This window comes from Rattus norvegicus, chromosome 1 (assembly GCF_036323735.1).
Source record: "Rattus norvegicus strain BN/NHsdMcwi chromosome 1, GRCr8, whole genome shotgun sequence".
Lineage (NCBI taxonomy): Eukaryota > Metazoa > Chordata > Mammalia > Rodentia > Muridae > Rattus > Rattus norvegicus.
The window spans coordinates 147,582,038-147,870,395 of NC_086019.1; the positions used below are offsets into that span (position 1 = coordinate 147,582,038).

General features: G+C 44.3%; 1 protein-coding gene and 2 long non-coding RNA genes across 14 annotated transcripts; all 3 read right to left on the reverse strand.

Annotated features, from left to right (window-relative positions):
• Positions 1–63,316: 63,316 nt before the first annotated feature.
• Positions 63,317–219,949, reverse strand: Arnt2 (aryl hydrocarbon receptor nuclear translocator 2). Of its 11 annotated transcripts, XM_039101491.2 has the most exons (20): positions 182,862–182,960; positions 182,706–182,768; positions 174,180–174,294; positions 167,305–167,352; positions 160,131–160,344; positions 156,568–156,781; positions 125,952–126,054; positions 120,435–120,500; positions 120,011–120,096; positions 104,747–104,823; positions 102,961–103,095; positions 101,849–101,923; positions 95,322–95,473; positions 87,213–87,285; positions 86,290–86,413; positions 83,706–83,805; positions 81,328–81,466; positions 80,580–80,730; positions 69,347–69,483; positions 63,323–67,420 (listed from the first exon to the last, which is right to left on the reverse strand). In XM_039101491.2, exons 3-20 carry the CDS (start codon positions 174,290–174,292, stop codon positions 67,322–67,324), a joined length of 2,106 nt encoding a protein of 701 aa, XP_038957419.1. In that variant the 5' UTR covers positions 174,293–174,294; positions 182,706–182,768; positions 182,862–182,960; the 3' UTR covers positions 63,323–67,321. The 11 variants fall into 11 exon arrangements, with proteins under 11 accessions (NP_036913.3, XP_038957419.1, XP_017444301.1 ...); NM_012781.4 differs by lacking the exons at positions 182,706–182,768; positions 182,862–182,960 and adding an exon at positions 219,731–219,846 and having other exon boundaries at positions 63,317–67,420; XM_017588812.3 differs by lacking the exons at positions 182,706–182,768; positions 182,862–182,960 and adding an exon at positions 219,731–219,947 and having other exon boundaries at positions 160,131–160,332.
• A 13,507-nt stretch (positions 219,950–233,456) lies between these two features.
• LOC134485143 (uncharacterized) lies at positions 233,457–239,281 on the reverse strand. Of its 2 annotated transcripts, none has more exons than XR_010063084.1 (3): positions 237,595–239,281; positions 236,001–236,087; positions 233,457–234,288 (listed from the first exon to the last, which is right to left on the reverse strand). It is a non-coding gene; the product is annotated as an uncharacterized LOC134485143 (long non-coding RNA). The 2 variants fall into 2 exon arrangements; XR_010063083.1 differs by lacking the exon at positions 237,595–239,281 and adding an exon at positions 237,206–237,336.
• A 7,282-nt stretch (positions 239,282–246,563) lies between these two features.
• LOC134485142 (uncharacterized) lies at positions 246,564–259,291 on the reverse strand. The gene is made up of 2 exons (XR_010063082.1): positions 259,152–259,291; positions 246,564–249,199 (listed from the first exon to the last, which is right to left on the reverse strand). It is a non-coding gene; the product is annotated as an uncharacterized LOC134485142 (long non-coding RNA).
• Between the last annotated feature and the right edge of the window lie 29,067 nt (positions 259,292–288,358).

The following is a 288,358-nucleotide window of genomic DNA, read 5'->3' on the forward strand; positions in this document are numbered from 1 at the left end:
CCCCCGTGGAGAGCCATAAGCAACAACCCACGAGCAAACTTGAGCCTCAGAACCACAGGTAAGACCAACTTTTCTGCTCCAAGCGACCTGCTTGGTGAACTCAGAGCACAGGCCCACAGGAACAGCTGAAGACCTGTAGAGAGGAAAAACTACACGCCCGAAAGCAGAACACTCTGTTCCCATAACTGGCTGAAAGAAAACAGGAAAACAGGTCTACAGCACTCCTGACACACAGCCTTATAGGACAGTCTAGCCACTGTCAGAAATAGCAGAACAAAGTAACACTAGAGATAATCTGATGGCGAGAGGCAAGCACAGGAACCCAAGCAACAGAAACTAAGACTACATGGCATCATCAGAGCACAATTCTCCAACCAAAGCAAACACGGAATATCCAAACACACCAGAAAAGCAAGATCTAGTTTCAAAATCATATTTGATCATGATACTGGAGGACTTCAAGAAAGACATGAAGAACTCCCTTAGAGAAACATAGGAAAACATAAATAAACAAGTAGAAGCCTACAGAGAGGAATCACAAAAATCCCTGAAAGAATTCCAGGAAAACATAAATAAACAAGTACACGCCTATAGAGAGGAATCACAAAAATCCCTGAAAGAATTCCAGAAAAACACAATCAAACAGTTGAAGGAATTAAAAATGGAAATAGAAGCAATCAAGAAAGAACACATGGAAACAACCCTGGATATAGAAAACCAAAGGAAGAGACAAGGAGCCGTAGATACAAGCATCACCAACAGAATACAAGAGATAGAAGAGAGAATCTCAGGAGCAGAAGATTCCATAGAAATCATCAACTCAACTGTCAAAGATAATGTAAAGCGGAAAAAGCTACTGGTCCAAAACATACAGGAAATCCAGGACTCAATGAGAAGATCAAACCTAAGGATAATAGGTATAGAAGAGAGTGAAGACTCCCAGCTCAAAGGACCAGTAAATATCTTCAACAAAATCATAGAAGAAAACTTCCCTAACCTAAAAAAAGAGATACCCATAGGCATACAAGAAGCCTACAGAACTCCAAATAGATTGGACCAGAAAAGAAACACCTCCTGACACATAATAGTCAAAACACTAAATGCACAAAATAAAGAAAGAATGTTAAAAACAGTAAGGGAAAAAGGTCAAGTAACATAAAAAGGCAGACCTATCAGAATCACACCAGACTTTTCGCCAGAGACTATGAAAGCCAGAAGATCCTGGACAGATGTCATACAGACCCTAAGAGAAGACAAATGCCAGCCCAGGTTACTGTATCCAGCAAAAATCTCAATTAACATAGATGGAGAAACCAAGATATTCCATGACAAAACCAAATTTACACAATATCTTTCTACAAATCCAGCACTACAAAGGATAATAAATGGTAAAGCCCAACATAAGGAGGCAAGCTACACCCTAGAAAAAGCAAGAAACTAATCGTCTTGGCAACAAAACAAAGAGAAGAAAAGCACACAAACATAACCTCACATCCAAATATGAATATAACAGGAAGCAATAATCACTATTCCTTAATATCTCTCAACATCAATGGTCTCAACTCCCCAATAAAAAGACATAGATTAACAAACTGGATATGCAATGAGGACCCTGCATTCTGCTGCCTACAGGAAACACACCTCAGAGACAAAGACAGACACTCGCTCAGAGTGAAAGGCTGGAAAACAACTTTCCAAGCAGATGGTCGGAAGAAGCAAGCTGAAGTAGCCATTCTAATATCAAATAAAATCAATTTTCCACTAAAAGTCATCAAAAAAAGATAAGGAAGGACACTTCATATGCATCAAAGGAAAAATCCACCAAGAAGAACTCTCAATCCTAAATATCTATGCCCCAAATACAAGGGCACCTACATACGTAAAAGAAACCTTACTAAAGCTCAAAACACACATTGAACCCCACACAATAATAGTAGGAGATTTCAACATCCCACTGTCATCAATGGGCAGATCATGGAAACAGAAATTAAACAGAGACGTAGACAGACTAAGAGAAGTCATGAACCAAATGAACTTAACAGATATTTATAGAACATTCTATCCTAAAGCAAAAGCATATACATTCTTCTCAGCTCCTCATGGTACTTTCTCCAAAATTGACCATATAATTGCTCAAAAAACGGGCCTCAACAGGTACAGAAAGATAGAAATAATCCCATGCGTGCTATCAGGCCACCACGGCCTAAAGCTGGTCTTTAATAACAATAAGGGAAGAACGCCCACATATACGTGGAAGTTGAACAATGATCTACTCAATGATAACCTGGTCAAGGAAGAAATAAAGAAAGAAATTAAAGACTTCTTAGAATTTAATGAAAATGAAGGTACAACATACCCAAACTTATGGGACACAATGAAACCTGTGCTAAGAGGAAAACTCATAGAGCTGAGTGCCTGCAGAAAGAAACAGGAAAGAGCATATGTCACCAGCTTGACAGCACACCTAAAAGCTCTAGAACAAAAAGAAGCAAATACACCCAGGAGGAGTAGAAGACAGGAAATAATCAGACGCAGAGCTGAAATCAGCCAAGTAGAAACAAAAAGGACCATAGAAAGAATCAACAGAACCAAAAGTTGGTTCTTTGAGAAAATCAACAGGATAGATAAACCCTTAGCCAGACTAACGAGAGGACACAGAGAGTGTGTCCAAATTAACAAAATCAGAAATGAAAAGGGAGACATAACTACAGATTCAGAGGAAATTCAAAAAATCATCAGATCTTACTATAAAAGCCTATATTCAACAAACTTGAAAATCTGTAGGAAATGGGCAATTTCCTAGACAGATACCAGGTACCGAAGTAAAATCAGGAAGAGATAAACCAGTTAAACAACCCCATAACTCCTAAGGAAATAGAAGCAGTCATTAAAGGTCTCCCAACCAAAAAGAGCCCAGGTCCAGACGGGTTTAGTGCAGAATTCTATCAGACCTTCATTGAAGACCTCATACCAATATTATCCAAACTATTCCACAAAATTGAAACAGATGGAGCACTACCGAATTCCTACTATGAAGCCATAATTACTCTTATACCTAAACCACACAAAGACCCAACAAAGAAAGAGAACTTCAGACCAATTTCCCTTATGAATATCGACACAAAAATACTCAATAAAATTCTGGCAAACTGAATCCAAGAGCACATCAAAAACAATCATCCACCATGATCAAGTATGCATGCAGGGATGGTTTAATATACGGAAAACCATCAACGTGATCCATTATATAAACAAACTGAAACAACAAAACCACATGGTCATTTCATTAGATGCTGAGAAAGCATTTCACAAAATTCAACACCCCGTCATGATAAAAGTCCTGGAAAGAATAGGAATTCAAGGCCCATACCTAAACATAGTAAAAGCTGTATACAGCAAACCAGTTGCTAACATTAAACTAAATGGAGAGAAACTTGAAGCAATCCCACTAAAATCAGGGACTAGACAAGGCTGCCCACTCTCTCCCTACTTATTCAATATAGTTCTTGAAGTTCTAGTCAGAGCAATCAGACAACAAAAGGAAATCAAAGGGATACAGATTGGAAAAGAAGAAGTCAAAATATCACTATTTGCAGGTGATATGATAGTATATTTAAGTGATCCCAAAAGTTCCACCAGAGAACTACTAAAGCTGATAAACAACTTCAGCAAAGTGGCTGGGTATAAAATTAACTCAAATAAATCAGTAGCCTTCCTCTACACAAAAGAGAAACAAGCCGAGAAAGAAATTAGGGAAACGACACCCTTCATAATAGACCCAAACAATATAAAGTACCTCGGTGTGACTTTAACCAAGCAAGTAAAAGATCTCTACAATAAGAACTTCAAGACTCTGAAGAAAGAAATTGAAGAAGACCTCAGAAGATGGAAAGATCTCCCATGCTCATGGATTGGCAGGATTAATATAGTAAAAATGGCCATTTTACCAAAAGCGATCTACAGATTCAATGCAATCCCCATCAAAATACCAATCCAATTTTTCAAAGAGTTAGACAGAACAATTTGCAAATTCATCTGGAATAACAAAAAACCCAGGATAGCTAAAACTACTCTCAGCAATAAAAGGACTTCAGGGGTAATCACTATCCCTGAACTCAAGCAGTATTACAGAGCAATAGTGATAAAAACTGCATGGTATTGGTACAGAGACAGGCAGATAGACCAATGGAACAGAATTGAAGACCCAGAAATGAACCCACACACCTATGGGCACTTGATTTTTGACAAAGAAGCCAAAACCATCCAATGGAAAAAAGATAGCATTTTCAGCAAATGGTGCTGGTTCAACTGGAGGGCAACATGTAGAAGAATGCAGATCGATCCATGCTTATCACCCTGTACAAAGCTTAAGTCCAAGTGGATCAAGGACCTCCACATCAAACCTGATACACTCAAACTAATAGAAGAAAAACTAGGGAAGCATCTGGAACACATGGGCACTGGAAAAAATTTCCTGAACAAACCACCAATGGCTTATGCTCTAAGATCAATAATCGACAAATGAGATCTCATAATACTGCAAAGCTTCTGTAAGGCAAAGGACACTGTGGTTAGGACAAAACGGCAACCAACAGATTGGGAAAAGATCTTTACCAATCCTACAACAGATAGAGGCCTTATATCCAAAATATACAAAGAACTCAAGAAGTTAGACTGCAGGGAGACAAATAACCCTATTAAAAATGGGGTTCAGAACTAAACAAAGAATTCACAGCCGAGGAATGCCCAATGGCTGAGAAACACCTAAAGAAATGTTCAACATCTTTAGTCATAAGGGAAATGCAAATCAAAACAACCCTGAGATTTCACCTCACACCAGTGAGAATGGCTAAGATCAAAAACTCAGGTGACAGAAAATGCTGGCTAGGATGCGGAGAAAGAGGTACACTCCTCCAATGTTGGTGGGATTGCAGACTGGTACAACCATTCTGGAAATCAGTCTAGAGGTTCCTCAGAAAATTGGACATTGAACTACCTGAGGATCTAGCTATACCTCTCTTGGGCATATACCCACAAGATGCCCCAACATATAAAAAAGACACGTGCTCCACTATGTTCATCGCAGCCTTATTTATAATAGCCAGAAGCTGGAAAGAACTCAGATGCCCTTCAACAGAGGAATGGAGACAGAAAATGTGGTACATCTACACAGTGGAATATTACTCAGCTATCAACAACAATGCCTTTATGAAATTCATATACAAATAGTTGGAACTGCAAAATATCATCCTGAGTGAGGTAACCCAATCACAAAAAAACACACATGGTATGCACTCATTGATAAGTGGCTATTAGCCCAAATGCTTGAATTACCCTAGATGCGTAGAACACATGAAACTCAAGACAGATGATCAAAATGTGAATGCTTCACTCCTTCTTTAAAAGGGGAACAAGAATACCCTTGGCAGGGAATAGAGAGGCAAAGATTAAAACAGACACAGGAGGAACACCCATTCAGAGCCTGTCCCACATGTGGCCCATACATATACAGCCACCCAATTATACAAGATGGATGAAGCAAAGAAGTGCAGGCTGACAGGAGCCGGATGTAGATCGCTCCTGAGAGACACAGCAAGAATACAACAAATACAGAGGCGGGCGAATGCCAGCAGCAAACCACTGAACTGAGAATAGGACCCCCGTTGAAGGAATCAGAGAAAGAACTGGAAGAGCTTGAAGAGGCTCGAGACCCCTTATGAACAACAATGCCAAGCAAGCAGAGCTTCCAGGGACTAAGCCACTACCTAAAGACTATACATGGACTGACCCTGGACTCTGACCTCATAGGTAGCAATGAATATCCTAGTTAGATCACTAGTAGAAAGGGAAGCCCTTGGTCCTGCTAAGACTGAACCTCCAGTGAATGTGATTGTTGGGGGGAGGGCGGCAATGGGGGGAGGATGGGGAGGGGAACACCCATAAGGAAGGGGAGGGGGAGGGATTAGGGGGATGTTTGCCCGGAAAGTGCAAAAGGGAATAACATTCAAAATGCAAATAAGAAATACTCAAGTTAATAAAAAAAAATAAACCTGACTCAGAATGATAAATGCCAAGTTTTCTCTTCTATATAAATTAATTAGGGCCGGAGAAATGACTCAGTGGTTGAGAGCACTGACTGCTCTCCCAGAGGTCCTGAGTTCAAATCCCAGCAACCACATGGTGGTTCCCAATCATCTGCAATGAGATCTGCTGCTCTCTTCCTGTGTGTCTGAAGAGAGCTACAGTGTACTCATGTATAATAAATCTTTTAAAAAATTAATTAATTTTGTATGTATATATGTCTATATTTGTAATATGACCAAAGTACAATGATAGATATGTATTACGGTCTTAATTAAACTCATTCTTTTATGGACCAATTAAAATGACACGAACTATGACTACTTCATATTTCAGATCCTTATTATATTTGCATCCTACCTACTTGAATTTCTATGACCCTCAAAGTAGTAACAAACACTATTCCATCCATGAACCTCTCCTCTCAATGGAAGGTGAAGACATTGCACAGATGATTCGTCATGAGAATCCATGTTCTTCTCAGAATTTTCAGACTGCTGTGTTTTCAGCAGAAGAGGAGGAACTCTCCTGGGTCAGAGTCGGGAGAAGGCTTCACTTGGTCCTGCTGTGGACAAACAACTCCATTTCTTGCCAACTTTCATTCTAATGTGCACTTCCCAAGTGCTAAGTAGAGGCCTAGCCGGGGAATAGAAAACCTTCAGAGACACTGTGTGTGTGTGTGTGTGTGTGTGTGTGTGTGTGTGTGTGTGTGTGTGTGTGTGTGTACCTATAGAGATGCCTTCTAGAGTGGAAGGATGAGGATGCCTTCACAGGGAAAGTGGCCTTGAGGGTGCACTCTCTTTACACAAACATATTTGCTTTTACTTGATATGTGTTTAGAGTCTGCACCACACCAAGGCCCTGGAAAGCCAGACAGAGAGTAAGACAGAATGTCAGATTCCTTGGCTGTGCAATTCCCAAGTACAAAGGGATGCTACAGAGCAGATCAGAGGAGACTTTATCAGGATACCCACCTGTCTGAGGGAGGAGTTTATGTAGGTTTCCAGGAGAAAGAGGTGGGACTAAGGAGGGCTGGCAAGGATGCAGTGTCAGAGTGATGAAAAGAAAGGCTTTCTTCTCAAAGTCAACAATTGTGGTAAGGGCATAGGAAGGGGTTCTTGACATTTGATGAGTATTCAACTATATCTGGACAAATTTGTGTACACAGGGCAAACATCTAAACGAATGTTTGCCTTTGCAAACCCACTTGCAGGACCACAGGGATCAGTGAACAGCCATGCCCATTTTACTTAGCTTGTACCAGCTCTCGGCTGAACTCAATGGCATAGAAGACTGACACCATCGAGACTGAAGGTAAAGATAGGCAAACATGCCCTGATGCCCATGAGGCCTGGATTTGGAGACTGATGTTTCAAGCGTGACAATCCCTCCTGGCCGGTGGTCGAAAAGCACATCTTTTGAAAAAACAAAGAGGAAATGTTCATCTATTGAACAACTGGGGTTTCCACTTTCTGCTAAAGCAGAATTGACTTCTCTCCCAGAAAACCACAATCCACAGAGGAGAAGAATAAGCAAAACATAAACATAAATGCAGGTCAGGCAGTAGACATTGGCTTCCTTGGGAGATGAGGCCTTGATGGCAAAGTGATGTCAGATAAAATGACTCATCACTAGTAAACTAGTTAAGCGGGGGAAACCCAGGACGCTCACAGATTCCACACTGATTATAAATTATCCTGCCTAAAGTCACCATGCCAGTCACTTTTTGCTTATGTTCTGGTGATAAACAGGAAATGCTTTCCAGAAGCCTCTTGTCCTTTATCCATCTTCTAACCCCTCTGTGGGTAATGATGCGTTCTGATTGCATAGCATCCAAAGCCTCCTCTTGCTCTCTTTCCGAGATTCAGCACTCTCCTCTGAATTCACTCCAGCTTTTCAATGATCAAGGGAAGGAAATCTGGCTTTAGTTTGCATTAGTGGACATACAGGACCACCACAAGAAGAGAGAGCCTACACATTAGTCTGTGGGGAGAATTTCATGCGGAGAGCTTAGTTCAGCATTAGGTACAAAGTGCTATAACGTATAACTCTCAATAGTTACTATTTTCTCTATGTTCCTCTGCTGTGGATTGCACAGTATCAAACTGCTAAGCTATATGCTCTTCTCTGAGGCTTACATGGTCAAGACCAGGCAAAGAAAGACAGTGTTTCCACTCTCTGGGCATCTGCAGTCTATAACATGCCTGGTACTAGACCTAGTTTGGTCAGAATCTGAGAAGAGTTGAAAGGTAGGTCATGTGCTTAGAATTCTGTCTGAATTGGAAATAAATTGTCACAATTCCTTTTGGCTTCAGTTGCAAATGGTCATAGAAGGAGAGTTTCCCAGAGCCAGGCCCCATGGGTCCTGGGCAGTGGTGAGTGTCTGTCTAGCCACAATTCGGGCTCATCTCTCTTCCAAACATTAATTACAACATTGACTTCTTCGCCATGACCTCAGCTTGCTAGTGCTTTGTGGTACTCAGTGGACACATTTAGAAGCAGAGAGGGGCAGCTCTGAGTGTATGGTTGAAGCCACTCACTCATTACTGACACTTGTGTCATTTCAAGTCTGTGACGTCCCTAGGTTGTGAAAAGAACTCAGGAAATGGATGGTGATGGTTGCACAATATGGTGAATGTACTTACAGCTACTGAAACAGACACTTAAAAGCGGCCAAGATGGTAAATTTTATAACAATTAAAAATGAAGATGATATCAAATGACCATGAATCAGCCTCTAGGAGGAATACAAGGGTTTATTGGGAAAGTACAACAAGTACAACTTCTGTTCTGGGTCAGATGGCCTTTGGTGTTACCAGGGCTCATTTCTTAATTACTTGTCATTCCCCATGCTTGTTTTTGTAAAGCAAAGAAATGGTTGAATGATTCGAAGAGAGCAGCTAAAACTCTAAGTGTACATGGATGTCCAACCATTATAATTGGCCTGTGATGGAGGGATTCCTAGGACATGGGACCTTTAATGTAAAAACCATAGTGAGTGCAAACTAGAGTTACTTTTCAGTCCTGTCTGTGATGGTTAATATTATCAAGTCGACAAGATAACAACACCTAGGGGAGACAAGCCTCTGGCCATATCTGTGAGGGATTAGGTTATGTGCAGGGAGAAGGTCTACCTTAATTGTATGTAAGCGGTACCATCCCATAGAATGGAGTCCCAGACCAGCTGAGAAGGTGAAACAAGCTGAGCACCTGTACCCATCACTTCTGCTTCATGATATGGAGAAAATATGAACCACAGTCCTAACCTCTTCCTGTCAAGACCATCCTGCCATCGTGGTCTCCGATCTGATCTGTGAGTCAAACAATAAACTCCCCTCCCTTACCTTTCTTCTTCCAGATATTTGCCTCAGAGATAGGTCACTAACATGCTGTGATAGAACAGCCACCAGTGACAAGAATATTGGTAGAGTACTGCTGCCTCCACTACCTCAGGAAGCTCGCACTTCATGGCTGCCTGTCAAGCCCTGAGTTGTGAGCGGATTACCTCAGTTCACCCTCACAGCCACAGGGAAACAGGTAATAGGCATCTCAGCTCCTCAGGGGAGGAAACCAAGCTGCCAGAATCCGAACCCAGGCAACATTTGTGTTAAGATGTGATACCATGAAATCTCAATCAATAGGCCATTCTCTGGGATAACGGGAATCTGTGGTAAAGAGTTTGTCTGTTACACACAAGGTCTTAGACTCCATGCCCAACAGCAAAAACAATGCTTGCTACCTCCTTTCTCAAATGTATGTACTTACACTTGTACATCCACTTTGCAAATAAATTGGTGGGTTTCTCAGAAAACTGGGAATAGTTCTACCTCAAGACCCAGCTATACCATTCCTGGGCATATACCCAAAAGATGCCCCATCATACCACAAGGACATTTGCTCTACTATGCAAATAGCAGCTTTATTTGTAATAGCCAGGAACTGGAAACAACCTAGATGTCCCTCAGTTGAAGAATGGATAAAGAAAATGTGGTACATCTACACAATGGAGAACTATTCGGCTAGTAAAAACAAATACATCATGAATTTTGCAGGCTAATGGATGGAACTTGAAAATGTCATCCTGAGTGAGGTAACCCAGTCCCAAAAAGACATGCATGGTGTGTACTCACTTATAAGTGGATACTAGCTATAAAATACAGGTACCATACTATACTCCACAGACCCAAAGAAGTTAAACAAGAAGGAAGGCCCAATTGAGGATGCTTGGATATCATTTAAAAGGGGGAATAAAATAGTCATAAGAGGCAGGGAGAAAAATGGGGATGGGGGTTCAGGATCAGGTGAGAAGGACGACCAGAGAGATGTCTAGGTGGTCATGAAAATGAATAGAAATTTGCAACTAACAGGGTTGAGGAGGTAGTGGCATCTCCAGGATGAGACAGAGACCTGGAATAAGAGGCACCCAAGAATCAGTGGGTGATCCCAGCTGTGACCCACCACACTGGGGATATGAAACCTGAAGAGGCCACCTCCTATAGGCAGGCAGGAATCTCAGTGCCTCAACAGAGGCACCAACCCACCCACACAACTTTCAACCCCAAATTTATCCTGTCTACAAGAAATGCAGGCAGAGGGGATGGAGCAGAGACTGGGGGAATGGCCAACCAATAGCCAGACCAACTTAAGACTCAGACAAGCACTCCATGACACTATCAGTGATACTCTGTTCTGCTTGCAGACAGTTTAGCCTGGCTTTCTTCTGAGAGGCTCTAACAGATACCTACAGCCTAACAGTGGATGGAGCTTGGGGACTCTTATGGAAGAATAGAAGGAAGGGTTGCAGGGTCCTGAAGGGGATAGGAACTCTACAGGAAGACCAACAGAGTCAACTAACCTGGACACTTGGGGCTCTCAGAGTCTGAATCACCAATCAAAGAACATTCATGGGCTGAACCTAGACTTCCCACACATATGTAGCAGATGGACAAGTTGGTGGTCTTGTGGGTCCCGAACAACTGGAACACAGAATATCCCAAAGGCTGTTGCCTGTATGTGGGATATGTTTTAGCTGGGCTGCCTTATCTGGCCTCAATGGGAGAGGAAGTGTTTAGCCCCACAGAGACTTGAAGTGCCAAGTTGGGGGATACCTAGGAGAGTACCCACCAGCTCAGAGGAGAAGGGGAGGGAGGATGGGGGAAGGGTTGTAGGAAGGGGTGACCAGGAGAGAGCAGTGAGTGGGATGTAAAGTGAATAAGTAAAAATTAAATTAAATTAAATTAAAAAATGTATGCACCCAGCGCCAGGTAGGGTTTAAGTACTTAAATTGTGACATCATTTAAAATGATCCTATAGGAGAAAAGGGAACCAAGGCCCACCTGGAAGAACTGGAAGGATTGATTAATAATAGATTGGTAATCTGATCCATTGAAGTGTGCTAGTTATTTATTGCTGAGACAAAATACAAGACAAAAGCAGCTTACAGGAGGAAGAGTTTAATTTTTGGCTCACAATTTCGGAGTACAATCAATTGTTTCAGGGAATTCACTCGTGGCAGCAGGAGAGTAAGGCTGGTGATCTCCTTGCACCAAGCTGAGTGTCCAACAAACTGCCAGCCCTGCAGAAGACAAGGTGACTAACTTGCCTTGGAGTTAAGACTCAGAACTTATTCCTCAGACTTGAGTACAGCCAGATTCACCTGCATGAAGACTATGCAGGTCCCAGAAAGCCAGAGAAACCAGGCAGGAGGAGCTAGGAGGATGAACAGAAGAATTGACGTAAGTTTGTCCCTCCTACTTACCAAGGAAAAACAAAACCTACCATGAGCGTCAATGCTTAACAGATGCATAAACATTTCAAATACTAATAATGACCCAAAGCTCGCAAGTTACTGGAAACTGGTACACTCACCCCTTTGTTGGTGGCACGGGTGACAACACCCGGTGAAATGTTGTGCCATTATTAAGCTGTTGAAGTGGATGTAACAGCATGCAAACGTGCTCAGTACGTGAGCGAGCCTAAGGGAGAGCAGCCGAATTTGGAACTTTGGGACTGGGCTCAAGCTGTGTTTACCACACAGCATAACAGTTTTGCATAAATGTCACTGAGGCCTGGAAAAATGACTTGGAAAAATAAAAACATCTGATGTGTTAAGGAGGAGGACTGGCGACTCTCCCCTCTCCACCCTCATTTCCATTGCTATTTTATTTGTTTGTGTAATACCCACAAGAGAGAAAGAGAACAACTTCCCGTTGGCTCACTTTTCTACCCCCAGCTCTGTTCTGGACCTTAGCCTGCCTAACTTGCTGGGTAATTCCGGACTGAGCAACCATCCTCTTCTAAACTCAAGCCTTGCCTCACTCCTCTCCTTCAGCTTCATCCGGCTCTACCTGCAGCCCTGGGAGTTTCTGCTGTGTTCATATGTGGTTCAGACAACCTTAACCAAGGGAGAAGGCGTATAGCCCAACTCTTAGCTGATTTCCTCTTCCTCATTTTGGGTAAGAGGCCAATATGTAAGTGGAAGTAAAGATGAGGTGAGAGTAGCCTGATGTTCCAAAGCCATGGGCAGGTGAACTGTGGGGCAGAGTACTCACTAGGTAATTTGAGGCTTATGAAAAATGAGAATAACGAAAAGATGAAGGTAAACATCCCAACATAATCCAAAGAAAAGCCCCAGCCCCATGCTGTGCCTCTCAGGACTCTCAGAAGATGGAATGGAAGTTGGAGATTTCTTCAGCCTGTAGAGGGGTGCCCAGCATTGGGAGAGGTGCACCCAGGATGAGTCACAGCTCACTCAGGCCCACATCCCTATTCTTCTCTATGGCCAGCTTTCTCAGGAGCAGTGCAGATTCTTTGGTCTGCCAAGGTTCTAGACCTTAACGTCATTATGAGTCACACCTTTTGAGGTTGCATTCTGATGATAAATATATGTTTAGTTTCCTGGAAGTGGGAGCCAGGGAACCCATTTGGGGCCATTGTCATCTCATCCTGGATCACTTACCCTCAGACCTGGCTTTACAAAACCTCCCTTCTTTATATTTACCATGTATTTACATATGATCATGGGCTTGGTATGTGCTTCTAAGGCAGGCGTTGATATGAGTGGCAAAGGATTGGGATTTCATCTGTAATCATCCGTAATCATCTGTAAGGTCCAGACCTATGACCGATATCTGTTCAGAAACCATTTGTTGAAATGCTAATTCTTTTGTTGTTGATAATTTGAAATGCTCTCATTATGCATTTTATTTTTAACAATATATTTGATGCTTAAAAATGATTTGTTATTTATAAATAAGAAACACCTAGTTTTCATGTAGGTCCCAGAGGAGGTAGGAGAAAGAACAGAACTTTGTAGAAAATGAAGAATTGGGGATAAGCCTGGAGTGAATATCAGGGATGTTGAAAGGAATGTAAGGATGGTCCGGCAGACTGCCATGGTGATGGTGCAGGAAGATGGGCTTTTTATGGGAGATGGTGGAAGACCGGATGAAGATATGGCCCTAGAGCCCTGATTAGTCCATGTTCTTGGGCAACAACTTCCTTGACCATCACACGTGACAGCCATGGAAAGTGCTCTCACTACAGCTGTTATGAGGACCTAGGAGTCACAGTGTTTTAGTTTCAGCAGAAACCATTTAGTACCCACCAGGCAAGGGACGGGGTCTGGAGGAGAAAAATGATGGCTCTAACTGGAGGTCACACAACATGTCAAGGGAAATAGGGACTACAGTGCTCCCAGACAGGTTGTCTGATGGTGGTTATGGATAGTTGTAAAAATGTGTCAATGGTTATCACTGAGAAAGGACATCATCCCATACAGTATCATTTGCAAGGGCAGTCAATTTGAACCATAATGAACAACAAATGTTCCAAACGTCTTTCAAAAGTATTCCTCCTCTTCCTCTTCTTCCTCCTCTTCCTCCTCTTCCTCTTCCTCCTCCTTTTCCCCTCTGTCTCCAAGGTCCCATGTCTTCTGTCCCCCAAACATCACTACCCACTGTGTGAAAGACTCAGTTCCTTCCACCCCTGGCACAGAGCACAAAATCCCAGGATATACCATGGAAAACAGGACACAGTGAGCAGAGGGGAGGTCCAAAGAGAAGGAAACTTAGGTCAAGGCAACAGCAGTTAAGTTAAGCTACCTCACAGTCCATGAGAACAACTATCACTGACTTAAATTGCTGGCTCTGTTCTAAATGCTGTGTGAAATCTGGGGGTAGGGGGGTCTCCTTGTTACCAATAAGGAAACTGAGGCACATAGATGTTAAATAGTTCTCATGGGTAATACATAGTTAAACCAAGATTTAGCCTTTCTCACTCTGACACTAAGACACTGAAATCTGGAAAAGCTCAGGGAAAGTGCCAATGCAGTGCTTACCGCCCACCCATTATGATTACAAAAATACAGCTAAAGGAGGTGTAGAGAGTTGGGTCCATTCCCAGCTGAGTTAGGATCTCAACAGAGGCACTAATGCATCCCAGCATTCCCCTGTAAAACAGAGGCCGGGCTGCTCTGGGTGAAATCTAAGATACAACTCAGTTCAAATGGAAGACATTTTTTCTATTAAATCCAGGGCTCTCTCAACACAATGTGTTGTCTATTTAGATCAATAGACAAAAATCTAGAGGAAGTTTGGGACTTCCAAACCAGATAAATGCTGTTTGACGAAATATTCTCAAAGAGGAAGAGAGCTTGTCAGAAACAATTAAGACATCTTTGCTTTCCAAAGGAAATGATTCAATCATCCAAAGGTCACTAGGAAAAGAGATGAGTTCAATGGTGCTATAACCAACTGAAGGTTCTGCAGCCCACTCCACCTAGATGAGGAGTCAACCTTGGCTCTGCTGTGTGCGCCTGTGTGTATATGATGTGTATGTGTCATGTATACATGGTCTGTGAGTGTGTGGGATGTGTGATGTGTGACGTGTGTGTAGTATGTATGCATGGTGTGCATGTAATGTGTGTGTGTGTATATGGTATGTACTCCATGTAGTTTGTGGTGTGTGTATATGGTGTGTGTAGTCTGCATCTTTTAAGCCTTCACTTGAAGCCTCTTGTCTTTTCAAAGTGTAGTTCTCAAACTTAGCTATTATACTCTTTGAGTTGAGAAAACCCCACGACTGGGCTCCATCAGAGGGCACTGAATCTGACTTACCCTGGACTGTGAGACTTTGGTATTGGTTTTGCACAGTTTCCCAGAGGGCTTTGAAGGCTCAGGATAGAGACAGTGTTCTAAAACAGTGATTCTGAGCTCCAGCACTATCAGAGCCACCTGCAGGACCAAGTTCAAGATGAGTTCGTGGCAGCTCCAGTTCGGCAGGTAGGATCAGAGTTGAAGAAAGTTTATAACCCGCTTCACTGGGGGATGCTGATGGTGATTGGTGCAACCCCTTATGTACAGTGGACTGGGACCACTGCCATGCTGTGCTCTTAGTCTTCTCAGAAGCTCTGGACCTCTTAGTACTATAGACATGTCCCCAAACCTTCAATCACATTCTCTTGGGATAGGACACATATTTGCTGCCAGTTCTCAAATATTTCATGACGTGTATCCTGACTGAGATTTAAACATGACCACTGGAAATCCGAGAAGCTTCTATTACTGCTTCGTGGTAGAAATGTGAAAGTCAGACAGAGCCTCGGGTCTGACTCTATCTCCTGCACTACACACAGTCTGCTCCTTACTCACTGTGAACGTGGGGCAGATGAAGATCCAGGAACAAACACGACGGTCCCTATGAGACCTTAACCTCTCATCTAAGAACTCAGTGCCTTAGCCTTTTTCAGGAGCCATGCCTGGCAACAGGCAGACATCTCAGATGTACTCTTGAGTGTGGAGTGGGAGACTCACTTGGACTAAAACTGGTTGGGGCCAAATAGGCCTGGAGTCCAGGCAACTCTTCACTCTTTAGAAGAGCTTCTCCCCATTGTTTTCCCAACATCATATTCTCAATGGGATTTTGATGCTTGAAAACATCTGGAGCCACCTTCAAATGGAGTCGGATGGATGACTCCTTTCTATGATGGCTAATTTTTAGTGTCAACTTGAACTAAGGGATGGTGGCTCATTAGCCATTATTTTGGGGAGGTGATTTCTGGAAGAGGTTACTCATTGAACTCAAGAGGTTACTCAGCAAACTAAGCGAGTCAGCTGTCCTCAGTATGGTTATGCATCTTGTGATCTCGAGGGTTTGGGCAGACCTGAGAGGGGAGAAAGGGATCTTCTATCTCCTGAGCTAGAGCATCCACTTTCTTCTGTCCTTGGATATTGGTGCATTTGGTGCTCATGCTTGCACCTTGGACTCAGACTTGCCTCATTGAGTCTCCTGGCTCTCAGGTCTTCAGGCTTGGACAGGAACCTCAGCATGGCAGATGGCAAATGATAGAATTTTCAGTGTCCAGTAACTAACAGTACTCATCCCTGTGCATCTTTTTGACTCCTTAGAAAACAAGTCATACCAACTGAGGTAGGTCCTTTTTTTAAAAGTTCTACCCAATATGCAGGGGTGGTCCATTCAAGTAGAGCCAGGCTCACTCCACTATTCACAGACACCCCACGTCTGGAAACCTGTACTGTGTCTTCTTACGGCAAATCAACACTGGAGAGTTCCACTTTTTTTTGAGGTCCAAAAGAATCAATTGAGAAACACAGAAGGAGCATTGCAATCTTTTTGCCTAGTGGGGAGGCTGTACAGAGTAGGGTGGGGGTGCTTAAAACAGTGACTGCATCTGTGGCTTTCTGTTGTAATCCACTGGAGTGCTTTAAACACTGATGCTTCTACTCATCCATCATTATGATTAAATTGGTTTGGGGTGTGACTCAGTTATAAACACTTTAAACATCTTTTAAAAACATTTCATTACTAAGTATGTATATATAGACATATGTATAAATATAGAGAAAGACATATCTAGTGTACACATTTGGTAGAAACAGGATTGCATTGAATGCATATAGTTTTGCATTGAATGCATATAGTTTTGCATTTTTTTACTTTATTAGATATCTACAAATGTTTTTATGAGTCAGATATTCTTTTCTAGGATTATTAAAACATCTAAGCAGTACTTTGTAATGTGGATTTATAAATGACATAATTTATTTAACATCATTCTGCTGTAAGGTGTATATGTTACTTCTTCCAGCACTATAAATACTATAATAATAATCTATTACATCATGCACTTTGTATCCATCAATAATTATTTCCTGAGAATGTTCACTTCTTCAAACTTTGTCAAAATTGAGAGGTAGACAATTGCCTTGTAACAATCCTTTTTAAAATACAAGTTGTGGATGGTATTGAACACCTACATTTGTGTGATGGATTACACACTTTTGTTGCTCTTGTTTTGGTGTTTCTACCTTTCATTTAAAAAATAATTAGCAACTTGTCCCCCTCTGAAATTTCTCTTGGAGTCCGTCATCCCACATCTTTGGAAACACATAAAGAAGTTGACTTTCTACACATGTCCTATTCCTGTGTTATTAAGCCTTATAGTACCCAAGTCTTCCTTTAGAACCAGATGAGTACATCTTTGGATGGTATCTACCTATAACACCAGGATGTAGTCCTCACACTTGGCATTCCACAGGTAAGGTTAGCTCTGGGACTGAGAAACGGGAAGCTGGAGGCCACTGCTGCTAAACTGATGTAGGAATTGGAGAAGTGGGAGAAGTGTTCCTCTATTCCTCCCTTCTCCTTTCAGACTCTCTACTGTCTCCTTTTGACAAAACCTAAACAGTAGCAGGCAAGCTGGGACAGGCGGCCTGAAGACCCCCATCCCACTCCCTTAAGCAACTGCGAGAAGGGTGAGTCCCAAGCGTGCAGCCCTCCTGCCATTATCTGCCGAGATGCAATTCCCAGTCTCCCTAATCTCACTCTGCTAATGACTGTGCAGTAGCTCCCCATTCCAAATGGTTCATTCCTAGCCACAGTTTACTTCATATCGTGTGGAGACTCTTCTTTCCAGCTGACCATTCTCCAGCGTGCTCTCAGATGACTGTTTAACTCCTGGTTTTGGAAGAAGATTCTAAGTTGGTTGGTAACTCCAGATGTCAAAACAGTATTTGACAACAGGATTATACATTTGGTGTATTTATGGCACACATGAGATGATCAACTTGACCTTTGATGAATTCTGACATAGTAACTTACTGAACCTCCCCTACCAAGATCCAAGGCTGTTAGCTGTGGCTCTCCCATCTGAATGAATCTGTCCCATAGTCGCTCTGGCCATAGCACAGGTATCAGAGGATTGTTGCGCAGCCTTTGGCTCTTTAGACCAGGAGATGCCCATGAGGGCACAGGCCATCTAGGATAAAACAAGTCATAGGCATTTTCCCAGTAGCTTTCCAGTTCCACATGTTTCTCATGTATGTAAATTGCTTCTCCTCTGCTTCTGGTCCTTACCCCTTTTGGATTGTCGTCAGCCATTCACACACCAAAAGCCTGTACTGACCCTTCTTGGAACACCTTGGTCAGCCAAGCACTAACTCAGATAAGCACTAGTGGGGATCTACCCCCAGCTCTCCAAGCACACGAGGGACCCTGGACCAAAGATAGTGTGGGAACTAGCTCAGTGAAGTATCCTAATCCTGATCATTAATACTGATATCAACTTCATCGGATTGCGAAGCCCCTAAGAGACCAATGAGGCTCGCTTTGTGTGTATCTGAGGGTGTTTCCAAAGGAGAAAGGCAGCAAATTCACCAATTCTTGGACACCATTATATGAATGGCATACTTCCATACCTTCCCTGCCAAGATTTTCTGAAACTGTGAAGCAAATTAATATTTTCTCTCTTAAGGTGTTTTGCTCAAATGTTTTTGTCAGGCACAAAAGGCTAACACACCTGCTTCTCTGCCTCTGTGCATATTTTCTTCCTACCAGTCTGGGGGTAATTACAGCTATTCAACTGTCTTGTCGCTTACATGCCATTGACTCCTTTCACTTCAGATAACATTTATTCTGTTTTCCCCTTGGGACCCAACCTAGGCTCTTCCCATGTTTCAAAGCCTACCCTTCCCTGGGATAGCTCAGCAAACTATCATTCCAGTTCAAACTGAGTCTTCTTTCAGGAAACCACACCTCTGATCCCTGTAATGTGCTACTGATCAGAGTGACTCTGGCCTGCAGAGTTAACTTTCCAAGTACCTTTACTTTCCTTAAATTCACGCTGATCTACTGTCCTATGGGTTTCCCTGGATGCCTAAGTCTTTTACTAGAAGAATATGGTGAGTAATCTTCAAGGATGGAGTTTTGCTTGGGCAAGGACGAAGCCACTCGTTGGTGGTCGTAAGTCTTCATTTATCCCACCAGAGCTGTCACCTTCTCTAGCGTTCCTATTTATCTTCCAACCATCTCAGCAGGTTCTTCCAGGCCACTCCGTGGACAGGAAGCCTTCGGGCTCTAAGATCTGCTTGACAGAGCACATAGTCTTCCATGTGTATGCCCAGTCCTTGACTTGTCAAGGGGCCGTAGCAGTCACCACACACAATCTCACTGGCCCCTTGGTTTGTCTCTGGCCCTTCTGCCAGAAATGGGTATGTTGACTGCTCTCAGTTTGATGGGAACACGTAGGGGAAGGACACTGTGATGTCATAGAACCAAAGAATGTTCCACATGACAACCTTTTAGAATTTGGTGCCAGAGAAAAAGCTGGTTCAAAAAAAAAAGTATGCTTCTGCCTTTTAAGGTAAAAATAACAACGTGAACTCAGTTTTCATCCTCCCCTGGGCACAGTGAACCAGGAGTAATGACAAAACTGGAGGGATTCCAGCAGCAGGCTGGTGGTCTCTTCACAGCGTCTCCAGGGAAGATCTTTTGTATGCTTGGACCAGAGCCTTCTCAGCCCCCTCCCGCCTTGACGTCAGCTTCAATCTCTGCAGGAAAAATTGACGACGGGAATTCTAGAAGCCTGGAAAGACCCTGGAGACCAGTAGGCTGTAAAAGAGGAGAGCTGCAGTCATTAATGGCAGTCTCTGTTCACCACATTAGTGGGTACCCCACTGAATGCGCATAAACAATGAGAGACTAAAATAGACAAGTAAATCTGTCTGTAGTAGATAAGGTCCATTTTTCACAAGCTCGAGCTCTGACTGGGATGGAAGTTAGTTACTTTCTCCCCCTATTTAGCTACTGCAGCCACAGAAGCTTCCCTATCCGCCATACTAGTCATTTGTCTTTGATGGCCCTCTTCCTGCCCTTCTGATCTGTTCTATTTGGAAGGAGGCTAGGACCCTGCACTGTGCTTAGATTTTGCATGCTGGTTAGACTATGTAGATCCTGCCCCTGGGAATATGGTCAGGGGATGGGAAGGCAAGGAGGGACAAAGGAGGCTTTCCTGATTTTTCTTTCTGTCGGTAACAGCATCGCAGAGGGTGGGCTTTAGTTCCAGCAGCAATAGCAATGACAATGGAGATTATGGGTGTTGGAATAGTGTGGTGCTTGGTGAGCATTGGCTGAGACAGTGCTGGGGGTTGACAGGGGTCATTTGGCAGCCTGGCTCCTAAAACATCAGGAAGAGGATAATATGCAGCTTCCCCACTGGCAGTATGAGCAGAGGCCACCGAGCAACTTCCTCCCACTGTGTGTGGGGGTACCAGAATACAGAGCCATTTTTCTTGTTAGTTCTTTATCTGAACACACAAGTTCCAATAGTTCTAGTCTTTTGCACACCTCACTGCCCCCTTTCTCCTCCTTCAGCCTTCAGAATACTATAGTAAGCAATTCCCTGGACTTACTTCCAGTATTTGCAGCACACAGGGCCCCTTCTGTGAACTGGACCTCATGCTGACTGACAGATCTTCCTTCTGTGGTACAGGGGTAGCCCCCACCTCCTGCCTAGACATGCCATTGTCTGAAGCTTCTGAAGGGGCTTCTCCTACTAAAAGAGTTCTTCCCAGGGTCTTGGGGACATGCATTTTCCCACCCCTGCCCTTCTGCTGAGAACAGAAGAAAGAATGCCTGTGGCTGGGTTAGTACCATATTTCCCCCCTAGAGTTTATCAGCTTCCTTTCTGTGGGACCATCTCTATAAGCTAAAAATAAATCTCTTGATGTCTCGGAGAAATTAAACTTGCCAACTTTTAGACACGTTACTTGAAGCTCCCATTAGTTCTCTGCTGCATGTGATTCATGGCCATGCAAGAACAAAGCAGAAACCCCTGTGGGAGGGAGAGATCAGGAAGATGATCCCCCTACCTCCAAACATGTGGTCGTTTATTACTGTGTTGGCTACTAAATATAAAGACCCAGTCTAGGGTTTCCTCTCTCTATTTTCACATCCTCTGTTCACATAGCACTTTGATTCCAACCAGCATGTCTCGGGACATTCTTTTCCTTGGCTGTGAGAAAGTAAATATTAGTAAGTCTGTGCCTGGGCTCTGCAATGCCAATTGTCATCACAGGGATTGTCACTGTGAAACTTCCTGTCCTGATTCACTCCACAATGAGATACAGGGGATGTTTACACATTTCTTGCCAAGGAACAAGCTGACTCCTTAGATATGTGGGTATAGCTTTTAAAATAATTTACTTTTAGTTAAAAGCATAAACAGAGGAGTATGGTGGTTTGAATGAAAATGGCCCTCATAAGCTCATATATTTGAATATTTGGTTCTTCATGTTGGTGAAACTGCTTGGAAAGGACTAGGAGGTGTGGCCTTGTTGAAGGAGGTGTGTCACTACTGAGCCACCTTTGAGGTTTCAAAAGACCTGCACCATTCCCAGTGTCTCTCCGTGTACTACCACTTAAGGATAAAGAAGCAAGATTTCAACTGTCCTGCTGCCATGTCCTCGCTCTGCCACCATGGACTCTAACTCTCTGACAGCATGAGCCCAACTTACACAGTTTGTCTGATAAGTTGCCTTGGTCATGTGTTTATCACAGCAATAGGAAAATAAGACAAGGATGGGTGTACATCATCACAATTATATAATTCCAGATTATATAATTATCCCCAAAGTTTTTTTTTATTAACTTGAGTATTTCTTATTTACATTTCGAATGTTGTTGTTCCCTTTCCCGGTTTCCGGGCGAACATCCCCCTAATCCCTCCTCCTCCCCTTCTTTATAGATGTTCCCCTCCCCATCCTCCCCCCATTGCCGCCCTCCCCCCAACAATCTAGTTCACTGGGGGTTCAGTCTTAGAAGGACCCAGGGCTTCCCCTTCCACTGGTGCTCTTACTAGGATATTCATTGCTACCTATGAGGTCAGAGTCCACGGTCAGTCCACGTATAGTCTTTAGGTAGTGGCTTAGTCCCTGGAAGCACTGGTTGCTTGGCATTGCTGTACATATGGGGTCTCCAGCCCCATCAAGCTCTTCCAGTTCTTTCTCTGATTCCTTCAACGGGGGTCCTATTCTCAGTTCAGTGGTTTGCTGCTGGCATTCGCCTCTGTATTTGCTGTATTCTGGCTGTGTCCCTCAGGAGCGATATACATCCGGCTCCTGTCGGCCTGCACTTCTTTGCTTCATCTATCTTGTATAATTGGATGGCTGTATATGTGTGGGCCACATGTGGGGCAGGCTCTGAATGGGTATTCCTTCTGTCTCTGTTTTAATCTTTGCCTCTCTATTCCCTGCCACGGGTATTATTATTCCCCTTTTAAAGAAGGAGTGAAGCATTCACATTTTGATCATCCGTCTTGAGTTTCATTTGTTCTACGCATCTAGGGTAATTCAAGCATTTGGGCTAATAGCCACTTATCAATGAGTGCATACCATGTGTGTTTCTCTGTGATTGGGTTACCTCATTTAGGATGATATTTTCCAGTTCCAACCATTTGCCTACGAATTTCATAAAGTCATTGTTTTTGATAGCTGAGTAATATTCCATTGTGTAGATGTACCACATTTTCTGTATCCATTCCTCTGTTGAAGCCGATCTGGGTTCTTTCCAGCTTCTGGCTATTATAAATAAGGCTGCGATGAACATAGTAGAGCACGTGTCTTTTTTATATGTTGGGGCATCTTGTGGGTATATGCCCAAGAGAGGTATAGCTGGATCCTCCGGTAGTTCAATGTCCAATTTTCTGAGGAACCTCCAGACTGATTTCCAGAATGGTTGTACCAGTCTGCAATTCCACCAACAATGGAGGAGTGTTCCTCTTTCTCCACATCCTCGCCAGCATCTGCTGTCACCTGAGTTTTTGATCTTAGCCATTCTCACTGGTGTGAGGTGAAATCTCAGGGTTGTTTTGATTTGCATTTCCCTTATGACTAAAGATGTTGAACATTTCTTTAGGTGTTTCTCAGCCATTCGGCATTCCTCAGCTGTGAATTCTTTGTTTAGCTCTGAACTCCATTTTTTAATAGGGTTATTTGTCTCCCTGCAGTCTAACTTCTTGAGTTCTTTGTATATTTTGGATATAAGGCCTCTATCTGTTGTAGGATTGGTAAAGATCTTTTCCCAATCTGTTGGTTGCCGTTTTGTCCTAACCACAGTGTCCTTTGCCTTACAGAAGCTTTGCAGTTTTATGAGATCCCATTTGTCGATTCTTGATCTTAGAGCATAAGCCATTGGTGGTTTGTTCAGGAAATTTTTTCCAGTGCCCATGTGTTCGAGATGCTTCCCTAGTTTTTCTTCCATTAGTTTGAGTGTGTCTGGTTTGATGTGGAGGTCCTTGATCCACTTGGACCTAAGCTTTGTACAGGGTGATAAGCATGGATTGATCTGCATTCTTCTACATGTTGACCTCCAGTTGAACCAGCATCATTTGCTGAAAATGCTGTCTTTTTTCCATTTGATGGTTTTGGCTTCTTTGTCAAAAATCAAGTGCCCATAGGTGTGTGGGTTCATTTCTGGGTCTTCAATTCTGTTCCATTGGCCTATCTGTCTGTCTCTGTACCAATACCATGCAGTTTTTATCACTATTGCTCTGTAATACTGCTTGAGTTCAGGGATAGTGATTCTCCCTGAAGTCCTTTTATTGTTGAGGATAGTTTTAGCTATGCTGGATTTTTTGTTATTCCAGATGAATTTGCAAATTGTTCTGACTAACTCTTTGAAGAATTGGATTGGTATTTTGATGGGGATTGCATTGAATCTGTAGATCACCATTTGGTCATTTTTACTATATTAATCCTGCCAATCCATGAGCATGGGAGATCTTTCCATCTTCTGAGGTCTTCTTCAATTTCTTTCTTCAGAGTCTTGAAGTTCTTATTGTACAATTGTTCTTATTGTTCTTATTGCTTGGTTAAAGTCACACCGAGGTACTTTATATTATTTGGGTCTATTATGAAGGGTGTCGTTTCCCTAATTTCTTTCTTGGTTTGTTTCTCTTCTGTGTAGAGGAAGGCTACTGATTTATTAGAGTTAATTTTATACCCAGCCACTTTGCTGAAGTTGTTTATCAGCTTTAGTAGTTCTTTGGTGGAACTTTTGGGATCACTTAAATATACTATCATATCATCTGCAAATAGTGATATTTTGACTTCTTCTTTTCCGATCTGTATCCCCTTGACCTCCTTTTGTTGTCTGATTGCTCTGGCTAGAACTTCAAGAACTCTATTGAATAAGTAGGGAGAGAGTGGGCAGCCTTGTCTAGTCCCTGATTTTAGTGGGATTGCTTCAAGTTTCTCTCCATTTAGTTTAATGTTAGCAACTGGTTTGCTGTATATGGCTTTTACTATGTTTAGGTATGGGCCTTGAATTCCAATTCTTTCCAGGACTTTTATCATGACGGGGTGTTGAATTTTGTCAAATGCTTTCTCAGCATCTAATGAAATGATCATGTGGTTCTGTTCTTTCAGTTTGTTTATATAATGGATCACGTTGATGGTTTTCCGTATATTAAACCATCCCTGCGTGCCTGGGATGAAGCCTACTTGATCATGGTGGATGATTGTTTTGATGTGCTCTTGGATTCGGTTTGCCAGAATTTTATTGAGTATTTTTGCGTCGATATTCATAAGGGAAATTGGTCTGAAGTTCTCTTTCTTTGTTGGGTCTTTGTGTGGTTTAGGTATAAGAGTAATTGTGGCTTCATAGAAGGAATTCGGTAGTGCTCCATCTGTTTCAATTTTGTGGAATAGTTTGGATAATATTGGTATGAGGTCTTCAATGAAGGTCTGATAGAATTCTGCACTAAACCCGTCTGGACCTGGGCTCTTTTTGGTAGGGAGACCTTTAATGACTGCTTCTATTTCCTTAGGAGTTATGGGGTTGTTTAACTGGTTTATCTGTTCCTGATTTAACTTCGATACCTGGTATCTGTCTAGGAAATTGTCCATTTCCTGCAGATTTTCAAGTTTTGTTGAATATAGGCTTTTATAGTAAGATCTGATGATTTTTTGAATTTCCTCTGAATCTGTAGTTATGTCTCCCTTTTCATTTCTGATTTTGTTAATTTGGACACACTCTCTGTGTCCTCTCGTTAGTCTGGCTAAGGGTTTATCTATCTTGTTGATTTTCTCAAAGAACCAACTTTTGGTTCTGTTGAATCTTTCTATGGTCCTTTTTGTTTCTACTTGGTTGATTTCAGCTCTGAGTTTGATTATTTCCTGCCTTCTACTCCTCCTGGGTGTATTTGATTCTTTTTGTTCTAGAGCTTTTAGGTGTGCTGTCAAGCTGCTGACATATGCTCTTTCCTGTTTCTTTCTGCAGGCACTCAGCGCTATGAGTTTTCCTCTTAGCACAGCTTTCATTGTGTCCCATAAGTTTGGGTATGCTGTACCTTCATTTTCATTAAATTCTAAGAAGTCTTGAATTTCTTTATTTATTTCTTCCTTGACCAGGTTATCATTGAGTAGAGCATTGTTCATTTTCCACGTATATGTGGGCATTCTTCCCTTATTGTTATTGAAGACCAGCTTTAGGCCGTGGTGGTCCGATAGCACGCATGGGATTATTTCTATCTTTCTGTACCTGTTGAGGCCCGTTTTTTGACCAATTATATGGTCAATTTTGGAGAAAGTACCATGAGGAGCTGAGAAGAAAGTATATCCTTTTGCTTTAGGATAGAATGTTCTATAAATATCTGTTAAGTCCATTTGGCTCAAGACTTCTCTTAGTCTGTCTATGTCTTTGTTTAATTTCTGTTTTCATGATCTGTCCATTGATGACAGTGGGATGTTGAAATCTCCTACTATTATTGTGTGGGGTTCAATGTGTGTTTTGAGCTTTAGTAAGGTTTCTTTTACGTATGTAGGTGTCCTTGTATTTGGGGCATAGATATTTAGGATTGAGAGTTCTTCTTGGTGGATTTTTCCTTTGATGTATATGAAGTGTCCTTCCTTATCTTTTTTGGATGACTTTTAGTGGAAAATTGATTTTATTTGATATTAGAATGGCTACTCCAGCTTGCTTCTTCCGACCATCTGCTTGGAAAGTTGTTTTCCAGCCTTTCACTCTGAGGTAGTGTCTGTCTTTGTCTCTGAGGTGTGTTTCCTGTAGGCAGCAGAATGCAGGGTCCTCATTGCATATCCAGTTTGTTAATCTATGTCTTTTTATTGGGGAGTTGAGACCATTGATGTTGAGAGATATTAAGGAATAGTGATTATTGCTTCCTGTTATATTCATATTTGGATGTGAGGTTATGTTTGTGTGCTTTTCTTCTCTTTGTTTTGTTGCCAAGACGATTAGTTTCTTGCTTTTTCTAGGGTGTAGCTTGCCTCCTTATGTTGGGCTTTACCATTTATTATGCTTTGTAGTGCTGGATTTGTAGAAAGATATTGTGTAAATTTGGTTTTGTCATGGAATATCTTGGTTTCTCCATCTATGTTAATTGAGATTTTTGCTGGATACAGTAACCTGGGCTGGCATTTGTCTTCTCTTAGGGTCTGTATGACATCTGTCCAGGATCTTCTGGCTTTCATAGTCTCTGGCGAAAAGTCTGGTGTGATTCTGATAGGTCTGCCTTTATATGTTACTTGACCTTTTTCCCTTACTGCTTTTAATATTCTTTCTTTATTTTGTGCGTTTGGTGTTTTGACTATTATGTGACGGGAGGTGTTTCTTTTCTGGCCCAATCTATTTGGAGTTCTGTAGGCTTCTTGTATGCCTATGGGTATCTCTTTTTTTTAGGTAAGGGAAGTTTTCTTCTATGATTTTGTTGAAGATATTTACTGGTCCTTTGAGCTGGGAGTCTTCACTCTCTTCTATACCTATTATCCTTAGGTTTGATCTTCTCATTGAGTCCTGGATTTCCTGTATGTTTTGGACCAGTAGCTTTTTCCGCTTTACATTATCTTTGACAGTTGAGTCGATGATTTCTATGGAATCTTCTGCTCCTGAGATTTTCTCTTCCATCTCTTGTATTCTGTTGGTGAAGCTCATATCTACCGCTCCTTGTCTTTTCTTTTGGTTTTCTATATCCAGGGTTGTTTCCATGTGTTCTTTCTTGATTGCTTCTATTTCCATTTTTAATTCCTTCAACTGTTTGATTGTGTTTTTCTGGAATTCTTTCAGGGATTTTTGTGTGTCCTCTCTATGGGCTTCTACTTGTTTATTGATGTTTTCCTGGAATTCTTTCAGGGATTTTTGTGACTCCTCTCTATGGGCTTCTACTTGTTTATTGATGTTTTCCTGGAATTCTTTCAGGGATTTTTGCGATTCCTCTCTGTAGGCTTCTACTTATTCTCTAAGAGAGTTCTTCACGTCTTTCTTGTAGTCTTCCAGCATCATGATCAAATATGATTTTGAAACTAGATCTTGCTTTTCTGGTGTTTTTGGATATTCCCTGTTTGCTTTGGTGGGAGCATTGGGCTCCCATGATGCCATGTAGTCTTGGTTTCTGTTGCTTGATTTCCTGCGCTTGCCTCTCCCCATCAGATTATCTCTAGTGTTACTTTGTTCTGCTATTTCTGACAGTGGCTAGACTGTCCTATAAGCCTGTGTGTCAGGAGTGCTGTAGACCTGTTTTCCTATTTTCTTTCAGCCAGTTATGGGGACAGAGTGTTCTGCTTTCGGGCGTGTAGTTTTTCCTCTCTACAGGTCTTCAACTGTTCCTGTGGGCCTGTGTCTTGAGTTCACCAGGCAGGTCACTTGCAGCAGAAAAGTTGGTCTTACCTGTGGTTCCGAGGCTCAAGTTTGCTCGTGGGGTGCTGCCTATGAGCTCTCCATGGCGGCAGCAACCAGGAAGATCTGTGCCGCCCTTTCCGGGAGCTTCCGTGCACCAGGGTTCCAGATGGCATTTGGTGTTTTCCTCTGGCGTCAGAGATGTGTGCAGAGTGCAGTCTTTTCTGGTTTCCCAGGCGTGTCTGCCTCTCTGAAGGTTTAGCTCTCCCTCCCACGGGATTTGGGTGCAGAGAACTGTTTATCTGGTCGGTCCCTTCCAGTTCTGGCGGTGTCTCAGACGCAGTGGATCTGCTGCTCCTGGGCCCTCCTCTACGGGGACCCAGAGGCCGTATACAGTTTCCTTTTGGGCCAGGGATGTGAGCAGGGGTGGGCAGTGTTGGTGGTCTCTTCTGCTCCGCAGCCTCAGGAGTGCCCACCTGACCAGGCGGTGAGGTATCTCTCCCATGGGGTTTGGGAGCAGAGAGCTACTGCGGGCAGGGATCTGCCGGTTTGGGACTCCCCCTATCCCCAAAGTTTTATTATCCCCAAAGAACTGACCCATTTATTAGCAGTTGCTCCTCCTTCCTTCTCTTTCAGATCCTGCTGATCACTCTTTCATGCTTCTGCAGATTTTCCTGTTTTGAACACTTCCTATGAGTGGAATCTAAGCATGCAACAAATGTTCTCTCTTCTACCTGCCTTTCACTTACTGTAGTGTTTTTCAGATACATTTATGTTGTATCGTGGGTCAATAACTCCATTTTAATGGCTCCACAACACTCTATTGTATGGACACTTGCATTTTAATTTTCTATTCCTTAGTTGATGGTCGTCAGGCATGGTGGTTAATATCCCCAACAGCAGGATCTAGACTCTCTAGGAGAGAAGGTTCTAGACATGCTTGTGGAAGACTACATCAGATTCATTTTCGGACATGCTTCTGAAGGATTTTCTGAAGTAGTTTAAAGTGTGGAGACCCGCCTAAACTCTGTGTGGTACCATTCTATGACTTAGGGAGAAAGCGAGTGGAATAGTGGCATCGTTAATCTGCTTCTGGCCGGCAGATTCAAGATGACTAACTACCTCTAGCCTCTGGTCCTGTGACTTCTCTACTGAGAACTGGGAGCCAAAACAGCCACACTTCAGTTGTTTTTGTCAGGTTTTTTTTAACCGCAACTGGAAAGAAACTAAAATAGAAATGTGGTGCTGAGAAATGAGGCTGTTGCTGTGGTATATCTGACCTCGTGATTCTTAGGGTCTTAGAACTGGTATAGAGGGGAAATGCAGAAGAGTGGAAACTTTGGGCTGGGAAAGCCCTTGAACACTTTTGCCCTCATTAGGGTTTTACTGCTGTGAACAGACACCATGACCATGACTTATAAGGACAACATTTAATTGGGGCTGGCTTACAGGTTCAGAGGTTCAGTCCATTATCATCAATGTGGGAACATGGCAGCAACCAGGCAGGCATGGAGCTGAGAGTTCTACATCTTCATCTGAATGCTGCTAGCAGAATACTGACTCACAGGCAGCTAGGGTCAGGGTCTTAAAGCCCACAAAAGTGACCCATCTACTCCAACAGGGCCACACCTACCTCAACAGGACCATACCTTCTAATGATGCCACTCCCTGGGCCGAGCACATACAAACCCTCACACACCTCAATGGAAAACTGAATGGACAATTCCAATAGAAGCTTAGAAGACAAGAATTCTAAGAAACATGTGGACAGTGAAACTTAGTCATGAGGTTTTGTGGGGGGCAAGGACTCTAAGTGGAACGATGCAAGGAGCCACTTGTGTGATATCCTGGCAAAGACTCTGGCTGCATTCTGCCTGTGTCCTGGGAACTCAAGTGAGGTTGAATTTAAGGGTAATGGACAATCTTGCGTGTAGGAGGAAATTTCAAGGCAGGAGAGTCAGTATTCAGGCTGTGTCATGGTTACTGCTCACTACTCATACACAAGTTCACAATGAGAGACAGCAGAAAGGCCAGGAAGGGAAGAAAGGTTTGTGCACAATTTAAAGTGTCAGACAAGGAGGGTGCAAATGATGAAACCCTTGTAATTGTTAAAGAGATTAGAAACATTAAAGAGAAATGTAGCATTTTGGGTGCTGTGAGGATAAGACCCTACCCATCAAGGCTCTGTCTTGTGAAAATAAGTTTATTTAAAATGAGAAAGCCTCAATAAAGAATGCTGCTCAAGAGGTCCCTGACCTTCACAACACCTGACCTGCACAGAGGCTGACTCAACTATGCTCCAGTCAGGCCCGGCACTGTTCTGAGCTGGCAACAAAACTTGACAGTGTCACTGTCTTTACTTCATCAGCTTCACACAGTGGTCTCTCCGGACTGCCTTTGTCATGGTTTTGTAGGCATGAAAAATGAAGGGGGATCATGGAATCTTACTCCACAGTTTCAGAGAACCACTGAATGTTGAAGATGACAGGACCAGTGCTGCAGGTAGAAAAGTTAGACAAGTAAGGCTATCCAAGCCCTCTGGAGCCCAGATGATTCTATCATCAGCTCCAAATGCCAGAAATGGAACCACACGATTTGATGCATGCTCTTTAGTGTGGATCTGTTCATTTTTCTAAGACCCTATTCTTCCCTTGTTGAAGGGAATGCTTATTCTATGCCATTATGTGTTAGAAGCATGTATATTATATGTGTTTGAATATATAGTATTACATGAATATATTTGTGAAGGTATAAACATGTGTGCATGTGCATGCAGAAACTGTAGGAAAGTGAGTTTATTGCATAGATAATGCTCTTACCTGCTGAACCATCTCTCTAGTCCATGTAATTGTTTTTTGATTGTACAGGCCTCTCAGGGATTTTTCTGAGTCTCAGAAGAAACTCAGCACTTACACTTTAAATATCACTGGATCTGTTGCAGATTATGGTATCTTTTTGTGTTGGAAGGAATGAATTTTTTTTCATTATAAAATGTTCATAAGCCTATAGGGACAAAGAAAGGATGGTTATGGCTTAAAGTGATGTGTTTGCAAGTCAGATTGTTAAGGGGTAGAGTTGTGATGGTTAATTTGGTCAACTAGATAGGATCTAGAGTCATTTAGGAGACAAATCTCTGGTAATGCCTGTGAGAGATTATACAGATTGGGTTAATTGAGATAGGAAGCCCTACTTTAACTCTGGGTGGTATCATTCCATTGATTGAGGTCCTGGACTAAATAAGGAGAAAAGTGAATGGAGGGCTAGCCTCTGCATTGCACGATGTAACCATCTTCACAGTGCTCATTGCTTGCAGATACAATGTAACCAGCAAGCCTCATGTTTCTAACATTTCTTCAGTACCATGATGAACTACCCCTAAAATCATGAACCAAACTAAAGCCTATCTCTTTTGTTTCTTTGATCAGGGTATTTCATCATAGCGACACAACAAATAGAAAGCACACCTGGGTTGTTTTTACTCTCTGATGATGAATAACACTGCTATGAGCTCTTATATACAAGCTCCTGTGTGAAGAGCTTTCAGCTCCACTGGGCAGGGTTGCTAAAAAAGCAACTTCTAGGTCATATGGAAACCTGTGTTAAGTTTTTTGAGGAAATGCTAGATGGCCTTCCAACAATGACATGCTATTATATATTCTTTATAGAATAAGCTATAAGCAGGTTCTAATTTCTCCGTGGCTATAATTTGGCACTAATTGATCCACTTACTAAGTATCCAGGACCCAAGAAATTTTCCTTGAAAACTCAAGGCCAGGTTTGCTAACATGTCCACAATCTTATCTGGTGGCCATGATGCCTGGCACATCTATTCCTCTGACCTAAGTCATGCTTGTGGTCGTGTGGGTGACTTTGTATTTCTACCCACTGTTCAGTTATTAAATGTACCAGGAGGGTAAATTACTAGGAGGGTAAGAATGCTTGCTATGCAAGTAACTGAATCTGAGTTTGCATCTCCGGAAACCACATAAGAGCCAGCCAGTCACATGTACCTACAGCCTCAGTATGGAGCAGACAGGCAGCTCCCAGGAGCTTTCCGGCCAGCAGGCCTAGATGAAACAAAGGTTTGGGCTCAGTGAGAGGACTATTTCAAAAAGTAAGGTGGATAGGGACGGAGGAAGAAGCCTGCTATCCTAGACTCTGGCCTAGGCATGCACATTCACAACACACATGGGTGCGTGCATCATTATACACATATCACAAGCAATAAAAGAGCACATAATCAGTGTCAGTTCACAAAATATCCCAGGATAGGAATTGTCCTAAGAATTTGTTATTCCTTGAGTCCTTTAGAGGATTTAATTTTCTTGTATGAGATAGAAAATTTTGATTGTTATCTTGATTAAGGAATAACTAGGCATTAGTGATGTGTGCCTTTGGTGTGTCTGTGTGGGTGTTTCTAAAGAAGATTAATTGAGGTGGTGTCTTAGAGTTTCTATTGCCCTGATAAAACACCAACACTGAAAGCAGCTTGGGAGGAAAGGATTATTCCAGCATATAACTCTCAGGTCATACTCCATTACTGGGGAAACAGAAACTCAGGGCCAGAATCTGGAGGCAGAAACAGGAGCAGGGACCTTGGAGGACAGCTGCTTACTGGCTGGCTTTCCATCACTTGTGCAGCCTGCTTTCCTATACCGTCCAGGACCACCTACCCAGAGGTGGTACCACCCACAGTGGACTGAGCCTTTTCACGTATCATTAATGAAGAAGATGCCCTACAGACTGGCCTATAGGCAAATCTTAGTGGAGACATTTTCTCAGTTGAGAGTCCCTCTTTGTGTCAAGTTGGCATAAAGCTAGCCAGCACAAGTGAGGGCAACACTCTAAAGGTGGCAGCACCATCTTGGCCTGAATATTGGGAAAAGATGGGCTCGTGATACGGCTGAGAGGGTGAGTTCTTACCCTGCACCCACATTGGGTAGTTAACAGCTACATTCAACACTCTCTCCTGGCATCTGTAGGTACCTGCACTCATGTGTGCATACCAACAAATGTGTACATCCTTGTAATTAAAAAAAAAAAAACCCTTACAAATCTCTCTCTCTCTCTCTCTCTCTCTCTCTCTCTCTCTTCCTCTCTCTCTCTCTCTCTCTGTGTGTGTGTGTGTGTGTGTGTGTGTGTGTGTGTGTGTGTGTGTGCATCAAAAGCAGACTGACACTGGCATTTTCTTTGCACTGCATCTGAGTCCTCTAAGATGTCGTCAGGAAGCCTTAAGCTCTGCTCCTGAGGCCATGCTTTCCACACCATGATGAGCTGTGTCTCCTCTAGTCACCACAAAGATAAGCTCTTCCTTAAACTGCTTCTTATCAGCTCTTTGGTCACAGGCATGAGAAAAAGAGTAAACTGTGTTTAGAGATCACAGAATGATAAGAGAAATCAAAAATGTCACCCCCTTCCTTGGAACCCCTGACATCAACCTACAGCCTAGACCATGAGGACAATCTGGTAGCTTTGCAGGTCAACACTCCATTGAGGTATAACCACAGCTGCTTTCTCATGTAGATCCTCTCTTCTCCTATGGGCATGTTTTCATGTGTCCCACTGAGGCGCTCAAAGTGGTGGATGAGTTCAATTAGTTGCTTGCTGGCTGACGTGGGTTTTATTTGGCCTTCATGATTTCCTGAAGACTGGCAAGTCACATTGTGGTTTAACTTAGCTGGAAGAAATCAGAGGTTCTGGCAGCCCTGGATCCTGATGGCTGATGGCTGGTAACGAGCAGTCCACGGGTGTGGTGAGAATGGGGTGTGAACTCAGTTGGCCACTGTGTTCCCTCCTTACCTTTTGATACTTATTTGCTGTTTTTCCTGATTTCACTGAGATGCCTGATTTTGAGAAGTGCTAGAACTCCTTTCCCATATTTCCTTATGTTTTCCCATGATATGAGCTACCACACCAGGCGTTTCCATGGGTCTTCCTTATCACAGGGGTGCCCAGTTACAACATGCTACACCCACCTGAGGGTTCTTTTTAAGTTCTGGATGCATCAAATGACAACTTCTGTAGACTCACAAGCAGAAGTAATCTGGAAAAGACTCTCTAGTGGGATGAAATGCTGAGGGGTGAAATGCTCTGGTCTGAGAGTTTTTGACCTGCATGCTATAAATATCCCACTTGTGGCTGACTTCGAACGACCCCTGTTTCTCACTGTGCAGGGCTGGGAAGCGATCCTTAGGAGCCAAACACTCCATAACATTCCTACCCAGTGGATAGATGCAATCTCAAAAGCTTTGATGCTAGCTCAATAGGAGAGTTTGGAGGTGGTGAGCTTTAAATACCACTTTTATTTTTAATACAGTTTAGTTAATTCTGTGTTTCTATAACTTTTTAATAATGGCTATCTAGGGTCCAGAGAGATGCCTCAGTGGTTAAGAACACTCGCTGCCCTTGTAATGGACCTCGGTTTTGTTTTCAGCACCCGTATGGTGGCTAATAATCACCTGTAACTCTAGTTCTATTGATCTGGCATGTTCTTCTGGTCTCCTTGGTCTTCTGTGTACACATAGAGCACATATGTAGATGTGTGTGTATGTATACATATATGTATATTTGGACACACATATACATAAAATAAATATCATCCCCTTTAGGATGGGTTTTAGTCTTGGCTGACACTGAACAGTCTATGTAGTCAATGGTGGCTCCTCCTGACATCCTACATGTTGAGATTATAAGCATGTGTGACCATGACCAGTTTATGTGGTGCTAGGGATTGAACCTAGGTTTCTTGCATAGGTAAGTATTTTATTAACTGATTAGTTAATAAACATTAGTCCACAATTTGTTTCCTTTTACAGAATGGGCCAGGTTTACCTAGAGAAAGTCAGCAATAATTCCTGCTTTGAGATAGTAATCCCTACCAGGTGACAGAAGGCATGAGGATTGACAGATACCTACATATAAAGCACTGGAACCTGAAGACGGTGTGGCCCCTCTAAAGCCCCTAAAACAATCTGTGTGAATCTTCACAGCGCTTTTCCCTCATCTCACCCTACCATACAGGGCAAGATGCAAAAGGAGGTGGGGGTGGCAAACAGCAGAACCATCACCCTGAAGGTCACTACCAGTTTCCTAAGGGCAGCACAGGGGTCTGACATATGTCACTATGGACTAGTTATTGGTGGGCTTGGAACTGAAGAATAAGGATGAAGTGTAGAAAGGGAGACTGCTTTTTTGGCCCTCTATTTGCAAATGCTAAGAAAAGGCAGAGGCTAGGTAGAATTTTCCAGAAGAGCATAGCCGGAGAGGGTGGGGGGAATACTCTCATAGATACTTACATATATACTTAGATTTTTATATCTATCTTGTGCTATAAGATTCTAGCTCATGCACCATGGAGACTGAGAAGCCCCACAGAGTGCCATCTGCAAGCAGGAGACCCAGGACAGCTACTGGTGTTGTTGAAAGCCTGAAAGCTGAGATTCCTGACTGTGAATCCACATCTGACAGCCAGCAGCGCTGAGGGCAGGAGATTGTTATTCCAGGGGCATCTCATAATTTTGATTTGCATTCACTTAATGGCTAACACTGTTAGGGTCCTCTTCATCTGCCAGGTATATCCATTTTACAAAACAATTTGGCAGTACATTTCAAAAATTACTAAATGTGCACATAATTTTATCATAATGCTTTTGATTCTGGAATTTGTTCCAAGAAACAATTATGGATAGCTAAGAAGTCCTTTGAAAAGATATCTACCATTATAGGAGGCATGTAAGCCTTGTGCTTACAGATAACCAGGAATGTTTAAGACACAGGGTTGTCTTTACAGAGGGAGAGACATATAACCTGTTTTCCACCCAAAAGCCTGAGTACAGATGTGGTTAGTAGCTTGGTGACCTCAGACCCTCACCTTAAGCCTGTTTACCTCAGTCCATATATACTGCTATCCTTTAAGACCTGTAGTCTTGAGCCTACTTTTTCTAGTCAATCTACAGCTCGCTCCTTCCCCAGACCATTATTTACCTTGAGCCCATTTCATCAGTTAATCTATAGAACCCATCCTCATGGAAAATGCCATTTCCAATTTACAAGAATTTCGATTGTAATCTTGTCTTAAGCTTTGTTGTGAACATGGGATTGAGTTAATTATCATTAGGAAACTTCTTCCAAATTGTGCCATCCTTAAATATGCCTAAAATAAACTACCTGGTGTCAGACTCATAAAGTCTGAGCCAAGACTGGCTGGCTACAGTCATCTTTTTGCTTGCCTTTCATAGATGACACTCTGCTGGCCTCAGTGTTTGCAGACATCCCACAGTCCCTCTCTCACATCATATTATGTAGACATGGGAGTTTCTGCAAACAAAAGTTTAGCCATACAGGAGGGCTGTTGAGTAATGTCTCTGAGCACGACAGGGGCAGCACACCTGTCAACTCACAGTAGATGTGGCAACTTGTGCAAGTCAAGCAATTATTAACGACAAACAGCTCCTGAGAGTGAGGTTTTCAGGGATATAGCCCTTGCTAGGTTTCTCATGCTCTAGTGCATGGACCCACACCAGCACGCATAAGGATGATACTGATTAGACCCAATGAGTTTATTAAAAAAAGTTAAGAAAATGTGCTTTTGGGAGAAGAACATGGTGTTGGGGGGAGTCCAGGAGGAGTTGGAGGAGGAAAAGGATAGTTATAATCAATGTCTCATCATATATATATATATTATATATGAATAAATTGAAACATTTAAAAAAGTCCAACCATAGATTATTGATTAAACAAATCTATTCATTCAATGCAGTCTAATAAAATAATTGTAAATAGTTATATGAAGACTAATAGCATGGTCAAAGAAAGCTGCATACTGTGAAAGATTAAAACCCTGAATTTATTTTTAAATGTATGAACATATGGAGAAGGCCCCAAAAACATAACCCAGAATGCTAACAATGAGATAGGTACAGAAAAACCAAACTGACAATGCATTATAGATGATCCTTCCAAAATAAAATCCCCAATAGAATTACTATGTGATTTTGAATTCTGACTCTGGATACAGCAAAAAATAAGATAGTATAATATAATAAAATAAAAATAAAACTAGGGTTTCAAACAGATATCTGTAGTCTGTGTTCCTGGCAGCAATTTTCATCATAATTAAAGGACAGGCACAAACTAAGGTTTCGTATCAACTGCCTTAAGATGTAAGCCACAGGGGTTGGGGATTTAGCTCAGTGGTAGAGTGCTTGCCTAGCAAGTGCAAGGCCCTGGGTTCCGTCCCCAGCTCTGGAAAAAAAAGATGTAAGCCACATACCACAGAAAGCATACATTTAACCTCCAGAATAGTCTTAGTATAATCATAGTTTTGCCACATCACAATAATCACTTTTAGAACATTCTTGATGCTTCGAAAGAAACCATGGACCATTATCAGTTACTCTCTATTTCTTCCTACCCAGTCCTTAGCCCTCAGCAAGGACCAGAAACTTCTTATATCTTTGGGTCAAAGAATGGAAGATGTGGTCTCTTCTGACTGCTCTTACTTAGTGAAGTATTTCCGAGGTCCGTTTGTGGGGTAGTGTGTATTAGTATGGTGTTTGTTCTGTGAATAAATCCACATTGCATAGATTTATTAATGTAGATTTATTCATCTGTTTATCAGTTTGTAACTGATATGAAGTAAAGCAGAATATTGCCATTTTAAGGTATCATTTGGTGTCAGTAAGTTTATTCCCATGGCTGTGCAACCACAACCATCACGCAGCACTAGAATGCTTTCATCCAACCAAGTGAAACTCCCTGTCACTGCTTTCTTTCCAGAAAGCCTAGAAACAAGTATCCTACTTTCTGTCCCTGGGATTTGATTCCTCCAGATATCTCACAAAGAATCACACAATACGTGGTCTCCTAAGGAGAATCTGATCAGTCTGTCAGAATCAGAGTCCAGTGAACAGAGCCAGGAATTAAATCTTAAGAATGTAGTTTACTCAGAGCAGTCAGTCGGAGAAGACAGATATAGATTTATATCCTAAAGATCTAATTCTATCTCATGTCTGGCCAGCAGGCTCTATAGGGAGGATTAGGAAGGAGCAGAGGTGGTCATTAGTCATTCTGTAGCTCTGTCTTGCTCCTCTGGTCCTGTGGTCAGCCACATTTTTGAGACTTGTGATCTCTGCTCTTCATGCTAACTTCCTTTATACTGTTCCCTCATCTAGCAGTGTCAGGGATCAGGCGAGCTTTGAAACCTCCAGTCAAGTTAGGTCCTACTGGCATCAACCTTCTCCATGGTCATCTGGGCTAGGGGAAGGGTTAACTCAGAACAGATGACTAACCGGTGTGTTTGTTCAGTTACCTGTCGATAACATGTGTTTGCAGAGTCTTTTCTACAATAAAGACTACAAGTGTGTATTTATAAAACAAAGACTGAAACTTTATACTACAGAAATGGAAAAGGTCACTCTCCATTATTTCTGTCCTCTGTCAGGATTTTATTTGTATGTTTGTGTACTGGCTGGTTTTGTGTGTCAACTCGACACGAGCTGCAGTTATCACAAAGAAAGAACCCTCCCTTGAGGAAATGCCTCCAGGAGACCCAGCTGTAAGGCATTTTCTCAATTAGTGATCAAGGGTGGGAGGACCCATTGTGAGTGGTACCATCCCTGCGCTGGTAGTTCTGGGTTCTATCAGAAAGCAAGCTGAGCAAGCCAGGGGAAGCAAGCCAGTAAGCAATACCCTTCCATGGCTTCTGCTTCAGCTCCTGCTTCCTGGCCTGCTTGAGTTCCAGTCCTGACTTCCTTGGGTGATGAACAGCAATGTGGAAGTATAAGATGAATGAACCCTTTCCTCCCCAACCTGCTTCTTGGTCATGATGTTTTGTGCAGGAATACAAACCCTGACTAAGACAGTGTGTCAACTTATTTCACATAGTACAATGTCTTCAAGGCTCAGCCATGTTGTAGCATATGCAACTTCCTTTTCTTTTAAAACCAGATATTACCTGTGCTAGCTTTCTCATTTTCTATTAACACTTGGCTCATTGCATCCATTGTGTTAACATGAATGCACATGTGACTACTTGAGTCACACTTAGAAGTTTTTTAGACAAATATCAGAAGCAGAATTTCTGAATCATCTGGTAACTCTATTTAAATTTTTAGTTATAATTTCAATTTACTATTTTTCTATTTATGATACACAGACATTATTTTTAAATTCATAATGCGAATATAGTTTACATAGTAAGTGGACAATGATTCTGTGACCCCCCTCCACCATTTCCCAGATTCTGGGAACCTGCAATGTTTACAGTGGAGCTGTCCCATGGAATTATTTTATAACCATCTGGTAACTTCCTTCTGCAGCCTCATGAGTCACAGCAAGTACCCCTGATGTCTTGTATAGCAATAAGGCTTGTGTCTTTGGTACTCTGCCTCTCTTTCTTCCCTTCACCCTCAGTGCAAAGGCATTGACGACCTTCAGCTCTGGAGCAGGTTCCTGCTATTGACCCCTCCAACAGTGTGGTCTTCCTTTTCCCAGGCAGACAGAGTTCAACTGAGAAGCCTAGCTGAACAAGCCAACATGCAAATGAGAACAAGAGCCCCGGGACTTTCCTAAGACAAACAGAGGATTTGGAAGAACAATATTTAGCAGAACTCAAAGCTCCCCCCTCCTAGATTAAGAAAACAACTTGGAGCAGATAACTTAAAATACTTAAAACTTGCTTTAGTTTTTATCTAAAAGAGACTCTTTACCTTATCATAGTTCGGGACAAGGTACTTAAAGATGGAAATTGAGAATGCACTTTGGATGAGCGAACGTGACTTTAGTCTGAAGGTAGGCGTTCTATCTACTTTGTCCGGTTTACCCTTGGTAGGTCTCCTGTATTGCCCGTCCTTACTCTTGGTTGTTTCCGACTCCCCATTTGAGTCATTTCCGGCTGAGTTGCCGTTGACCACGAGGCTTCAGGATTTTACCGAATCTTCTTACTTCCCTTAGGAAATCATTCCATAGACATTTGCCCTTTGGCAAAAGTGAGTCAAAGCTCTAGGCAATTGTCAGACCTTCCTTCTCTACAGGCCAAGTTCTCCAAGGGTTTATACCACAAAGTTCAGACGCAAACGGAAGTGACCAGGCTCTGAACCCTGGGCAAGGGTGGCCCGAGAACAGACCTGGAGCTGGAGGGAAGAAGCCACAGAGCCTGGATATACACTGTTTCCAGAGGAGTCATCTTGGCCTTAAATCCCAGATGGCCAGGTTTGACTCTGCGTTAAGAAGCTCTCATCTAATAGACCACTCTCTCTTACTCTAGCTGACAATTGGGGTTGATAAACATTCCAGATCAAAGACCTAAACCTTGTGATCTCTTAAGTGACTTCTTTTCAAATTAAAAAAAATGTTATTGAATACGCATGTTTTGCATGTGAGGTGTGGGGAAGTGTGTGTGCCAGGCTGTACATGTAAATGAGGACAGCCTTGAGGCAATTCTTTCCTACCTTCATGTGGGACTGAGGCAGTGAACTCAAGCCCCAGGTTTGAGTTCACTTTACTCACTGACCCACACTGCAGGTCCAAGAGTGTTTTTCAAACTGTTAAAATCGTTAATGGGAATGGAGCATCATTCTTGGGAGAATGGAGTTAAGAGGCAGATGGTAACAACACTTTCACAGACTTAAGAATGCTGTAGACTCTACCAGCCATGACCAGCCCATGGCCTGTGGTTTACACACAGCAAAGGACAGCTTTGAATGTGGACCAACACAAGATCACAGACATGTTTATGCTCTCTCTCTCTCTCTCTCTCTCTCTCTCTCTCTCTCTCTCTCCTCCTCCTCCTCCTCCTCCTCCTCCTCTCTCTCCCTATCTCTCCCTCCCTTTCCCTCTACCATACATGTGCATATGTCTGTAGTATGCACATTTGCATGTGTGAGCACACCTGTGTGGGTTGCATATAAATATGACTGTTGATTTTGGAAAGCATTCTTGATTATTCTTCCTACCTTGTTTAGTGAGGGAGTCTCTGTCAGTCAAACCCAGAGCTCATGGAGATGGGCAGTGTTGCTGTCCCTACCTCCTGGGGCTAGAATTACAGGTACCGCACCCACTTGACAATTATGTTGATTCTGGACAACAGAAATTCAGTCCTCACAAGTGCACAGCAAGTACATAACTACTGACCAACCTCCCCAGATACATAGTTTTTTTTTTTTCAAATAGCTTCGTTGCATTGCTCTTAAATGTGAATTTTATAGGCAACATCATTTCCTCTGAATGTCAAAAGGTAAGACAAACTTGGACCTACATCACAAACTAAGAATTAGTTTTGCCTTAAAAATAGTTGACAAAATATTATTTTTTATGTGTTACAGCTCTGAGGGGAAAGCCTTCCTCAGTGGAAGTGTTACAGCTCTGAGGGAAAAGGTATCCTGGCAGTCAGGAGCCAAAGAATACTACAAAATTACACCAATCACACAACAGATTTACTGAGGAAGAAACAAGAGGATGGCTACCTCTGCTTGTGCAAGAAGCAGCAAGAAACTGAGGATGCAGGCAACTGATAGGGTTCCTTGCAGGGAAGGGGGGAAGTCAAAGTTTTCTAGGGTAAAGTTTTCCATGGTGGGAGTTTGTAAGATTTCAAACCAATTCCAGGGATTGGTAGGATTTCAGGCTCAGGGATTGGTGGCTTTTGATAGGTTTTTGAACCCAGAAGTGAGCTCAGAATTTTGATCTTACAATATACAGTTCAGTTCTGAATGGACACAAAGTTTTGGTTGAAAACTTCCCTCTGGACTCTTACCTTGTTTGGTAGGAGCTTAGTAGTTGCCCCATAGACTGTGTGTCTGTAAGACCACAGTTTTTGCTTTTTAGTATTGTGCTAAATGCCAAGTGATTCCTGTTCAAAACTCTTACACGAACCCCAGAAATTAGAGGATAGGATAAAGAGGGGAAAAAAGAGCCAAACCATAACCAACACTTCTGAAATGGAGCAGGTTAGGAACAAGTTTGAGTGCCACTGTTGAGGTCTGGGTTTCCACAGGGGACACTATGGCTGGAGTGATGGGACAAGCTGGCACTTGGTCCCAGAGAACCTGTTGGCCAGCTTCTCATCCTGTTAGGCTCCTCCCGTTTACTTTTGTTCCTGGGCCACTTTAATAGGGTGCCCATTCATTTTTCCAAACACATATGAGAGAGGGGAGAGAGGGAAAGGGAGAGGGAGAGGAAGAGGGGGGAGAGGGTGAGATCTTATGTATGTGAGTATAGCCATGTGTGAGTCACGGTAAACATGTGGACATCAGATGGCTAATTTGGGGAGTCACTTCTTTCCTCTCAACTTGATGTAGGGTCTTTTGTTTCCATGATGCTGTAATTAGGCTAGCTGTTTCACAAGCTTCCACATGATTTACTTGTCTTGGCCTCTTATCCTGCTGTGGGAATCTTGGAATTTCAGATACATGCTGCTGCATTTGACTTTTTTACATGGGTGCCTGGGCACTGATTCATGTTACTGGGCTTGCACAGCAAGCACTGTTATCCACTGAAACATCTCATGGCCCACCAGACTAGTTGTCATTCTTCTCCTTGTCTCAAAAGGAAGAGAAGATCCAAGTTCTGCTCCAAAGACTCGCCCAATGGGGAGTTTGGATACTTGTTCAAGACAAAGTTTACATAAACAAGCACAGCCAGGATGCTGTGTGCCTTGTTTATACTCATGACCCAGGTTCCATTCTGAACCATGTTCATAATTCAAGACAGAAGACATCTTCAATATCTTGTGGCTGTCTTGTGGAAGAATAGGTCTCAGGGTCAGAGATGGGCTCAGGGAATGGAGCAACAGGCAATTCAGAGGAAGACATTGTGTGCAGCGTTTGATGAGCAGAGCTGGAAAAGGTTGCTATGGAGAGCTACTGCTGCTTTAACAAAGTGCGGAGGGAGACATGTCATTGTCAAAGGGTCTCTGGGTGATGGGATTCTATCTGTCAGAAGACTCATGGGCAAGCGTCAGGGTGAGAGAAGGTGAGCACTGAACGCATAAGTTAAGAGCATGGACCCGAAGTCAGATCATGATGTTCAAATCTTGATTCAGTCACTTATTGACCAATTAGCTAAGACGAAGTTCCTTTTTTGCATCAATGCAATGGGAATGGTGGTTGCTATTACACCAAGATGCTGTAAGGGTGAATTTGAAGCTGGGGCCAAGTGATCAATGCTGCTACTAGAAATATATTACAAGAAACTGTCATATCCAAAACTCAACAGCAAAACTTCTTTTTAAATTTTATGTGTTCTGACTACATGTATGTCTGCATATCACATGCATGCCTGGTGCTCATGGAAACCAGAGGAGGGTTTTAGATCCCCTGGAACTGGAATTATAGGTGGTTATATGTTGTTGTAAAATTATATTAAAATAATGGCTGTCTTTTACCCCTACTAGATCTGGCACCACAGTGCCCCAAGATATCTGCTAGATATCTTGCCAGAAACACACATCCCAACTCCGTGGCAGCCCAGTGTCTCTGCCACCACACACTTTCCTAAAGTCAAATCGCCACATGAAAGAACACACAACCCAATAACCTCTGATCCAATTGATAAGATATAATTGCCCACCCAAGCATATAAAGCCCTGTACATATCCATCCCTTAAGAACATTCATAACAACCTGTAAAGGTACAGAGTGGAATCTTTTTTTTCCTTTTTTCTTTTTTCTTTTTTTCAGAGCTGGGGCAGAACCCAGGGCCTCGGCTTGCTAGGCAAGCGCTCTACCACTGAGCTAAATCCCCAACCCCACAGAGTGGAATCTTAACATCAGCCTCCAGGTTCTCTCAGTGGCTTCTCCTCCAGTCTCCATCTTTCCATTCTAGTCTCCTCCTCTTCCCTCAAACTTTTCTCTTGCCCATCCTTCCTTCTCGTCCAATGACAGGCCTCATTCTATCTTGTACCTGCCTCACCTGTATGACATCATCCCACAGTTATAGACAGTTATGTAGTTGCTGGAAACCAAACCTGGTCCTCTGTACAAGAGCAATAAGTACTCTTAGTTGCTAAGCCATCTCTCCATCTCCTCTGGTTGTAATCCTCCATTTCAAAACCAAGGGCAGGAAAGAAAGGAAATGAAACACATAGTGCTCAGAAGCACTCAGGCAGATGGTGACCATCTAGTACGTGAGCCTTCCCCCAAAACCTGTGCCACGATGTGCACTTCATTACAACTGTTTCCACAGACTGGGTTGTGGAATTTCTCTCCACAATTCAACAGGGTTGGGTAAAGAGGAGACACTGCCAGATGCCAAAATAACAATGTGTTACACACGATGGTCGGTAGGCATTCGGGAAGCAGAGAACAACACATTAATTTGTTTTTGTATTCCTGACTAATGTTTTACAAAACCATTAATCAAGAAACCCTTGGCTGAAAAACATCAGTGATGAGTTCCCCGACACCAGCTCCTGTCATGCTTGCCCTTTCTGATGGTTTCAGAAGTTCTAGACTGGTTGGCTTAACAGTTTAGCTTCTGTGAGAGGTAATTCACAAGGTGCAGCCCCTTCTTGGCTGCTTTCCAGACATCAGGATTTGTTCAGACCAACATAGCACAGGTCAGCTTAACACTTGGGAGGAGGGATAAAGATTCCCCACATTCACTTTAAACTCCTACTGGGTTCTTTTAAGACTTTGGTTAAACAAGTAAAGTGGACACTGCCACTGTCCCTCGGGGGATCTTTTCATAAAAGTTACTCAGTGGCTCTTTCAATGTGAAGTAACATCAACACCGTGTAGGAATCCAGGGAGCACAAATCACAAATAGCTCACTAAATATGGGTGTCTTCAGCAAAGATGGCTCTCTGGAGAATTAGGTCACTGGGGTTATAGCATCATTAGCTAAGGCTTTGAGCCTTGCAGGGTCAAAAGCAAAGGATGTCAGAGATAGGTAGCCTGCATAGTGGCCAAGTGACTGTCAGCAGATAACAGGTAGCTGGTACTGATGTTACAGTCCAGGGGGGCTTTAAGGAAGATTCTGGTGTCATCAAATAATCACACTCTCTTGTTGGGAAATATAAAGGGTTTGAGAGATACAAGCTGGTCTGATTTGCATTTAAAAAAGATTTCAGAAGAGTGTGTGTGTGTGTGTGTGTGTGTGTGGGTGTCCATGAAAGCCAAAAGAGGTTATCAAGTGCTCTGGGGTTGGAGTTAGAGACAGCCTGCTGACATGGGTTCTCTCTAAGAGCACTTACTGCTCTTAACTGCTGAGCCATCTCTCCCGCCTCTTGATTTGCATTTTCAAGTAGACAGTTTGCAAGGCAAAGTGTGGAGGATGAGCAAGAGATGAGGAGGTGCACAAGGAGTACGTCCTTCCCTCTAAAACCTGGTGATCAGTCTGGGATTAATTCCCTGTCAGAGTGTGGTTTACTTACGTGTCAGGAAGCTGGACAGAAAGCTGAGAGGTCCCTGGAACAGCGGTGTGGCACTGTAGAGGGCATGTGCTGGAAGTTTCCATCTTCCTGGCTGATGAGAGGGAAGCTAAATACCATGTATTGTGCAGCACCTCCAACTTATTAGCAATTCCTCCCATCCTCTATGAAGTTGGCAGGGGAGGAGAAACTGCTTCTGCAGTGAAGCCTGCTACTCACAGTCAAAGTCCTGCACTTGTGGGTGTGGGAGGAAAGAGGATGTGATTTGAAAACCAACATTGCCAGAAGGAAGAGGGGATAGGAATGACATGAGGGTTCTCAGGTATTTGTGATGTTTCCCACCAGTATCAGCTCCCAGATTTTTAGAGCAGCATTTTGTTATCCAGTTTTGACTGTGAAAATGTGGTTCACGCAAGACATCAGAGCTCATCACTGTCTAGACACTGTTCACTCCTACTCAGCCCATTGTAAGGGAAATCTGAGGACAGAAGCTCATGGATTAGGATGGATTTATTATGTTTTAGACTGAGTCTCTAATAGAAATTTAGTGCTGCAGGGACTCTGTGCCTGAACACTTGTCCCCAGCTGATGCTATTGTTCTGGAAGGCTGTAGAACTTTCTGTGCATGAGTAAGAGGGTGGTGCTTGAGCTCTACAGCCCAGGTACCAGCTTCAGCCAAAGCTGTCAGCCTGTCCTCACCGTATCAGCAACTGAACAGGGCTGCTGTAACCACAGCGACGCCGTTTTCGCTGCCATGATGAGCTGTATCCCCTGAACTGTGATATTACATTCAGAATAAGTGTTTTCTCTTAAATTGCTTCTTGAAAGTTCACACAATGGAAAAAGCAACTACCACACTCTTCCTCGGTACACCAGGTTAGCCTGGAACCACGCACCTCCATCAGGTCCTAAGTGCCACAGACTGAGTTTTGGATAATCTCAGTGGCCACGAGAATGATGCACTGTCCTCATGGTAGGTGTGGGAAACTAAGCAATGTCTCCCCCAAATATCCACACCCAAGCCTCTGAACTCTGTGACTATGCCATCTTAAATAGCAAAACAGGACTTTCATGGAGGGTCTTCATGTGGGAAGTTGTTCTGGGTGTAGTAAGATGGGGGCAGGAAGAGCAGTATCAGTGGCTAAAGATGAGGCAATGGTGACAGAGGCTGAAGTCATTTAGGAAAAGGTTTGCACATCAAGGAATAAAGAAAACCTCCAAATTGTATGTTTAGACATAGTGTGTTAACAGTTAGCAATTAAAAAGAGGTCATGTGTTTGAGAAGGAAGTGGGGGTTGGGGACATAAAAGGGTTAGAGTTAGAAAAGGGAAGCAGGAAAGGTTATAATTATATTTTAATTAAAATTTTTGTTTTTGAGATAAGTTTTTGTTTGTTTGTTTGCTTTTTGTTTTTTGTTTTTTGGTTTTTTGGTTTTTGTTGTTGTTTTTTTTTGCCGGGCTGTCCTGGAACTTGCTGTATAGACCAGGCTGGCCTTAAACTCAGTATCTGTCTGCCTCTGTCTCCCAAGTGCTAGGATTAAAGGCATGCACCACTACTTCCTGGTTTAATTAATTTTTGTATTAAAAAAAGCTGAAAAGGGCAAGCAACGAAGCCACATGTGATATACACCAGTACTCAGGAGGCAGAGCCAGGAAGATCTGAAATTGGAGGCTAGACTCAAGTAGGAGGTGTCAGAGAAGGAGAAAGAGGATAAGGAGGGGAAGAAGATGATGAAAAAGAAAAGAAGGAATTATTAAAGAAAACCAAAGTATGGAGGAAAAATATGCACATAGAGGACAGAGTGAACTTCAGGCATCTCCCTCTAGTCCTCTTCCAGAGTCTCTCACTGAGCCTGGAGCTTGCAGCTTTAGTTAGGTTGGCTGACCAGCTACCTCCAAGACCTGACTGCTTTCATCCCAAGTGTTGGGGTTATAGACACATTGCCACAGCCAGCTTTTTAATGTGGGTACTGGGGATCTGAACTCAGTTCCTCAGGCTTGCATAGCACATCTCTGTTTCACCGAAACCTCTCAAGTCCTATACTTTTCATACAACTGTCAGTGCAGCCGGTTCACACAAGCATCTTCACAAACACAGTAAACCCGTTTTGATGGCTATACCAATGACAATAGGAATAGTCAGGCTCTATTAATAATCTTATAGAATCATCATTGTGCATATGTGTATGTCTCGATTCCTGCAGAAACATAACAGAAAGGTCTATTTAACCCAACTAGAGAAGTGATGACAAATCAAAGCAATGATACCACTGAAATTCAACTTGGTGACCAATAAGTATATTGACGTTACTTAAAGGAGTAGAGATTTTTCAAGTGCATGTGCATCACTAAAAGCCCTGGGTGAAGATTCATTAAAAATGGTATCTGGGGGCTCTCTGCAGAACTTGCCACCAGCTTGATGAATCCAGGAGTCTCTTTTGCACAGCTGTGCTTTTCTGAGTCTCCACAGTAGTGCTTACTGCCTTATAACCTTGAGTAGAGGGAGGTCTTGCATATCTGCCGTGTTTTAGGGGTGTACTGAGACTTGTGAGTTGTTTACTTTCAGCATCTTAACAGCATCCCTTTGGAGCCCCCCAAATCTCAGTGAGCTTCCTCCCAAGACGGAATTCCCAGAGGGAATTAATAAACAACGGCCCATCATTAATAAACGATGGCTCATTGTTGGCCAAAAGAACAAGGGTATAAGCTATTTAACACTTAAATCAACTCCTGATTATACTACTGTCTGTTATGGGTAGATAGACCCTATTCCTGCTGCTAAAATAAAGTGAAACTAGGAAAAGGTGGGGAAGAGGTAATAAAGTATCCATAATTTGATACTAAATTTTACTTTTTTATGTAAATTACTGAAGATATTTTGTGATTCTTTTCCTTGCATTGAATATTTTTGCATAATAAATTCTGGGTTTCAATGAGCAGGTTTCCAGGTACACATATTAATTTTCATGGATTGTACTTAAAGATGATCTTGTACTTAGAGGAAGCCAGAAAGTTGCAATGATCTCCAGGCCTCCTGTGATCAACTCTGCATCATGTGACCAGGTCGTAAAGGACAGTATATTGGTCCTATTTTTATTTGTAAGACAACTGTGCAACATCATTGTTGCATCCTGTGTGGCTGAGCCCAGGTGGGTGAGCACATGAATGAGGATCTTGTAGATAGATACTGGGATCACTGGCTGGACAGTTCGTGACCCTCCAATGGTTTGACTTGTCAGCTTTCATCTTTATGATGGAGCAAAAGCCATATGCATTGGGGAGAAGCTGTACTTTTCTGGTGACGATATACTAATGCTTTTGTGCCCATTTAACTATTCCCTTCTTCAATTTTGGCATTCAATAGATTGCACTTTATTATAAAACAAGCTTTGTGTTATATGACTGTGCCAAACTCTAGCAGTGTTCTGAACCTGTTTAAGGCAAGCATGCCATGCTATGATGTTCAGGACGTTAAATTATTAAACACACTTTTACTTACAATATCCTGAAATTATGGGCTTATCTTAACCCTTCTGAAAGTCAATGAGTATCTGTGCTGATATAAACAGTAACCATAGGGCACTGCTAAAGTAACAGAACAAACTTAACGAAGAAACACCATTTTATATATGTGTGTGTGTGTGTGTGTGTATACACATATATATATAACCTTTGTTTTACCTCTTTTGTTTAATTCCTTCCTTCTGTCCTTCCTTCCCTCCTCCTCCTCTTCTTCCTCCTCCTTCCTCGCTCTCTCTCTCTCTCTCTCTCTCTCTCTCTCTCTCATTCTTTCTTTTGAGACAGAGTCTCACTATATAGTTCCAGCTGTCCTAGAACTCATTACATAGAACAGAATGGCCTCAAATTCAAAGGTCTGACTGCCTCTGTCTCCCAAGTGCTGGGATTAAAGGTGTGAGCCACTAAGCTCAGCTTAAACAAATGGGAAATTGGCAATTCCACGAAGATCTAAGGATTACCTTCTCTTTTTCTGAAAGTTTGCTAGGACAGTGAACCTGCTGGTCTTGGCAAACTATTCCACCATGATAAGCAAGGTGTCCTTCAACAGTTCAGAGGTGTAAGCCTTCACTCTGAAGTAGAGCCTCTGGAGACTTGCATTTCCTCATGGGGGATGTGCCACAGGATCTCTTCCACCACTCGTTCCCATGAACTAGGACCAGTCCTCCAAAAGTTTGCATACTTCTCAATTGCTGCTGCCTGAGCATATGATTTATGTGGAAGCAGGTTCAATGAAGGTCTAACAGAGGCCTTTGGATGCTGTTGTCTCCAGATTTATGGCAGACTTTGATGACAAGTGGCTAGTGTCCTTAGGAGATGAGACACAGAGGCGAGGGAGAAGTGAAGTGGGCAGAGGCTAGAGGCATGCTGCCACATGCCTTGTTGCTACAAGAAGTCAACAGGGGCGAGGAGCCTGCAGTGTAAACCAGCCCTGCTCTCTAGAATGGTGGGAGAATATGCTTGCTTTATTTTAAGCTGTCCAGCTTGTGCTAACAGGTTATGACAGCTGGAGGGAAGGAATAAACCAGCTGTACCAAGAGGGCCTCCTGGGTGCAACACACTGGTGCAGGAGAGTCCAAATTGCATTATTTCTCTCCCCCAAGACCTTGGCCCAGCCTCTTCCTTTTCTTTTCCATAGTAAGATTCAGGTTTTTGCCACTCCCTCTTCCTCAGACCACTAGGATCATTTGCATGTACAAACACACACACACACACACACACACACAAGCACAAACACAAACACAAACACAGAGGGAGGAGAGACTGAGAGAAAGAGACAGGCAGACAGACACACTCACAGATACACACACACACACACACAAGCACAAACACAAACACAGAGGGAGGAGAGACTGAGAGAAAGAGACAGGCAGACAGACACACTCACAGATACACACACACACACACACACACACGTAGACACAGACAGACAGGCACACATACAGACACACACAGATAAACAGAAAAATAGACACAGACAGGCATACACATGCAGACATGCAAATATACACAGAGAGACAGACACACACACACACACAGATGGACACAAAGATAGGCACACACTCCTCTAGATTCCCTGTGAGAAAACATAGTATTTGTCTTTCTCCATTGTGATTTCTTGGCTCACTTCTCTTACTTTTATCCATCTTTTGGCTCCCTAAAAGTAACCCTTCAGGTAAAAGAGGATAACGGGAAGAGATGGTTAAGTAGGGAGAGAGATAGGAAGGTAGAATGGAAAACAGAGTATATGTGTGGAAGATCACACTATGGATGTTTGAACAGGCCACCGACTGGTCCTGAACTCACAAATCTCCCAAGCCCTGGGATTAAACGATATGTCTAGGTCTAGAGAGTTGGTTCAGTGTTTAAGAACATCTTTGCTCTTGTACAAGACTCAGGTTCAATTCCTAGCATCCATATGGCAGCTCACAACTGTCTGAAACTCCAGCCCCAGGGGATTTGAAACACTCTTCTAACCTGTAGTCATGTACATGGTACACATAAATACATTCAGACAAAACATAAATACACTTAAAAGTAATAAAGCAAATACATTTTAAAAAATTAAAAGAGTCCCTTAAAGAATTACAGGAAAACACAACCAAACAGGTGAAGGAATTGAACAAAACCATCCAGGATCTTAAAAAAGAAAATAGAAACAATAAAGAAATCACAAAGGGAGAAAACCCTGGAGATAGAAAACCTAGGAAAGAGATCAGGAGTCATAGATGCAAGCATCACCGAAAGAGTACAAGAGATTGAAGAGAGAATCTCAGGTGCAGAAGATACCATAGAAAACATTGATGCAACGGTCAAAGAAAATGCAAAATGCCAAAAGCTCCTAACCCCAAATATCCAGGACACAATGAGAAGATCAAACCTGAGGATAATAGGTGTAAAAGAGAGCAAAGAGTCCCAACTTAAAGGGCCAGTAAATATCTTCAACAAAATTTTAGAAGGCCCTAACCTAAAGGAAGAGATGCCTCCGAACGTACAAGAAACCTACAGAACTCCAAATAGATTGGACCAGAAAAGAAATTCCTTCCATCACATAATAATCAAAACACAAAACAAATATTAAAAGCAGTAAAAGAAAAAAGATCAAGTAACATATAAAGGCAGACCTATCAGAATTACACCAGACTTCTCACCAGAGACTATGAAAGCCAGAAGATCCTGGACAGATGTCATAAGAGAACACAAATGCCAGTCCAAGCTACTATACCCAGTAAAACTCTCAATTAACATAAATGGAGAAACCAAGATATTCCATGACAAAACCAAATTTACATAATATCTTTCAACAAATCCAGCCTTACAAAGGATAATAGATGGAAAACTCCAACACAAGGAGCAAAACTACACCCTAGAAAAAGAAAGTAATCTAATTTCAACTAACCCAAAAGACAAACATAATTCTACCTCTAACAACAAAAATAACAGGAAAAGAACAAGCATTGGTTCCTAACATCTCTTAACATGAACAGACTCAACCCCCCGATAAAAAGACATAGACTAACAGACTGGATACATAAGGAGGACCCAGCATTTTGCTGTATACAGGAAACATATCTCCGTGACAAAGACAGACACTATCTCAGAAAAAAAAAAGGCTGGAAAACAATTTTTGAAGCAAATGGTCCCAAGAAACAAGCTCCAATATAAAATAAAATCAACTTTCAACCAAACGTTATCAAAAAAGATAAGGAAGGACACTTCGTATTCACCAAAAAAAAAAAAAAAAAAAAAAATCCACCAAGATGAACTCTCAATTCTGAACATCTATGCTCCAAATGCAAGGGCACCCACATTCATAAAAGAAACTTTACTAAAGCACAAAGCATACATTGCACCTCACACAATAATAGTGGGAGACTTCAACACCCCCTCTCATCAATGGATGGATCATGGAAACAGAAACTAAACAGAGACACAGTGAAACTAACAGATTTTATGAGCCAAATGGATTTAATAAATATCTATAGGACATTTCATCCTAAAACAAAAGAATATAGCTTCTTCTCAGCACCTCATGGTACCTTCTCCAAAACTGACCATATAACTGGTCACAAAATAGGCCTCAACAGATACAAGAAGATAGAAATAATCCCATGTATCCTATCAGATCACCACAGACTAAGATTGGTCTTCAATAAACAAAAACAACTGAAAGTCCACATATACACGGAAATTGAACAATGCTCTACTCAATGATAATTTGGTCAAGGAAGAAATAAAGAAAGAAACTAAATACTTGTTAGAATTTAATGAAAATGAACATATCCAAAATTTATGGGACACAATGAAAGCTGTGCTAAGAGGAAAACTCATAGCTCTGAGTGCCTCCAAAAAGAAATTGGAAAGAGCATACATTAGCAGTTTGTGTACACCTAAAAAGCTCTAGAACAAAAAGAAGCAAATGTACCCAAAAGGAGTAGACAGCAGGAAATAATCACACTTGGAGCTGAAATCAACCAAGCAGAAACAAAAAGAACTATACAAAGAATCAACAAAACCAGGAACTGGTTCTTAGAGAAAATAAACAAGATGGATAAATGTTACCCAGACTAACCAGAGAGCACAGAGAGTGTATCCAAATTAACAAAATCAGAAATGAAAAGGTAAACATAACAACAGAAACTGAGGAAATTCAGAAAATTATCAGATCCTACTACAAAGCCTATACTCAACAAAACTGGAAAATTTGGAGGAAATGGATAATTTTATAAACAGATACAAGGTATCAAAGTTAAATCAGGATCAGATAAACCATCTGAACAGTCCTGTAACTCCTATATATTTGGTTGTGAGCCTAGCCTTTAACGGCTGAGCCATCTCTCCAGCCCAGTCCCGTAACTCCTAAAGAATTAGAAGCATTCATTAAAAAAATATCCCAACTGCTGGAGAGATGGCTCAGTAGTTAAGAACACTGACTGTTCTTCTAGAAGTTCTGAGTTCAATTCCCAGCAACCACATGGTGGCTCACAACCATCTGTAATGGGATCTGATGCCCTCTTCTGGTGTGTCTGAAGATAGCTACAATAGCTGCAGTGTACTCACATTCCTTAAATAAATAAAATAAAATAAAATAAAATAAAATAAAATAAAAAACAGAAGAGAAAGTGGGGAAGAACCTCAAACACATGGACACTGGGGAAAATTTCCTGAACAGAAAACCAATGGCTTATGTTCTAAGATCACCAATAGACAAATGGGACCTAATAAAATTGCAAAACTTTTATAAGGCAAAGGACACTATCAGTAGGACAAAATGGCAACCATCAGATTGGGAAAAGATCTTTATCAATCCTACATCTGATAGAAGGCTAATATCCAATATATACAAAGAACTCAAGAAGTTAGACTCCAGAGAATTAAATAACCCTATTAAAAATGGGGTACAGAGCTAAACAATTCTTAAATGAGGAATATTGAATGGCTGAGAAGCACTAAAGAAATGTTCAACATCTTTAGTCATCAGGGAAATGCAAATCAAAACAACCCTCGCACCACCTCACACCAGTCAGAATGGCTAAGATAAAAAACCCAAGTGACAGCAGATGCTGGCATGGATGTGGAGAAAGAGGAACAATCCTCCATTGTTGGTGGGATTGCAGACTGGTACAACCACTCTGGAAATCAGTCTGGAGGTTCCTCAGAAAATTGGACATAGTACTACTTGAGGACCCAGGTATACCTCTCTTGGGCATATACCCAAAAGATTCCCCAACATATAACAAAGACACATGCTCCACTATGTTCATACCAGCCTTATTTATAATAGCCAGAAGCTGGAAAGAACCCAGATGTCCTTCAACAGAGGAATGGATACAGAAAATGTGGTACATCTACACAATGGAGTACTACTCAGCTATTACAAACAATAACTTCATGAAATTCTTGGGCAAGTGAATGGAACTAGAAGATATCCTGAGTGAAGTGACCCAGTAACAAAAGAACACACATGGTATGCACTCACTAATACGTGGATATTAGCCCAGAAGCTCCGAATACCTAGGAATCAAATCATGGATCGGATCATACAAGGCCTAAGAAGAAGGAAGACCCAAATGTGGATGCTTCAGTCTTTAGAAGGGGGAACAAAATACTCATGAGAGGAAATACAGGGACAAAGAGTAAAGCAAGGACTGAAGGAAAGGACATCCAGAGACTGCCACACACGAGGATCCATCTTATCTGCTGCCACCAAACCCATACAGTATTGCTGATGTGAAGAAGTGCTTGCTGACATGAGCCTGATATAGCTGTCTTCTGAGAGGCTCTGCCAGAGCCTTACTGATACAGATGAGGATGCTTGCAGGTAACCATTGGAGTGAGCATGGGAACCCCAATGGAGGAGTTAGAGAAAGGACTGAAGGTGTTTGCAACCCCATAGGAAGAACAACAATATCAACCAACCAGACTTTCCAGAGTTCCCACGGACTAAACCACCAGTCAAAGAGTACACATGGAGGGACCCATGGCTCCAGCTGCATATGTAGCAGAAGATGCCATTGTCTGGCATCAACAGGAGGAGAAGCCCTTGGTCCTGTGAAGGCTTGTTTCTTCAGTGGAGGGGAATGCCAAGGTGTTGAGGTTGGATTGGGTGGGTGGGAGCAATAGAAGTAGGGGGAGGGGGAAGAGGGGATGGAAGAGGTGATAAAGGAGATACAAAAGAAAAAAAAGGAGACTAAATACAATTAACTTAAAAATAAGGAAAAAAAGAAAAAAGCTTGGCGATCTGTCTGCCTACTTTTTCTTTCTTATAAAAGAGTTTAATAGTAGCTGCCCTACAAAGCAGATGATGTTTCTCTCTGAAGCCACAGGTTGCCAAATCCAAAGCCCAGTGCCAGTTATGGAACACCTCCACTCAAGCTGTTGGTCAGGGCTGTCATAGGGACCCCCAGATTGTTGATCTTGATGAATAGACCCTATTGTAACACACTTTTGTCACAGGACACGGGTAAAGGAAGTTGGAGGTTAAATGGTAGCATGAGACTAGCTTCTAAATCTATATCTGAGGACTAGCGCAACTCTCAGACCCGGACAGAGAAGTGTGTGTGGTAGACAGAGGTTAGTGCAGGAACTCACAGCCAACTAAACTGTAAAGAATAAGCGTCGTGAATGCTCAGCCATAAATGACACATCTGTCTAACCCCACATCCCTGGAAGCTCAGGGTACAACCTGAAAGAGGGGATGGGCAACTTATAAGAGTCAGAGGTCAGGGATCACCAGACCTCTGGACATGAATTGGCAACAGCCATGGCTGCCTGCACAAGATCAAGCGAGTGAGTCAACATTCCAGCATGGAGGGGGACTCATGAGTGCCCCCCCCCCAACTGAGGAGATATTGACAACTGATTTCTGGGAGAGGAAAGTTCAGTTTACTTAAAATGTGTGGCGCCTAGTAGGTGAACCTAGGGAGAGTTCTGAGAAATCGGAACGTAAATAGGATCAAAAGATATATGCATACACAGAGACTGAAGGAACACCCATTCAGAGCCTGCCCCACATGTGGCCCACACATATACAGCCACCCAATTAGACAAGATGGATGAAGCAAAGAAGTGCAGGCTGACAGGAGCCGGATGTAGATCGCTCCTGAGAGACACAGCCATACATAGGCGAATACAGAGGCGTATGCCAGCAGCAAACCACTGAACTGAGAACAGGACCCCCGTTGAAGGAATCAGAGAAAGACCTGGAAGAGCTTGAAGGGGCTCGAGACCCCATATGAACAACAATGCCAACCAACCAGAGCTTCCAGGGACTAAGCCACTACCCAAAGACTATACATGGACTGACCCTGGACTCTGACCTCATAGGTAGCAATGAACATCCTAGTAAAAGCACCAGTGGAAGGGGAAGCCCTGCGTCCTGCTAAGACTGAACGTGATTGTTGGGGGGAGGGTGGCAATGGGGGGAGGATGGGGAGGGGGACACCCATAAAGAAGGGGAGGGGGAGGGATTAGGGGGATGTTGACCCGTAAATCGGGAAAGGGAATAACACTCGAAATGTAAATAAGAAATACTCAAGTTAAAAAAAAAAAGAAAAAAAAGAAAAGAAAAAAAAAGAAAAGAAAAAAAGATATATGCATAGCTACAATTCTCAAATATTTAATACAAATACATTTTAAAAGTACCCCATCTATATTAATGTGATATATAAAATATATATTTGCACATATAAATTTAAACCTATCTTCTGTGTGTGAGAGAAAAATGTGTACTACTTGTTCGAGACTGGCTTATTTAACACCAGATTTAGTCCTATTTCTTTCCAGATGACATGAGTTTCTTCTTTTCTTCTGAATAAAACTACGCATGCCACATTTTCTTTGCTTATTTAATGGACAGTTAGGCAGCATACCAATCTGACACTTTAGATTCTAGGTCTTGGCTGGGTGGAGCTTGGTGTACTTGTGTCTATATACGTTTATCTCTGAGGCAAATGTACACATTTGTGTGGAGGCCAAAGTCTGATGACAGCTGTCTTTCTTAATTGCTTTTGGCTTATATCTGGAGGCAAGCTTTCTCGTTAAACCTGGAGCTCACTAATATGGCTAGACTAGCCAGCTTGCTCTACGGACCTTGTCTCTGCCTCCCAAGGGCTGGAATCACACAGGCTGGCCACCAAGATTTCCCCACATTCGTATGAGCTCTGGAGAACAGATCTCTGGTCTTCACACTTAAGTAACAAACGCTTTGCCCATTGAGCCATCTCCCTCCCCAGCTTTCAGCTTTGATCTCCTGCTAAGGCTTTTGGGAAAGAAAAGAAAACCCCTTTGCCCTTCTAGGATTCTTCCTTCATCTGAGAACATGGTCTCAGCTGTTTGCAGAGATTCATGCCAACTCCTGCCTTCTGTGGTCTTGCAAAATCCTGTCCACTTCCTCCTCTCCAGGACTCTGCCTTCCTTGCCAACAAATCCTGGGGTCCTGGGCTGGGTGACTACATGTGCTCGATTCCCAGGACTAAAGGCATTTCCTGGAACGTGGGGTTTCTGCTGCGAACAGTGGAAAGTCCCAGGTAAACAAAGACAGGCTGCTCCTCCCAGCTCTTAGAAAAACAGGTTTCTTTGAGTTCAAAGTCTTCTCCACATCTTCAGTATCAAAATAGTACAAAAAACAGTAATTTTTTAAAAGGATTGAATTTTGTCTATAGCATTTGCGAATGTATGAGTGTATTTGCACGTATGTGCCCATATGCTTTGTATTTGGTGTACTTAAGAATGTGGATGTGTGCATATGTGTACAGAGGCCAGAGGTCAATGGTGGGTGCCTTTCAAACTCTCTCCACCTTGATTTTCTGAGACAGGGTTGCTCACTGAGCCTGAGGCTCAATGGGTGGCTGATTGGCCAATGAGCTTCAGGATCTGCCTGTATCCATCCCCTCTTTCAAAGCACTGGGATTATAAGCAAGTGCCACCATACTGTGCTTATACTTGGTGCTATGGCCCATACTCAGTCCCTCACACCTGTGGTACAGCAGTTTACTGACTGTACCATATTCCCAAGAGAGGCCTGGGGCCACTCTGGTCTCTGCCTCCCCAGGGCTGTGATTACAAGCAAATGCCAGTGTGCTAAGTTTTTTTTTTTTTAAATGGGTTCTGAAGTATAATACACCTTCTGCCCTCAAGAAAAACAATTTACTATCTTCCCATTCCAAACTGTGTCCTTAGCACTTAAAATATGATAGGGTCATTTCCATGCAAGCATTTCAAGTTCTTATCCTCTGTGTTGCTGAGGTTTAATGCTTGTTTCAGGGGCACTGCCTGAGCTTGGCTTCTTCAGAAGTAGAATCCATTCAAACTGTGTGTAAAAGTGGCTTATTAGGGGAGAGTTCATAAGAGAAAGTGGAAGGAATATGGAGTTTCCATCTGTCAGTATCTCCACCCTGTACTTCCACAGAAGAGAAAACCAAACCAAACCAAACCAACCCAACCCAACCCAACATACCAACCAACCAGCCAGACAACCAACCAACCAACCAACCAACCAACCAAACAACCAACCAAACAAACAAACAACCAAACAAACAAACAAACAAATAACCAACCAACCAACCAACCAGCCAGACAACCAACCAACCAACCAACCAACCAACCAACCAACCAACCAAACAACCAACCAAACAACCAACCAACCAACCAACCAACCAACCAACCAACCAAACAAACAAACAACCAAACAAACAAACAAATAACCAACCAACCAACCAACCAACTAACCAAGCAACCAAGCAACCAACCAAACAACCAAACAAACAAACAAATAACCAACCAACCAACCAAACAAACAACCAACCAACCAACCAACCAACCAACCAACCAAACAACCAACCAACCAACCAACCAACCAAACAAATAAACAACCAACCAACCAACCAAACAAACAAACAAACAACCAAACAACCAACCAAACAAACAAACAAACAAATAACCAACCAACCAACCAACCAACTAACCAAGCAACCAAGCAACCAACCAAACAACCAAACAAACAAATAACCAACCAACCAACCAACCAAACAACCAAACAAACAAACAACCAAACAACCAAACAAACAAACAACCAACCAACCAACCAACCAAACAAACAAACAACCAAACAACCAACCAACCAACCAACCAACCAAACAAACAAACAAATAACCAACCAACCAACCAACTAACCAAGCAACCAAGCAACCAAGCAACCAACCAAACAAACAACCAACCAAACAACCAAACAAACAACAGAAGAGACTAGGTACAGCTGACAGCAACCTCAGGTTTGGGCATGTGGAGGTAGAGGACAGCTCACTCTAGCAAGGGGCTGAAATCCAGAGAGACTGAGCAAAGCTGTAGCATCAAGTTCCCACAGAGGGAAATAATCTCAATCCTACAGGGAAACCCTGGAGAAAACATGAGCCACATGTGATGCACCACAGAAGCCGGTGTTGCTGCCTCAGCTCTTGTGAGTCATTGTCGAGAGGCTGACTGACAGGATGTAATGTCCTTGGCACACCACTTTGTGCTTTGTGTAGGACCTTACAATGTGAGGATGGTGCTCTGACTTGGCTTGAAAGAAAACACAAAGACGGTGGGTGTAGAAATGTCCCAAGGAGTGGACTTGTTTTCCCTAAGAGGTCAACAGTAGTTGACAGGGTCTCTACTGACCTGCCTGGTTTGTTTAGCCAGGCTGCATGCTCTCAACCCTATGTTCCAAAGTACAAGAGATCCTTGGGCTTGGAACACAGTGAGGACCAGCATTTCTTTCCTGGCTATAGTCACATGGTCTGCCTCTTCCATTTCTTCATCTTCAGGCCATTGGTTGGGATATAATTTTACTCCATGAGCTGGCTCCAGGACCCCATAGCTGCCTCCTGGGACACAGGAAGCGCCTCACTCCCTATGCTTTACAATTCTTGTCTCTTCTTTACTGAAGCTCTTTACTGACACGGATGACTTAGCTTAGATGAAATGCTACCCTCTGACCCTTTGCCTGCCCTTACTTTCCATCTGTAATCTACCCACACACAAAAGAAAGAATTGTTATAAGGTCTCTAGTAAAACTCAGGGACAAAATTCTAGGATATCTGAGATGCTTGTTTTCTGAGCCTTTCTGGTCCTGGTCTTGTCTTCACCTTGCTGCCTGCTTTTGATTTCAATGTTTCTGCTACAACTAAATACATTCATATATCCACCTCACCTCTCAACTTCCACACCACAGCTTGAAACAGCAATAAAAACACAAAATACTGGCTTACAGCTAGCACAGGACTGGGGCAGCTTAGAGATACCTGGAAACCTTGAGTTTTCCAGCAGTCAATATGGGCTCACTCTAGACATGGGCCATGAAGGAACAGTGAAGGGCCATATAAAGGTCAGGAGTTGAGTACCATGGACTCTGAATTATGATGAACATAAACTCATGAATCAAAGTCCAGAGGCAGCTTTCAACAAGAGTACTTTCTTCTTATGTCCTCTTCCAGGGGAGTTGGTAGCAACCTAGCTTGGACGGGTTTCTCCTTGTTTCCTTACCTAAAGCCAGAGTCTGTGGGTCTCTGGTGGAACCCCTTTTTCAGCCATGGAAGGTGGATGTATAATGACTCAGTTTTAGTACCTACTTAGTTCTTGGAGTCCTGTTTCCCATCTGATCAGGCCGTTTTGTGGGCTTTTCCACAGGAAGCCCTTAAACCACACCTTGAGAACACCTGAGAGATCTCCATAGTTTCCGGTAACCCCTGTGTGACATCATAACTTAGATGACTAATGACATGGCTCAGGTCTGTGGACCCAGCTTAAGTACAAACATGGCAGCAAGAGACCCAAGGTGACCATTTAAGGATATAGAGATTTCATGAGAAAATTGGGTAGACATTTCTTCTGCCCTTAAGGAGCCTTGGATGAAGAAATTGCTCACATGCTGAGCGATGATGATGGTGAAATGTGTTCTTTGCCCATTAGCATCAAACCGCTTAATTTTTTTCACATATGTATTTGACTTTTAGTAAAAATGTGGGAATAATCAGGGGCTTGGAGGTTGTATCCAGAGGCAGGCATTTTAATCGTGTCCTGCTGGGAGACTGCACCTGTGGAAACTTAAAGAGTCTTGGGTTTTGAGATGGTAATGCTTTAAATGTTCTCTGAAAGAACTGAGCTCAGAAGCTGGGAGCCCAGCAAGGAGAGACCATTGTGACAGGCCCAGTAGTTAAGTCATACTGATCACCTCATGGGCACCTTTGCCCTTCCTGAATACAGCTCTCTTTTATGTTGTTTTTTAATGGGTATCCTATTCCCAGGATGTTAGCATATTTCAGAAAGTCAAGTTCTGCTTGCTCATTTCTCTTTCCCTAGAAATGGGGGACTCTTTATTGTCAGGAAGCCAGGGCATTCTTTATGCTAACTCTATCCCAGTACTATGCAGAGGAGGCAATGGGTGTCACACAAGTGTTTACAGAAAGAACATGCTTGAGAAGGTGAAGAGGCAAAGGTAACCTTCAATGTAGCAACTGAGGACATGCCTTCATTTCCCTGGGGGAAGAGGAGAGGAGACTGGGAGAGGAAGATCTCTGGGTAGCAGCACAATACATCCTACAGCTTTCATCACCACGCCTTCTCTGAATTCTGAGCAGCCCATCCCACTCAGTTTTCAACCTGACCTTCGCTCCCTCTACTCAGGGTTACTGATAATGAATTACAGCACATTATGTATATGTGTTCAGGTGTGTGCAAGTGCATGTGTGTGCATGGGAGTGTGAAGACAGAGATCCACCCTGAATGATGCTCCTTAGGGGCCATCTGTCTTCTTTCTTTTCTTGAGACAGACACTGAACCCAGAACCCATTTACAGAGTGACTGGCCAGTGATCTTCAAAGATCCGGCTACCTCCCCCTCCCTAGCACAGGGATTGCAAGTGCATGCTACCTTATTTACAGCTTAATTCTTAATTTTCTATACTCTCTACATGACCTATATAATGACACAAATAGGAAGAAAGTAACTATTGTAAAGAGTTTATTACCTTGGTTCATTTTTTTATTGACAACAGAGGGAATAAAGGTAAGTCAGCCAGGTAAGCCAGCAAGAAGTTGGCTTCTATTTAATGTTTCTTCTTGCTGTGTCCCTGCTCTGAAATCCTCCTGCCTTCACATCCATTAGTGTATGTAGAGAAGAGGCAGACTGGTCATATGCACACTTTTCTGCTGTATCCTGCTGAGGCTAAATCCCTAAGTATTTAAGGATTTCAGTAAATGAATAAGAAAAATCGCTTGTTTTCTTCCCACTTGGGTGGCAATTTGCTTTTTAAAATATTTTTAATGTTTTTTATAAGCCATACCTGCATTAATTATCAAGTTGATGGAATCTAGAATCCCAGGCAGATGACCTAGAGCATGTCTGCAGTGGGGTAGTATGGTGATTAGGATTACTGATGTGCATTAGGATTACCTGTCTTAATGTTGGGCAGGACCATTTTTTTTTTGATGGGATCCTGGGCTGTATAAAATGTGGAATGTGAGCTCCATACTAATTCACCTTCATCCCTGTCTCTGGACTGAGGATATGACCAGCTGTATCAAGCTCATACTGTCTTGACTTCCCTACCATGATGAAGCTTATCTAGACCTGTGAACTAAAATAAACCCCTTCTTCCTTAAAGTGCTTTTGTCAGGGCATTTTATCACATTGATAGAAAAAAATACTAAGAGAAAGTCCTATTAAAACTTGTAAGAAACCTCCATGGGAAGAGGCCATACTATTTCCCATGAATGAAGTTTTCTTATCTACTTTTCAGCCATGTACTAGAACACTATTTCATTGACCCTTTAGTTTGTGTTTCTTTAAAACTAAAGCTGCTGACGTGGAATGTCATGTGTATTTGTTGTGTGTGGGCATGTATGTATTTGAGGGAGCTCCTCACTGTGTTGCCTAGGCTGTTCTGAGTTCACTCGGACAATCCTCCCGCCTCAGCCAGCTGGCTTGAAGCTGGAATTGGAGGCATGTGCCACACCCAGCAGCCTGTATTTGAATTCTTGGGAGAAACATGGGCAGGCAATGTTCACCTATTTTTATTGGTACTAAGATGTCTGTCTTATGTTGTAGGAGTAGTTAGTTCCTTGCGTTTTCTGGACACCGGTCTTTCTTAGATGTATGATTAGAGCTGCTTTCCTCCAGGCATTCTCTTCAAAGTCGTTAGAAAAGTAAATGCCCTTAGTGTTCCTGAAGACCAGTCCAGAGAAGTTTCTAGAGAGCCTTGCCTTACATCAAATCTCAAGAATCATTAGTTTCCCTTTCTGTCCTAAGTAGTTAACACTCACAACAGGTGGCTCTCTAGCATGCCCGTACTGCATATCCTTGAGTGGATGGAGGTACAGTGTGGCTTATCCCAGTTTCCCAGGGGTAGGTTCCTTTCAAGTTGATCAATTACCAAGCTAGTCCAAGGCACTCACTGTTCAGAGCAAAGTCATTTTTTATTGTAATGAAAATTTAAAAGGCAGTTACATTAGTTATACATATAACCAGTGACTTAATACCTGTTAGTCATACAGAACATTCAAGAAATACAAATGATTTACCCACGGCACGGTTCACATCCATAAGAAAGGCTAAGAGAGAGATGAGTAAGTGCTTGTTGTTCTTGGAAGCCTGCTTGTGAAGTTTTAAGGAAACAGTTAGACAAAGCAAACTGTTGGGCCCTGGATGACCTGTGAAAAAGCTCCATTTTGCTATAGCCAGTACCCACAAGGATTTGCAGGCTACTTGAACCAACCCAGCTTAGGGCACAAGACAGGGCATGTCACATGTGGAAATGTGCCCGTGCCCTTGTGAGCTACCTCTTTAAAGCTGTCCCAGATTCTAGGCAATGGAGGAGACTGGCTGCCAGGGAGCTGGTGGCTCCTCAGCACATGAAATGTGGCCAAGTCACTCAGCTATAGATTTGTTTTTAAGATTAGTTTCATTATCTTGCCCAGGTAGGTCTTGAACTCCTGAGCTCATGACCCTTCCTGCTTCAGTCTCTCCAGTGGTGGCACTTCAGGTGAACATCAGCTTGGGAGGGGAGGGGAGGATGGATTGGCAAGTTAGGACATAGCAACCCATGGCCACATACAAAGAGGGTTTTAATTTTGTCTTTCTGTTGGTGATTAGCAAATGACTTGTTTTTGCTTGTGAGACAGGCCATAGATGTCAGGATCAGGGGAGCTCACAGTGGGAGTGGCTACTGCTCATTGGCTGGACTGTGCTACATGAGATGACAGACCTGCCAGATCTGTAGCTCGGAGCTGAAGGGAGCCTGGATGCTTGCCAGTGGGCTAACCTGGGGCCTCACTGTCCTCCTAATGACAGGGGAGTGTGAGCTCCTCAGTGGATTAAGTCACCAACCCAAATACTACTATCCACATTAGTCACTTTATGACACAAGAGGCTGAGCTGAGCGTGATGAATGTGGATGTTCATGCTGGCTCACTCCCTCCCTGAAACCACAACGAAACAAACAGGAATGACATCAAGGCAGGGTTCTAGAACCATCCTTGGCTGGCCTGGCAGTCTCTGGCCCATTCTTCTGGAGCTCCTGTGCCCTTGCCAATGACTCAGGTGGTCCTTACATGTCCCTCTCCTGCTTGCTTAGCCGAAAAGGAGCCACTTGGACTTCAGCAGGGAATGATGAAGTACAGAACTGTAGGAAGCCAACATCCCCTGTCCCTCTCTAGCCAGCTAAGACCCCACCAGGGCGGGAAGCTGGATGGATATTAACTGAAGGGCCAGCATATTGGCTTCTCTGCAGGGGACATATGAGGGGACATCTTTTGCAGGATAACAGCTTTGATTCTGACTCCCGTGTGTTTCAAAAACACTTGGGTGTGAGAAGTCCTTGTGGGATGGGATTCTCCCCCACCTCCTCCACATGTGGCTTTTGAGAATCACAATATAGAAGCAGAGGAGGTATAGAAAAGATGCAGAACTCAAGCCAGCCTAAGTTCCCACCTTCTAGCTGTGGACCTTCCTAGATAAGACTGGGGACGGGGCAAGCAGGAGCCTTTTATCAGTGCTTGCTATTGTCTGGTTTGTGGTTGCCCAAGAACGCCCCCCTCTGCTCCTCAGGACCAAGGGCTGAGGTGACTATACCCTAGACTTCTTTACAGAGAGAGGATATGAAATGATTGCAAGCAAGAATTCTGTTCTTCTTTTTTTCTGCAGACCTTTGTGCCCTGAACCCAAGGCAGTGTGACAGCCCATGTTACACCCAAGAAAAGCCCCCCACTTCCCACCAAAGGCAATAAAACAAAACCCATAGCTCCCACACTTCTTAACTCACAAGCTAAAGGTCATGGCTACTTTCATCACTGGAAGGCATTCTTTGCTCCTGAAGCTAGCTTTGGGCCCTTTCCCCCTTTTGTAACTTTTGCTCACCACCCGAGGCCAGCTCCAGGCTGCTGGGGACAGGAGCCAAATCAGGCAGCACACATAGGAGACTGCTGGGGGTTCTGAGGCTGCGATGAAGCTCAGACTGTGTTACTACTCTCCATGGAAGCACTCAAAGCTTCTTGAGGATCTCTGGGGCCAGAGTTTGTCAGGAACGGGGTCCCTTAGGGCGGGCTGCTGCCAAGGGCAGTGTGCTGAGCCAAGTTAAGTTTGCCATGAGTCCTGTGAAAACACTGGTGTCCCTCGATGCCAGGCAGAGCTGGGCTTCTGAATGGGCGGTGTTCTCCTAGGCCCTTAATCTCCATGCTCCTCCTGCCCCTGTGCATCCTGGAGCCTCTTGTACCCCAGCTCCCCGGGAGCCAGGCAGCAAGGCACGTCTGTTCTGAGAGCATGCACCGCCATAGTTCTAACAAGGGGTTCATGAAGGGACTCTGGAGGACCCCAGGGCCTGCTTAAGGTAGTTCTGTAGTTTCTCTCACATTTGGACACCAGTGGGCTGATACTGATGTGAGGTACCTGAGGTGAGGGTTGATTAAGTGAAGGGAGGCAAACTCACAGAAGCACATGGAGTGTGGGAAGGGCAGGGTGGAATGGGTGGAATCTGAACCTCTTTAAAATCTGGCTGACACAGGGACTCTGATGTCAGAGATAAGCCAGGCAGAAGCTTCTAGAACAATGGCTCTCAACCTTCTTAACTCTGTGACCCTTTAATATAGTTCCTCATGTAGTGGTGACCCTCAACCATAAAATCATTTTCATTGCTATTTCATAAGTGTAAATCTTTACTGTTATATATCATTATGTAAATATTCAAATATGCAGGAGACCTGATATACGACCCCTGTGAAATGGTTGTCTGACACCCCCAACACAGCCCACAGGCTGAGAACCACTGTTTAGAAGTTAGCTCATAGTTCTACCTTAAGACCACTGAGGAATTCAGGTCTTTGTAGAAGCATGGTCAGAGCAGAGTCCCTGGCCTCATAGGCCTGGCTATGTCCCCTGAGATACTCCTACTTCTCCTGCCTGATGAAGACAGAGGCCGGGGTGGCCCAGGGAACCCTTCTCCACCCAAAGGGTGGCCCCATCTTCTTTCCAGGTTACTGAGCAGAAGGTATCAGGCACACTTAGAGGAGAGGTATCCTAACCCTGTACAGGTCTGACTTCCCGAAGGCGCTGGGCAGAAAGCAGCTCGGCTGTCTGCAGAGCAGGGAAAATGCATTGACCTTCATGGATTCAGCACACTGTCCCTCAGGCCTAGTAGGAGAAGGGTGAGTGCTCTCACAGGTCACAAAGAGGAAGGGCTAGAAGTGGAGGATGTCTGTAAAAGGGCAGGGGACCAAAGAACTGATTTACAAAGCGAGCAGCTCCCCAGGGCTGACTTCTGGGGAGTCAGCCCCGTGGGTTGCATTCATGCTCTCCTTTGAAATGCTGCAGCTGAATGGGAACTGCTTCTCACTCTCACTGGCCACACACACTGACACACCACAGTACATCTACCAAGCCACAACTTTGACTCTCACTGTTTAAAGCACACCTGGTCCCAGGCCATCAAGGATGGGTGAGAGTGGGAGACTTACATCCTGTTCTCTGGGCTCCAGCACAGAATGTAGAGGTTATTGCCTCTCACTCTGACACGAAGTCTCCAGGCAGCAGCTGCGGAAAAAGCAGAAAGAAACCCAGCTTCTGCACCGGGCAGACCTGCTGGTGCTGCCAGCCATTGTGGATGCCAAGTCAACACTTGATGGGTGCAAACTGTCCATTAATAGATTATTCACAATGGGATTTAAGACCCTGGAGGCCCCTTCCGAGCACACAGATAAAGTACAATAAATACAAAGACCCAAATCCAAGAAGCCAGCGCTGTGGATTAGAGCCAGGAGATGCCATGTCCGGGGAGGATGGGGAATAAGGGAGATTTCCGGGGGTTCTGCAGCAGGGCAAGCTGGGTGAGGGGGCACTCTTTGAACATGGGCATCTATGGTATGATAATAGCGCCTGGGCAGTAGAAGCCTGGCTTTGCCTGAAGCTACTCAGAAAATGGAGGGAACATGCCCAGGTCAGCAAAGTCCTCGATGTTATAGTTGCCAGTCCCCTGCGTCGGGTCGCCCGGCATGGGTAGCATGTCCTGGAGAGAAGAACAGAAAGTCCCAGGGGTCAGTTAACTCACCCAGAGCCTGCCCTTGTCCCGGAGTCCAGCCTGCCACTGACTGATCGATCTCCTTGACCATCTCTCTAGTGAGCAGGTGTTCCTTTGTACAGCTCCTTGTACAGGGCAGCTCCTCGGGGCGTCAATACCTGACCCCACTGGGAACTGCTCCCCTGGGGAGTGTCATGCTGAAGGTAAACGACACCATAACAAACCTTTTCTGAAGCTCAACCAGGCCCAGGGGTGGAAAGAACCCAGCTGGGCAAGCAGAACCTACAACAGTAATTAAAACTGGACAGCCATGTCACTGCCAACCGAACAGGAGCCTGACCCTGTGTGGCCGGGGCACAGTGGCCTGTTGGGGTGATGCTATCCCAGAGTGGAAGGCCCGTTACTTCCTAGTGGGTCTAGTCCTCTTCTGCTAGACTTTAGACTACTTGTTGCTCTGAAAATATTGGGGAGGTTCCAATTCCGTAGGGCAGAAGTCCCAATGTGCTTTGTCCACTTCCCAGCCCATGGGACCACGGTGGGGAGAGAATTCTGTGGACGAATGTGCTTGGGGATAAAGGCATGCTTCCCTACCGCCTGGAAAGCCGTGACTCACCGGCATAGTAAAGGCTTCAAGAAAGAAACTGAACAACTTGCTTTAATTGGTGTTTCACAAAGTTATTTGACCAAGAGGCCTTTTTATCACGGTGAGCTCGAAGACACAGTGTTAGGAAATAATGCCTTTTAGGGCCTCCCTATGTCATGGACAAGGGTAGGAGCTGGTCTTTACAGTGGAAGGAGGGAGGGAAGCATAGGGAGGGCTGGGAAAGGCACTTCCTTGTAGTAGGAAGGGAATATAGCCAGATGGACCCCTGAGGGATACCTAGCTCTTGACATGGATCTGTGAGAGTAACATTTGACCTAGGAGAGGTGTGTGAGGGTGTGTGTGTGCTTTGTTCTACAGGGCTGACAGCACTCTGGGGTCCTCCAGAAAAGCCTGGACTGCTGCTAAAAGGCTGGGTGGGCAGGCCCACCTCTAGCTGAGGGGAGTCAATGGGCTCATACCTGCACTTACAATGTTCCAGGAAAACCTGGGAGGCTGAGTGCTACATCTAGGCAAGGTCATGCCCTTGTCACCAGCACAGTAAGATTGGGCAAGTAAGGCAAGTCTGTAGTACTAGAGGTCTGGAAGTAGCCTAGATCCTCAGTCTAGAGAGTTGAGCCCTGGCCCAGATGTGTGGGCTAAAGGTCTGGGGATGGGAGTCCCTCCTTTGATTGCCATAGTGGAGAGGAGACAGGCTGAGAAAATAAAGGTCCTAGGAACCTGCAGCTTGGAGGCTGTGCATACTGTCCATGGTGAGTCCTGAGGGCCTCTAGCTCTTTTTTTTTAAATCTTTTTAAAGATTTATTATATATGAGTACACTGTCACTGTCTTCAGAGACCCCAGAAGAGGGCATCAGATCTTATTACAGATGGTTGTGAGCCACCATGAGGTTGCTGAGATTTGAACTCAAGACCTCTGGAAGAGCAGTTAGTGCTCTTAATCTCTGAGCCATCTCTTTAGCCCCCAAGGGTCTCTAGCTCTTAGAGGGGCATGGACCCTGCCCCAGGATGAACTCTCCTACTGTCTTTGGTTCCATACAGCCCTCCTAGACGTTGGTATGATTCAGGATGCAGCCTCTCCTGTGTGAGTGCAGCTGAAAGGCCTAAGGTCCCTGGGCCTCTCCTGTGTACCTGAAGGGTTTAGCTAGGCAGGACAGGACCTTCCATCCATTTGTGGGCTCCCCATATCGCAGGCTGGGAGGATCTCTTGCTGGCTACCGGGCAGGGCAGGCAGAGGTGCAGAAAGGGGCATAAGGAAGCAGAGAAGGCGCAGGTACCTACACCTACGAGAAGGCGCTGCTCGCTGGATTTACCTGGAACACTTCAGTCTGGCCAGGCTGCTGGTGGGAGTGCTGCTCACCGCTCTGCTGTCCGTGATGCTGGCTCTGCCACTGGGACCAGACCTCTGAGGGCCGGCCCTGGAATTGCCCTCCACTCTGTCCACTCTCAGCTGAAACACCCAACGGACAGGACACTTAAAAAAATCATCATGTGGTTCTGGGAACCTAAGACTGGGGACGTGGCTGTCATATTCTGTCATCTCTCCCATTATAGTGCCACTCAAGGGCTCTACACTCCTGCAAGGCACGTGCCACCCAAACAGGCCTCCTCTCTTCCTGACAGAATAAACTGAGTGGGGAAGACTGGAGGAAGCCCTGTGAAGTGTGAGTGGGTGGCCAGAAAGAATAGTTTGTTTTGTTGTTTTGATTTTTTAGAATGAGCCTGTCAGGTGACTGGTGCGCCAATCCTTCTGTGTTCCTGTGGCTGCTCATGGTGGCCTCAAAACAGAAAATAGGAGGAATGAGAACGTTGCCTATTCTACTTTGGGGACTTAGCTAAGAGGTTATTGAGTGTGTGCAGAGCACGGGCATGTGTGTGTCTTTATGCATGTGTGTTGTGAGCATGTAAAGTACAGAAGAGAGGCTCACTTGTTACTCTTCACACTTAGAACAACCGCCTCCCTGCCCGCTCAGTCTGCAGCCAAAGCCACCCTTTCACTTCCCATCTCTCCCTCACTGAGTTCTCCACAGGCTCTGGCTGAGTCTCTGCTCCCTCGACGCCATGTCTTGTTACAGTGACTTCCTTCCTTTAAGCTCACTGTTCCTGCTGTGTTCTGACTTCCACTGCCACCCAGATCCATTGGGCTCTGTCCCCGCCCTTCTGGGAGAGTGACACTGCTTACAGATAGCCAGAGGTTCTTCGGGTGTGGCTTCTATCTGCTTCCCTTCATGTCTTGGTAACACTACCCTCTCATCCTGTTCACTAGTCGATACTTGGCAGCCACATTCCATCACCTCCTTTTCCTCATGCCCTTGCCCTCTTTCCTTTTTATGAAAATAAAATTTATTAGCAAGGGCCTGTAGGTCTGTGTGCAGATGCAGGACAGTAGGTAACTCTTGGGAGTCAGTGCTCACCTTCCACTGTGAGTTCTGGGAATGATCAAACTCGGGTCACCAGGCCTGGCCTTCTCCCCACTGGGTCATCTCACTGGCTCTGCCACTGTGTGCCCCTGGCAGGCCCTTCTCTTGCATTTTCTTGGTTAACTCACGGTCCTAAGGAAGTGTGATCCTAGGATCTAGCCTCAGTTTAGTCTTCTCTCAGTTGGCCTGCTACACCTGCACCCTCTCTTAGATGGTGCCCGTCACATTATACTGGCCCTGAAGTGGAGTAGCTAAGGCTGTGTCCTATCTCAGCCGTGCCAGGCAGCTTTAATATAGACCTAAGATGGCGTCAGTAAGTTCTTAAAGGTGGTGAGGAGGGAGGGAGGACACAGGAAGGAGGGATGAGGGAGAAAAGGAGGCAGGAGGAAGGAAGAGAAAAGGAGGGAGGGAAGGGGACAGACAAGGGGAAGGGAGGAAGAGATGGGGAGGGGAGTGAGATGGAAGAGTGTGGCCATGCTGTGGTAGTCATTTGCATCTGAAACCTCCAGGTTACACACAGTGATGCATGGTGAAGTTTTCTCAGTTGTACCTCAGGGATAGTCAGAGGTAGAGAGAAGAGCAGCAAGAGAGGACTGGAGAAGACTGGCTCTTTATTCATACCCGAGTACATGGTTCTTATAATTACAGGTAATATATTTGAAAATAAAAAAAAATTACCTTCTGAGACAGTAAACCCTTTTTTTTTTTCCGGAGCTGGGGACCGAACCCAGGGCCTTGCGCTTCCTAGGCAAGGGCTCTACCACTGAGCTAAATCCCCAGCCCCGACAGTAAACCCTTTTAAACATTTGCAACAGGAAAAATCAATTAATTGTGCTGTTTTGGAGAATGGCCAAATCTACCAAAGGATGGAAATGACAGTACTTTGAAGCAAGGACAACTGCATGCTACACATTAAGCTCGTCTTGGGTACATTGTTTCAATTCACTTCCAAATCTAAGAGATGAGTCCGCTACTCATATTCTTTAGATAAGGAAACTGAAGGCTCAGGGATATCAACAGATTTGCCCTATTCCTTTTTCATATAAACCTGGAGGTTGAACTTAGATACCCCGGACATGGAAGCCTTCACTAATTCGATAAATAGCACTTAGGTCTAAGACATTGAATGAATGGAGACCGACTCGGTCTGCCAAGGAAGGAACAGAGTTCAGAGGTCTCTGAGGGAAACACGGTTGGTTACCATGGGGGCATGGAGAGCAGGATCCCACCTACACCTGAGTCTTCCTAGAGGAAAAGAGTGTGAGGGATGACCTGAAGGATGGTGCTAGCCATAGAAGGGAGACTTTAGGGGCCACTGAGGGAACTTTTGATTTTCTAGAACTGGACTAGTAACTTTTAAAACTACAAAGTGAACATGACCTTCAACAGGACTGCTCCTGTCTGAGGGAGAATTGTGGGTCTTTGGCCTAAACCCAAACAACCTGCAGATGGTCTGCAGGGGCTCTATGTGGCCTGTTCCCAAAGTACACATAAAACTCCTTTCTGGAATAGCCCAGTGGTCCCTAGCATCTTTGCTAGGTCATTGTTCCAAAAGCTAAATGTGCAATTAAAAGCCATGAGCTGGGTTTCAAACATATTACCGTCCATTTCCAAGCTTCCAGAGTAAGACCCAGGCTGCTGCAGCCCTGTATTGATGGATCAGCTCCTGCTGGGCCAAGTGTCTGGGATAACTGCACTGTATCTCCTACCTGGAGCAGCTCAAAACTTGTAGACCCTAGTGCAGTCTCTGGTCCTAAGGGACTGAGGCAAAGCCGACATCGTCCATCTTTCTAGCTAAAGTTTAACGCTAGACTTCATTCTTGCTCACCATCACCTTCCTGGGAGGTGGCGGAGGGCGGAAGTTGCTCTAAGACTCCTATGCTCTAACAGTCCAATCAGACTGTTCAGCGCAGTTGGGTTTAGCTTAATGGTTCTTGGTGAAGGGAACTGCTGGCTCTTCTCATTCTCACAAACAGCAGGAGACAAGCGGATAAACACACAGGGAGACTGATAAACATCGTAGTAAACAGACATCCCAACCCAGTGGGGATTAGATCAACCTGTCAACAGAGTAAATGCTGAGAAATCCTGCTGGGTAAAGTGGATGTGCCTTGATAGAGTCAGCTGCTTCCTACCTAACCTACAGTGAGGATAAGACAAGGACCACAAACTTTTCCCGGCTCCTTTGGCAGGGTGTTCACCTTTCAACATTGATTAATACAGTCAGGCATGTCTAAAATTCTTCAAAATTTGTAGGTTAAAAGCGCCCATGGCTGAGATTTGGAGCAGGACTAGGAAAGGAGGAAGAGGGCGCTTGTGTCTGCCTTCCCCCTCTATCTTTGCATTCTACTTATCAGTGGAAGAAGCTTCAGATGTTTTGGGAATGATGCATTCCGTTTTCCTCCAGCCTCCACTCCATCTGGACTGGGTGGAGCATTTGGGGGAGGAAAATTTCCTGTGCTTTCCAAAAGGGGCTCGCCTGGGGCGCAATGGTGTCTTCTGTCATGGCCTGACTTGATTTGTTTTCGCCTGTCTGTTCTTGTGTCATTATGACCGAGTTGCTGGTGCTGCCTCAGCCAAAAATTGAAAAGCAGATGCTAAATTCAAGACATGGACATGCTGGTGCCTGCCAAGCCACTGTCTCTGGAAGCACGCTGCCGTGCAATCCAGGCCATATACCAGCCATGGAGAAGAACGGGAAGGAGGGAATGCCCGCACACTTTAGAGTCTTAAACTAGCCTTTCTGAGCAAGCTGTGGGTTTTGCTTCCTGCGTTTCTATAAGAAACATTATACACCAATGACCAGATTGAGACAGAGAGATTAACAAATTTGGGGATTCAAGTTGTACACTACCTGACAGTACTAACTTGTTTTGTCTAAGCTCTAAATCCATTGTTCATTGCCCAACTTTGAGATATTGAACTGCCCTCAGTTTCTGCTTGTGCCAGTAGGTTCAGAGACCAACCAAGACTAGCTAACCTCTCCCTCGTGCTATAGAGAATAAGCAAGTAGAAGTTCTGGGTTATATAATAGGTGTGCTCTAGCAGAGTGAACGCAGGTCACTGGATCCCAGCTTTCCTGTATGTGTCTCTGTCTGTCCTTTCTTCATTTTTGTCATCGTTCTAGTCATCTTTCCAGATACAGCCATGTTGGACGTGGCACCAATTAGGCCTGTCAATCACCTGGCCAGCAGATCAGCCCTCAGGAAAGTGGATTCTTCTGGGGACATAGCTAAGGAGATGGGAAGAACTATTATCCCCTCAATGAGATAAGGTAATTACACTCTAGAAGCCCCTCCTGATGCTGTTGCTTACAGATCTTTATGGTTAAGCCTGCTTGATTTTCTGAGTTCTAACTTAAGAAGTGTGATTTGTCCTTTCTTCTTTGAATGCCATCCAAACATCTAAATGTGGTTAAGCTGATACCCTGAACGTTTTCACTGTTTCTCTTATGGGCCTGCTTGCCGACCTCCATTGTTGACATTAACCAAAAGACAAGACTATCTTTCTTCTCCACCTCCCTCCTCTTGAGAGATGTGAGGAGTAATACTTTGCCAGCTCTGCTGTTTTTTTTCTCTTCTGAAATTTGAATAAAATTACTATCAATCAAGCTTCCTTCTGAGTCAGATTTTAAATAATTGTATAAAGGAGACTGAGGGCCTACAAAAGTGACATGTGGTGACCACAGACAAACTTTAAAACTACTCCTTTGGATTCAAGACAGGTGACCATTCCAGGATTCAGATAAATTCCTTCAGGTGACTAGGCCCCCCAGGGCTGACCCTCTGGCTGGATTGCTTTTGAGAAGATTTTACCTCAAGCTTCTCTTCTCTTTCCATTTTGCCCTTTGGTACTCTGCCTTCATACAATAAATAAGTCTCTTCTTCCTGCCTCTCCAGGCTCGTTTCCCTTGGGGCTAAGGGCCAGGCTGAATGGCAAATGTAAATGTCTTTATCTTTTAGATTGTTTCCCTGTGTGTCTGTGGCCAGTGGTCACATGGCTAAATGTAAATGGCACTAAGTTCAACTCCCCTTTCTCTCTGTTGTCAGGATTACCCTTTGTATCATGACTGTCATTCCCTGAGCCGGAGAGACCATGGATTGAAAGCAGGAGAGGCATAAACTAACTAGCCTAGCAGAATTGGCCATACAGACCCCTCACCCAAATAGAGAACACCAACATTGCCTTGGACCACGTGTACCATGCTCTCAGTTGAGTGTATGATCTCAAGGGTTCCAGGAAGTTGCTTTTCTAACTGAATGTAGCTGCCACATAAAGGCTGATGGATTTGAACAACATGGTTTCTGGGGAACTCCAATGTTTGCCACCACAGAGTCTCATAGAGCCCCTGGTCTCAGCCCATGCAATCCTCATGTGGAAATAGGGCATCCTTCTCCCTCCTAGTTTTCTTCATGTGATACCAAAATAGCAACTCAGATACATGCTGGGGATATTTCCCTCTCCCTCCCAGGTCTCTCAGGGACTTTTGCTCCACCAGCAGCATATAATACCGAGGACTGAAAATCAAGGAAAATGAAATGTAAGATCCAGGTGACATTTTTGGTATTCTGGGTGAAAATTAGAAATTGTGGTTTAAAAAATAAGGGGGGGGGGCTGGTGAGATGGCTCAGCAGTTAAGAACACTGACTGATCCAGAGGTCCCGAGTTCAATTCCCAGCAACCACATGGTGGCTCCAAACCATCTGTAATGGAATCTGATGCCCTCTTCTGGTGTGTCTGAAGACAGCTACAGTTGATAAGGTATGCACTCCCTGACCTTCAGTTGAGAACATGATATTTACTATTGTGTTTTACCTACAACTTTCTTCTGTGCATGCAATTTTGTGTCCCTGTACAGGATCTGTCCTATGCAATTATATGTCTCATGTCACTCACTCTTATTTTACACGCTCTTCTGTTTCCTGCCACATCTCTGCTAACCTAATTCAAGCGCTCTTTAAATTAAGAAATAAAATGGAGGTAAAGCTTGAATTCCACTAATCAAGACAACTTGTAGGTCATGACCCTCACTGGTTTAGAAACCATACATGCTGGCTGAAGAAAGCATGCTATCCCAATTCCCAACCAAAATAATTCAGGCCTTATAGGATAGTAGCAGAATTTATACAGAGGCAAACAAGATCATGTATTGGCATAACTGTCAACTGGGACTTATCTTGGGAGGTAGCTGCCAAGACTGGTCCATACCTAGTCTGTGAGATGCATGGATCCTATGGGCACTCATATCCTTTAGAGGCGAAAGAGCACATGTTATTGTGGAACTGTCCTCACCATTGGTAGAGGACATCTGTGTGATCAGCCAAGAATAAGATGGTAATAGCCATGTGACGAATCAAATGGTGGCACCCATGTGATTGCTTAGGACTTCCAATGCAGCTAGGTTCCTTGAGGATCCACTCCCCACCCCAAATGTTTCTGTGACCCAGGCACTGATTCATCCATATACCCCATTCTGCCTACCTTCACCCGCCACCCCATTTTGCTTTTCTGCATACCTGCAAAGATCATAGAAACTAAGGACCTAGACAGGACTCTCACAGGACACCATCGGTTCTTCCCTATGCTTTCTTAGCACCCAGAGTAACTTTTCTCAGAGACCTAACCCCCCAGATACCTCCTAGAAAGAGGGATATAAGGCAAATGCTAACTGTATTGCCAGTGGGGTCGTAATGACCATCATCTTTACGTTCTGCTCACTCCCAGTATCCCCAAACTCATTTTCTTCTCCTCTTTTCTCTAAAGAGGAAATCTTGGGTGGACATAGGAATTTGAAGTCCAGGATCCCACCTTGCTGAGCTAGACAGTAAGGGTGAGAAAGGGTGATGGCACAGCCCCTGCCCCAAAACTAATAAATGTCTAACCCCATAGCTGGAGAAATACTGGGACTAAGTGTTTCTCCTCCTCTCAGGACCCTGGTGCTGCCTGCTCTTGTAGCGCTACCATAACTGTTCTCAGCCCCTCTCTATTCATTTAGTATAGGTAGTCCTATTTTTTTGTGGGTGTGGGGATAATTCTTCAGGCAGAAAGAAGTTCCCTTGAGCATTATATCAAAGCTCAGGGAGACTCTGCATGCTTACACTTTTAACATCTAATGGCAATATAAGGTAAAGAAAGCCCAAGTCTCTTATGTACGCAAGTTTCTTCGCTGAACCTACTTACCCACTAGTTCAGGTTTGGCTTCCTTCCTTCCTTCCTTCCTTCCTTCCTTCCTTCCTTCCTTCCTTTCTTCCTTCCTTCCTTCCTAAGAGGCCTTACTCTACTGAGGTAAAGGAAACACCTCAGAGATGCTCCCAGCAGGAACTTGCATTCAATATTTATGACTTAATCCCTGAGGAAGAGACTATGCAGGTACTTGGTTTAAACTCTGGTGGGTTAAGGTTGAGTCTCAAAAGCATTTGGGACACAAATCAGTGTTCCTAACCCTTTGGGGCTGTGCTCAGACACACTTAAGGGTAACTGGTGGAGGTGACAGAGGATGGGATGAAGGCTGTTGTGAATGGGCAAGGGGAATGTGAAGGACAAGTCCTGTTTTCACTCCACAGGCTCTAGGGCTTGTCTCTATCTACTAGGGAAGCATCAAAGGAAACTTGACTTCAGTTTCCCTGCCTACACTGTCTTTGGTATAGCCTTGAGAATTAAAGTTAAGGTTAAACACGGGCATCTAAAAGAGAGTGGACTAATATAATAATGTCACCTGGCTCATTACAGGACCAGCAAAGAAAAATAGATAAAGACCTAATCAATAATTCCTATAGATAGATCCATTTTGTAGGTATCAAGGAAAATGGTCTAAAGTGCCTTTTGTACATGTAGACTTCATGGATGTCAGGATAGGGGAAAGTAGAAAGAAAAGAAGGAAGGAAAAAGGAAGGAAGGAAGGAAGGAAGGAAGAAATAGACGGAGGGAGGGAGGAATCCTAATTCCCCTGTAATGCTGCAAGGTGCTGCTGCCAGTGTCCCCTACGAGTCCCAAGGTTGTATCCATGGAGCCCCAGAATGCCCACAGGCAGGGTTCAGCTGGTGTTCACAACCGCACGTACACTGCATGGCCTGCTTTAACTGTTTCATGCTTATTTAATAATTAATGAAACTGACCATTAATGGAGACTGCTCTATTTCTCCTCTACAATTTCCTCCACCCCGTGAGGTTGACAGTAAACCCCTCCCCCAGATCCTCTTTCTAATCATACACTCTCTCCTCTGACCTTGACCAAGGTCACCCCCTTCAGTAGGACTCTGCTTCTTGAAACCCTGGACAGCAAATTCTGAGGTATCTAGTAGCAGGGACACATAGCCACCTTCTCAAGATACAATTCTCCACTGAGGTAGGTTTCCTCAGCCCTGTGAGGCAATGCTGCCTCCTGAGATGGTGGCTCCTCCCCTCCGGCTGGGCTCTGTCCCTCTCTCCTCAATCTCTGTTCTGATTTCCTTCCCTGGTCACTCTCACGGCCAGCCCCTCAAACATGCTGCTCCTGCTTCCTGCTCCACCAGTATTTTTCTGGAGTCATTGTGTGATGCCTTGAGCGTAGGGTCACACTGCACTCCTCAGTCCTAATTTTTCTGCCTCAGAGTCCCTGCTACACCTGCACAGCAGAGTTCCTACCCTTCTCATTATCACAAACCAAGGGACATAGTGGTGGCTATCTCTTCTGCTTATTTCTTACTCTCTGAGGAGTGGGTCCAAAGAGATAGGAAGCACAGGGCAGAGAGCAGAGGGCCACAGCTTTAAACCTTTCTTGGTTCCACCACTGATGCATTAGGACAGTGGTTCTCAACCTGTGGGTCATGATCCCTGTCTCGGGTTTGAATGTCCCTTTCTCAAGGGTCACTTACGACCATTGGAAAACATTGAAAATTTACATTCTGATTCATAACGGTAGCAAAACAACAGTTATGAAGTAGCAACAAAAATAATTTTATGCTGGGAGTGGGGGTCACCACGATATTGGGAACTGTATTAAAGAGTCAAGCGTTAGGAAAGTTGAGACCCACTGTGTTAGGAGAACTTGGGTTTCCATTGTTTCATCTGAAATGGGAATAAGAATGATCTCTCCCTTATGGCCAGGTAAGTGCTAAATAAATTCAAACATGTTGAAACACCCAGTGGACACCTCCTGAGCAGTGTCTAATAAGTACCTAGTAATGACCAGCTGCTGGCAACAGGTAGCACAACTGGTTGAGTTGAAAGTCCCAGTGTGTGACCTGTTCATGGTCATTAGAGTTGGCCAGTGGCTTCTGCCTAGCGTCCTACTCCTCTTACACTTTCAGCACCTGGCCACTATTTCATGGAGAGGGGCCAAATGCACATGATTAAGGCACTGGACTGCTGGGGCAGGGAGGAGCCTGCCCACCTGTCTTGTCATGGTCACATGATGCTCCCAACTCCTCCCAGAGGTACACGCCATCTACCTCTCTTTTGAAGACCTTCCTGACCCTGTAAAAGAAGTAACCATTCTCCCTCTCCCCAAGGCCTCCATGAAGATCTGTGGAGTGTCTCTCTTCTTCCTGTTACCCATCTCTTCTATCTCTGCCTATAACTTTGACTGTGCTCTAGCCTGAGCCTTTCTTTGGGCCAGCCCAGTCTCTTCCTGTCTCCCGTGCTGGTACTGGGCCTGGCACTCATGAAAGATGGCTGAATCATTGTAAGTCTGGGTCACTACTCTCAGACAAAGGGAAACACTACACATGAAAGCAGGGAGGGGCACTATCCTGGGAACCAAGGTCCTTGTCCTCAGGCTGCAACAGAGCTGAGGTCCTGGCTGACTGAGAAACTGGCTGACGAATTTGTGCTTCTCACACCCATGTGTGACCATAAGGACATAAAACCTTGGTGACCCGGTGAGGACATATAAAGGCTCAACGTGTGTGCTACACATAAATAAGGTTTATGCTGGGGGGACTGTTAGTTCTGATAGGAATAGACAAACCTGAGGTCTTGGGACATTGTGGCCAAGACCTTGGGCTTTGAGGCAGAAGCATTACTGTCAGTGGTGGAAGTGAAGAGAGGTAAGAACAGCTCATAACTGCACTGTCTGATGATAGGCTAGTGTACGGGAGGGGCACTTCCCATAAGACTGACAGGTGAACCACTTAAATGGAAGCTTTTAACTTGACAAGTGAAATGAGGGAGTTTAGGCTTGGCTTCCTGCTCACCCAAGGGTGATGGGTCTGCATAGACAATTCCTGGGTGTCCCACTCTTGGATGTCACCCAGTGACTGCAGTATGAGGAATCAGGCAGGACCTCCCCTTCTGTGGTGTGTGATCTTGGTGTTGGGAGAGATGCTGGTATATATCAAATAGACAAAGAACAACTGAGACTGAAACAGAGGACACAGCCACAGCCACGGCACCCATTATGGCCTAGGCCTTTCTCACAGAACAAGGAAATAGTCGCATGAGATAGGATACCCTAGTGTGAATCTAGAATTAACCTAGGAGACAAGCCTCTGGGAGTGCATGTGCATGAGGGAGTTTACGGGTTAGACTAAGTTGGGAACACTCCCCTAACTGCGGGGCATGACTATTCCGTGGGCTGTGGAAATAGAAATAAATACCAAGGAGAAAGTGAGCTGAGCACCAGCATTCATCCCCTGCTTTCTGACTGCAGCTACAATGGGACCCTTCCCATGATCATGGACTGACCCTCAAATTGTGAGCCTAAATAAACCATTGCCTCCTGAAGCTACCTTTGTCTGGTATTTTGTCTCAGAATGAGGAAAATAGCAAATGCACCTTGCAGACAAGGGACTTTCTGGTTTTATTGACACACCTGGCCATTCCAGGCTTCTCCAGGTTTCTGAATGGAGACTCTTTAACTTCTGGAATGCAAAAGTCTCTGCCTTGGGCAATATGGGGCTAAACTAGCAATCAGGTCATATCACAAGAATGAGGCCTTGTGACTTGAAATAGCAATGTTGAATCACAAGGTCAAGGTATATACTTCTATGACTTAGGATACCCGAGGCCCTTCTGATTGTAGCCAGATAGGAGAGTGTGGGACACTGTGGGGCCCTGCCCTATATTCTGGCAGCCTTGGGGTGAGCTTAGCCCCTGGACAAATGATGCTCAGAACATAAATTCTTTCTATCATTCATCCTTCACCTACCAAACCCTGGAGTCCTGTTGGCAAGACTGGGGTATGCGTTTCCGCTTGGTGAGGAGGCAGCTGGGCTGGAGAGAGGACTGTAGGATGAAGGGTCGGCTGGGTAGGGGTGGCTTGATCCAATTCCGAAGGCAGATGACTGCGTCTTGCTGGGCTAGGGTAGGATTTGCTATGATCAGGACAGAAAGAGGCAGGACCAACGAGCTCCCCACTGAGCCCCACCCTTGAGATCACATCAGGGACAGCAGGCCCTGCTTCCCTCACTAGTGCAGGGTGGAGTGGGGAAGTTGGGCAGAATTCTGTCCCTGGAGACTTGGGATGGAGCTGCTTAACATTACTTTGAGGGCTACAATAGCTTGGCTTCTCCAAGTTCAATTTATGGAGACCTCTTAGCTGAATAAGACCTATCCTTCCAGTACCTTCCAGGGAACTAGGAGTGTTGGTTGCATGGTTGGGTGTTTACAGGCCCTCTTGGCATAGTAGTTCCAGAGTTTCAAAGTGATGAGGGATTTGCTCTTAATGGAGAACCTTTGGGTACCCAACCTCCTGTTCCATTTCCCAACAGGAGGTTGTAATGAGGGTGATGATCAGACCTGGTGTAAATGCTGGGGATCCAGCTCTCGAAGTGCCCTATGGATGGTGAGGGCTCCTGAGGACCTGGGAGCACTGACCTACCCTCAGAGCTGAAACTAAAATGTAGATGGTGGGTGTTCTGCCACTCTGGGTACCCAGGTCCATGTTTCACTCATACCTGCCCTGGGAAGGGTGGACGGCTGCCTGTCCATGCCACCTGGCCCTGGTTCAGCTGCCGGGAGATCTGGGATATGTTCTGGCCCGTTGAGGAGGAGGACTGAATGTCATTCACTCCAGGCACATGGACCACAGAAGAGCTAGGAGAAAAAAAATACTTATTCCCAGGAAATGGCCTGCTTTCTTGAAACTGTTACAAGACTCTGAGCTGCCTTGCTTTCCTGATATCTCCCTTCTTACACACTGCCCAGAGGTCCTTACTGGCTTCTATTCTCAGGCTCCTTCTCCCCCAGGATCTGGCAGCTCTTACACTTGCCCACCACCTTCTTTCCCTGAACACTCCCAGCTCTCTACAAAAGATTTCATTCCAAGAAGAGACACGAGTCGCAGAATACAAATCAGACTCTGGTCTACCTGCTCTTTGTGCTTTAGTTAATTTGTCCCATTGGGGCACTGAGAAGAAAGCTTACAGCCTCTGGACATAGGCTGCAAGCTGTCAGTCTCAACACAAATACAAACCTGGGAATGGAAGGCTGCTGTATGTGGCTGATGGCTTGCTTCTTCTGCCTTCAGATGAATTAATTTGGTGTGCCTTTATTAGGCACCTGTAGTATGTATAACAATGTGGAGCTTGCTGCATGCCTGATGAGGATGCCCTGACACTCTACTACCAGGCTTCTTCTAGGAGCCTCTTGGGCTATTCGAGCTCTAAACTCATCGAATTTAGAAAATTCGATGACATGCATGCTCTGGGCCCTCCTTGCTATCTCCCCGGTCTGTGCTGGGGAGGGGAGGACAGGCTGTAAATGCATCTAGTGAGGCAGTGGGCTGTATCTAACTTTAGGTTGTTCATAGAGGTAGGTTTTTCAGTGGATTTGGAAAGAAAGACTTTTATTAACTGTATTCTAACCTTTTCATATGCTTTCCAACTCCTTACAGATTGTAAAGCAAATTCGGTTGTTCAAACATCATGTGTGTCTTCCTAAATGAGTTTACTTCACGCCCGTGTCCGCTCCTTCCCACCTCCTCCAGATGGATGCCTCAGAGAATATTTTCTTTTTTGTTGATTTGTTTTTTCAAGGGAGGCTCACACTATGTAGCTCTGGATGACTTAGAACTCACTACACAGACCAGGCTGGCTTTGAACTCACAGAGATCTGTCTGCTGCCTCCTGTGTGCTGGGATAAAAAGCACGTGCCATCATGCCCTGCAGAGGATGACTTCTTTATTTTTCCTTTAAAAAAACAGCTACAGTAATCATATAGTGTATAATAAATTCTGACCTCGAACTCATGAGAGTCTTCCTGCCTCAGACTTCTGAGTGCTGAGATTACAGATGAGGGCAACCAAGCCTATTGTCTAAGTCATGGGTTTCACTCTGCCACTATCATACATACCCATTACTTTGGTCACATTACCTATGCGTCTCCCTTTCTTTCAGAGGACATTTTCTGGACATTGTTCCTTGTAGTTCTTTTTCAACACATGCCTCAGCCTGCACAGCTCTTCTTAGGACGCTGACTAATGGGGACAGCTGTACCCATGCCTGGGGTTTTTGGAACAAAGTGCAGGCCCTTGTGCCCAGCCCTCCGTAGGGCTGCTGGTCACACCTGCTGCTGATGTAGGAAATCTGTTCTTAGAACATCAAGGAAGGGAGATTCCTATCCCTTTGTGGTCAATGTAATTTCTGGGCACTGGGTTTGTCTGTTCCCTGCAGGATCTCTGAAGCCCTGTTCAGTGTTGGGCCAAGCTCAACTGGGATGTAAGAAAGGTACCGCCTTACTGTGCCTGGTGCATGTGAAGCTTCTAGGGAGCTTAGGGGTATCTGTTGTGACACAGGAGGATGCCTTCCCGGAGGACTACTGACCTATCCTTTGGCAGTCCTCCTGGGTTCTTGCTTGCTTTCCCAGAAGAAACTTGAACCAGGTCTGGCCCTCAGTGGTGATGTCAAGCTTCTTCAGTGAACTATCCCATGCCTTGATGCTTATAGCCAGGCACCCTCCTGAACCCCTGAATGGTTCATAAGGCCGAGGCTAAGATCTGACGAACCACCTTTTCTCCTTGCACTTGGTCATGGACTCAGCAAATTAGAGAACAGGGCAGTTCTGGCTACCTTCTCAATGGGGCCCTACCTGGATCTTGGTTATAAACCATCCCCTTCCCCTTTTTCCTGCAGGATCACAAAGAAGATCAGTATATTCTGTGTCTGAGAGTCACTGAAGCCCAGTGCCTACAGAGGGCTGATAGAACACAGATAGCAGTCCAAAGTCTCATCCTGGCTCTATCCCACAGTACAGGAATGGCTGACTCCTGCTCAGTCACAGAGCCTATGCTGGCACTCAGACTTTTATTCCTACCAATCCCCTCCCTGGCACCTACCTGAAGGCCTTGCCCGAGTGCCCGGCAGGGAATGGACTTCCTTGGGAGTAGATCTGCTGGCTGCCGGATGCTGAGGCTGAGCTCATCATCTTCTTCTCCGCTAGGAAAACCATAGGAGTTTCATGTGAAGGTCCCCCTGGTGCTGCAGGCCATGAGGGAACACCCCACATGGGTGGGAACTCAGGAGATCCACATAGGACAGTCTCCTCACCTTCACCTTTGCATGTGCTCTCTTAGGCTCTTGGTTCCTAGAATGGCCCTGAAGGCAAGCCCTCAAGAGTGGGAAGGCACTTTTGTATTTAGTCCTTCTGTTTCATAGGGGAGTACACCCTAGGAAATGTGCAAAGAGGTGAGGGCACCCAGGGTAACCTCAGCTGCCTGGCCTTGGACCTATGTTTGGCCTTTTGTGTCACAGAGAGGTCACTTGGGATGCTCCTTGAACTCTCCCCTGCCTCCGTTTCCCCACCTGAAAGAAGGTGATAATTGCGGTCTCTTTCTTATTGGACTATGGTGAGGATTCTGTGTGCTATTATAAGTAAAATGTTTACCGAGGATGGTGCTGGGAAAAACCAAATAGCTTACACATTTGTTTTCATTCATTACAAATGAAAAAACTGAGGCATTGCTTGTCCCAGGTCATAGGACAGCAAGGGAGGAACCAACTTGAATCCCATCCAGTGTGCCTTCCCCGACCTGATCACCAGGGATACCTCAGATTGACTGGCCAGGGCAGCTGGAAAGTGTTGCCTGACTTCCCAGCAGGGTCTCAGACTGAGCACCTCATGAGACAGGAAACACTCACCTATGCTACAATGAGTCACCCAGGACACAGAAAGGTGAGGTCTGCTCAATCATGTCACCTGCAGAAAAAGGCTAAGAGGGCTCAGGTCACGGGCAGAGTATCAAGATCTCACACACGAAGGAAGCTGCTTTTGGTAGTGACATGAGAAGCAGGGATCCAATGTGAATGGATGCAGCCTCCATACAGCAGTGTGCACCCCTCCCTTGGCTCCATGTGTACCATGTGACCCTGGAGTATCATGACGCCCACATGTCTCAATTATATAATCACACTCAAAACAGTGGGAGGAAGGGGGTCAAGGCTGGATACAAGGCAGTGATTGTGCCACATGTGTGCCCTCCCAGAGCCCAGCTTGCCAGGCAGGTGTGAGCAGTACTGGGCTGTTGATGATCAAGCCCATGGGCCTGGGACTGGGAGACAACACAGGAACCAAATATCCTTTTCCCATCCCTCGGGCTCTAAAGAAAGTCATTGTCATATTGCAGCTATGGGGCCTCCTGAAGGAACAGGAGCTCAATCCCTAGTCTAATTTCAAGCCTTGAGAGTGGGTGGACATAAATAGCAAGGCTCAAATGAGGAGGAGACGAGGCTAGAACTGACAGGGTAAAGGAGACTCAGGATGCCATCTTGTCTATAAATAGAATCCCCAAAGGCTGGGGGTGTCGCTTAGTGGTAGAGCTCTGCCTAGTGTGTCCATTCGCCAGCACCACACAAGTGACAGACACATAGACAATCCACTACTACTATAAAAGGCAAGTTATTTTTTTCTCATGTGTTTTGGTGGTAAGTAATAAACACATTGCTGTTCTGTGCTCACACAGTACTTATAAGTTTATATATGTATATGCCCACATGCAATCATATACATGTGCATATTAATGTGTATAAATTATTTAGTCTTCTAAATCTTTCCCCACCTTATTGTTTTCACCTACTTGATTGGCTGAAAATGAAGGAAGGCATCCTGAGCTCCACCTACTTTGATTTTGTCAGTTTCTTCACACCACGACCTGAGATTGGTTGTCACTGGTGATGAGGTAGGGACAGGAATAGAGAATCTGTCCTGACTCCTGTATGGGTTCTTTTTATGCCTGTGGCAGTGACATTACATTGTGCTGTGACTACATTGGCTTTTCTGTGTTTCAGAGTTCATGGTATGCCTGGGTTTGACAAGCATCTTCATCACTTGCCCCTGAGGGTTGAATAGTTCACCCCGTTTGTTTGATTATGTTGAATTTTGACAGCATGTTAATTGGAGGGTTATCGACCTGTAGTCCTTGGAGATCATCTTGACTTATCAGGCTTGATATTCTTATTTTCTTGCCATTTACTTTATTTTCCCTCTGATTTGTGCAAACACACACACACACACACACACACACACACACACACACACACACGCAATTTTCTAACTTTCCTTTCTAACCCAGAATCAAAACAACTCTCTTCGCCTGTAAATTGTTTTCTTAGGTACTTTTGTTACAGTGCTGAAGTCTAACCAGTGACTAAGGCATTGAGTAATGGATCAGATTAGCTGCTCTGACCCTTTACATTTTAGAGACGAGATGCCACAGCCTGAGATTGTCACTGGTGGTGAGACAGGGATGGGAATACAGAGAATCTGTTCTGACTCCTGTATGGGTTCTTTCTATGCCTGTGGCAATGACATAAAAAATCAACTTACTTGCCCTCTCTCTCTAGGGTGCTATTTCCAGGTAGTCCACAAACAACTGTAAACCTTGCACCGTAAAGCTCACAGCCACTTACTGTTAGCACACTTACATGCACTGATGCCTGCAAACATCTCAGCAAAACGAGGGTCTCTCTCTTGGGAGAAGATCGCATCTGCCTTTTCCACAGGCTTCCCTGCCTCATGAACACCAGTGGGTAGGTTGGGTACCGGGACCTGTTTGCACATAAAACACAGCAGCAATCCACACATAAGGCACATAGGGTTTCTAGGAGTTACCTGCTGTCCCTCCACATAGTCCCTCTAGGTGGAAGAGTTAGCATTTCAAAGCTTCTTTGTTCTTGCAAGCTTGGGAGTGTATCCAGGAAGCTCAAAGGCACCTGGGTTGGGGGGGTGTGAACTAAGTGTCGTAGGCATATCATTGCAGCTACAGTGACACTCTCTTGGGGATAAATGAAAAAGGACCAAGCTACTGTAAACATCAGGAAGAGAACCTAAAGGTTAGTTTGGGAAGAAGGTCAGATACCCATGTCAACTGCCCCATGCCATTTTTTCTGATGGTCAGCTGTCAGAAGCATGGACAAACAAAGGAGAGAAGAGGGACCAGAAGAGATAAGAGAAGGAAAGGACACAGTATGACAGAAACAGACACATTAAGGCACGGGGCAAAGATGAGAGAGGTGGCTAGCAGGTCAGAGAATCTACACCCAGAGCCTGCTTTTGTTGGCTTCTGTGTGAGAGCCTGGGGCCCACCCTGCAATTTCCCTCTGTCCCCTAGAGATGCTCAGTGCTGGCTAACCATTGCTCACCACTGCTCACTACCTACATTCTGCCTCTTGTAGCTCACTTCAGGAAGGAGGAACGACTGTAGGGAAGCAGGGGTCGAGCTCCATTAGCACCCCAAGGCTGAATGGAGCTGAGTGTCTTGGGATGGGGGGAGGGTGTCAAGTTCTGGGGTGAGTTTAATTCTCAGTCCTCTGAGTGTCAACCAGAAAAGAACTTCCCAGAAATTCACCTGAGACAAGTCATATGATGACAGCCCGTCTCGCTGGTGTACCTCCAGCTCTGCCTGCTGCTGCTGAAGTTGCCTGTGAAACAAGAAGTCAACACAGGTGTAAGGAACGGAAAGGCGAGAGGCAATGGGGTTGAGGTAGGGGAGAAACCCAAGCTCCTCAGAGTCAAGCTAAGTAGCCTGATCTCTATAGAGCACTAAAAGGCTTTTATTTTTGTTTTACTCCAACCCCTGCACTTCAGGTTTTGACTTCTACACAAACTGTTGAAAACGTAAGGAAAATAAGTGTGTGTCCTGGCGTATGTGCATGCAGAGACCGGAGGTTGGCATCAGGAGTTTTTCCTCATTTGTTTTCCATCTTCTTCTCTGAGCTCACTGATTGGCTAGAATGGCTTGCTAATGAGCTCCAGGCATCCACCTGCCTCCACCCCAGCAGCTCCATGGTCATGCTAAGCTGTTTGCATGGAAGTTGAGACTCCAAACTCAGGATCTCATGCTTGTTCCGTGCTTTACCCATGGAGCCATTTTCTCAGCCTTCAAATTTTATTTCTGAGACTGGGTCTTCGCATGCATCCTGGACAGGTCTGGATCTCTTGATCCTCCTGCCTCAGCTCTCCAGGAACCACCATGCCTGGATCAAATAAGGAGCTTCAGCAAATGACTTTGTTTTATGCAGGGTGAAAAAAAAAACCCAGTACTAGAATTCTTTTCTAAGCACTTGAGGACAGCAGCCTGTTCAGCACTTGAGCAGAGCTGCAGGTTGTAGCTGCCCACCTGCCGTCGGGGCGCACATCTTATTCATGCCTCAGAATTTTTATGGTGGTTACTTCATCCACATGCTAATATCAAGAAGCTGGAGCTCAAAGCTAGGGTTAGGTCAGAGGTGTCCTGTTACAGCAGAGCAGGATTTGACTTCAGGATTGAGTCCAAGCTGCTTGGCTCCTCCTACTCTGCCAGAATGTTCTGAGGGGTGGGGTGTGTGTGTGGGGAAAAAAGGTGAGAGAGAAAACTGGTGCTTCAAGTTTTAAAGTAGGGAGACTGGGTTGCTTTCAGGGAACAGTGAAGCCACGAAGAAGGTAGAGGGTAAGGTCCTCAGTTCTAGATACCCCAGTAAAGAGATGCTGCAGGAGGACCTGCTGAGCGGCTGCTTTGGAATCAAACCCAGAAGTCTATTCAGTGAACTATGTGGAGGCAAAGAAAACAGCTATGCCCAAGTCATGTTCTGATGACTCAGACCCCCCCGCCCCCCAAGATTCCTGCTCTGGTGGAGCTGGGTCTCCAGGGAAGGTCAGATGAGAAGACTGAGGTACCAGGGACCAAAGGACCTGGCCATTTACTGTGGTACAAGAGCCCAGGAACAAAGGCAAGGATGGAATCAGGAGCATGTGCTGTACCTCCAGGCAGTGCGCACCTCTGCCTGTCATATCAGCAAAGCGGAGCATTGATGATGATGATGATGATGATGATGATGATGATGATGATGATGATAGATTTCAAAACATTTAAAAAGAGGGCTAGAATATCTCAGAGTTATGTGAGTGCATGCATGAAACTATGGGCTCAATTTCCAGCATGACATAAAAGCAGTCATGGTGGCCCATGCCTGTAATCCCAGCACTAGACTTGTGAAGGCAACAGATCCAGTAGTTTAAAGTTATATTCAAGGCCAGCCTGGGCAACCTGAGACCCTTTCTTAATTTTTTTTCTTAAAAAGAATTGATATAATCGTTACTGTCAAAGAAAAACCGTGTCCTTCCTTGTTTGTACTCCATTATCTGCTGTTTCCTGTTCCCTGCACCTTAGGGAAGCACGATGGCTCACTGGCAGGCTAATATCTGAATGGAAGACTGATCACCAGTAGTTGGCCGGCACTTTACATCTTTACAGTATATGGCTATCAATTATCAGATAAAGGAGAGGACGCTCAGCAAGTTTAAGTGCTGCTCCTAGCTAGAACGCAGCACAGAACGGATCCCAATCTAATTCTGCAGGGCTGTGGACCCTGTATTCTTCCCTCTGCCCAGAATAAACACCCTCCATGTCCCAGGGCTCTGGGGAGACTGGAGGGGTTGGTCTGGTGCTGCTATGTATTCAAATGCTAAATCTGTACCCCAGTAAACTCTGTTGCCCCAAGATGAATGACTTTTCATGTACATCAGCTTTCGTTGTGCAAATCTTGCACTCAAATTATCCATGATCGGTTAATAAAAGTTGCTGACAGCCTATAGCTGAGCAGAAGTGAGGTAGGCAGGACAAAGGTTCCTGGGCTTGGGGTGTAAGGTAGGGACCATGAAGGAGAGCGAGGAGAGGAGGAAGAAGGAAGTCACCATGGGTAATACGGGTCATGAGCATGTGTCTGTGAGGGCTAGCCTGATGAAGCAAGAGCAGTGCAAATGAAACATATGGCGAGTAATACATTGGGGTTCAAGACATGAAAGCAGACAAATAGTGTAGAGGGTTGATATCTGCCCAGCTCTGGTTCTTTAAAGCTTATTATAATTCTAGGGGTCTCTGTGTCCTTTATTTGGGTAGTAGCTGGTTAAAAAGTAACTGTTGCCGCATTAATTTCAGGTATTAGTTATTAACTGCAGAATGTTTAAGTCACACTACACCAAGACCTCCACTGGGGCAGAGGGGGAAGTGTGCTAGAACTCTAGGCACATTCAGTTCTGGTTCTCCTCTGAGGGACAGGAAAAGGGTCAAGATGCTCCCTGGGGTTGGAGCCTGTAACTAGAAGAGTCTCAGTTCCACCTTGCCTGCCTGGATCGCAGAAGGACAGAAGAAGATGGTGTCTTTGTGTCCAGCCTTCACTGAAGGCTGATGCCTCCTGGGCATACAACCGTCTGCCTCCTTTTGCATACATCTCTTCTCTTCTCTTTCCACCTACTATCAGGCAGGTAATTGTGACTAACTATCACTGAGTATATGTGATCATTGACCAGTTGGGCTTTGGGCATGGTGGGGCTTTAAACCCATGTTTGTACTCACACATATGTATGTATGCATGTACGTGTGCATACATGCACGCACACACATGCCTACCCTCACATGGACACATACATATTCACCCACCCCTTCATGTACATACACATAAGTGCACACATGTAGACATGGGTGTAGGTACACATCAAGAACTTGTGCCATGAGAACCTGAGACAACGTCAGACTAGTGCTATTTTAATATCTATCAGAGGCTTGGCCTAAGGATAACTGCACGTCAATTCTCCCCTGAAGAGAGACGGGAAGGGAATGTTCAGGATGGGCGGATACGGAAAGGACAGTCTGGTTTCTCATAGTATCAAATCCCAAGACCTGGCCCAGCTCAGCAGTGTGCACCCGCGTGTTGCATCAGTCTGTTTTTCTGGGCTTCCATCTGTGTGGAAGGAACAGGAAGAAGTCAGAGGTGACAAAGAGCCTTTTCAACAGCTTAGCACAAATGCTAAACACCCAATGCTTGCTTAACTTCTTCAGGAAGTTGCTTTTGGATGCTCGTAGCTGAAGGCTACTGAGCAAGCAACTCCTTGCTCCCCGCCCCACCCCCAGCCCCAGCACAGGGCACAGGAGGGTCTAACTAGCTGGAGTACTGCTGACAAAGCTGACAAAACTCAAGGAAGGTCTGTGCGCTCACATGCGTGGTCAGCACCGCCCTCTACCGTCCACAGCCAGCTTTTCCGCCTTGCCACCAAACACCTGGTTTAGAAAACTGATATGTGTTGCTATTGTAGCTGCTGCAGGTGTCCCAGGGCTTTTCTGATCCACACGACTTACAGGAGCTGCTGAGAATGACTGACTTGAGGCAGCAAAAGGCCTGCCCCTGAACAAAATGCTTTTCTGTCTCAACAATACTGTCTGGCTTTCAGAAAAGAAGGTCAACCCAGTCAGCCGGGGCTGGCTTGCAGAGGAGAGTGACTGCTTCTATGCCTCTCCTTTGTCAGGGCTGCCTTCTGGGGGTGTTCCTCAGGTTCTGGGGGTTTTGTTTGTCCTCTTCTTCCTCTGTATCTGTCCACTGTCTTCCGTCTACCTCTACCCATGATTTCATGGTTTTGAAGCTCAAAGCTTATGATCCTTGGACTGGGTCTCCCCTTAAAGCAAGAAGGTAATGCAAGCACCTTGCCTGCCCTAGGCCATGGCAGTCATGATGGTCAGGAGATATCAGCTTCATTAGCTGTGACAAGACATGTGACTCTGATGGCAGAAAGAATGTAACCAAAGACTAGAAAACTGCAATGATGACAGACTGAAAAGCCCCCAACCATCTCCAACAAGGATCCTAGGTCTGCTCTGCTCACCCAAATCTAGAAAGCTGCTGATTGCCCAGCCAGGGAACTGTTCTTGTAGAGGGGTGGCTCTGACATGCTTTGTAAGTAGCTAACCATGAGGGAGGATTTAGTGACGGGGAGATTTAGGAAGGTTGACAGTGAGTGCATAGGTGACACCCTCAAGAACAGCCTAATTCACAGGAATTCAGCAGCCTCAGAGCCCTTGCTGAGCACAGGGCTGTGTGCACAACCACATGTTGAGAAGGAACAAAGAGGGATGAGGGGCAGAGGAGGCAGGATCCAGACTGGAAGTGGCTTTCCCTAAGATCCAAAAGGGAATGGTTCTAGAATCGTGTCCAGGACTCTGAATAGTTGGCTTGTTTGTCTATTTCCACCACTTCTTGGCTAGGCAGCCTGAATTGGCAGGTGTGAGGCCATACTGGGAGAGATAAGCCTAGGGGCAGAGATCTGGCTTGCACAGGTGCTAGGCAGGTCAGAGCTATCATTGCCCTTCTTCTGCCAAGGACCTGGCACCCCTAGCTCGTAAGCACCTGAGAAACCTGCACATAACCCTCTATACCTTGAACACAGTCCTCCCTAGCCCCGTGCATCTGGCTCTACTCCCATTTCTCAATCTTCCTTCTTTTCAGCAGTCCTAGGATCAGATTTGGGTGTGGCACTCATGGGCACGTCTCTGGTCCCTGGGTAAAGAGAACATCTCTTCCACATTGTGGGATTGACGGGGGGAAATGGAATACCCTCCATTTGATTGAACCCTCAAGATGTGATAGGCCCATCATTTTACCCATCTGGATCTATGGCTTCTCACATTTGTTCTTTCCCATTTACAGTTTGACCAGCAGATGGGGCAGAAGACAAATCCAGTTGTACCAAGTACACAGGGACAGAAAATGTCTAGAATGAGAGCTGGTCCAGGAGGCAGTTGACAGAGTGGTATCTGGGAGCAAGAGTTTGTGTGTCCCAGATGGTGTGATCGAAGCTGTTGGACTGGTGTGAACGCTGGGCTGTAAGGGACGGGGGCAAGCTGAATGGTAGCAGTAGCTCAGCGAGGCCAGTTCAGAAGGATGCTCTGACAGAGGGATGTGGCAGGTTCTTAGAAGGATCCCCTGGTGTCAGGAGATGAGGAAGAGAAGGCCATGGGTTTCAGGACCAACCTTGACTGAACCCGAGGAATGGAGATTGGGAGTTCCAGTGGCCATGAGTGGCAGATACAAGGGCAGTCTTCAGTATGCCTGTCTCATTCCATACCGTCTGCCACCCTAGGCATAGCTTCCATGTGCCTAGTGGGCACCTTTGTGCCCAAATGTTTATGTGTGTTGGTTCCTTGCTGGGTATGAATATCCCTTGCTTACACCAGGGTTACACCTGATACCATACCATAAGTGTGTTGTATTGTAAAACACAAAGGCACCACTATCCCCCATCCATGGCATCAAGCTTAGTGATGGCTGTTTCCTTGCATGGCTGTATGGCTGAGTTGAGCTGCCTCTCTCTGTCACAGCTTAGCATCCGTGAGCTTCTTCTAGTATGTTGCTAGCCCAAGGAATGAGCACATTCACAATCCAAAGTATGGTTCTCTTAGAATGTGCATCACTTTCACAGCACAGTAGAGTCAGATTATAGCTGGAGTACTACTCAGCTATTAAAACAACGACTTCATGTAATCCTTAGGCAAATGGATGGAACTAGAAAATATTGTCCTGAGTGAAGTAACCTAGTCACAAAAGAACACACATGATATGCACTCATTGATAAGTGGTTATTAGCCCAAAAGCTCCGAATACTCAAGATACAATTTACAGACCACATGAAGCTCAAGAAGAAGAAAGACCAAAGTGTGTACGCTTCAGGCCTTCTTACAAGAGGAAACAAAATACTCACAGAAGGAAATACAAAGTGTGGAGCAGAGACTGAATGAAGGAAAGGCCATCCAGAGACTGCCCCACCTGGGGATCCATCCCACATACAGTCACCAAACCCAGACACTACTGCAGATGCCAAGAAGTGCATGCTGACAGGAGCCTGATATAGTTGTCTCCTGAGAGGCTCTGCCAGAGCCTGACAGGGGTCCCCAATGGAGGAGTTAGAGGACTGAAGGAACTGAAGGGGTTTGCAACCCCATAGGAAGAACAACAGTATCAACCAACCAGACTCCTCAGAGATCCCAGACACTAAACCACCAGCCAAAGAGTGCACATGGAGGGACCCATGGCTCCAGCCACATATGTAGCAGAGGATGGCCTTGTTGGGCATCAATGGGAAGAGAGGCCCTTTAGTCCTGTGAAAGCTCGATGTCTCAGTGTAGGGGAATGCCAGGGTGGGAAGGCTGGAAGGGGTGGCTTGGTATGTGGGGGGGTACACCCTCATAGAAGCAGGGGGAAGGGGGATAGGATAGGAAGTTTCCCAAGGGAGATCCAGGAAAGAGGATAACATTTGAAATGTAAATAAAGAAAATATCCAATAAAGAAAAAAGAAAAAAAGAAGATGCTACTATTATGTGATGACCATCTTCTCAGGGACATGAAATCTCTGGAGTGGAGCAGGCCTGAAAGTAAGAAACAAATCCTACCAACCATCCAACCCACACAAGTTCCTACACTGTTGTGAAATCTAGTGGCTATTCTTTGTGAAGAATATTCAAAAATAAAACAAAATGTAGAAAAGATTCAAAGTATCTGTTGTTTATAAAATAATTGCACCAACACATAAGAGTTTGCTATAAACATCTAAGATCAAAATTAGATATGTTTTTAAAAATGTCAAATTACAGCAAATGGAGAAGCAGGGAGACCTCTGTGACTTCTAGGCCAGCCCTGTGTACACACACAGTGTGCACTAGGTTAGCCAGGGCTACAAAGTGAGATCCTGTATTTAAAGAAAAAGTCTCCAGATAGTGTAATGGAAACACCTGGCATCACAGTTCTGTACTTCCTCCATGTTTGATCTGAAGAGGCACGATCTGTCCACAGTCATGATCCCAATGGCAGGCACTGTGCCCACGAGTCTGACCTACAGACCTAAGCCTAACTCCAGAAAGGAGGAGCCATGGGCTGGGGAGATTACACAGTATTAAAGCAGGGCAAGCAGTGCTTACTCCTTAGCACACATGTACATCATCTAGGCTCGGCAGTGCTTATGTGATCCCTCAGAAGCAAGAGTCAGAGCCTAGCCAAACCCAGGAGCTCCAAGTTCAGTGAAAGACTCGATCTCAAAAAGTAAGGTGGAGCAACTGAGGAGGACGTTAGCTGTCACCCTTTGGCTTCCACATAGTTGCACATGTCTGTATACACACAAAAAAGGGGGACCATGTCACAGAAAAGGAAGTGAAGGGTAAGAGAGGAAGTGACTTACATGAGATCACAAGACCAGGAACTGGCATGGCGGAGATGAGAACTCAGGTTTACCTGTCAGGTCCGTGGATATGGAATGTACACAAAAGGCAGGGCTCCCAGGCTGGGAGCACGGCGGGTACTTCCAGCCTTAGGTGCTGCTTGACCTTGGCCTGAGTATCAAGAAGCACAGTCCACTTCTACCCACTAGCTTCAGCAGGACCAGACCAGGCACAGTGGCTACCACAACAAGATGAGGAAGTAGGTACTTCTCTGCTTGACTTAATGTCCAGAGGAAAAGAATGGAATGGAGGCCGTGGTACCCTGACCTGACTGACCATGGGAGGGATGCATGCCATTGTAACAGAAACCCAGAGTCTCCCTTTGTCTTGCCCCTTCACCCCATAAGGGTTTCGGGTTGCAGCTAGATCCTATGGGGAGAAGGGAGCCTCAAGCAAATCATTCATATGTGAATAATCAGCAGAAGGGAGGGCTGCACGTACTTGACGTTGGTGTTGGTGCAGATGACATACTCGATCTCATCAGAGTAGGGGTTCTGGAAGGTGAAGCTGCTGGTGCGGATCAACAGCCACTCCCGGTTCTTGGTGCGGAACCTGTACATGACCGACAGCACTTGGCCCTTCAGTTTAACCACCTGCAAAAACATTTGGACAAGGAAGTCAGCAGGAGGAGGAAGAGAGAACAGCAAGGCAATGTGGCCGGCTGCTGAAAAGGTCAACGGAACCAGAGAACAGGGTGCTGCTGCAGCCAACAGCAGTAAAAGGGAGCCCTGAGAGAAAGAGTGACAGGTAGCGAGCAGCTAAGCGCATACTTCCACCTGCTTCCGCCCTCGGCTCACTCTGCCTTCCCATGTGAGAGACCAGTGACAGTCAGTGTTTCTAATTTAGTGGCTACAAATCAGATGGAGAGCATCCCATACGCACACAGTGCCGGGCATAGAACAGCACCAACAATGTAAGAGTAGCGCTCGCTCTCTCTCTCTCACGCTCTCTCACGCTCTCTCTCTCTCTCTCCCCTCCCTCCCTCCCTCCCTCCCTCCCTCCCTCCCTTCCTTCCTTCCTTCCTTCCTTCCTTCCGTTTTTCCCCCCTTGGGCATTAGGTGCTCTGGGGCTGAGTGCTAGCTGCACATCTATAATGCCTCATGGACTTATTTCTTAGATGGACTTAATTCACATAAAAATTTTAACCTCTGTTTGACATTGTAAAATGGATTCAATAAACTCTCAGGAAGGAGGTGAAATAAAATGGTAATCTGTATGCATTATTTATTTGAATGTATTGATCTGCCATTGCTTTCATGTTGCAGTATGGTTTCCAGCATACTTTCACGGACACCTGGAAAGGTGGCTTCACTGTTTCCAGATGACATTACCAGGATGCAAAGATTAATAAATCCTCTAAGAAAAGACAGCTCTAGTGGCAAAGAGGAACAAGACCTGTGATCTTATGTGCAAGTTACAAGCTTATCTCTCTGGGGATAGCTTGTTTGTTTGTTTCCCCTCCGTTCAGTCATACAATACAGAGGTATATAGACACCCACCCACTGGCAGCTGGAAGCATCCAGGTATTGGTCTCACTGAAGAGAAAGAAGTGGGAGATGGAGAAGCTATCGGAATGACTTAACAGACCTTGCCTGGATGTGTTTGCCCCCAAGAGCAAGATAAGGCAAGCAGAAGTCCTTCTTGTAGGCATGCACAGTCTTAGACCCTGGGAATGTAAGTCTTCAGTCTTTGTGGCTGTGGTTGCAGATGGGTTATTGACAAGAATAGGGCCTGACTCTTGAGCAGGCAAGGTCGGACTCCTCCTAACATCATTGTTTGCAGCCTCCTTCCCAGGAGGAGTTTGGAGTCTCTACCATACTATACGTAGCCTGGGGACATGGTGAGCTGAGCTTCACACAGTCCAGCCCAGTGTCTTGCACACAGTAGCACTTAGAGCACACCTCATTAGCTGGCTACATAGCCCTGAAGCAGACAGGTGATTTCTCCCACACTGCCCCTGGGGAAACCAGGCACAGCCACACTGCAGAGTATCAGACAAGGCCTTCTTGGGGGAATATCCAAGAGAAGAAAACAAACGAACAAAAAAACAAGAAAGCTGGAAGAGGACAGAGGTCTTCTTTGTTACCACCTAGAAGGAGGCTTATGGGATGAAGTGAAGCTGGCCTACTTAGAGGATGTTGCCTTATAGACGGTTGGTCCCTGTCTTAGTCACGTTCTATTGCTGTGAACAGACACCATAGGACTTGCTTACAGTTTCAGAAGCTTAGTCCATTATTATTGTGGCATAGCACATGGCAGTAGGCAGGCGTGGTGCTGGAGAAATAGTTGAAGGCTACATTTTGATCCATAAGCAGAGATGGGGGAGGGTAAGGGGAGAGGGAGAGGTTGGGGTAGGGGAAGATGGGAAAAGGGGCAGAGAAGGAAAGAAGGAAAGAGGGAGACAGGGAAAGAGACTGTGCTTGGCTTGGGCTTTTGAAACCTTAAAGCCCACTCCCAATGACACACTTTCTCCAACAAGGCCACATCTATTCCAACAAGGCCACATCTCCTAATCCTTCTCAAACTACCATGTCCTATATGGGCCTATGGGGGCCATTCTTATTTAAGCTACATTAGTCCCTTAACTGGGACCGGCCTCTTTCCTCACAGGGGCCAGAAGTCAAAGTTACATCTTCTCAGGTCAGTAGCCTGAAGTACTCCCTTGGTGCACAGCACAAATAAACCCATGTGTTCTGTCCTGAGTGTGTGTACCTTCTGTTTCTTCCAACAGAAACAACTAAGGGGGTATGAGAGATTTTCACTGTGTTTCACAGACTAGAAGTAGAACCTACCTGTATATGGGGTATGGTATTCAGGGTAGAGAACAGAGAAAGCGGGAGAGGGTGCCAGCCCTGCTCCTCCAGGCCATGAGTCAGCTCAGCAGAATAATGTGTTTTAGAAATGTGTTTTCAGCTTCAGAGCTGAAAGATTCCCTACCAAGGCTTTGTACTCATAGGAAGGGATATGCATGGTTTGACTCCTTGATTTCCCAATCTTAAATGCCTGTTCCCATTGCCAAAGTGAATGTTCTGTTCCCAAGTACAGGTCACCTTGCAGGGGCTAGAGAGATGTGTGATAACTACAACCCACAGAATTGGCTACAAACCCACAATCAAATGTCAGCGGCCACTAGGAGGGCTAGGAAGTTGAGGCCTATTGTTGAGGTCCTGACCTGAATGAAGGATTCCAGAAGGGGAAAGAAGTTTAGGGAAGAGTTGGAGGGTAGGCATAATGCTGGCAAATGAGATTCCTGGCTCTCATTATAGAAAGCACAGCACAACAACTGTGCATAGGCAAGAAAGCCAAGGAGTGATGGGGGACTGAACTGTGCATGTAAGTAGGGCTGGTAAGACGACCCAGGTCTAACTAAGCTCGGAGTGATGCATCCTATTGTGCTTCACTCAAGTGTGGAGCTAGTAATACAGGAGGCTGCTAAGATCCTAAGCCCTAGCTTAGCCTGGCTCTTCATGAAAACAGCTGTCATGGTTATGTATCGCCATCAGTTACAATCATTACCATCACCTTACTCATCACCATCATTATGGTCTTAGTGTTCTCTGGCTGTGAGGAGACACCTGACCACACAACTCTTAGAAAGGAAAGCATTTAAGTGGCTGAGGTTTAGTCCATTATCATCATGGCTTGAGCATGGTGGCACACATGGTGCAGGAGATTAGCTGAGAGTTCTACCTTTGGATCCACAGGCAGCAGGCAGAGAGACCCTGGGCCTGATTCAAGCATTGGAAACTTCAAAGCCTATCCCGATTGACATACTTCCTTCAACAGGCTACACCTACTCCAATAAGGCCACACCTCCTAATCCTTGTCAAAGACTGCCACTCCCTTCAATAATCCAAATATACGAATCTACGGGGAGCATTTCTATTCAAAACACCACAGTTACTGAATCACCATCATCTCCTGCATTACTATTATAACCACTGCCACCACAGTTATTGTCATCCTCACAGTAATGACTACTACCATCACAATCACTGTTATCACCATCATGATGACATCACAATCACCATCATAATCATTACTACCACCATTATCACCATCATCATTTTCAGTCATTATTACCATCACAATTATTCATAACTATCACAGTCAAAGCCATCAATACCATCACAGTCATTGCCATTGTTATCAATATTACCATTACTACCACCAACAACATTATTGATGACCACTAACCATCATCATTACCAACACCTGCCACCCATCCTGCCCTTGGTCATAACAGCAAGACTAGGGCCTCCAGAGCATACACTTACATCTCACCTGGGCTTCACCCTATCCCATGTCACATTTGACTATGCAAACTACATATGCCACAAGAACCTGGCAGGTTTGAATAGAAAAAGAAATTAAACTTCTCATTTTACCCTAGTAGCCTGTTTCAATGACTTGTTCCAGCTACCTCATCCCTTAGTGAAAGGGAAACCAGGGTTGTGGCATCAGAGGTGGGAGCCTTGGCACAGGTCCAGGACACATGGACAGCAGCAACTGTAGAGCCACAAAGACATCCCAAGGCACACCCAGACTTGGCCTGAGTTTGTGTTCTTTGGGCACTGGCCACCAACAATGAAGGGGGACCAATGTTGATAAAGGGAAGTGGTTTGTTCTTGAGAAAGCTGAGTCAGCCCTTGAACTCTTGTTTTAAACAAAAGCACTGAACTGCTCAGACAGGAAGCCCATAGAACACACACTAGTTCTGAGTTTAGTGTGGTGTCAGTGTACCTTCCCAGGGGCCAGGAAAAATATCTGCTCCCAGAATTCCTTTCTCATCAATTTGCCAAGAAGTCAAAATGGAAGAGAGTAACATTGGGTAGGCTTCTACTTCATGCCCATTCTTTCTGTTTAGACATGTTCAATGATGATGGCAGTGGTGGTGGATGACACTCAAAACTTTCTTAGTCCCAATGTCTACAGGAAAAACATGGTGACAGTATTCATGGGGTAGGGTTGGGGATTCCATGGGGAAACACATGAAGAAGGATCTGGATAGATTTACATCCTTTCACTCATCAAATGTGACACAAAGCATCCTGGTAAAGTCTTAACATTCTGATTTCACAATTTCCCCATATGGGAGCCACATGCTGTAAGTTCTGATCTACTTAGGTATCTTGGTTCAAATCTACCCTCATGAAGATGGCGAGCACAAGTACAGGCCTGGGGTCTGCCCACAGTAAAGCCAGGTTTCAGTAAAGGAGGCCAAAAGAGAGGAAGTAAACAAAGGAAAAGACATATGATATGGTAAAGGAGAAACAAGGGGCAGAGGAGGATGGGACCTCTTTAGTCACTGGTAAGATCTCATAGATGACATGGTTTGAAAGATATTGGTCATGTGAAGAGTAGAGGACAGTATTACAGCCAGGGAATAGCTCAGACATGGTCAAAAGATGGGAAAGAGAATGTTCAAGAAACAGAGAGAAGGCCAATGTGACTGAAGAATAGTGTCCAAAGGATGGAACAGGGCTAGGTTTACGTGAAGCCTGAAGTTATGGGAGATTCTTGTACTTAACGCTAAGGATATAAACCATTGCTGGCAAGTTTTAATGAAAACTGTGACTAAACCTAGTATTTATTTTTGCAGACTTGGAGTGACATGATAACAGAAGCACAACAAAGGGTCACCTGCAAAAATCAGGTAGGTAGAAGAGAGCAGGGAGTCGTTACTTTTGTGAATGTGTACCAGGAAGACCTGTGCTTAAGAGATGATGAACTTCATCCTGAGCAACTGGCTGGGAGTGGTGTGAGGGAGAGGCCACTGAGAGAAGAGGCAGGGTACTGAGATTCCTGGGCTCTCAGATGGAGAGGTAAAGAACTGCCTCATACAAGGCAAGCATGAAGCCAGAGGGCCAGTTCTCTGTAGACAGGGAGGCCTTCCATTGGCTGGGCCTGAGATACGTGCAAAACAAATGCTCAATTAAACTCATATTCCAATGGATGGCAGCATTTTCCTCTCTTGAAAAGTGAGCCATAGGTCTCTTTTCTTATGTTTGTTTTCTCCTTTTCCAGGAGTACAACATAGCCTGGTGGGAAGGATTCTCCCCTCCTTCCAGGCCAGCTGAGGAGGTGACAGGTCTCATTGTTACTTAGCTCCAACTCACCAAAATGTGACACTTTGGCCTTTGCTTCAGTGAGCCTCTCCTGTCTCCTGACCCCACCGTAGGAGCTAACAGTCTTTTCTCATGTGACCCAGGCTATGGACCTCTCCAAGAGTGTTGCACTATTATGGTGGCCACTCTGCCAGGCTCCCTCTCGCTCACTATTCCTGTCTGGATTATGTTCTCCTTAAATTGTCTCCCATGTCTAATTCCTGCAGGTCCTGCATAGCTCTGGAGGTCCTTGCTCACTTTCACGGTCTTCTGACTTACCCTTGTTTTCATTTATTTGCATACCTGGGCTTCCCAAGTGACCCTTTAGAGCATTGTTCTGCTTATGTAGTCAAAGGAATTGCTACTTACTTTCATGGATCCTGGGAGAGAACTGAGGCCCTATAGCATGACACAGGCCCCAGACTTGGCCTGGCTGGTCTCACTTCCTGCCACTGCCTCCCTGTCAGTCCTAGGAGCTGCCGGGGATCCTTCTGGTAGGCCACATCAGTATGTGTGCCATGGGAAGCCCCCTCCCTCTGGCATGTTCTCTCATTTCTTTCCCTTTACAACTCATGTCAGCTGATCCCTCCTCTAGGAGCCTCCTCTTCTCCCAAGTCACCCTCTCCAGCCTTGGTGCTTGGGGAAACTCCTCAGAGGCTACCCTCCACTCCTGCCACATAGCAATGAATTTCTCATGTGTCTCATGTGTTCCCTTATGCTTGAAATCTTGCCCAGAATAGCTGGCTGACATTGTAGTACGGCTTGGTGGCTCTCACAGTAGGCCTTCATTCCTCTAGCCCTCCCTCCCCCCCAGGTACCTCACTAGGTAGCAGCAGCAGCCTCCACCGCCATGAACAATACCTGCTGGAAGCTCTCCCGTAGGTGGCTCTGATCCTCAGGGTGGCAGAATTCCAAAATATCTTTTCCCAGAAGGTCCTAAAGAGGACAGACAGCTTTAATAACCCCAAAGTCCACTCTACCCCTTACCCTGGAGACAAAGGTGTTGTTTACACCCTCTCCTCTTGAGCCCACCTCCTCTTGCCTGGCCACCGAAACCCTAAAGATAAAATGATCTTCCTCCTCCTGCAGGCTGAGGAGTTGGCTTCCTTGCGTCCATTCTAAATTTCCCTGGCTCAGTCCTCACTTACTTCTAATTTTGCTTGGGCGCTAGATCAGCAGCTTTACAACACAACTTTATTTCTGTTTGCCTTGGAGAGGCAAACTGCAATCAACATATTTTTAAAAACATCCAAAGAAAGCTCAAGGACAGACATGCGGCCTACGAAAACTAAAACTGTTTAAGTATGGAAACCAGTGGCTGAATGAGGCTATAATAACTGTGCTTGCCTCAAGTCTGTTCATTATTGACCTTCACTTGTCTCTGTGCTCTTTGAAAAGATCCAGCCTTCATCTAAAATTCGTGTGTTTCACCGTGAATAGGAGCAGAATACAAAAAACCATCAAAGAGCAATTTCGAGTGTGCTCTAGGGAAGTGTCTTAAACAGCAAAGGATGTAAGCTATCTCGGTGATGAGAACCTGCATGAGCACATGGTGAAGTGAGCCCAACTCAGCCGCAAAGGGCAGTTCCTCTGTCTCAGGAGCGCCCAGACACTCAGGGGAGCTGCTGCAGGATGCACAGGTCTGTTCAGAAATGCACTGCTGTCAGGGGCCATTGGCTTTCACTTTATTCTATCTGACAGGTCACAGTATACCCCTCAGGTATCTTGACAGTTGTCAGACATACAGAATCTTTGTGAACTGATCTTAACTGCCATCCTTTGTGATGGTGGTGTTGCCTTACAACAAACACTTTGGCTTGTGAAGAGTGTCAGCCTGGTTAAACAGGGAGTCTGTACTCCTCGGCCATTTCTCTGTGGTGTCATTGTGCTGAACCTTTAACAAGTAAGATAAATACCTTTTGAGTGAAGTTAAATCTTTCACCCATATCAGGAGCTCAGGGCTAGCCACTGACCTGGGGCTGGTAGCCAATCACACTGATGCATCTTGGGTCTACAAACGTGATGATCCCATCAGAGTTATGCCGAGACAGGAACTCCGTGGGCACTGACATGCCACTCATGTCCATGCACACAGGAGAGCTGGTCACCTGGAATGGAGGGTTGATAAAGATGCAGATGAGGACGTGGCAAGAATCCACAGAGCTTGAACTCCACACATCCTGCTGTGTCACTGGAAAGATGAGTGTGATGAATTGAATTAATGCCTGGCCGCTTTCTTTACATTTATTAGGCAATGGGAATAAAGAATATTTACAACAAGCTATAGTTCCTCAGGGCACTTGTGATGATAAGAGTTATTGCACACCATGCTGGTAAATGGTTGGAGCTCGGTAAATGTTATCTTCTTCCTCTTTCATTTTCCCCTCTGTAATTGGTGTAGAGACCCGAAAAGTATGTATTTCTGGATTGAATTCACACAGATACTCTTATTTTACACACCTGAGAAGAGGATCTAGTGTTTGTTTTATGTGAATGAAATTGCTTCTCCGTTTGTTTGAAAATGGTCAGACTTAGAAGACCAAGAATGTGAAACACTAGCCTTCTGGACTATCAACTCTGCCTGCCTTCATCAGTTTGGAAAACACTCTATATGTCAAATGAATAAGCCAAGTGACTAGGTGGCTAATGTATACCAGATATCAAAAAAGTGAAACACTCAGCTTTATTTATTTACTGAATGTGTATGAGTGTGTTGCTTGAAGTATATCCATACTCCTATGTGCTTGGTGCCTGAGGATGCCAGAAGGCATCATTCCTCCTGGGATTGGAGTTGCAGACAGTTGTGAGTTTCCAGGTGGGTACTGGGAATTGAACCTGGGTCCTCTGGAACAGCAGTCAATTCTAACACCAAGCTAACTCTCCAGCCTCCCATAAATTAGGTTTTTAACAAGACAGGGTCCCTGCTTGAGAGGGTATGCACACACCTTCTGCTACCCACAGCAACAGAGAGCGGATGGAGTTGAGGCGAGAATTCTGTGTTAGAAGAGAGCACAGTGGGAAGCCACAGTCAGTATTAACTAAGGGGACTGGCAGTCATTTAGTTAGATCTCAAGGGATGAGAAGGTAGGAAGTTCACAGACGGAATTATGAAAGCAGGAGGGTAACTAAGAAATACAAGGTAGAAGAAACAGCTTGAAAATACCACAGAGATGGGAAACCATGGGGAGGCTTCATGAAAACGGAAAGATGTGGTTTGGTAGAAGGATGTGGGAAGATGGGGAGAAGGGATGGAGAGGAAGATGGAATGATGAGTTTGGACTTTGTCCCACAAGGCCCTTGGGGGACTTTAAAGGTGGTTGGCAAGGATGTGAGTTCTGGAGGAACTCATCTCTGCAGTGACTGGTGTAAGTGGGGGGGAGGCCTGTTAACCCTCGACACAGAAAGGTCTCTGTGGACTATCCCTTGTGGTACACCTTTTTAAAGTCCAGGTTTTGAGCCAGAGGGAGACACATAACCCCATACATATTGAGTACAGAGGAGTTCCAAATGAAGGGGCATCCAAACTCAGTCTCTGGTGCTGTGTAGTAAACAAGCCCTGATTGAAGGTGAAACAGACAGACTTTTTGAGCTTGCCTTTCACCCAGCACTCTGGAGGCAGAGCCACGTGGATCTCTTGAGGTTGAGGCCAGTCTGGTCAACAAAGTGAGTTCTGGGACAGCCAGGGCTACACAGGAAAACCCTGTCTTGAAAAAACAAGCAAACAAACAAACAAACATACAAGTCAGGCTTTCTGCTCACCTGGAGCCTCCCGATTGCCACAAGGCAATATTTACTGCCTTGTCCAACATCAGCATCTTCTTCGGGTATGCTCATTCCTGAAATGAGACATGTAGCATCATGAACATGCCCAATGTGACTGGCTAAGTGGGGAAAGCACCCACAGATTTCATTCATGCAACTGAAAATGCAGATCCATGGCTGCCACTCAGAGCTGGGACGCTAGCCAGTGACTCAGCAGCCCCATACTGCTTCCTGTTCCTCTCTGTCTGACAATGCCTCATGATTCCATGATACATCACCATCTGCATCTGTGGATGGATGACACAGAGGCAGTGAAGCAGGGTAAGATGCAAATCATTCATCTCTATGTATGCAGTTTCTCCGAAACACCAGCAAGAAACCTAAATAGGTCCTGTTGATCATGCAAGCAATTCACTTTTTGTTGAATCAAAGGATCAAAGACCATCAGAGGTAGTGCACAACTTGTTAGTTTTGTTTCGTTTTTTGTTTTTTTCCTTTTTCTTGTTTGATTGTTTGAGGCCAGGTCTCACTATGCAGCCTTGGCTCTCCTGGAACTTGCGATGCAAACCAGGCTGGCCTTAAATTTACAGAGATCTTTCTGTCCCTGCTTCCTAAGTGTTGAGATAAAAGTCATGCACCACTGTGTCCATTGGTGCACACTTGTAATCCCGTCACTAAAAGGCAAAATGAGCAGATCTTCTGGGGCTTGATAACTAGCCAGTTTAGATTACTTGCTGAGTTCTAAGCCACTAAGAGACCCTGTCACAAACAAACAGACAAACAAGGTGAATGACAACACCTGAGATGACTCTTTGACCTGCACATACATGTACTTACGGACATGCACACAAACCTGTACCTGTACATACACAAACATCCATGTGTACAGACACACACAGTACATCTTGGAGAACCTCCAGATTAGTTCATGGAGTTATTTCTTCCCTAGTTTCTTTTCAGAACTTCATAGCACTCAGTTGTGCTGATATACCATATTTATCCAACCATCCCTCAGGTGTGAATGGTGAGGAGTTTTTCATGCTGTGCAGTTAGAAGCAATGCAATTCTAGCATGTATGTTTTTTAATCACTGGTATTGTGCCTGAAGGATGGTAGTTCTTTAGAAGTGGGATGGCTGGGTCAAATATAGATATACTTCTGTTTTGTTAAATTCCCTCCAGAAGGACTGTATCAGTTTGCATTCCAGCCACTGATGTCTTTAAGTCTGTTTCTCTATGTTCTTGGCCAACCAAATGTGCTGTCAGTTTTTGTCAGTTTGACAGGTGAGAATAGATGTCTTAATTTGCATGTCAGTAATTATAGTTATGTTTGAGCACTGCTTTATGTTTAGAACTGATTTACATTTTGAGTTTTAATGAATTGTCCGTTCATGTTCTTCCCCATTGTTCTGTTGGATTCTGGTTGTCTATCTCCCAAAGCTGTTTTTTCCAGACAGGTTTTCTATATCCAAAGGTGGCCTCAAACTTGGTAAGTACCTAAGAAGACCTTGAACTTCTTATCTGTTTGTCTCTACTGCCCAAGAGATAGGATTATAGTTGGGTACTATATGCCAAGTCTCACTTTTAAAGGGTAGTCCCTCCAGAGAGGGGTCCTGTAGATGTTCTCCCACATGGTCCTTTGTCTTCTAACGTTGCCTATAAGACTAAGTCTGAGTCACAGTTAGAATGCCATTTCTCATGTGTAGGGTATGAGGTACATATTGATGTTTATCTTCAAGTATGTGACTCTGCAGCTATCCCACTTAAAGACAGTGATTTAAGATACCACTTTCATCTTGCAATAAATCCCGATGCATGCTTAGGTCTATTTATGGACTACTCCTTCTATTCTACTACCTGAATCCCAGAGGCACTGCCGTGTGTTCTAATATTTGCTAAGGTTTCCCCATAGTGTTTTCTTGGCTACTCTTAAATGCGTTTTTCTACATGAAACTTAGCTAACTTCATAAAATAGTTTGATGACATTATTAATAGGTTTGATTAATGTTATAATTTAGGAGAACAGATGCCTTCATAATGTTGATTCACCACCCGAAGCACAGGGAAACATTTTAATCATGTATTTCAATCTCTTTTATGTTTTTTCAGAAGTGTTCAAAATGTTCCACATATATGTTTGTACTTTTATAATTGTTAAAATTATTCCCTCGTCCATGTTGGGATGTCATCTGGTGTTGTCATTGTGCCTGTCGTGTTTAGGCGACCATACTGTTAAGATTTCATGGGTGTGAAAGAAACACAAAGTGGTTTCCACTAGCTGAGACTGCCACAGCACATTCTCCTACTTCTGAGAAGACTCAAACTTTGGAACGAGCTTACTACTACCCTTCTGGATATTATGTAATTCTAGAAAGTGATGTACGTCTGAGATGCTCCCGGCAGAGGAGAGGAGAGTGAGGATGTGGTCCTGGATAAGGATTGTTGTGTATCATCCATGGCTACAACAGACATTTCTGTGCTCTATCCTTACCTGTGTAGGCTTAGTAAATAAGTATTCACTGAAAAGAGATCTCATGGATGAAACTCCCTGTCATAGATGGAAGATAGTATCTCATAGGAAACATCATGACTTTTTTTTTTTTTACAATCTTTCTACCACCTTTTCTGCAATATTCCCTGAACCCTGGGTGTAGGGGTTGTGCTGTAGGTGTAGCAATTTGGGATGGTCAACCCACAGTCATTCATTTTCTGCATTTTGACCAACTGTGGGTTTCTTTGATGGTCTTTCCCTGCTGCAAAAAACAAAACAAAACATCTTTGGTGATGGGCGAGTAATACACTTATCTATAGATATAGAGATAGACATGCAGAATCAAGTTAAGAATTATACCAGTTTAGGAACATGGCTGTAGTAGATTTTCCGCTAGGGTCCATGATATCATTCGACACAGGTAATTGGCTAAGTTTACAGTACCAGGCATAAATCTCCTATTGAATGGGTTCTATATCCAATTAAGTGGCTGTTGATTACTCCCAAAATATAAGTGCCACTATTGCACGCTTGGCTATATCCTCTTGTGCTGGTCATTGTTGTCGTTTGCAGGACTTTGAATTATTCTTCATAGGAGGGTTTTATAATAGTTTTAGTTTGATATTTCCAAGTCCAGTGTCTACAGCAATAGGATCTTACCTTCCCTTCACATCCTGGGAGGCAAACAAGGGTAATAGCCTATACTGTTTTTCTAGTCTCTTGGATTCCCTTGAGCAAGTACTCAAGGAGTTTCCATGCTTGGCACTGTTTTGTTTGTTTGGTTTCTTTTGTTGCTTGGTGTGTGTGTGTGTGTGTGTGTGTGTGTGTGTGTGTGTGTGTGTGTGTGAGTGTGTGTTTGTGTGTGTGTGTGTGTGTGTGTGAGAGAGAGAGAGAGAGAGAGAGAGAGAGAGAGAGAGAGAGAGAGAGTCTATGTCTCTTGGAGGAAGCATTATTATTCCAAGCTCCCATCATATTCTCAGCTCTGTGTTGATGGTGTGTGTGCTAATAATACAGTCAAACCCCTTTGGAGAACCCAAAGACAGACAAATAGATGTAAAAACTGTATAATGCTAAGTGCAAAGTGACCACCAGGTCCAGGCAAACGCAGTGGCTGGGAAAAGGTAGTTGCTGACAGAATAGGGCAGGGCTTCTTGGGTTCATTAGTATCAGGATGTATACATGGTAAACTCAGCGGGTTCTTGTGACTGCAGGTGGCACAGATCCAGGGGGATGGAGGGATAATATAACACGGGGTCTGGTGAAGATTCACTTCATCTTCTAAGCCAGCAATTGAAGACTTCGTGCACCCCTGTAGATGGAAGGCCTCTTCTGTAAGAATAAGCCTATATCCACCGGGAATGGCAGCCCAGTAGTTTCAGCTAAGAACACATCTCTTTATTGGCCCAGCAGGCATGTGATGGGCCTTCACTGGAGCCAGGCCTTTTAGTCTTAAGGCAACTGACACTGCTTTTCTTTTCTTTTTACATAATGTACTGGTTTACCTTTATAGACCATACAAGATAAAATGATAGTTTGTGATTGGATTAAGTCAGCAGAAAAGTGATACATGCAAAGAGAAATGAAGGATCAGCACTAGATAATTCTTATAGAGCAAAAACAAAACAAAACAAAACAGCTGAAAAAGAAAGAAAGAAACAAATCAACAGAACAGCATCCCCTCCACTAGGCCATTAACACTCCTTATACTTGGAGAAGCCAGAGGACATCTAAGTGTCAAGCTCCACATGCCTCAAAGAGGAGAGGCATAGGTGCAGTCTTGCACTTAAGTAGACCAGACAATCTGTGGGCTGGAAAACCAGCATAAAGGAGAGTCAAAGGTAAATTCGGGTTAGAAGGCAATGTTAGCAACACACACAGTGATCTGGACACAGTTGTAGCAAGATCTCCTAGAAGTAAATAGGAAAGGCGCAAATTAAATTATCCTGGAGAAAATGAGTCCAAGCCATGAATATGTAATTCAGAGGGAAATACTCAAAATGCCATGTGCCCAGAAAGGACATAGAAGTTTACTACTAAGAAACATTTGATTGAAAATGTCACAGTTCTTCTGAGTTCACACCAAATAAAGACTGATACAGCTTAAAGGATGACAGAAACTTCTAGAGATGTTAGGAAGTGGGGAAAGGACACTATTATCCTCTTCTGGAAGATACTTTGGTGATAGCTCTGTGCATCTGTCACCTTTGTACTACTTCTAGAGCTAACCTTCAGAAAAACCACGATCACCTGCGGTGTGTAGACGTCACAAGCCCCATTAGACTCCCAATAGAGATGGTCATCATGCTCCTAGCTGGAGAATGAACGACTAGTGAAACATCATGTAAAAGAATGGAGCCGTATGAACTACATTTTTAAAAGAAGAGATCTAGCTTTCAGAAAAAGGAGCAGGGCAAAAAGGAGCATTGTTGGCCCAGTCACGCTCTCTTCCTGCTGCCTGAAGATCCAGATGTGGATCTTAAGCCACCTTTCCGGCACCATGTCTGCTTGCACTCAGGATGGACCTGAGGCCATGAACCCTTCAGGATGGGAGGCGCTGGCTTGTGCTACCCCAAGCTCTCTGGATGTGACAGGCTGTAGGTGCTGCACCAAGCAGGGGGCCCAACACTCTGCCGCAGAGAAGGGAGAACCTATTCTTATTCTGCAGAGTTCACCACCGTGATGGGGCAAACAGACCCAGCTCATTCCAATGCCACGTGCTTAACAGTGTCACAGGGAGCAGAACAGCGCCTGGAGATGGGCCACAGGGCCACGGTTGGGTGCCAGGGTAGGAGGAGAGAAGTCAGGAGGGAGTGCTTCCTGGCAGGAATGGCAAAGTGCTTTTTAATGTGAACAGGATAACTGCAGCTATTCTAACAGATTTCAGTGGTTCCCTAATCAGCTTCACAAACTCATTTCACTTCATATTAATCTACATCACCCTCCTCGAATCGCCTCTTCCCTCCCGCCAGCGAGAAATAAATCTGGAGCGTATAAACAATGCAAACGAGCTGGACCTGGAAACTGCTACAGGGAGGGGAAGTCAGTACTGGCGAGGGAGGCTTCTTCATTCCTCACTAAGGGTTCCAGGAACCCAGTGCAGACAAAGTGGAAAGTGGGCTTGTTTTTCAGTCTCTCTGCAAAGAGGCTGTCCTTGGCCTTCACCTCCTCATGCGAATTAAGACATATTTTTGTATTTCACAAAACAAAAGGCAGAAGGGGAACAACTGTCTTCTGGCTGCAAGCAATCTGGGGCACTTGCTCACCGCATACTGCCAAAGCTTTCCCCGAGGAACATTTGTAAACTTTAGGGAAAAATCTACTTTTGCAAAAACACATTTGGGAAAGTCTCAATAAAGATACAGCGGTTTCATCACCGTAGGCTTCTCAGAGATTGCACTATGCTCTGTCAATGAGCACCGTTTGCCAAAAGACAAAAGCAGATCGTGAAGTTTCCCAGTGGATTGAACGGAATCCCTTTGTTGCAGTCTAGTGACTTTCATCTTGGCAGATAATTTTGAAGAAAATAAAAAGGTTGACCTGTGGATATCTTGAATTTCAGGGATCTTGCCTGAAAACCTTAAAAGTGGATTAGCCTAAAAGGCTTATGGGTGTAGCTGATGCTTTTGTACCCACTTGTCCCTTCCAAATTACAATGAAAGGCTCCAGGGCCTGACACAGAAAGAAATATATGCCAGTGCTGGAAACTGGGGAAGGTGAGCAAGGGTGAGGTGGTTTTAGGATGCATGGATCAGGCCAGATCGAATTGAGGAGGAATACAATGGGGAAACCTAGCCCCTGTAACTGCCTGTGGAGGAGTGGAAGGTTTGTACCAGAACAGTGAAAGGAGTAGAGTAAGCTTGACTTGAGATGAGTCCAGAAAAAGGGCAAGTCTCAGGGACTCCTAGGAAACTGCATGGCTAAAGATTTCTAAGACTCTCACTGAGGCTATGTGTGGCTTGTAACCTGCCACTCTGTCCATAGCCCTGGGAACACACAGGTGAAACTTTGTTCTGGCATTCCCAAGACTGCAGGGAAGCCAAATATTCCTTTTCTGTCCTGGTCAAGGCTACTCAGGTCTTTCTAGAGCCTCTGTAATGGATGGTGGCACAATTGTCAGCTCTCAGAATAGACCGTGACACAGTGACATGTCTAAGGTAAGTCACATGGAAATGGGAAGCATGTGACAAAGGGAACACCAAGGTAAGGAACCAGAGCAACTGTTTCCGCTTGCTTTATAAGAGAGAGAAATCTAAAGTCGATCCTCTGGGAGTGTAGAGGATGTAATATTTGCAGAAAGACAGCAACGTCATCAGTGAGGACTGAGTGCAGATGAAAAAACGCACTTGTCACGTTAAAAACAGAAAAGGGAGTGGTGACCATAAATAGAAGATCAGGTCAAGAAGTCCAAGAACTTCATATGAAGAACAAAAATATAATGGGGGCCAAAGAATTATCAGGAAATAGCTGTGGAACTCGAGACACAGAGGTGACTCTGGTGCATGAGGGGCACCTCTTTACAGGGAAAGCTCAAGCCTCCCATACAGGCTGAATCAGCCTAGTCATTAAAATGAGTGAAAACAACCCCACTAGCGTACCTGAACAAACATTTGAGCTCTAGGTGCTCAGGAAACAATCTACATGTGTTACAACAGGAAGAGGTTCTGAAAGGAAAGACACGGCAGGCTCAGCCATCTGTACTTCAGAAGTTAGAAACTAACCGCTAAAGATGCTGGAGAAGTGTCTTCCTGGAAACCCCGTGACCTCAAGAATTCTCCTTGCAACTGTACAGGGCAGTGAGAAAATCTTCAAACTGGAGGGATCAGGAGTTTGGGGCCTGCCAACCCTTTTAGATGTTAATTATTGGGAGACTCATTGTGGCATGGTGAAATGGACCAAATAGTCAGGGTTATGGTGTAGAGAAAGATAGGGATATAGAAACAACATAACCAATGAGGTCTGCTTAGTACCTGACCAATGCAGGTAACACACAAGTGGCAGAAAGAGAGATGACAGAGGATAGACTAGGGTTTGAAAGATGATTGTAGGCTTGAGAGGTAGATGATAGCAGATTTACAGATTGGTGACAGACAAGTGATAGGTGATATCAACAATTTAAAAAGTGTATTTTAATTTGTTCTTTTGAGAATTTCACACACGTATACTACAATGTATTTTGATTATATTCACTCCCAATACCTCTTGGACTCCCCTCCCACATCCCCTTCTCAATCTCACATCTTCTTTTTATATTAAATTAAATGAATTATTTTTCCGAGACAGGACCTCACTGTACAGCTCTGACTGGCCTGGAACTCACAGAGCTCTACCAGCCTCTGCCTCCTTATTACTGGAATTAAAGGCAGGCACTGTCATGCTCTGTCTCTCTCTCTTTTTAAAAATAATCCACCGAGCCTAATAAGTGTTGCCAATGTACACAGTGTGTGGAACTACATAGATAGCAGTTTTGTTAGACGGTAGAAGATGGATGGTAGATTTGACAGGCAGATGATAGATTTGAGAGATAGACTTGAAACACAACAGATGATAGATTAACAGTATATAAATAGATGGCCTAATATGACAATGACCAAATAGCTGACCTGCAAATTCCAGTCGGAAGCCCAAAGTGATCTGTCCACTATTTGCGGAGTAAGAGAAGCCAGTCAAGCTTAATAATGGTGTGTAAGCATATAGACTGTGCAATCAGACTTCCTGGATGTGAGCTGCAGCACTCCTACCTGCCTCATGTAGACTTGCCCACCGCCACATCTGCCATCTTGGAACAGGCTTTATCCTGGCTACCTCACATCAGCATAGCTACTGCCCTCCTTCAGCCTTATTTTCTCCCAAGGTGAGACAGAGTACCACTCTTCACTGGTCCCTCAGCCTTGAAACAAGTTCCATCTAGTTAGCGGACTACTGTCCAAAACCCTTTAGATACAGTGCAGAGACGGATCCAAGCTCTCGGGATAAGTATTCCAGTCCTAAGGTGGTTTGAATAAAAATGTCCCCCACAGGTCCATAGACATTGTCACTATTAGGATCTATGGCCTTCTTGGAGTGGGTATGTCACTGGCGGTGGGCATCAGATGCTCAAGCCATGCCTAGTGTGACTGTCTCTTCCTGCTTCCTGCAGTTCAAGATGTAGAAGTCTCAGCTTCTCCTTCAGCACGGTCTGTCTGCACACCGCCATTCTTCCTGCTATTGAACTCTCAGTTTCTCCTTCAGCACAGTCTGCCCTCACACCACCATGCTTCCTGCCCTAACAACAATGGACTAAACCTCTGAATAAGCCTGATTAAATGCTTCCTTAATATGAGTGTCAGTGGCCATGGTACTCTTTCATTGCAATAGAAACCCTAAGATAACCCAAGATCTGATGTGCTTCACCTGCACCCCAACCACAGCTAGTAACTCCTTCCTCCGTGGAGATGGCTGAGTATAACGCGAATGTACCAAGATGTCAGAGTGTACAGCCCAAACTTAAACCTTTGCTAGCCACATGTGCTGGGCCAACAGCTCCACAATGCTATCCTTAGGTGTCTAGAAACTAGGAAATGACTGTGTCTGCACTTCAACAGGGTTTTTGTGAAGACTAACTAAATAAATCATGTGAAGGGCTTTTCACTGAGTGTAGCCCTCGAAGTCTTCCCAATGAAAGGTACTACTGTTTAGACCTCCGCTGTCTATGTGTTTTTCCTTTGCTTGCAATGTGTTTGTTGTCTTTCCCTCTACCCCATGTTTCTTCTCAGTGCTTCTTTCTCTGCTCGTCAGGCTGCCACGCAGGCTAGACAAGCTTGCCTTGACACATCCCAGCGGTTGAATTTGTGCCTTGGTTATGACTTGAGGCTTTGCAGCTGACTTGGAAGTTTGTCCCCTCCACAGCACTGTGAGCAGGCACCATGTCAACCTCACCTCAGGATCCCCAGGACCTCACAAAGAAATGTCTGTAGTGGATCTCAGAAACTATCTACAAAAATGAACAAGGGGTGGCATTTCACCCTGCCCGAGAATGAAAAACCAGAGGAGAGTGACAGTTATTCTCCATCTCAGAAGCTAATGCGGTGGGTGGCTTTGATTCAGGAGAGATTCTGAGCATGCCACATATGGGCAGGGTAGGGTGGCTAGGAAGCACAGGGGTGAAGCCATGGTTTGTGACTTAGTGGCCTCAATACCAGCAAGTGGTTTTGGAGACTTTCGCACGGTAGAAAAACAAACGGCATTTAAGAAGCAAGCTGCCAGAAACCCAGAGCTGTTGGAGATGAGCTCATGTCAGAGCCGAGCTGTCGGGTGAAGTATGAGCACTGGACTGGCCCCAGAGGCTTATGGCCAGAACTGCAAAATAACCTCAAGCCTGTGGCATGCTGTGGCCATGGCTTACTGAAAGTCAGCAAGAAAGTGAGAAAAAAAGACTCCACCTCACCAGTGAAGAAAGTGCCAAATGCTTTCAAGATCTAGATTGTCCCAGGGGTAAGCCACAAGCCCTGAGGTCAAACTCCATACCCTGGGTCAGGCCTCGGCTCTCTTAGGTGGTAAGCTCCACATACCTCCTTTAGAAATGACATCTGCTCAGAGATGGCTCTATGAAAGGCAAGGCAGCTGGGTGTATGGAAATAAGTCACACTTGTGGAAATATAGCGTTTGTTCTTCAGCCTGTGAATACATCCCCAATGTATAAAATGCACCCTGTCAGGAGTAGTTACTGACTAACTAAATAACTAACTTAATGCATGTTAGTCCCACTCCAAATAACAAACCTGTATCGTGTAAAATGTTGCCAGACTAATTAGGAAGGTTACTATGTTACAGAAAGGGCTTCTAGAATACATCAGAATCTACTTTGAGATTTGTATACCATAGACAGGCAGGAAGAAAAAGATGCAGCCTAAGTGCCCATTTTATAAGTTGCTGTCAAGAAATCCATCCATAAAGCTCTGGTTTGGATTGCAAAGTCTACTTGGCTACTAAATTTTTGGTTTTTGAGGTTGGCTTTTCATATTTATAGTGACTTTAGTTAGCTGCCATAAATCTTCATTTCTGTAACTTAGTCATTGTTTACAATTGCAGAACATGTGAGCAAGCACGGCCAGCATTGTAACTTTATAAGGCATCTGATAGTCCTTACAGTAAGCTCTTTGCTACCCCAGTACCCCAACTCTATGACCTTAGGAAGGGGTAAGAGAGTCATGACTTCAGTTTAGCCACTCATCCAACCCACACAACTGTCTCTGTCACTAACCATCTCAAAAAAGTTCCACGAAACTGACTTTTCTAAACTTAGAAAGTCTAGCAAGAACTGGCTTCACACAGGCACCCCTCTAGATCCCCCATTTTTTGTTTCAAGAGCTTTTCTTCTTCCACCACCCTCCAATTACCCATCCCATCCATCCATGCACCTACTCATCCAGCCTTCATAAACACAATGCTTGCTAAGTCTGAATGACAGATGGGTGTGAGAAGACGAGCACAGCATCTGCCCTGGGGCCTTCCAGGATGTGAGCAGTGAGCCAGAATTATATGTGCTAAGTTATATGTGCTAAGAATGCAGCTATTAATAAAGAAACAGTCCCAGCAGCCACAAAGTAAGACAGCAAGGACAACTAAGTCCCTTGCATGCATGCATGAGTCACGATACTGGAAGACAGCCTTCTTCTCTAGAACCTCCTCTGTCTTCACAGAAACTTCCAGAACAAGAGCAGACTCAACAGGCAGACAACGATGTGCTTTCAAGTTCTCCGTGAACCATATAATCCGATCATTTAGAACACCACCTTTGAAAGTTCAGACTGATGTCTCAAAACATCATTTTCTCTTATTATTAAAATCAGGTAAAACATGGGGAAAATGTGGACATGAACAGAAAGTAAAATGTTCCAATAATCCATAGACAGAAATAAATGGTTGATATTCATTTTAATATATATGTATGATTTATTCATTTATAATTTAAAAATTATCTATCTATCTATCTATCTATCTATCTATCTATCTATCTATCTATCTATCCATCCATCCATCCATCCATCCATCCATCCATCCATCCATCCATCCATCCATCCATCTATCTATCTATCTATCTATCTATCTATCTATCTATCTATCTATCTATCTTGTGGCCATTTAAAAACAATTGTTTACACTTTACTTTGTTCTCAAACATCCTTGAATAGCACATACACTCATTAATGTCTATGAAATGTGCTGGCGTATAGTTTCCACATTTATTTTAGCCAGTTCTCTCTCAGTGGCATTTGGATTCATTGGCTCTTTCACAGTTGTTAAAGGTGATTAAGAACACAATACACAGATATCTCTAGTCAATTTGTTAGAATAAATTTCCACCTATCTGAGTGCTGTATCATAAGTCACACACATTGTCAAATGTTTGATACAAACTGCTCAGTATACTCAATCTTTGGACTAGTTTACAGTCCTAACAGCAGTGTAAAAACTACATTTTCTTTACTTTTCATTTCCCCTTTTGCTCTTTGGTCTATTAGAATGTAAGAAGAATGGTATCAATAGTTGTAATGTATAGTTCTGGTTAACCATGAAAACTCTTCCTTTTCCATAGCTTAATGTTCATGTAGTGCCCTTTCATGCCCCTGACCTCACTTCATTCTTTTGTAACTTTCCTCTTTTGCTCCAAGCTGTGCCTTGTGGAACTATCCCGAGACTAATTCCTCCTTCATATGACACCCCCTCAAATACTTGCAGACAGAAATCATGTCTCATTTTCTCTAAGTGAAATACCCTGGCTCCTTCAACCATTCCTTAAGTGGCAGTTTCAAAGACCAGTAATTAAGGTGAAGAATAAGTCCTACTGCCTGAAATAAGCTAACACCAACAGTCTTGAGTCACATGCAGCTCCGGGGGAACTCATCCTCTGGGTGCAGCCACTGCCTGCCTCTTGGGCCACAGTCTCTTTTCTCCCTGTCCTCAGGGGTCTGGTGAGTTTTACCATACTTCTGGCATTCCTCATGTGAGATCTGGAGCCCCAATAAAGGGTCAGAAAATCATAATACCGAATCTGGAAGCAGAAGAGGAATTACCCAGTATAGTAAGAATGTACTTCTCTTAAGTAACTTAAGAGAAGAAAGATTTAGTAGGAATCAAGGTATCCTCTTGGCATGGATCTCAAGAAGCTGGCTTTGGAGTACCAATGCAGTCTGGGTATGACCTTTCTTAAGGCAACTTCCCTAACCTCAACTGGCATAGGGGCTCTTCTGTCTCCAAAGAGAAAATTCCTATGATCACCTCTACATATGAGGTATTTATCTGAGCACTTCTAGAAAGATGGGCCTGGGGCTTGTTGCTCAGCAATGGCCATACCATTATACACACCGGATAACAGAGACACTGCTGCCGGCCCTCCTCCAGATCTTTTGTTCTTATTTTCATCTCATGAAAAAATCTCTTACTACAAACCTACTTTCTCGAGTACTGTCTGATGTTCCCATGAAGTGCAGAAAGGAACAGCTTTGCCATTACAAAAAGCCCCATACTATCACCAAACTGCGTCTGACTGGTTCTGTAGCACTATTAGAACTATGTGTGGATCTCCTAAGTTGAGGGCTGGATGCCTTCTGAATATCTGTCCTTGAGTTTGGCTCGGGCCATTGATAAACAACATCCTGGAAGTCTGTAAATTATACTTCCTATGCTTTGAAGATGTCTCTTAGTGGGGTGGGGAGATGGTTCAGTAATTAAGAGCACTGGATGAACAATCAGAGGACCTGAGCTAGATTCCCAACATGGTGGTTCATACCATCTGTAACTCTATTCTCAGGGGGTCTGACCTATATAGGCACAACATATACACTATGTACACATATTCATGTAGGTAAAAGAGCCATACATATTAACACACAAAAAAAAAGAAAGGAAAGAAAAACAAAAAAATGTTGCCAAAAGTTCAGGTATTAGAAACTTGAAACCCCAAATTCATATGTTGATGGTATTTGTAGACGGAACTTTTTGAAAGGAATGAGGGTTAAATCAGATCCTATGGGAATGATCCTATCCTAATGATGATGTAAGTGGCTTCCTAAGAGAGACAAGCTATGTGTGATGGCACATTCCTTTAATCCAGGCACGTGGGAGGTAAAAGCAAGTGGATCTCTATGATTTTAAGATCAGCTTGGTCTGCATTTTGAGTTCCAGGCCAATGGGAATGTATAGTGAGATCCTGTCTCAAAAAATAAGTAAATGAGAGACATCTAAACTCATAGGTGCCAGGTGTCAGTTCTCTCCCCAGATGACACCCTCTGCCACAATATGATACACACCAAGAAGACCCTTGTCAAATGCAGCCCCTAGCCCTGAAGTCACCATCCCTATAACTGGAAGAAAAACATTTATTTTCATTGTAAATTACCTAGACAGTACTATTTTGTGATAGTAACCCAAGAAAGACCAAGGCAATGTTTTAAATAGGAAAAAAAAACTCTTTAAGAGCATTTGTATACATTGTACTAAATAGGCTGTGTCCATGCATATCTATCTGTCTGTCTGTGGTGTGTGTGTGTGTGTGTGTGTGTGTGTGCGCGCACGCGTGTGCATCCACTAAAAGTCAGTGTGGGGTGTTTGATTGCTGGGTTTTGAATCCCAAGTGTTCAGCCTCTGGATATTTCACATTCCGTTAGGGTGTCGGACATGGTAAGCACTCAACAAACAGCCATTGTTGTTAGGATTATGCAAAGCATTTCAGTAAGGTGCTAATGGTATTTGTGGACCTAAAGACTCCATTTTTTGAAAACCTTAAACAGTATTAAGAAGTTAGTTTACTTCCAGTCCTCAGAGGTCAGACTGTTTTACTTCCAGGTCAGAGGTGGGCAATGAACATCGCTCTAGCTATGATGCAGGTAGTGTCCGTCAGTGAAGGAAGGATCACTGTAGATTCCCTAATCAGGGCGGAGTCTTGTACATCCCCCTCCAAAACAAAAATGCAATTTATACTGAGCCTAATCCACAGCTCATTGCCCGGCAGATGCAAAGCCACAATATGAAACCTGAGCCACTTTATCTTACGGCTCCTTATTTTCATTCACCCGTCAATGGCCAGCACACTGTAAACTCTTTCTATTTCTTCCACGCAAGAGTCTGGCTACTGTGATAGATTCTTTAACTGTATTGTGTCCGTAGGCTTTGTGCTCAGTTTTGTGGGATTTCTATGCCACATAGCTATACTCTGGTGCTTTACTATTCCCTGTATGGATACATGACACTTTATTCATCTATCCATCACTTAACTATATATTAGGGTTGCTTTAAGTTTTCATCCATTATGTATAAACATTTATATTCAATTTTCTCTGGAGATCTAGGTCTTCAATTCTTTTGGATTTATACCCAGGAGTCAAACTGTGAAGTCACACAGTAACTGCATACTTAACATTTTGAGAGTGTTTTTCCAAGTGGCTACGATATTCATGCCCCCAGCAAGATAAGATAGTTTCAATTTTCTTTTTCCTGCAATTCTTGGTATCTGTAATTTCAACGTGATTTTGATGTGCTTATCTATGGTGACACGGCTGCAACTATCGTTTCAAATCTCCACATTATCATTTCTGAGGTTGATGAAGCAAAGGCTGCACTCACCCTTGAGGAATCAAGGTTTTTGGAAACTTATTTCAGATAGTGGGGCTTTCTGTGGTATCAAAAATGACATTCTAGCCACAAAGAAAAACGACAATACTTTCCCGAGTTTTCACCATCAGGGCTGAAGGCGTGTGCCTTCTTGGAAATGCATCAGCAGCTCTGCTCTGCTTACCTGCTGGTGGCCAAGCCTTGATGTAACCTGTGCAGTGGACCACGGCATATTGGGCTTCTCCTTCTTTCACAGGGCCAAGGCCATTCCTGAAAAAGGACTTACATAAGCTGTCTTCACTACACGGAAGCGAGGCAGGATGCTAATGACCCCTTTGGTATCTAAGCTGCCTGTTCCCTTGTTTCTGTAGTGGTTTTAAATCTTGATTTCCCATCATCTTGCCTGACTCCTATCCCTCAATAGGCTCTGAAAGTCACACATAAATTTCACCCAACTCCCAGCTCTCCCCTGGGTACTGCCACCCTGACATGCCCTTTCCTGGTCCTCCACTCTTAGGCCCTCTTCAAGCTGAACTTTTCCCCAGTGTGGATGCAACAAGTCGTCTACTAGCATAGTCCCCAAGTACATCATAGAGAGGAATGCCCACCTGAACCTTTTCCTCATGGTGGTTATTCTGTTCAAAGGCAGGTGGTCCAAGGGAGCATTTCCACACCTAAGAGTCAACACAGGTATTAGAACCAGCAAATGCAGTAAATATATGAAATATAAGGCGCTGCTGAGACAGACAAGGGGAACACACTCTCCCCAAAGCAAAGGTTCAAACCACTATTAGTGTACATTCTTTGTGTGTGCGTTAAAGTGTGTGAACATGATATAAATGTGTGTGGGAGTGCAGGTGCATGTGTATACTTGTGTGTGTGGAGTCCAGAGGATGACCTCAGGTGCCAGTCCATCTTTTCTTTTGGGATAATGTCTCTCACTGGCCTGAAGCTTACCAAGTGAGGCTGGCTGGTGGCTGAGCCCCAAGGACCCTCCTGGTTTTGCATCTCTGATGCTAGGATTACTAAAGTGTGCTACCACACCCAGTTTTTTCACATGGATTCTGGGGATCAAATTCAGGTCTTGGCTTATAAGGCAAGCATTTGACTGACTGAGCCATATCCTCAACAGAGAGGAGGAGTTCTTCAATTGGCAAACATTCTTTCTGGTGTCCGCTTTCTTATAAATAGAGATGTTGAGGAATGGAAGGGGTGCGATTAAACCTTTTCATCCACCATCATTAGACTTCTTGCATCTTGGACTACCTTGAGCAAAATGAGTATTAGTCAAACAGCCGGTCGGACTACCCTTAATGTGAGCACTGGCTGCTCTGAACACTTTATAGACACCTTGTAAAAACTACCCTTGATGGTGTTCTCCTACTCAGTTATTTGAATAGTCCTTACAGTAATTTTTAACTGTTTAAAGCTTTGGTGAACTCTAGATGACCCTACTACAATTTCTATCTAAGCCAGGAGGGGAACACTTCTGGTTGCCTAGCAGAGGAATAAGCTTGTAACAGGGGCAAACACTAGCCTGTAATTGATACAAATACACATTTTGGCTACATAAGACTCTTCGGCTCACTTTGTGAGCTGGTTGTGAGACAGTCTCCTGTGCTGCCTCTCTCACTATCAGGGTAAGCCCAGTTAAAGGCTTTTCTGGAGTAGTATTTTCTTCATTACTTGTTCATTATTATAGCCCGAGCCAGTAACACACAGAAAAGTAGCAGAGATAGGAGAGCCTCGGTGAAGGCGGAGGCAGTGGAGTAGCAGTGTCAGCAACAACTAAGCCGCCAGCAGGCTGAGCTGCAGGGTGGCAGGGTGGCTCGCTGCTTGACAGCAGCAGGCTAGGGGCCTGCAGAGTCCGAGAAGAGAAACTGTAGCCTTGGTTGTTTGAAGAATTATATACTTGTCAGACCTTTAGGGCCAAGCATCTTAGCACCTCAGGCCTGGGGGCTGTTATCAAAGGGTGAAGAATGTGATACCTAGATCGCCTGGAAACTGTAATGCCAGCTGTAGTCAAGAGCTGAGGAATCTCAGTCTCCTACATCAGTGCCGCACACAAGCTTTACACTTGCAGGGCTAAGGATCCTTTTACCCAAGGTCTACACAAGAGCCCTAATACTAAAGGATGCCTCCCGCTGCTGCTCCTGCCTGCCACCACACGGTGCTGGCTAACGCAAAGTGCTGCAAAAACTACCTAGGACCGGCACTTGTAGAATTCTTGCCTACCTCACTTTCTGTTCACCCACGTAACCTTGCTATCAAGTAGATAGTTCTCAATTGTCCTAGGTTTACTCAGGGAAGTCCCACGGCTTTTATCCTTCCAAAGGGCAGAAGTGGGCTTGTCTGTTCTTGACTTGTAGTTGCCATTAGGAGAGTTTAGCCAGTTTTTTCCGCATGCAGAAGAAGCATTTCACAGCCTACCTTAGTCCTGGAGACTTACAGAAAGACCAAAGAAGAAGCCCAGCCACCCTCGGTCCCACAGATCCTTTCAGTGGAACTTTGGGGAGAGGAGGGGGTGATGACAGCCGAGTGTCTCTTCGGGCCTGAGCAGAGACACTAACTCAAAGCAGATGCTGCTGCCGAACAGTAGCATCTACCCAGGCCTGAGCATCACGCTGTGGGTACCCCTCCCCCATCCTGCTAGCGCTAGGAACAACTACACAGCTGGAAGCCTGCTGATGGCAAAAGAGAGAGTGGAGCAAAGGGACCATAGAACTGTCTACCTGGGGGCCACTCTCTGGGGCCTAGGGATGGAGCACTCTCCACAGTTGTAAGGCCCTCTGATTGCTTCTCACTGACTCTCTCAGAATCCCAGGAACCAAGCATCCAGGCTCTGGACACCACTTGGCATGCCCATTTGCTAAGTGCATTTCCATTTCCCAACTACGCGACTAGTGCCAGCCTGGATGTCTTCATTTGCAACACGCCAAAAAAAAAAAAAAAAGCCAATTATGCTTTGAGACCTTGGACAGCTGCCAACATTGGAGTGGTTTTCACAGCAGGATCAATCTGTGACATTGCCACTCAGGGATGCCAACAGGGCCCTATGCCCCTTTCTGGCAGACCGTGCCCAGCGTCTTGAGGAAAGTGTTGTTTTGTGTTGATGATGTCATGGTCTAAGCAGAACAAAGTGCTGTACACCTCTCAAGCCAGCCATGGTAGCATGGGGCTCATATGCCAATGAGTAACTGAGTACATTCTCTGGAGGTGCCTGGGCTTGGAGAGATGAAGTGATCTTGGTGGTGACAGTGGCACTATAAGATGCTAATTGAAATAGTGTGCTATGTTTGATTGTCTCCAAGCAATTAACTCATGGGATTGGCTGGGAGCGGGAGGGGACAATTAAGAATTTATATCACTTGGGCTTATATCACTAATTTCCCCCAAGCTAGGATGGGAGGACCCTTCTGTGACTGACTAGCCGATAATGTGCTGCTTCTGGCTGGATGCTGTGCCCATGGGTCCTACATCTCTCCAGCTCAGCCCAATAAAACAGGCAGCCAGTGAGACTTCATCCTAAGTCAGAGACCACTTATACATTATCATTCCAGGATCATCTTGTCACCAGAGGCGGGTGAAGAAGTTTCATCATGGCTTCCTGGCAGAGCTCCAGCAGTCAGCCTGGAGAGGAGCAGAAGCAGGGGGAACTAACAGCTCTCTCACCTGACGGCTAAAGTGATGGTTGTAAAGGAGGGTTGTGCAGACCCACCTAGGGTGAGGAATTTAGGTCACTCCTCATTACATATCATTGGAGATATGACTCATAGGGTTCTCTCTCTCTCTCTCTCTCTCTCTCTCTCTCTCTGTGAGTGTGTGTGTGTGTGTGTGTGTGTGTGTGTGTGTGTGTGTGTGTAGATATACACACATGTCTGTGTGAAAGCCAGTGGACAATCTTAGCTATTTTTCCTCAAGTACCATTCACTTATTTTTAGAGACACGCTCTCATCTAGGATTTGCCCAATAGACAGCCAGCCTCAGAAACCTGCCTGTTTCCATCTCCCTGTCACAGGAATTACATGTGAACAACCACCTTGCTAGGCTTTTATTTTTTGGGGTGACACAGCTATCTCTCCAGCCATGATGAATATTGATTTTGTTAAAACACATACTACCCTCAAAGATAATTTTGAATCAGTTTTAAAGCATTTTCTCTTTAGAACTTCATAGTATCCATAAGACGTGCAATGCTAAGTCACTTCAGGCAGCAGACAACTAAGTAGGGACAGTACCAGTGGCTCTGCTGTGCCTGTCTGAGACGGGCAGCTCAGTGGAACAGCTTGAAGGCGAGGAGGGAAGGCTGACGGTGCAGGCAACACTGCTGAACTAAGATGGACGCAGGAATCCACACTGGATAGGAGAGCTGTTTGAAGACAGCCCAGGGGAGCGCAGTGCCAGGGCAGGCTGTGCAGAGGAGACTGAGTCTGCCTTGCTCACCCACCTGCAGCTCCAGCTTCTCCTGCTTCTCCTTTGAGGAGCATCCTTGAAGCCTCAGCAGTGACATTTCAAATTCTTCCTTAGCCCTCTCTGGTTCTCTCCCATCTGCCTGGATGCTCACCTCAGCTCTCTGCCATTGGTGGAGCAGGGTCCCATGTGCTGCACTCTGATGTTCATTTCCACTTACAGTAGTTGTCCTGTTAGCTCAGCTGCCACCACAATATCCATCTGAATCCAACTTCATCCCTAGCCTCTCCTCTGGGTTTCAGAGTTACACAGCTAACTGGCTTCTTATCTTTTCCATTTAGTTATCAGGTTGGTGCCTTAGTCTAGAAAGAAGGATTATTCCCCTTCACTCTAAAGAAGCTCCCAGTTACCTTTCCCATCTTAGCAATGAGACCCACTTCTCCCAGGGACAGACATAGTACAGTCCCATATGTAACCTCTTCCATTATTTAGTACATGAGACAGGCTGCATGCCATAATAAACCTGCAAGTAGATTATATATCTCAATTCCTACTGTCACCTCAATGGTACAAAAAGCTGCAATGACCTTTGTTTTGCTTCACAAAGAACCAGAACAATCTCTTTCCCTCCCTCCTTTCTCTGCCCCTTTCCTGGACCCAAACTTCCATGAATTCAAATAATAACTTTAGGTAAAACATTCTATTGGAAGTTAGGGTGAGAAACGAAGAGCCATAAATCATCGGGCAAGGTGACCCAAGCTTGTAATCCCAGCTCTCGGGAGGCTGAAACAAGAGGATCAAGGGTTGGAGGCTGGACTGGGTTATGTATAAAAAAAGCCAAGCCATTGACATTTTAAATACAAAGCAACAGGGCGCAGCATGTGGCTCAGTTAGTCAGTAGTGCGCTTGCCTAGCATAAAGGAAGTTCTAGATTTGAACTCCTATAAATCAGGTATGGCAGCCCACACCTGCCATCTCAGCACTTAGGAAGTGGATGCGGGAAGCCCGTAACTTCAAAGTTATCTGCAGCTACACAAGTTTGATGCCAGCCTGGGATACATGAGACCCTGCCTCAAAAACACAAAACAAAATACTAACAATAATAAAAAATCCAATCAACTATGTTGAGGGCCAGTTAAAAAGGTGTGAGTTGTTACAGGAAACACAAGATTAAGCATGGGATTGGTGGTTTCAATACAAACCGTGTTGAGCAGTACAGACTCTGGAAAGGCAAGGCATGTGAGAGGCCTTGAAGGACAGTCAGAACCCCGAGGGGGTGCAGAGGGGAGGGCTACTGCAATGCACAGCACCAAGGAGGTGGAACAATCCCCAGCACAACCCGCCACAGCCCCGAAAAGGACCAAAAGGTGTTGGTGTGGCAGTGCACACACAATCTCAGCACCCAAGAGACAGAGGCAAGAGCATCTTGGTGAGTTCAAGGCCAGCCTCAAGTGCATAGCAAGTTCCAGGACAGTTGGGGCTACATTAAAAGAATAAAACCAAAAATCTAAAGAACAAGAAAGAGAGAAAAGGATAATATGCCATACATAGGTGTGAAATGAAACGGGTGGGAAATGGTGAATCACTAAAAAGTGTAGGAGGCAGATGAGGCGCAGTCTCATGCTGGATCAAGAACTGGGGTATATTTCTTGTCTGAAGTTGAGAGCACAAGGTCAAGTGAAACCCCTGGCCTTGGCCTCTGCTACCCTACAAACCTCATTCTACAGATGAAGGAGCGCCGGGAGCCCATACACATGCGCATGGACGACTGCTGTCCCTCCTTCTTCACTGTCCCAGTCTTCAGGTCTAGGATGCGGCCTGAAGGAGAGAGAGAAGCACAGCAGTGTGAGCCTCTGCTGAGATTAGGGCTGGGGAGGAAGGGGCAGAGTGCTCCAAATCTTGGCCACGCCAGGACAAGCCAGGCTAATTTCTTGGCATCCCCAGTGTTCTTTGGCAGAAACTCACAGAGAAATGGAATCCATGTGGTTCACAGGACCTTGTTTTCCTCAGTGCAATCTCTACTTGTCAGCTCTATTATTGGATGCCTGTGCCTCAAGTCACTCTAGTTTGTCCTCCTCCTCCCCCAGCCCATGAGAACAGCCTCTGCCAAGATCACCGACATCTTCCCCACTGCTGAATCTAAAAATATATCTTTCCTTTATTTGATCTGGTTGCTTTGCTGAAACTTGCAAATTATACATGGATCTCCCCCAAAACAAAACAAAATAAAACACCCTGCCAAGTCAGGCATGGTAGCACTCACCTTTAATACTAACTCAGAAGGCAGAGGCAGATGGGTCTTGGAGTGTTAAGGCCAGCCTGGTCTATATAGTGAGTTCCAGGCAAGTTAGTACTACATAGGGAAATTCTGTCTTAAAAAACCAAACAGCACCACTCCCCCAAAACCTGGGCCCTTTCCCACTCCAGGGGCTCCATCTCTTCTATCTTTTCTTATCATCCTCCATATAAATCTCTTGTGCAGTTTTATTCATGCAGAAGTCTTAGAACTCTGGATGCCAGCGACCTAAAGTCTCCTCCTTTGAGCAGCCATTCCAAGTCCTCTGCCTGGTAGAGCTCCATCTCTGGCGGTTAACTGTGCAGCTACAAGGCAGCTTCACTAGCTCCTTTCAAGACAGGCTCTCCACACCAGCATAAGTGTCATCAGAAAATTAATCTGAGCCAGGAAGCTAGACATTGTCTATGTTCTTCTCCCTCTCTACCATGTGCTTAGCCTATCTTCTACCTCCCAGGCTTCATTCAGCCATTTTACTCTTATTTTAGAGGAAGAAGTAGTTTAGAATCTCTGTGCCTGTCTCTGAGACCATTGAGATTTTGTCCTCTTTATTGATCCCTTCCCACTCAGCCATTCCCAATGTCTCCAATCCCTGCTATCTATAGCCTCCAGGAGATAAACCATATCATGGCTCTTTCGTTATAGGGAAGAGAGCAAATGGAAACTTTCAGTGACTCAGAGGCCCTATCCTCTCTTCATCTGCGGTAAGGTTGTTCTAGCTAACCTAATGGTCCATTACTTGGCCTCCTCCCCATGGTGGACCCCTGCAATCTGCCATTACCTACCACAGCTCCATGGGTATCATCTAGCCCAGGCCACAGGGAAATCTCTGTGCCAATTGCAAAAACATGCTTTGGCCCCTTTCTTCTTTGTCCCACTCTTCAATATGACCCTGATAATATTTTGCTCTGGGACAGTGAGACGTCCAGCTAGCTCCTCATTTGTGGGAGTGGCTCCTCCTCCTCAGCTCTTACCCTCTCCTGGTGCTGGGCCTTGGAGTTTCTCTTTCCCACTTCTTTTGAGAAGTCTTTGGTGACACCCTCCCTCCCCCATTAGCTCCAACATACTGATGATATTATAACATCCATTTCTAGAGGCCAAAGCTTTAAACCAAAACTCTGTGGTGGCTCCTCTGAGTCCCCTGTTAAGTTGGGCTCAGCTTTTGGCTTCCTCTTCTGGCCCAAAGGGTACAGTTTTGGAAAGACTCCTTAAGGTAAGTCACTGTTAAAAATTTTCATGAGTCACCCCAAAAGTCCATATCTTAAAGACTTGGTCCCCAGAAGGGCATTACTGAGTATGATGAAAATTTAAGAAGTAGAGCATAGTAGATAGTCCTTACATCACTGGGGATGTGCCTCTGAAGATTATGGGACCAAGAGCTTTTCTTCCTTGTGTGACCTATCTGGTGAGTTAGGCAGGTATACTCTGCACCACACCCTCACCAGTGCCATCAAGCAGCCCATCAGAGGTCCAAAGCATGATTCAGGCCACCATTCTCTAACTGGAACCTCCAAAGCCATGAGCCAAAACCAACATCTTATTTTTAATAATGATGCCAGGTATTTTATCATAGTAGTGGGAAACTGAGTAACATTATTGGGCAAAATGTTTACCCTCCCCTGTATCTGACCTCCCCTGATATCTTATCACTGTGGCCTGTATTCAGTAAGAGCTTTGGTGAGTGGGTCTAGCAAGAATTCTCTTTAATGTTAATTTGTAGTAATTCCCCACCCTATTAGTCCTCATCCTCTCTTTGGTTCTACGTTTCTGGTTTTCTTTGTTGGAGTCAGAGTTCAGTCCTGTCTCTTCCCTCAGTGCAGAACTCCACTGCTGTGGTTCTTATAGCTTTTACCTTGAACATATTTGACAAGCACCATGTAGCCAGACCCTTCTTGGGAGGTTAATGTGTCCAGTTTTTTTCTAGGCATCATAGACATTATTATTCACTGCTGTAAACAAATGTGTCTTTCTGCCCTTTCTCCATGGTCCCCTACCAGTTAATTGCTCAAATCCTCCAGTGAAGAGCATGAGGGACTGGAGAGATGGAAGTGGAAACAAGTACTTATTGTGTAAACATGAGAACCCAAGTTCAGGCCTCAGAACCCACGTGATATAGCTAGACTTGGGTACATATGTTTGGAACCCCAGGGGTGTTGGGGAACGGAGGCAGGAGGGTTTCTGGGACTTGATAGCTGCCAGCCTAGATCAAGATTCAGTGAGAGAGAAGTACGGTGGAGTGATATATAGCCAGGAAGACTTAAACAGTCATCAGGTTCCTTGAAAATCTCTCATGCTACCATACACCAGTGGTCTCCAACAATCCACATCCGAGACCCTAGTATGAAAGTATGCAGCCTGGCCTCTGCTCACCTCATGACCCTCTTCGGCTCTGCCTGGCTACTCAGTGCAATTCATGGCTCCCAGTGTGCTCCTGGCTGCTCCCTTGGCCCCGAGCAGTCCCTTTCCATGACTGACTCCTTGACTTCCATCATGACACCCACTTGTAACCTCAGTGACCACAAACTGTCATTCAGCACCAACAATGCTCTAACCTCCTTAGGTGTGTGGGGCAAATGGAACCAAGTAGGAATGGAACAGGATAAGACAGAACAGACTTACAAAAAGAGACACATGCTAAGAGAGACACAGGGCATAAGAACATGGCCAGAGAGCCCCCTCCTTTGAATCAGTTAAGTGAGACCCTCTTACTAGAAAGAGAAGAACATTGAGATAGCTTCCCCCCATTTGGCCTTGCTGGGCTAAAGAAGGAAGAAGAGAAAGAAGAACAAATACTTGTAGCACAGGCAGCCACCTCCCTGGGCCACATTCCTGAGACATGCTGTCCTTTCTGGGCTGGCTCTCTGGCATCGTTTTAGGATAGTTTGGCAAGTATGACTCTGGAGTAGGCCTATCAGCTTGCTCTCCTCACCCCTGTCATACTCTTGGACATGGCAGCCTTCTCTGCAGACGTGGAGCACAGCTCTGTAAGGTGCATGCTTTATAACAGACACCAGGCACTGCTGAGGGGCACCTCTAAGCAAGGTGTGTGCACACAGACCTCAACGCCCCCTGGAGGCGACACTGAACTTGAGAGTTGCCAGGGACCTTGCAGAGCAGATGTGCCGACTGTGCTGTCTGCTACCCTGGTTTTGACACCTGTCTGTCTCATTCACAGACAGCATCTTTTACAGCCCTTTTAGTGTAAACCATCACTTGCTTTATCATCAACCAAATGGCAAAAGGTTTCAGCTGTGAAGCAGGAGGCAGGAGGGTATGTCAAATTCCAAAGTGCTCTGAAAATAAATCCCAGCTGCGAAGTCAGCTCGTGGCGCAACATGAGGAAATGAACAAACACATCTATGATCTGCTGTGGGGACCCTCAGAGACAACTGCCCCAGTGTTTGTTTCTCCACATGCTTCTCGGGTTTCCTTGAGCCCAGTGAGCCCCCTCTCTAGGCTCCTCAGGAATGCGAGCATGCTTGACTGTCTTGTAGGTGTGTTTCTGAGGAGTGTATGGACTGGATCTGGCTACCATATCAGAGATGTGTGAAGGCAGGTGGCCATTCTGGCCCTGGGCCCTGAATCCCAGTGTGAGCTGATGGGCAGGATTGCAATGAGATCCCAGAATGAATGGCTGTGGAGACCATGCTGATGTTTAACTTTGACCCATGACGCCTTAGATCTGATGGTCTGGATGTCCCAGACTAGTCCCAGTAGACACCTGGCAGCAGTAAGTCCAGGCCAGTGCTAAGTTCCTCCAGCTTCCCTTCTCTACCCACATCCTCCTCTTTGTGAAGAGGATGACTTGTTTTCTTGAGTTCGCAGTGTTCCCGACGCCAGGCATGACAGGCAGCCACTGCCTGAACGACACCCCTAGCCCAGGACTTGTTCTCTTATACTTGTGTCTCTGGTCAGTCCACCCTTCACCTTCCATCATAGTTTGCTTGGCTGGATTCCTAAGCTGTCTATTTTCTCATGCTTTTTTCATGCCCCTTTCTCTCCTTCCCATAAGATCTTCCCAGTGCCCTCTAAATGCACCCGTCGGAAATGAGCTGACCTGTGAACACTCAGTTCTTCACAGAGATTCCCTCAGCCAATGCCTCAGGAAGGACCAAGCGGACATCTTGCCTTCCAAGCAGTAGTGCCCCGGGACAGGAAGCTCTTGCTTCCACACACAGACTAGCTCTCTCCCCCTCTCTCTGCCTATTCTGCCCTTGCATCTGCTATGCCTACCTGTCATCGCTCTGTTACTGCAGTTTTCCAGTAAACCATCCTTTTCCCTTCAGTGTTTTCTTTGCTTGAGAGATGCTGGGGACAGAGTCCAGGATTTTGCACATGCTTAGCAAGCACTCTACTACTGAGCCATATCCCAAACCATTCCTCTTTTACTCTGGAATCTGGCAGACCACTGCCTTTCTTCCTCCTCACTTCAAGATCTGCCAGAATGCCCTGGAATCTCAGAGTCCACTTCCTAACATCCCCCACTCGGTTCTCATTCTCCTCCATCCCAAGCCTGTTGGTTCTGCATGTGAAACACCTCAGTATCATCACTGGGCCACAGCTTTCTGACCTGCTACCTACCACTGTCAGTGGCCCTCCTGTGTCACAATTTAATGTGACATGCCCTCCACAGGCTTTTGTGTCGGAACACATGCTGCCCAGCTGGCAGTGCTGCCTGGGAATGTTATGAAATCTTTGGGACATGGAGCCTAGGCCACTGGAGACCAATCTTAAGGGTTACAGCCAAGCCTTGCTTCAGGTCTGATTCTCTTCATACTGGTCTGGGCACTCTGTAGGAAGCCTGGCCATATGTTTATGTGACCATGATTTTCCCTCTGAGATAGGCTCAAAGTGTGAAATAACATAAGCCCTTCCTCCATGAAGCTGCTTCTGTTAGACACGCTTGTCACAGAGCTGCCACCCCCTGCCCTTGGCTTCTCTGAGAGACAGGACATCAAGTCAGCCTCAGAATATGAAAAGCTTGGTCTCAGGCTAACAGCGATATAAACTTAGACTGGTATTTTCCCCCTGAGATGATTTTCTGTTCTATAAGTAACACGATCACTATAGAGATACATGTCATTTCCCTGTTCTTTGAATTCTGTGAGAATCTAGTAAAAAAAAAAAAATCCATTTCCTAGTACAGACAGAAGGAGCCTCTCTGTGACCCTTGGTACCCTGTCACCTAAGCCAGGAGTGCACAAGTCACTCAACAGCTGCCTTTACCATAGGAGCCCTAAGCATTTCCCAATACATCCAGAAACAAATATCTGGCCGGATCTGTTACACAAAGGAGAGCTAGGGTGAGTGAGAACAGTGAGGCATGCTATTTCCAAAGGAGCAGGCAGATGGATCTAAGACATAGCTCCTCCACAAGGCAGGTACGGGAGTCTGAGCACGGTACTTTGTGTCTCAGGTTTTTTGACTGGAAAATAGGATCACATATCCTTACTTTACAGGGTTATGAGAAGATCTTTCACAAGGGGTCCACTAGGGGGCTAGAGTTAAAAGTGCTGCAAAGTTCTAGGTAGTACTTTTGTGAGCCCCTAGAAGACAGCCAAATGGGCCAGAAAGCCAAAGCAGGGTCCATCGCCAAAGGCCTCTGATCTGGTGCTAGACCAAAGCCCCACCCCTGGCTTCTCTGGGAGACAGGACATGAAGCCAGCCTCAGAATATGAAGATCTCTGTCTCAGGTTGAAAGCTATATGAACTTAGACTGGTATTTTTCTCCTGAGGTGCCTTTCTGTTCTTAAGTAATATGATGACTTGTAGAACACTGTTCCATACCACCTACACCCATACCCATATACATATGCCCATCAAGTAAAATCCCAGACAATGTACAGAGAAAAACACCCCTGCAACGCTCTCTCCATGCAGGAGTGTATTTGCTGTCAATCCTTTTCTCTACACACTTGCTCTTTATTTTAATTAGCTGAGGGTTCATAGGTGTACTTTCCCACTTCTTGTCACTTAGCATAAACTAATAATGAATTTTATAACAAATCTCATTTTCATGGCTTAATAATAATATTTTGCATGGAGGATTGATTCTTGAACATTTATGTTAGTCAAAAATTGTCCATATGGTGTAAGGTTGTTGTGGTATACATACATATTTACATGTTGGTACATATTCATGTATATATATATATATGTGCATGTTTGTGCATATGTATATGTGTGAATGCATTTGCATGTGTGTACATGTGTGCATGTGCAAATGTTTGTATATTTGTATATATATGTACATGTTCATGTGTATATACCCATCTGTGTTTGATCTATGTTTGTATATGCCTATGTGTACATATGTATATATGCATATATACGTATCTGTGTGTATGTATGTACCTATAGACATATATGTATATTTGTATGTATGCACACATGTGTGTACACATTTGTGTTTGCATATGTGTATTTGTGTCTATGCATGTGTGTACGTGTTTGCATATGTATAATATATGCATATGCAAATCTAAGTATCATATGTCTATGTCTGTGCTTAGAATGAGTGCTATGTTACACAATCACTGAATCATTAGACTATCCCTACCACTCCTCATCTTAAACCCCAAAGATCATGGCGAGTCTCATTCCCAACTCTTTCCTGTTCCGTTTCTCTGCCCTACTGTCTTAGTTAGGCTTCATGACCACGATGGGAAGCATGGCAGCACAAAGGCAGACGTGGTGCTAGAGAGGTAGCTTAGAGCTCTGTATCTGCATTCTCAAGCATCACGGAGAGAAACACTAGGCCTGGCTTGAGTATTTGAAATCTCCACCAGTAGCACACTTCCTTTATCAAGGCCACACCTACTCCAACAAGGCTATACTTCTTAATAGTGCCACTTCCTATGAGCCCATGGTAGCCATTTTCATTCAAACAATTGTACCCATAAAATGGGGATAAAAATGTCACCATTTTTGAACTGTAATTTTCCCCAAACAGTTAAAAAGCAGGAAATACTTGAGAACTGGGGTCAGATGAAATTTGGCCCACCATCTGCTTTTGTAAATAAAGTTTTAATGAAAACCAGTCCTGCCTACTCATTTGTTTCTGATCCATGGCTACATTCAAACTAGAGCGATCAAGTTGAGTGATCATAGCAGAGACTACACAGTCCACAAAGATATCCATCACTGACCCTTTACTAAGAGACATTTTAAAGATTCTAGAGCAGTGTTCCTTTTCTTGAGACCATATATCTCTTCCATAACATTTTGGTAAGCTCGCTTTTAAGTTTTATTTTTCTTAGTAGTGACTTTTTGAAAAAGAAGAATCAGAAGTTTGTCTTGGATAAGATTACAAAAGAAGACTCTGTGCACATAAAAATGCTCCCCAGGCTACAAGAGAAATACAAATATAAATTAGAAATATTTCATCAAAAGAACCTTGAGAAAACCAGAAACATCTTATCTTGGCTTTTAAAAGAAACCAAGGGATAAAAACAAAAAAAAGGTATTTAGTGACAAAACGAATAATGGTCCCACAACATGGCAATATCTGATGTGGTTCCAAAAATGTGTGGCCCCCTGAAATGGGCACTCAGGGGCTGAAGATACTTTCATTGGCGTTCCAACGACAATGTGTTCCCTTTCTCAAAAGGATGACCCCCACCATCCTAGCAGCTGTGCACACAGGAAAAAAACACCCTGCCCCGGTACAAGAACCCAACCAGTGTGCAATAAGACCAGAAAAGCCTAAGAAAACAGGCTCTCTGGGCTGTGCACCAAATGCCTGCCTTAGACAGGGTAATTTGTAAACAGTCAATTTTATTGTGCACAACTCTGGAGGTTGAGAAAAGATCAACAACAAGGCAGTGGCAGATCTGATGTCTGATGGAGAACGGATTTTCATAGATACCAACTAACTCTGCCTGTTTGTGAGGAGAATGAGGAAAGCAGGATCCCATGAATTTCCCTCACCAAAGCATTGAGGTCTGAACCCGAAATGTCCACCACAGGCTTGTTTTAAGTGCTCGCTCTGAAACTGACACTGTTGGGAAGGATATGGAACCTCTAGGACATGGGGTCTCACTGGAGGAAGTGGGCCACTAGAGGTGGGTGTTGAAAGTGGTACCCAGTTCCTGGTCCTACTTTGCTCTGTTGTCTGTGTACTGTGAGATTGAAAGCTGCCTCTGGCACACAGACCTGGTGCCACTGATGTCCTGAGGATGGACCTGACCATTATGGACTGAAGTTTCTGAAATTCTAAGACAAAATAAACATTTCCTTCCTGAAGTTGTTTCTGTTGGGTGTTTTGATCCCAGTGACACAAAAAATAGCTGACACAGCACCAACCCCATCAGGCTGTCGTGGGATAATCAACACCCACCCTCCTCGATGCTCACAAGGAGGATAGCTTTCAATTTGGGAACTAGGGAGGCAACAACATTAAGATCATGGGAAGTGGGTACAATTTCCTCATGGTTCATAGTGAATGGCAGGTGATAACACATCAATCAGTTCACTAGTTCTAGTCAAGCCAGTTTCCCTCCTAAGCCAAGGAGGGGAGCAAGAGGGCAGTAGAGCTGTGTGGAGACATCTGTTAGTCTATCTACCTATTGCAATGCTTTTTTAGAATGATACTCAGCTAATTCTCTTTATTATGAACATGGGGGAAAGTTGCTCTCCATCCTGGCTACAGAGATTGGTTGAGGGCAAAGCACTGGCTACAAGATGAGCTCATTTCTATCAACCTAAGCACCTCACCTACCTTCAGTCACAGTGATCCGGGCTAAGACTAATATTCTAAGCAGACCAATCGGAGTCCATCACAGACAAAAATTTAATCTTTCCCACCATTCCATCTCTTTTTCTTTGGGCATCTGAGCATGACTCTCACAGCAGCAATGTGTCATAGAAAAACTGGGTCCATAAATCCAAAAAAACAGTGAAAACACAAAACATGGAAGTATGTCTTTCTGGTGCTTGCATCTCAGAGCCAACAAAGCCCTCATCCCCTTTGTGCAAATCCTTAAGTTCAATTTTAGCCTTCTCTATTTTCAGTTAAACAGCCAAGACTAATATGAGGCTCTGTGGCTTTGCTGGTTTGAATGAGAATGCCCTCATAAACTTGCATGCTTAGTCCCCAGTTGATGAACTGCTTGGACGGATTAGGAGGTGTGGCCTTGTTGGCATGAGCATATATGTCTTTGTTGGAGGCGATGTGTCATTTGAGGTGGGCTTTGAGATTTAAAGATTTGAGATGCCAGGTGCAGCGTGATTGCTTGGATGAAAATGGCCACAAATTCAGAGTGGCACTATTGGGAGGATGGCCTTGTTGGAGGAAGTATGTCACTGGAGGTGGCTTTTGAGGTTTCAAATGCTCAAGCCAGGCCCAATGTCATTTTTTCTTCCCTCTGCCTGCTGATTCAGATGCAGAATTCTTAGTTACATCCCCAGCACCATGTCTGATTATATGCTGCCATGCTTCCTGCCATAAACCAGCCCCAATCAGATGTTTTCCTTTATAAGAATTGCCCTGGTCATGGTGTCTCTTCACAGAAACAGAAACCCTAAGATACCCAGTCTCTTTCCATCTCTCTCCATCTCTCTCTGTCTCTCTTTCTGTCTCTGTCTCTTTGTGTGTGTGTGTGTGTGTGTGTCTGTCTGTCTGTCTGTCTGTCTCCTACTCTGTCTCTGCCTCTCCATTCCCTACTCTTTCCCCTTCCCCCTTCTCTCTGCCTGGTGCCTATGGATCAGAATGTAAAGCTCTCAGCTACTATTCTAGCATCATAGTTGCCTGCTTCCTGCCGTAATGATACTGGACTAACTGCCCGAAACTGTAAGCAAGTCCCCAAATAAATGCCTTGTTTTATAGTTACTTAGGTCTTGTTATCTCTTCCCAGCAATAGAACGGGAAATAAGACAGTGACCTTTAACATAAAAAAATTAGAGAAGTAATCACACAGTCTAAAAATGAATCAATATTACACAACAAATGTCTACATACATAATTTTGTGTGACTACGTAATAGATGTAAGAAGTAGCTCACAGGGCTTTGCCAGGGACAACCACTGTTTTAGTTATGTTTAGCTGTCAAGTTGACACAGCTTAGAATCATCTGAAAGAATTTCAGTTGAAGGATTGACCAGATCATATTATCTGTGAGGGATTGCCTTGATTGGTGTCTTAGGGTTTTAGTGCTATGAACAGACACCATGACCAAGGCAATTCATATTAGGACAACATTTAATTGGGGCTGGCTTACAGGTTCAGCGATTCAGTATATTATCAAGACAGGAGCATGGCAGCCTGCAGGCAGGCATGGTGCAGGAGGAGCTGAGAATTCTACATTTTTACCTGAAAGCCACTAACAGGATACTGGCTTCCAGGCAGCTAGGATGAGGGTCTTAAAGCCCACACCCACAGTGATACACCTAGTCTAACAGGGCCACATTTAGTCCATCAGGGCCACACTTTCTAATAGTGCCACTCCCTAGGCCGAGCATATACAAACCATCACAACTGGTTGAGCTCTTCCACATAGATGTGGAAGAGCTCAACCAACTGTGGGCATCCCCATCTCCAGGCAGGTGAACTTGAACTATATGAGAAAGCTAGCTGAGAATGAGCCAGAGAGGTGGGAGGGGAGGAGGTAGGGATTAGGGAGGGGGAGGGAGAGACAGACAGACAGACAGAGAGACTATATGAATGAGCTAGGAGGTGATTTCTGCCTCAAGTTCCTGCTTCTGACTTCCTTCAATGATGGTATCACCTGGAAATTTTAAGATGAAATAAACCCCTTTCTTTCCTAAGCTGATTTTGGTAAGAGTGTTTTATCACAGCTATAGAAACCACAGTAGAACAAGAATGAACAAGGACATTTAGAAGTTAGCCTTAGTGGAAAAAATACCTTACCACTGACATACAAAAAACTGTTGGAGCACAGAAGTAAAGGAAAACAGATTAATTCTCTGAGCTTATTATTGTGACTATGGTACAGTCATATCTTCTGTCTGTCTGTGTCCTAGGCAGGCATTCTCAGTTTTCCCTCCTTGTTCATACCAGTAGGCTTTACTTTTCCCATGAGGAAACTGAAGTCCAGATACAGTCAATAACTCAATACAGATGGTTCCACAGCTAAGGAGTAGGGAGTTGGGCTGTTACCTGTACAGTCCAGTCTCTACGTAAAAGCTGGATGCTCCATGACAGAGGATGAGAGAGCCCACCAGACAGAAGCATATGGGCAGTAAAGGGATAGAAGGTCAGCCATCAGCAGGGGACTGTTGCTAGCCTGTGTCTGTGTCAGGATCAGAGACCTAAACTAGGGAAATCAGGCTTAGGTTTGGCTTGGCAATTCTGTGTGTTTGTTTATTGCTTTTTATTTTTCCTTTGACTTAATAGAGTTGTTTGGATCATTCCAGTCTGTCTCAGCAGTTCCTAGGCAAGTGGGGTCAGGGAAGTGAAACTGTGCATGTCCATTTGGGTGGAGTTAAAGAAAGAGCTGTTCTCTCAAAGCAGGCATAGCTGCAAATGCAACCACACCTTCCTGTTTTGCCTGTGGTGGTCCAGACATTTAGCACTTACATTGGGAGTTAGCTCTCATTCTCAAAACCCAGTACTGTGAGCAACAGACAATCCGATACCCAATCACCTTATGCAAGGTGGTAGGTAGTAAAGAAAGAATCCACGTGAGAAAAAAGCCCCACCTCACAGATGCTAAGAAGTTCGGGCTTGGGCTGCCCCCTGGCTCGTACTCAAGCCTGTCTGCTCATAGCTGGGGCGTCAGTTTATTTGTGGGGATGAGGATAATGCTATAAAAACTCTTAAAAACTAAGCATGCCATCAATGCAATGCCTGCTCCCAGGAGGGAAGGGAGCGTAGCTGGAATTGATCACTGAGGGTTCAAGTTCATGTGAGTTCAGCTCAGCGAGGGGGTGGGTGAAGTGTGTGGTTAACACTCATGCACAGTTAGAAAGCTCCAGCCTTCCGCAGAAATGTTTTCTGTGGCCCAGATGGAGCTGTTGGCTGTACCTGATAGTCTGTTGGCCTGACCTCCTTGCAGGACAGCACTCATTAAGAACCCTGCAAGGGCCAGATTCAGAGATTCGGCTTGGAGACTAACTAAGCTGAGGTCCTAAGAGGAGAGAGCCTCTCCTCCTCTTTGAAGTCCTTGCTCCAGAGGGAGGCTCTTCTCTATCATATCCTCACCAACACACCCAAGCTTATCAACTCTCCAACATTTTCCTATTCTCAACCTACACCAATGGGCTCCCCTGTGAGGATCTTAGAATGCCAGCATCAAGGTACAGACTGACCTTGTACCTGGAGAAGTATCCACCTCTACCATTCGCTTTCTTGGCAGGATTTGGTTCTGTGAAGCTGTGGACCGAAGTACTTGTTTCTTTCCTGGCTATCAGTTGGGGTCACTATGAAGCTATCCACAGATGCTATCAGCAGCGCCTATGTTGACATTGGGGGGAGAGGCTTTCTGCATAGCACTTGTCTCCTTCTGAACCTAGATAAGCAGTGGGTAAGCTGTTGTGGGTACCCGAACTCCTATACAACAGGTTTCTGAGAGCTCTACCCAGAATCACAGCCGCGTCCTGGAGAGGCTGCAGTCACACCTAGACAGCAACTGAATCACAATCCCAATGTGCTCTTGTGGATGTATATTTGTCTGTCTGTTCCCCATTTTCTAAGGAGCTTTTGAAGATTTAAGACTCCAGCCTCCAAGGACAAGTCTCTCTTCTGGTTTTTCCTTCAGCAACTGTGGTTCTAAGCAGCATACGAAAGCTAAGCTCTTGACGTCTCAACAACCTCGAGGCACCCAATAGACCCTCCTAATACCTGGACCATCAAGCAGTAGTTGCAGCTCCTCTAGCCTGGTTTTGTGTGATAACCCAAGCAGAGGAAAGATGGTAGAACCAGAGGATAGCAGGTTCTGTATAGCATGTCTCACTGGCCAGCTCAGAACTGAACTGAACTCAACACAGTTTAATAATCTGCAGTTGCGGATGACTTCCTGACCCAGGGGGAGTTGCTGCGGACTGGTAAGTTCTCCTATACAGCAGGAGATGCTGGACACTCTAGTCAGCAGGAGAGAAAGTGGTGCTGGAATTGTGATGAATTTGGTTATGAATGGACTGACAAACAACCTCATCCTTGGTCTGGAGAGATGGCTCAGTGGTTAAGAGCACTGACTGCTCTTCCAGAGGTCCTGAGTTCAATTCCCAGCAACCACATGGTGGCTCATAACCATCTGTAATGGGATCTGATGCCCTCTTCTGGTCTGTCTGAAGAGAGCGACAGTATGCTCACTTGTAAATATAAAATAAATAAAGTCTTAAAGCAAAAAACCTCATCCAACCAACGGGCTACAAATATCCCACAGGAAAACAGGAAAATCTTTCCTCGGAATAATATTGTCAGAAGAGAGTGCATGGAAGATCACGCACCTGTAGAGGGTAGGTAAGGAGCAAAGATCTGGGATGTTGTCTTTTCCAATAGAAACCTTGAAATGCAGGCTACAGTGCCAGCACCAGGGCACAGTCTGGAAAAGCAAGATATTGTTCCCGTCTAAGTGCGAAATAACTCAGCTGGAGCTGGAGAGGAGCTAGGAGGAAAGTCTGTGTAGAGGCAGCCTGGGTGGAGCGGCCGTCCGAGAGAGTGTAGACAGTGGAGATGGCTGGCAGAGGGTGTCAGGGATGGAGCATCCCTGTTGGAAAGAGCTCTGAAATCCACAGAGGCAGTGCTAGAAGAGAAAGAACCCCAAGGTGTGGGAAAGCTGGGACAGGGCTCTGAGAGTGGACAAAGGAGTCCTGCTGGCTAGAGCTTGGAGATACAGAGGCTGCAGGTGGGCTGGAGTCACTGTAGAACACAAAGGCAGGAAAGGGCTTAGTCTTCTTTGTCAACCTGCCTGGATTGAGAGGCACACCTGTGAGGGTGTTTCCAGAGAACTTTGACTGAGGGAAGACCTACCCTGAGTGTGGACGGCATTCCATGCACCCGCAAGGAAACCAGACTAAGCAAAAATGAAAAAAGGAAGAAGCCATCTAACCAGTTTTCACTCTTTCTGCTCCCTGAATGTGGACCTGGTGAAACCAGCCACTTCCCATTCACACCTTCATGACTTTCTTTTATGACCTACCGTATCTCTCCTTAAACCATGAGCCAGAGAAAATCTTTCTTCCTTTACATTGCTTCTGTCAGGTATTTCCTCACAGGGATGAGAAAATCAGGTAATGTAAGAAGTTAAGCAGGCAGTAGTGGTGCACACCTTTAATTCCAGCATTCGGGAGGCAGAGGCAGGCCGATCTCCAAGTTTGAGGGCAGCCTGGTGGTCTACAGAGTCAGTTTCAGGATGGCCAGAGCTACACACAGCAACACTGTCTTGAGGGAAAAGAAGGTTAAGCTTTCTAGAAGGTTCTACACATACCTCTTCCCCACCCCTCTCTCCCCTCCTTCTTCTCCTGTCCCAGGTATGTGCTTCTTACAGCCAAATTCACACCTTCATACTGTTGGCAATAGTTAGTGAGTGTACCTTGCAAAGGGCAGAGCATAAGATCAAAGTAAAACCCCTGGACTTCCTGGGGAAGTTAACATGATTTGCTCTTTAACATATAAGGATAAGGAATGTTTTAGGAGAGAAACTTTGTAACTTGAGCATTCATATCCTATCTATAAGTAATGCCTGCTGGGGATAAGGGTTGACTGGTAGCCATGGTCCCATCCTCTCAGCAAAGCGATGCACCTTTGCGGTTGACAGGTAGAACTGCAGTCCATATTAGGAGCAGGTTTGTGTAGAACCATGCTGCTCAGCCTTCTCTTGCTGGTCACAGGATATGGTACTGGGGTCTGGCTTAGACTCCAGTCTGTAACAATGGAGTAACAAAAGAAAGAATCTCTGGTGAGCTGATCAGGACTGGCAAACAGCCATTGATGGCCCCTCTCCCACTGACACTCAGAAGGAGCTTTCCTGCCAAGTAGTCTGGTTTGGGTTGTCTGCCCTCTCTCCCTCACCCTCCATCTGGGAAAGGCGCTAATGAGGTGTTAATTAGCAAGGGGGGCAGGCAGTAGATGGCAAAACAGGGCAGTGGCAGTCTGCAAGGAACATCAGAGAGCAATCATCCCATAGGCAAAGAACAGATTAAGACTTGGGGGACATCTCTACCAAGGGCAGAGAGCACCAAGGGAACAGATCATGCCACCTCTACCACTTCAGCAGCTGAGCCCCTCAACTCTCAGAAGAGCCCCATAACTCTTTCCCATGTGTTTGAATTCCAAACATAATGTGGAATTAGAGGGGTGCCTCCTGCTGCAGCCTGCTGCTCTGCTAGTCATTATAAAATCATCACCTCACAGTTCCCCCATGGCTGGCACCTCTTCTGCTATTTAATCTTTAGACAAGAGAACAAATTCCTCATCCTGTTTAGAATATGTTGGAGTGTGATTTAAAGAAATACATTCCTCTTGGGGGATCATGCTACAAAAATGCCAGAAATGTGAGCCTGAGGGTTTTCATTTCAAGGGTAAATGACTGTTCATCCAGGGCTGAAGACAATCAGGCTGATGGACGGCAGGAGGCCAGACTGCTAGGGCATTTGAAAAGGCAACCTCAGGTTTGGACTTTTCTCCTTCATGATTTGCTAATGACATGATTAAAAATATCAAAATACCAGGAAAACCTACACCCATAAAGAAGAGCAGTGGAGGGTAATTAGATCAGACAGACACTGAAGAATTTCTGAAAAAAAAAAAAGTATACCTGGGATGGGATGGATAGAGGAATGAGCTGCACTGTAGTTTGACAAATACGGTTGGCAACCCCTCCATGTTCAGGCATTTCACATCCGCAGAGTCTAGCCATCACAGATCAAAGGTGCTCTAAGAGATCATGGGCACGCTTAAAATTCCTACCATTAACAACACAGCATAGTTACTATTTACAGAGTGTCAGTCTGCTTTTTGTCATTATAACTAATATGCTGGAGTACATCAGCTTATAAGACGATGAAATTGTTTGTGTTCACCAATTGCGTTCTTGCCCTCCACACTGTGTTCTATGGTGAGGCAGCCCATCATAGTGGGAGTGCATGTTGAGGAAACCTGTTCACTTGGTAGCTGTAAAGACTTCCCACCCAGAGTACTCTTTAAGAGGTCTAAAAGTCTCTACCAGCTTCCAATGGTGTAAGCTTTAACATATGCACATCTGACAGACATTTGTGATCCATGTTCATATTGCGTTTACATTGTAACTGGATTTAATAAGCCACCCAGAGGTGATGTAAAGTACAAAGGAGGTTCTGTGCAGACTACAGACCTCATTGTAGGGCATTTGAGCATCCCCACTGTGGTCCCTAACCTGACTGACCTCAGAGGCCCACAGGTGACTGTATGAAGAGACTGCAGGCCAGGGAAAAAAGTAAAGGAGTCTAACAGAGGTGTCCACACTCCAAGAAAAAGATGGAGCTAGGAAGCAGGGGCCTAGTGGGCCAAGGCTCAGGGCAGAGAGGCTGGCTGACCTGCTAAGGTAAGGAGGAAAGCCTCTTTTAGACTGTGTCCAAGGGTAGGGCTCCAGTAAGAGGAGTGGATGAGGAGCATGTATCCTGCAAGTTACCTGGACCAATGTACACATCTGTCTGTTATTGAAGCCCCTAAACACTTGCTCCCAGCGTATAAAATAAAGCCAATCTTGTTAACATTAGAAACTTAGGTTGCATGAAAAGAGGAAGAGGGAAGATTCCATATAGGAGAGAGAGGAAATGATGGGCATGCGTGCATGGAAGTGGAGTCACTCTTCCTCTGAGGCCATCAAATTCCACCAAACAATAGCTCTCAAGTATTGGTGAGCCATAAAGGGCCAGGACCCCTGAGATATTTGGAAAGAGTCAAAGGCCGACTTTCCCAACTTCAGTCATCAAGGATAAGAAGAAGGGAGAGGGCATGAGACAGATGCCACACACATATAACTGATGTGCAAAGGTGGTCAGGGAGAGAGGAGGGGCCTCAACCACGGGGCCGGATCAACAGGGCAGCACGTGCCAAAGAATGCCCTGTTTAAAGCCTGCCCTGAAGGTTAAGAGAAAAATATTTGTGGAGTCACCTTGCACAGCACTTGTAATAGTACATAAATATCAGTTTTTATTCTTAGATTCCAAAAACACATTTCCTTCCCAGTGGCCAGAAGAGCCTTTATCTCTAAAAATGCAAATTAAACCATGCTAACTCCTTCTAGGGGCTGCATCTTGGGCTGTGCGTGAATCTCAAATGCAAAATGGCTCTCTGGGGCCATCACTGACTCACAACACTTCCCTTCTGAGACTTGCTAACCCCACAGGCTGATCTTGTAAATTATGAATCTCTACTCTCTTTATCATTTCCCTGTTCCACATCCCCTAACATAGGAGTGAGGGCCCCTGCTCTTATCTTAGCATCCTCTCCTTTCCCTTGAGCACACAAAGCCTTTTCATCCTGGGCTTACCACGTGACCATTTGTCCATTGCCTCTCTGGGAGTTCTACTGTGGATGATGATCATGCCTAGTCCATTTCCATCAGAGATGCATGATTTGTGGAATAAAAGACACATAGTGGACTGCAAAAACAAGGCCCTCCTCACGCATGAAAAGTGGGTACTAAGCCTCAGGGACTAGACTCATTTATAAGGCAAGGTGTTGATAGCCCTAAGGTGAGCAGAGACCAGAAAGCCCCATTACCTCAGCTTCGGTCTCAGCATACCTGACACTTGCTTTACCATATTATCTTGGGCAAACCACAGCAAGCTTAGGTCCCACTAGCTTTGCCATGGGGCTCTCTTGCTTTGAAGGACCTTTCAGATATTCCACAGAGGCTCCTCTAGGCTTTTTGTCCCAGGAGGACTGGAGTGTCCCTCCCCCACTTGTTCGGGCTCCCATCTGCATTTTCTTCATGAAACCACTTACTTGGCCTGAAGCTTCCCCTCTCAAGCTTGGGGTCAGTGACTGCTTAGGATAGGGTGGCCAAGGACTTTCTTGCTCCAGATAGGGCAAACTATGTGCAGTTTATACTTCTGATCCCCATTCCTGCAGGTCCTATCTCTCTTGAACCTGGTTTCTTTTCTGTCCACCATGACCTTTCCCTGTCTCCCTCAACACTTACCTGTGTTCATACCTGTGTGCAGCTCTGTTTCTAGGGAACTCCACTAAAGATAAAGGACAGGAAAAAGGAAGCTGAGATATGGCAGGAATGGTCTGAGTACCATCCTCACATCAGCACTGAGGGGAAAGTAGAGGCTTAGGAAGAATCCCAACCTTGATCAAGGTCATCCAGCAGAACTGGATCTCTCTTGTAGCCCCTGCCATCAGCTCACTGACGGTCTGCAAGTCTACAGGTGTCCGCTTTCCTAACCAACACAACTCCACGTGCTGTGTGAGACAGTGGCAGATTCATGGGCTACAATACTTTGTGTGCTGAAAACAAACATACTGTTCTGAAGTGGAAATGGCTCTCTCCCAAGGTGGCTGGCTTTATTGCTACCTACATTCAAAGCCATGAGGCCATGTCACAAGCAAGTCACAGAGGGAGACATATAAATGACAGGTGGGATTGGCCTCCACAACCTCACTGTTTACAGCTCTTGTAATTCTCAGTCCTCAGAACATGTGCACTGGGTCAAGGTTAAAGAACGACATTGTAAATAGCTCACTGGGGAGTAATTTATGTCATCACTTGAAGGGGAAAATTGCAAGCCATCCATGCATCTTTCCATTGGATCAATGCCTAAGCACGCAACTGGCAGAGAAGGCTTTTCGTTCGGGTGTAAGCAAAGAATTTACAAAAATAAAGGGAAAACTGGATGCAGATGCTTTCTTCAATTAGCAGTCACTGAAAAGGCAGTGAAGAGGAAAGACAGAGCTTATGCACAAATTTCCATTCAACCGTTTGCCTTGGGTCATGCCACTTCGGGGGAGAGATGTGTGTCATTCCTTGGTGAAGCTGGAGGAAACTATTTTAATTTTCTCGAGCACACTGGGGTTTTGCAATCAAGCTATTTTTAGCTGAAGGCTGTATAAAGTCTAACCATCACGTGAGGTTTTTACCAAGATCTAAATCATAGCACCAGGAAGCAATGATTCAGTGTCTCTCAAAAGGTTCCAAACAACTCGAAATAATTACATCTTCCTGAAAACAATACTATTCCTGGGCTATTTTTTGTCATAGTTTCCTTTTTTAGAAGGGGCGAGGGGTGGTCTGTGGACTCGCTGCTTGGATATCAAGGTTAAGATGAGAGATACTTGGTTAAGAAGTAGAGACTCTGGCAGTGTTTAAAGAGCAGATGCTGTGGATTTTCCACCATGTTATACATCTTTAACATTCTGTTTATGGTGAAGTAAAGTCAAAAGTAGTCTTTTCATCTTTCTGAATTTCTCTGCTAAGTATAGGACAGATTGGACTGTTCTTTATTTGTGGTCTCTTTCCTTTTATTTCTGTTGTTCCCAGAGATTGTATCAGGGTATGGGAATTCTTAGACTCTGGTTCATGCTGGGACCATAGACTTGCTTTTAAAAATACAGATGTTGGGAGTGGAGAGATGGCTAAGAGGTTAAAAAAAAATTGTTGCTCTTGCAGAGGACGACGACTTGAGCTCAAATCGCAGCACTGATGTGGTGGTTCACATCAGTCTATAAATTCCAGTTTCAGGGATCTAAGGCCCTCTTCTGTCCCCATAGGTACAGGTAGGCATGGGTCTAAATCTGCTTCTGCCAATGCAGACAGAGCAAAGTTGCAGATATGATCCAAGACAGAGGGAAGCTGGCCAGGACTCATGCATCAGATGGTGAACTGAGTCAGAACAAAGAAGGGCAAATGAAGACAGACAGACAGAAGCCCAGGCTTAGAACTCAGGCAGCTATGAAAGCATGAACAAGAATACTAAAGAGGTAGGCTTGTTGCTTGGATCTGACAGGATCTGAATTCCAACCCCAGCAGACCTGATCAGTGTAGACAGAAACATACTGCTCTTTATGCCAACCTATGTCAGGTGGTCAGGCTGGGAAGAAATAAAGAGGGATCAACTAAGGAACAGCAAAAGTATTGGGCAGCATGGCTTATTCTATATCCCATTTCCAGCTGAATGGACACGATGCCAAGATGTTGAGGCAAGCTAAGTCACATGCCACCTCCAGGACTGCAAGATTCATTCTTGGGATTTTGGTAGTGTTGACTCATGGAGCAGGATGGTTCATAGTTATAACAGTAACAGCCCTGAATATGCTTATCAACAAGCAACATTGCAGCTGGGTTGATCTATGCAGAGAAGCTAAGTGAGTGCAGGGGACCATCACTAACCACAACACACCAGAGGGAGGGATACATTCTGTGACAGGATTCAACAACAAGAGCTCAGGGACACTGAGAGGAATTTCCAACTCATTTCCAGTTGAAACAATTTACCTGTGAGCACACAGGTCAGCTAAAAGTTGACAAAAGACAGTCCTTTTTGGAACAAAAAGAACTAGAGCCATGGTGTCAACTCCTCTGATTGATTTTTATGACTAAAGGTCTCCTGGATATAACCATTTCCTTCTATCGCCCCCTTTTAAAAACCTGGATTTAATTTGATTTACTACTCCCCCTTCTTTGGAAATAAGGTCTTTTTAGATAATCACACTGGATTAAAGTAGGTGCTAGTCTAACATAACTGGTGTCCTAATAAGAGGGACATTAGACACCAAGTAATGTAGGAGGCACAGGTCAAGAGGCTTAGAACAGATTTCCACCCAGAACCCACAGAAGGAAGCAGTCAACTTCACACTAGTCTTTCAGAGTTCTGACCTCTAGAGCTGTGAGCAAAGAAATTCCTGTTGTTTAAGCGCTCTTAGATGAGGATCACTCATTATAGCAAACAGAGGAAAACATCACCACCCAGCCCCAGCCTACACCATCTCTTTTACCTGAATAACTCCCACACTTGCATGAGTTGAATCCTTCCATCTCCTGAGCTAAGCCACTACACCTTCCTGAGATGAAGCATCTGTATGCTCCTGAGATAAACTCTGCCTTTCTCACACAGCCAATCTGGCTTCCCACTCCCATCCTCCATGCTATGGCCACAGCAAATGTCTCACATACAACAGAGACAAGGGATCTCTTTGGTTGGAAACCCTGAGAATCTAAGATGTAAGGGCTCATGATACTCTGGGAATATGAACTCTCTCCCCTCCATTGGCCCTCTTACCTGGTTCACCCTTGGCTTCCTTAACATATCTTACAAAGCAGTTCTCACCCCATGGCCTCCCCTGACCCATCTAGACAGGTCCAATACCGTGTTACTGGCTTTCACTGTCCTTGAGGATCTTACCCCATGGCCCACCATGCTATGTGTACTAAATATGAATTCTTTTCTAGTGTCTGTTCCCCACAAACTGTAAAATCCACAAGAGTCTGGCTACTTTGATTTAATTTGTTACCGTATCCCTAACACTTAGCATAGTAAAAATAAAGTTCATTAGTACTTGGTGAGCCTTTTCTTGGTGGATGACTGAATGAACTAGGAGAGGGTGAGAAGTCCAGCCTTCCTCCCTGTGCTCTTTCCAAGCCTGTACTGACAAGACACTTTTAGGGGACAAGACAAGAAATAAAACAGGGCAAGCAGGGACATTTGGAAAACTACCATCTATGTTAGCAGTTCAGTGTCATTCTCAATTATTCTGAGATGAATGAAATGTCAGTTTCCAAACAACACAACCATCATGGCTGTCTCACAGATTAACTCTGAAATGGTCTCTATTGGTCCTTGGGAAATACAATGTTATCAGTATCTACAGACGAGGAAGTGGGTCCACCTGAGTTAATTAGTTCTAAAGGTAAAAAAATCAGGGGCTGCAAATGTCACCAGGGCCAGATGATCAAGGGCAGAATTCTCCACCTCCCCTAACTGCCTCCCTGTGTCCCCAGGCCTCTTTTTCATCTCCTCTTTGGTCCCATGCTCGAGTCACACTAGATCGCCTGGGTGGGGGCGGCTTTTGGCAGCATACAAGGAGGGTAGCCCTGCTGGAGACTGTACTGTGTGCAGAAACACTGCTCAGGCTCCCTTGTCTATTGTGACACCACCATAATAATGAACCCAGCAGCTCAGGCTGGAGCTCTGTCCAGATTCATGAAATCAATTTCAAAATAAAATATGAGAGAAAAACACAAACAGTTCCGGGGCATCAGCATGCCATGTATTCATGAAGCAAAACAAGGCAGGTTGTGTAAATATTTAACGAGAAAGAACTGAACCAGCTCCAAAGCAGCATCTGGGATGGAAGGCACTGTGGTTTCCAGTGGGAGGGTCTCTGTGAAAGGCAGGACAACCGCTGCTGCAGTGCTCAGCTCTACCCTGATGTGCACTCACTGGACACCTCTGAAAGCCCAACTGCAAGCACTTTCCCTGCCGACTGTGTGTTTACTACACAGCTGGGCAATTTTCAATGGCTTAACTCAAATAAACACGCTTTCCTAACCATTAAGACATTTCGATTCTCTTTCAAACAACTGAAACTTAATAACAGTGTTAATACTTGAGATAAAATCCAGAATTATTATTTTTTCTTCTGTGTTACCTAATATGGCAAGAAATGGACTGCTGGGTGTGTTTAAGGTTTCAGATTCTGGCATTAGTCCAAAGACTAAGTCAGGGTATTCCAAAGAAAATAAACTATGTATCTGAAAATATGGTTTTCATGAAGTTACCTTCATGACTGACAGTTGGAAATACACCATCCTTTTCCTGAACTGATACCACAGGGTGGACTGCATAGTTCACAGAACTCCTGTGGGACCAATTATCTGCCTTACATTCTTCCCCTAAAGGACCCAAGTGCACGGCTCAGTTCCATACAGTCTGTCTTTGCTCTGTCCTGTGAAGTGTTCCCAAGGCGGCCCAGCTGCCTTGGGTGGGCTTGAGACCGAATGTGACAATTGCTAGCTATTTTCCCAGGACCACTCATCCTGTGTTGTGCACTCTGTCTCTGCCTGGCCTTTGGAGCATCTGGTAGCAGGCCCTCAATGGCGCCATGTTTCACAAAGTTCCTAGGAGATGCAGGTGCTGATGGTTCAGAAGACACTCTTGCCAAATCAGTGGCCTTCCCAGTACAGATAAATGTGAATAGAGATCCAAAGTTAAATAGAAACTTCACAAAGTATTCTATTCCCTGCCCTTCTGATGTAGAACTTAAACTGAGTTCGAAGAGCTCGACACGGTTAAGGATAAAGGTGGACTCAACCTGAAGAATTTGACAAAAAGTGACAAAATGGTGTCACCGAGTTGATAAGTCTCAAAGTTCAATGTGCCTCTCAAGGACTGGCACGTGGGTAGACAGACTGCTGGGTTGTAGTTTCTGATTTAGTGGGTGCAGGGTGAGCTGAGACTCTCATTTCCAGCAGGCTCAAAAATAGTGCTCACATAGCTGATTGAGAACCATGTTGAGAAGCACTACAGACCACGGAAAGGCAATGAGACCTCTGGACTTTCTGCTTCAGTCCCACAACTCTGACACCATCCCCCTCTCCTGTGTGCCTGAGCCTTCAGTGCTACCCTGACCTGCTTGGAATGAGCTGCTGTGCTGGACTGAACGCTGATGGTGCAGGGGTATCTATGCTCAGGACTGCAATGAGGCAGAGGAGGCCAGAAAGTGTAAGGTTCTGATCTCTCCTTTGTCCCTTGGAGTCATCATCTAGTCCAGGTCCCCTCCCCACACCCTGGGTGAGTATATCTGCCAGTACGCTGTGATTGAATTTGGTATGCACTGTGGGTGGCTATTCTCTACAGTGCATTAAAAAGTGCCATAGAAATGTAAGTGGATTAATTATAGGTATTAATATTTCACTGTTAGGGTTGAATGAGAAAATGAAAGTCACAAGCATCTAAAACCCCACAAGTGTCTTCTCTCCCAGACAGGCCAAGAGACTCTCAAGTGTATGTGACATCTTGAAGCTCTCATGGAAAATGCCTGATGAGAGGCTGTGAGCACAGCTGGCTGAAAATGGTTCCCTGGTGGCCGGCTCTCCGAGCAGCTATCTGTGCCCGGACAGGAGGCTGGCCAAATACTGTGATCCAAGATTCAAAGCATCCCTGGACTTCAGCAAAACTCAAAAGGAGATAGGAAAACTTAATCACAGCTGATTGGGGTGAGTGACTCATACAGAGGGGCTTTCCAGATGAAGCCTTAGGGACCAACCTAGCTTGGGTTCTCCCCAGATTATGACAGAGAATCCAGGCTTCAACAGCTGGGAAATGGGGGTTTACTCAAAAGTAGAAGCTGGGAATGCCTATAGACAAGGAACTGGAGAGGATGATCACAGGGTGAGCTGATCCCATGTGACCCGTCTACAGATGCCCAAAACCGGTATTCATGAATTAATAAATAAGTGGTCATTGAAAAATGAAGGAAGGTGCAGGAGTTAGAGAAAGGTTTGAAGGAGCTGAAGGGGTTTGCAACCCCATAAGAACAACAGTATCAACAAGAGACTAAACCCATGAGTACACCCATGGATAGACCCATTGCTCCAGCTGCATATGTAGCATAGGATGGTATTGTGGGGCACCAATGGGGGGAGAAGCCCTTGGTCCTGCCAAGGCTGGACCCCAGTGTAGGGGAATGTCAGGGCGGGGAGGAGGTGGTTGGGGAGGGGGAACACCCTCATAGAAGTAGAAGGAGGAGGGATGGGATAGGGGGCTTATGGATAGGAAACCAGGAAAAAGAATAACATTGAAATGTAAATAAAAAATATACAAAAAAAAAAAGAAAAAGAAAAAGGAAGGGAGGGAGAGAGGAAAGGATGAAGGAAGGTAGGCTAGTAAGTCAGTTTACTCTTTGCTTGCACCCACTTCTACCACTGGGCAGTCTATTTCAAAGTTATTCCCTATACCAGCCTAAAATGTTGACCCAATTATCTGGACGCAGGAGAACCCTGTGGATCCCTGACCACAAAAGGCAATGCAGGGGACATGGCCCAAATGAACTTCCTCTCAAAATGCCCACAGATTAACCTTTCCCACATCCTCTCTCTGGTTGGAGAACAGAAGCCATTCCTTCCAGGGAGGTGCTGGGGTCATTGGCAAAGGGCCTTGTGTTTCTGCTCACCAGGATCAAGGTTTTCTAGAGTTCAGCCACCGGACGACACTGAGGGAATAGGCTCCCTCCTTGTCTCCTGGGTGGTGTCTCTGCTGCCCCTGCTTGCTTTCTGAACCTGGTTTTGGGTATATCCAGTTACAACTAGAGGGCTTGTTGCCACCTGGAAAGCCCAGGGCCTTTCTACACCCTCCCCAGACCTTCTCTACTAAGAGTGATTACTCAGATCACTCAGAGATCTAAAGTCATCATTTCTGCAGCCCCCCTTCCTGCAAGGCATGTCTGTGTCTCCACAACACTTTTTCCTCATCAGGATCACCTGCTGCTTGGCATCCCTCCTTTCTCTGAAGAGTCACTTCAAAATGGTAGGAGGGGGCTAAAACCTGGAGTGGTGACAAGATAGGCCAGTGCTGTCCCTACCATCCCAGGAGGCAGCAATGGCCTTGTGGAGGAAGTAGGTAGTGCGTCCAATAACCTATATCCAGCTACTAGTTTCAGTGTTGATGGCTCTGAGTGCAGTGTGGGTACAAGTACCTTGGATAGAGAGGCTGGCCTTGAGGCCTGGCTCTGAGTGTCCATAGCCCTCAGGATGGGTCAGGGTAGGACAGAGCGGAGGAGTCTAGCAGAGCTAAGAAAGGAAAGCCTGGAACAGTCACAGAGACTTGGCAGAAAGCAATTCTGCAAGTTAGTTGCTGCACAGCCAGAGGCCCCAAGCCCAGAACTACATGTAAATCTGTGATATCGCTTGAGAGCCCCACAAGCAACAAAGGAAAGCTGGGATGGGGAAAAAAAGAATCAGGGTCAGGTCAGTTCCCATTGTTTGATACAGTTGTGCTTCATAAAGCTACTGTGGACACTGGATGAGGAAGTGCTGAACCACTGCTCCTAAGGGTTAGGTTCCTGCAAACCTCCATTCATGTTTTTGTCAAGCAGTCAGTACAGCACATTATTTTATGAGTAGGTCTATTGAAAAATACATTGACATTCAGCATATACTGTCAGTTGGTGAACACAGCACTCAGAGGCATCAACTAGTATAACTATTTGGCTGAATATAAGTTATTGGAGACACCCCTACTGCCTCCATTGCTGCCTTCTGGAACAGAAGTGACAGCATTTTAGCACAGTGCTGGCCTATCATGTTACTGCTCTAGGCTTTAGCCCCTCTTCCCCTCCCACTTTCTAAGTAGTGGATTAGATCCTATTTGGAAACCTTAGATGGGAGGACAAACTGAGTGCTGGAAGGGGCCTTAGGAATCTCTCCTGTGCTGGGAGAAGAACAGAGATAAAAGAAGAAAGGAACTTCTTAAGATCACCAAGAAAAGACCAGAGCAAAGCATAGAGTCTCCCAGTTCCCTTTCTATGGCTATGCCTATTTTCAACATTGCTGTTGCCAGGCTCATGGGGGTGCCATCACTGACTGAATAACATCAGAGGCGAGCATTCATCCACAGAAGGATCAGACCACTGCAATGATCCACACTTCTGTAGTACTTCCAAGACTCTTCCTACCACCCTTGATCACACCTGACTAATTATGGAAAGATTTAACTCAATAAAGAACCCCACTATCTCTTCTAGATACCACACCTTTGTGCAAATGTCACATCTTAGGTCCCTGGGCCAGCAGAGTAGTCTGCACACCTGCTCTGGCTCCCCTCTTTGTTCCTTCTCTCATTGTGCACACCCAGAGCATTCTCTCCCCAGTCTATGTTCAGTGCAGATGGTGCTGCAGGTCCAATGAATGGAATGTTCACTTCCTAGGAGAGAGATTTAGAGGAGAGAGTCTCCCTAAGGGAGGACTTTGGCTGTTCTTAAGACACCTCTATCCCAGCAGGCCGTCCCTCGTTTCCTGACCCTGCATCTGTCACCACAACTCCCCCAAGTGTCCCATATTTACTTATTTCTGACCTCAGATCACATAGGTTCAGAGACAGAAGAATTTGAGATACTTGTCCAATAACCAAAGGCACCAAGTAACCCTTAAGACTTTTTAATGAAAAATCTTATAGTAAACGTGCACTTTGGATGCTCAATAATCAACCTCCAGTCCGTCCTGGGCACCAGTGAGCTTCCTACCTGCAAACATGCATCCCTGCTGCAAGGAGCCTTTTCAAGCCATGTCCTCCAGCTCAACAGTCTTGTGTATATCCTAGGAGAGTCTACTTCACCAGGTGACTCTAAAAGAGAATTCTGGGCTCTCTCACACCCTAAGGATCAGGACCCACATCTCCAATCTCATCTTCTCAAGAGGAGCCAGGCTAGCAAGAGAGCTCAGAGATCTGACTGTCCACAGTTCACTGGGAGAACAAGCCCACGGTGTTAGCACTGACTCCTGTGACTACTGCTCACAGTCCCTCCAAAGCCATTTCTACACAGCCAGATACATGAAGACTTCACACAGAAATGTCCACCAGCCTCTGATGAGCCAGTCAGTAGCACCTTGGCTTGAACCTGCACTGCCCTTGGCCACCACTTCCTCTAACATCTGGGTCTCCTGATGGGTTTGAAGAAGCCACATCCTGCAGCCAAATACAGAGAGTCTGGGGAAAATCAGCTCTTTCCAGAGGAGGTGACTTCAGCTTTTAAACCAACACTTCCTGGCTGACTTCTTTCTCTCTCACAGTTCCCAAGTGCTGAACTGTACATTCCGTGTTTCTTACAATGTCAGCCCAGCAAGGGAGCAACAGTGTCTTCCTGAGTCTGAGCTTGCATTGCTCTTTTACAGGCCTGATGAGATGTTTGAGACACGAGTCCTATGCCCATACTAAATCTCTATCTATAGATTACTAGCACTGAAGGAAACAACTACCGTCTTTCAGAACAGCTCAACACTTGCCAGTTTGGACACCACGAGATTTGATCTGATTCTAAGTATTATGGGAAGAATTGCGACACTCCCTCAATAATTTCATAGGTTGAAGACTAAACTCTCAGAATGACAGAATATGACTGCTTTTGGAGTAGGGCCTATAAAAGAGGTTATTAAGGTAAAACTAGGTCATATGATTGGTATCCTTCGAAAGACTAGGAATGCATACAGAAAAAAGGATTGTGCAGGATTCAGAGAGAAGCATCTGGAAACTAACAAGCGGTCTCTAGGGGAGTACCCCGCTGACACCATGATCTTGGATGAAATGAACTTAATGCTTGATGCAACTTGGCAGGTTGACACCCTAATCCCCAGGGTGATGGGAGTATTAGGTTATGAACATGGAGCCCTTGTGACTTTGAAAGTCCTTCCTACTCTGTGAAGACACAGCTAGAGGCATCTAGGAGCAAGAAAATGGGCACTCACCAGACATATTAATTTCAGCTTGATTTTAGACTTCTTAATCTCTAAAACTATGGGTATAAATATATATAATTTATATGTAATTTTTATATAAATATACAAATGAAGTATATATATATATATATATATATATATAAATTTAATGTGAGGGCACATGCAGCTTTTATTTTCAATTTGTTTGTTTGGGTATGTGAATGTGAGTGCAAAGTCCAGAAAAGGGCATTAGAGCCCCTGGAGCTGGAGTTATAGGCAGTTGTGAGCTGCCCAATGTGAATTCTGGGAACTGAACTCAGGTCCTCTGGATGAGAAGCAAGTAAGTGCTCTTTGCCACCATGTCATCTTTTTAGCCCCGTATCTATACTTAAAAATGCATGGCTCATAGTAGTTTGTTTCAGATTAAGTGGACTAAGAGATTGTATTTCCTGCCTCCAAACTATGAAAGAAAGTCAGTTCCTGCAGCTGGAGTTATCCAGTCTATGAAATGTGTCACAGAGACCTGAGGTGACTATAGTGAACAGTGACTCACTTATTCATTAGGCTTCTGCTGAGTGGCTCTACTACACGCAAACCATCAGAATTTAGCACTGTGCTAGACATAAACAGGAGAACCCCAGCAACACACACTACAGTCAGTATATCACAAATGTGTGTTATACAGATATACGTTTGTTCTGATTTGACTGATATGTTGGGGAAAAATTGGAGATAAATGTAAGTTTTGTGTTTGCTTATTCATGGGAAATAGCAGATGAACACAGAAAACTGAACCTGACTGAACCTAGCCACACAGAGAGCCCTACAACCTACACACCCCAGACAACTACAAAACTATCTAAAGGAATGTCAACTCACCAGGATTATCTACGTGTGGTGTTAAAACTCTCTGGCTGATTTCACATGACTGTCCTGGTAGCATTTCATGAGAACACACAGGTGACAACACTTACTGAGACCCATTTCCTCAACCAAACTTGTCATTTTCCAGGCTAAGAACCATGCTTAATAATACTTATGAATTTCCATTTGTCACCTAAAGCCATGCTGGCATTTTTCGTAAGTTCCTACTTTTAGCTATGGAGTGTTTCACTTCCAACTCACTTTCCCCAATGAATGCTGCAGATCTTATTGCATTTATTTGTAAAGAGAAGTGATTCTGAAGAAAGTGTCTGTTATGTTATGGCAGAATTGACTTACTTAAATGTTTCAGTAAGGAACTGAATGTATTTCAGGTGGTTAAGGCCTGGTCTGTAAGTGATGGATAACAGAGATACATAGAGAACATATGGGTCTCACTAATGTGGCAAGAGCACCTCCTGCTGGTCACATGCACTAATTATAGGTAAAATTCAGAATAAAAGTGACATACTAAAAATTTAAGATACTGTGAATGAAGCCATACACAACTAAATAAAATATATTATCTCACCTTTAGGATATCTTATGATTTCTACTTCCCAATATGTTTACTGGAAGATCATTTTTTTTTGAAACAGGATTTCTCTGTTTAGCCCCGTCTGTCCTGGAACTCACTCTGTAGACGAGGCTGGCCTGCTTCTGCCTCAGAAGTGCTGGTATTAAATGTATACACCACCATCATCACCAACCACCACCACCACCACCACCACCACCACCACCACCACCACCACCAGAAGAACAATTTTTAAGCTCAAATGGCAACACAAAGAAAACTACACTGACCTGTCATGGAGTTTTCTGAAGTACACAGCTGTTCTCTCAGTTTCTCCACGTCATCAGGGTGCACCTGTTCATAGAGTGTGCTCCCAAACCACTCTGACTGTGGCTGGTTCAGGACAGGAGTGACAGAATCAGACACGTAGATTACTCTCCCTGTCTCGGCAGCCACCACAAACAGAAATCCGTCAGCAGCTTCAAGGATGAGATGCTTCAGTTCCTGGGGAGGAAAGACCATGGTCAGCAAGTGATAACAGATCTAGATCAATTATCTTCTCTTAATTAGCACCCTCAACTTTTTGTATGTAGCTGCTCATTGAAGAAGAGATTGTACTGATGAACACTGTTTCACCTGTTGAGCTTAATTTTTTAGAAAAATGAACAAAACTTGCACCATCCCTAAAATATGCTGTCATTTCTTGGAGAGAGTGATCAGGGGTATCTCCAGCATAGAGAGATGAGAGAGCAGATAATGATAATCAGGAGTTGCTGAGTGGCCAGTTTCCTGAGATACTTCTCTCGTGTGCTGAAACTGCAGTCATGACACTGCAGAAGGGCCTGGGACCCTATGCGTAGCAACTCTATGTGTGGCAAGAAAGGTCATAGATAGTAGGAAGGAAGGAGGGTGGAAAGAGACAAGAGAGAAAAAGACCGCAAGAGAGAAAGAGTCTCCCCTTGTGTGGGGATATTGCACTCTTGTTCCTTTTGTTCTAGTAGGTGCCTGCTCAATTCTACATGTCTGTTGGGATTCCAGGACTCTGAAAGCTATTGCCATCACCTCAGCAAAGACAGCACAGAAAGCAGCAGAGAACAATGAAACTAGTCTCATCATTTAACCCCGAGAAGAGGGTGAGGAACTGGCCTCTTCTTACCAGGCTTACCAGAGATATGATGATCAGTAAAAGCACATAAATGTTGTGGATCAATAGATGAGCAGCAGGAAGACCTTCTGTCACCTCAGGGGGCCACGAACGAGGCAACTTTTACACAATGAAATATCCATGCCTAAATGCCACTCAGTGGTAATCTACATCCTTTCTCATAAAGCTAAATAAAATACCTGGACAACTGGCCTGCAGGAGGTGTGAAGCTAACTCTTCCACAAATGCCAGAGCCTCTGCCCACCACTCCAACTTCCTCACACACTGTCCATGCCCCAAGGAACAAAATCATCCTTTGCAGTCAGCAGTAAGAAAGCATTTTCCCCATCTGAGACTCAAATGTTCAAATGCAATCCCCCATGAAATGGTTACCACACAACAGTCAGGGGCACCTGAGAGGAAGCAAAGGCTAGAAACCAGAGCCTCCAAGTCCGAGTGATGTCCTAGTGCCCAGCCCCTAGAAGACCTTCTGGGAGCACAGCCTAGGAACTTTGTGGTTGTGCGCAGACACTGACCGGGGAGCAATTCAAACACATTCAGCCTGGGACACCGGGGTGGATGCAGATGGCACAGACATTTTTTCAACCAAAAAGTTTGCTCTGTGGATTTCCCATGTGATCTTCTGCTTCCTGTGTCTCTCAGATGTGTCTGGCTCTAAGAACATCAGCTTTTTCATTCTCACTTTCAGGAAAAATCTTCCCAACAGGAAGACCCTTGTTAAAAGTGGGGTAAGATGTGTGGGGGAGGAGAGAATTCTGTGTCACTGGAGGAGGCTGTGTGACTTTGTCTATGCATGTATTTTGTACCCAGTTTGCAAAGGTCTAACGGGACAGGGTCACCTTCACTCAGCTCTTCCCACCCTCTCTCCTGAGGTTCATCTGAGAGCACGTTCTTTATTACTGGCCTTTCCTCATTTCTCCAGTGAAACAGTATGGGTTTGGGAGTAAAAAGGACGCCATCCATGCCCTTCCTTTTAGCTTTACAACTCTGGCATATTTGACAGTCTTGGCTTCTGATGTTCAGAAAGTTTGCTTTTGGTGAAATTTTGGAAGGTTAGATGAGCTTCTGATGTGCAGGGCTAAGTAAGGGTTAGTCACATAGTAGGACTCTGTAAATGGTACATGTGACCAAGAGAGAAGCATGCATAAGGCACAGAAATGTGTAGTTGCTTTCTCTCTGCAATCCTCCTATAGTCGCTTAGAGTCCTTTTGTAAGGATTAAACCGATTCACTCATTATTCATTTCATTTATAGTACTTACCCTAGTGTTAGTACTACTTAAATTCCCAGCAGGTCAGGCCTCGCCATTCATCTTCATTATAGAAACGTCCCCAGGCTAAGCAGTGATGCCTGCCTCAACACACTCACAGAGCTGGGGCTAGCACACGTTTCATTTTTATAGAGATGGGAATGAGGGTAGAAGGCCGTACCTGGGCCATAGCTAAGACCAAACATGGTCACCACCTTCTTCCTGAAACCCTCAGCATGAAGGACCAAGTGACCCCCGGGAGGATTTAAAAGGGATAAGAGTAAGGCACCTGACAAAAGACCTGTGAGGACAGAGGGCAATGGTGTTGGTTTATTTTCCTTGTTCTTCTACACCTGCTGTCACAGCATGGACAAATGCTCTTACCGCACAGCTAATGACCCCCAGTGCCTTCTCCACTCCCCCTCTGTACACACTGTGCCTCTCTTAAAAGTCCTTATGCCAAGGTCTCTGTGTTCAGTCTGTGATTCCCTCACAGTTTCTTTACTGAGCACAGCCCCTGGTATGACCCAGTCCCTTCCTCTCAATTTTATTTTAGCCTCACATTCTGTCTTGTTAAACACTCCATTACTCAAGATTCCACACATTGGATACTTGGTACTTTCAAATTAACACCTCTGACAACCATGTAATTTCACCTCTTTCCACCGAATCCATCAGCTCATTTATCTTAGGAAAGCCATGGAAACCAGAAAGTGAAAAAAAGTTTTATGTTTAGTTAGGCGGTTGACTAAAGCTTTAAGTACCAGCCGATGCTCACTGTGATCACCAAGTGAAAGACAAGGATTCAGAAGACAAGCCTCCAGGTTCGTATAAACCCACTTACTAATGATGTCTTGCTATCTCATGCCTTTCTTCTCCCCAGTTAGCATGGGTATAAAAACACGACTTTAGGGAAGCCCAGGAGACCAGTGTCCAGTTCATTCTCTAAGCAACTGGCCCTGGGAAAGTCTCTAAGCTTTGATTCTTCACCTATCACACAGTGACGAAGAGCAGTGGCTTGTCAACTAAAGTAAATGAACAACACAGAAAGATGTGACTTGGACCAGGACCATGAGTGCCTGACAGTGCCGGTTGTCATGGTCCTGTAGACAACACCATCACTGCTGTTGTGACTCTGATGGCATGGCCATCTTGCTCCCCTTACATAAAGATTATGTTGTCACTGCCATCTTCCTGTATCAGCCTGCTCATCCCATTGTGTTTTAAACTACTCCTCACTGAATTTTATGTGCACTAAAAGAGCAGACAATAGACACATCTGCCACTCTTGAAGAGTACTTTGTGCTGAAGAATGGAAGTCAAATTTCTTGCCTTCACCCCTTCCCCAATTCCGTGTTCCTACATAATTTATCTCAGGCTTGTGACCTTAAGGATCTCTCCCATTTCCACAACAGCAGAAGAGAAGTAGCCCTGGGGTACCTGCTCAGTGAGGAAGGAAGGCTTATATGCGCCGTCAGTAGATTTGTTGCCGGTGCCCCTCATGGACTTCATGTGTGAGACCGCCATGCGTAGAATGGTGAGCTTGTCTGGCTTCCTAGCTAGTGCACTGCAGGTGGGAACCATGTCGGAGAGTTCCGTAATATATTGAGTCATCTTGTTCCGCCTGCGCCGCTCAATCTCACTGTGGTTCTCTCTTCCCAGAAAGCAAGAGGTCAGGGGGAGGGAAAAAGAGAAGGATCAGACCAGGGGCCAGTCAGCAGACATTGTAATAAAATAACACAGTTAACATCAGATAGCCAAATTCCTGGGCCTACCTCATAATGGCTTTGGGTAGTTGCAGACTGAAGCCCTGACACATCTATAAGCTCATGTCTATGTGTGGGGAACATGGGCCTCTGTGGCCTCCTTTTCTAAATATGTACCGGCCCTTCCTAAATCATTCACATACCTATGGACTTTTCTGGGACATGCAAAATTAAGACCAGGGAGCATGGAAGGCTATTAACTGAAGCAGGCTTTCCGTATACAGCATGATTTTAAACATGAATGTGTGGATACACATTTACAAATACAGCTCCTGACTACTTATTCATGATATGAAGCACTCACTATAAGATAGTCTCCAGCTTATGCTCCTTTAGTTTTTTGACAGTGGTAATACAGTCAATAAACATTGTGCCTCAAAATACAGAAAGCACCCAATAAAGACAAATACCGATACAACCATGCAACTTTTACCTTCAAAACAGCACTCGATATATCCTATGAATCCTTAACACCCCAGTACAAAGTAGGGAAGTGTTGGATGCCTAGCTAGCCAGATGTGAGTGCTCTAATCTGGCTAAGGACCACCCAAGCCAGGCCGAGATGCTTGGCTGGGGCTGTATGAAATGCCTTTGTTTTTAGCAATACGCTCAGCTGACAATGGGCTTGCAGTACCTAACACATCGCAAGCCTTACTATTCTGTGTCACTAAGGAGACCATTGATGACTCAGATTCACTTTATATAAAGTTGTGAACATGCCTTTCTTCTACAATCAGTGTATTCCCTGCAGCATAGTAACAGAACAGGTGTGATCCTGGCTTATTAACAAATAACCAATTAAAAAAGGAATTACCCAGTTCCATTTCTGGGATCCTTAAAGTGAAATACCACCAGAAGGGCTGGGAGATTATTTCTGCCTCGAATTATTTACTACCTTTCGGTTCAAACAAGAGTAACAGCCAACCTCATGCAACACACTTGCTGTTCCCTGGGACAAAACAGTGTCTAAAAACACAGCCCATGCTGCAGCAGTTGCTGCTGCTGCAGGATGGAGGGTTTTCTGGTTTCTTAGGGAAGGACAGTGACACCAACAGTAAGAAAAGAAGGTCCCCAGGCAAGGCCGCTCCATACAGTGCATGTGTTCTCAGCTTTACACTCCAGGAAGCGGGATAACAGGACAATCAGGACAAAGGTGTGACAATGCACATGCTTAGTGTTCTGAGAGACCTTCTGTAGAACCAGCAATCCCTGTGGTGGACTGGTGTGAGCCTTCTGGACCATAATTTCCATTCAAGGTGTCCTGAGCCAGCCCCACCATGAGGAGAGAATGGCAAAGAAAACAAGGAAGCCCAACAGGGTCTTCAAGCAGCACGGGCATTAAGTAGGGATGTAAACATCCACTTGCACAGCACAACCCAGGGGCGGAATCTGGTCACCTGCTCAGAAAGTCCTTGGAAGGTAAAAGGCAGGTGAGAGAAGACATAGAAGAGGAGGGACCTGAAAGGGTTAGTGACAGTGGGCAGAGTGAGACCCATGTATTGGTGGAAAAAGGAGGTATGCTCTAGGAAGAGGGTTTATCTCGAGGGTCAAAGGAAGGCCTAGGATTGGGAAGAAGCAGTGAGTGAGGAAGAGACGTCCCTGTAGGAAGCGCAGACCTGGTGCAAGAGGAAATCGAGGAACTTGGGAAGCGGGGGAACAGGCCAGACCACAGTGAGAAATCTGATGGGCCAATAAGCCCTGATGTTGTAGCTGACATCATCACCTTTTAGAAGGGTTCAGAAATAGATGAGCCATGTAGGAGAGAGGGAGAAGACAGGCTAAGACCAGCAAGCAGATTCCTGAGGCCAACCCCACCCACAGGTGATTAGCTGGAAAGATGCCAGTGAAGCAGCAATGTTCTTATACACGGGAAAGTCTACCTGCTGGCCGGAGTAGACAAAACTTCCTGAGTAGGGAAAGAAAGGGTCAACCAGATAAGAAGAGCTTGGGGTGGGGTATCTACAAGCCAGAGAAAGTGATGCAAGCAGGAATCTGGACAGAGGACTGCTAGCTCCTGAGCACGGGCAAGAGTCTGCCATGGAGATACCAGAGTCCCTTTCCTTGACTTCCACAACCACGAAGCCAGTCATACGACGCAGACCACGTTCTTCAGTTGGACATTTGTCCAGGAGGCCCGAAGCAGGGAGAGCTCCCAAAGGTGTGTAACTCCACCTTGCCAGCTCACACTTCCCGGGGCCACTCAGAGAAGGTGATACTCTGAGAGTGCATGGGCCGATGACGTAAGGAGAGGTCAGACAAGAAGTTCAGGCACTTCTGAGCAGACGATGACTCAGGCAGGACCCAGAGTTCCCACCACACCTCCTTGCATGTTTGTGGGATCATGGGAAAAAGGCTTTCCTCTCTGTGCAGAGCAACCCCTAAGGAGACCCTGCCCACCACATCTGCAGTGTCAGTCTGACTTGGGATGTCCCATAGCCCCACACACCTCTCCCTGGGTCCTTTTCTCCCCTCTCTCCAGTCCATATTCTGTCACTCAGCACCTCTCTGAATCATAAGAACACAATGTCTACTCTCACTTATCTCTAGTCCAGCACATGCTGAACAGCTCCTTTACACAAACCTCTGTCTGCCAAAGTCTTGCAAAAACCTCTTGACTCTTCTGCCTCCTCCATGCCCATGCCCATGCCCACGGCAGCTACTGCCACCTGCACCACGTGACTAAGCCTCCTCTCATCTTTCCTTTTCCTGCATCTCAGACCTTCTATTGTAGACAGACCGGCAGTTCTCTAAACGCAAGTGTGGTCCATTAAAGTCCTTTCAGTAGTGACCCCAAACCTACAGAGACAAGTCTGAGCTTTCAGATAGTGTCTGTGGTAACTAAGAGTGCTATGGACTAGGTTCCCTATAAACACTGGGAAGGGTCTTTGCGAGGTTCTCTGATAGATCCATAGGTAAACTCAGTGTGTGGACTGAGGTAAAGGAAGAAAACGATTATAGCAATATCTAAAAGCTGGAAATCACACTCACCAGTGCAGGAAGCGATACCATGATCTTACGTTTTCTATGAAATAAGCCTGAGCTACTAGCAGTATGTTAAAAGAGCTGAGAACTGCCAGTTGCCTGGCAACAAGATCTGAGAAGCAAACGGTATGCACTGACGTGTATGATTTCATCCCGAAGCCCTCAAGGCTACAGAAGTGAGGGAATGCCATCCTGTGAAAAGAGAAAGGCGCATCCTTAAGACCCTCTTTACTAGGCCAAGTTCATCTTCTCCCCCAGGGGAGGGGACAATGGGCTCGATCTGTTAGGCCTGTAAATGCGGTGTCTATGAGCACGCATAACTGCTGGGAGCCAGGCAGCATAGTAAGGAAACGTTCCTCTGCATATGTGGGAGCAGGGTCAGGACTCTACAACAAGGACAGCTGGGGTGCAGGAGGAAATGACAACTCTGCTGGACCAAGAACTAAAGCTTTGCCCCAGGGGGAGTCACTGGGGGAATCAAGGGCAAAGAAGGAGGTGCAGCTAGCTGTGTGAATTTACTTAGAGCAGTGGGGGTGTCATCCATTTTGATTTACATTTATGAAATGGGAGCACTTCAAAAACTTTCCTTATGACCTGCAGGAGGTGCTGTCACAATTGTGGTGCTGTTCTCTTGTGACCTAAGGGCTAAGGTTTCACAGGATGGTATGAGAGTATGTGATGAGGAGGGCTCCTTAAACAGAAGTCTACATGCAGGCTCCTTAAACAGATGGCTACATGCACGAGTCCCAGAACCTTGGATACTGAAGGCAGGACTGAGTCAGAGGAGCCACACTGTCATGTGCTAAGCATAAGAGCCTCTCATTGCCTCATTTGATACACGGGGAGGGGGTCCAATGTAGATGTGGTCCTGTAAGTATAAGATACATGGCCTGATGTGTAACTGGCTTTTGATGGTAGCTTGGGACTATCTGCTGTCCACACTCTGATGCCACTTCCCATAGGTGGCAACTAATGTCGCCTTTAACACAGGGACATCCTCAGACATTAAAGTAGAAAGCCAGCTTGGGCTGTGCAACGTTGCGAGATGCTTGGGCCTCACTTTGAGTGCAGGCTTGTAGATTGGGTGTGCTGTCAGGAAGCTGACCCTTTGAAGGACAGATGCTGCTGGGTCCTGGTGTCCGTTAGGGAGGTTTGTGTTTTGTTCTGGTGTGTGATCAGAGTCTTCTAGAGACAGAGAGCTCATCCCTGTCTGTTGTCCGGTCCTGTGAGTTGACAATGGAACTCAAGAGGAAACAGAAGTCAAGCACAGTGCCAGTACATGAAGGCTGTTTCCTTAGGCCGTGCTGGGAAAGGAAGCCAAGTTTCGTATTTCCATCCCTGAACCTTTTGAGCAAACAGACCTCCTCTTTTGAAGCTCATGTCACCCATCACTACCACCCTGAGGGTTGTCACTGTCCCCATTGGGAAACCACACTGACACCCAGCTCCCTAACAGTGTCCACATGAGATCAGGCAGCACAATACAGCTTCCTGTCTACCCCCTGTTCAACTTGAGGTCTGCTTTGAGGGGGCCATAATGCAAGAAGCATGAGTCAGCTGCTATGACTTGGACCACATTTCCCAAACCCAAGGTCAAGGTATGAAGTATAATTTTAAGCAGAACATATGGATCCAGAACCATCCTTGAGAAAAGCTGGGAATGATCACTACACTTAGATCAGGGGACAGAGATCATGGGACTGATTTGCTCAGATCAACTATAAGGATGGTACTGGTTTGCATCACAGTCTTCACATTTCCCAAGGCCTTGCCAGATGGAGCTATTGTGGACTGACTGCAGGCATGGGAGCAGGAAATGGGAGAGGCCTTAGAGTGTACCTTACCAAGGCTGGCAGGAGACCCTGGATGGTTAAGTGGAAGGTATGGCATGTACTTGGTTGTCTCCCCAACTCTGAGCAAATCAGATGTGGTCACAGGTCCCTCAGCCACGGATTATTTCAAATACCCTATTATAATGAAGTCAGTCCCTCTGGGGTGCCATGAACTCAGCTCTGTAAGTACCAGCACATGTTGGAAGCACATTCCATCTCTCTTATTGTTCAGGCACAGAGGAAAGGATGTGGTTGATAGAAGCAAAGGTTTGAACTTGACTGTGTAACATGTGACTCATTAGCAGGCTCAGAGTGGTACACAGTGTTGGGGTCACTGTCTCCTCACGGTTGGGCCTAGGACAATGAACTCTGTGTATCTCGACTATTGTTTCATTACCAACATTGACCTGCAGTGTCAAGCAGATGTCATTCCATGTTTCTCTTTCCCTTTCTGTTCTGGGACCAAGCATCACTATTTCCTGAGGTTAACATGCTATGGCATGGTATGTAATCTCAAGGGGAACTTTGACACAGGGGACAGTGTCATTCTTCCTTCCATAAAGAGAGGCTGTGTGGCAAGGGAAAGCTCTGGGGCGGGGGAGGGGGGAGCAGAGAGAGAGAGAGAGAGAGAGAGAGAGAGAGAGAGAGAGAGAATGAGAATGAATATGAGAGAGGTGTATCCATTTCTGAGATTGGCTCCTTTCCAGAAATGGAGCACTCTTGCTACTAAGATACATCTTTAGAAACCAGGACATCCAAGATGGGTGGTCATACCTGCATAGGAAGAGATAACTGCTGTTGATAACTGATTGTTGTTGAAGCTCACATCTTGTTTTGATAGGAAATTCCGAGGTCATTAATGTGTTCTTACCTCATCTCTCATGCTTCAGATGAGGAGGAAACTGGGAAATGGATGAGCCTGGTCTCGGGGGGAAAGTTTATGGGATGAGGAAATATCTACTATGGACTTGAAGGCTGGGAATCCTTGGACAAGAACAAGACATTCATCCCTCCTGCATCTGTAGAGAACACTGCTTAATTCACGGCTATCATTTTGGTTATGGTTACAAAGAACCAAAAGGACTTGCATGTAGAAAAGTAGACAAGCAGTTTTGTGTGCTGTGTGGACACCACACTTCTCAAAGTTGCTTCAAACATCCAAGACTGTCAGTCCAAATGGAGTGAATACCAAGGCAAGCAGCTATCACCAGAAGCAAGTTTCTACAATCAACAATAACCAAGAAGGAGTGCTCAGGGATGGGGGCATCAAGGCAAGCCCTGCTCTAAGAAGATGGTACAATGAAAAGCGTGGTAAGAATGGAGGAATATACCTTCCTTCAGCACACGTCCATGTGTCCCAAAATGCCCCAAACAAAACAAAGTGGAAGAATCAGAAATCATGGTTCTACCTTAGCCCACCGGCACTGGTGACCCTAGAGTCTTCATTAAAAGGTCAGCTGCACCCAGGCCAGTGCCACGGAGCCAACTAAAGATGCTGTCACAAGTTAGTCGCATGATTGTCAGGATCTTAAAACCAACCCCAGACAGGCTCCATATTTCCTGTATTTCTCCTTATTTTCCATAGTAATAAAAAGAAAGGATTCATGTTGATAATTGTCTCTATACTTGAACACTAGGTTTTGTTTTTTTAAAAGGGAGTCCACTAAAGTTAGTTACTGTTTAACTTAAAAGCAAGCAGGATTAAGAACTAATTACTTACCAGTTCCCCCATTTGCTATGGGTTTTTTGAGACAGAATCTTGCTATATAGCTTAGGTTTACTTTTGAATTTGCCATCTTTCTGCCTCATACTCCCCACTGCTAAGATTTCAAGCAGGTACCACAAGGGCAGACTTGGGACACACTAGCATTGCTAATAGCTGCCTGCCACTAAGCCAAATACCTGCATTAAACAAGGCATACCCAAGAGAGTCAAAGATCAGGCAATGGCTTACTCAATGACAAGAGGCAGTAAGTGCCTGTGCATGCCAGTCAGGTGACTGCTACTGGCTTGAGAAAGGTAAAATAAACTCACCTTGAAAATTTACTGGGACCTTCACCATCTTCGTCATCAAAGTCCATTCTGAAAAGTCAAAGCCACAGGTTAAGCACCGGTTACAACTTTCAGAAGACTCTAATTGGTTACATGAGCTGTGAAAGCAGAGCGGTCTTCACCCCATCACGTGGCTTCCTACTGTTGGCAGTGCCAAACAGTATCCTTAGGGTCTCAAGAGAAAAAAAACCACAAACCAGAGGTCTCCAGTAATTCACTATTAGTTCTCTGGTCAGAAATGGGAATACTTTAAGTGTCAACTTGTCCCTCTATAACCCTTCTCAGGTGACCAGTGACTCGGGCCACACTGTGTGAAGTCATCAATATTTCTTATCTCTGGGGTATGTGGGTCCATCCACACCGTGTATTCTATATCAACACTTAATTTCTGAATTTTATGGTATATTGCTCAAGGGATTTGGAAGACAGCAAGTTCAAAGGGCGATGGCAGAATATTAGAGGACAGTGGAGCTGACTGAGAATACTGCTTGACATCTTCTGGTGAGGCTCCGAGAACCTCAGGGCAAAGGCCATTTGAGAACATCATTCTGTTACACCCAGGATCAAGCAGGCTGATGAGGAAAAAATGGACATTTGATGCCAAACTCACTCAAGCTGGCTGTCTGCTTGCTGAAGCTCATCAAGTTATTCCTCAGTTTCTTCTTCTTTGCTGCCCCCTCCCCCTTGTTAACATCAATGTCTTGGTGAATTCTCGCTTAACACCCCAAATGTTCCTTCCTAAAAACCCAAGTGCTTCTAATGTCAGCACACACAGGCTGGAGGATGTTCGAGCAGAGGAGAACTTAACCATGGCCAAGGGTACTCAGAGTTTCTGAGAATGAAAATGAGACGCCGACAGCAAGCGAGGCATCTGCAGACCCTAAGTTACCCTGCTTGTTTTCAGTAGGTCTGAAGGACTTGGTGAGTTATAGTCTCATGGTCCAAGCAGGAGGGAGGCTGGTTGCCTGGCAGCTAGGTCTGAGGAATCCCATGGTTTAGCAGCTTACTGTGAGAATGGAGAAAGCACAGTGAGATTCTGCTCAAACAATAAACAAGCAAAGCATGGGGTGTGTGCCAGGAGACCACAGCTACAGAGGCCAGACCTTCTGGCCCCTCACTGGGAGGCTGAACTTCATCCCTAGTCTGTAAGGGCCTGGATGGTAAGTGACCCAGGCAATGCACAGGCTGCCCAGGTTACCAGGAAGCAGTCATGTTACTCAGAAAGAGCATCCCTGTACACATGCTGCAAGATGGGCCCCAGCGAGATGCACGGCAACCTCTCGGCTCTGCAGTAGCTCCAGGGACCTAGGAACTAGTATCAGATGTGACAAAATGAAGGGAGCATGGGCAGCTTTTGCGTGTCTTTGTTCTGGACTGAATACAGTGCAGCCTGGTTTGACATGCCCAGGATTCCATGATGGGATCCTTACCCACTTGGATCCTTGGCCCTCAAAAGCCAACTGTCCCCACAACAGAATGGCAGTTGTGATGAAAGAAATAGCTCTGTACAAAGGGAAAAGGCCATGGGAAGGAAGAAGGAAAAGACAAGAACACATGATGTCAGCAGGGAGATTCTCCTCAGCTTGGCTTCGGAAGTCCAGCACTGGCCAGAGCTGTCCACAGGACGAATGGAGCTGAGTGTGGGAATCTAAATAAAGAAAGCTCATTAACATCCTGTATAATTACTAAGCTATTATCTCACCTTCCAGGAAATTACATGTGGGAAATAACCACCAAAAATGTTTAACTGAGGCCAGTTGCATTTTGCAGAGCTACACTGCCACCTAGTGCTTACAAAGGGAAATATCACCTCTGCCTATATTAAAAGCCCATGTTTTCAAAATTCCAAATAATTTGTGCATGGATTTATCGAAACCATAAATGAGTGCAGTACTCACAGTTATCTATAAAATTCCATTCAGTTCAATTTACTATCAAATTTTCTATAACACTGAGGGCGGGGGAGCTCTTGCACTCTTGGGCTTGCCTGTGGAGATACAGGACAACTGAGAGATGAGGCTCTCTCCTCCTACCCGTGGATCTGGTTATGTAACTTAGGTCATCAGGCATGGTGGTAGCAAGTGCCTGTACCACTGAGCCATCTCCAAGGCTGTTGATAGGATTATGATAATCAAGCTCCTACAAAACACAATTACTCAATGGCCCTCACTCCAGGCCTAAAGATCAATGAGATGTTGGAGTGACTATGGACAGGTATACGTGGACTTCAGGACTTCAGTGCTGAATTACTCTCAAGCAAATCAGGATGGTTGGTCACCCTCATTTTAACAGAGTTTTCTTTACCAATACCCTACAGAACAGATAAATAGGAACTGAGTGATGTACTGAAGGGTTTCGGTTTGGCCCGGTGAGGTTTGGATCAGGCCAGAAGCAGGTAAAAGAAAAAGATGGTCTGGAACTTGAGCCTACTGGAGTCTATCGAAAACTTGGAGCCATGATACGTGTATGAAAAATTAAAAGTCAAGAAACTAGCATTCCTACCTGTGAACATGTGCAATCATACACATGTAACATGGAGAGAAACTATACCCAACACCTCTGAGTGTGCATTCAATCATACATATGGAGAAGAACAGTATAAACACACACACACACACACACACACACACACACACACACACACACACACACACACACACACGGGGTTGTGTTCAGGTCCCTGCCACCATGTTAACCAGCTTTAAATACGACTACAATAAACTGGAGCTTGTTTCTTCTGCTATGAGAAGTATAACACGTAAATCATCTTTTGTTTTATGGATTTTATGTTTCTCTATTATTCTGAAATATCTGGATAATAAGATAAATCAAAACGTGACTTTAAGTCCTATTGTATTCACTCTAAAAAAGAAAAACAAAACAAACCTCGGCACAGTGAACCAGTGAGTCTCAGACAGTGGGCTAACACACAGTTGATCCTAGTTCGCGGATGCTAGTTGTCAGGGAGCCTGAACAAGAAGCTCGGATAGGCATTTGCAAGCCTGACTTAAGTGAGAAAGAAGTGAGGGGAGTCTCCCAAGCAGTGCTGTTTAAGAATGACAGAGTGCAGCATCAAATTTGAGTTTGCACAAAGCATTCACTTTTCAAGTTTGCTCAGCAGTGGCTACGTAGGAGCACTCCTGTCCTGGCCACAGCTCCCTAGAACAGAGCAGTGGCAACATGTCCGAAAACATTTCCACTTCAGAGCCTGGCTCTGCTGGTTGACATTGCACAGTTAAAGCCAGGAACGCTCGCTTACAGAGACATCCCCGCCCTTTCTCTCTCTCTCTCTCTCTCTCTCTCTCTCTCTCTCTCTCTCTCTCTCTCACTCACCCCACCCTTCTTTCTTTCTCTTGCCTTTAATTTTTAAGCAGGGTCACACTATGTAGCCCAGGCTGGTCTTGAACTCCGGAGTCTCCTGACTCCATCTACCGAGTGCTGGGATTTTCCCCTCAGTGATGGTGTTTTAGAAGCTCAGTCCCGGATACAAGGCAGTGGCAGGAACTGATACATTCCTGACCATCACCATCTGCAGCCTCCACCCCACCCGGATGGCAAGCTTCAGCTTCTCATCACTGCCACTTCTCCATGAGGTTAAAATCACTGCTTGTGCCCGTTTGTCCCGTGGGAGTCTCCCTGTCTTGCTGAGCTTGGGGAGGTCACGACAAGAATGTATGTCAGGTAACTTGCTTCAGCTCATTTCTCCCACACATGTGGAGCTACTTTGCAAAGAATCTAAAGCTTCTGAACCTTCACCCCACGTCCCAGTTGCCAGCAGGAGAGCAGCACCCTGCTGAGATGCTCACAGTGAAGTGGGAAGAAAGCCCAGCCAGGAAGGACTCACAGCACTAAGTCAGGCACACATCCAGGAGGACCCCAAGTCCTCAAGAGGCAGTGTGGCCAGCTCTGCGAGGCTGTGAAGCACTAGCGAGGGGTGGGTGACTGTCCTGAGCACTTGGAACACTTGGCTCTGTGAGAATGACTGTCAGGTGAGAGAGGGGAGACTGAAAAGGTGGGTAGGGCACACCAGTGCTGGTTTTTCTCCCTCATACCCCATCTTCTTCCGCGTCCCTCCCTGTGAGTCTCTTCAAAGCACGTCTCCCAATGTTAACAGAAGGAACAGTTGGAGACACCATGCTGGTGACAGTGACAGCAAACAACAGTCAACGCCAGCCATAAGCGCAAGGCCCTGATGGAGCTATCAGCCTTTTGATGCCAATGTGAGAATTTCATGAAAAGATGTAAAAAATGCCAGAGGTAAAAAAGCCCCAAGACTCACTAGGGAAACAGGTTTGCAAAAGAGGTGGTTCCCTTCTTAACCCTGGGTGAGTCTCTAAGTCATGGGGTTTGATTCCCATCGTCTGACAGGAGGAAAAGACAGGCAGCACACAGGTTCCGAGGAAGATGACCAAGGCTTCCTGGCGAAGATCCAACTCACTGATCTGCCTCCAGAGAGCCTCAGTCTCACCTTGTGGCAGGGTGTCAGAGGCCACTGCCCGCCTACCTTCAACTCCGTTTCCTTCTTGATAAGGTGCTTCCTCTTCTTCAGCTGTATGTGGAACCGAACCCAAGCCCAAGTGCCAGCCTGCCCAGGGCACACACTAGCTTCTAGTGCCCTGGTGGACATGGTATTGTCTGTCTCTCTCTCTGTGTCTGTCTGTCTGTGTGTGTGTGTGTGTGTGTGTGTGTGTGTGTGTGTGTGTGTGTGTGTGAGGGTTGGTTTGATTGAGATGCTATGTTCCCCACAGTCTCATACATTTGAACACTTGGTCCCCAGTTGGTGGCCATTTTTGAGTAGGCTTAGGAGGTATGGCCATGTGTCACCAGGGGCAGCTTTGAGGTTTCAAGGGCCACATGCCATTCCCAGTCCACTCTCTGCTTCTTGTTTGCAGTTTAAGAAGTGAGCTCTCGGGTTGGGGATTTGGCTCAGTGGTAGAGCGCTTGCCTAGCAAGCGCAAGGCCCTGGGTTCGGTCCCCAGTTCCAAAAAAAAAAAAAAAAAAAAGATGTGAGCTCTCTGCTGCTCTTGTGGCAATGTCTGTCCACTGTCATAATTTCCCAGCATGGTGATGATGGACTCTCACCCCTCAAATAGACCCGTTGTTCTCTAAGTTGCCTTGCTCACGGCGTATCACAGCAATAGAACAGGAACTAAAACTACAGGACAGGACAGCTGTGGGGAATTCTTCAGATATGGAACTGAGTCCTAGATCAAATTAGCTTAAGTGCAATGCAGAAAGCAGGAACTGTACTCCAGGATTGGGTCAGGACCCTGCAGGCCAAGTTGGAAAACTGCTGGGGTGCACACTAGCCCAAACCATGAGGAAGCAGGCTCACAGATGACCTCACCCCAGCACAAGGAAGGCCCATGGGTCCTCAGCATGGGTTGGGGCAAAGCATTTTTGCCTAGGCTTGAACCAACATAGGGTATTCATTGCAGAGCCTAGTCTGGTATCTTCTAGAAACAGACAAGGGCGAACAATGGGGTTTCTCTTTAAAGAATGTGAGTTAAGGGAGTAACATTTGAAATATTTTGGATTTTTTAAATTGAAAAAAAAAATAGATGTTTTACCACTATATACATTCTTTTGGCAATCCAGAGTGCAGAATTTGTCCACAGTTAGCGAGAACAATGGCTCAGATACCAGGCAGCTGTGCAGGCAGCCCAGAAGCAAGCCGCAGCCTTTACCAGGCAGGCAGGTATTTGTGGCACCCACTGAGGGGACCCAGCAGCAGCAGCAGAGCACTGACTTCTTCAGAGAGTGCACAGGACTCACCAGCCGGCTGAGACTGTCAGCCCTAGGCCTCCGTACAGTAACCATACACCGTCCAGGATCCTTTCCAGAGACACCAGTACACAAAGCAGTCTGAGCTTACCATAAGATGGCATCATAATAGTGTGCTGCTGCATCCTGTCCCCACTCCACTCCAGACCCTGGTGTGCACCGGTCTCCTTGCCTTTGTGCCTTTTTAAGAATCAGAAGGTTTGGAAGAGGCTCTTGGGATTAAAATGCTGGACCTTTTCAACATGGGTGGAGCCTGCAGTCTTGGGACTATGGAAGGTGTTCTGTTCTCACTGGATAGCTGCAGCCGTGGGCAGACTGTGTGCTCAGAACGTGAGCAACCTCCTGGGATTGCTCCTTTTATTTATTAACTACTTCACTGAAAATGAGGGGGGAAAAGGACCAATGGGAAACAGGGTTGAGTAATATACCGAGCTGGAAGATACCAGTTATGCCTTCCTGAAGGACTCTGGTTGGTTTGATCTGGGGTCCTGAGTGTAGATGCTGATACCATTCACCACAAGAAGGTGCCAGGTTTGGGTTCATCGGCTCAAAACTGGTCTGCGACCTATCAGGTCCAGTATAGTGGGCAATACTTATTCACTTTATTGCCTGAGCAGCGTTGAACACATCTGGCTGGCCTTCAGGTGCTGAGTCCTGTTAAAAAGAATTCCTGCATATTCCTAGGGAAGATGAGCACTGGAGGGAAGGTTAGAGGGCCCCAGTTTACATTTACAGTCCCTGGGGCTGGATCTGCCAAATGAGGCTGGAATGTTCAAGCAGTTAAGAGGGGACTCCTCCCTTTGGGGAGTCAGCACAAGCGAGGCCCAGCAGGATCCCACTGCCGGCAGGCCACGTAACTGCAAGGGCAAGCAAACAGAAACCCCCAGCTGGGTGCCAGGAAACCGAGCACTCAGAAGCAAATCATGTGCATATTTAGGAATCTTGCAAAATCTAAACAGGATGCAAACTGCTGAGCTTTTACTCTCCTGGAGGGGGAAAAACAATTCTTTTCTAACAGGTCAAGAGCATTGCTCAACTTTTACTAAGTTCCTGAAAATGCTAGGTCTGCTTACCCGGATCGCCGCTTTCCTCCTCGGGCAGGCATGGCCCCTGCCATTCTCACCTGTCCCGTGGCCGCCATGGGGGCAACAGGCAAGGTCACAGATCCAGGTATGTCTGAAGCCATTTCTGGAAGTCAACAGAAACAAGAAATGTTGTTAAGGACAGAAAAGAAATTAGTAACAAGCAAGGAAACTATCAAACTATCACAGTGCCCTGAGAAAGCCCACCTGGGAGGCAGCCCAAGGACCTGGAGCGGTGGACTGCCAGTCACTTAACTGGGCCAGCCCTGGGCTGTCTGGGCTTTCCAATCTTCCACCTCTGGGCAGTAGTTAGAAACATGAGTACAGCCTTGAAGCAGTTAAGGGACTCAGGTGTCCTTGTCGCCTGGCTGCAGGTGGGCTGTCTAGGTAGAGGGGAAAGCCTGAGAAACAGCTACAACTGGCACCAACCATAGTGCCCAGGATTAAGTTAAGTCTCTAAAGTAATTGGCCTGTAGCAGTACCCACTGACCTCCACCTTTGCTTCCATACCCAGCCTAGTCCACCACCCTCCGTGTTGCCTCAGAAACCCTGGCTCCCTGCAAGATCCCATACATTCTGGGGCATCAAGAGGTTCTCATTTAGGCCTCATAAGGTCGCCTCAGGCTGAGGCTCCCAGGTATCTCTAGACAAGATTTTCCAGGAACAAATACTAATTTAAAGGAAGAGAATGTTGGGCAACAGATGGGACTAAATTTTTTTCCCTATTCTACATTGTTTCTAATAAGTCAGACATTTCTGGAATCTCTTTTAACAGCCTTGATTTCAAATCAATCCACCCTGTCAAAAAGTTTCTTTTTGCCCCTTCTAGGCTGTCAGCGCCCTGTACTGCTCCATTCCCTGTCAAGATAAACCCAGTTGGTGAAGCTGGAGGTGCAGTGGGTACACCAGCAATCCTGGAAAGCAGAAACCAAGCTTGGTGAAGAGCTGTACTAGAAAACACAGGAAGCTGGTGACAGGGAAGATGACCAGGAAGTGGAGGCTTACCTTCGTGAAGATTGAGGGCTTGAGCCTACTGTCTTGTCTGTCTCCTCAGTGGGAAAAATGTGTAGAGATTATCTACCCGCTGTGACCCTAACTCTGTAAAGGCAACATCAGACTCTGCCCTTGCCAGTCAGACCAGGAGCCTTTTCCAAGCTGCCTGGCCCTTGCCTCTGTCCCAGCCTTTGTGGACCTGGTTTTTGGCCCTTGAGCATGGTACCCTGTTCAGCACTGTCCCCAGAGCACAGGTTCTCTCTTTTTTACCTCACATACAAAGCAAATTCACCGACCTGGACTAGAGGAAGAGAGGCCTTTTCTGCTACACCCTTAAGCTCAATAGCTGTTGCTACAGCTTTTAAAATGACTCAGATTTCAAACATGATTTAGCATTTGCTCCTCCACAGGAAAAGGGAGCCTGTCTGGTTTGTAAGATTTATGTTTATAATGTCCTTTCTCCCTGTGAGCACAGCTTAGCTAAGGAATTACTCAGAGTGTGAACAATGTTTACATGGTGCTCCGCACAGGACCATCTCTAACACATGCTTCATATTTTTGAGTTTCTCTGCTGTATCTGAAGAAAGCAAGCTTTCTTTGGTGTTTGCATTACCAAGAAGAGGAGGAGGAGGAAGAGGAGGAGAAGGAGGAGAGTGAGGAAGAAGGGGAAGAAGAGAAAAAAAGAAGGAAAGAAAGAAAGGAAGGAAGGAAGGAAGGAAGGAAGGAAGGAAGAAAGGAAGAAAGGAAGAAAGGAAAGAAAGAAAAAAGAAAGAAAAGCTAACTCTTGGAGCAGCTTCGCAAATGCTGCTCACTGTCCTGCTGCTGTGTTCACTCTTCTTGGCTCAGTCCTTTCTGGGGCCTTACTGGGCTCAGCAGTCTATAAAGATGCTTCAGTGGGACAGCTGGGATACAGTGTGCATGGAGCTACTCTAAGGACAGAAGGAATGGCCACTGAGGCCACCACTGCACCTTTTCTGAGAGTTATCACTGTTTTTTCCTATAGAAACTAGGAAGTTATATGACAGCTATCCCATAGGCTAAACAACACATTTGAGCCATTCCACTCAAAATTCTTGAAATCCGCTAATACTGAAAAATCTAAAATCAGCCCCTCCGTTTGTTATGTTCACAAGGCTTTGAGGACTATCATGGTCTTGAGTGCACACATTGGGAAGTACATGGGAACAGCCCTCACTTGGGCCTTTACTGGGTTTGTGACTGTGAGGTAGCATTGCCAGTGCTGCCCTGACAAGCCACTTACAGCCTGCTTCAGATAAGATATATATGTTTCTGAAATCATGTCTGATGCTTACAGCTTCTGTTGAGTTCCAAAGCTGGGGGCCAGGGCTGTCTAGAGCAGACAAAGTGAACCAACCGGTGGGACGCAAGATTCTAAAGCAAGGTCTCCAGAGTCATGATCCCTTACAAGTTCCCAGGATAAAGGGCTCCAGGGGAAACGTGCTAGGGAAAGCTGAGCATCGATCTCCTTTATTAAACTGTCAATGCCCATTGCACACACACTGAGGAATTCTAGGTGAAGAAGTTACTTTCACTTTGATTAACCCAGTAGATAATAAATGCCTAGGATTCTGGAGACTTAGCGTTTATTGCCTGCTATGCTAGTGCTCCATGCAACATTAGTTTCAGCACTTTAAAGCCAACAACCTCAAGGCCTGTGAGTAAAGGAAACATCAGAGTAAAATTGATCTTGACCGTCATTTGCAAACCTTGAAAGGTCCTCTGCTTTCCTGGGCCAGTCACTTCCAGCTCAGAGCGGGAGGAATGTGGCACTGGTATAGCAAAATGATAACCACTGAAGGTTATTTTAGGAAAACAAAAGTGCCAATTGTGACCCAAATTGCAGAAAGTAAAAGTTCTCTCAGGGGGACAAGACAGAGGGGGGGATAATTTTGAAGATCCATTCCTATCTCCAGACAGATAAAGGGACACAAGGCAAAGACAATGAGGTGGCTTTGCACAAATGTTGTGTTGGCCAATGCATGCCCATCCTATGCAGCAATCACCCAAGGATCGATCCCTCCCTCCCTCCCTCTCTCTCTCCCTCTTTATTCTCCCCTCTGCTCTGTTCTGCTCTCTAGCTCCTCCCATTTTTGTAACGATGGCCTACAAGAGGCTAAGAGGAAGACCAAATGGTTTTGCAGTCCAACAGTTCCAAATAGCTGCTCAAATAGGTGTGAACTACCAGAGTGACCAGGCCACTATTGGTCATGGTACTACAGATGAAATACTCGAAATGCTTATCTTGTCAAGTCGTTTTTTAAAATTAGGAACAATGTATGTAAAGAGCCTAACACAATGTGTGGGAAAAGAAACATTCAAAGAACAACTAAAGTCGTGAACTCTGAGATGGTAAACAGCTTAGCTTGGTGCCTGGATTTACATGGGATGAGGTGCTGGATTAAGACAGGTATTCTGTGTGACGTCAGAGGAAATGTGCTCCCGTGTCTACTTCTCACAATTTAATTAAGGAAAAATTCTGTTTATCCAGTGTCATCATGTTAGTAACCGAAACACAGGTCTAGATATTAAATAAACCAATGGAAGATGTAGTCCTGAGGCTAGCATTCGTGTTAAAGGTTAAGTGTTTTCAATGTTGTTTTTAGGAGGTATCTTTAATAGATTCTCACAAGATAGAAGGCAGCTCTCTCTCCTCTGCCTTGCACACCCATGTGATCTGCTGGCACCTCCACCAGAAAGGTTTGCCTGCTTCTCCAACTGCCAGTTGTTTCCTTTAACTGATGAATGAGCAGGCAAAGAGTCCAGGATCCTTCCGGAAGATGGTCTGAGCCAGGGCACGGTACCAAATACAGCCAAGATGCCCAAACAACCATCAGTGGAGTCACCCCATGGGACAATCTTAACTTCATTCTGAGATAGGGAAAAGGGACATTGGTGACGGCACTGTTTGGAAAGAAGTCACCCCTCAGAGCCAGGGAGACAGTGCAGCCACTGCTGAACTCTGCAACTGCGGTCCATGAAGACCACCTTTCTAGAAGACAGTGCAGCAGCATGAATGGAGATACTAAAGTAACTGGGACCCACACGAAAGTCTTAGCACTGGGAAGGTGTGTGGTGCCTGGTATGTGGTAGTAGTGGTGGTGATAGTGGTGATGATGGTGATGGTGTATGGTGGTGATAGTGATGGCGGTGATGGTGGTGGTGGTAATGGTGTGGTGGTGGTGGTGATGGTATGTACCTGACTTTTTACATGGGTAGTTCTGGGGATCTGAACTCAGGCTCCCATGCTTGCATAGCAAATACTTTAGCTACTGAGCCATCCCCCATTGCTGTGTGCTATTTTAATATTAGTTTAATGATGTGTTAATTGAATGTCACAAACAATAGCATATTTTAAAACTTTCATGAGGAACACACAATAGGACTGTATAGTCAGTGAACTTGAACAATGCATGCATAAGACAGAGGGAGAGGAAGGCAGCCTTTTCTACCAGGCATGTCCAGTGATGAACAATGACAGAATCTTGCTCAAGGTTTGCATTGAATATTGTCTTCCTGGAACCCTGCCACCTTCCTGTCATGAACTTGACTTCCATCCACCCATGAAGTAGCAACAAAGGCATCCCTTGTTGCAGACAGGAGAACTCAGCAGGGAGAGGTGGGTGCCAGGCCACAGAGCTAGTGAATGGCAGAGCCTGCTTAGGTTTTAGCCATTCAGTATAGCGCTGTTGTCCTCAGGGTGCCCAGGCCGAAGTGGGGTGCTCTGACAGCACCACCCTTGCTACTCCAAGAGATGAACCGACACTGAGTTTCTAAGCCATAAGCACAGTGGAAGTTGTGTGGCAAGCAGACAATGTTTGGGGTCACTCAATTGAACTGAGGAGTCATGGGAAGTTATAACCCTCCAAGATTCAGAGGCCTCATCTATACAGTCAGGCAAATACCTACATCATGGAGTCATGAGGACAGAAAATCATGTATGAAAGTTCCCATCTCTATTATTATTGTTGTTGTTGTTGTTATTGTTATTGTTGTTATTATTCCCCCCAGGAAAAGAGTATCTTTCAACACAGCTCTGTGCAAGTGTGTGTGTGTGTGTGTGTGTGTGTGTGTGTGTGTGTGTGCGTGTATGCAAGAGAATAATGGTGCATGTGTCCTGAGGTTATGAGTTTCAGAGATGCCGATGTATGGGCACAGCACTCAGATGGCACCTGCTATGGAGTACATTTATTCAGCTAAACACACACCTAAGTGTTAACAAACACAATTATCTTACCAGGAGATTCTTCCATGCACATCTATGATTTTGTCTTTCTGGCCCTGTCTCACAGGTGTACAGGGAAGATTACATTGCAGGACCCTTGTTCTTTCCAACATGCCCGCTGGCACTGATGTCACCAAAGCACGAGGGCTGCCTGAGATGGGCTTCTTCCTAAGTTGAGCTGGAGAGTTCCATTTATGGGTCTGCTTTTGTGTGAGCCTGGGAGACTTGGGGAGATCCAGCAGACCAGGTACTGTATCTCTCCAGTAGAGCTGTGTGAAGTGGCTAACCCCCATTTCATGCATCAGCACCACTCTCCTCATCTCTCCTCAGAGTTTTACACACGTTTAAGCGAACATTCATAGCACACTTATATACTCCCTACACAACACGCAGGTGCACACAAACAACTAGTTTCAGGATCAAGGAGGATGCTAATGGGAGACATGCACGCTTGTGTGAGCATGTGAATGTGTATGCACACACACACACACACACCACACACACACACACACACACACACACACACACACACACACACACACACACGATACCATGCACCTTGCCTTGAGCCTGGCATGCTCACAGTTTCTCCCTCACTAACAGGGTACCTGTTCTCACTTTCGCACAGGTCAGAAACATGGCCCCTGGCTTTGACCACATTCCCACAGTTCTGTACTTCCTTCAGAGGGTTGATGCATGCTGGTGAGGGAACCCAGAAATTCTGAGTTCATCTTCCATTCTGCTCTCAACTCCCATTTGCTATAGTCATGTCAAACAGAAGCTGGTCAAGCGTCAGCAAGGCAGGGATGAGCCTCACACATACAGATGAGGGTTTGCCACATTCGGCAAGGACAGAGTCTGTGGCACAGGAACTCAAATGTATTTTTGATAACAACTCCACAGGTCAAATGCAAACCACATTAAAATACATGTAGGATTTTCCATTGTGCATGTAAAAGTTTAAAGCAGGGGCAAAGCTCCTACATATGGCTGCCTCTCTACTCCTCCCACTCACTTGAGCTTCTTCTGTACTCAAATTTGGCCTCTCCCACCAGACCTGGGGTCATATTGGCTATGGCCAATAGTGATGCTCCTGTCCCTACCCTCTCTGTGGGAAAGGTTCCTGCCTTACTCACGCATCCATCCTGATTCTTAGGAACCATAGCCCTAGCCACCCACTTTATGACCCTCCTGCATCAGCCACTGCTCTTCACCAGGACCCCAGGGCATCCCAGGCTCTTCTTTTGTGCATTTTCCCTCACTGACCTCCTCCTGCCAGTGTGCTACATCAACACCACCTCTGCAGATCCTCAAACCCTGCCGCAAGCCTGCTGTCCCTGTGATGAGTCTCCCTACTTCTGCTGCTCGCCTGGCTGGTAACACCCCTGACTCTGCTCTGCCCTGGGCCTCCTACCTGTACCTACTCAGCCATGTCAGATAAGGCCATTCACTCCACCCTCATTCCCAACTTCTCTTTGTTCTTACCTCTGTGTGGAGTCCCTGCTATCACCAAATTGTTCCTGCATGGTCAGGCTGCTGCCCCCTCTCCTGTCCATCATTCTGGTTCTAGCCACATTTCCCTGTCCCTCCTTGTACCAGACTCTTTCCCTTCCACCCCAGGACCATTGCATACACTATGTCCTTGGATGAGAATAGCTCTCATCCTCCTCTTCACCCGTTTAACCCCCTGGTCATTTAGGTTCAGCTTCAGTACCAAGTCTCAAGGAGGCCTGTTTCCAACCAGCCCCTCCCTCCTCAGAATAGATATGGTCCCATTCTACCTGTAATCCTCCTGAAAGAGAATGAAGGTCACAACAGTCCAGGTGAGAGACCAGGGCTGGGTTGACAGAGCCTCAAAGAGAAAGGATGATGTCACTGTCTCAAAATAATTGTGTGTCAGCCTCAAGACTCAAAAAGGGAAAACCCAAAAAAGCCTCGGTCACCTGATCCTCCTACACTGAATGGGCAGAGGATTCTACGGGAGGAAGAAAACCACGGCTGGGCTGGTTGCAAGCTTATGAACTATGTCACAGCAGCTTGTGCTAAGACCTGTTGCAAAGAATATCACATCCACAGCTTCTTATGCCTGTCAACTAAGAGGAGCACAAGTCCTGCAGAATCAGGCACTGCTCTCTCAGTCTCTCCATCCACACTCTAGCTAAGAAACCAAACTAACCAGATATCCTTCCTTTGCTCAGGTTGCTGTCTGCTTAGAACATAAGCACCATTTGCAAAAACCTATTTTGAGCCACAGGCTGTGCTACAAGCCAAATGGCAGCTAGAGATTTTTAAAGACCCAATCACGACTAAGCATGAAGCTGGCTGGGCATTTCACATTGAATGTTGCTGGCAGTGAGAGAGGTAGCCCTGTGCTCTGGTGATGCCAGGGAAGGTCCCAGAAGCTTCCTGAAGGAGGCTCCCCGGGGATAGCCTATTTATTGACCACAGAAGTGCAGCAGGGAACTTCTCTCCTGAATGCAGCCCTTTGATGGCTTCATAATGTCCAAGCACACCCCATTTCAACCACCTTGGAAGGATACACCTACTTGTTTACTTTCAGTCAATGAAACTTTCTGGAAACCTTTGAGCCCAAGTGCTACTCTCAGTTGATTCAGTTATCCCCCATGTTCAGTGTGAATCCTTCCTAACGACCTGTGCTCAGGGTTACTCATCATAACTGACGACCAAGACAGGAACAAATATCAGCACCCCACAAGTTCAACCCCACCTGCAAGGATCCCCCAGGAAACACCTGCTTGCCCGCTCCTGGATGGTGCTGCGACCGGGCTGTGCACACACGAGAACATCAGCCCAGACTAAGAGTGATTCAGGCTTCACAACACGCACAGTATATCTGGCCCATGGCGCAGCATCCAGCCACAGACTATTCCCCATTCCAGATCCAGCCATGCTGGGTTGGATTCCTATAAAGCAGAGCAGGCAGGAATAGCCTGGGAAAATGTGAAACTTGAGAGTATTAAGATGAAAGCAAGAGCAAGAAATAAAAACCGACATTCTGTTTTCCTCCTCACTGATTTCGTGGAAACCCACCTAGGAGAAAACAACCCTTGATCCTCACATGGAGAAAACTAATCACATGCAAACTTTCACAGTACAAACACATGGAATATTTTCACGATCATTGAAATAAATAAAAAGCCAAAAGGCTCTCTCCATGGATGGGAGAAGAGGAAGGAGGCAGCTAGGAAAAGGAAATGTTCCCTCCACACCCATCTTTCCCAGAGCGACACTCGTCACAGATAGCACATCAAATGCCCTACCTTCTCAGAGGGTTGAACAAAGACCTTTCTTCCTTGTGAACAACACCTTCTTAGGAGGATATGCTGCCCGAGTAGAAAAAAAATGTCAGACACCTCTGGAAGCAAACGCACTGCATTTGTATTCTGCTCAGAAAATGTCATCACAGATCTGTTTACCTTAACTGTGGACCATGATTCAGCCGTGACAACTGTCTTGCATACTGATCAATTTATTTGCAGCAAAATTTCCAGCGTTAACTGCTTAGGTTCTGAAAAACTGGATGCTTGGATTTCTTGTGCAGCTGCGACACATAAAGGAGAGATCTAAGCTTGTTACCAAAACATTTCTGTGAGAGACTATAAGGGATTTTTTCTTGAAGTGTGGGCAAGGGAGGATCCTTTCCTCTTCCGGAGAGAAGGCAGAGCTCATGATTCCTACAGGCCTTCCTCAGGGCAAGATGTTTGTAGCAAATGTACAGAAACATAATGTAACAGGGAGCATAGGACTCTGCATCCACGTTTTTGGGCAGGCTTTAACCAGCTATGTGACCCTCTGTAAGACATACCCATCCCACAGGCAGGATAAGCCAGACTCTGCCTTAGGGCTGGAGGTGGCAGAAACAGGAGGAATTAATGATTGGGATCAGGAAAGAAGGGAGGAGCCAAGCCCTGATCTCTCTGGCATCTATCATCCCAGACTGGACACTGAGCAGGCCTTACCTCTGGGGACAAGAAACAGACCCCATACAGACTGGGGAGACCTCCCTCTTCTACTAGCAATGGTGCCAGGGGACCATCCTGTCTCCACAGGCCCCACTGTGCACTGGAACACTGATGTCAGAATACAGGTTCCCATCAGTGTTCATGACTAGAAACTCTAGCTTCCTTTAACCTCCATTCTAGCTGAAGGTCCAGTGTCTCTGTGCTAAACTTTAAATTTTTATTTAAAAGAATCGTTTCATACAATGTATTCTGATCATGTTTTCCCCTCTCCCAACTCCACAGACCCTACCCACCTTCTTACCCACCCAACTTAATGATCATTCTTTTCTCCAAAAATAAAACAAAAAAATGAAAATCAAAACAAACAACAATAAGACAAAAAGTACCAAATGAAACAACACACACACACACACACACACACACACAGTCCATTATGTGTTTGTCAGCTACTCATGGACAATGGGTCTGCCATAGAGGGTGTTTGATATACCCTCCACTAGAGAAAACTAATTTTCTCTTTCCCAGTAGGTACCAATTGCAAATAGCTTCTTGGTTAGGGGTGGGACTTCATGTCTATTCCCCCTTCTCAATGTGGGACTTTGTTTTGAATCTGTGTAGGATGCTGTGCGTGTTGTCACAGACCCTGTGTGTTTCTACATGTATCATCAGTCCTGTTATGTCTGGAGGAAGACAAATGATCTTACTCCCAAGGAATGGAAGACCTCCTGTGATCCAGAGACCTTCAGAGGAAGACTGGGGTCCCTGGCCATGTAGAAGATGGGCCAGGACAGCTGGTGGCCAAGTCTTAAAATCTGCAGGACAGATGGTCACCAAAACAGGCTCCAAGAAAGGCTGAGCTAAAACCCAGGCTGAAGTTTATCAAGGCCTGAGCACAGAAAGAGGAGGAAGCACAGGGTGGAGGTTGCTGGTGGGAGGCCTTGTCATGGTCTCAAAGCTCTGCTCCTGCACACTCAGAAATTTAAGAACGTCAAGTGAGGCGAAGTTCAGAAGCTATGAGGAAAAAACTCATTCATGGCAGAGTCTGTCAGCCTGGAGTATAACCTTTGAGGAAGAAAAAATGAAGCCATCTTCAAATACCTATAGGGACCTCCTTGAAGGAACCACAAGAGATCAGTTTTCTACTGTGGAGGTTTCCTCCGTGACAATGACAAACATGAAGGGTAGGGGACAGAAGCAATGATTGGAGGCATACAGCCTGTCCAGAGACAGTCTAAGGCTGACCAGAAACCAAATGAGTGAGCAGGCCTGACATAAAGAGAAAAGCTAATAAATTATGGAATAGCCAGACAGATAAAAGTCACTCGGTCATTAAATATAATGCTTCAAAGAATAATCGTACAGGAAAGTGCTAGCATAAGGAAACAGAGCAGAGTCTTACATCAGAGTATCTTTCAGGGATCCATCAAGTCCAGCTTCATCCACTCTGCTGCCCCAAACTCACTTGGCAGCTTTAGCTTCTGAGTCTTGGCTTCAATGTTGAATGTGCCCAAAGGGCGTATATGTGATTCTAGATTTTACTTTCTTTTGTTAAAAGAGAGAGAGAGAGAGAGAGAGAGAGAGAGAGAGAGAGAGAGAGAGAGAGAGAGAGAGAAGGGGACACACCTCCTTCTTCCTGTCCTTTATCTTCATTGTGGCTCAAACATCTCTGGTTACTATCAAATCTTTTCACTAGCTTACTAGGACCCTTCCCCTCTGGGCTAGCCCTCTGAGGACACCACGTCACTTGCTGTGAGCTGATCTAAAATCTGTGGCATGGGAGGTGGTGGAGCCTTTAAGAGGTTGGCACTAGTGGAGAGAAATTACATCACTGACGGGGTGTGCCCTTGATGGGAATATTAGTACCTGTACTGTGCAGATTTTTTTTTTCTTTGGTCAATTAGACACAAGCTAGAGTTGTCTGGAAGGAAGGAACCTGAACTGAGAAAATGCCTCCACTTGTACAACGTGGTGTAAGCATTCTTCTATTACAGATTCATGCTTATGGGGCAGGAGAGCTGGTTGAGTTGGTAAGAGCATGTGTTGCTTTTGCAGAGGGTAGGAGCACAGTTTCCAGCAACCACATCAGGTAGTTCACAACCACCTGTAACTCCACTACGTCAATTGATATCTTTTCTGGCCTTCTGATTCCAGGAAACAACAGAGCCCAGGATAAGGAAAGACTCACTTTTTGCCTTGGACCTCCTCAAAGGACCACCATACTTTCCAATGGCACTGAAGGAGGCCATGTTTGTGTCTACAGTCCATACTGCTGCCCCAGGACATGATGAAGCCTGAGATGAATGTGACCCTATGCAGTCTGTATTGTTAACTGATGACTTATTGATGTCCTTGGGCTTTGCTCCCTGAGGGAGCAGGTCAGGACATGCTGATGTGAGTGGCATGTGTATGGCCTGAGGCCAAATTGAGGCCCAAGGTCCATGCAGCTCCTGAGAGCCATAAATGAGTCAGTGGTCCTCATAAGGCCAGCGCTTGTGTTGATGTCTGTCACCTGTGTTAGCATCAAAACCCATGCAGATGTCTGTGACCTGGGTTGCTGCCTGAAGCCAGTTAATGTGTCTGTGTGCTAGTGAGAGTCAACCTGTCCCTCTCCTGCCACCACAAGGCTTCTCTCAGTTGATGGCTTCTGGTGGAAGAGGGAGTGCAAGCAGAGAAAGATTCATCCTCCCAGTGGGGCGCTGGTCACTAGAAATTTGACCATGCTCCAGTAAGTATATTAGCTCCCCCTACTTTCTTCTTCTTTTTTTTTAAAGCTTGGGGTGGGGGAGGGGAAGGGAGGGGTGGTCAGTGGGGAGGGTGCTCAGAGATGGGAGGACTGGAGGGAGGAAGATCAGGTGAATGATATGAGATTCCCAAATAAATAACCAATAAAAAAGATAAGCACACAGTACAACTGCTAAGAGAGAAAGGACTAGCTTGCTACCATCACAGACTATTGTGTTCTTTTTAAACAAAGATGCATACAGAACCAGAGATAATAAGGCAGAGTAGAATTAAAAAGTCTGTCATTATTACAATATCTGTTTGGGATTATTTTTGCAAACGACCTTAAGAATAAACAATCTTTAGGATGTCATTCTCTTATTTGTTTGTTTAGAGAGTGCATCTTTCAAGGAAAGGCTTCTTTCGGACTTTTCATGTCTTTTCCAGGATAAACTAACAATCATTTGTCAAACTCACTATCCAAAGGACTCTCAAGGAGTAAAACCTCCAACACCACACTGCCACACTGATAGATAGTAAATTATTGTTAGCTCAGAGATAATTGAGAAGACATAGAAAGAAAGAAAAGTAGAATATACTAGGGAACTATAAAGTAACCCCAATATGCTCGGCTTCTTCATAAACCCAGCTGCAAACACACATCTGTTAAAGATCATAGCTTGTATCATAGTAAATATAAGGACATGTAACTGGGCAGGCCCAGACACCACCATTCCTTACCCAGAAATACAAATGTCTGCAATGTGAATACCACTAGTAAATGACAATGAAAATAGTAGCAATACTCATGCTCGTTACAATGTCAGATTGTCATTCAATAACTGTAGCATCTGGCTTCAGCCTGGATCAGGTCACACACTGACTTTGAAGCTCCACAACCAGCATTAAATCAAAACGAATTAATTCAATGCACATCCTATATGTGATTTGTGCATTCTCTCTCTCTCTCCCTCTTTCCTTCCCTCCTTCCCCCCACCCTCTCTCTCTCTCTGTCTGTCTCTGTCTGTCTCTACCTCCCCCCACCCGTGGGTGTTCATCCAATACAGTAGAAATGGAACAAAGCTAATGCGTTAATGCTAAGATTAGATGTGATTGTTATTTGCACTTATGCTCTATTATCTCCAAGTTCTTAACACATAGACTATAACGTCCTTGTAGTTAGGAACAAGGCAAATGATGGGACTGAACGTAACTGTGAGGCACCAGGACACTGAAATCTGCAGGCGGGCTGAGTAATGTGAATCATAGAGGTGAGGGAGTGTCACAGGAGCCAGCAGGTAAGAAACCCTGTAGCCACCCACGCTGAGCTAATTTACTCTCTAGGGAAGAAGGTGTTCTAGGAAGATACAAGTCAGAATTGAAAGACAAAGTGCCTACTGAGTTCTAAAGAGCTGTCAAGACTGAGCAGGAGCCCTGGCACTAGGGCTGTGTAAGCAACAGTTTTACGCCGTGTTCAAGGGGAGATAGTGTTTAGTATAATCTGATTAGGATATACTGCCGTTAGTTAGCTGTGCCTGACAGTCTGAATATTCCATAACCCAAATATTCAGGGAGCATAAGGAGTGGGAAAAAAAGACTATCATGAGAGACAAAGAAGGTGAGGCTTCAGGAAAGACAGGCTAGGGGAGTCACTAGTCAAGGTCAAGGAGATGCCGCTACCAGATTAGAAGTTAGGGCAACAGTAAGAGTACCCAGAAGAGTATGTCATACACTTTCTAGGAATGTGACTATCAGTCCACCTTTATGAGTCAAAAGTACACAGGAGAGAGTGGCTGCTGTTGAGAATGACTGGAAATAACCAAGAGAAGAGACTGAAAAGGCAGGTTTTGTCCTGAGGTTCCAGGACAAAAGAAGGCCTGGGAAAGGAAGTGCATCCTCAGCCAACCCTGCCACTCAGGAAGCAGCAGCCAGCCAGACAAGAATGGTCCTTCTCAGTGAGAGTCCCTGTATCTCAGGCATTGAAGCCTCAGGGTTACTGAACAGTGAGAACAAAAACAAACAAGCAGAAAAAGGAAATGGTGTTCCATACAGGTGGCCTCCACAAACCATAAGGGAATGAGAAGCCAGGGCTAATGAACCCTGGGAGGAGGTGATGGAGAGTCCTGGACCAACATTCAGAGAAACAGAGAATGAAGAGTGTGGAGGCCCAGGGTTGCATGGCCCACATAGCATGGCCACACGGATCACGGCTATATATATCTGTGAACACCAAAACTCCTGAGAAGTGGGGTTTCAATGGCAACCGTAGGCTTGAGGTGACAAGGACCTGCCAGACTCTGGTGTTGATCTGCACTTACAAATTCAGATGCCACCACTCAGGGATAGGACTGGGGAAACATAAAGGCTGGGGTCCGGAGAAACAATCCAGTAGGTAATAGCTGACTGCTTTTATAGAGGACCTGAGTTAGGTTCCCAAGCCAAGTCAGATGGTCCACGATTGCCTTTCACTCCAGCTCCGACAACCTCTTCTGACCTCTACCAGCACATGGGTGCACACACACAATCATAAACATAAGCATAGGTCTTTTTTAACTGTTTTAAGAAAAAAGAAAGAAGATGATGACTCTGAACATGTTCATCTAACCCCCACCCCACCACCTTCCACCAGGATTACAGAAACGTTCAGAAGAAATCTCCACAAAGGAGAATCTTTTTACCTATTGTAACGGTAAATTGCCACTGTCAACTTGATTGGAATTATATCATATAACAGTCATAGTCTGAACATGTTTGTGAAGGTCCTAACAGAAAGGGTAGACAGGACCCCCTAATGTGAGACCCCATGGGCTGCTGGTGTGTCCTGAATCAAAAGAAAAAAGGAGGGAGTGACCTGAGCCCCAGCACTCTCTTCTGTCCCTAAGTTGCTCAGTCAAGCATTTTGTCATAGCATGGAGATCAGCAATGAATACGCTGTCCTCACTGGATCTGAGCGCTCACTTCCTAAGTCTACCACTCCCTCCCCACTCCTGCTCCCTCCTCCTCTGCCCTATCCCATCCCACTTTTCACTTCCTGCTTCTGCTCTCTTGCTGGCTTGTTGCTTCTGCTCCTGAACCACCCCGTGTTCCTCTTGGTCCTTTGCTCATGCCTCCTCACTGTGTGCTCTCCTGTCTTTGGACCTCTGGACATCTTTGAGTCTCCCTTCCTGCCAACAAAGGCATCAAGGAGCTCATCAAGGAACACACTCGGGCCTTCCCAGTCTTTCTTTCCCAGGTCACTCTCCTGTGCCTCCATCCCTCTGAGCTCCGCTTCTGGCTTCAAGTTTGCCACACAGCCTCATGATGCCATTCAACTCCATGTAAAGACGCATGTCAGTAAAAAATTTGCACAGGAAGATAGTAAGAAAAGCAAATTTGTTATTCTCACATTATTCAACTAGAGAAAGGCTTCGATTAGAAATATTATAAAGCCAGAAAAACAGCATATCGTGCCATAAGCTAAGCACAATTCTTCGCAGAAAATGTCTTTTCTAAAAAGGAAAGGGAAATTAACATTTCCCCTGTTTACACAACAAATTGATTAAGTAAATCACATATCCTTCCACAATACGAAATTCTCTTCAGGAAGTCTTATGAAGTAAAGTGGTTTCCTTGTTGAATATATTCCTTGATGAATATATTCATCCATCATTCAACAAAAACGTTTTGTGTTAAATTTTAAACAGTGAATTACTCTACAAATATAAAATATGCAAAATAGTAAAACTGTTTACATGCAAAGCATTAGAATGGCTTTTCTTGTTAGAGTGGCTAAGGTATTGCTGTTAGACTCTGGTACTTGACACCAAATGGGATCTCTCTCCCATGGCTCATGTCTGCTACCTGTACTTTGATGTAAAGTACCTCCCACAGGCTCATGTGTTTGAACACTTGGTCCCCAGTTGGTGGTGTTGTTTTAGGAGGATGTGGAACTTTAGGAGGTGGGACATCCTCGGAAGAAGTGGGTTGTTGTGCTTAGACTTAAGGTTTCATAACCCAGGTTAAGGTTCCTGTCTAACATTTGCAGCCTTTTCTACCCAGATGTGAGGTTTGACGTTTCATCTGTGTCCTTCTATCACCATTGAAGCCACCTGCCACCATGCATCTACCACCAGTATAGACTATATCCCATCAAACTATGAGGCAAAGTAAACCTTTCGGTTGCTTTTGTCAGATGTTTCATCACAGGGACAAGGAGAGGAACCAGCACAGGACCTAAGGCATGAAGGGAGAAGGAGACTGTGGGCTTCCTGGGAGCACAGGGCAGGCACCGGAGCAGGTGCTTCTGAGAAACACCTTGCAGTTGCAGACAGGAGTGCAGAATGGAGAAATGTCTGTTCTGGGAATGCTGGTATACCCCACCAAGGCCTTCCTTGGCTCAACCATGAGAGTCACTTCAGCCCGGTCACTTCATGAGCAGTTTTCTATGAAATTAGCAGGCTGTCAGGCCTTACGCAGCTCTCCTTTCTGCAGTCATGGATCACATATAAATAAGTGGGTGTGGACGAGTTCTGCCCTACTAATGCTGAGATTTGAATTTCATGTAAAATTTGAATATCATGAGATATTCTTTTGGTGTCGTTTTATATCCATTTGAAAATGTGAACATGCTTCTGGCACATGGGGCATTAAACAACAACAGCCAGGAGCAGTACAGACGTGGCCCACTCCTGTAACTCCACAACCTTTGGACTACACCTAGGCCCAAGAAAATCCAGATATAGAGAAGGGAACTTCTACCTGTAATTCACTGACTCATTGGTATTGCCCTCCCCATATTTACACAGATCCAGATGGAGCACTGTACAAGTTCGAGTGTCACATCGAAGTCCACACCCATCAATGGTAGTCACAGATTGGGAAACAGATGGTGCATTTTTACCTATTGAGAAAAGCTCCCTAACCTTCGAAGCTAAGATCTCAGGAAAGAGCAACAAGAGCTCTCCTGGGAGTGAAATCCTCTCTAGGACAGTGGTCAGTTCCTTCAGGCATTACAGGAAGGAAGAGAACCTGGCTTAATGCATCTAGCTTTGCCCCAAAGGCAAAGGAGGAGAGACCAGAGGCAGGGACCACTGAATATTTATCTTTTCATTTCAACATGCTACCCCATCTGAAGACCACAAAATAGGGGGATCCTTGAAGAAGTCCAAAGATGCAGTCACTCTCAGCACCAAAATGGAGACCAGGAAGACAGCAACAGTTAGTGATGGCACCAACTAGAAGGGAGGCAAATTTAAGAAGGCTGTAGGTGCTGCAGAAGCAGCTGTTTCAGTATGAACACCACCAGGAAGGTTGAGAAACAGTCAGGCAGGTGCAAACAGGAACTGTGACAAGATGAGGCAACCCTCTGTCCAGGAAGCCTGAGGTAAAAACTCTCAAGGAAGAGAAAAAGGAGTGAACAACATGTGTGATGACCTCTAACCAAGATAACTGCTTCTATCTTCCAACCCCCACCTATGAAACAAAGACCTAGAATAGGTATTGGTCAGAGTGGATGACAGACAACTTTGGTACCCAGACTGCAACCTCCTAGTTACTGGGATTTCACAGGGCAGGCATTGTTGAGAACAGGGGCTTAGGAATGGTTTAGCTGGTAAAGGGCAGCATGGGTATCTGATTCTGCCTAACAAGGTCACAAGCACGAACAATGATGATCCGTTCCTGTCGTTTCCAGAAAGACCCCTGGAGAAAACATGCAGAGAGGGAAGGCAGTGGCTTCTCAGAGACAATTTCAGTTCAGGGATCTTGTTTTAGTTATACTTTTAGTGGGTGTGGCCACGGTCACAAGTGGCTGTGGGTTTTGTTTTTTTGTTTTTTTGTTTTTTTTTTCATCTTAAAAACTGCATCTTGTAAGTATCCCTGGCTGTGATTCGTGGGGAATCACAATGACTACTATGCTGATCCTAGAATGTGAAAGCCTGTCTGGTACGTACTCCCTCCAGCAGGGCTGGGGAGGGAATGAATGGCTTAGCACTGTAGACCAGCACTATCCACAGAGTCCAGCCTAGGGCAAGTATAGCAGAGCATACAGATGGGCCTAAAGAGACCTGCTCATTGGGGCCCTTTACTGCCATGTAAACACAGCTGTGTTTCCTGGTGGGAGGGTATCAACACGGGATTATGGTCATTTATCCCAATATTATATGTTAGGTATTATTTTCTTAAGTTACTAAACTAAAAGAGACTACCACAGGAGAAAAAGTTCTAATGCCATGCCTGATACTCCTTGAAGACTGAGTGGATCTTAGAGTCAGAAAGGAATGAAAAAACCTCAAGATATTGAGGTTCTTATCAACTTAAACTGAAGTTGGACATATGCATCAAATCGGCTTTGGCAGGTGACAGATATATAGGAGGGGGTAGAGAAATTCCCTAGTCAATCCCAGTGTACCATATTCCTAGTATTTCCATCCATGTGCCCCCAACTAGGAAGCTCCTAAACCTATGTATGCAGGGCTCATGACTCATTCATAACTGAGAAGTCCTGGGCTGTTTGGGATTAATCCTGTGTGTAGTCTCTTTGCTCCCCTCCTGCTAGTTTAACTTGTTAAACCCATCTTTAGTCTCCTAGCTCCCCTCCTAGTTACTTTAACTTGCTAACCCCATCTCTAGTCTCTCTGCTACCCTCTTGACAAGTTTAACTTGCTAACCCCATCTCTAGTCTCCTAGCTTCCCTCCTAGTTAGTTTAACTTGCTAATACTATCTCTATTCTCTCTGCTCCCATCCTGGTTAGTTTAACTGGCTACCCCATCTCTAGTCTCTCTGCTACCCTCTTGACAAGTTTAACTTGCTAACCCCATCTCTAGTCTCCTAGTTTCCCTCCTAGTTAGTTTAACTTGCTAATACTATCTCTACTCTCTCTGCTACCATCCTGGTTAGTTTAACTGGCTACCCCATCTCTAGACTCTCTGCTACCCTCTTGACAAGTTTAACTTGCTAACCTCATCTCTAGTCTCTCTGCTACCCTCTTGACAAGTTTAACTTGCTAACCCCATCTCTCGTCTCTCTGCTCCCATCCTGGTTAGTTTAACTTGCTAACCCCATCTCCAGTCTTCTAGCTCCCCTCCTAGTTAGTTTAACTTGCTAACACTATCTCTACTCTCTCTGCTCCCATCCTGGTTAGTTTAACTTGCTAACCCCATCTCTAGTCTTCTAGCTCCCCTCCTAGTTATTTTAACTTGCTAACACTATCTCTACTCTCTCTGCTCCCATCCTGGTTAGTTTAACTTGCCAATACAGCACAGCCTAGAAATACTTGAAAGTCAACTGAGGGACTGCCGGGATCAGATTGACTGTGGTCATGTGTGAAGGTTAATATAATAACTGATGACTGAAATGGAAGGAAGGGCTGCCTCACTATGGGCAGTGCCATCCCTAGACAGGCGATACTGGGCTGCATAAGAAAGTTAGCTGAGCCAGTGAGTGAGCCTGTGAACAATGCCTCCTCTTGCTTCTGCTCCCAGTTCCTACCCTGACTTCCAGCTACGTTGGAAATGTAAGCTGACATAAACCTTATCCACTAAGTTATCTTTACTCATTGTGTTAATCCCAGCAAAAGGAAAGCAAACTAGAAGCCTGTGCGGGCATCAGAGATGGGGCATAATGTCCCAACCCTCAACTCCTGCCAAGGCCTACCTGGTAATCAGTTCCCATCCTGAAGTTACCAGAGTCCCAGACACTAGGTACATAATTGGCTTACAAAATCATATCCCTCTAAAGATGCCAAAGGAAACTGGAAAAGCAAATACATACTTAACAGCACAATTGGAATGTATTTAATAGCACAGAATAGAACATTTGGAATAGAAGTGTCCATCCACACTATTCCTTTGTTCTACAAAGTATCTCATCTCCTGTTACTTCCTGATGCTTCCTACCTTGAGAGGAAACCTAGACTATAGAGGGAGTATGCTAAGAATAAAGGATCTTCCATCGATACACACACACACTTCATGGCATAAAGTATGTGCCCCCATCACCAATGTTGAAGACTCAGCTCCTTGCACACTGAAAATATTTTTGTCATCTTCTAGATCCAGAGGTCAGATGAGAATGTGAGAGGATGACAGGGAATCGCTGTTGGGGGCTGTGTGTTGAAAGGCACAGTGGGGGTAGTTGCAAGCACCAGAGGTAGTTCTCACTCAGGCACTGTGTGAAACTACAACTGACATCGTGGTTAAGAACAGACCAGAAATGCTACAACCATGTTGCTGTGCTGCCCAGGTAGCTGGGTGCTAGTCTGACTCCTTCTGTATGTAGATTATACATTACCCCACACAGTAGGGTCTCATCATGTGATGTCAACCACATGGTTAGTAAGGACAGCATGTCAGTGCTTGGAAGAACATGGATGATGCTTTCAGCAATTCCCTCAAAAGCCACCTCAACTCAGAAATGTGTGTGAAAGTTGTCAGAAATGAATTGTTGCTCGCACTGAACTTTCCACATGCTGATTGATTGGTTAGAACTTCAGTTATTTAGAGCCTAATTAGAATTTACATTGGGTTATCGTCTTAGGGTTTTACTGCTGTGAGCAGACACCAGGACCAGGGCAACTCTTATTAGGACATTTAATTGGGGCTGGCTTCCAGGTTCAGAGGTTCAGTCCATTATCATCCAGGTGGGAACATGGCAATATTCAGGCAGGCCTGGAGCTGAGAGCTCTTCATCTTCATCTGAAGGCTGCTAGCAGAATACGGGCTTCCAGGCAGCTAGGGTCAGGGTCTTAAAGCCCACACCCACAGTGACACACCTCCTCCAACAGGGCCACACCTTCTAATAGTGTCACTCCCTGGGCTGAGCATACACAAACCACTACAATTATTTACCCACTATATGTCTAACCTAACATCCTTATGAGTATGAGGTAAAACCTTTAGGAACTTACTAACGTAACAGACCACACTGGCTTCTACCCACGCAAGGGCTAAGAATGGCATAAGACAGCATCGGAGGCCTATAGCACAGACTTCCCCACTTCGCTGTAACTGCCTGCCCAACATTTTCACCAATGGATTTGAAGTGTCTTGATTCATGTTTTTCTTTGTTCTGGCACCGTGAAACTGTTACCACATTGGAACATCGAATTCAGAACAAATTAAATCTGTGTTCATGAATCATGATCATTCATATCTGACTCCAAAATAAACTCCTCCCTCTGAAGAGAATGCTTTTCCTTGAGTCATCAGAACAGATCTCATGGTAAGGTAGTCTAATACAGAAACAATGAGGCCTATGAACCAAGAAACAGTTAAAATGTCTTCACAAAAGCAGATGAGATACCAAATACAGTTGCTTAAGCCTCAGACAGACCATGAGCCACAGAAGAAGCCCAGCTTCTAGGGTTAGCATACCTGCTACCTCCACTGCCTCATCCTGTCTCTCCCGAGTTAGTGACCACATCACCACAAGGGTGAGCTACATACAATATAACCTAATCCAATAATTTTTGTTGGTGCTGTGGACTGAATTGTGCCTCACCAAATGTGCATGTTGAAACCTTAACCCCTAAAATGATGTACTGGGAGAGGAGACTTTCAGGACTCACCAGTCTAGATAAGGTCATTACAGTGGACTCCCATAATGGGATTAGTGACCTTATGAGAGGAGACTCCATTCCTTTCTCTCTGACACATGGGGTTAGAAGAGGAAGGTGTTTGGTTAAAAACCAAAAAGACAACCACAGCTAGGGACTGCATTGATGGGCACCTTGATACTGGACTTCCCGGCCTCCACACCAGGAAAAACTAAATCTCTGTGCTCTCAGTACACCATCTATGGCAGCTTGTTATGGGAGTCTCTGTGCTCTCAGTACACCATCTATGGCAGCTTGTTATGGGAGTCTCTGTGCTCTTAGTACACCATCTATGGCAGCTTGTTATGGAAGTCTGAGCTAAGGAGTCTATGGATATGTTTAGGATGTGAAATGCATTCTCTAAATAAAAAAATGTAATGAAACCAGTGACAGAATCATCATTATTGTTATCGAACCCCAGTTAAGAAGAAAGTTTAATGAAAGGTGATAAAGTATTCAGTTCCTATATTCCTGAGGCCCCTCCTTTCTCATGTGCTAGCCTTGGTAGAAAAGGGAAATTGAGAAGTTGCATCTTGGTTTAAATTCTCACAGTGGCCAATAGACCTTGTAACTGCTGTTATATTTATCCTATTAAGAAAATACCCGATGAGGTGGAGAGATGGCTCAGCAGTTAAGAGAAATGACTGCTCTTCTAGAGAATACATATATGGGTCCCCACACCTATATTGTGGCTCATAACCACCTGTGACTCAAGTATGAGGGAGTCCAACATTCTTTTCTGGACTTTGTAGGTATTGCATGCACACAGTACATAGATATATATGAAAAAACCACATAAACACATAAAATCAAAGTTTAAAAAATTAAAAATACATTAGAGTTGGAAGTGCTGCTCATGGTAGAGAATCTGCCTAGTACATAAGAGGTCCTGGGTCCAGTCCAAATATTATATACCATATAATATATATTATATGCTATTTGCTGTATGCTATATGCTACATACTATATATTACACACACACACACACACACACACACACACACACACACACACACACACACGCACACCAATATGCTGAAACCCAATGCTACTCCAGCTACTCTCAGAACAGATCATAGTATGGCTAAATTATAACCAGTAATTCACATTTAACAAAGCACGGGCTTTGAATATCTTCTATACTGACTCCAAAGACAGCAGGCAACCAGTCTTGTTCTTTCTTTCCTCTTTTCCTACATACTTAACAAATGGTGTTTTCTTGTGTTTTAATGAGTGCTTAATTCAATTGAGCAGTATGGACAGACTCGGGGATTATATAGGGAGCAGATATAAACTTAGCACTCAGAGGTGGCCCTGCCTGTGCTCCTCTGAAGAAGTGGCTATTGTGGAGAAGAGCAGTACTCACACATACCCTCCCAGTTTTCAGAGATAGCACAACCACACAGGAAACTATACTGGTAGAAACAGCAAGTCAGCTATATGTTTCTAAAGTCAAAGACCACATCGCACTTCAGGCTCCTGAGAAGGGCAAAACACTCCTGGTGAGGGGGTTTTCAGAGGTTGCTAACTGAGAATGTAGTCAGCATCATCCCCAGGTGGGGTTCCTGAACTAAGTAGAAGGAGAAGGTGCTGAGCACCAGCATTCATCTCCTTTCTACTTCTGTGGACACAGGTGACCACATGCCTCTCATCCCTTCCCCCACAGTAGAGACGATCCTACAACCACACCTTTCCCACAATGAGGGACTATAATACAGTCAGGTGAACAATGAAGATGAGTGTGCACAGAGGCTGTCTCCTCAATAAGAAAACTGCAAACGCAGAATGCAAACCAATAATCAGCCCGAACCTGTGACACTCAAAAGAATCTTATCAACAAGGGTAGGCCCCGGCTGCATTGCCTGTCCTGTGCCCTCCTCCCTTCTGGTAACAACACTCAGATCCTTATTCGATGCATGTCCCTTCTTATTCTTGGTTCCTGTGATTCAGATGAATCTGTCCCAAGGAGCGCTCCCCACAACATGCCCAAATGAAACCACTCAGAGAATGTGACTTTGACCGAAGACCGGTCCAAGGATGTCACTTGGCCCTCCTATCTAGGACAGCTGCTGGGTTTCCCATTGGTGAGGCATTGATGGGCTTCAACCAGGATGGGATGAGGCAGAAAATAAAACTAAAATGAGGGAGGTGGGACCAAGCCAAATGCCCACCTAACACGAAGTTTTATGGCTTATTTATCTAGCTATAAATGGGCTCTCTTTTAGAGACATCCTGGCAAATTATTCCATGATATTCTCCCCCAACCCTCTCTCAGACACACACACACACACACACACACACACACACACACACACACACACACACACATACACACACACATATCTAAACTCACATATTCAATAAATATGAACTGCTTCTACAATATTTACAGAATGCCACTACTAATATGGATAGAAATTAGTAATCTCACTAATGTCAGATCTTAAGAGATCTCTTAGCAATACTTTTAGTCATGCAACATTACCATATTTCTTTTATTCCAGGAATGAGCAGCAGTACCACCTGGTCCATAGGGGACCTGTACCTACTCCCCAAGTGCAGGCCAACAGGGGCTCTGTTCCAACACCCCCAGAAGCATGCACAGCACTCAACCCCACATATACTATTTTTCCTACATATATACCTACGACTACTTCAACCTATAAATCAGGCTCAATAAGAGATCAGCAATAACTATTATTAAAAACAGGACAATTATAACAGCATACTGTAATAAAACTTACTTAAAAGCTGCAGACTGATGATTTCTGGACATTTTCATTTACTATTTTCAGGCCCTGCTGATCCTTAGTAAATGCAGGAAACAAAGCTTTGGGTGAGTAGACCACTCACCTTACACTGCCGCTTAACACTGGGAAAGACATCCACAGCCTAGATTAGAGACAGTGTGCATTTATCTCAATATCAAAGAAAAGGACATTGGCACACCCGCTCCTGTGACTCAGAATGACATAAGTGTCCTTAGCATGAAGGATGTGTTCTGAGTTGCCCTCAGTTATGGCCACTGCTCAGATGATATGAAAGTGAGTGTCTAAGCACTCGTGAGCCAGTTTCAGACCAAGGGTGGCAGTATGACCACAGCACTATTCCCTGCCGTGGGCTCTCTGAGGCTCAGAAATACACAGGCCACGTGCATCATCTCATCGACACACACACACACACACACACACACAGCTCTCCTGTGAGCTAGCCATCATCACTCACATTTTACAGATAGCAAAGAAAAAGTACAAGGCTGAAAAACGTGTGAAATAACACAGGGCCAAGTGAAAGATGCATGCAAACCAACATATGTCTAAAACAAAGGACAATGCTTCTAGGCACATAAAACAAAATGCAACACATAATCTAGGATGATAGTCCCTTTGAACACTTTTCATTTTACAATAAAGAACAGAACCAAAAATGTTAGAAAATGTAAGTAAACAAAAAGTTGTACATAAAAGTATGACTTTCAGGGCTGGCGAGCTGGCCCAGTGACTCAGTGGGTTCAGTGCTTCCTGAACAAGCACGAGGATCGGACTACACATCTTCAGCAGCCTCATAATAGCTGGACATGGTGGTGCACATGTACAACATGAGAGAGACTAGGACAGAGATAGCCAGATCCCAGAAACTCACTGGTCAGCCAGCCTAGCGAAAAGGTAATCAGGAAATCCAGTGAGAGACCCTGTCTCAAAAAAGTGATAAAGAGAGACAGAGGAAAACACCCAGCATTGATGCCTGGCTTCTATACATACACACACTGCCAAACACATACACATTACATAACACACACACACACACACACACAGAAAAAGACAACTTCTCTACCACAAGTAAATGCAAATAAAATTTTAAATTATAATAAATTAGAATTATCATACATAACTTACTAGTTTAAGTTATAGATCATGGAAGGTTTTTTCCATTACTGCCTAATTGGCAGGCAATTAAAAATATTGTATATACGAGCCAGGTGCAGTGGTACAAGGCTATAGATCCATGTACACAGGAGGCCAGTGGGGTCACTTGAGCACAGGAACCCAGGATCAGCCAGAACAAGCACAGTAAGCCTGTCTCACAAAATACTGTAAAGAAGCCATGCAATTGAAAGCAGGGGGCGGGGGCTACATAGTGGGGTTTGGAGGGAAGAGAGGGGTAAGTGATGAAATTATGGTTTCAGTTTTTAAAAAAAATATTGTAGGGTCTGAAGAGTGATGTTAAGATTAAGTAATTAAGTAATGGTAAGTGGTTAAGAAAGCTTCCTGCTCTTTAGAGGACCTGGGTTTGGTGCACAGCACTCATGCTGGGTGCCTTACAACCACCTGGAACTCCAGCTCCAGGAGACCTGACGCACTCTTCTGGCCTCTGAAGATGCTCAGACATAGGTCACATACACACACACACACACACACACACACACACACACAAATAAGTATAAATCTTTTTAATGCTGCATATGCAAACCATTATAGGTTTGCTCTGTCCTTGTTGGACATTTAGACTCAGTTGTTTGCAACTGTTAGACTCCTGCCTTTATAAATGACACTGCAAAATAGTTTCCTCAAGACATTACTTGTAACTGTGGCTACTGCCTTAAAATCAATGAGCATGCTGGAGTTCCTGAATCACCGTTTGTACACTCAGCATTACCATTCACTGTTTGTACACTCAGTATTACCATAAGGCATTGATTTGGCTCCTACCACCAGCAAAATAAGCAGACTTCCCAGCCATTCCAAGATCAATATAACCCCACAAAATTATACTTGTTTTGGCTTTTACGTCATCAGTTATTAATAGATCTAAGTGGGATTATATGATATATACCTTTTTATTACTTTTTGAATTGTCTGCTTCTGCATTTCAAAATGATTCCTTGAAGTTTGTCTTCCTCTAATTGTTTTACAAACACACTCATACACATATGCTTGTATATACACACATGTATATGAAAGCCTGATGTCAAATAGTTTTAAAATATCTCTCCCATTGCCATTTAAGCTGGCCTAAATGGATCTTTAAAAATATAATTTATGAAAAAACTAAGACATGTCAAGGAATGAAGAGAATGTATACAACTTTCCTCCTTTAGAAATAAAATATCTACACAACTGAAGCCAAAAGTAGGATCCAAACATACTTAAAACATTTCTTATCAACCACAAGCTATATTTAATCTGACAATTTGCTTACTGATGCATAAATTTTAGGCCATTTGTAGGGAAAACTTACATATATAGACTTATTTCTAGTTCTTCTCATTTGTTACCCATTTTCCCAAGTCTCTCCCCCTCTCCCCCACCCTGTGGACTGTTTGTGTTGTGTTGAGGAAAAGGAGTTACAGACTTCGCTCTAAGATTGGCTACCTTACTAATGTAGAGGTGATTTATGTGCACTGATGATTATTCTAGTGGTATTATTATGCACACTACAGCCAAAGGTAGTGGTCCGGAAGCACACAGCTTTCCCTCTGGCCATGGACACAGAACATGCTGTTGTTATCGATAGTCAGAGCACATCTGTTTTCATTCCCTGTGTTCATCATCATCTACGCCCATCCCTCCTTCCTGTATCTGAAACTTCCCAATGAGGTCATATTCAAGGAAAGCCTTTAGACTCTTACTTAATGGCCTCTGGTTCTTTTGACTTTCTGAAAATGTTTTATTTCCTTCTCACTCCTAAAATATAAATTACCCAAACCCAGGGGTTGAGAATGTAGGCTAGTGGTGGTAGAGGTCTGGCCAAGGTTTGACTCTCAGCCCAGATTATCATTCAGATACATTACTGTTGCTAAGAAGTGGCTCGTTAGTCTAAGCCAGCCCCATGAATGTGACCACTGCTGCTACAAGTCTAAAGCTTTTCTCTGTGTTTAGTGCTTTTACGTTTAATTGCAGTTCAGATGTCTTCGTTATTTACCTTGCTTAGGATTTATTTTAGTTCTGGATCTGTGTTAATTTCATTTCTGCTGCTCTGGTAAAATGTCCTGAAGAGACAAAGTGGGTTCTTTCCATTTACAATTCCTGATTTCAGCCCATCGTTGTAGGGAAGTCAAGACAGGAACTTCGAACAGCTAGTCATATCACAGCTATGGTCAGAAACAAGGAGAAATGAATGTGTCCTTGCCTGCTTGCTGCTCAGTTTGACTTCATCACACAGTTTGGAACAGTGCCTAGGAATAGTGTCACTCACCGCAGGCTGGGTCTTTCCCCATCAACTGACTTAGGACAATGCCCCAGACATACCTATAGGGCACCCACATGTTGTCAGTCTTTCATTGAGGTTATTCTAATCATCATACAAACTAAATCTCAAAGCCACAAGAGCACAGCAATTACCTGAAGTATTATTTTCATAATTTCCCACTTTGCCACTGTGCTGAATTCTCTGTAATTTCTTCTTTTTTTTAATTTGTTTATTTGTCAGGGTCTCATGTATCCCAGGATACTGTAAGATGGTCTTGATTTTCCTTCTGGCTCTTGATTTCCTCAGTGCTTTCATATGCCAATGAGTGTGCCACCACACCCAGTTTTTGTGACAGTGAGAATCAAATCCAGCGTTTTGTATATGTGGGGCAACGAACTGAGCTACAGTGCTTAGCCCCCTGTAATTTCCCTCACTATACTTTCTAAATCACCAATTCTCTATTTGTCTATGTTTAACAGTAACTATTTAACACACCACTGGTTTACTGGGTTCATTTATTTTTCAATGTTACAATTTCCTTATAATCCACTCCGATTAAGTGACAATCAGCCTTGATAAAAGGCCAAAGGTTTGTTTCTAAGTTTTCTAAGCTATGAAAGACCCAAGATGGCATACATGACCCTAGGGAAGATGTTAACCTTCTCCAAACAAATGAGGAAAGATGGAATGCTCAAAGTGCCAAGAGTTAGGTGGGTTTAATTTGATGGAGAAAAACTGAAGCAATTAGGTGTGGTTTGCATTCTACTCTCTCCAGACATCCTATCGCCTGTGCAGTGCTGTTCTAGACCAATGACTAATAGGATAAAATGACCTTTAGGCTGCAGGAAATCATTTATATTAATTTTACTTTTACCCACTTAATACTGTGACCGCACCTTTCCTTGTGTTTGCCTTGGTTTGGCAGACCCTTCTGTGTTTAATTTAAATCACTTGTTTCAAGGTGCAAATACCAGTACCTAATGACTCCACTGAATTCTGTCGTTCTGTCCAATTAATAAATCTCTTTTTAAAGAACAAAATTATCTAAGTGCTTCTTTTCAAAGTCACCTTTTCCCCTCGTTGAAAATAACAGAATGAACACATGACTTCATCTCTCCTCCCCTGAACCCCATTAAACACAGGAAAGGAATTCTAATTCAAAATGCCAGTGAGCTGGCCCCAGTCCCTGGGCAGAAAGGATAAGAAGCCATAAAATAAATATAAAATGAAATCTCCCAGAAGTGATCAAGGAGTAAGGTAGGAAAAATGAGGGAAAAAATAGATGGTAACACTCAATCCAGGATTCCACATTGTAAAATTTCAAAAAAAAATAAGAAAAAGGGTTTATTTATTTTTCATTATTCAAACTAAGAGTTTAATTTTCTAGATTGAAAGTCCCCACCTCAAGGACAAAGAGAGGATTCTAGACTGAAGAGTTCTGGTGTTTGATGAGGGGAGTCACCTTAGAGGGAAGAGAATCCAGAAAACCCCTAATCTACATTAGAATCATCTACAAGGCAACACAGAAGTTCTTTGACAATTCTCTGAAACCTGGCATTCCCAGTGCACCAACTCTCAACCCACCAACTCTTCAAGAGTAAGCGCAAAATAAAGAACCTTTGATAGGCAAAGGCCAGGGCCTTTTTAGGCACATCCACAATCCAGCAAAGTAGGAAGTGAATTGAAGGGAAAGACATAGGATCCTGGTGATTTCAAATGGATGCCAAAAAATGGTGACATCAAATAGTAGATGGACCCTGTGCCATAAGTCTAAATCCACAGAACTATGTATAGTGCCTAAATGACAACTAAAGATTCTTTAAAAAATTCCAAGAAAGACTCCCACCCTAAACTGCCAACACATCATCACACAGTAGGTCACCCACCCAAGCCCACTCCTGAAAAGGTGGCACCTCCCACAAACAGACATCCTAGATTGGCAACCTGTAGAATGAAGATTCAATTGTCCATCCATGCCAACGATAGATCATGTCCAGGGAAGTTACTCATTCCACTTTAATGTGAAAAAGAAAACTACACATAGATACCAGAATACCAACCTCGTCAATGAGTATTTTCCTTCGTTTTTAAAAATTTTTAGATTTCATTCATTTTATTTTATGTGTATAAATGAGTGTTTTGCCTGGTACCCAGGAGGTCAGAGGGGTGCATTCAATCCCTGGAGATTGGAATTATAGATGTTTAAGAACACCATGTGGGTGCTAGAAACTGAATCCAGGTTCTACAAGAGCAGACAACGTTTTTAACCCGAGTGTTTTCCTTTCTATCCATCCCCTTTAGGCGTTTAATAATCTGTGGTTGGAAAGCAATCCACACACTCCCTATGCCCATGGATATTCCTTATTTCCTCTTGAGAAAGGGCAACATGCACTGCTCATCCTTGCTAAGTGTCAGGCACGGGCCTGTATACGTTTATCACGTTTGTGGTCATAACAATCCTCCAGCATGGGGATTCTTTACCAGGAAGATGGATACTGTTTTTGTCCTCTCTATTATAATACAGACATAGAAAACAAGGTCCAGAAAGATGAAGTTACTTACCTCAAGAAGCAGAAATGGAAGTCTATTCCAGAAATGGTTCTGTTATCCCCATCATATCTAGTTGATACCCCAAAAACAACAGACTATCATTTTTATTGGTATAAATATAAACACATACTCTGTATGTTGGTGATGTATAATCACATGTTTCTAAGAACTTTTTTAACCAAGAACAGAGTATGACAGGAGAACTCGAAAGATAGATCCAAAAATGGTCCATGGTATGAGATGAAAAACTGGAAGAAACTCAGGGAAATAGATGGATAGAAGGTGGGAGTGGGGTAAGGGGAGGTGTTTCAGCTCTCTGCTGCCAATCCCCTGTCATTCCAGGCTGTCCCCACACAACACTCCTCGTTAGCAACCCCACTCTCTTTCCTTTGCCTCTATGAAGGTACTCCCCCACCCACCCACCTACCCTGCAGCATCCCCCTTCTCCTGGGCATTAAGCTTCCCACAGGTCCAAGGGCCTCCCCGCTCACTGATGCCAGATAAGGCAGTCTTCTTCTACATATGTATTAGGGACCACAGCCCAGCCCATGTATACTCTTTGGTTGGTGGTTTAGTCCCTGGGAGTTCTGAGGGGTCTGATTAGTTCTACCTATAGGGTTGCAATATTCTTCAGCTCCTTCAGTCCTTCCCCTAACTCTTCCATTGGGGTCCCCGGGCTCAGTCCGATGGTTGGCTGTGAGTATCTGCATCTGTCTTAGTCAGGTACTAGCAGAGCCTCTCAGAGGACAGCCATACCAGGCTCCTGTCTGCAAGCACATCTTGGCATCAGCAATAGTGTCAGGGTTTGATGTCTGTGGATGGGTGGATCTCAAGGTGGGGCTATCTCTGCATGGCTTTTCCTTCAATCTCTACTCCATTTTTGTACCTGCATTTGCTTTAGACCATGTCTACTGGAGGTAGTCTCTTCAGATTCTATCTGCCTACTGTTGGTATTTTGGCTAATGTCATCCCCATTGGGTCCTGGGAGCCTTGAGCATCCCTGGCGTCTGGGACTTTCTAGTAGTTCCCCAAGTTCCCCACCCCTCCACTGCTACTTATTTCTATTCGTTCTCCTGGCCCTCTGGACTTCTCTCCTGTCTCTTCCCATACATGGTCCTACTCTGCCCCCCCTTTTTCCTCCCCTTCCCCTCTCCCACCCAGGTCCCTTCCTCCCTGCCTCTCGTGATTATTTTGTTCCCCCTTCTAAGAGTGTTTGAAACATCCACACTATGACCTTCCTTCTTGTTAAGCTTCATATGGTCTTCAAGTTGTATCATGGGTATTCTGACCTTTTGGGTAATATCCACTTATCAGTGAGTACATACCATGATATGCCCTTTTGGGTCTGGGTTACCTCACTCAAGGTAATATTTTCTTGTTCCAGTTACCTACAAAGTTTATGAAGTTGTCATTTTTAATAGCTGAATACTATTCCATTGTGTAAATGTAGCACATTTTCTATATTCATTCTTTCATTGAGGGACATCTGGGTTGTTTCTAGCTTCTGGCTAGGATAAATAAGGCTGCTATGAACATAGTAGAGCACCTGTACTTCATATATGTTGGAGGGTCCTTTTGGTATATGCCCAGGAGTGGTACAGCTGAGACTTCAGCTATTTCCAATTTTCTGAGGAACCTCCAGACTGATTTCTAAAGTGGTTTTACCAGTTTGCAATCCCATCAGCAATGGAGGAGTGTTCCTCTTTCTCCACATCCTCACCAGCATCTGCTGTCACCTGATTCTACCACACCTGACTACCACAGAAGCCACTGAGCTCATGAACACAAAGTTATGAACCAAGGGAATGATCCACTGGCTAGGATCACAGCACTGGCTTAGTGGTGGTCCTTCTCTGTGTGGACCTGAAGTATGCTTGCTGGATCACTACTAGCAGCAGTAACAAATGGAAACATGTCAGAAAGGTAAATCTCATGCTAATCCCAGCCCTACTACATTGACTCAGAACCTCAGACGTGGGAACCAGCCCCCTTGGCAGTTCTGAGTGTGGTCAGGCTTAAGAATTGCTGATGTAATAACATCAGACTTCCCAGCATCTGTATGCAAAGGACTCATCTGCAATGCTGCACATCCACATGTGGATGATAAAGCTGCCCTCCAGAATGGTAAGAGTTGAAGGTAAGGGTTGTGCCATACAGTTGGGTAATCAGTGTACATCCAATACCAATACTAAAGTTAACAAAGGGCAGACCACTAACAAATGTTTATTGAATGTATGAGTAACAGAGTAGGAATAAATCTGAACAGAATATGTCCCTGTGATAACTCCTAGTGTTATTCAGAACCTAACCAAGGCAGAGGAGAGAGCCAGGTAGAGGTGGAAAGAGGAACCAAGGGGCTATAAAGATGAGTTCATGTCTAGCCTCAGCAGTCCTGGATAATTAACAGAAGATACACAGTGGGTGGCCAGAGAATATGGGGGAAATAAGAAGGAAAATGTCTTTGGTCCATGATTGTGTCCCCCATGCCAGTGCATGGACAGGGAGAAAGGAGAGGAGGGATTACTAGGAGACCACTGGACCAGCACTCTGGGGATAGCAGAGGGAAAGCCCACAGCTCCCTGCAGTGAAAGTAGACGAGTGTCTAGGGAGAGCCAGCTGGTGATTAAATGTGCCCAAAAGCCTCAGAGTGCCAAGGGAAGGCTATGCTTCCTGTGTTACCAGGGAGACCCCCCCCACCTCAGCAGAAAATCTGGTACTTTAGTTCAAAGCCCGATGTCATGTGCCACACCACCATGATGTGTTGGGAGAAACAACACAACACTGGAAAATCAGACCCTGCAGTCCTCATGATAGCTATCTGAGATATCTGTTGTTACAGGACCCAGGGCAATGCAGAACGTCAGGACAGGGAGGAAGAACCTTCATGGCAGACAAGGAGCAGGGGCTGGGAGAGAATCCAATATCCTCCGGAAGCACACACCCCAATGACCTTTCTCCAGTTGCTAAAGGCACCACCACCTCCTATTAGCACTACAGTCTGGTAGCCAAGTCTTCAACACACAGGCTTTAGCTTGTGAGAAACAACTACAGCAGGGTGTAGCTTGGTAAAAGGAAGGAGAAGAGAGAAAAGGAGAAAGAAGAGAATTAAGATGAAGTTCAAAGAACGGAAAGACTGGCAAATTTCTACAGGCAAATTATATCCCAAAATATGATTCTCAAATTTTATTTTTTTTAACTTTATATACATGGGTATTTTGTCACATGAGTATCTGTGTAGCACATGCATGCCTAGAATCCGCAGAGGCCAGAAGAGGGCATTGGATACCCTGAGACTTGAATTACAGGAAGTTGTGAGCTACCAGATGGATGGATGAAGAGAATCAAATCCGGGTCCTCTGGAGGAGCAGCCGGGTTGTTTTTAATGGATAAATCATCTCTCAAGCCCCAACATTAATTTTTTTTATGAAGCAGAGTAAAATATAAACTTGCTTTTTAAAGGAAGCAGAAAATTAAGTTTCCAAAATAAACACAAAATATGCATAAATATGGATGTGCTCCAGCACCTAAGAGTGGGACAGCAGAATAATTACTGCTTGACTGTAGATCCCACTGTTAATCAAAGAGCATTCGGGCATTGCACACACAGCTTACCTGAAATGCCTTTCAATTTGTATGTCAGGGGAGCTGGTAATTAAACACTTCAACTGCCTGCTGGCTTTACTAAAGACATGGTAATCTTGGCAGAGTTAACTTATAATTATTCTGTTCATCAAATGAAGTTGATATTTAGTTTAGGAAAGTGTTAACCCTAAAGCCCTTAGGTTAAAAACCCTGAGACCTGTATTCAGCTCTGGGTGTACTTATGGTGCTGGGCAGGAAAGGTCACCTTTCCTCACTTAGCCAGGTATAGTGCAAACTTGATATGGACAACTCAAAGACTTACTTTTAACATCAAGTACTGAAAGTAACCTCATGATATAACAGCAGTTGTATGTGAGTTATGTGATGTTCCTGCTTAATAATACTTAAAATTTGGGGTTGGGGATTTAGCTCAGTGGTCGAGCGCTTGCCTAACAAGCGCAGGGTCCTGGGTTCGGTTCCCAGCTCCGAAAAAAAGAAGAAAAAAAAATAATACTTAAAATTTGAAAAAAGATGATAGAAATAGATGATTGATAGGTAGGTAGGTAGGTAGGTAGGTAGGTAAAAGAAAGCACATTCCCATTGTAATTGTGAGGCAGAATCAATTGTGAGACATTCTTCAAAATGATCGATAGATGATAGATAGATAGATAGATAGATAGATAGATAGATAGATAGATAGGAGAGTACAACCCCATTGTAATTGTGAGGAAGAATCAATTGAGAGACATTCCTCAGAATAACTGTTTGACAAAGAGTTTTAAGTTATAAAAGATGAAATTAAAATAAACAAAAATATTCCAGAATCAAAGTAGACACCATAACTTAATGGGTTTCCTAATCCTGGATTAAGCTCAGAATCAGAAAATAAGTTTTGTGCGATGAAGATCAACTGGCCAAACATGAAAACAGAACATAGGCAAGATAGTGCGATTAGATTAATGACAAAGTCCTCAGTGAGGCCACTGATGGGGGAGAATACCATCCTTAAGAAACACTGAAGCTTTCAGAGTTAGAAAGTATATTCTATGGAACTAGAATAAACTCATCTATAGAACTAGAAAAAAGATCATCCTGTGAGGTAACCCAAACCCAGAAAGATAAATATAGTATGTATTCTCCTATATGGGCAGATATCAGCTGTTAAGTAAATGATAAGGAAGCTACAATCCATAGACCCAGAGAGGTTAGTACAGAATAAGGGACTAAGTGGGACACTTGAGTGTCTGGGGTGGGGGATGGGAGCAGATGGGGAGAGGGTTGAGAGATGGCATGTGGGAAAAGACATATAGAATTGGCCGGCATCTGGCAGGTAGTATAGAAATCTAGTACAGTGGAAACTTCCTAAAATATATATAAAGGCAATTAAAATGAAGTTGCTAAATAGAGGGGGAGATGGAGTCCAACTGGCCATCTCTTGTCAACAAAACAAAGCTTCCAGAACCAGGAATGGGTTATAGCCAGTTGAGTTTTTGGCAGAAAGGGACCCTTGGAAATCCTCAAACTCAGGCTGTTACCAAGACAATAAATTGCTCTCCACAAACTGACAGCAAGGTCCTGATGCTGAAGACAACATCACAACTCGGTGACCGTGGAGAGGGCAAGCTGGTTCCTACATCGAGCCTTCACCTCTGCATTCTAGAGCATTCTATATAGAGCCTTCACCTCTGTGTCTTTGGTATGGGAAGGTGTTCTGCAGGCTACCAAAAGGGAAAAGTATACACCCAGACAACAACAAAACTTAGGATCTATAATCTGTCCTATCTGCAAAAATACACTATGGTAATTGTGGCACAAAGCTTGTGGGAGTAACCAACCGATGTCTGATTTGACTTAAGGCCCATTCTCTATGATGGAACCCATACCCAAGACTAGATATTCCAAAAACCTAGGGTAATAACCAACACTATCTGTCCAAAAAAAAAAAGATAAAATGACTCCTAATGACAGTCTGCTATAGTCATAGATCAGTGCCACACTCAGCCACCATCAGAGAGGCTTCCTCTTGCAGCAGATAACAAATACAGAGACTTGCAGACAGACATGGAGAGAGAGAGAGAGAGAGAGAGAGAGAGAGAGAGAGACAGAGACAGAGACAGAGACAGAGACAGACAGACAGACCTTGGAACACCCAGTTCTAAATGAGATGTCTCCATCAAATCCATCCTCTCAGAGTTCAGTGAATGCCAAGGAAGAGGAGGTGGGAAGAGTCTAAGAGCCAGATGGGGAGGAGGACACCAGGAGAACAAGGCCCTTTAGATCAACTGAGCAAAGCTCCCATGAACTCAGAGGCTGAAGCAGCGAGCACAGGGCAGACTCCTCTTTCCTACAGCTCTCAGTTTCATGTTTATGGAACTCCTGAGTGTGTGAATGAGTAGCTCTCTGATTTTTGTGACTGCTCTTGAGGCTCTCTTCCTTCTTATGGGTTGCCTTGTCCAACACTCGTGATAATTTTTATTTTATCTGTCCTGTTTCTAATGAGTGACAGAAAGAGAGTAAATCTAGAGAGGGGAGGTGGGAAAGAAATGGAAGGAGCAGAGGGAGGAGAAACTAATTAAGACATATCGTATAGGGAAAGAACCTATTTTTAATAAAAGGGGGGCAGGGATAAGTAAGTAGTAAGTAAGTAAAGAAAATGCATCCTGCCTGCTGTTTGTTTTCAGACCATGTAGAACCCCATAAACTATCAATGCCAGCAACTGGAGGGAGAGGTGAGCATCAGGCAGAAGCTCTTTGTGCTGCCCTGATGCTTGTCTGTGGACCTCAGGAAGTGAAGTTACCCAAATCAAAATCCCTTGGAGTAGACATACTTCATAAATTAGAATTTAGGGAATTGGAAGGTTTCCTGAGTTCCTTCGTTAATCCAGTAAACATTTACTAGGTACCAACTATGTAGCAGAAATTGAAGACAAGAGAGCGGGGGTGGGGGGTGGGGGGTGGGAAAAAGAATGAAAAAGCAGGAAAGAAGGAAAAGGGGAAAGTTCTGCTTGCAAGGCAGGCGGGGTGGGTGTAGAATGAAACAACTCAGGTTTCTGGTAAACCCTCCTCTGAGCTCGAGGTCCCTCAGTCTCACGTGTGAGGCCAAACTCATGATCTCTCCCGAACCTCCAAGAACCCCTTAACACCCTATCTAGGGTGTACAGCGGGGAATGATGCTAACTCACCCAGCGGCTGACGCACGAGCTTGCTGCGCCGTGTCTCCTGGTCAGCAGTTCTTGTTGTCTATAGTAGTTTCCTCCCAAATATCTGGAGACTCCACCATCACCTTTTGCCATCATCTGGGCCAGATCTGCTAAAGGGGCCTCCAACAGATCCCCTCACCTAGTTCCCCTTGCACGGTCCTCACTCAGCTGCCACAGAGATCTTTTCACAAGGGACCTCTGGGCATCACTCACCCCTGCTGTACTCACTTCAATGGCTTCCTGATGCATTAGAAAGCAAAGACCCTCTTCTCTCACCGTACATTTTTAAAATGATGTCCTGTGCATGCAACCATTTAATAAATGGCTGACTCACCAGCCATACAGCAAAATTCAGTGAAAGCAGAAGCCATGCCTGGGTTTGCACACCACTGTGAGTACACACAGTTGGCATTCAATTAATATTTGTTTAATTAGGTGGATAGGCAATTAAAATAATTAATGTCTGGCTTGGACCAATGAATGGAGTGTGGTGCCATTAGCAGCCACAGGGGACCAAGGGGAGGAGTAAGCTGGGGAGACCCACAGACCCAGCAGAAAGCTGGAAACGCAGACCCGCCCTTGAAGACCCTGATTAGGAAAAGGCACACTCTCTGGCCACCACAGAGCTGCAGACCCCAAAGCCATTTCTTTAGCTTTCCCCCTCCACCCGCAGGAAAGAATCAGGATAATCCTCCTCTGCTCACCACTGACAAGTATCATTTGCATAAATTTGCATAAACCTGTCCCAAGGCTGCCTGCTGTAGGGAACAGCTAAGTCCACACCACATGCAACCAGGCTGTTTCATCAGCATCTTTCATGCCCCTGTTCCCCAGCACAGTGCCCTCTGCTCAGGGAAGAGGGGCTGTGTTCAGGGAGGTTGGTTGACTAGAATTGGAAGTTTTCTGGTGTGAAATGCTTTTTAAAAAGAAAAAAAAAAATCAAGAGACCACAGCTGTGATCCTTGATCACATTCATTCATTTTATTCTTTGGGGGGGACTTGGAATTCATCAAGCATGTCAAATTATGGCAAACGATTCCAGACTATGCCTCATTTCAAATTGCTGATGCGATAGAATTACCAATGCCATGCTAAAAATAAGGAAAACTTCTTGCACTTCTGTTCTTTCACACTGAAATGAACTCCCCTCATGGATTTCATAGCTACCTCCAAGGCGCATCTTAAGCTGGCTGTGGTGGTACCCATCTGTAAGCCTAGCACCCAGAAGGTCCGGGCAGGAGAATTAAAAAACAAACTGGGCTACCTGGCAAAGTCCAGTCTCAGAAGAGAGGAGGGCTATCTCCTTGCTGTCCAGGTTGTCATGTTTTTTTTTTTCGACACCCTTCCTGAAAGTCAGCCCTTTGATTCACCACACACCCTGATGGAGCCTTCTGTGTCTTTTTCCAGTTGTTTATCCCCAGAGGTCAGAGCTTATCTAGCGGTAAGTGAGTCTGGATACTTTAGCATGAAGCAGGGGTCACCCTGTGCCCTAGAGCTTGCTGGACAGCACCCTGCCCTGTGTCACAGACACCAATATCACCCAGAACAAGGGAGAACGTCTCTAGTCACTGTAAATACCCTCCCTTGAGGTACAGTACATGTAAATACCTGCAACCTCTAAACTTCAGTGTCCATCTGCCTCACAAGAACGTTCAAGAAGAACGAGAGAATATATTCTGTATAACTACGAATGAAATATCGGGAGCATATATTAACTTTAGCTTGCTCGTTGTTTGCCTAAAGTGCAGAAATAAAACCATTATGTTGGTTAGCTTTGTCGAGTTCATGGGTTTAAGAAATATGTAAACTGGGCTAAAGATGGCTCTGGGGGTAAGGGCTTTTGCTGTGCAACCCTAGAGAGCTGAGTTTAATCCCTGGAAAACACAACGAGGTGGAATGAGATAACCATCTCTAGAGCTGTCCTATGATTTCCACGCCACATCATAGCGCAGGTACGCCTACATTCACAACGCGTGCACATTACATGTTCTTAACTGAATTAAAACTTACAAACGCCTAGGGCATTACTGAGGTACACATTTGGGTAGCCTGTTAGGATCTTTCCAGAGAGGAATAATTGAATAAAGAAGTGATGGCATCGTCCCATGAAGAGAAAACTCTCTGGGCAGCAACTTTCCACCCCGGCTGTCCTGCCAGATGTGATCAAATAGCCTTACACTCCCCAGTCATGCCTTCTATGCCATGATAGATTAGGCCCTCTCAAACTGTCAGCCAAAACGAATGCTTTCTGCCTACTATTTCATCAGTTGCTAATATATTCACATCTCAATCTGTTACTCAGGCAACCGTGCACCTTCCCTGGCCACCCTTCAGTCATGTGACAATTAGGGTGATTCAAATGTCTAGGCAAAAACAGGCAAGAAAATGACTCACCAGGCTGAGAGGCTCTGATGGGCAAAAGTGGATCTCAAAGCACCCCACTGAATATTTGATGTTGGAAAGAACACCCTCTCCTTTGGCCCCATGTTGCTTACCCAGGTACTAGTAAGACCAAGGAGGACCTTCCAAGAAGACTTCAGTGGAGTTGTACCAAGGGTCCTTACACTCCAAACACCAGCCTCTCTCCATCTGGCCTCCCCCCCTCCTTAAAGAATTTTAAGTTTTTGTGGGCTGCGTGACTTCTTGCCTTATTATGTAAAGTCTTAAGGAACTGGTTAGGTTAGGGATTACCCTGGTAGGCTGTGCATGCTGAAATCAAATCACCAGACATAAAAGTCCACTATAAACTACAGAGCTCAGAGTCTCATATATCCAGGGTGGGCGTTTTTTCCGAGGCAGGTAAACCACATGTGAAACTGCAAGGCAACCCCTCAGTGTCCATTCGTTGCTCACAACAGCTCACCAAGCAGAAATCAGTGCAGCAGGGGTTTGTGTGGTTACAGGGACAGGAGCACTTCCTGCCTTCCCAGGTTTCCAGTCAGACCCTTCACCCAACCACAGAATCCATTCAGTTCCAGCAGGGGTACTCAGCCATGCCTCAGAGGGAAGTTACTGCATAAATACATTACTTGGATAAATGGGTTTCCTTAGGGGAGTAGATTCACAATGAGGACAGGAAAGTGGCCAGGTGTGAAGAAAGGAGGGAGTACAAAGAAAAGAGGAGCAATTCATCACTCCAAGAGAGGCCCAGACGCAGAAGCAGCCATCTTGCTAGCAGTATCTTAATAATAAATGGGAAATGCCATTTATCCTTGAAACATGAAGTCCCATTTGGTACCAGTCTTCCAGCCTGACAAGCCTTAGTGCCCTCCAAGGAAGAACACACAGCTCTGGTAACCTTATGGCCTTGTCACACAGCATACTCTTCTAGCAGTTCTAAACTGTCAGTCCTTGCTTATATCCCACTCTACCACAGGCTTTAGACCATATATACGCATGGGAATGAACGAATCCATGATTCTGGGGAAGATGAAGAAACCATGTCCCTTTCACTTTGCACCACATTACATCTCACTAAAGACGTAACAAAGCAGTGACCAGAAGTACTGCTTGGGAATTAAGCATTCAGCCCAAATAGTCTGTGGTGGGACCCCTACTGCCCTGCGAAGCACCTCTGGGTCCTTGTGCTAGTTTGCCTTAAGTCTCTTAAGTCTTCAGCCCAAATATCTAGGCCTCTCTGACAACTCCAGTGATCTTCTCAACTCAAATGTCTCATCCTGAATTCTCCAGGATGGCCCATTGGCTACTTGCACCTCGCTTCTCCTCAGCACCTCAATCCTCCCAGCACCTAGGGCAGAAGCCTGGGCCTTACCTTTCCCTTAGCCCCCAACACTTTACTTAAAGTCATGATGACTCTGCCCCAAGGAGGACATGCCCTCATCAACTGCAAGGAAGGACAAGGATGTAAGTAGGGTCCTGGAGTTGCTTGGAGTTGTACAGGACAATGCCCCTGCTGCGGGCATACGTATCTGTTATCCCAGTCTGCACCTCTTACAGAAGACTTCAACCTGATCTCCCACAGTATCCAAGATTGAACGCCTGAATTTGTAGACTAAGGTACTGGGTATCATACTTCTCTGCTCAATGCCCTTCAAAAGCTCTGTGCTATCTCAGAATCTAATGGGACCCTGAACCCAAGATCTGTGGCCTTCTGTGAGCCTGCCTCTTCACCCTTCTCCACTCTCATGCTACCCCATCCTTGTTCACCACTGCTTGGCAACACTGCCCTTTCTGATTGTTCAATCTACCAAGTTCTTCCTCACCACCGTGTCTGCGCAGGCGCCTCTCCATGTCAGGATAGGAGGGTGAGAGTTCTTCAGGCTTTTCGTTATCCACAGCCTCATTTATAGGTCATTTCCTCATACAGACCTTCACTGCCCTCACAATGCTCTGGCCAACCCTTCCATCTAAGTCAGGTCTGTGAGTTGCTTATCTCAGGGTATTATTTCTTCATCACATTGACACACTTTACCAGAACAGCTATCTTGTGTTCTAACTTTACCTGAGGTAGGACGGTTTGCAAGCACAGCATGCACTGTCAAAAGATCTAAGTCCACTGCGTATTCTCCTGTGCCCAGCGCTGAGGAGACATTGGTTTAGGAGTCCACATACATTTACAAACACATCTACGCCCACCCTCTGTCATCAGTTCATATGGCCCTTCTGAAATTTTCTGTAAGTCAGTGTGTCCCTCTTCAAGGCCTGGTATCTGGGGAAAATAACTATTATTATTCTTTTTTTTTTCGTGTGTGTGTGTGTGTGTGTGTGTGTGTGTGTGTTTGTGTGAGTGTGTGTTGTATGTTCACGTGCATATCCATTCATGTGCGCTGAGGTTAGAAGAGGATTTCAAGCACCCTGTTCTATCACTCTATAACCTATTCTCTTGAGGCAGAATCTCTCACTAAACCTGAAGCTCAGTTGACAGCCAGCAAGCCCCAGAAATATCCCTGCTTGTCCCCTTCTTAACCTCCCACCAACATGATTTTTGCATGTGTGCATTTTTGAACTTAGATGTTCATGTCTGCACATCAAACACTCCCTTACCTTGAGCCACCTTCCTAACCCTATTATTTCGCCTATGAAAAAATAAAGTTAGTCAATTTAAATGCCTCCTCTCTGAGACTATGGACTCTAGGGTCAAGGGACATTCTTGCTCATCTTCTCGTTACTGTGTCCTCAAAAAGGTTTGACAAACAAAAGGTATTCAATAGAATTCGGAACTGTTCTAAACACCTTCTCATCTACTGTAGCCTGTCCAGACAACCTTCCCATTCTCTATCATCAATAACCAAAAGACCAGAAACTAGAGCAGAATATTATACCTAACTGGGGGGGTGGGGTTGGGAATGGAATTCCAAATCTATTTAAAACATACCTTCCAATTCCATTAACATGGGCAAGCTTATTAGTCCCCTTTCTTGCTTTGATAAAATGAACTTTTAAAAGATGCAGTCCGTTATGGTGGGGAAGCTATGGGTCAGGAGCTTGCAGTGGCTGGTCATGCTGCATCTGCAGTCAGGAAGCAGAGGAAGATGAATGCTGGGACTCAGCTCGCTCTTCCTTTTTACTCAGTTCAGGACCCCTGCCGCCCACAGGATGGCACTGCCCACCTCCAGAGTGTGTCTTCTCTCCTCAGCTAAGCCTTCTTAGATACATCTTCACAAACAGGCTCCGAGGTGTGTCTCCTAGGTGGTTCTAACTTCGTCAAGAAGAGAGATTAATCATCCCAGGTCTTATTAGGTACTCTGAAAAACTCACTTCAGAGAATGCGTAATGCCAAAGACTGATCTGAGCGAGCATGGCCCTGACTCCTGAAGTTACAAAGGAACCACGATACTAGCTCCTTTCAGACTGCTCAGTTGCATATGGCTAATTCAAACCTAAGCAACTTCATAAAAATCACAAATGTTCAAATACCATCTAACATAGTAGAAGAACACCTCCCCCCAACACACAGCCCTAAAACTCCTTTTTTTATTCCAGAGGATGAATACATCATCCCTGTTAAGAAACAACAGAGAAAATTCAGCCAATACAACAGCAAGGGGCCAGTGTGAGGCCTTGGAAATTGTGAGATGTCAAGAACTATGGAAATATCTGAGAGCCATCCCCTTCCTCCAAAGACCTCTGTTCTCACAGGGTAACAGGTAGGATGCTAATCTGAATCTCAAGCAGAAGGCCTAGAAGAACCAGAGTATGGGTTTGAAGCAATGGAGTGACAGGTGAAAAGACACAGCTTCATCCACCATTACTGAGCTCCCAGGATGCTATACTCTGCCACATCACAGTGCCTTTGTAAATAAGTATTCAGCGGAGTGCATTGGTCAGCTGGTTGGTGTGGGAGGAGACCAAGGTATTCTGGGTACATATCAGCTGCAGAAACGAATCACGCTGCCTCTCAGTCCATCTAGCTGTGTTTATCAAGCTCTTATTCTGTGCAAAGCAAAAATCTAAGGGGAGGGTGGAGGTAGGAAGAAAAACCCACAGAGCTCTCATATGACTTCTGCTCATGGGAGTGAGAAGTTATCCCAGTGCAGATTCCTCACACAATCTGAAATATCTCTCTTTGGCTCACATGCTTAGCCCTATTCCTTGAGACCAGCCTTCCTGCACCAAAGAAGCTGAACGCTCACACGGAACAAAACTAAGACAGCCCACCCAAAAGCCATCATAGAGGACCAGTTAAAAAAATTGAGAGCGGATGATACGATAGTTAATCACTGCAAGAAATTTTCCTTGAGAGAGCCTCACAGTGCTCAGGATCTCTGGTACTTCTGTCTGTCGCCTGAGAAAAGGTCTGGATATCGCAATGTATTAAGTTGGCCGACAGCACTCCTTCCAAGTCCCAGGGTCTGTATAGCATAGAGAACAATGTAATGGACATAGTTCCCAACAGTGATGTAATGGTAGCTGAGTTATATAAGAGTTTATGCTTAACCCCAATAGATTCTGGACTCAACCACCCTCATTATTTTTCTGCGCTTTTCCTAATCTCATTACAGCTAAACGTATTAATTTTCTATTGATTTCTAAGTATCAGAATCGGTTGAAAGTACTTCAGTGGTAAACAAAAATGACACAGCTGTGTTTCCACGCCAGTCATCTACCCACTCGGCGTTTCAGACAGACTCCATGTCTGCTCTTCTAGGACTGCCTGTTTCAGTTAATGAGCCTCCTTCCTTGGGATTAGAAAGTTTCATCACCTCCTTGTCCCCTTAGGCACCTGCCTCTTGTCTATTCTGGCTTTCTTCATTTGCCTATACCCCAAATCTAATGAAGGCCAGATCCCATACTTTGCCTCCTGGTATTTTTCTTCTTCTCTGTTCAAGCCACTACAGCTAAGTCTGACCTCCTGCACTTGCCTCTTCTCAATGCAGTCCCTACTTCTAGTGTTACTGTATTCTGTATTACTTCAGGAAAGCAGTGACCATGTGGCTCCTCTGTTCAGTACCACTTAAGACCCTCTCTTACTGTGGGAAGAGGAAGCCACAGTTCATGTCTTCCAAGGCCTTTTGAACCTGTCTACATCCTTGCAACTCAATGCCAGATCCCTGTGTTCCTTCTCACACCTCACTCACGGGTCTCCAGTGCATGCTTAGGGCATGTCCATCATGACTCCATGACTTATGCCTGCAATGCCTCTCTGCCTGTACATCTACATTTTCAAACCGTATCTTCGGCAAGTTCTGGCTAAAGTGTCCAGTGTCCCCCAACCTACCCTGACCAACACTGACGGAGGGGATCTTCCACTCATAACTTTGAAGACATTCTACTTTCATAAACACTCTGGTAGTTCAACCCACTTGCTCTGGGTCCGCACCCCAACACAAGACCTCTTCCACTGAGCTTTCCTGGGCTCTGAGCTATTTGACTGTCCCTGCCTTAATCTACAGCGACCTATGATTCTCCAGAACCACAGCATACAGCACAAAACCTAAAACTTGGGAGCGGGAAAGCAGTCACATGTCTATCCTCTCAGCTTTGCATGATACCACAGGGAACTTTGCCAACCACAATAGGGCTCCTCCGCCACATTTCAACAGGAGCCTAACACTCCCACTCATTCCTGAACTCCATCCCTTTTTTTCTAATCTGCCAGCATAAGCCCAAGGGCCACAGGCTGTACCTTCGTAGACATCAGAAAATCGGAGAGGGACAGGGCTGCTTCAGGCCATTATTACCAATTAGGCTTTTCCTGTCCAGAAAAGACTGGGATATACAGCGGCCAGGTGTAAACCCCGCCAAAGACCAGCGCAGGGGAGGCGGGGCCGATAGCCGAAATTGTCCCAGGAGTTCTGCCCTGTTGAATCCCGGCTCCAAACTTTTCTCTCGCTCAGCGCGACACCTGGCATCCACTGGCCCCTGTGGCTCTGGAGCCCGCGGGCGAGCATCGACTCACACGCAGCAGCGGCGAGCGCCGTCAGGACCAGGTGGAGCACCATTCGTGAATGAGGATGCCACGGCCGGTGCTGATGCTGCCGGGCAGCGGCCGCTCCCCACCCCCGGGCTGCGCGGCTCAGGCTCCGCCAGAGGCTCGGCGGCTACTCACCCGGAGGGTTGACGGCGGCCGGGGTTGCCATCTTGCCGGGAAGGGACCGGAGCGCCGGGCGGGGGCGGGGCGGGGGCGGGGACCGGGACCCGGCGCGGGCCAGCGCCGCCGCGGCCGCGCCACACAAAGGAAGGTGCGGGCGGTGCTCCCCGCGCTCCCGCGCTCTGAGAGCGCCCCGCGCTCCTGCCCGCGCTGCTCCCCGCGCCCCGCGCGCTCCCCGTTCCTCTGCGCGCACCCGCGCTCCTCCCTTCCCGGGCCTCCTCCGGGTTCAGCCTTTGTGGTGCGGCTGGGGTGCCGAGCCCGCGGCTCCCGGGTCCGAGCCGTAGCACCGCGAGACTTGGGGCAGCGGGCAGCGGGCAGCGGGCAGCGGGACCCTCCTCGGGCCCGCGCAGGTGCCCAGGCTAGAGGCCTCTGTGCACTCCCTATCCGCCCTAGTAGGGTCCCCAGGTATCAGGGACACATCGCCGAGGGGCGCTGTACCCTCGCGGAGGAGCGGGTGAGCAAGCGACCCATTTGGATGCAGAGGACAACCGGCCTCAGAAACAAAGGCGTCCCAGTACAGCCACTTAGCATGCCAAGGCCGCGCCACTGAGCTCCCGGGCACGCCGGCTAAGGCTGTAGAAGAGGGCCTGAGGGAAGGCACCCAGAAATGCCCAAGGCCACCGTCCCTCCAAGGCACTCCAGCGCGGAGCTTGGTTTAGGAATAGAGAAAAGCCAGGGAGGATTTGGGGACAGTGTCTAGCGCTGCCTTCCTGAGGACATGGCCACTATCAGCATTTATTACTGAGTCCTCTCGAGGGCCTAATTCACACCTCCAAAATGGGGTCTTAAGAAGATTTCTAATGCTTTCATCTGAGAATGCAGGTAAAATAAGAGCACAGGGAACTTGAAGAGAGGTTTTCTGGGATTCCTAGAGGGGGATGTTCTACAGTAGAAGCCCTGATTAGGTGAGATTGGAAGGCTGGTCACACCCCAGGGCAGAATTGAAGGCAGTATAACACTGATAACATCTGCAAAAGATACCACACTATTTCCAAAGATGCATGAGATAGGATAGGGAAATGAAGCTTGGGATATGTTTTTAAACCAACATTGTCTTTGGAGAAGCATTTGTCTCTACTGCCCTAATATTATATCAGTTGGACAAATGCTGAAAATTCTGAATGCCCATCACAGACCTGGGTGTTGAACATACAGGAGTGTCCTCCTGCCTGACTTCTAGGGAGGAAGGACACAAGAGACCTCCAGAGTGGGGTCAGCTGCTCTTTGTAGCCTAAACAGAACTCCTGAAATTTGATCATAGCTGAGCAAAGGGGACATAAAGGAGGTAACATTGAAAGTCACTTTTGAAGAAATGAATAGAATACAGGGAATGATTAGAAAGGTAAGACATTTCAAAGGAATAAAAATACACACTGTGCATTTGCTTAAGAGGGGGGCCAGGTCCAGATAGAAGCGAGGAGAGATAGCAGTCGGAGTCTGAAACCTCAGCAGGTATCTAAGTAGAAGGGCCCTGATGTTCGCAGCCACAAAACAAGTGAGGCTCTGCCTCTCTTTTATATTCCCCCAAATACAACACTCTCAAATATCCATTGATAGTTAATCAATGCATAATATATATGCCTGTTTGAGATGGGGGCTCTCATTACAGAGGTTAGGCCAGCCTTGAACTTGTAAACTCCTCCTGCCTTTGCTTCCTGAGTGCTTAGATAGAAGTGCCCGGCACCACACCCAATCTCTGAAGTTTCTGAAGGGAAGGAAATACAGAGTCATTCGCTGTCCCATCACTCATGCCATCCAGATATTTCCAGTAGAGTCTTTTCTTGGCTCTGTCCATAGGTAGTTCTGGCCCATGGGCACCATGCACAGTCTTATTGCCGAGCTCTCCTCTTCTAACTTTCCACGCCCTTCAAAAGGCTTCCTTCCTTAACGGATGCATAGCAGTCTAGTAACCAAGTCAATCATAATGTGGCTCACTTGTCCCCAAATAAGTACCTACTAGTCTCCCTAAAAATAATGTGTGTGTGTGTGTGTGTGTGTGTGTGTGTGTGTGTGTGTGTGTTATACACAAATGAGCAGGCATGCTTGGCTGTCTGCAAGATCTTTGTTACTATGCTCTTATCCTGAAACCATTTTCTGAACATTACTCTGTAAATACTGTGTGTGTGTGTGTGTGTGTGTGTGTGTGTGTGTGTGTGTGTGTGTGTGCCAGTGTTCACTGCAATAAGAGATATCGAGAGAGCAAGAGAGCAATGGCTGGAAGACCAAGCACTTTGTTTAGTCTGGTGCCTGTCTTATGCTGTGGTTTGGGGTTTGAATTTCCTAAGGAAGGAGACATTTCACCCTCCTTTCCATGGACCCCCTGAGGTAGAAAGCGCCAGTGGCAACAGTTAACTTTCCAGAGAGGAAATAAGCTTAGAGGAGAGATGTGAACTTATTAAGGTTGGACACATCCATGGTGAGATGAGATTTGATGCTGAGTCACCTCTAGCACAAAGATTTGGTAGCTGGGCAGGGGAGGGAGGACCAATGAGGAGAAGAGGAGGAAGAGGGGACCAGGCTCACGTTAGCCTTCTTTGTTTCTCAGAATTAAGTAGGTTCAATGCCCAGAAACATTGATTGTAGATGAAAGCACCCCTCTTAAGTAAACAGTCTGAAATGGAGCGGTTAGTCATTGCTGAGCACAGAGTGGTGGCGTTTATACAATACAATGGTCCTGGACTAATTAAGAGAGTTAGCCGATTGTGACCAGCAGTTCCGCTCAACCTTAACCCAGAACTCTCAAATGCCGAAGGAGGCACTAAACGTGAGGCTGAGATTTACTTTTTTTTTTTTAAATGTGTACCCGTAGCACATAATTGTGAGATATAGGCTTCCAGAAATAGCCAGCAGGGCCTCATTATGCTCATAAACACCCAAATCCCAGCGCCTTTATGTCTTTTTTAACTTGAGAAGAGGAAGCCGTAACACTGATTCTGCTTTATATCCTGAGTCCTGGCTCCAGAGACATAAGACTTCTGTAAGATATAAAATGACTTGAGGGGCGTTTGTTTTCTTCCAACTTCACCTGAGGGTCAGCAAGAGACTGGGAGAAGGAGCATGGTTCAGAATGGAAAGGGGAGGTTGAAGGATAACAGCAGGCCACCATGAATCCAACCTCAGGCTTGGGAACTTCTGTAGGACCGTAGGGAAGCCACTGCTCTGTGGATGCATCTGCCATTGGTTGACTGGTTAGAACTTCTGTGACTGGGGAGATATAACATACCAGATAGAAAACCAACATGCTATGGCTATCAGGTAAAACCTTTGGAATACATTCTTAGAAAGAAATTAGCTCTCACCAACTCCAAAGCCAGGAATGTCATCAGATTCTATATGGCGGATCATGCCTGCAATCTCAGCCTTAAAAGGTTGTTGTTGAAAGATTATTGCAGGTTTCGAGGCAGCCTGGGGCTATATAAGTTCCAGCCAGCCTCAGCTACAGAGGAAACCCCTGCCTCAAATAGTAATAGTAGTAATAATAATCGATCAGATAACATCTTTGTAACTGTGCTCTTATCCTGTACCCACTCTCTGAACATTATTCTGTAAATATTCTCTCTCTCTCTCTCTCTCTCTCTCTCTCTCTCTCTCTCTCTCTCTCTCTGACATTTGTGTGTGTGTGTGTGTGTGTGTGTGTGTGTGTGTGTGTGTGTGTGTAATGGTACTCATGTAGGGGAGTCAAAGGACAATTTGGGGGAGTCTCTTTCCTCCTTCCACCATATTGGTCCCAGATCAAATTCAGTTAGGCTTGGCGGCAAGACGAGTGTGTTTTAGGTTTTGATCAGTTTTGAGACCTATAGTAGAGTTTGCTGTAATCTTCCACTTGATCTATGCTTGACTCGGGATAAGCTTCACAAGTTCTGTGTTTTACATCCACAGGCTTTTCTTGATGTTTCATCTTTCCTTGCTCCTCCATTCTTTCTTACTTCTCTGTCTTTGCTGGAAAGAAAGATTTCTAAGTGCCTGTCATCTCACACACCTTGTATTTCACTCTCCTTAGCCAAACTCTGCCCCTGGATGTCCCAGCTAGGCATTCCACCTCCCTGTCCTGCCTGCCTTCTTTAGAAGGCCTCTCCTCTTTTGGAAGAATCAAAGACAAAGGCAGACAGAGCAGATGAGAAGTTAATTTGTGCAATACCTTCTCTGCCCTCAAAGCAGGGTTTCCATTGTTACTTATTATCTTGCCTTTGCTAAACCTTCTTAAGTCTCACATTCTTCACTTGTACAATGGTATAGCATTGTCTCCAGTGTTGAGTCATTGTGGGGATGAACTTGAATGAGGTAATCTGTATGCTGTGGACACTTGAGAGACTACCACACTCTGCAGGTGCATTGCAGAATAAAGCATGTGTGTGGCAAGTCCATATCCAGCAGAGAGATAGGGCAGAGAAGCCTGCCATGTTAGCCCTCATTGCAGAGTGAGGAGAGAAAGGGAGAAGACAGGGGATGTGGGGTAAAGAGAGGATAGGATAACAGACAGACAATGGACTCACAGGCTCTGGTTTGCATGCTTTCCTCTAGTCCTCAAAGATGATGGGTCAGACAACAGAGGGAAAAGTCAACGAAGAGGGGTCAGGTCTGCTTTCTATTAGGAGCCAAGGAAGAGCCTCCATGGGATCATTCTACAGGGGCTAGAAGCCTGAGTTTCACGCAGTATTCCTGTACCTTGTGGCCTCTTTTTACCCTTTTAACACGGGATTAAAATGTCAATAACAAAATCATTTAGACATTCAAGGAGAAGCTATGCCAAAAATGACAACATGGTTAAAACGTTGACTTAGTTTTTGTGAGCTTTGATAGGTCATGAAACAGCAACGAAGGTTAGATGTAAAACATTGTTTACCATTTCTCAAATTACAGAAACATAGGTTCTTTTTCTTGCTTTCTGCTCAGCCCTTACTCTAAGACGGATCAAAAACATCCTAGACCTGAGTGGAAGACAGGTGACTAGGGCTAAGAGGGTTGAAGATGAGGCAATATTGGCCCATAAAGCTGTGGCCTTCCTTTCCTGGAGATGTCTAACTCGTGGGAGTTTTTGCTAGAAGCTGGTATTCTAAGGCCTGATTTATAGCCTTTTGTTGTAGTCTCTAGCTTTCTCAGTTGCTGATGGCTTTTAGACTGGCCCTTACCATATAAAACAGCTTGGACTCAGCTGTTCTCAGACTATGATCCCGGAGTCACAAAGTCTCATGGTAAAATCTCAGCAGTGGCATATACCTTCTGTGTGAGTCAACTGTGTCTCAGTTTCCTCATCTATGAAGGAAACACAGGAATAATGCTTATCTCAGGGGAGTTTTATGAGGACTAAAGGAACTGATATTGTCTGGTATGTGGCTGGTATGATGTACGTGCTGATATTACTATAGAGAGGGTAATTAAGGCTCATCACCTTAGATTGTGATGGAGCATGTTTTTGTTATGTTTCTGTTGGTAAAGCACCATGTCTAAGGCATCGTATAAAAGAAAGCATTTAACCTAGAGCTCATAGCTCTGGAGGGTTAGAGTCCAAGACAGTTATGGCAAGCAAATGTGGTGCTGGACAGTAACTGAGAATTTACATATGACCCACATATGAGGCAGAGAGAAGATAACTGGCAATGGCCTGGGCTTTTGAAACCTCAAAGGCTTCCCCCAGTGGTATACCTCCTCCAACAAGACCACACCTCCTAATCCTTTCCAAACAATTGCACTGACTGGGAATCAAATATTCAAACAGATGAGCCAGGAGTGGGAGTGGCATTCTCATTCAAATCACCACAGCAAATGGAAAATAAAAATGAAGGAAGCAACTGAAAAATTGAAAAATTGTAATGACAGCCCTGTCCATCAAAAGCTAGAGAACAAACCTATACTGGTTATCAAAAAAACCTTTGAGTGAATTCAATGAGAGTTTCTCTGTACATGAACTCTTCCCTTTCAAACTATCTTAGAGTAATGAGCTTCCTGGTGAAATGCCAACCGTGCCCAGGTCATTGAAAGAAAAGATGGACAACCAAAACACAGAAAGGAGGGGTCTAGTTAGACTCAAGGAAAATGAGAACCAGGTCTCAAACTTCATCAAACTGAGTGGCCTTATTCTTCTGGCTACCATTCTTCTCACTCTTCTTCCCCATGGTGAAAAACTCAGCCCCTGACAGAGTCAAATGTTCATAGAGCTATTTTGTCCCACCCTTCACCCAAAACAAATTATGGCATGACAAAGGGTTGGTTACCCACCTGGTTTGCTTAGTTTGCCCACGGGGCAGATGATCATGGTTGTCCCATCTTGGGAGATGACACAGGATTGTGAGGGAAGGAACCATCTCCTGGTGAAGCCTGAGGCTGACACCACAAGGAAGAGCTCAAAAGAATGAAAGACACTGCTCCAGAGGTGGAGCAGGAATCCACAGATAGCTCGTATAGAGTGCAGAAAAATCAGGAAAAAAATGAGCAAAGACGAAAGCTGAAACAAATCCATCAAGCTTGAAAATGAAGACCATCAGCTAGTAAAGGATAGACACTGGAAAGAAGCTGTGAGTCCGCCTTCATTCCCACTTTTATCTCTTCACACTCTCTACTGCCCTACCCTCATTACCAACTACACACCGATGATACAGAACAATTACCTGCCTCTTCCTATGCCTCTCTTGCTCAAAATGCCACCCTTCCACAGCACCTCTTGTTCATCAGGATCCACATGTCCATCACTCCCTGATCCCTCCCTTTTCCTTATCCAATCACATCTCTCAATGCATCTGGTAAATTTTTCTTTTTTTCTTGTTTTTTTGTCTCATCAATTTTTCAGGTATTGCTTTCATTTTCCTCATCTTTCTGGTACCCAGTCCAAAGCAAGTACCATATGAAGTTTTCTAATATTTATGGAATGATTGAATGTCCTCATTTGTTATCATATAAGTCAGTGTGTTTGTGTCCTTTTATCTCTTCCATGAGAAGGTGACACAGAGCTATATGTGTCTTTCTGATGTGAGGGAATTCAAGAGTCTATCTGCTTCTACCATCCTCTGGACTCAAAGTCATTTTTAGTATCCTGCTATAATTCTGATTATCAGTTCCCATTGGAAAACAAAAGAAAAATGAATATAGCAGAAGAGTCCACACAATACTTAAGGCTCTACCCTCTATCGGTTTCTCCCTAATCCATAAGCAGGTTGTCAGTAGCTCTGTTTTCCAGTGGGAACTATAACTCCTATCTAAACTACCTTCTCATTCTCCAACCATTTAGCACTATTACTTCACTGGCATTTCTGATTTAATCCTAATGAAGAAATATTACATCTATGAAATTACTTTGGTTTACTTGTGATGGGAGGTTGTTTATGCATGATTGTAGATACATTTGCATCAAGGGCTCAGGCGGGAGGCAGAGGACAACCATGGGTTTGAATTCTCACCTTCCACTTTGTAAGAGGTGGAATTCTTTGATTCACCTCTGTCTACAGCAGGCTAGCTGGCTCTTGAACTTTCGGGGTTGCTCCTTGATCTGCCTCCTATCTTATCATAGGAATGCTGGGATTAAAATGAGTGTCATCCTATGCAGCTTTAGCTGAGTTCTAGGGATTTAAGCTCTAGTCCTCACACTTGGACGGTAAGCACTTTATCTACTGAACCATTTCCCCAACCCCTGGTTTTAATGACTAACTATTTTCCTGTGGTGTTCATTCAAACTGGAAGTCCTACAAAAGAGAGCAGTATTTTTTTTCTCCTACCACAGTTCTTTGGGCCTTTTAGTAAGGCATGCCAAATATCTGTATTTGATCTTTTCTTGTATTATATAAACAGAGGTAACTTTGCTTTCAAATGTCAAGAGAATAAATAGGCTTAGTTAAAAATTAATCTCGCTCTAAGAGATATTCAACATTTGGCTGCCTTCCACACGGGTTATTCTGATAGAATATAGCTAGACCTGGTTTGTTGCCCAACTGACTGGTTAGAGATTGCCTAATCATTACCATGCAAATGACTGCAATCAAAGGGCAGGTGACAATGATTTCCTGTAGAACACATGGTTGGATAAAATCAAACACATTTCTGAGTAAGAAAATTCATTTTGAGGCTACTCCAGCTAGTTGTGGGGGGGTGGATTTGGGTGATTGAATATCTGGCCGTTTTAAACAGCCATAGAAGTTTAGGGAGTACACTTTAAATTTTCTTTGGGATCTAGTGTAAGAATGTCTCTTTGGAGTTTCCTTTATGTTTCTTACTGTATATATTAGGAGACTAAATTTTGAGGTAACAGAGGTTAGGAGTTAGCTTCATAGGTGAAAAGGGAAGAGTCTCAGGTTAGAGTGGAAAAGATAGTCACTCAAGGCCTTAGTCTTTCACATGGGTCTCCTTTCATGACATCATCAGGGGTTTTGAAGCTGCCACTCATCTTTCTTGGTTCTCTCTTGCTGTCTAGGTTGGCTACCTCCCTGTCCTGTGTAACTCGGCCTTCTTCCCCAGCCATCCTCCATTTTTCCTGGGGATCCTGGTGGATTTCTGTGCTCCTGGGAGTGGGGAAGGCACAGAAGCAACACCAAGGTTAACCCTGGCAACTCCAGGACAACCAAGCCTTCTTAGCACTTCAGGCAAGATACAGGATGAACTCTAGATATCCCAGTAGGTCCTGGGCCCTTCACTGCAATGCTCATTCACCCACTACTTGAATGAAATTCCAGCGTACCATCAGCATATTTACTATCCATTCATCTTGGCAGAGCAAATGCAAACCTGGGAATCATTTGTGTTTGCCCCAGCCTTTGCCATGATAAGATGCCAGGACCTATATGCTTCAGTATATTCTCACCCTTAGATTTCTTGTGCACACTTTCATTATGTTGTGAAGTCACCACCTAAGCCCATGACACCTGGACTAACTGTGAATGTGGTAAATGTTATAACCAAATCCTTTCTCCCAAGGGTTCAGAGAGCAGATAATTTTCTCTGTCTGGAATTTTATGAACAGCTCAAAGAAGATACAGTCCAAAAACTTCCCGTCAATAGCAATGCCAAATAATGCAGTGGGGTTGACCAGACCTAGCAGGGGACAACCATGGTGGATAGTGGCATCTGCAAAGTTGCATCTCACTTTTGAATTGGAAAGTCACTGACAATCTTGTTGAGGGCTGGAGTGATCAACCAAGGTTTTTCCCAAAGTCCTGATGCATGAAGAAGGAACATAGTTCTTCTCAAAATGAGAAATATACTTGGCAGAACCAGTAATAGCCTGGAGTCAGGGGCTTGGGACTTCCCCCAAGGACCTGATGGATAGAGAAGGAGCTATGTTCCTCCAGAAACCAGGAATAAGATTGACAGATCAGGTAATGGCCTGGGGCTAAGGCTCTGGGGAATCTGTGGCTTCAGATCCTCAGAATACAACTCTTCACACCTTATGGGGGCTACGGCTATCCATTCCAAGGCCTCAGTATGCTTTGGCTAAAATGCTTTTGAGACACCCTGTGTTCCCTTTGTGCAACATTGTTTGATTATCTTCTTGCTGACTTTGCCCCACAGTACAATAGTTTCTGCTGACTTTGTCCCATTTACCTCCTAAAATAGTATATAAGATACTGTACCTCTTAATGAGCTTGCTTGGCACAAGATAAAGCTTGTGCAAGATCTCTGGATCTCAAACTTGCATGTCTTTTATCCTCTGTACCTTCTAACCTCCTGGTTCTCTGTCTCAGAACCCTGTCACCGAAGAAGATCTGCTGGTCCAGATCACAACCCCAATATTCACTGCAAAAGCATATTTCCCCATATATCTTCCAGCACTGAACTGTTTATTCAACTCATAATAATGTGGGCTATGGAGAGCCCACTAGAAAGGCATGGCGTCCTCACTGATACAGCATGCTGCAGATACTGCTTATGGGTATTTCAAAAGCTATTTCATAGTGCTAAATGCTATTTTAAAAGCAGCATTTTTGAGAGTCCATGTTTTTCTTTTTCTAAGGCTTCACTTGTTTCTAGGTAGAACTTTCGAGAAGCAACTAGTAAAAGTGTCCAGGGAGCAAAGGAGCTGTTTGGAAAGTCACCATGATGGATTCTGGAGCTGCTTCTGAAGCTCCAAGAAAGCCAGGAATTGAAAATGATATAAAAATAGATGAAATTTGTCCATTGTGACACTAACACAAAGGAGGATCTTTCAGGGATCAAAGGCAGAATGAACAAGTCTAGGAAACCTATGCCGGATAAGGTAGCCTTGAAGGGGGAGATTTACAGGTAAAAAGTATAAACACAAAACAAAAACTGAACAAGTGAGCAGGCTCTAGTTGATGAGAGAACAGTCAGAGAAGGAACTGTGGATGGAAACATCAAAGAACTCAATGGGTAAGGACTTGGGCTCTCTCCAAGACATGTGGCCAATTCCCCCTACAGGCTGTCCCATGCAGTGACCCAGCCACAAAGCACTCTTTGTCATCTCCAGCCACACAGTTTCAGCCTCAAACCTCTCCTTAACAAGCACACCATCCTCTATGGCAGTGTGTCTCAGCCTTCCTAATGCTGGGACCAGTTACTATAGTCCCTCATGTTGCGGTGACTCCTCACCATAATGAGACTTCATAAGTGTACTTTTGCTACCGTTATGAAGCACAATGCAAATATCTGATATGTGAGTCTCAAAGGGGCCGCAACCCACAGGTTGAGAACCACTGCTCTATGGCCTTCAGAGTGCAATCTGGCCTTTTCTTACTGGGGAGAGGGGTAATGAGCTGACCAGCATGCAGGATCATAAACAGCTGGTATGTAGTTAGTTTGGTCTGTTCCTCGAGGCCTGATATCTTCCTCTTGAGAGATGAAAAATGGACAAAAGCAAGTTTTTCTGATGTGGCAGTGGCCACAGCATTGAATGCAGCACCAACTCTCCCCAGAGTCTTTATCTTTCCGAGTTCTGGTTCTCATAGACACACCGTTCTTTTAGTTATTTTTCTCACTTTTCTGACCAATGAAACGCCCAATACAATTTAAGGAGGAAGGGCTTATCTGGTTCAAGAGTTTATTCTGTTACAGTAGGGAAGGCATGGTGGTAGGAGCAGGAGGCTGCCTGGTCACCTTGCATTCATACACAGAAAACACAGAGAGAACTGGAAGTGAGGTTGGTAGCTAAGAGCCTCAAGGCCTAACCCCAGTAACCAACTTTCTCCAGTGAGCCTTATCCTCACTGGGGGTTCTACACTCTTACCAAATTCTGCTACCATCTGGGGGCACTCTGTTCAAACATATGAGCTTATAGAAGACGTTTCACATTTAAATTGCAATACTGTGTAAAATCTTTACATTGTGTGTGCATATTCACATAACTTGTGATGAGAGGAGGGAGTTGTCTATAATATACATATCCTGGTTGGTTTGTTGTCAGCTCAACACAAGTTAGCACTATCTGAGAGGAGCAAACTTGATTGAAAAGAATCCTCCAAAAGCATAGCCTTGTAGACAAGCCTGTGAGATCTTTTTTTTTTTTTTTTTGATTGATGATTTATGTAGCAGGGTCCAGGTGACTGTGGATGATGCTACCTCTGGGCAAGTGGTCCTGAGTTGTATAAGAGAGCAAGATGAGTGATCCATGGAGAGTAGTTCAGTAAGCAGTGCTCCTCTGCCTTGTCTCTGACTTGCCTTGCCCTGTTGATGGACTGTAAGCCAAATAAACCCTTTGGTCATGGAGTTTATCTCAGCAATGAAAATTTAACTAAAATAAGACAGTATCTAATGCTGTCATTTTTATTTCTACTTTATCTGATGATTGGTAGTCACAGCTAAACATGTGAACCCAGGCCAATCTGACTTCAATGTTCCGGCCCACTCAGTCTCAAAAATATTGATTTATACAAAATAGAGCTGTCCCTGCTGATCGGACTTCACTCTTTCTCACAGAAAGCTGAAATGGAACTACCCTTGTTAAGCTAGCAACTATCAAAGTTTGGAATAAGGTCCAGTAGGGCTTTTTTGACTAGAGGAAACAAATAACAGCCAGGCAGGTGTCTGTGGTTAGTTAGCTTACATGGGCAGAGATGTACGCTCAAACTTTCAAGAATAACTTATTAAAGATAAATGGTGGCTGAGAAAACTTGTTTAGCTGGTTTAAGATCATATAACTAGTGAATGGCATTGTCAGGATCCCAAACCAGGTGCATATGTCAACTAATGGGCATAGGGTCCAATAGGGTAACTACTCAGAAATGGTCACTGTGCGGCTATGGCAAAGGAGTGGATGCTCTTGTGATAAGTACCTGACGAGGTGGGAGGCAAGCTGGAGAGAGGAAATAATAGGGCTTGTTATAATTAAAAACAGCACTGCCACTACATTTTGTACTTTTGTAAAATAAAATAAAAGTACTATATCATTAGTAAATGACAGAAATAATGAGAAAAATTAACAATAAGAAGGTAGCTGAGCTACCTGGACATAGATACATGATGGGGTCACTAGAATGTAGCAGGTCTCTTTACTTCCCTACTGTGAAGATTACTCATATGAAACATGACTAGATCAGGCAGAAGGAAAGACGCCCTTCAACAATACTTCGATTCATGTGCATGTCAATCTTGAAAGCCTGTGAGGGAGTTCCGAATGTTGCTGTTGATCCTAATGAGTCATTTAATGACCATATGTGCCTTGTATTTCTTTTACAGTAAATTTGTTTCTTCAGCCTTTTATACCTCTTTAAAATTTGAAACAATTTTAGTTTTTGTAAGCTTTCATAAAAAAGAAAAAGCAGTAGAAGTAATGATCACAGTCATTATACCCCAATTACTAATATTTTATCTAACATTTGCCTTATAACTTCTGTGTATATTTGTGCTGTTTTTCTGGCCCATTGGAAGATATCACACCCCTTTCTGCCCCAACACTCTACTGTGTGTTTCTCAAGATCAAGTGCATTTGCTTATATAACCACATTTCCATTATCAAATCAAGACTTTATCATTGGTTTAATATAATTACGCAAGCTCCAAATGTTATTCATTTGTTTTTAATTACCTAAGAAGTGACCTTTATGAAAAAGCAAGTCATGGTTTGGGACAAATGGAGCCTCACAGGCCACTTTGTTTTCATGTCTCTGTCTCTCTTCAGTCCCCTGTCATCTAGTGATGTTTCTGCCTTTTTTTTAAAGTAGACTTTATTTTCATAACAGTTTTAAGTTCACAGCACAACGGAGTGGGAAGTATGTGGCATTCCCAGCCACTCTGTCCTTCAACATCTCCCCACACCCACCGTCAACACCCAAATGATTATCCAACATTGATGTATCATTGACATCCAGAGTCCACTCTTGTTCTAACAAACATAGGATCATGTGCATCCACCACTCCAGTATCGTAGAATGTTTTCACTGCTCTTAGTTTCTCTCATCCACCCCTCCCCTTTCTTTCATTTCTCACCATAGATCCTTCCAGCTGCCATATAACTGGGACCTACAATGTATACACTGTTCAGATTGACTTCTCTCACCTTGCTAACACACATGTAATTTTCTGCTATGCCATTTTATGGCTGAATAGTTCTTTCAGAAATGAATGTTATTCCATTGCTCGGCTGTACACAGTTCATTCATTTGTTCACTCAGAGAAGGGTATCTTAGTTGCTTCCAAGCCTGGGAAAATAGGAATAAAGCTGCTGTAAATATCTACATGTAGGCTTTTGCATGGGTAGAAGATTTCAACTCATCTGGACAAAACAAAACAACAAAACAACAACAACAACAACAACAACAACAACAAGAAAAAGAAGAGGTTGGCTGCTGAGCCACAGAGAGAGTACATCTAGGACCTTACAAAGACGCTCAACTGCCTTCCAAGTCTTTTCCATTTTGCATTCCCACCACCAATGAATGAGAGCCCCTGTTGCTCCATGCCTTTTGTGTTGTCAATGGTTTAGTGGGTGTGTGGTACTGACATATTTCTGCTCTTTTAAAAGTAATTTTTCACTGAATGTTTTATTTACATTTCAAATGTTATCCTTCTTCCCAGTTTCCTCTCCACAAAACTACTATTCCATCCCTTTCACCCTGCTTCTATGAGGGTGCTCTCCCACCGACCCACCACTCCCAACTCACCGCCCTGGCATTCGACTACACTGGGGCATTGAGCCTTCACAGGACCAAGGGCCTCTCCTCCTTTTGATGCCACATAAGGCTACATATGCAGCTGGAGCCATGAGTCCCTCCATGTGTTCTCTTTGGTTGGTGGTTTAGTCCCTGGAAGCTCTGGAGTGTGGGGGGATCTGGTTGGTCGATATTGTTGTTCTTCCAGTGGGGTTGCAAACCCCTTCAGCTCCTTCAGCCCTTTCCCTATCTCCTCCATTGGGGTCCCTGTGCTCAGTCCAGTGGTTGGCTGCGAGCATCTGCATCTGTATTTTTCAGGCTCTGGCAGAGCCTCTCAGGAGGCAGCTATATCAGGCTTCTGTCAGCAAGCACTTCTTTGCATCCACAATAGTGTCTGGGTTTGGTGTCTGTATATGGAATGGATCCCCAGGTGGGGCAGTCTCTGGATGTCTGTTCCTTCAGTCTCTACTCCACACTTTGTCCCTGTATTTCCTTTAGACAGGAAGAATTCTGGGTTAAAAATTTGGAAATGAGTGGGTGGCCCCATCCTCCGATGGGGGTCTTGCCTAACCCCTGGATATGGTCTCTGCAGGTTCTCCCTCCTCTTTGTTGGGCATTTCAGCTACTCTCATCCTCATTGGGTCCTGGGAGCCTCTTGCTTTCCTGGCATCTGGGACTTTCTGGTGGCTACCCCAGTTCCCATCCCCATTGCTACACACCTCTGTTCAAATTTCTTACCCTATGTATATCATCCTGTCTCCTCCCATACCTGATCCTCCCACCCCTTTTTCCCTCCTCTCTTCTCCCAAGACCCTCCCACCCTTCTCCTCCTGTGAGTATTTTATTTCCCCTTCTAAGAAGGACTGAAGCATCTACTCTTTGGGTTTCCTTCTTTGTGAGCTTCATATGGTCTGTGAGTTGTATCGTGGATATTCTGAGCTTTTGGCCTAATATCCACTTATCAGTGAGTGCATATCATGTGTGTTCTTCTGTGACTGGGTTACCTCACTCAGGATTATATTTTCTAGTTATCATCCATTTGCCTGAAAATTACATAAAGTCATTGTTTTTAGTAGCTGAGTAGTACTCCGTTGTGTAAATGTACCACATTTTCTGTACCCATTCTCTGTTGAGGGACATTTGGGTTCTTTCCAGCTTCTGGCTATTATAAATAAAGCATCTTTTGGGTAATATGCCCAAGAGTGGTATGGCTGGGTATATTTATGCTTTTTACAGAATAAGAAAAATCTTTTGTAGATTATGTCTCTGGATTTACAGCAACATTGGCTACGAGATTTGTCACAATGAGATTATGTAGACCAAACTCATTCCTGATGACGTTTCCTTACTTAATTAACCATGACTAACATAGCTAGCTGAACTTTTCCTAATTGTTGTTCAACTAACTACATACTTCGTTAAACTTTGTTCTCTGTGATCCATTTGCTTGAAGCCAAATTATCTTAATTATTTAATAATTTATGTGTATAGAGCTATCCCCAAACATTAGTGTGACATGTGACAGAGGCCACACCAGGCTGTGTCCAAAGGGTCTGCATGTATTTATCATGTCAGTAAATCAACAGAGCAAAGTAAGTTCAAGTCAAAGGTAGTCTTGGGTAGAGTAGAAGAGAAGACTATGCTCTGGTTTTGGTCCCTGTGGTGTCCCTCTGTGGCCCATGTCCAAGTACACTGGCTGTTCTTCCAGGCCAGAGGGGACAACAAGGCCTGTCACAAAGCCGGACTCCTTTCCTTTTTGCTTCTTGCACTCCAGAATGAGTTCATGTGTTCAGAATGAATTGTGTCTAAGCCAGATGAACACCAAAGGCACCATTTCCTACTCTCAGGAGTCACTTGCCTTTTTTCTTCCAGGCCACACTGGGGAAGACATACTTTTCATAGAAGTTTCCCATTTTGCTGGGAGCAGAATGTTCAATAAAGAACATTCAATTTAATTAGCACATTAACATAATCACATCAAGCTTAGACACAGAGCTTGACAATTGGAAATTGGGTAAATGAACGCGAATGATTTCAGCCCTATGCTTTATAATTAGGTAACGAGGAGAACGTTTAATGCTGCCCTGTGTACTCAATGTGCTGGTTTCTGATTTAAGAGGCTGGGGTTGTTGACGCCAACGACACTTAAATTTATCTTACTATTCAAATGAGACAAAAGAGTAAACACAGATTTTTCTACTCACAGGCACTTTTTGACCTTCTGTGCTCAATGTGAAATGTTCTTTTGCTTTCAGCAGCATTCATCAAAGCCATAATGCAGCAGTGAGGAGCTTTATAAATGAAAACAGGTGTCAACGCCAATGTCTAGAGCTCAGAACACAGAAAACATAAAAGGTGACCAAAATAAATAAATAAACCCTCATGGAAAATTCTGGGTTTCAGTCTCCCTTTTATAATGTGCCAGGATGTTTTGTTTCCCTCTTCAGCCAGGGTCTCATGTGGCCCTGGGCTGTCCTCCAATTCAATATGTAGCTGAAAATGACCTTGAGGTCCTGGTCCTCCTGCCACCACCTCCTTAGTACTGAGATTACAGGGTTGTGGCAATTCTGTGATTGAACTGTTCATAGATTTCCCATTCTCAGCTCTGTCCTCCCAACCAACTTAGGTGATCTGCAATGATAGGTCATGTTCCCAGCAGAACTTTTGAGACATAAGAGCAAAAGCAAACAGAGCAAGCCGGTCAGAAACAACAAAGACCTTGTAGGATGATGTCATCACGCAGGTGAAGGCAAGTACAAGATAGAATGAGGCCTGTCGTTGGATGAGAAGGCGGGATGGGTGGGGGAAAGTTTTAGAGGGAGGAGGAGACTGGAACAAGGGACAGGAGAAGCAGCAGAGAGAACATGGAGGCAGATGTTAAGATTCTTCTCTGCACATTTACAGGTTGTTATGAAAATTCTTAAGGGACGGATGTGTACAGGGCTTTGTATGTCTAGATGAGCAAATTATATATCATCAATTGGATCAGAGGTTATTGTGTTGTGTGTTCTTTCATGTGGCGATTTAAGTTCAAGAGAGTGTGTGATGGCTGCCATGAAATCGGGATGCGTATGTCTGGCATGGTGGCAACCTGCCTCGGGAACTAGACAGGTAGAGAGATTGTTGCCAGGCGCAGAGAGCAGCCATCGGCAGTGTGATATGGGATGGAGCAGAGCAGGTGAGACACTTTGCTGAAATGAATATATCTACCAGGTATCTTGGGGCAATATGGTGCCAGACCTAGTGTGGGGTAAAAGACAGCATTTTAAAAATAATTTTACAGCAACAAAACCTCATGTGGCTGACCTTAGTCTTTTGACCATCTGGAAGTTGACAAGCAAAAGGCAATATTTGAAGGACACACAGTAGGGAGATCATAGATACTGGCATTGATGTCACACAAACTTACATCTGCCACCTTGATGGCTAATCCTTCTTGTTAACTTGATATGACTTAAAGATTCCATGGAATATGTATTTCTAGGTGTCTGTACAGGTGATTCCATAAAGGCTTCACTGGGCAGAGAAGACCTTCCCCGAGTGAGAGCAACACCATCCCACAGGCTGGGATCTCCAATTGAATAAAAAGAAAAAGCAAGCTAAGCACTACTATTCATCTGTCTCCTGTCTGCAGAGGCAATGTTACCCTACACACCACTCTCCAGCCACCATGCCTTCCCAGTTCTCAAGGGTTGTGTTCCCTCAAACTCTATGCTGACATGAATTCTTGCTCTTTTAAAGTTTTTTGCAGGATACTTTGTCTCAGTAATGGGGAAAGTAACTCACACTGTCACCCACCTGCAGTGAGGCCCTGAGCAGTTTGCTTGGCCAGTTGCTTCACGCGTGACATGGGAATGGCAGCACTGATGCTAGTCACTTCACTGCTGTGGAAAGCCACTGAGACAACAAGAAGAGCACTGTGCGTAGCCTCGAGTAAGCTGCTGCTGAATGTCTATGAGACATCTCCGGAGTGGGAATGGGACAGTGTCCATGGGGTCAGGGTGGCTATGGCTCTATGAAGTGCATCCGCTGAAGGTCACTGAGTATTTTTGCACACCTAGGGCCTTGGGCAGCTTACAGCTTCCCATTTTCATGTGTACCATGGCAGGGAACTTCAGAACCCACCTAGGCAACTGTGATCCTTAGCACACTGGTTCTCCCATTGTCTTAGTCTAGATGGTGCTGGTCAATGCCCCTTGGACTTGCTTTTCCCCTTGGATTGGTGTTCTTTCCCATCCCTGTGCTTGTTGAAACTTTCCCAAGGTTTTGCCTCTTTACATGTCTGTCAAATTTCCTTTCTATCAAACTCGAATGAAGCCTCCCCTCGGAACTTCATGTGTATACTCTTCAGTCCTAACTCTGTGTCACCATTCCCATGACTCTTTGTGCAGCCTGAGCTATTCCTTTCATTGAGCTGTAAGCTTCTGGGTGTTTGACAAAGGCTTGGATTGTAACTCATTTCCCTTGTGAACTCCCTCCGCTAGCCCAGTGGCCCACTTGCTTGTTCTACAAGGCCCTGCTCGCTTTCTCTTTCTCTAAGTCAAAATTGTTTATCAGAATGTTAATCTGAAATGTTTATGTTTCCCAATAAGTTTAAGATAGAATAAAGCAATGAATGCTTGACTTTGAATACCATATATGCATGATGATTGACACATGGCACATATATAACTTACCAGGGGCAATTATGTTTATGAGAGTCATTGGTAGAGGGCAAAATCTCTGAAGTAGAGCCAGCATTTACTGACTACACATTCTTTTCCTGGAACAGTATGCACACTACTGTGGCACACAGCAGCATTCACCCAGAAGGGAAGATTTTATTACTGCTTTTTTACATCGGGGAATTCAGTGCTCTGTGAGGTCAACTTCACCCAGTGCTCCTTCTGTGGCATTAGAATAATAATATCAGTACATAGAAGAAGACCATCCTAATGCACTTTAACTACTGTTCCCCACCACATGGCTTGCACTACACTTTTAAACACAGTAATATTCTCTTAGAATCTGAATGACATATAATTCTACTCTCGGTGGGTATGTGTGGTGGTTTGGATGAGAAAGTTCCCCCCACAGGCTCCAGTATTAGGACGCTCAGTCCCCAGCCTTAATGGAGGAACTATGTCACTGGGAGCAAGATTTGAGAGCTAAGAGCCTCAAGCCATGTATGCTGTGTGCTTGTGGTTGAGATGTGAGCTCTCAGCTTCTTGCTCCTGCCACCGTGACTGCTGCTTGCTGCCATGCCTCTCCACTACAGTGAGTTCCTAGTCCTCTGGAACCATAAGCTAAACAAACTCTTCCATAAGTTGTTCTCAGTCGTGGAGTTTTACCACAGGAGAAAAAATGTGACTGATACAGGGTGTCACGATATAGGTAAATGTTTTCTCTTCTTTTGGTTTGTAAATTATGTCTATCACAGGGGAAAGGATCCATGTTTCTTCTACTAGAGATTTATTTTTTTATCTAAGTGTGTGTGTGTGTGTGTGTGTGTGTGTGTGTGTGTGTCGTGTGTCTGTGTATGTGTCTGTGTGTGTGTATGTGTGTGTCTGTGTGTGTGTGTGTGATGTGTCTGTGTGTGTCTGTGTGTGTGTCTCTGTGTGTCTGTGTATGTGTGTATGTAAGAGAAGGTCTGAAGAGGGAGTCTCCTAAACTGGAATTACAGGTGGTTGTGAGCTATCTAATGTGGGCACTGGGAGCTGAACTCAGGTCTTCTGCAAGAGCATGAGTGCTCTTAACCACTTGAACCATCTCTTCAGCCCCCATGTCCTCTCTGCATTTTTAAACAAACAGAATATGGTTTCAATGAGAAAAGGTATGACTGGTCCTTGAAGTGTTGCATAAATGAAAGTCCCAGCATGCTTTCATTTGCTGTCTATAATATTAATGCTACAGTTCTCAGGAAACACACAGGGCAGAGTTGAAAATGTTCCAATCTTCAGGCTCCAACTGTAACCAAAAGAACTAGAATTAGTCTTATCACACCTGAAGCTACACTTGGCCCTGGCTTCTAAAGGCCATGTGTCCTTAGAAAAGTCACTTATCACTTCCATCAGCCCCCTCCTCACTGCCCATCCCCCTCTTACTCACAGTCATTAGCTTCCTTGTCTACAATGGAACATCCATAGCTGCCAGGGTTCCTTAAGAGAAGTCATTGCTTTGAATAGCCTAGTAAGAGCACCATTGGAAGGGGAAGCCCTTGGTCCTGCCAAGACTGAACCCCCAGTGAATGTGATTGTTGGGGGGAGGGCAGTAATGGGGGGAGGATGGGGAGGGGAACACCCATAAAGAAGGGGAGGGGGAGGGGTTAGGGGGATGTTGGCCTGGAAACCGGGAAAGGGAATAACAACTGAAATGTAAATAAGAAATACCCAAGTTAATAAAGATAAAAAAAAAAGATGTCATTGCTGCAGGCAAAGAGAAAACAACCTCCCGTCTAGGGTGGTGGACAGTGGCTACCTCCCTTTGCTGAACTAAGACACACTTTTTATTCACATGTATACTTCCCACTCCACATGTAGTGATTATATTTTACCCCTGTGTCTTGTCCGGAGTGTGAGTTGTGATCAGGGAAAGTGATTTATTCACTTGGGTTTTCCCAATTCCCCAAACCTGAGAGCAATTGTAGTTTCTCAAGGTGACTGTTCAGAGTAAATGATTGGTAGAGGACATTGTAAACTTAGCTGTGACACATAGGAAGCAAGTTCTAGGTTCACTGGGTGAACCTGCCTACAACATTAAAATGGAGAGCTGTCGAGAAATACACCTAAAGTCTGACTTTGCTTCCACATGGGAGCACACAGGATTGTGCTTCCAAACACACACACACACACACACACACACACACACACACACACACACACACACGAGAGAGAGAGAGAGAGAGAGAGAGAGAGAGAGAGAGAGAGAGAGAATAGAAAGAGGATAAGGAAGAAAAAGAAGAAGAGGAGAAGGAGGAGCAGGAGGAAGAAAAGAAAAAGGAAGAGAAGGGGTGGAGGGAGGGAGGGGGAAGGAAGGAAGGAAGGGAAAAAAGAAAAATAAAACAACTCATGGGTTCCTAGACCTCTTTCTTAGATTTTCTAGTAAAACTAAGGTAGGAAGGGGCTGGGAAATGAAAAGGTTCCCAGATGAAACTGATCTGGCATGGTGCTGTCTGGTGGCTCTACCAGGATCATTAACTCTCTTACAGGAAACTGTAATGCAGGCAGTAGACAGCTCCATGATGTTTTGGGGCAGCAAAATCAGGTTTGACAGTTATCTGGTTAGCTTATATTCCAAGCCAAGTCTTTTTGATCACAAGGATCTCAGACCATTGGAGCCTAGGGTAGTGGTGGTCAGCCCCCAAATTTTTAACAATGGGCTGTGAAGGCTGGAGGAGGGGCAGGCACTTGAGTTTGCCAATTACTACCATAAATTACATAGGCCACAGTGTGGCAGTTTTTCAATGGCTGAAGTGATGTCATCTGGCTCACAAAAAGCCTGTAAACACGACAATGGGCTGTCACAAGCATTCTGAGCAGGTGAACTCTAGGATGCCATCACTTGCTTCACCAGCCTACTCCAGGTCCTGTTCTTGCCACTAGCCCTTTTCTTGTTCCTTGGCTCCTTTTTTTCTGTTGGATCTCTTGCTCCCCACTACCACGTCGGGTTACGGGTGTCTTTCCCCCTTCCTTCCCTGAGCCCAGGCCTCCTTGACCTTGGCTTGCTGGCTTTATAAAGCTGGAGTTCTCCTTTTATCATTCTCCAATTCAGCCAATGGAACTCGTGACTCGGGCCCTCCTTTCTATTACTAGACCCTCTGGTATATGGGGAAACTCTCACTGTAAAAATGAATGGGGTCAAAGATGACAACATCGCTCAGGTCCCCTCACTGTTTGCAGACTCAGAAAAAGAGACCTAGCCGTGGAAGAAGTTCGTTGCTGGGAAACTGAGGAGCTGCAGCAGGCTGGGAGGCAGGGCTAACCAAAGCACTAGGGAGCCTACCTTCTCTCCTTTCAACCGCTGTGATAGTCTGTAAAGGCAAACCTAATGCCCAACCATGCCTGGGGGAGGAAGAAAGAAAGTGTATATTTGTGTCATAGTTCAGCTTAGCTGCCGAACAGTAATTAAGCCTCCTGAGTTAGAACTTAATAAAAATGTCTCTTCTGCGGGTTTCCAAGGTTCTCTGATGAAGAGAGTGTACAGAGGAAAAACAGTTTGGGACACACAAAGGGAGGTTCCAAAGCTCAGGCAGGGTGGTGGTGGAGGCCCTATACCTTCTACTATTTGCTCTTGGAGTTTTAGTGACACAGAGCCTTGCAGAATCTGGGAGATGCATGCCTGAGGAAGTATTTTTCTTCCAAATCCTGGCTTTGAAAAACTCTAGTCAGATAAAGACTAGAAACATGGGTTTAGAGGAAGACCTAATTCTGCACCTAAGCTCACTGCTGCTTCCAGACAGCCTGTCAGGAGGGAAGCCTTCAGGGGAAGATGTCATCATTAGTAACTAGATTCAGGGAAACCTTTCAGTATGGAGAAAACCCTACGGTGATTTTTCACTTGTCCTTTCAGCCATGGCCACGCAAGCAGGTCCTATCTAGGACCCATGGTTGAGAAAAATAAGGTAGAGAAGAGGGAAGGTGGGTACAATGAAGAATGATATGCACAACGGAGCTGTGGTGTCTGAATTCCCACCTGTGTTCTTGCTTATCTGGTATCTGGATAATGGATCTCTTCCACTATGTCTCCAACTACATAATGGAATCAACATCCTCCCTCTCTGCCAGAGCCAACTTTTTCTTTCCTCTTAGGCTCCTTACTTTGTCCTTGAGTCACAACTGATTCCAACAGCTCAAATGTTCTTAACTTCTCTGAGCCTGTTTCCTTACGTGTAGGATAGACATCACGGGAGCAAGTGGCTCCGTGTGTAGAGAGGATTATCAGCCTGGGGAAAGTACAGTAACTGAAGTCTAGCTTCGTGTCTCCAACTAGAATGGCCTCAACCCTTCACAATAGCTGCATTTATGTATGTCTAAGAACTTCTTAACTTTACTGTGGCCAGAAAAGAAATCTTTAATTTCCCATCTCTCATCTCTGCTCTACCCCAACTGGTCCTCTGACCACTCCATAGCTGTGATGTGTACTCAGTCGCTCTGAGGCTCTCCTCTCTTAGGCTCTTACACCCTATGGAGACCATCTTTCTCCCATCATAACCGTAGTCTGTACCACAGACTCTAAACCACCTGAATAATCAATAGTTCCTTCTTGTAGCCTTGCCTTCACAATTCAAACCTTCACATAACTGGAGGGGTATTTTCACATTAAATCAAGCCCAGGCTCTGCTCTCAATCTTCAATGGGCTCCAACAGAATCTGCCTTCTCCACTGCAGCCCAGTCTTACATATCTAGGCTGACCACTGACCAGCCTCATCCTTCTCCCTCACCATTCTTCTCTCTCTGCCTCCACTAAGCTGCCCCTGATGAGCTCACATCCAGAATCTTGTATGAGCCATACAGCAGTGGCCTCCATTCTTCCTTCTCCAGGTGGTTGCATCGTAGCCTCACTTCCTGTGTGTCTCTGACACTCTGGATGCCCCACCCGGACACAGCACTGCCCAGACTCTTTATGCTCTGCTCTCTTGCTCTGCTTCCTCACAGCATGTTCCCTGTTTCTCATGCTGAACAGGGAAATCCATGACAAGGACTTCACATGTCTCGGTCTCATCTCTGCCTTCAATTTCTGCAGATATCTCTAACACACAGCAAGGGATTAGAAAGTGACTGTAGGATCCATAGGTAAGCCAACAGTAGTGTCTGACACATCCAGCAAGCTCTTATTGTGAGTGTGACTCATGCACTGCTGCTTAGCCACTTTTACATTTTCCTCAGGATAAAAAACTCCATCATCATTCCAATAGAGTATTACTTCATTGAATTGATACCATAAAAAGGGCTTTAACATTCTTTACTTCATTTTGTCCTTTGGCCAGCTTTATGAATAAATTTTATTAATCCCATTTTACAGATGAGGAAAAAAAAGAATCAAAATCTCCACCTCTTCACGACGTTAGGCCACAAGCTAGAGCAGAGAGCAAGCTCCCGCTCTAAGCACAATGTCATTTCAGTTCTTCTGCTTCAAGAATCCTAGGCACAGCGCCCATGGCAACCATCTTTCTTCCTTCAGAGGTGATTCACCTCAGCCTTCTCTGCTTTGGGGTACTCTCCCTGTGAGTTCCTTGAGAGAAAAAGACCAAGTCTCGTTCCAGGAGCATGAGGCTGAAATTGCAAGATGAGTTCAAAAACAACTCTGATTGCCCTGGGTCCAGTTCCAGGAGGCAGAAGGAGGGGGAAACTTGGCATATTTGTATGCTTTGCAAAGAGGAGACCAGTGCTTTGGCACTTTAAAAACAAAGGCCTCTAAGGTGGCTTCTGCTGAATATGGGTTTTCTGGATCCTGTTGGCCCAGTAGGGCAGTCAGTGAGAACAAAAGGCTGTAATAAACGGTGTGAGAGTTGCCTGTGAATGTCACCAGCATCAAATAGTCTCCTTAATGTCTGTTAACTTATTAAAGCATGGGGGAGCAACAACTCTGGGCAAGTGCTGTGGGGGCAGAAGTACACCTACCTGCAGTGACAGTCCTGGGGATGAGCCTTGTCTTCTTTTGATAAAAGGAACTACGAGGGCAGAGATACTTTGAAATGATGGTTCTGTACCTACAGAGAAAACTTGCCCAACCCCTGACATCTGTTAAGAATAGTATTTGTCACTCACAGTGAAACTGACAGTGCTGAGCACTAAACCATGCAGCACAGAGACTGAGGGGGGAAAGTCAATTGGGAACATTTGTTTAACACTACATTTTTGCCAAGGCTCTTAAAGAACCTTGGTGTGAAGAACTTAGTGGATTCAAGAGCCTGGAGGAAAGCGAGGGTCTGATTTTTTTTTTTAGTTACATTTTGACATGAAAATGGAACGAAACCCTTGGAGTGGTGGCTTGGGTGTTTCAGGCTCTACAGCTGTCCTTTCTGTGTGGGTGGTATGTCCCTTTCCCTCTCCAGAAGCCAGACTGACAGCAGAGCCAGCTGTGGCCCTCTCATCTGCTGGGAAGATGCCTTCTCCAAAGCAGCAGTGTCCTGCTCAGAGACATTTAACCCAGGATTCTCAACACAATCAGGGATATGGCTGAACATCCTCCAGTGCATAACACAGATCCCAAAACCTGGCCTTATGTACCATTGGCCAATGGTTGCCTTAATTATGGATGTGCAACTTAATACTTTCAACACTTTGGATGCTGTGGTAGTTTGATGTGGCTTCTGGACCTATTGTAGTCATGAAGGGAACCACATTGAGAACCACCCAGCCAACATTCTTTCAAGTTAAAAATGTGGGGGTTTACAACTAGCAATTCCACTCCCAGGTATATATCCTGAAGAAATGATTATAAAAGGGTACCAGGGGCAAGTACACAGCTCTCTCTAGTAATACCTAGGCTTCAAAAACACATACACTTTACCAACAGGCAAATGAATAATTGAATTTTGATAAAACCACTTTAAAATAAGTGGTCAGCAGTGAAGGTGAATAGATTATGCTTTTTGGTGTACCCTACAAATTTAACAGTAAGATGTACAAATAGCCTTTTCCTTCCCTGACCTGTACCCATGGCTATCCTCTGCTGAGAAGCCTTTTGTTATCTAAACCTATATCTGCTGTTTGCTGTGAGGCCAGCATATATTAGGCAGAGAGCAGGGAAATTTATTTTAGTGGCTTCCACAAAGAAAGTTGGCTTCTGGAACTCTCAAGAAACCTATTTATGTTGGCAGGGAGAACATAAGGCTTCCTTGATATGCTTTCCCTGACTTCAAACAAGCTGAGGTTGGATCATTGTCTCCTCAGTATCATAGCCTCAGCCTAGATCAATATGTCATCTGACTTAAAGCTGCACTTGACTGAGGAAAATTAAGACATTGAGTCAGGGTTCATAACTCTGCCTCCCACGTGGTGCAGTGGGAGTCCCACCCAACTGAGGAGGCTGTTCAAGAGAGTTCAGGTGACCTCTGACCTGAGCCAGCTCACCGGACCTTGAACTTAACTTTTCAACAATAAGCAACCGCCACTCACAAAAGTGTGCCTAAACTTCTGCAATACTTTATCTACAGATGTGAGCTACCACATCTGTCTTAAACTGTACTTTTAAATTTTCTAATTATTCACGTAGTAACTGTGTATATTTACAAAGGACCAGGTGATCCTTCAATACATGTAGCATACACTCAATGGTCATATCAGGGTAACAAACAAACCCACTCCTCTACATACTTATTTCTTTGTGGAGGAAGTATTTGAAGTCCTTTCTGCTGGCTATTCTGAAATAGTATTGTGCTTAGAACGTTGGGAGTTGTGTTGAATTGCCCCGATAATGTTTATAGTCCTCTCTGCATCCCGTTTCCACTCCTTCCTAGATACACTGATCACACTTTACCTTACATACATAAGAACATTGGGGTTTAATTCTTTGTACTTGGCTCATTTCTCTTAACATAATTTCCTCCAGGCTCAACAAATGATTAACTTCTTATACCAGGACTTAAAGCTTAAAATAATGTAAATCTGAGTATCCTGTGTCAGCATGAGGGGGTTGAGAGGGATAAAGTGGAAGGTTTCTAAAGGGGAAACAAGTAGTTACTCAAACACTACTGATGAAGCCAGCTCAGTCAGTCAACAGGGTCACAAGTGTTGGGGTAGAAATCTCGGCTCATGTCTGGACAAACCACACCAAGACAACATGGTTCCACATGGAAAGGTTTAATGAGAGAAAATGAGTAGAAGAGGAGAGGAGTAAAGGCTGGCCATGAGCATGTGGAAGGGAATGGGGGAAAGAAGGGACAAAGGGAAGAGGGGAAGAGATCGAGAGCAAAAGAATGAGGAGGGGGCAAGCAGCCCCTATTATAGTGAGTCAGGCATACCGGCTATTGCCAGGTAACTATGGGGGTGGAGCTTAGACAGAATGCTAACCTGTAGGGAGGGAGTGAGGATTGAAAAGAAAAAAAGACAATTAGACAAAACTATGAAACTACTCCAGCCAGTGCTGAGGCTGAAGCATTTTTATTTTTTCTCAGTCTGCTTTTATATCAATCTAGGTTCATTTAACGAATATGGTCAGTTCTCAGATCAAAGACAATGTGATCAAGCAAGGTAAAGATCAAAGAGATAATAACAGGTAGCAATCAAAGAAAGCAATAGGGTCTGGGGTGCTTAATAGAATTATCAAGACAAAAGGGAAGTCACACATTCCCTGGCTGTCTTTACCTTGAGCCTTGCTTTAACTCAAATATGAATATTCTTATCTGAGCCTACTTCTTTGAGCCCAGTGACAAGCACTTGCCAAAATTTCTTTGAGTGGCACCAAAAGCTCTCCACACATTACATACTTATGGTCTTCATAATCCACAATAATAGAGATGTAATAACCCTCCACTGATACACTAGCTGTCTACCCAGAAGACACCCACAATTCCAACCATTATCTACACACATGGGCACATACACTGTGTTGACTCACTATCAGCTACTATTGCTACTTTGCTTTCCAGATCCTTCTGATATCCAATTTGATAAAGAGCTGAGTAAGGTCTCCTACACACACACACACACACACACACACACACACACACACACACACACACACACACAATCTGCTGTCTCCTGCTTTTCAATGACTTTGCCTCAGGCTCTCTCTGTCTCCCTAGGAGTCATTATTGGCTGGCACCATCATGTAGTTTCCTTGTTTCTGGGGAGTGGAGTTCTTGAACACATTTTTCCTCATGAAGTTTCAATTCATTACCCTCTGAGTATGCCAGTCAACCCCAGGGTTCAAGACTGAGCAAGCTCCCCTAGAAGAGGCCTTTTCAACCCATTTATACTGCATAACCAGTCTATGGCACAATAAAAATGGGGGATCAGGCAACAGTTCTTATTACACAGGCATTCCTCTATTCTTTGCTTCCACTAACTGTTCTTTACTGTTACCCCATTTTTCTTTTGAAACACCCCCAACCCCAACGCACATTCAGTTTGATTCTCTTCCCAGGATCTTGCCAGAAACCAGTTTCCTTGCACTCTCCACCCATCCGAGTCTGTTCACCATAAAATGCATTTTGAAAGCTCACAGCTGTGATTAAGTGAAGGTGAACCCTCTGATGTTATGTCTTTGATCACTGGAGGGAGACCACAGAGCTGGGTAATGGAGAACGAGGCTGTGTGCTATGCTAAGCAGGTCCTGAGAGTCAAGGTAAGACTTGTGTGCTCTCTGCCCTTCCATCTGGTCACTGCAATGGAAACTGTGCTGTGGCTGGGGCTTCTCTCAATGGAGCTATGCTGCAACTCAGCGGGCTTCTTCCAAACCACAGCCCACTTCATTTTTCTTCCTCTATCTGATTCTCTCCTCCTGGAGAGATCAACCATCTGCTACATCTCCATCTTTGGAGAAAAATACCTACTCATCTTAGCAGAGCATTTGGGGGTAGATCTGCCACTTTCTGCAGGGAGACCTGGTGCTATGAGGAAAGACACTGGTGCTGCTCTTTATCCCTTTGGCTCCAGGTAATACTACTTCTCTTCTCAGAGGAATGAAGACTTCTCCAGTCTGTCATGATATGCTGACTAAAGTCATCTTCCACAGAAAGCTCCAGTGAGGTTCTGGGTGATCAGCAAGGCTTCCAGGGGCTCTCTGTGACATCATCACTCACGCATGACAATGAGATAAAGGCCAGGGACTAAGGATGGCAATGGAGACACAAACATAATTTAGGATCCTCAAAGATATCATGTAAAGAGATAAATAGTAAACAGTTCAGGGGTTGAAGACCACATGTGGTCTCTGACACTACTCAACTGTGGGACAAGAGCAGCCACTAAAAATATTAAATGAGGACCTGGATATGTGTGGTTGAGCTAGTATTGTGCTTACTATCATTCAGCAATCTCTGTATTTAATACCCAGCAGCATATTAAAAAGGTGTGGCACCATACACCTGTAACTCAGTATACAGGACGTAGAAGAAGCAAAAGTTCAAAGTCATCTTTATTTACAAAGACAAATCGTGGTCAGCTAAGTGTACTGGACCCTGGTGCTGCTTTACCACCTCCTACGTGCCACCAGGCTTTTTCTTTTCTTTCTTTTTTTTTTTTGCTGAAAAGATTAAACATAGGAGACGCTAAGACATATGAGAGAAAAACATCAGATACCTACCTTCTAATGCTAACAGCTTCATGCCGGCTTCATCATGGGTCTGACGGTTTCACCTGGATCGGATGGATGTGCCATATACAGATTTTGCACCTTGTTACATGGCTCCAGCATTTTGTAGATGCAAGTGAACCTCCAAATTCTGGATCAGTTCTGTATGATTACTCCTGGGATATGCTGATTTGAATCATTTAATTGATTAAAGACTGGTCTTGATTTCAGTACCCGGCTTCTCCCAAGCATGTGGCATGTAATGAGAAGCTGTTGGCTTAGAAAATCCATTTAACAGGAGCAACTTTCTACGTAGCCAAGAATGATGTGTGGACCTCCTGCCTCTTACTGGTGAGGGTAGTATCAGGCATGTGACATCATCGCATATTTTATGTGATGCTCGGGACTGAACCCAGGGCCTCATATTGCTATAAATGAGTTACATCTCGCATCTACATACACATCTAGAGTGGTGTTTGAGGGACTGTCTGGGCACCACTGCCTCACCAAGCTGCCATGGACAAGTAGCCATCAGACTTCCAGTAGACTTGTGACTGCTTGTGCTGTATCTTCTCTTATGATGGCTGTGGAGTCATCCCGGTCCACCAAGATATGTTGCATGATCCTTGCAACCTAAATAGCATCCTTTATTGCTGAGTGTTTAATACCCAGAATGGAAATTTCCTTGGAAATCATGGCATGAAAATGCCTCTTTCAGAAGGAATTAATCTAGCAACATTTAGAAGATGGCTTCAGAGACTGGACCTGAGATGAGTTTTCATCTCCAAATATTTTAAAACTTTGGGTTGGTTGGAAAGATTTGATAAGCCCCTCAGGACTGAAGAAGGCTTCTAAATGGGGAATCTAGACGGCCAGAAACAAGAGCAAAGGGTTCTAGCGATAGAATTCCAATGAGCATTTCTCATGATTTAAAACAGAACTCATTTTCTTTCTTAAGAGAGACTGAGATCACATTAATATCGTCTGGGTATTTGACCTAGATATGACTGAGGGGCTATTTTTCAATCTGCCACAATGAATATTTGTTTTTACCATTTAACCATCTTGCCCATTCTAAGTAATGTTGCTAGGAGTGAGAAGAATTTTTGTTTACACTGAGTACTAGGCACTGAAAAGATATTTACAATTTGTTTTCAGGTTGTTTTAAGTTTTTTGATTGAGTCTTTGAAAATACAAAAGATTTTCATCTTAATGAAGTACCTTTTAAATATGCCTTTTAATGTCATATCTAAGACACCTTGTCTAGTACGAGGAAATGAATTTTTTTAAAGTTTCATAGTTTTATTACTTATATTTAAATCTGTGACCATGTTGGAGAAAATTCTATTTTATGATGTAGAGGAATGGCTACATTCTTTGGTGTATATATACATATTTGTGTGTGTGTGTGTGTGTGTGTGTGTGTGTGTGTGTGTGTGTGTGTGTGTGTGTGTGTAAAAATTTTCCTGGATTTGAAAACTGCATAGAAGATTAGTAAAGCTCACTCAGAAGTGGCTATGAGGGTTTACAGAAATTAGATCACAAGGGCCATGATCTAACAAACAGCTTAATACATTGATGGACTAAAAATTAGCTCTGTGACGTAGAGGATCTGTGGAGAGTGGGGCCTTATTGGGGGAAATGCATTAACACTGGGAATGTGTTCTTAGGGACGTCGTTTGGATCTTCCCATTGTTCTACACTGCTCTCTATCAGGATGTGCGCTTTACTACACACTGTATACTGCTCAATGCCCCATACCTACCATGACAAACAAACCTCTGAAGCTGTGAGCAAAAGAATTCCTCCCTCATTTTCTATGTATTTTGTAGCTTTGATAGTTAATATATTGTCAAGTGAACAAGATGTAGACTCACCTAGCAGACAAGACTATGGGTCTGTGAGGGATTATCTAGGATTATTTTGATTAACTTAGTTGAGGTGAGAAGACCCACTCTAAAAGTGGGCAGAACCCATAGGCTCTCTGGATTCCTTAAAAGAAATAAAGCTAGTGGAACATTGGCTATCTTTGGCTTCCTAACTGGGCTGCAATGTGACCAGATGAGCTTAAGTGCCTGCTGCCTTGACCTCACCACCACCATGGAATGCACCCTTAAACTGTGGACAATGCCAAACCCTTGTAAATTGCTTTGGTCAGGTATTTTGTTGCAGCAATGAGCAAAGTAACTAATGCAGTAACAGAAACAAAAGCCTAACACAGTCTCCAATTATCTGGGCATTATTTGTTGGAACACTATTATTTCCTCCTTGAATTTTCTGGGTACCTTTGCCAAAAGCTGTCCGACTATAACCATGAGGGACTATTTTTGGACTCTGTTTTGTTTTGTGGATCTATATATGTATCTCTTTGCCAGTATCACATTGTCTTGATTATTATATCTCTGTAGTAAAATTTATAATCAGAAAGTGCTCAGTTCCAAGTATTCACAAACACCCTTTTTATTTTACTTGGCATCTCGCAGACTTGTTTGTTAATGGCCATTTTTCTCTCTAATAGTTGTTTCTGTGGATTCTTTAAGATTTTCCATATGTAAGAAATTATCACTTACAAATAGTTTATTTTTCTTTTCCCAGCAGGGTGCCTTTCATTTCTTCTGCCAATTTCCCCTGCCTAGACTTTCCAATCCTACGATGAAATAAGTGCTAAAAACATCTTTGTTCTTGATATGAAAGTGGCAAAAACATGTCATTGTTCCCGGATACTAAAAGGGATTTTTCTTTTAGTGGTAAATAGAATGTTGTTGGGCATTTCCCATGCATGTCCATCATGAAGAACTCACCTTCTACTCCGAGTTTAATTAATTTTGTCAAACCCCTTTTCACTTTCTGTCAATTGAGATGATCTTATGAAATTTCCCCCTACATCTTATTAGGATGGTTTATTACATTAATTTTTCATAGTTTGGATTAGTATTGTATTCTTTTGACAAATATAATTTGATCCTATTTCATACATTGCTAGATTCATTATGTAAAGGGGCTCATAGAATCGGGCAAGGACACTAGACAGTAGCTAGACATGGGGAAGGCAGCTGGATCTCAAAGGTCCAAGCAAGAAGCCTTTTGCACTTTTGGCTTTTGCTGCTCTTTGTTGGGTACATGGTAGACTCAATGTTCTGCCTCTGTGAATCTACCATAGTTAGAGCTGATGGAGAAATTAAAGGATGCTGACCTCGCCACACTTCTGAGATCTTCTGGAGGCAAGAACCCAAACTTGTTCATCCAGTTATGGAAGACCATGTTGCCCTGTCTTCTAGTCAGAGGCTTCTAAGCATATTGTCATGTGTGTTAGCTTGCTGGACCCTGATATAGGAGGTGGAGGGCAGGCTTCATTCTTGCCATTCTCTCCTCTGTGAATCTCCATCACACCTTTCATGTTGCCACAACTTTCATTTGCCTCTGAGTATATGTGTCCCTGGTATGGGAGATGACATTCCCTGTGCACAGAACCAAGTGGTCACATCGGTGACTTAGCAACCTGACACTCAGGAAATTGATGTTTAGTCTGTGATGCATTTAGAGATTTTTCTCTTTGTCACATGGATCTTCAAGTTGATTCCTTTATTGCAACATTTGTTTAATACTGTATGAATTTGCTTGGCCCTTGAAAAAGTTTTAAAAATCCACAGAATGTATATGATGAGTGACCATGGTGAGATAGGGAAGTGACTTTCTCAGTGAATTCAGTAAGCCCTCATCCTTAGAAGTGCTCACCTCCCTTCCACCTTTTTTAAAAAAAGATTTATTTATTATACATAAGTACACTGTAGCTGTCTTCAGACACACCAGAAGAGGGCATCAAATCTCATTACAGATGGTTGTGAGCCACCATGTGGTTGCTGGGATTTGAACTTGGGACCTCTAGAAGAGCAGTCAGTGCTACAGTCAGTGCTGCAGTCAGTGCCCTTAACCACTGAGCCATCTCTCCAGCCCTGTTCTACCTTTTTAAAGGGAAAATACTTATAGTAGGAGCTAGAGAATCATTTCAGTACCTTAAGGTTCTCCTATGCATGGTCTTTCTTTAAGTGTCCCTTCTGAGCAGAATGTCCCTGAATATAGCCTTGTCCATCGGGGTGAAAGCAAAAACAGATGTCTGTGTCTAGAAGCTTTTCCGATGCCAGCTTTTCTGATGATGATGAGTGGGCCTAGGTTGGGGCATGCCATCCCCAGCTTTGTGTATATGTATAGACATTTGACTAAATAAGAGGTCAGAGTAAAGGAGGAGACTGTGCTGAGGGGCCTATGGGATTGTTCTAGTACAGGAAGAGATCTAGAAGGAGAGGAGGATGTTCTTTGAAGGATTTGGAGTACCAGGAAAGAAACAGGATTCAGGATGTAACCATGGTGACCAGACCTGCCCTTCCCCCTCTCCTATAAAATCTCTTCATCCAACCTCTGCATTGCTGGTAGATTTGGTCCAAATTCTGGTCTTCCAAAGGCCTCTGTCTCTGCTTTAGGTAGTAGCATAGCTTCTGTGAGACTCTGCTTTCATTGACAGTCTGGAGACTGTCACTAACCAGCTCTGCACTGTCCTGCAAACTCCAAGGAGTTTTGTGACATCACTGATGACAGCCTAGTTCCAGGGCATAGCAAGATCTTAACCTGGCAACAAAGCATCCCTGGCAACTGCTGAAGCAGCAGTGTGGTGAGGGAAAAAGTTGAGCCTCTCCCTGTCCTGCTGGGTTCCATCTTCAGAAGAGAATGGTGAAAGCAGAGAGTAGGCACAGGCTTCAATGGGCTGTGCTTTTTCCAGACCTCTCCTGGCATTTGTGTAGAATTTTCTTCCACAGTACTGATTGTACAAGCACCCATCTGAGATCTCAGGGATGCCCAGCCTTTACCCAAACTGTTCCTTCTGCCAGAAGCCTGTCTTCTCCCTTGGATGTACATGGCGGTGTGGACCTGCCTGCTCAGGCGCTTGTGAAAATGGCTCTCTAGGCACCTGGTAGGCCTGGAGCTGGTGAGTAATATATCCGTCATCTCTTCAACTCTCTGACTGAAAGGATCCTTTTATCGCACAGGTTAAAAGAAGCGACCCTTAAAACACCGGGTGCTGCAGAATTCTCAATAGTTGTTGTTCTTGTCATGACCATTGGAGGTCACAACTGCTGAGGATGCCCAAGCTGGTGACATCCCTGCTCTGTATGGTATAACCTTTGATGAGCCTGTCATAGCAGCTTTGGGGTCAAGAGAAGGCCATATTTACAAATATCTCTGTACTCAAGGCAAAGTTGGGCTTTATTTCATGTCTAAATTGCATGAAGTAGGGTAGGCGTGCTACCAAGAGCTACTCCATGTGCTCTTGATGAATGAAGGAATGAGTGGACATTCCTCAGAAGACCCAGCCTTCCCCACCAGTTCTGAAACATGGAGTATATTTGGAGTGTCACCCATGGGTGAACCCAGGCACTGTTTCAGAGCCCCTGAGAGGCAGTGAGCTTGATCTCAACTGTTCACCTGTCTGTGAGTTTAGGAAGAAAATGAAGGAAAGCCTGCTGACCTCTTTGTACTAAACTCAGCTTTCGGTCTAGATGGCCACTGAAACCTAAAGGATTGGCAAACTGTAAAGCCTTCTGATGAAGGGTTTTGAGGCAGTTGGCTTTAATTGGGTTGAGAGATATATAACTGACTAGCAAAGTGCACTTCAATGTGTAGGTGAGGTTGTTTTGAAAGAGAATTAAGTATTGGGCAGAGGAAACCTGTCCTGAATATGGGCAGCAACATCCATCAGCTGGAGCTTGGATGGGATAAAAATGGAGAAGCAGAAAGCCAGCAAGCCGTCACTCACTCTGCTTCCTGGATACCACATGAGCTACCTACCATACACAATCATCTTTTTTGCTGTGTTTGGGTTCTGCTTGTTTCCCCTCATGATCTTATTATTTACTGCTGACAGTGGTTGGTTTTGCAGAGTTGTTTATAGAAATGCTTTAAGGTGTAGGTGGTTCTTATCCTGTCCAAAGCAGATGCTTTGTTTCTGCCAGCCCCTCCAGGGCTATCAACCCAGACTCCCTGCAGACGCAGTAGGAGAACTGGAGAGGTTGAGCTCAGATATTAGGGGTCTGTTTGCTTCCAGCACTCATATCCACTTCACGTCTACCTGAAGGTCTGAGCCCCAAACAGGTTTCTCACAGGCCCGCACTCCCCTGGACCATGGCCAGCCATTCTCCTCCATCTTCCTCTCAGTCTCCATCATCCAGTGCCTGCTCTTCTTTTCCCTCCATCTGCCCAGGCGGAATGCTGATCAATGTTTCCAGGGGCTTAGCAGTGCCTTTTTTGAGAATTGTCTTCTTCTGTTTTATCCACAAAGTATAATAGGAAAAATCTCTACACATAGCTCAACCTGACATGCTGCCAAAGCTCTGCTTTCCAAATTCTCTGTAATGAATATACTGTTGAAATTCAATAAAGAGTCATTCATAAAAATGAAAATGTGATTACAAGAATCTCTATCTTAATCCCTGGGATCAATGCTAAAAGAATTTTTTTTTCCATAAGAACTGTGAGGGACTGTAATCCATCTGTATTATGTGGAAATTCATTCACAGCACATAGTGGCTTATGTGCATCAGTGTATTTATCTTCCAAAACCTTATAAAGTCGACAGCTATTTAATGCGTTTTACAATGAGGAAACTGAGGCAACATGGCTGCTAGTGACAGGTAGAATTCAGATAAGGCAATCTGATCTCAAGGCACACAGTGCTTGTGTCCCCAGCCCTTGTCATGGGCACAAAACTCATTCAAGTTAACAAGAAATTCCTTTGAGATTTTAAGTGTTCAGGCTAGTTCGTATTGTATGTTGAACGCATACCCCTTCTTAGCCCCAATCCTCTCCTGTTTTATCCATCCCATTAGTCCTCTTTGTCCCCTAAACAGTTTAGTTCTGTTTTCATATTGTATGTGCACGTAGCTTTTGTGTCTCTCTAGGAACAACAAATGAAAGAAAACATAATATTCATCTTTAAGACTGACTTAATTTGATATGATTTCTAGTTGCATCTGTCCTTGGAAGCAACAGGACTTTGTTCTTTTCTGTGGATTAAAAAAATACCCCCCACACACACACACTTCCCAATAGACAGACAGATATCACATTTCTCTCATCAATTCCTTCATTTCTGAGTCTAAAAGAAACCAGCCTGTTGGCGTTTGAAGAAATGCTCCTTAAAGGCCCCAAGGTGGTGCTAGTGGTAGGTGGTAGCACTTTGAGGATGTGGGGCCCAGCGCCCACTGCTGGTGCAAGTGTGGAATGATACACTCTTCACAAAATGGATCTTTGGTAGTTTAGTTAAAAAAAAAAAAAGTTAAATGTGTCCTTCCTGGTCATCCTACCCTACATCTCAGTGAAATATTCACCCGGGAGAAATGGAAGCACCTGCCTGTTATGCAAAAGTGCGCTCCACATCTATTAATTTATCACCCAAAGGCAGCAAACACAAGTGTTCGTCAACAGATGACTGATGAGCAAGGTTTGTGCATTCACACTGTAAATAATGACTCAGCAGCAAAGAAGGAGCAAATCTAGGACACAAAGAATAGCATGGCTCTATCTCCCAGTGAGTGTGCTGGCAAAGGTGAAGGAGCTGTGTTCAACAACTCCGTTTATAAGAAATGAAGAAGAAAGTCACTGTGTTGGGTGCAGGAGAGTGCAGGAGGTGGGGCTCAAGGGGGACGGGGGAAGATGGACACTAGGGCTTAGAAAATCATAACTTGGCACTACTGGGTCAAGACTGTAAACTTTCAAAGAGAGGAGAGAGGGAGAAGAGAAGCTGTGGCAGGACGATGGAGGCTGACGTAAAGATCTCGCTCTGTGTATTTACAGGTTGTTATCAATGTTCTTAAGGGATGGATGGTACCGGGCTTTGTATGTTTAAGTGGGCAATTATATCTTACCAATTGGATCTAAAAAGAAAAAGACTGTAAACTTTCAGATTAATAATCGCTGCCCCAGCATGAGGATCTGAGTTTGAATTCCTAGAACACACATAAAAAACAGACATGATAATGTGTGCCTGCAATCCTACAGCGAGATGGGAGGAGTCAGGGGAGCTCATGGGCCAAATAGTCTGCAGTGATAAAGGAGAGACCCTGCCTCAAACAAGGTGGAAGGCAAGTCCAGATATCTGAGGTTTTTCCTGAGATCTCCATACGCACGTGGCATGCTGGTGCCCTCCCTCATGTACATGAACATAGAGGAATAAATGATGAACGTATGTTCTAGACAGAATGGATTGGACAGGCATCTTTTTATTACCAAGAAAATGCATATCTAAGAAAATCTCAGGGTCAGAATGGCCCAGAGGGTAATCTCACTGCATGGGGACTTGAGTTGAGTTCTTCAGCACCCACTTAAAAATGGCGGGTGATGATAAATACCTCTGTAGTCCTAGCTCTGGAGGAATGGAGGCAGCTGGGCAACTGGTCAGTACCAGGTTCAGTGAGATACAGTCTCACATAGGATGGAGAACAGTAGAGGAAGAGACAGTATAACTTTTAGGTTCAGTGAGATACAGTCTCACATAGGAGGGAGAACAGTAGAGGAAGAGACAGTATAACTTTTAGGTTCAGTGAGATACAGTCTCACATAGGAGGGAGAACAGTAGAGGAAGAGACAGTATAACTTTTAGGTTCAGTGAGATACAGTCTCACATAGGAGGGAGAACAGTAGAGGAAGAGACAGTATAACTTTTAGGTTCAGTGAGATACAGTCTCACATAGGAGGGAGAACAGTAGAGGAAGAGACAGTATAACTTTTAGGTTCAGTGAGATACAGTCTCACATAGGATGGAGAACAGTTGAGGAAGAGACAGTATAACTTTTAACCCCCATATACATTCATGCACACTCATACACACATACACATATGCACATTTACACACACATGCACATTTACATAATGCATGCACATTCACACACATGCATCCACATTCTCACTCACACACGCAAGCACATTTGCACCCTCATGTGAACACTCATACAGCATTCACACAAAGAAAATCTCTAACATGCCTTTTTAGATTATAATTCTTTAATCTGAAATAAACCTGGCATTCTTGTGCTTATTCAGTGTCTACCCTGTAAGCTTAATTATGTGAATAAATGTCCTCCTGACATGATTGGAAGTGGCATAATTGGCTCCTGTGACCAAAGACGGCCTTTTCAGAGATTAACTATCTCTCACCATATGTTTCATAAATCTATTCTCACATCAAGTGCTGCAAAGCCCATCCGAAATATAAATATTTCCCCTTACACATACACAAAACTTTTCTCTGCTTACTTTTCTATGCAGCCCCTAAACAAAATTCCAGCCTGGTATTTGTGAGCTTTAGCTGGCAAACAGAAACTTGCACAGCTACATAAAATTATAAATGCATAATTAATGGATGCCCTTTCCATTTTAGTCTTGTGTTTGAGTAGACATTTAAATCCCAAGAAGAAGCTGATGAAAGTGTAGTCTCTCAAGTCCTCGGGGCTTGCTAAAGCCCCATATTTCCATGCCTGTTGCAAAGCAGAGTTTTTATTTCGATGTGGTTTGCAAAAAGGCTTTATAAAGCCTTTTCTTTTCAAAATGAAAATATAAAAAAGTCAATGAATTGGCTTTAAAGAGTCCATCAAACAACCTCTGCATAGTGAATGGAGAGGGAGCAGACTCTGGACTGTCTACCCGCTAAGCCCCGAGTGGCTTAATCAGATTATAAAGACCCATGTGTAGCAGATGAGATACACCCTGCCGAGCACTTGTGCATCTGAAAGTTAATTTCTGCTTGAACTGACGTGGTTTGAAAACCAGGAACATTTAATTAAATGGTTCCCACACTCAGCCTGAGGGTGGACCTTGGTTATTAAAGGTGTATTCATTAATACACGGTGAACATATTACTTGTACATATTTGTCTTCCAACTTCCCATTAAAAAACAGATTCAAGTTTAAAAGTAAAACAAAACAAAACAAGAACAACAAGACCACCACCACCACCACCACCACCCCAGAACGTGAATGTCTACTCTAGGGCAAAGTTGCCGTTGCACTTCCAGAATGAAATACACACATTGATAATGTTCTCTTTCACACCAGCTGTCAGTTCTTGAAGACGATCACAACTGCTTCCTACCTGTGAGTTTTCACTTTTTCATAAAACGATCTCTGCAGTGTGGCTTGGACCTCATGCCTGGCTGGAGACTGGAGCACAGCATCGTGATGCCACTTTCAATGTGACTTCCCTCTCCTGGACTGGCACTGCCCCCAGTCTTCACTGCTCTGACGAAGTCAGCAGCTGGCGTTGAGCTACACTATAGAGAAGCCCAGCTGGCAGACCTGGAGATGGCTTCTTGGCAAGAGCTGGTACCTACCAACCACCACCTGAGCTGGGAAGCAAATTCTTCCTAGTCAGTCTCAAGGTGACTGAAGCCCCATCTACTGGCTGGATGGTGGCTCGAAAGCTCTAGAACACAGAGCTTCTGAGCCCCGCTGAAGCTGTGAGCTTGCTCACGTTGTTGCTCAGAGTCTCAATGTACTTTTGCAGCACAGCAGTAGCTATCATGTTTAGTCCCAGCTGTTCATGATGCAGTTCACCACTTAGAGACGTGAGCCTAGAGAGACGTCTTTTTTTTTTTTTGGTTCTTTTTTTTTCGGAGCTGGGGACCGAACCCAGGGCCATGCGCTCTACCACTGAGCTAAATCCCCAACCCCGAGAGACGTCTTTAAACAAGACCAGAAGTTGCGAGAAAAGAATACATTTGCTGAACATAGAGTCATCTCTCAGAATCCACTGGGAATGATTGATTGTAATGAACACACACACACACACACACACACACACACACACACGCCCCAAAATCTGAAGATGTTCAAGTTCCTTGTGCACAGTAGTACATAGAATTTGCACGCATCCTCCACGTGTATTATCTCTAATTATGATTGTAAATGTGATGCGAAGGCTGTTTACATAGTGGTCATCTTCTGTTTAGGAAATAAAAATAACTTTTACACTCAATGTACAGATTCTTTAAAAAAAATTATTTTCCGTGCTTTTGGTTAAATCCACAGATGTAAAACCTGCAGGCACGGAGCTAACTGCATCATGCCACAAAGAAGACTGAAAATCATAAACTCAATGGATAAATAAGAGGGCGGAACAGTTCAGTGCCTGTGGCAATAACTAGGGTCTATCATTTCTAACCCCGTTTAGACTGATGAGATTGCAGAAATCTAAGCCAAACAATTACTAAGTCTGTGAATGCCCCAAGACACTTGCAATTTGTCTTCTTAAGCCTGGTCAACTGACAAAGTTAAAAGGAGTCTCAAACCCCACTCTACCTGGCCTCACCAGCAGAAATGGGAATGGAACTAGCAAATGACCTGGCAACCTGTTTTCAGACTAAAAAGTGAAAACATGTACGTTGATCTTGTAACCTTAGGTCTGAGATTCTGTCTACTATGAAAATTCACCCAAATGGGAAGTCCCATGCACAACGATGTTTATTACATTCTTAGTTGTGCAACCTAACCCCTAAAAGCCATGTGGATATGTATCTGTAGATGAAGCACGGTAAGGAGATTTTGTCCTGGAAGGCTGGCTGGTTGCCCATGGGTTTATGTGTTCATTTCCAAGGGTGAATAGCAATAGGCGAAACTGCACCTATGGGCACGGTCATTCATTTTTCAAAATTAATGATCAGACTTTGTAGATATTTTATTCATACCAGATATTGGAAGAGATCAGATAAATGCATAGATGATGTAGAATGTAGGGTAAAGGAGAAAATATATGGAAAAATATGCGTTTTGGTTTTTAACATGCTGGAGACAAGAGTAGAGACAAAGAGGTAAGGGATTGAGAAGGAAGAGAGAGAAGTGAAGGAGACAGACAAGAAAAGAGAAGGATTTGAACAGGCTTTCTTTTTTCTTTTTTTCTTTCACTTTTGAAAATGCTTTCTGCAGTAACTGCAGCATATGATGGTATGTTGGGGTGTTTGCAAAAGTGTGTGCATATGCATAAAAATTGCACAAAGAAAGATGCCAGGAAAGATAGCAGTAACTTCATAAAACTAATTTTAGAGATGCTTCTCCCTAATTTGTCTCAAACTGTATTGCATTTTATGTTCAACAAACATGTTATTTATATAATCAACAGAAGAGAAAGCAAAAATCTATGTTCGCTGTGGAAACAACTCATTTATCACCTTTATAGGCTTTACCTATTAACAGTCTGTTCAAGATTTAATTTGGGAATGAACTCTGCTATTAAAAAAAAAACCACAAGCCCCAAACAAACTATTAGCAGAACACTCAGGGAACAATGCCAACCTTGTCTCTAAGCCCATGGACCTTATACTGCTGTCTCTGTCTATAGCAGGGAATGAAAGGAGTAGGATTTACAAAGCTAATAGTAGGCACAATCCTTGTGGAATTAAAACATGTAAGTTACAATGTACAGGAGAGCAACTGACAGACACAGGCTGATTATTGCACTAGGCTCAGGCAGTGTTTCTAAAACTGTACTTCAAATCCAGCCAGGAGGTGGTTGGATACTCCAGTAACAGCCATGCCATTATTACGCTGCCACATCATGCTTATCCAAGCAACATTAATTAACCCTAATGGATAACCCAAACCAACAAACAAAAAAACGAGGAGGGGTCCTTGATGGGTTCTTAGGGGAAGTAGTAGTTTGAGGATGGGGTTATAGGAGGGCAGTGGGTGAGTATAATCAAAATACACTATATACATGTGTGAAATTTTTGAAGAATAAAGTTTTAAGAATGAGTTTTATTGGCAGAATCAGGAGATTTCACATTTCAACAAAAACTCTGGAAATCAATGTGCTAGTGCTTTGCTATCATTTGTTGACCAATATAAAGTCTTTTCAACAATTAACTCACATGCTTACATGGAAAACAGTCAACTAGATCCACAGTGACTGGACGTCCCCCTCTGACAGAAATTTGGGCTTCTATTGCCACATTTCACATTTTTTATTGGGTCTTTATCACGACACATGCCTGACATCTCCCTGACACTTGCCTCCATTCTAGGTTGCTCCCTCAGTTACCAGACAGAACAGGGACTCCCAGAGAATGACCCTGGGCTGTCCTCTGTGGCCCTGGCCACAAGTAGGCCTAGGACCTGCCAGGTACTGAACCCAGGACAAGTGGCTTTAACTGCTCAGGTTATCTAAGATTTCCAGATTCTAGTGCTCCCCCCAAACACCTGGATCTGAACAATACCTGGTTCAATTGCAAAGCCACACTTTAAATTGTAATTTTCCAGGATTACAATATGTACAGCGAAGTTTTGAAAGGTATGAGATAAACATCCTCACTAGAGCAGCCTCAGAAAGCTGCCCCACTTTCTACTTCGTAGAGTCATAGGGAAGATACTGGTTTTTAAACAAAGAACTAAGTTCTGCTGACTTGAAGTAAAAACAACCAAAACATAAAAGGCAAGATACAGGATTTACAATTTGGGACTCATGGTGACATGACAGTCTCTGGTGCTTCCAGAGGTAAAAGAAACTGTTTAGAATTTCACTGAGTAAAGAATAAGTTACAGAACTTGCTTGGGAGGAAAGTTTGTTGGCCTTGTCATTGTGTTACAAGAGCTTGTAAATTCTGATTGATGACTGTCACTGGTTACTAGATAGGATTTGTGACCTTGGTGTTATGATTACGACTGGACTAAGTTTTAGAAATAGGGACACACAGCCTGAGTGGTTTTATCCTATGGCCTCCTTACACTATTTTATTAGATATGACTCCATATTAGATAACTGACAGCCATCATCAGATTACAGCACCTTGGCAGAAGAAGGAACACCAGTCTCTTCTCTCATTGACTCTTTGAAAATCTCTACTCTCCAGGGATGGTGATTCAACTCAGCACGTAAAAGCACTTGCCACAAAACCTCATGATCTGACTTTGACCCATGGGACCCATAAGTGTAAGGCAAGAGCTAATACCTGCAAGTTGTTTTCTGACATCCATACATGCACCATGGTATGTGCACATATAGAAAACACACAAATATATGTTACACTTTATCTCCTGTTGGGGTTGAAGAGTAATTAACAGCACTGGCCGCTCTTTATTCCCCTGGTGGAAGAATTCATGAAGGGATGGATGAAAACAAGTCTGCACTGGTGTCCTAATCCCTTCTTCTCCAGGACCTCTCTGCCTGTCAAGGTGGACTTGTTTTGTTTTCAAGATTCTTCTCCTGTTTGTATTCTGTTCCCACATTGCCTCACGTTGATGGCCACAGACCTGACAGTGTGATTCTAGAACATTCTCAGCCTTTTTGTCAACATGGCCTTTGATCATGGTCCCAGGAGAAGAAATTGCCATGGCTGCAGAAGTTCCCAGACGACTTTGTTCTGCTCTAAGCACTGGCATGTATTGCAGTAGAGGAGAACTGGCTTCTTTGCTATGTCTTTCTGTCATTGAGTCATGAAGGAAGGAGGGAGGAAAAGAATTCTTGTGTGTCTTAGAGGGAAAAGTGCCTTTCAGGCTGAGTGCTTCCTAGAGCACGCTCACAATCACTCCAGCACTCTCTGGTTTCTGACTCCTTCCCATTACTCCCTAACAGTGCCTGAGGCTATATGAAACCGGTGTTATTTAATCCTGTGTAAGTTTTGGAGCTACTATCAGGGATATTCAGGTTGCGATTTTAACATCTGGCTTACACAAAAGTGAGAGCCAGTTCACAGGCACTCTTCTGCTAATTCCCTGAGGCACCTACGTGTATCCATAATAGATGTTTAGAGTTAGACTGGAGTGGGAAAAGGCCATTGTGGTGATTGGCAAGGTGGGGGGTGGGGGCAGACACCCTTTTAGGGATGCTCAGAGTTGTAAGGACAAGCTCTTGTGAGGCATGGTCTGGTAAGATATATTTGAGAGAGTCTGAAATGAATGTCAGGCCAGGAGTGAGGAGTCCCATCCGAGACCAGAGGGAGAAATTTCTAGAAAAATGAAACAAGGGCAAATTCTGAGGGCTGAACAGAACAAGGTGAAGAAGAAATAGTTCCAAACTGTATTTCCAGGTAGAGAGAAAGACTAGGTCTAGAAAATCTACCAAGGACTCACCCACCGTTTATTGATAATGGATAGTGATGGCCTCTCACACACTGTTTGGAAGAGTAACAGACTCTGAAGACCTGAACTCATCGAGCAGATGGCAATGGATTCTGGCAACATAGGGCGTGCTGAAAATTCTAGCCTCCGGCTCATCATTTCTCAACCATCCCTGAGGACCAGTGCTTAATGGCCAGCAAAATAATTAATGATCTTATTGGGCTTGGTGACTTGTAACATCCCTCTTGTCCTTTGAGCCTTACAGGAGCTATTTGTTTTAGAGCAAAGATATTAAATTCATGCTTGAGAGTATTAAAGGGAGAAGACAAACGGCCTTGAATGAAATAAATGACTTCTCAAGACACATTTTTCTTGAGCTGTTCTAACATTTCATCTTCTACAAAACATTTCAGGGTTTGAATTTTTGCCTGTTTTTTTTTGTTGTTGTTGTTGTTTTGTTTCTAATTTTTGAACTGAGTACCTTGCTGTTTTATAAAGCACATTTTGTTTACTAATGTTGCCTGATCCCGGAAGAGCCGACAAGTGTCCACTATGGGTCCATTTCTTCTCATGATCAGCCTCCACCTTTCTTTATGAAATGAAACAAAGGGTATAATGAAGTCTTCATCCCTTTTAGCTCTGATATTTAAGGATTCTGGGACTTTCCTTGTCTTGGCTTTGTGTCTGTAGGTCTCTGACCACAGAACTAGAAACTCAGCATAAGCCGTAAGTAGAAATGAATCAGAAATTAGATTATATTTAATTGGAAATTAAAGGATAAGCCTTTCTGAGGTGTGGGTTTCCATAGCACCCGGCTGGAGTCAGCCGTTTAGACGCCATTTAAAGGACACACATTTGTTCCAAGTTCTTATTTGATTTAATTAAAAACTGAGTGCCCTGATTGTGTTTGTTAGGCAGTCCATAGCTCGTGCAGTGGGACTCTCGGCTTTATTTAATATCACTAGGGATAGATGATGAAATTAATCTTAATATTTCAGTTGGTGGAGGAGGAAGTGAGATCAAGCGAACTTACTTGAAATTAAAAGCAAAATTGAGGGCCATGAATCACTCTCAATGCCGGCACAAAGCATTTCCCTCACATTTTCCATTTCACAACTCAAGTACTTTTCAAGTTATGACTCTCTGAAATGGAAATCCCTCATCTAAAGGATGAAAGGCTGTTCAAGCCAAGAGGATGTCAGTCCTTTGACCTAGCACACTCTTTATCACCACATGCCTGGGTTGGTGATAGAAGGAGGTACAGAGCTCTGTACTTTGTGGGGACATTGTGAGTGCCCACACAGACAAGCCCATGTGTTCCTCTCTGGAAGGACTCAAGTTTCAAAGCTCATATTTCTGGCCTGACTTTGAGTCCCAATTATGCATTGATTCATTGATAAGGACATGTTTTCTGCTGGTCACCAAGAACACTGAGACAAGAAGTAGCCCTGTCCTGGGAGGCAGAAGCAGACTGAGTGTCCCTACTGCAGGAAAGCCCTTCTTCTTTCTGTCCCCGGTGCCCTTTAATGTCTAAGTCATCAGAGGTTTTTACAGAGTACTTTGGCTCCTACCTGGTTGTCTTGAGACAGTGAAGACATCCATGTGTCCACAGTATCCAGGCAAGGATCTAGCAAATGGCAAACTCTACAGAATGAATGAAATGGCGAGTACTTCATAAAATAATACTGTGCTCTAAATCGTTTCAGGAAAAATTATTTTCTAAAAGGACACAAAGTTGTGTGGGTGGAAGGATGTGAATTGGGAAGAATTGGGGAAGTGAAGAGTACAATTAAAACCCATTGTATGAAAGCCACAAAGAATTAAACATTTTTAAATGAAAAACAATGCTGAACTCATAGAGAAGTCTCATTTATTTGCTAGCCATTCATTTACTAGAATACTTCTGTAGCGTAAAGCTGCTTGCTTGGCACAGATCTCAGGAGGGTCACTGGCCAACTAATCTAGCTGAAATGGTGAGCTCTGGGTTCAATAAAAGAGCCTGTTTTTAAAAAGTAGGTGAAGAGAAGTAGGGGAAGGTATTTGAAGTCATCTTCTGACCTCTAAACGTGTGTTTACTGGCAACTGCACATGCAATGCATGTGTACACACAAACATGCACATCCCTCTATCTATCTATCTATCATCTATCTATCTATCTATCTCCAGACAGCAGCATCATATACATATGATACACAATGTTATAGGATCACTCCCAGTGATACAAAGTAAAACAAAGAAGAATATGCCTGGAATTGAGAAGTATAACTTGATAATTGGTACACTGAATTGAGGGATGGAGAATCACTTAAACTGAGTGGTACCGTGAACAGCAAAATGTGCCTGCCACAGGCATAACCGAACAATGACAATGACATAAGATATATAAAGTCAAACTCATTAGGCATGTAATGAGAGAACCTCAAATTTTGCACATTGTCTATAATATTGTTGAGGGTCAATAACCATTTCTTCAAGGTCTTTAATGCAATTTACCAGACATATCATTGCAGCAAATGTTAAATCATCTTTCTAAAAAAAGGTTTTGGCAGTAATTTGGTTAGAAGAGGTCTGGGGCTTATCTTCAGACTATGTGTAGGGAGCAGAGTAGGTGTTTATTGTGGTTATGTTCTTCTGGGAATTTTGGAGTTTGGAAGGTGACAGAGGGTAGAGTAGAATGTGGACTTTCATTTTATGAAAGCTAGGCACTAGCTCTGGCCCTTGGTACTGGAATTCAGAACTCAGTGCCACCAGCACTGAACAGATTCAACAGATGTCATCAGAGATTTTGAGAAATCGAGTTCATTGCTGCATTAGTAACCTCCATGTGCACACATATGTGTGCTCAAATACACAAATGAATATAGCAAGTTTTATTCTTTTAAAAATAGCATAATTTCCAAATGAAAATTATTAAATTTATCAAATTTTACCTTAAATTTTAAGATTCGATCTGTGATCACTCAAGAGCCACATTTAACAGCAATGAATTTGCAAAGGTAAAATCAATAACTCATTTAAATATTATGTGACATTCTCCCTGACCCTTTTGGATAAAGGAGGGGGAATATTATTATATTTGAACAATTGATTGTCATAGTTCAGTACATATTAAATTTTCAAGTGTTATTGGCTCAGGAGAATGTTCATAACACAATTTGAAAGTCGAAGTTTCACAAGTAACCATTCCAGGTAGCATGATATCAAATAGAGTCATTGAACAGCAGTGATGTGTATATAGAGACAAGGGAAGGGAACCAGGTCCTTGAATTTGGCTGGAGGATGTGTCCCCATGGTGTTGTCAGCTTCTTTCTTCACTGTTGACATTCACTGACTGTCTGAAATGTCACAAAACATTAAAACGCTTATCTATTTTGTCACCAGCAGAGCCATTGGTTTAAGGGTTGGATTATGTGAGTAAGGAGGTAATGAGGCTAAAGAAACTATGTTTTTATTGCTTCATAGCAGTTAACAGTGTAGGCAGAACGATGACAGGAGCTACAGATGCTGGGGCCACCATCCTACCCTCCTACCAGCTAAAACAACAGAGTCCACACAAGTCTTACAGCACATGATCATGTCAGACATCTCTGGGCTTTAAGTGGCAGCAACTCAACTGAAGCTGAATTGATGTGTGTGGTTCCATTTTTATGCTATTTCCCTTGTGGTATCCAGGTGCCGCCATGCACCAAATAGGGAAGGATGGAGAGGAATCAAGTTCCTTGGTCCCTGTCTTCCCTTGGTGTGTCTGAACTCCAGTACACATCAGGCAGAAAGGATGAAGTGAAGTCCAGAACAGGTGGGTCAGTAGGACCCCCTTCTGGCAGTAAATGCCAGAAAGGGAGAGGGTTTCCTCCTGAGATCTCAGTGTTACAGCTCTTTAACCTTACAGCTCTTTCAGACAATGTTGTTCAGAACAAATTAGTTCTCTCAGACCGTATTCAATGAAACAGCTTGTGCATATCACTTTACTCAGGGTGAACCAAGGGTTATATAGTTTTGGGGAAGGGGGTGAAAATGCTCAGGGTGAGCAAAGGTCATTGGCTGAAGACTAAGGTACTGAGATGCCTCATTAGTATAGGAAGGCATTCCAGGAATCTTTGGTGAAGGATGATGTGACATCCTCAGATGGGGTCTGGGATTCCCCAGAGAAGAGGAAATCTGTTGACAAAGGGAGCCTGCAATTTTGCACTGAGCTCCGGGCTGTTTGGTAATGTCAGACTTTCACCTTAGCAGAAGACTTCCCCAGCAGATGTTGACAAAGGTGGAGAGCAGGATATATAGGCTCATGACTGAAAAGTTCAGATGCTACCAATAGTATATCCAGGTACCAGATAGACTGTCTTTTCCCTACGCATCTCTGTTGGCCTCTTTCCTGTACATCCATTTCAGTATGGTTAGGTATGACACCAGCAGATGAAGAATTTGATTCTGTAGAAAGAACAAGTTTCCTCTCTGGCATTAGTCCAGAATGGAGCCAGTGCTGACTGTGGAGATGGTAGTGCAGCTGGCCCCGTATGGAGGACTTGTGGCTCTCTAAATCAGCTGAGGATTCTGCTCTGTCAGATTCATGTGGACTAATATGCTGACTAGATGCTTCCCTGTGGACATCTGCCCATGTCTCTACCTCTTCCTTCTTGCATGGTGTGGTCAAATTCATATATAAACAAGCAAACAAGCACACAGATAACCCCATATATAGCAGAGGTCTTCAAGACCAAGGGTGACATCATCAAACCAGGGAAGTCAAACGCACAGAGAATATATAGCAATCATTGTATACATACACACACACACACACACACACACACACACACACACACATGCACACAAACACACGCACATGTTGTATATAAGGTTATGTAAATATAAAAATAATACAGTTCCTTGAAGCTTTATCAAACATCATTGATGTGATTTATGCCCCCTCCATCTCTCTACTCAATAGGAGGCAAATCATGTCTGGTACTAGAAACTAGCTAACTATCCAGGGCTACTAAGCTCAAGAATCTTAGAAGAAAACCTACTATGGTCACTGTCATGGTTTGAAGATGCTTGGCCCAGGGAGTGGCACTATTGGAAGGTGTGGTCTTGTGGGTACAGGCTCTAATACTCTTGTCCTAGCTGCCTGGAAGTCAGTATTCTGCTAGCAGCCTTCAGATGAACATAGATCAGATCCTCCTGTTCCGTGCCTGCCTGGATGCTGCCATGTTTCTGCCTTTGATGATACTGGACTGAATCTGCAAGCCAGTCCCAATTAAATGTTGTCCTTTATAAGACTTGCCTTGGTCATGGTGTTTCTTCACAGCAATAAAACCCTAAGGCAGTCACTTTTACTAGACAGGCTTTGTGGTGGTCTGAATGAAAATGATTCCATAGGCTCATAGGGAGTGGCACTACTGGTGTGGCCTTGTTGGAAGAAGTATGTCACTGGGGGTGAACTTTGAGGTTTCAGAAGCTCAAGCCAGGCCTGCTTTTTCTGTTGCCTGTGGGTCCAGATGTGTAACATCTACCTCTCCAGTACCATGTGTGCCTGCATGACATCACGCTCCTTGCCGTGATGGGAGTACACTAATCTCCAATGTAAGCCAGCCTTAATTAAATGTTTTTCTTATAAGAATTGCTGTGGTCATAGTCTGTCTTCACAGCAATAAAAATCTTAACTAAGATAGGTGTAATTCCTAACTGCATTCTAAAATGTATCCTTATACATAAAGACAAGTATAGATCTCACTCATCGTCTAAGAAGCTCTTTACAACAAACAGAGGCCATAACAGAAAACCACAACAGATCATTATGCAGAGATGTATCTCGTGGAGCCCATCCCAAAGGATATATTTACAACACAACTTCTCCACCTAAGGCTCTTGGGACATCACTGAAGAGGGGCCAAAAGGATTGTGAGAACCAGAAGACCAGGGAGTCTGCTGTTAAACTGTGTCTTCTTGAAATGATTGGGAAGGTACATCCAAGATGCCTCAAAATTATGGCCGCCTAAATAAGACCATAATACTGACAATATCAACAGACAAGGTGACACAGAAGGAAATCTTACAGGTTCCTCCTCCTAGACAAAGAGCTATAGGTAACTGGTGACTGCAGAGGAGAACTGGTCTCAAAGGAAGGACCTCCCTAATTGCTTATCCAATACAAAGTAGAAAGTCTTGAAACCATATACATACAAAGCCTATTAAATAGACCCAGCAGGTTTTACTTATATATTTCTATATACATCTACACACGCATACACACACATACACACACACACACACACACACACGACACTTCATATGATAATGCTACAGTGTTATAACTCCTTTTGAGAAACAGGATTTTATCTATTTTTTATTTTGTGATTTTTTCTATAATGAGCACATAGCTCTTCCTAAATAAGAATAAAATATCAAAAAGTATGCAGTGGTCATTTCTGTGTCACGCCCACTTGTAGAAATACCTCCTAATTGGCCCCAGGGCTCTAGCTTGGCATCAGAGCCTGATGTCTTTTTCAGACATCAGAATGAGGATGGATCATTTCGACTTTCCAGATTGGCTTTTAATGTGATGCCGACAGCCTTAGAGGCACACAGGTGCCAGAAGCAAAAGACGAAATAACCTCAACAAGCTGGACAACAGCATAAATCTAAAGACAAATGTGCCCATGAGATGACACACTTCCAAGTGGGTTCAAAAGCTAATTGCTTGATCCAGATATGTAGGCAAACTCACCAGGGAGTGATCCAAAGGAATTGAGGGTTAGGTTGACTCTAAATGCAGTGTCAGCCAAAGAGTGGGCAATATGCTGAAGTGAATGCTGACAATGTATAACGGGAGCAGAGTTTCTAGAACCAGGGAGCAGATGGCCTTGGTTTTGAGGCAATAACCAGTCCCACTGCTGTGGAGAGCACTGCTCCTGTTGCCCTCTGGGGGGGTCAAGTAAAGTCTGCTCAGGAGAAAGTAAGGAGGATGCACCGAAAGAAGGGTCAGAAAATTAGAGGAAATTTAAGGGGCCTTGTGTGTGTGGAGGCAAAGAGTTCCCCTCTCTCTTCACAGAAGAAAGAGAAGAAAACAAGCCATCAGTGCCACCTTTCACTGCTCATCTGGATTGGCAGGACAGCACAATGACAATGTGCCACTCAATATATGTGAATTATTGCAAATTTCATTTTATTTTTGTTTTTGAGATATCTCACTCTGTAGTCCAATGTGGCCTCCAATTCACAGTAATCCTTATGCCTCAGTGTCCCTAAGTGCTGGGATTTCAGATATAAGGCATCATGCCTCAATTTTAATAAGTTTTTATTATGTGTTATGATACATGATTAATTTTTATTAAAAATTTAATTAAACAAAAATCTATAATCTGAAAAGAAATGCAGTTTTTCTCCTCTCTGAAGATGACCTGTATCATTAATCATACCAGTAAAAAATGGCAAGGTATAAAAATAAAATAAGCATTACAGAGCAAACTAATAGTGGATTGATGCTTAAAAATTTCAATATAGACTGACATATCTATATACTATTCATCACAGGACTGAACAGTAACCCTGGATGCTTTGTTAAACCTTGGCTTCTGTGGAATTTTAAGCTTTAAAAGTGACAGTTCTATTACCACAATGAAAGGCATAATTGAAGAAACTCAAGTACCATTCCTCTCTTCAGTCATTTTCCTATGTTAATTTCTTTTAAGATCATTAATCCTTTTAAATGCAGACATGGGTAGCACATGGAGTCTGGAGGCATAAATGCCTGCAGAGTGAACTCCTTGTGCCTAGAAGCTCTCATTCATAGTACTTTGTTTCTCTTTCTTCCCATAAAATTGTAGCCATAGCTGGAGAGGCCACCATATGACCATGAGGTCACCAAATTAACCTCCACATAGATAGAAAGTAATGCTTACACATATATTATTATAACCCACATTAACTGCAACAAGAACTCAGAATGTAGATGTATTAGTTAATTACTTTCTTCATTGCTGTGGCAAAATGCTTGGCCAAATCTACTTATGGAGGGCAAGAGGGAGGGGCCTATGTTGGCTCATTGTCTAAGGGTTCTGTCCAACATAGTGGGGGTGTATGGCCGTAAGAAAAGATCTAGCTGGGGTTGAAGAAATGCTATGTGACTCTTCCCATTGTCTTCAGACTCTGGAAATAGAGAGAGCTGAATACTGGTGCTCAGCTCACTTTCTCCCTTTTCACTTAGTCTGAGACCTCAATCTATGGAATGGTGCTACCCACAGGCAGACTGGTGTTCCCATCTCAGTAAAACCTCTCTGACAACACCCTTACAGATTTACCCAGGGTTTTGTTTCTTAGGTGTTTCTAAACCCTGCCAAGTAGACAGTCAAGATCAACCCCCCCAACTCTACCTCTACCCTTGTCAATTTGACAAGAAAAGCATCAGCTTTACTTCAGAGCATCCACACCTGATCCCTAAAGCCTTCACATTCATCTCATAATGCAAAATGTGTTCTTCCATCTGCCAAAGACCAAAAGTCTTAACGCTTCCAAAAGTATTCAAAAGTGTAAAAGCCTGGTCTCTTCCAAGATTTAGGCAATCTCTTGACTGCAGACCTATGTAAGTCTACAAGTTGTAAGCTTCCTATATACAATGTCACAGAGTAAACATCCCCATTACAAAAGGAAAGGTTGGGGCGAATAGCAAGGACCTGAGAAGGTTGTAAGCAGGACCAAAATCAAATCCAGTAGAGAAAGCAAATTCTGGCATCTGGAATTCATAATAGAAGCATCTGAAGTCCAACAACCTTGAGCAGTCCCGCTCTCCATTTGTGCCATTTGTAGCACCCACACCCTCTGTGCTGGGTTGCCTCCACTCAGTGTCATCAACTTACCTTGGTAGGTTACTCCAAGATCCAGCATCTCCAACGTTCTTGGGTTTCCATTGCAGCCTGGGATTTATCTTCATAGCTTCATGCGATGGCCTCCTGGGGTCTCCTTACAGGAAATAAAGTGCTACAAATTGCCTAGTCTTGATGGTTTTAAGAAATCTTGGTGCAGGGGTTGGGGATTTAGCTCAGTGGTAGAGCACTTGCCTAGCAAGCACAAGGCCCTGGGTTCGGTCCCCAGCTCCGGAAAAAAAAGAAAAAAAAAAAAAACAAAAAACAAAAAACAAAAAACAAAGAAATCTTGGTGCAAGTATCCAGGACTCTACAATTCTTTGGAATGTCTGTAAAAACCATCACTATGCAAATGATACTGTCACATTTTGATATCAGCTTGAAATATGGTTTGGCCCTATTTAGCCATAGCCCATAATGGCCTCTGTGCATTGTGGTAGTTGAATGTGTAAATATGGCTTCCCTTAACAGTTATTTTAAAGCAGGGAACCCCTTCAGTGGTATTTTCAGCTTAGGCTCTTTCTTTCAGTAAATTTGCATTTTTATAGTCTGGAGCTGTGGATGGATGGGTCTCACTCCCAGAGTACTTTTCCTATTGTGCCAGTATATGCAGAAGATCTCTTTATTTTATAACAATGTAAATCTTTTTAGCAATCACAGTCATGTCTTCCACACCAACCCAATCTGCAAATTTAAATGCCTTCCCTGAGCAATTTATCCATTTTTCATGTCTTTCTGCTGTGCTTCCTGCTACCTCCCTTACTGTAGACTTGGATGAGATCAGCAAGCAGTAACCAAAATACATCCTAAATGCTATCCTCCTTGGAACTTCCTTCACTGAACAATTACTCCATTACCTAACGTCATGGTCAGGAGGAAGGCAGATTCTTTGTCAGAGCAGGACCCAAATGTCCACTAGCCCTGTTCCTGGTAGAGTCCCTGCTCCCATTTGAAATGTCTCTCCTTAGAAATGTCACAAGTGGGGGTTGGGGACTTAGCTCAGTGGTAGAGTGCTTGACTAGCAAGCTCAAGGCCCTGGATTCCGGTTCTCAGCTCCAGGAAAAACAAACAAACAAACAAACAAACAAACAAACAAACAAAACAGAAATGTCACAAGTTGGTCTTCTAAACTCCCAGCAGAGGGCCCATTAATCTGTTTACGGCATTCTCAGGCTTCTGTAGCCCACAGCTCCAAACTCTTCCTTCAAGCCAGTTCTAAAGGATTACATGATGAGGTTTGTCCCAGCAGCAGCCTCTAAACCTATTTTCTGCATCAGCTACCTGTCTGGTTGCTGTGACAAAATACTTGACAAGAGCAACCTAAGGAAGGCACTGAACTGTAGTTGTGATTGGGGCTTATGGTTTGAGATTACAGTCTGTTGTGATTGGGAAGGCAAGGTGTCAGTGACAAGGATAGCTCCCAGCTGCAGCAGCCTGAGCATGAACTGACTGCTCACTTTGTGTCTGCCGTCTAGGAGCAGAGAGGGACGAATGCTGGCACATGGTTGGCTTCCTCCTCCTTTCCTTTTCATTCAGTCCCAGAATCCAGGCTAAGGAAGGATGCCACCCCACTCAAGGTGGGTCCTCCCTTCCCAGTTAACCTTCTCTAGAAATACAGCAAAAGCAAGCCTGAAGGCATGTGTTGTCTGGGCAGGGTTCCATCCTGTCAAGTTAACAAGTATTCACAACTGAGTGATCAACGATCCGCAGGAGGAAGAGAGTCTTCACTGACTGTAGAATTTCCAGTTCAGGGTGTCAATAAGGAGCCTGCCAATTTTGTTGTCGTTTTAAACTGAATTTCTATTGTTTTCTCTTGCAGTGTGAGGAATAAAATCCAAGGCTTTAGCTGGACAGTGGCGGCACACACCTTTAATCCCAGCACTGAGGAGGTAGAGACAGGCAGATCCCTGAGGCCAGTCTGTTCTACAAAGTCAGTTCCAGGATAGTTAGGGCTATACAGAGAAACCGTGTCTCGAAAAGACAAAACCAACCAAACAAAAATCCTCAAGACTTTGACAATCTAGGCTAGCATTCAACCACTGAGATGTATCCCCTTCATAGGACAGATACTCCTCTTAAGATTTGCACAGATGATATGTTTCTATGGCCGCTTGGGGTGGGGTTGAGAGGTATAGTTCATCTGTCTCTCTAACATAGACATGCCCATGAAAGGGGCCAGCACTTGAGGAGTTCCATGCTCTCTGAAAGAAAAATTGACATTATGGAACGTACTTCTCACTTCGTTCAGCCGTTTCAGTTCAGAGAATTCATAGCACAACCAGCACAGCATATGCAGGACATAACTCAAGCAGTAAATTACTCACTATAACTCTACAGTTGTAGTGTCAAAGGACTAGAAATGACTCAAATGCTCAACAAACAGAAACAGGCTAACACTTTTTTTTTGAAACACCGGTGCACACAGATTTAATGGAATCCTCTGCCACCAGGGAAGGAAAATAAATCCCTCTTCTCGCTGAGTTAGAATTAACAAGTACGGAAGACCACAGATACATTCCTCTGTCCTAGTTTGCTTTTTGTTGCTGTGATAAAAAACCATGGCCAAATTGCAACTTGGGGAGGGAAAGTTTATTTCATCATATACTTTCCTGTCACAGTACATTATTGAGGGAAGTCAGGGCAAGGACTAAAGGCAGGAACCTGAAATCAGAAGCTGACACAGAAGTCATGGAGGAGTGCTGCTTTAATGGCCTGCTTTCTTATACAACTCAGGATGTCCTGCTCAGGGGCAGCACTGACCACAGAGGTCTGGTTTCCCATGCCAATCATTCATAAAGAAAATGCTCCTGCAGTCTTGCCTATGAGCTGATTTGATGGAGACAATTCCTTAGCTGAGGTTCATTCCTTTTCCAAATAACTCAGTTCATGTCAAGCTGGAAAAAAAAAAAAAACCACCACACCGACCTTTCATAAATAAAAGGGAGAACATGAACTTAAATTTATATTCAGTTATGCTTGTACTCTGAACTTGTATGGGATAAATTAATCAAAAGAGGTATGGGAGTCAGGAGATCAATAGAATGGATTTAATATGGAGGTAGGTAAATAAACTGATGGAAGGAAGGCTACCTTAGAAATCTCTAAGGCAAGTTTTGTTTTTAATAAGTGATGTATGAAGAAAACACAGAGATGGGAGGTATAGTGCTTCTCATTCTAATGAGAATGTTGACCTGTTGCTGAAGGACAGGCTCATTTTGAAGCTGTTGCTCATTCCTCCCAAGACACCAATCTTCTCTACCGTCAGTGCTTTAATAGTACCACTTGCCAGAATTCCGATAATTTATCATCTCCAGAAATCTCCTGCACAGGATCCTTTGTGTATCTTAGGCAAAGATCACTTTTCAGTCATGAGGAAAGAAACCCTCACGTGGACAGAATATGGTCCTTTTCAGTGCCTGCTGCCCTCACTTGCTGTCCTTCTTCTCTTTGCAGACTTCGAAGGCCATGCCAATTCTCATCCTGTACGCACACACGCACGCATGCACGCATGCTCCCCCAAATAAGATGCAGTTAGTCTCAGCTGGAATACCAAGGGACAGCAATGGAAACATCAGTGCAACTGAGTTGTACAGAACAATTAATGATCAGTGGAGGATGACTGCAGGCCAGAAGCAATTTTTTGACTTCAATGAATGAAGACTATGTTTTCACAAATGTTCCCTATTCTTTCAATATATGCTGATCCCATTGGAACTATTTGCTGGGAATCAAATTGCTGCCACTATTGAGTTTCTTTAGTTCCCTATGCACTGCAAGGTCTCCTTTCTATTCTGGATTCATTTTAAACTGCTCAAACCTCATGTTGGATGATTTTTCTAGTTCTATTCATTTATCTGCACATTTTAGAATGTCTTTTTTAAACAGCTGAGTAATACTCCATAGTTCAATGTAGCACATTTTCTTTATCCATTCTTCTGTTAAGGGAAATCTATGTTATTTCAGTTCCTGGCTACTATGAACACAGCAGCAATGAAGATATTTGAAGTGTCCTTGTGGTATACGTGCAAGAGTGGTATAGCTGGATCTTGAGGTAGATTGACATAAAACTTTTTGAGGAACTATCATATTGATTTCCACAGTGGCTGTACAAGTTTGCACTCCTACCAGAAATAGAGGAGCATCCCCCTTATTCCACATTCTTGCCGGAATAATCTGTCATTTGAGTTCCTGCATGCAGCCATTCTGACAGGTGTATTATAGAATGTCAGTGTAGTTTTAATGTGCATTTCTATGATGGATAAAAATGTCAAACATTTCTTTAAGTGTTCATTTGAGTTTCCTCTATGAAAAATTCTGTTTAGATCTTACACCTCTTTTTAATTTTTCTCTCATACAAAACATCCTGACTGCAGTTTCCCCTCCCTCCACTCCTCCTAGTTCCCCTCCCCATGTCCCTTCTCCTTCAGATCCCTTCTACCTCTGTTTCCTTCATCAAAGAGCAGGCTTCCTGAAGATATTTACCAAGGACAGCATAACAAGTTACAATAAGACTAGGCATAAATCCTCATATCAGGGCTGGGCATAACCAGTAGGAGGAAAAGGGTCCAAAGGGCAGGCAAAAACCTTCAAAGATACCCCCACTCCCACTGTTAGGAGTCCCACAAAACACCAATCTAACAACCATAACGTATTTGCAGAGGATCTAGTGAAGAGCAATGCAGGCTCCATGATTGCCACTGAAGTCTCTGTGAGCCCCTATGAGCCTTGCTTGGTTGATTCTGTGAGCTGTGTTCTCCTAACCTTGACCCTTCTGGCTTCTACAATCCTTCCTCCCCCTCTTCTGCAGGGTTCTCCAAGTTTCCAGAGAGAGGATCCCATTGAGATCTCCAATTGGAGCGCTCTCTCTGTGTCTAATGTTTGGCTGTGGTTCTCTGTATCTGCTTCCCTCACCTACCTGAGGAAGCATCTCTAATGATGGTTGGGCTAGGCACAGATTTCTGAGCATAACATTATCATTAGGAATCATTTTATTGGTGTTTTTTTATCCTAGGTCTCTGCACTGTCCAGCCTCTGGTAACACAGACCCAGAAAGATAAATATGGTCAGTGACATACAGTCATCATCAAAAAGGCTTCCTCCATTAGTAAATGGGAACTGATGCAGAGATCCACAGCCATACATTACTCGGAGAGAATCTAAATGGGAGAACTCCATCATCTCCCACAGAGCTCAGGGAATCCCACAGAAGAAGAACTGAAAAGAATGCGAGACACCAGGAAGACACCAGGAGAACATGTCCCTCTGAATCAACTAAGCCAAGTGCATATGAACTCATAGACACTGAAGCAGTAAGCACAGGGCTTACATGAGTTTGCACAGGTTCTCTGGGAACATATTAGAGCTTTCAGCTTAGTATTTTACAGAACTTCGGAGTGCAAGAACGAGTGTGTCTCTGCTTTTTGGGCTCTCCCCCTCCTTTTGGGTTGCCTTGTCCAACTTTGATACGATGTTTTTGCTTTATCCTATTATATTCTATTTTGTCATATGTGGTTGTTATCACTCAGAAAGCATGTTCTTTTCTAATCTGAGACAGAAAGGGAGTGGATCCGGATAACAGGGAGTGAGGGGAAGAAATGGGAGAAGTAGAGGGAAGGGAAACTACAATCAGAATATATTATATAAGAAAAGAATTTTTGTTCATTAAAAGAAAAAATTGCTCAAGTCCTTACCTCTTAAAGAAAGAAAAAAAAATATCTGCTTATGACTCTCTTGTCATTCCCCCCACACAGCTCCACCACTCTCTGGTCCTTCTGGGAGCTCTTTAACAAGTGTTTGCATTCAATGTCTTTCCTTTTTCCCACACATTCAATTCTCAGTCCCCTCAAATGTTGGAAAGCCAGAGGCTCATGGGCCACACAGGCATTGAAGCATTTGCTCAACTCTACAGTTAAAGTGGGATACATCCATAGATTGTCTAGAAATGACCAAATTTGGCTGTGTTCTAATCAAATTTTTTATTTTAAAAAGCTGCTGGCTGGGTAGACTTGATGGCTGACTTGGCCTGGGATGCTTGCCAACCATGCGCACTGTAATTCCTATCCTTGCCCATCTTGTGCATCTTTGTCTACACACCTTCTTAATACCTCTATATTCACACATTGCTTATCCCCTCCCCAGTGTGCTTTCTCTGGCTTTTCTCTTCTTGATAACCCGTTAAAGGCTACAGTTCCCTCAGGCCTTTCTCATTCCCCTTCTCCTGCCCCCCCATACTCATTTTCTATTCCTGTCTATATACCAGTGGTCCCTAAATCTCCTCTGTACTGAATTTCTAACTTATTTCTGCAATCGCCAACTTTACCTGCCCTTTTCTTTGGAGATTACACAGATACCTGAAATTTAACACACCCAAACTTGAGCTCAAAACCTCTCACACCTCCAGATGCACCACCATCTCCCTTCCCAGTGTCAATATATCACACCACTAGGAACCTTAGAGTGAGAATCCACCTTTGCACAATCCCATAATATGTATCTCATTCTTTACCTGGACCTAGCCATTCTACCTTCTGGACCTAACACTTATCTGTTGCATAAATAATTGGAAGTCACATTCTTAGATTTGGATATGTAACATATCTTCCTTATCCAAGTCCTCAGATTTTTTTCAGATCACCTTTTGTATAACTTGAATGATAATAAAGTGATAAAGATACCATCAAAGAGAAGCTGATTCGGAATAATAGACAGTTTAGGGCATGTTAGCATTGACAACAAATTGAGATCAGATAAAGCCTATAGTCTATAACAAAGTCTTCATTTAGAATACAAAGGGTGCACTCTGTCCCCTGAGCTTCATTTTCCAGGAATCTGCCTGCTTTCTCAGAGACCTGCTGGCATCAGAGACACCAGGTAAGAACTCCCCACCCCAATCTGCTGCCTGCCAAGTCCCCCTAACAGTACCTAACAGCAATAAACCATACTCCATACTCTGTTCTTCATTTTCCAGCCCACTCTGGCACCAGGGACCCCAGGCCAAGCTGGTCTTAGGGAGCCCAGATGCAAGGTTAGTGCCTCAAACCCCAGAGATTTCCCGGCAGAGACACCAGAACTCTAGACCACTCAGGCCAAAAGGCAGAGAGGAAACAGAAACCAAGGCAAAAAAATAAGATGAGAGCAATGTAGGCTATATTGTGAGACTTTGTCTCAAGACTTTTCTTCAGAAGAAAATATTACAAGTATTTAATATTTAAAAAGCATCCAAAATAAAATTTATAAAGACATCGATATGTAAAGTGGATAAATAAATAAAAATTTAAAAAGCATAAAAATACCTGTCCAACAAAGACAGACTCAGAAATCAGTATCTAAGCCTATAATAACCAGGTGAACAAAAGAAAAATACTAGATGTCTGTCTCTGTGGTGTAGTTAACTTCCTTGGATTAGAGTTTTCCTACTAGTGTCTTCTGTAGGGCTAAACCCGGATGGCTAAAGACCAGTGTAAGGATGCAGTCAACAAGAGACAGGGCAATGTGGTACCACCAGAGCCGAGCTATCTTACAAGCCCTGGATATTCTAACACAGCAGAAGCACAAGAAAAATAACCTTAAAACCAATGATAGAGACTTTTAGACACATTCATTTTCTCGTTGCCGAGACCAAATACATGAGAGAAGAAACTTAAGAGAGGAAAGATTTATTTTGTTCCCTGCTCTGAGCATTCACAATACATCCTGGCAGGGTAGGAGTGGCAGCCAAGGCTCTACCTGTAGCTTATGGTTCAGCTTGTTATATATTAGCCAGTCATGAATAGAGAACCCAGTCCAGAAGAGACAGCTATCCCTAATGACCCACTTCCCCAACTAGTCCCTACTTTTTAAAGGTTCTATAATCTCTCATTAGAGAATAATATTGAAACACATGAACCCTGGAGGTTGTTTCATAACCAAAACTAATAGTCAACTTCCCCAACAAATTCCCTTCCCTCCTCTCCCACCACCCCTCTCTGTCTGTCTGTCTGTCTGCCTGTCTGTCTGCCTGCCTATCTTTCACTCCCTTCTCCCTCCCTCTTTCTCCCCAATATGATATATAGAGAACATAACATACATGTTCTCTCTAGGGTAGTCTGACTAAATATGGCGTTCAAGCCTATCTTGACACTGTGACTTTTATCAGTCACCTTTTTACTGTAAATACACATCTATTAAGGAGCTATACAGCTCCCTCCTGGGTACCTGCAATGCTCCTCTATGTGTCTGCATTTTCCTTATGCAGTGTAGTCCTCTGGGTAAATACTCCACCTTTCTTATTTTAACCTATCCTTTTTTTTCATATTCACATAAGACCTTTTCAACAATTTTTTAGAGAACAAATCAAAAATGTAAATCATCTATAATCTCTCTCAATGTCTCTTCATCCCAACTAGATTTCTGAGCCCTCTGTTGAGGTCTTAGGATGGGGCCAATATATCCATGGCACTCTTGAAGCAAGGAGGTTGTCAGGCCACCCCAAGAACTGCCTCAGGAATCAAGTGCTCAGTTGTCCTTTGGCAGTGTGTATGAAGCCCTGGTGACCCAGGTTGGGATGCACAGGACTGGTGGAAAAGTTTTAGAGCAGGGACATACCTGCCTCACAGGGGCACAAAGAAAAAAACCTTTTCTCATATAGCAGAAGAGGTGGGAACAGGTTCCCTCTGGTTTCTTGTTTAGAAGTAGGAGAACATGATGAAATGAGTTTGGAGCTTGTCAGTAGAGACCATGTATTCACAACCCTTGGTTGTGAGAAAGGCAGTGTAGGAAAAGGCATGTACGAAGACAGCATTTGCTTTTAGGATCCTTGTACTCCAGTAGCCAGGGCCAGCTCTGCATCTCTTTCTTTTGGTAGAAAGAATCCACAAATCATTCATTCCCAAAGAAGTTTCAGGGCCACATCCACATCCTTACTGTGTGAGAGGTGCTCCAGGTCCTGGAACTTTGATAGAGACAGTAAGTCTGTAAAGTCATCAGGAAGCTGCACATGTCCCATTAGGGACAACTTGTCTAAGATGGGGAAGGGCTTTCTGTTTATATAGGTTGCTGAGGTTAGTAGAAGTGAATGTGGTGTTAATACAGGGGGATCCAAACACACCTTTACCCCAGAATGCACCAATGGTACCTAATGGCATGCTCACATGAGTAGCAAGTAATTCAAGATATTACTAAAACACCGAACAAGAAAAATGTCCTCCCTGTACCTAAAATCACTGGGTACCACTGACATGTGAGCTTTACAGCGGATATGTTGAGGCCTGATTTAATCAGGATACAAGATACTTCCTTGTTTATATATACTGAGTCTTTGCTGTCATAGATGTTTACACTTGTTAAGAGAAGCCATAGGTCTAGAGCAAAGACCACAGCTTGTTCCCCAAAAGGCCATGGTATAGAAAACACAGACTGGTGAACTGTCATTCTTTTCACAGGAAGATAGCCCTGTCAGTCAAGTTTTCATTCATAGTCTCCTTTGAAAAAAACAGTCCATGCACTTGTATATACTTAATAAATGCACTATGAAAGGGGCTTATTCCTGTTTGTGCCTGGAGAGGCTAAAAGGGATGCTAGGCCTTTCTCCCTTCAGTCTCTTGAGACAAGGTCTCTCGTTGAGCTGTCTGGCTCTAGCAATTTGCCTGTTCTTAGGCCCCCACACCCAACACTGGGTTACAGGCATGTAGGAGCATGCCCAGAATTTTACACGGGCACTGGAATCTCACAGTCAGATACTCAAGCTTGCACAGCAGGCCCTCTTAGCCACAGAGCAGTCTTCCCAACCCTCACAACCCCATTTTAATGATTCCACATTCTTTGCTCACATGGATTTATCACTGAATGTTACCATAATTTTATTGTTGACTGTTTGGTGGTTCAGTCCATGGAAACCTTTGTAGTTAAGTCTTTGAACACATTCCTAGGACAAAGAAAAATTCATCCAAGAAAGATGGAGTCAAACAGTGTGCATGTGAGTGCATTTCAGAGGCAAATTTTCTCTCAGAAAAGCAGTCTAACCACTGCTGAAGAGGGCCAGTGCCCTTAGGCTTCACCAAGTCTCAGTACCTTTCCATTGGTATTTTGTTGCTTAACTTCGTATTTTCAAGAAGTTTATGCATGCCCTCTGACTGTAGACCATTGAAATATCTGTTTTTGTAGTGTATGTTCATGGATGTATAGATGTGTGTGTGTGTGTGTGTGTGTGTGTGTGTGTGTGTGTGTGTGCATTACTAGATAATATCCCCTTCTCTCCTTTTCTTTGTTCAGAAAGAGTCTCTTACAGGGATCTGGAGCTTACTGGTTTAACTAGTTAGTGAGCTCTAGGCATCCACTTGTTCAGCCCAAAGGTATATATAATATTATACTCCCAAAGGTATGATACTACACGTGATTTTAATGTGGGTGCTGGGATCAAATTCAGTGCTTGCATTGGCACCACTTTACTAACTGAGCCATGCCGAGTTTATTGGGGGAGGATTATCATACCCTTGTTGATCCTAAAATGTTTTTCATAAACTGAAGATATTATTTCTTTATTGCCTGAACTGCAAGTTTGTCTTCGGGGGCGTAAGTGAAACAGTGGAAGCTTTGGGGTTTGTATACACTATGTCATGCATTTATTTTCCACATGGTACACATTGCTATTACCCCTTCTGCAGTGCTGTCAAGGCTCTGGTGAGGTCAGCACCACATAAGTCACACACATAGCAAGCATCCTTTCCCATGAGCCTCATTTAAAAATTCATTTTAACGTGTAAATATTTCATCCACCCGGAATCAATATATATTCATCACATATGTGTATGCATGCATATATATCTCAGAGGCTCTTGCTTTGTTTGAAATTAATTTTATTTTATTCACTGCTGGGAAATGCCATCACTATCAAATATTAATTTTGTTAAGACATTTAGTGTCCTTCCCCTCTCTCTGCCTGTTCCTGAACCATAGCCAACCATTTTAATTATCACGGGTTTCAATAAATACTGACAGTGTAAGCCCTGCTATTATTATTTTTATTTCCTCAAAAATATCTTGACTCTTTTTGAACATCTATTATTTCAAGTGAATTTAGGTTCAATTTGACCAGTTATGAAAATTATCTGTTTTTTTTTAATTAGAATGATCACATTTTATTTATAATTAGTTTGGGAAGAACTCATATTTTGGTAATTACTGCCATTGCCTGGATGTATTTCTTCAATTACTCCAACCCAGTTTTTATGTGGTTTGGGAAATAGGATAGGAACATTTATGAAGATAAAGACACAGATTCTTGTTAAGTTTCCCCTCTGCAGTCTATAAATTGTGTTGCTATTGCTTGTAGAGTCTGCTGCTCTTTTTCTATTTGCCTATTGCAAGCAAAAATATGGATTTTAATATCTACATAGTTTTTCTTGTCTTTTCTCACAGTTATGTTTCCTGTGTTTTCTTATCTGAGCAGTGGAAAACTCCAAGAACAAGAATACATTGATAAAGGCCATCCTTTCGTTGCGGGATCTAGGGGTAAACATTGTGCACTGCTGTTGTTTTGAGAGTTACTCCACCACAAATGTTGTGTTTGTTGGGTTGCACATATGTTTGTGCACTATATGAATGTCTACTGCCCTTGGAGGTCAGAAGAGGGAATTAGACCACCTGAAACTGTAGTTACAAATGGTTGTGAGTGGCTACATGGGTACTGGGGACCAAACCCATGTCCTCCACAAAAGCTGCAAGTGTTTTTAACTACTGAACTGTCTTTATAGCCCCTGGAACATCCCTTTAACAAATTTGTTCACCTCTGGCTGGCTCTCAGAATGGCGACAACGCTGAATGAACACTAAATGAGTAGTGCGGAGGCCACCCTGTCCCCCATTTGAGATGCATTCCCTGTGTTGCCTATACTCCCTGCACTTGGTTCCATACCGGGACACTGAAGATACTGGACATAGAACTCTGGCAAGAGCTATAGTATGACACAGGTTACCAGTTGGATCAGAGTTCATGAACTAAGAATAACCCAATTCTCTGTCAAGTTGAGCAATGGCTGTACTCTCACAAAGACACAGAAACAGTGGGAGGTGGGAAGAGCTTGCTCCTTCTGTAGGGCTTACAAAAAGAACGCTCAGATGTATGTTGTGCAGTTCTCCACAACTGTACAACATGGTACAACTGGTGAGATCAGTTGTCTTCCATGCTTCCCTTCTGCATTTTGTAATGCCTCAGCTGATATCTTCAACCCCCAGGACATATGCAGATGCTCTTCAACCTATCTGGAAATATGATCTCAAAAACCCATCTTAACTTGAAAGGTTAAGTGGAAAGTGCATTCAATATACTAATGCCCTAATCGCCTCACTTCAAAGATGAGCATATGGTGTGGAACCCTTTGCATGACAAGATGTGCTGGGAGCTATAGCTGCTGGTACTGCCCAGCCTCTCTATAGAAGGTTGCTTCAAATACTTCTAGCCAGGTAAAGGAAAAATTAAAACTGGTTTCTACGAGCTCTATGCCACTTTTAAACCATCATAATGTCAAACATTTTCAAGTCCAGGTCTCCTATGAACTATCTCTCTAGCTTGTCTTCTGCTTCTTGGCTCTCTATGCCACTCTGCTGCAGAAGAGCAGTTGATTAAAATATTCATTTAGCAGAATGAATAATAAGAGTACTATATTCTCTCCTAGGACTATGATTTGACCAGTCACAGGTCTTTTCCCTAGTTAATGGCAGCAAATACAGGGGTAGATTTTATCAAACAGGCTTTAGGTCCAATCAGAAAGTGGTTGCTTTCTTCCATATACTCTCTGTAACTATTGCACTGGTAGGCATATATGTGGGCATTTTTTAAAACATGTTTTGAGAATCAAACAGAGGTCCTTGGTCTTGTGCCACAAACACTTTACTAACTGAAGCATCTCTCCAGCACCACATCTACTCTTTCAATCATGTATGGTCCTTCCCTTGTCTCCAAAGAGCCTCACAGTCACTGCATTTCAGTCCCCAGTAGGCATATCCAAGTCCTTCAGTCTCTCAAGGTCTAGTATAAAGGTAAGAATTCTCAATCTCAGAAGGGAATCCTCCCACATCCTCAGAAGTGTCTTCAACAGTTTTTTTTGACATGTCTTATTTACTTGTTATACTCTATACTTTGGGGTTCTTTGCAAATTTTAGCAACAGCCTTCCTATCCATTTAGTGGTTCTTATATTCCATCTAGTCCTATTTCTAAGGTAATACACAGACAAGTCACTAAAGCAGCATCAGATGCACCTCTCAGATGTCCATTTGAGTCATACAAGCAGGAACAGTTCTTGTGTAGTGGGAAACTGCCGCAGGACCTCAGCTGACTCAGGGTGATGGCGAAATGTCAGCAAGGTATGTGTTGCCCACCCCAGCATGGATGACCATATAACTGGCCACAAAACAGGCCTCAACAGATACAGGAAGATAGAAATAATCCCATGCATCCTTTCAGATCACCATGGACTAAGGCTGGTCTTCAATAACAACAAAAACAACAGAACACCCACATATACATGGAAGTTGAACAATGCTCTACTCAATGATAACTTGGTCAAGGAACAAATAAGAAAAGAAATTAAAGACTTTTTAGAATTTAATGAAAATGAAGACACAACATACCCAAACTTATGGGACACAATGAAACCAGTGCTAAGAAGACAATTCATAGCTCTGAGGGCCTCCACAAAGAAACAGGAGAGAGTAAACATTAGTAGCTTGACAGCACACCTAAAATCTCTAGAACAAAAAGAAGCAAATACGTGCAAGAGAAATAGAAGGAAGAAAATAATCAAACTCAGGCCTGAAATCAACCAAGTAGAAACAAAAAGGACTTTACAAAGAATCAACAAAACTAGGAGTTGTTCTTTGAAAAAAGTAAAATAAAGATAGATAAACCTTTAACCAGACAAACTAGAGGGCACAGAGAGTGTGTCCAAATTAACAAAATCAGAAATGAAAAGGGAATCATAACAACAGAATCTGAGGAAATTAAAAAAAATCATCAGATCCTACTACAAAAGCCTATATTTAACAAAACTGGAAAATCTGGAGGAAAAGGACAAATTTCTGGATGAATAGCATGTACCGAAGTTAAATCAGTAACAGATAAACCATCTAAACAACCCCATAACTCCTAAAGAAATAGAAGCAGTCATTAAAGGTCTCCCAACCAAAAAGAGCCCAGGTTCAGACGGGTTTAGTGCAGAATTCTATCAGACCTTCATAGAAGACCTCATACCAATACTGTCCAAACTATTCCACAAAATTGAAACAGATGGAGCGCTACCGAATTCCTTCTATGAAGCCACAATTATGCTTATACCTAAACCACACAAAGACCAGCAAAGAAAGAGAACTTCAGACCAAGTTCTCTTATGAAGAGTGATGCAAAAATAATCAATAAAATTCTTGCAAACTGAATCCAAGAATACATCAAAACGATCATCCATCATGATCAAGTAGGTTTCATCCCAGGGATGCAGGGATAGTTCAATATATGGAAATCCATCAATGTAATCTACTATATAAACAAACTCAAAGAAAATACCACATGATCATTTCATTAGATGCTGAGAAAGCACTTGACAAAATTCAACACCCCTTCATGATAAAAGTCCTGGAGAGATGAGGAATTCAAGACCCATACCTAAACATAGTGAAAGCCATATATGGCAAACCTGTAGTCAGCATCAAACTAAATGGAGAGAAACTTGAAGCAATACCAGTAAAATCATGGATTAGACAAGGCTGCCCACTCTCTACCTACCTATTTAATATAGTACCCAAAGTCCTAGCTAAAGCAATGAGACAACAAAAGGAGGTCAAAGGAATACAAATTGGAAAGAAAGAAGTCAAAATATCACTATTTGCAGATGATATGATAGTATACGTAAGTGACCCCAAAAGTTCCACCAGAGAACTACTAAGCCTGATAAACAACTTCAGGAAAGTAGCTGGGTATAAAATTAACTCAAATCAGAAACCTTCCTCTGCAAAGGATAAACAGGCTGAGAAAGAAATTAGGAAAATGACACCCTTCGAAATAGTCCCAAATAATATAAAATACCTCAGTGTGACTCTAATCAAGCAAGTGAACGATCTATACGGCAAGAACTTCAAGTCTCTGAAGAAACTGGAGAAGATCTCAGAAGATGGAAGGACCTCCCATACTCATAGATTGACAGGCTTAATATAGTAAAAATGGCCATTTTGCCAAAAGCAATCTACAGATTCAATGCAATTCCCATCAAAATTCCAATTTACTTCTTTATAGAGTTAGAAAGAGAAATTTGCAAATTCATTTGGAATAACAAAAAAACAAAAACAAAACAAAACAAACCCAGGATAGTGAAAAGTATACTCAACAATAAAAGAACTTCTGGGGGAATTACCATCTCTGACATCGAGC

Bases quoted from the DNA above. Each gene is read 5' to 3' on its own strand.
- Arnt2 (NM_012781.4), bottom strand. From the start codon at position 219,761: ATGGCAACCCCGGCCGCCGTCAACCCTCCGG. The intron at 120,501-125,951 runs GTTTGTAGGGTA...GTTGACTCTTAG, and splicing joins TCCTTCATCTGTAGAATGAG to GTGTGGAAATGCTCCCTTGG. The intron at 83,806-86,289 runs GTAAGTGTGCTA...TGGTTTTCCTAG, and splicing joins GTTTGCAGGCATCAGTGCAT to CGGAGAAGAAGATGATGAGC.